Below are 269223 nucleotides of genomic sequence, written 5' to 3'. Positions count from 1 at the left end.
TACTAAGATGTCGAAAGGCAAGCTGGTTACACTCTGTCAATTAGAATGGCCAGCATTTGGAATTAGTTGGCCAGACATAGGATCCTTTGGTGTAAATCTTGTAAATGCTGTATATAAAAATGTGGTGAATAATGGGCAATGGGATCAATTTGCCTATATTGATGGTTGGTTGAATTGGTGCGGAAAGAATCCCCCTTAGTTATAGAAGTGTAAATGTGTAAATGTGTTACTGGCAAAGGACCACAGGGGCAAGAGACCCCGGGTGGTGTCTGAATCAAGTAGTAAGAGATAAATTTGCCTCAGGGAAGGTGAGGTTATCAGCATTTGGATGAGTGCCAACCAAAATCCACTGAAGGCGAGAAAAGGTTGAATATAAAGTTCAATATTGTAAAGTCATGATGGTATGCTCCGAGGTGAAGCCCAAAGCCCCTGTTCTCCCTGATTCAAGCCCCACGGAAGGAGCTTGAAGACTGGGAGACCCTGCCCAAGGTGCCCTGAGCTCCCCCCGGTCTGATTCGGTCTGTTAGGTTGGGAGGAGAGGTTGTTGGGGGAGGGAGCGGGCCCTCCAGAGACAGTTTGTCTGCCACCGTATCCAAGTTTGTTAGAAGAAGCAAAAGCAGTTAAAAAAGTTGCAACTTCTAAAGAAAGAGATTTGTTTGGCGACTTAAAGACTGTGGCAAAATCAAGAAATAAAGACAGAGCAAGTTCTTAAAATATCAGGGTCTGTGTAAGCTTATCTCTGTCAGCCTGCTCAGAGCAGAGCCAAGGGGGACTTGCCTAACCCCCCTTCGCCGTGGCTGGTTTAGCCTTAGCAAGCAGAGAAGCTGGAAGGTGTCTGTGAGGACCTGACAAAAGAGTGAGATTTGCAAAAAAAAAAAACAAGAAAAGCATCACAGCTGGAAAGCTGAGCAGCACTGCTCTGTTCTTATCTGTGGAGGAATCTAGAAGAGGTGTAAGGTTACACCTTCCCCATTCGAACTGATGAAGAGACACAGAGCTTTTGTTAAAAACATCCCTTCTTTATGGCCCAAAGCCTTCTTTGTTAGAGGCACTCTGCACATGGACTGGAACTTTAGACAGTTAAAGACTTGCCATAAAAAGTACTGTGAGGCTTGTCATAGCCTTAAACTCCCATTGTTGTAGATTGTGTGTTTGTTTGTGATCAGCTCAGTGTACAGTTTGATTTGTGATTTCAACACTCAGATAAAAAGCTGCATTTGACTGAAAGAACTGGGTATATTTAGCCTTGAGAAGAGAAGACTGAGAGGAGATCTGATAGCACTCTTCAAGTACTTAAAAGGTTGTCCCAGAGAGGAAGGCCAGGATCTCTTCTCAATCATCCCAGAGTGCAGGACACGGAATAATGGGCTCAAGTGACAGGAAGCTGGATTCCAGATGAACATCAGGAGAAACGTCCTAACTGTTAGAGCAATACGACAATGGAACCAATTACCTAGGGAGGTGGTGGGCTCTCCCACCCTGGAGGCATTCAAGACGAGGCTGGACAGCCATCTGTCAGGGATGCTCTGATTTAGATTCCTGCACTGGGCAAGGGGTTGGACTCGATGGCCTTGTAAGCCCCTTCCAACCCTACTATTCTATGATTCTATGATTTCCAAGGCTTTGATTTCATTTACCCTAATGAAGCATACAGATACAAATTGCTAGAGATTCATAGACTACAAAGGAAACAGCCTTCAAAAAGTTCAAAGAGAAACTACGAAAGTTAGTTTCCCTTTAAAAAGGGGGGCAGCAAATTCTCTTAACTTAAGAGGTGAGAGAGAAAGAGTCCCCCACTCTCCCGTGATACTTCTAAGCCCAGCTGTGTTTCTGAAGCCTAAGAAAGTTCCTGCCCCATGTGTTCCAGCTCTTTCTCAAAATCTGAACTGTTCTGACGTTCCATTTGCTCAGAGGCAAACCTGACACTCTGCCAAAACTCATGCAGTGTGGAGTTGCCGATGCAAAAATGGTGGCTTGGAACTCTTTCCACATATGAGAACGCCCTTCCCTTAATTTTGATGGGCCCTGACCATGCAGTCAGAGGAGCAGTATAATGGTTAGATCTGCTCCACCATGCCCTACTATACAAAACAAATGTTTTCCAGTCATGGTGTTAGATTTTAATGATATGAAAAAGGTATAAAAAAAGGCAGAAGAAAGTAGCAGACAAAAAGGCTTAAAAAAAGAAAGAAAGCTTATCCCAAATGTGTCTCGTTGAGATTAGTAAAAAGATCTAAGCAAGCGAGTCTCTGTCGAAGCAATGGCAAACAGCCTAACTTGCAGAGAAAACAAAGAGTTAAAACTGGTGCATGGCACAGAGAATTTGAAACATGATTTGCAGAACAGGCAAGCCAAAAGATAAGTGTGCCTGTTACAAGAGGGAGGCTATAGTAGCCATAAAAAGGGGTGAAGCCCCCGTATGAAGCTTTAACAAAAATATTACCCACTAGAAGTGGACAATTAAAATAAAAAAGGCTTTTCTTAAATTGAAGCAAGCCTTAATATCACCGCCTGCTTTAGCCTTATCAGACCCCAGATCATGAAGTTTTTAGAGCTATGGTGCACATGAGAGCACATGAAGAGTGCCATTCCTAGAAAAAAGAAAAGGCAATGCTGGCAGCCACCATGGGCAGAGATATAAACAGCAGCTTGAGAGCACAGAAGCGACCAGAGGGGGGGGGCAGAAAAGGAAAGGGCCGACCGGGGCTCAATAAATGTGCGTATTGCCGAGAGAAGAGACATTGGAAGAAAGATTGTTCAGAGCTGAAAGAAAAGAGAAAAGAGACTCACCCTGAAGGCTGCCAAATGCTGGCAGGGTCCTCCAGTGTGGGGGAGTCTAGTTGAAGGGCCACCACCCTACGAACAAATGCTCGGGAGAATCCCAAGGTAAAAGTAAGGGTTGGTGGCGAGGACTGTAAAGCCCTAGTAGATATTGGAGCCACATTTTCTACGATCCCTGTGAAGCCCCCCGGCAAGAGAAAGTGGAAAGCATGTAACTATAAAAGAAATTAAAGGGAAAAAAACAAACAAACTAAATTGCCCATGTGTAAGCCCCTCCTCACGAAGACTGGAAATAACATACTGGAACATGCCTTTGTAGTTTCATCTGCATACCTGGTTGCCCTCTTGGGGCGGGACTTGTTAACAAAACTGCAAGCTAAAATCTTCTTCCGTGATAATCAGATTGTAGTACAGCTGCCAGCAATGCAGGGCTCAAATTATCGAATGGCCCTTCAAGCAATCAAGATTGTGTCAGAGGCCAAAGGGACTGAGATTTTAGAGAATGTTAATCCATGTGTGTGGGCAGACAGAATCCCTGCCCGACCAAATGCATAACACAAATTAAAATCTTCTTTAAAAAGGGAGAGCCCTGTGTGCGTAAGGCAGTATCCTCTGAAAAAAGCCACCTGTGCAGGCTTGAAGCCGCTCATTGAGAAGTTCAAAAATTATGGTTAGTTAATAAAGGGATCATCCCCCTTTAACACCCCGATTTTGGGTGCGCCCGAGGCAGATAGCACCTCCTTCAGGTTAGACCAAGACCTGAGAACAGTGGCTGACTGCCCTTTGTGCCTCAAAAATGATTCAAAGATGTTTGAGCCCCCAGCTCAAATGAGAAGTCGCCCATGCGCTTACTATCCTTTTCAGAGATTTCAAATTGACTTTTCAGAGTTGCCCCAGACTCATGGCTATCGGTACCTGCTAGTAATGATAAAAGCAATTGACTGCACTGGTCAGACAGTAGCCAAGATCCTGTTAAAAAGTAATCCCTAAGCTCTTGTTACCTAAAGAGAGTGAATCAAATCAGGGGCCCCATTTTGTTAGACAAGTGACGCAAGTAGTGGCCCAGGCATAACAAACTAACTAAAAGCTACACCCCCCTTAGAAACCTCAATCTACAAGTCAAGTTGAGAAGATGAACCGCACCTTAAAGACAATGCTCATTAAAATTTGTTTAAAGATTAAGTTGAAAGGCCACAGGCCTTGACAATCACCTTGACTCGAGTATGGTGCGCCCCCAAGGGAAGTATTAAATTGACACCTTTTAAACGTTCCATAAGTGCCCACCTCGGATATTACCTATGGCTGATAGCTTAAATATGAATTTAAAAGTAAAAGTTTTAAGATTCAAGGTTATGTTACTGCTTTGCAGTCTGTTTTGTTTTCACAGGTTTGCAACACTGCACCAATCCTGGCCTTTAGATGCTCCAGTGCATAATCTCAATCCCAGCGATTGGGTGCTAATCCAGTCCTAAAAAGATGAACCACCTACCAAGGAGCAGAAGGGTCTGTTTCAGATCCTACTTACCACTCCCATTGCTATGAAAGTCACCAAAGAAAAGAAGTGGATTCATCACACTGAATAAAGGCATCACCTGCACCAGAGAGGGTCACACCGGAAGCTGACCCACCTGAAGGTCACCGTTGGAATAATGAACCCCTGAAAGGACTCAAGTAGCTCTACAGAAAGAGGGTGTTCTCGTTTCAACGGTTCCTGATGAACGGAACAAAACTGAGTTCCAAAAGTTCAAAAAAAAGTGTTTTTGTTGTCAACATTCTAGTAGCTAGAACAAAGGCATCCTAGGCCTCACTTGCTGTTTAGAGAAAACCATCAATGCCACAGCAATAATAGTTTGCGCCTTTAAGTGCATAGTCCACCGCGGGACCAAAGAGAGTATAAATTTGAGAAAAGCCTTTTGAGGGGGGAATTGTAGTAAAAATGTAACCTAAAAGCCATTGTATGTGTCTTAAGCAGCACATAGTACTGTAAGAGCTGCGCATGCCTGGAATGAGCAGACAGTAACCCTAAGATAAGGTTGCTAAGCAAACCGCTGGCAACCAATCAAAAGTAACACGCTGGCTGAGGAATGCAAGCTAAGTAATAAAACTGTAGCGCGGAGGTTGCCCAGGGTCGACTCTGCTTTGAGCGTGAGCTCCTTTGTCGAACTGTTTGCAAACAATAAAATCGAGTTGGACCCAGCCTGAAGTTGACTCTCCTCTTTGGGGCAAATTGGACTAGCCTCCAGGGGGCGAAACTAGCATTTTGTGCAACAGCATTGCTCTAATAGGCCCTTTCTGAGGGGGGTATCCCCGGCAGGTGCCCAACCATGCCTACCCATCCTTCTAGCCAAAGGTTCTGATATTGCTTTCACAGCATGGAAAGGAACTGTGCTAAGGCCATGAATGTAACATGAGTAGCAGTCTTAAGGCTGCAATCCTATACGAACTTACCTGGGAGTAAGTTCCACTGAACACTATGAGGCTTACTTCTGAGTAGACATAAGCTTGTACTGTAAGCGGAGGAGGAGGTGGAACAGGAAGAGTGAAGGAAAACAGTTTGTACAAAGCACATATCAAGATGTCTAAAAAGACTCACAAGCATTACGCTGTCAAGTCTCTCACAGGGTTCTGTGACCATTTGTTGCACAACCTCTCACTTCCGTCAAAAGGTTGACCTTTACTGCATGTAACCCACTGTCACAATGTGGATTATTAACAGATGGCAATGAGGAACTTATGGCTTTCTGAAAAACAGGGCAAGAGGGAAGAGGGCTTAAGACAGCAGTGTGACAGCTGAGCATAAGAGAGAGAGAGAGAGAGAGAATGAATTGTTACTGGGATTTCTCAATTAAAACAGGCTAGGGAGCTAAGTACATTTTATGTTCAAATGTGCATAACAGAACTCAGTGCCATTATTTTTAAAACAAAAGCAATGGGTTCCTTGGAGAAAAATAGGTGGGATATAAATACAGTCAATCAATCAATCAATCAATCAAATAAAAGCAATATGGAAGGCAGGCATTTTGAATGGGGTGTGTATATTTAACCCTTTCCCTGGCAAAAATAATGGGCGGGGGAGCAGCTTTGGGAAGTGGGTAGGCAGGAAAGAGTTAAGTACTCCTCTACCCTGTTGCTTCTCTTCTCCAAATCCTCTAGCCCTTCAAAGCTTTGTTTCATTGTTTTTTAAAAAATCGCACTGGAATTAAATTGTGCATTTGCATGTAACATATAGGGATGCACGAACATCCCAAGGTCCAATCTGAAAAGGGTTGATTGATTTGATGTGTACCCGGCATTTCTAGCAAGAAAAATGGCATTCAAGGTGGCTTACAATCATAAATAAGACTTGATTAAAACAAATGCATTAAAACACAATCAAAAACACAACAATAACAGAAGAAAAACAGCATCCAGCCCAACAGATCCACTTACACGCCAAAGGCCTGCTTGATTAAAAAGGTCTTTGCCTGCTGGCAGAAGGATAGCAGAGAGGGAGCCAAACTCGCCTCCGTCAGCAGGAAGTTCCACAGCCTGGGAGCAGCCACCAAGAAGGCCCTCTTTCGCATCACCACCAAACATGCCCCTAAGGGGGTGGTCTCAAAAGAAGACTTTCCCCATGCACGCTCATATTGGAGAAGGTCTTTCAGGTAGCCTGGTCCCAAGGCATATAGGGCTCTATAGGTCATAAACATAATATAGGTCATAAACTTTAAATTGTGCCCAGAAACGGAACAGTACAGTAGCCAGTGAAGCTGTTGTAACAAGGGAGTCATGTGCTCCCTAAAACCTGTCATAGTCAACAGTATGGCTTCAGCATTCTGGACCAGCTGAAGTTGGGCTTCTGGGTGGCTCACTAAATGCTTGAAGGTGTTTACAGGGCATCTGCTTCTACCCTTCCTCTGCCCCCCAACAGCGAAGCAATTTATCTCCAGTGGGGAAGGCAGTGGAGACGGCAGAGGCCATGGCGGGCATCCCAGCTCCCCAGCGAAGTGCCCTTTCCTCCTGGAGAGGGGACTGGGATACAAGTCCCAGCATCCCCAGTGGAAAGGCCTTCTCCCTGTCAGAAACTGAGCTGGAAAAAATGATCTGCTGGAACACCCACTGCTACCTTCACTGCAGTCATCTCCCCCTTCTCCTGGCCCAGGTAAAGAATTGTGGGTCCATGGAGGGCAGGGGAAGGGAAAGGCTGAGGGGGCAGCTGATGCAAGGCAGGGTGGCCACTTGTGAAGTGCCAAAAAGAGGACAAAAGGGGACACCAGTTTGCATAACATTTGCATATGCTAATAGAGAGATGCAAATTATAAATCATAATTATAATCCAAATTGAAATACAGAAAAAATCTGACCAAGGTGTGGAAGGCTGTGACCAGAGGAACACTGTGCCTTGCTCTGCCTGCTGTCCAGGGGCTGCTGATGGGCAGCTTCAAGGCCCAGCTCTTCCTTCCGGTGGTTCTCTATCTTTAATCTGGACTTGGACTGGACAGCCCTTCTAGTAGAGGATGCCTTCAAAACAGAGGACAGTCCTCTGTAAAAGAGGATACCTGGACATCCTACAAGCAGGGTGCTGTCTGCTTCTCAAAGCTCATAGGTGTCTGAAAAGGACTGCTTGCATTGGTGAGCACCCCTTCTTGGATGCTCACACCATCCCTACATAACATGAAGTTAGCCCCTCAATTCGCTTAGAAATGCCAGTAACTAAACCTCATTTGTTTCTAGCACTCAGCTGTCATGTTTCTCTTTTAGAGCTCCTTCCTCTTTCCTTGTTTTTCAGAAAGCCTTAAGTTCCTTGATGCCATCTGCTACATCCATTGTGACAGTAGCATTATCAAAAGAGTGCATCTGCATTTTTTGTACACTTGAAAACAGCCCAACTCCCCCCCACCCAAAAAATAATAATCTGCATTTCAGCATCTTGCAAGTCACAGGCAGGCTATTTGAGATCCAAGATTATTTTTCATCAGCGTCAAGTCCAAAGTTGGGCAGCAGAACATTAATAGTTTCCATTGTAGTACTTGTCTAGCTATAATAGATTCTTTGTAGTGGTGCTATTCATATTATTGAAAAACAGATAGAAGAAGGTTATACAATGTCTACCAGGAATCTAGTTGCTATTTAGTAACAAAATACCCATCAATATGAAAGACAGGTGGTGGGAAATGAAAATGATCCTTGGTGATTAATGGTGTTTTACAATAATGTCCCAGATTACATTCCATTTCCTGAGTCCCATGGAACTCATGGGAACCATTGCAAGCTAAGCCAATCCCCTTCATCTAGGCAACTCAGCCTGGGTTCGATTTAAACCAGATGTGGGCAGCTTGCAGCCTGCAGGCTGCATTTAGCCATTGCAACCCTCCCTTGCAGTCCCAGTCTGTGTGGTTGCCCAATTCGCCATACACACCCCGTCCAGGCCGAATTCCCTGCCACTGCCAAATATTGTACAATTACAAGTGGGATAGAGTAGCCACTTATACATTGCCCCAAAAGAGGAAACGCATCACCAAAAAAGACGGCAAAAGAGGACACCAATTGGCATAACATTTGTATATGCACATTTATATGTATAGGTGCAAATTTAGAAATAATTAGTATAATTTAAATAGAAACACAAGACAATGGTGGAAAAGATGACCTGTGTGCCTGCTCAGTCTGCTGTCAAGGTGCTAACTCTTGATGGGCAACTTCAAGGCCCCTCCTGCTCTCCCCTTCTTATGGTTCTCTGACTTTAAACCAGACTTGGACTCGACGGCACATCAAATAAAGGACTGTTCTCTGCCAGTTCTCCAAAACAGAGGACTGTCCTCTATAAAGTAGAAGATATGACCATCCTAGCTGAGCATAGCTTGGCACCAGATGTCAGTAAGCTTGGGCAAAGGCCAAGAGCCCAATAAGTGCACTGCCATTCCCATTTCCCACAAAGCACTTGGGATGGTCAAAGGCAAAGAGTCTTTTCTTGCTGCATCTACCTTTCTGGGCAACCCATGTAAACTGAGAGATACTGTCCCCCTCCTCTGACACACCTGGAATAGATATGTGCTATGTCCAGTGATATATGTGTGAATCTGCCCTTGGTTCTAACATATGAAGCAGAGTGAAATCAGTGGATGTTCTCCAGATTCTGAGATCCAGGGTTTGAGTGCTTTACTTCCACTTCAGCATCTAAATGGAGGGCCATGTCTTGGCAGAAGCCAAATATTTGTTTCAATAATCTAGGTCACCCTAGACACTTCAGCAAAGGATACTTGAGACATGCAATTTCTGAAATAGCATTTAAATATAGCCAAGAAATTACTTTTGTAAAGAGAGAGGGAGATTTTTTTTGTATAGGAAGTGAACTAGTAAAGCAGAAAATAAAGCAAATTAATGTTTGAAGTATTAACTTTAGCCAGACTGAATGGCCCTTATAAAACTGGAGATGAGTTTCCACACTGAATGCAGGGAGATGAAGAACTAGCCGGATTGCTTAGTTTTCAGTTCTTGCTATTTTAGGAAGACATTCAATTGCCTATATAAAAATATTCAGTCTCCTCTTGACCTTCCTTATTCAAGTCTCTAAATTGCACACATTCACTTCTTTACTTATCAGTGTGCACATGGTGGTTTACAGAGTAGTGTAAGACAAAAAGACAGGTCCCTGCCCAGGAACTTAAAAGTTAAAGTTAAGAACAGCCTTTAGTGGCAAAATATCACTCTTACTACTGAGAAGGCCAACAACAAACTACAACGGATAGTGTGCTGGAACACAAAGTAGGAAGCATCCATTCACCATATCGCTCATGCAGGAATACATTGGTATATAGATTCCCTTACTGGTGTGGGTTAAAGTTTGAGCTATGTGCAAATGGCCTCTCAAAGTTTCCAGAATTCAAAATTTTACAAAAATGTTGTTTTAGCTCCACACTGGATGCTATACATTTCTCATAGTTTCCTGGGTCTGATCATGAGAGTGGGAATGAGAGACAGACAGATAGACAGACAGACAGAGTTAAGGTCATGGAAAGGCTACAAAACGAATGAGGCACCTTTTGCTGCTGAGCACCGTACATTGGGACCACTTGCAGTACACCTTTTTCCTCCCTGTAAATACCGATGCCTCTGGGGCAGCATCAATGAAAAAAAAAAAAAAGTTTGGGGTAGAGTTTCAGAATTTTCCAGCATAGAAAATGAAGCACCTTAACAAATCATGGGCAGGTTTTCTAACTCGAGCTGCTTCCGTTTCACATGAGGTCAGATTCTGGACAAGGTCACAGTCCAGAGGTTGATCATGTTTGTAACTAGGAAGCACAATCAGACATGCTGCCTTCTTCTCATTAATACAAATTTTGTGATTTAATGCTCCGTTGGGTGCTTAAAAAAACATGTTAGCAGAGAGGGGGGGGGGTGTTGCACAGCATACCTGTCAACTCATCCTCTTCCTTCCCTGACTAGTAATTGGTTGCTGTACCATTGGCTGCATAGCAACAGGCAAAAGATAGGGAACTGGCCGTGGCTACCTATCTTGTCTGAGCTGAAATATTTCAGGTTGTAATTTGATTGAAGCTTGCTGGAGAGAGATGGTTCAGGTAGTGAAAATGCTCTTATAACCCTGGGATGTCCTCCTAGATGGTCTGGTTAACTGAATGCATGATGGGAATGTCAGCAATGACAGGTGTTAGGCATTGCATCCAATTATTCCAAAATATCTACCCAGAAACCTTAATGAGAACTTTACTGTTTATGTGCTTGTGGTTTGCAAGCTGCAGTATCAAGACTTCATATTGAACAATTACTTTAGTTTTGTCTTGGCTTTGGAAGGAAGGGAGGAAGAAAATAAAAAGCCCCTCCCAACATCAACAGCTCATAATATGTGGCTTACATTATTGCCATTCTTTATTTGCATAATTAAGAAAGCACGAAGACTAATAAGCAGATGGTAAAGTTTTTGAGTAACACTTAAATAACATGACTCACCTTGCCATAAATGAGTGCATGAAAGTCTGCTTCAAGCTGAGTGCAAGTTAAAATGTTGACTGCATGATTTATCCATAAACGAACTCAGGTGCTCCTTTTTCCAAGGGCTGTTTTGTTCTTGATTGTTTTTCTTTCCCCTTTTCCATTTAGAAAGTTCAATTGCTGGTTGTCAGCAACTCAATCCACAACTTCCTTACCGATGAACTATAGTTTGAATAGAAAAGCAAACTTTAGAACTCTGGCAGGGTGTAGAGCAGGCTGTTATCCAGGTTAATCCTGGCAACTCTAAAGTGTTCTTTGCTGGGGCTACTCATTGATCCACACTGTTGTGTTACTATATATATGATTATCCAGAGCTTTTAGATAGCAACCTTTTGGAGTAGGAAACCTTTTTGGGCCATGGGTACATTTGCCAATTTGAGAAACTGTCCTGAGAGCCACCGCAAAGTGGCTGCCATGGGAGATGTGGCCAAGAATAAGTAACCTGCCCAAAAGACTGAGTACAAGGTAGAAGTGGGATTGGAGCCCCAACACATGGAACAACTCCTTTGAACCACACAGTTTTCAGCACCAGCAGAAACCTTTTTCACAGCAATTCTAGCTGCTGGCAAGCAAATGTGTTTCTTTTTTAAAGTGGGAGAGGTGGGGCACATTGGTGGGCTTGGCTGGCTGGGGAGGTGCATTGGTGCCTTTGGGTACCATGTTGCCTACCCCTGTTTTAGATCCAATGAGTTGTTGTGATTTTGCCATTGTAACTTCTACTATTACATGCACTGGTGGCCAAACTAGATGTGACTCTGGTGGGGAGACCCATTTGGACTGAAACCACAGCACAACTGTGAAGAGGAAAGGGGCCATTTCAGTCAAGACCACAACACTGGGGAGAGGAGATTAACTCTGTCCTCTTCCCAGTTTTCTAAATGACAGGTGATCTGACTCGGTATAATGTCTCTAATTTTGAAAATCAACAAGAAGTCCAACTGTGGATCTTCTGCTGCCACATCTGCCATTTAGGTTGCACCCTAAAATGTTTTTCCCCCTGGAAGTGAACATTAAGAATAAGAGTACTGCATGGGGGCCACGGTGGCTTAGTGGTTAAGATGCTGAACTGCAGACTGGAAGTTCAGCAGGTCAGCAGTTCGAGACCCAAGTGCTGCGTGACGGAATGAGCTCTCGTCTTCAGTCCCAGTTTCTGCCAACCTAGCAGTTCGAAAGCAAGAAATTGCAAGTAGATAAATAGGTACCGCCTCGGCGAGAAAGGTAACAGCGCTCCGTGCACCTCGGTGTTCAGTCATGCCGGCCACATGACCACAGAAGCGTCTTTGGACAGCGCTGGCTCTTCGGCTTAGAAACGGGGATGAGCACCACACCCTAGAGTCAGACACGGCTGGTTGGGGACACCTTTACCTTTACCTTACTGCATGTCTCCATATACATTGGATCCTCTGCATAGTTTATTGCTATAAGGTGCAAGTGTTAGGGCAAAACATTTCTTTTCCCTTTATAAAAAAGTGGTCATGAAAAGTGAGCATTAATTAGCCTAAAGGCTGCTACTTATGGTCAAAATCTGCCTGCACATGATGAGGCTCTCCTGCATGAACAATGTAACATGTGATTTGGTCCTTTCAGGCACCCAGCTGACCTGGCTACCCAGAAGTGCTTCCTATGGGAGTAATGGCTGAAAAGGTGCTGTTGTAACTGCAGAAATTGCCACTGAGAGCTGCAGCTGTTGTGTCCAGGAATGCCCAGGTCAAACATGACATGCTCCATGTCATGTTTGACCTGGTCCCATGTCAATGTGGTCCCAGCTGGGATGCACAGGACACTGCACACTGAGGGAGATTCTGACAGTGTGAGCTAGCCTAGAGACATATCACTCACACCGACAGACTATATAAGCAATACTCTAGGGAGTGATATACATATGTGGCCTAAATAATTTCAATAGGAATGAAGTGTGACTGATTTTGACAGTGCTCATCACTGGTTCCAGGGGAGAGGTCTGCATTCCAGGCTCCATTCCTCCTCCTCATTCATTATAAAATAGCTTCATATACTCATAACATTAAAGTAAGTTCCCCCAACCTGGCACCTCGGACTTCAAATCCCATCATCACCAACCCTTGCCCCTGCTGGCCAGGGCTGATGGGGGCAGTAGTCCAAAACATCTGGAAGGCTCCATTAGAAATGACAAGACAGAAGGTATGATGGTGACCTTCAGGGAAGCATTGTCCCTAGCACCTTCATTATTTTGGTTTAGCATTGACTACTTCCTACTTTGGCTCAGTCTTCTCTCAAAAGAGGGTCTATGACCTCCCTGGCAAAGGTGAAGTACAGGCTGAAGGGGCAGGATTGCAGCTTGAGATTGATAGGCATATGGCCAAGGAACACCTAATTACATTGAATGAGTTCAAATCTCCAGGGCCAGATGAACTGCTCCCTAGAGTAATAAAGGAACTGGCAGAAGAACTCTCAGAACTGCTGTCTTTTCTCTTTGAGAAATCATGGAGGACGGGTGAAGTGCCAGATGACTGGAGGAGGGCTAATGTTCTCCCTATCTTCAAAAAGGGTAAAAAGGAGGAACCTGGGAACTACAGACCAGTCAGTCTGACATCAATCCCTGGGAAAATTCTGGAGCAGATGATAAAGCAATCCATCTGGAAGCACTTTGAAAACAATGCAGTGATTACTCGAAGCCAACATGGATTTGCCAAGAACAAATCCTGCCAGACAAATCTGATCTCATTTTTGGATCAAGTAACCTCCCTTGTGGACCGTCGGAATGCTGTAGACATCATATACCTCGACTTCAGCAAAGCTTTCGACAAAGTGCCCCATGATATCCTGATGAGCAAACTAGCTCAAAGTGGGCTAGATGAAACAACGATCCGGTGGATCCACAGTTGGCTACAGAATCAGACTCAAAGAGTGCTTATCAGTGGGACCTTCTCAAACTGGGGAGAGGTAATGAGCGGGGTACCACAGGGCTCAGTCCTGGGCCCAGTGCTCTTCGACATTTTAATTAATGATTTGGAGGAGGAGGTGCAGGGAATGCTGATCAGATTTGCAGATGACACAAAATTGGGTGGGATAGCTAACACTTTGGAAGACAGAAACAAAATTCAAAGTGATCTTGATAGACTGGAGTGCTGGGCAGAAAACAACAGAATGGCATTTAATAGGGATAAATGCCAAGTTCTGCACCTAGGCAAAAGAAACCAAATGCACAGTTACAAGATGGGTGATATGTGGCTCAACGACACTACAAGCAAGAAGGATCTTGGAATTGTTGTCAATCACAAGCTGAATATGAGCCAACCATGTAATGTGGCTGCAAAAAAGGCAAATGCTATTTTGGGCTGCATTCATAGAAGCATAGCTTCCAAATCCCGGGAAGTACTAGTTCCCCTCTACTCAGCACTGGTTAGGCCTCATCTGGAGTACTGTGTCCAGTTCTGGGCACCACACTTTAAGAAGGATGCAGACAAACTGGAGAGGGTTCAGAGGAGGGCAACAAAGATGATCAGGGGACTGGAAACAAAGCCCTATGAAGAGAGACTGAAAGATCTGGGCATGTTTAGCCTTGAGAAGAGAAGACTGAGGGGAGATATTATAGCACTCTTCAAGTACTTGAAAGGTTGTCACAGAGAGGAAAGCCAGGATCTCTTCTCGATCATCACAGAGTGCAGGACATAGAATAATGGGCTCAAGTTACAGGAAGCCAGATTCCGGCTAAACATCAGGAAAAACTTCCTGACTGTTAGAGCAATACGATAATGGAACCAATTACCTAGGGAGGTAGTGGGCTTTCCCACACTGGAGGCATTGAAGATGAGGCTAGACAGCCATCTGTCAAGGATGCTTTGACTTGGATTCCTGCATTGAGCAGGGGGTTGGACTTGATGGCCTTGTAGGCCCCTTGCAACCCTACTATTCTATGATTCTATGACTATTGGACTCTAAGGGCCAAAATAGCATTGATTGTTATAGCAGGTGTAGGGAGGAGGAGAGTGGATTGGGACCATGATATGGCAGGACTAGCTTACCTCTTTTTGAAGTCAATGCAGTAACGCACGTTACCATTTGTTCTTGAATGAAGACTCTGGAAGCTAGTCTACAGACATTATCTCTTTTTCCACAGCACGCGGGGCCTTCGAGCAACCAATCAGGCTATATAGGGCTGATCTCACAGCTTGAAGATGCTTAGCTAACTTCCCAACCCAATGGAGAGGCATGAGGCCCTATAAAACCCTCCCTTTTGGGCTAGTCTGAGCAACCTATTACACTGAGTAATAACAAAGACTCTTCTCCTTGTCCTTGCCTTATCTCAGCCCTGCCTTGCCTTGGCTGGCTTTGCCTTGTTTATCCGGTCTGGTTTGAATGTGTGGAGGAATTTATTTTCTTAGGATCGCAATCAATCATAGCGGTGAATGCAGCCCAGAAATAAAACGTCGAATTGTGCTGGGTCGCGCAACAATGATGAGCATGAACCGAATATGGAAAAACAAGGACATCACCTTGACACCTAAATGTAGATTAGTTTGTACCACCATGTTTCCCATAGTTATTTATGGATGTGAAAGTTGGACAATGAAGAAACAAGACAGAAAGAGAATTGATGTATTCTATCTGTGGTGTTGGAGAAGGCTCCTGCACATTCCTTGGACAGCTAAGATAACAAATAAGCAAGAACTGGAAAGTATAGACATGTCATTGGATGGAAAAATCATGAAACTGCGATTGACTTATTTTGGCCATGTTATGCGGAGGAACTCACTAGAAAAAGCAATTATTTATGCTCGGATTGATTAGCAGCAAAAGGAAACCTGGCCACCAAAGAATAAGATGGTTAGATACCATCAAAATTGATACCAGCCACAGCATGGAACCACTCAAAGAAATAGTAGAAGATCAGGATACGTGGAGAGGCATCCATAGAATCACCAAAAGTTGGACACGACTGAATGGATAATATCATCATATCACCTGACCTCCATCCTTTCTGTGGCCACATCTCCTGCCTCTATTCCTTTTTGATTGGTCTGGTACCTGACCTCCACCCTGTTCATGATTGCCTCTCCTGGCTTTGGCCCAAGTGTCCATCACCAGTTTTACCTACTGTAGGCCAGGTGTCCTACTTTACAGAGGAGAGCCTTTGACTTTGGAGAGCTGGCAGAGGACAGTCTTCTCTTTGTCTTCGTCCAATCCAAGGCCAGTTTAAAGTACAAGAACCATAAGAAGGGGAGAGCAGGAGGGGCCTTGAAGTGGCCCATCAAGAGTTAGCACCTGAGCAGCTGACTGAGCAGGCACCCAGGTCACCTAGGCAGTCAACTTCACTATGGTGAGATGTATTGAATTTCCATTTAAATTATAGTTACTATTTCTAAATTTGCATCTATAAATATATATCTGCATATGGAAATGTTATGCAAATTGGTGTCTTCTTCTGACCTCTTTTTTGGCGATGTGTAACTGCCACCTACCCTTTGTCAGAGCTGTGACAAGCAGCCTGTCGCAAGCTAAGCCCCAGACTTTTCTTTAAACATCGCATCCTGAGTTTTCTAAAGCATAGTCCAGGTGCTTGAAAATGAAACTTAACATGCACGATCGAGAGAATAACTGCCATTTCTCTGGAAAAATTCATCAAACAGTTATCAGCTGCATCGTAAATTCTTTGCTATGCAGGTATATAGTTGATTGTCATGTCAGGCTAAATGCCAACTTCCTTGTTGAAATGTAAAGTGCCTTTCTTTGCACCATTTTTCATTTGAATAAGGTACAGGTTACGTTTTGCGATCGCAGTCTCTGATACATGCCCTGCATATTTCACAACAGCACTGCGTTTTAAGGCACAACAAAATTTCATTAGAATTGCAAGCACCTCTATTCATCAGAATTACCATAAACCATATTACTAAACTGAAGGTGTATGAAAAGCCATAGAGAAAGCATGACATTTTATCTACAACTCATTAATATATAAGCCCATCCTTTAAAATTGAGGTTTCCCATAATTTTTGTTTGCTTTTCCCTTGTTAACTCAGGGGGGCTCCCCGAGAAATATCACCAATAATGCTGCTGCTCCTGTTTAGAATATTGTCCCCCTGTTTTATGGCTTTGGCATGATTGTGTATATGTATGTATGTTGCATGTATGTATGGTTTTAATATTTAATATATACCCTGCCTTTCCTCACTCTGCACCCAAGGCAGCTAACAAAAATATGCAATAAAATATTCCTCCTCCACCACCAACAATATAAAACAAAGTTAAATGAAAGAGATAAAAATAGATATGAAACAGCAGCAGCCAGTTAAAATACACAACAAAGCTGCATAAGCTCTGGAATAAGCTACTCGACTCAACCAAAAGTCTGAGATGAGCTCCTGGTGGAAGGCATCAAAGAAGGGGCTAAAGAGGCCTCCCTAGGAAAGGAGTTTCACTACAGCCTGGGTGCAGCCACCGGGCTGAATGCAACACAGACAGGAAGGATTTTGGTCTACTTTGGGCCACATGTTCATCCCAGCATGGTAATTTCCCCCATTCTTGGGCATCTTCAGGTCCTTCAGCACTGCAGCAGACTAGAAGCAGTTTCAGAGTTGGTGGATTGCACCGTACTACAGAACGAAGCAGACTCTGCTTTATAAACCAACTCCCAGGTTTTAGTGAAAGAAAGGCCCCTCTACAGAGCTCTCCTGGGCTGTGACTCTTCTCTCCTCAGGCGGGAAGTAGTGAGTGTTGCCCTCATCGACTTCTTGTTTCCTCCCTAGAAGCACAGACCATCCAGGCCAAATCCAGCAGTTCTTCCATCCATATTGTTATAGAGGAAATGGCTCTCCTCTCTGATGGGAATTATTTGGCAATGGTGCCTCCTGTTAGAAAGGCAGTTTAGCTGAGAAAAATAAAAAGGCAAAACAGAATGAGCATTTACCAGTCCCACATGCACACGAAGGTATCTTACAAAATAAAAGGAGACCACACCCTTCTTTAGTGAAGAAAGGGTAAAATGGTTTTACTTAGAAATATTCTTGCATATATATTCAAGTACAGCTTACAGTTTCAAAGAAGGAGTTTGTTCAGTCCATTTTGTGTTTGTTACACAGGCAGGAGGAAGACAGCAATGTTCCCAGCAATGGAAGCAGGTCAGAGAGAGGGTTGGGAGAAAGGAAAGGGAGGAGCAGGAAACCACACTTTAGGCTATAGAGAGCCTAAGGCTAGCTATGCCCCAAATGCCCATGCATTAACTAACTAATTGCAACACCGCCCCCTTCCAGCAACTTGCAGATGGCATTGCAATATTCCCACCATTCTCTGGCCCTCCTGATTTGAATAGACAGTGCTGAAGTCAGGCAATTTTAGACTCTACACTTAATGGTCTTACAGGGAGGGGGCTCTTTAAATAGTTATACAAATGGTTGCTTCACTTACTTCAGAATGAGGTAAGTCAGCCCTGCCATGTCATGGTCCCAGTCCAGCTCCCATTCCCCACACCTGCTATAACAGTCACTTGGGTTTGCTCTTGAGTCCACTGGTCAGTGACAGTGCTTAACAAAAATAATGAAGGTGCTGAGAAGAAGGCTTCCCTGAATGTCGCCATCATACCTTCTGCCTTGCCATTTCTAATGGAGCCTTCCAGATGTTTTGGACTAGAACTATCAGCCCCAGCCAGAATGGGCAATGCTTTCTGAGTATGGGAGTTGTAGTCCAAACATCTGGAGGGCACTAGGTTAGGGGAGTTTGCTCTAATGCTATGAGAATAGGCTTTATAGTGAGTTCAGTTATTGGTGCATCTCTCCCAGTCTTGTCTGTCAACAGCTCTCTGGAAGGCTTTCTTTCTTTCTTTTTTCCAGTTGTGCTATCTATCAGACATCCTTTTCACTGGAGATGCCAGGGATTGAACCTGTGGCCTTCTGCAGGGAAGACCTGTGCTCTGCCACTACAGAACAGCTTCATAGCGGGTCTGAAGGAAGGGCACTTGCCATATGTTTAAAGGCACTGTTACTTATTACCTTACATTTTCCTTCTTGGCTGATTCCTTGAATAAGATTTCTGACTCTTAAACCCTGGTGAGCTGTGTTCAAATTAAGTCCTGTCAATGGCCAACAAATAGCTGGAAGCCTTTGGAATGAAATCACTTAGATACCCACCAACGGATTTTACAGCTTCCATAGTACTGGAGGCTGAGCAATCAATACCATGTGCTTTGTTTCTTTTCAGCCAATGTCTGGTAATTCCAGAATTCTGACACTGGAGTGACCCTCTGTTCCTATCATATCATTTGAGTTTGCTATGAGTCGGTTTCTACAATTGTGTATAAGATACAGCAGAAAACATGTGGCTGTTAGAAAGCTATTAGAATTCATCAGCCCTTCACCGTGGAGGCTGGTGGCTCTGATTTCAATGGGGCTGTAAATCCATTCTGGTTTCAGTTAGAACTAGCCAAAAAGGAGCTATCCAAGGTCAGCATCTTGGATAGCTCCTTTAGAGTTCTGGCTGGTACCCCGAATGGATTTACAGCCCCACTGAACTCTGAGCCACCAGCCTCCATGGACCATTCACAGGACTTCTTTCTTTGCAAGACATTTCAATACAAACATGTTTGGATGTGTTCACAATGGTTAAAATGCATTAACCTCATTCGGACATCAGTGTAATGCAGAGCAAAGTATTATTTCTGAGAAGGGGGAGCCAAGCGACATTTTGTAGCTGAAACTGTGTAGACACTATGAGAAGTGCTGGGGGAAGTGGTGGGGGAGATCACTTGGGGGCTTATTACTGTGTAGTCTTATGGGCTTGGATAGGATGTGCAGTTCAGTCTGAAAGCTGTGATCAGCAAGATGACAACTATTGAATGGCACTGCCTGCCTTGTCTTTAGGCATTGGCAATGCTGTCCAATTAGGAAGGAAACCCTTATTTGAAATGTAGGTAGAAAAACATCCCCAGACACATACAAAACAACATCAGGGAATTGCCATGAAACGATATTCTCTCTGGTATCCTGTAGATCAGCCTTCCCCAATTTGGCACCTTCCAGATGTATTGGGACTTCAACTCCCATAATTAATGCCTGTCACAACTAGGGATGTTGGACAAATCTGCAACAGAATCAAATGAGTTTGGATTTCTAGGAATCTGACCTGCAGATTCTGCAGTGGACCAGCTTTTCCCAAGTCTCATGGATTCCATGGACTTGTGGACGAGTTTTTGTTTACTTTCTGGAATTTTATGCAAATTTAGCCATAGAAAAATACAAACAAAAAACAAAAAACCAGCAGCCAAAAATGTGCATTTCTCCCATAGGCTAAAGCATGAACATTTGTATTTGGGAGAGGATTTGTGCAATTGGGTGGAGGGGGAGAGAGATTTGTACATTTTTGCATGAGTGAATTTTCGCAAATGAGGGAAATGGGTGGAAAAATCCAGTTCCATTCATGAGGGGACGACAGAACAAAAGGCAACGGACAATCTGTGAAATGCAGATGGAACAGATTTTAGAAAATCTGTACATTCCCCTTCATGGACCACTGCCTTGTTGTGGCGAAGGGGCTTGCGTAACTCAGTGAAGCCACAAGCTATGCCGTGCAGGGCCACCCAAGACGGACAGGTCATGGTGGAGAGCTCTGACAAAATGTGGTCCACTGGAGAAGGAAATGGCAACCCACTCCAGTATTCTTGCCAAGAAAACCCCATGGAACGTAACACAAGGCTAAAAGAGATGACACCGGAAAATGAGCCCCTCAGGTCGGAAGGTGTCCAATATACTACTGGGGAAGAGCAGAGGCAATTTCCAAGTAGTGCCAGAAAGAGTGAAGCGGCTGGGCCAAAGCCGAAAGGACACTCAGCTGTGGATGTGTCTGGTGGTGAAAAGAAAATCCGATGCTGTAAAGAACAATTTTGTTTAGGAACCTGGAATGTCAGATCAATGAATCAAGGTAAGTTGGAGGTGGTCAAACATGAGATGGCAAGATTGAACATCGACATCTTGGGAATCAGCGAACTAAAATGGACAGGCATGGGCGAATTTAATTCAGGTGACCATCATATCTACTATTGTGGGCAAGAATCCCTTAGAAGAAATGGAGTAGCACTCATAGTCAACAAAAGGGTGGGAAAAGCAGTACTGGGGTAAATCTTAAAAACGATAGAATGATCTCAGTACGAATCCAAGGCAAACCATTCAACATCACAGTAATTCAAGTCTATGCCCCAACCACTGAGGCCGAAGAAGCTGAGGTTGATCGGTTCTATGAAGACCTACAACACCTTCTAGAACTAACACCAAAAAAAGATAACCTCTTCATCATAGGGGATTGGAATGCTAAAGTAGGAAGTCAAGAAATCACCGGGATAACAGGCAGGCATGGCCTTGGTGTACAAAATGAAGCAGGACAAAGGCTAATAGAGTTTTGCCAAGAGAACACCCTGATCATAGCAAACACTCTTTTCCAACAGCACAAGAGACGACTCTACACATGGACATCACCAGATGGTCAATATCGAAATCAGATTGATTATGTCCTTTGCAGCCAAAGATGGAGAAGCTCTATACAGTCAGTCAAAACAAGACCTGGAGCTGACTGTGGCTCAGATCATGAGCTTCTTGTTGCAAAATTTCGGCTTAAATTGAAGAATGTAGGGAAAACCACTAAACCATTCAGGTATGACCTAAATCATATCCCTTATGAATACACAGTGGAGGTGAGGAATAGATTTCAGGGATTAGATCTGATAGACAGAGTGCCTGAGGAACTATGGACGGAGGTCCGTAACATTGTTCAGGAGGCAGCAACGAAATCCATCCCAAAGAAAAAGAAATGCAAGAAAGCCAAGTGGCTGTCTGATGAGGCTTTAAAAGTAGCTGAGGAAAGAAGGGAAGCGAAAAGCAAGGGAGAAAGGGGAAGATATATCCAACTGAATGCAGAGTTCCAGAGAATAGCAAGGAGAGACAAGAAGGCTTTCTTAAATGAACAATGCAAAGAAATCGAGGAAAACAACAGAATGGGAAAGACTAGAGATCTCTTCAAGAAAATTGGAGATCTCAAGGGAACGTTTTGTGCAAAGACGGGCATGATAAAGGACAAAGAAGGCAGGACCTAACAGAAGCAGATGAGATTAAGAAGAGGTGGCAAGAATACACAGAAGAACTATACAGGAAAGATCTGAATGTCCCTGATAGCCATGATAGTGCGGTCACTGAACCTGAGCCGGACATCCTAGAAAGTGAAGTCAAGTGGGCCTTAGGAAGCATTAGTAACAACAAAGCCAGCGGAGATGACAGTATTCCAGCTGAGCTATTTAAAATCCTAAAAGATGATGCTGTTAAAGTGCTGCATTCAATATGCCAACAAATTTGGAACACTCAACAATGGCCGCAAGACTGGAAAAGGTCAGTTTACATTCCAATTCCAAAGAAGGGCAATGCCAAAGATTGTTCAAACTACCGCACAATTGCGTTCATTTCACATGCCAGCAAGGTGATGCTCAAAATCCTACAAGCTAGGCTTCAGCAGTATGCGATCTGAGAACTACCGGAAGTACAAGCTGGGTTTCGAAGAGGCAGAGGAACTAGTGATCAAATCGCCAACATTCGCTGGATCATGGAGAAAGCAAGAGAATTCCAGAAAAACATCTATTTCTGCTTCATTGACTATGCTAAAGCCTTTGATTGTGTGGATCACAACAAACTGTGGCAAATTCTTAAAGTGATGGGAGTACCAGACCACCTTACCTGTCTCCTGAGAAACCTGTACGAGGGTCAAGAAGCAACAGTAAGAACCAGACATGGAACAACCGATTGGTTCAAAATTGGGAAAGGAGTATGACAAGGCTGCATATTGTCACCCTGCTTATTTAACTTATATGCAGAGTACATCATGAGAAATGCCGGGTTGGATGAATCAGAGGTCGGAATTAAGATTGCTGGGAGAATTATCAACAACCTCCGATATGCAGACGATACCACCCTAATGGCAGAAAGCGAAGAGGATCTCAAGAGCCTCTTGTTGAGGGTGAAAGAGGAGAGTGCAAAAGCTGGTTTGAAACTCAACATTAAAAAAACGAAGATCATGGCATCTGGCCCCATCACTTCCTGGCATATAGAAGGGGAAGAAATGGAAGCAGTGACAGATTTTACTTTCTTGGGCTCCAAGATCACTGCAGATGGTGACTGTAGCCATGAAATTAAAAGACGCTTGCTCCTTGGGAGGAAAGCTATGGCCAACCTAGACAGCATAGTAAGAAGCAGAGACATCACCTTGCCGACAAAGGTCTGTCTAATCAAAGCTATGGTTTTCCCAGTAGTAATGTATGGCTGTGAGAGCTGGACTATAAGGAAGGCTGAGCACTGAAGAATTGATGCTTTCAAACTGTGGTGCTGGAGAAGACTCTTACAAGTCCCCTGGACTGCAAGGAGGTCAAATCAGTCCATACTAAAGGAAATCAACCCTGAGTGCTCATTGGAAGGACAGATACTGAAGCTGAAGCTCAAATATTTTGGCCATCTAATGCGAAGAGAAAACTCTCTGGAAAAGACCCTGATGCTGGGAAAGACTGAAGGCAAAAGGAGAAGGGGACGGCAGAGGATAAAATGGCTAGATAGCATCACCAATGCAATGAATATGAACTTGAGCACACTCCGGGAGAGAGCGCAGGACAGGAAAGCCTGGCGTGCTATGGTCCATGGGGTCACGAAGAGTCGGACATGACTGAACGACTGAACAACAACAACATTCCTAGTCCCAACACATCTGGAGGTGTCAAGATGGGGAAGGCTGCTATAGATGCTCTAAAAAAAAAGCCCCACTGAGACAGGTTAATCATTGTTGTGGGAGGTTATAAGCATATAGAGGAGGCTGGTGGCTCCAGCATCAGAAAGGTGGTGAATCTGCTCCACTCTGCACATTGGATAGCTCCTTTAGATTTCTGACTGGTTCTGACTGAAACCCGGTGCGGATTCACCACCACCCCACTGACTTTGGAGCCACCAGCCTCCACTGTAAGCAGACATAAATCTCACACCTGGCTAGCCCACAGAGGTTCACCACAAAAGGGCTAATCTGGAGGTCAGAGGGAGGGGATTAGAAGTTTCCCTGTTGATACCTTCACTCTTCCTTCCAGTAAAAGAATGTGTGGTTCTCTTGCATCACACAGCTGACAAAGCACCTCCTTACCTGTGCTTTGCAGCTTGCATACGATCAGGTGTTTGCTGTTCAGCCCTGTGGTGGCCCAGCTTAATATCTCATAACTGGAAGCATTTTAACAAACTCACAGTCTTTGCCCAATTTACTGTCTATGCAGGACAAAAAACCTGTGACTACTCCTGTCATATAATTATAGCATGATTTTTTTCTCCCCTCTGGGCCTCTTTTAGTATCATTCAGGTTACTGGCAGAATGTCAATTAAAGTGCTGGAAGCAGGTTTCTACGGTTATGAATAAGGTACAGTGGGAAAAGAAGGGATTTTGTTACAAAGGGGTAGAATATTTATTGTGTGTTGCTCACTGGCCATTGTGATTGATTTTTGCTCTTCTGACTTTCATGGAAGAAATATTTAGGGATGTCAGAGAATTCCTCCACGGATCTCGGTGAGGCCGAATGCCAGTGCATTCAGCCCCCCAAAATCTGTGGCGGAATGGCCTGCCACCCCCACCACCCCCGCGGATCCCCCCCGGGACGAGACTTACCTGGGGCGGATCTTCCAGGCGGCGGCGGCTTCGGCGGCGGCTTCGGCGGCGGCAGGCGGTCTTCCGACCGGCTGCCACCGCCGCCATTTCCAGGCTTGTGGGGAAAAAAAAGAAGACGTGATAGGCTATGTAAAGATTTAGGTTTAAAAAAAAAGACATGATAGGCTACGTGTGGGTTTAAAAAAAAAAACAAGTACGCAAATGGCGGCAGCTACGGCCGCCACCATTTGCGTTCCTTCTTTTTGGCCATCTTAATCTACGGAAATATTTACATAGACTATGACGGCAAAAATCAAGGGGAACACAAATAGCGTAGTGGGCGCTATTTGCGCCCCCTTCTGATTCGCCGTTTTAGCCTACGTAAAGATTTACGTAGGCTAAAACGGTGAATGAAAAAGGGACGCAAATAGCACCCGCTATGCTATTTGCATTCCCCTTCATTTTTGCTGTCATAGTCTATGTAAATATTTACGTAGATTAAGACGGCCAAAAAGAAGGAACGCAAATGGCAGTGGCCGTAGCCGCCACCATTTGCGTACGCAGTTGTTGTTGTTTTTTTACCCAGAGCCCTCCGCGGCCAGAAATCCGGCTGCGGACAGCTCTGGCCTGGCTGGGATGGGCCTGGCCAGCTGCTCCGCAGAGCTGCCGCAGAGCACAGCCGGCCGTTCGAGGATTCCGGGGGGAGGTACGGAGTGCCTCCCCCCCCGTTGAGGATTCCGGGGGGAGGGACGGAACGCCTCCCCCCCCACCATCAACATAATCCACAAAAGGTAAGTCACTTTCGTACAGCCATAGAAATATTACACTGAAGCCCAGAAAAGGGGAAAAAAGAAAAAGTTCTGAAGTGATAGGATCCACCCAGGATTTATTATACTGCATCCATACCCAGGATCCATTACTACTAAGATCCATTACAAACCTCCAGATGTGTTGGACTACAACTCCCAGCATGCCCCAGCCAGCCATACTGACTGAGTCATGCTGGGAGTTGTAGTCCAACACATCTGGAGGGCACCAGGTTGGGGAAGGCTGATTTGTACCCAGGCACTGTGATCTAAAGTCAAAGGAGCCTAAGAAAAGCCCTGCTGGATCAGTCGAATGGTCTAGTCCTTTATTGGCCAACCAGATGCCTGTGGGAGGCCCATAAGCAGAACATGAGTACAATATGCCTCTCTTGCTGTTGTTCCCCAGCAACTGGTATCCAGAGGCCTCCCCGCAATTCATGCCAGCAGACCCCTCCACACCCTCCCAGGGATCATAGGGTTGCACCCTTTGGGCGCAATATGCATGTCTCTAGACAGAAAAATGTTCTACAACTCCCAGCATTCCCCAGCCATTGTAGACCTTTTCCTGTCTAGCTATGCCCTTAGCATCCACATTCAACCCTTAGAGGGGGACAGAAATATTAGATGAATCTATTCATTACCAATACCATTTTTACAGATAGTTCATATATAAGTGGTAGCTGAAGCCCAAATACTGTACCATAAACTTGTTAATGCTGCTGCTGCTGTTGTTATCCATTCTATTACAGTTGAGGTCCAGTTCTGTGTAGCGGTTAGAGTGTTGGACTGGGACTCAGCCATGAAGCTCACTGGGTGACTTTGGGCCAGTCACTGCCTCTCAGCTTAACCTCTCAGGATTGTTGTGAGGATAAAATGGAGAGGAGGAGGATAATGTAAGCTGCCTTGGGTTCCTTGCAAGAGGAAAAAAGGAGGGATATAAATGTAATAGTAAATAAATGGGATATGACATCCTTTCGGCTTGTATTCTATGTCTCACAAAACTAATCGGGGGATACTGTTTTGAAACATTTTCTGCACAGCATAGCCATTCAACAATGGATTGAACACTGAGTGATGTTTTTTCTATCACAAAGCCAGCCAATAGATGTTAGTAGGCTATCAAGAAGCATATATATTAGAACTGGAAAATGAAGTGCCGAGAGGAATGGAGAAAGTAAATGAAAGATGGTCAGGCTTATTTTTGTACTCTGTTATCGTCAAAGTGGTATTTTCTATATTCTGCTGAATTTATCATATTGCCACTGTACTTATTACACCACACTGAACTGTATACTGTGAATAAATACAATGCAACCAAATAAATTGCTCTTCAAGGGAATTGGGCAGGGAGGGGACAGTTGTCATGAGGATGATTTACTGCACCAGAAATTTATTAATTCTGCCTGTTGCTTGAGAGGAGAATTGAAGACCTGAGACCAACGTTATGGCCTAGTTGACAGGGAGGATCCACTGAGGATAGATAAAATTACCCAGACTCATTAAAAAAACAGTTCCTGCCATGAAATAAGTACACATCACTGGGTGAGGTCGATAACAGCCCAGAGCAGAAGTAGGCAGACTGGTGCCCTTAGGGACCAGAAAAAAACAGCTGTGAGGATGGAAACCAAAGTCAAAAAAGAAACAGCTGCACCAATTGAATTCCCAATGTGTTTCAACATTTAGTCTTTATCAAGGGAAAAACTCTTAGAGATTCTTTTGGAGGATTCCCTCTCCCTTGCTTCTTCAGTGGGTAAGGGACACCATATCTGTGGCTCTTCACATACTATCCTCTTCTTCCTGCACTTTTCTGGAGAAGACAGGGTGGACAGACAGGCTTTGGGAAGTGGAAGGGTGAACTTGGGCTATGTTGCTGTTTCTTCAAGAGACACTCATATGTAGGGATGTACGAAAGTGCCTTACCTTTCGCGGATTAAGTTGATGGTGGGGGGGAGGCATTCCGTCCCTCCCCCCTGGAATCCTGGCCTGGGGGGGTGGCGCTCCGTTCCTCCCCCCGGAATCCTCCAACGACCAGCTGTGCTCCGCAGCAGCTCCGCAGAGCAGCCGGCCAGGCCCGGCCCTGCCTGGCCAGGCCAGAGCCGTCCGCAGCCAGATTTCTGGCTGTGGAGGGCTCTGGGTAAAAAACAACAACAACAACTGCGTACGCAAATGGCGGCAGCTACGGCCGCCGCCATTTGCATTCCTTCTTTTTACCGTCTTAATCTACATAAATATTTACGTAGACTATGACGGCAAAAATCAAGGGGAACACAAATAGCGTAGCGGGTGCTATTTGCGTTCCTTTTTCATTCACCGTTTTAGCCTACGTAAATCTTTACGTAGGCTAAAACGGCGAATCAAACGGGGACGCAAATAGCACCTGCTACGCTATTTGCATTCCCCTTGATTTTTGTCGTCATAGTCTACATAAATATTTACGTAGATTAAGACAGTAAAAAAGAAGGAACACAAATGGCGGTGGCTGTAGCCTGTAGGCCGCCTCTCCAGTCTCGAAAGAAAAAAGTAAAGTAAAAAAAAAAAAAAGTGGTAGGCTACGTAAAGATTTACGTAGCCTATCACGGCTAGATTTTCAAAAAACACCGTGATAGGCTACGTAAATCTTTACGTAGCCTATCACGGCTGACTTTGGGGGGGGGGGAAGCGCGTACGCAAATGGGCACCATGAGCGCCGCCATTTGCGTACATGCTTTTTTTTTTTTTTTTCAAAGTCAGCCGTGATAGGCTACGTAAAGATTTACGTAGCCTATCATGGTGTTTTTTGAAAATCTAGCCGTGATAGGCTATGTAAATCTTTACGAAGCCTATCACGTTTTTTTTTTTTAACTTTACTTTACTTGGAAATGGCGGCGGTGGCCGCCGGTCGGAAGACCGGCAGCCGCCGCCGCACCGCCGCCGGGACCTGCTGCCGCGAGGGACATTCGCACGTGGTAAGTCCCATCCCGGGGGTGGCGGGGGGGTGGCAGACCGTTTCTCCACCAATTTCAGGGGGCCGAATGCTTTGGCATTCGGCCTCCCGGAGATTCGTGGAGAAATTCTCCGACATCCCTAATTCGGCCTCACCGAGATCCATGGCAGAATTCTCTGACATCCCTACTCATATGTGCTCAGCGTGGTTAACAGGAAACAATAGCTAGATAATTGTAATTGTGGCCCATGGGAAAGGTCAGGTACCATGTGCCATATACTATGTTGTTGCTGTTGATGATGATGATTTACATTTCTATACTGCCCCATAGCAGAAGCTCTCTGAGAAGTTTACAAAGATTGAAAACCATGAAAGATACAGTATACGAAGTTCAAAAATCCATTTACATAAAAACACACAAGCAGACCATACATACAAAGACAACATCGTTGTTGTTGTTGAGTCATTAAGTCGTGTCCGACTCTTCGTGACCCCATGGAGTATAGCACGCCAAGCCTTTCTGTCCTCCGCTCTCTCCTGGAGTGTGCTCAAGTTCATAAAGACAACATATATGTATCTAAAAATACCTTCAAGGAATCAACCACAAGACAAATGCAGGACCTGATTAAAACTCATCATATGCTGCCAAATCCCTGAGAAAGGAGAAAGGTCTTAACAATGTTAGCATAAGGTGGGCCTCATTGGGGACATCATTCCATAACTCTATCATTCCATCATGTTAATCTCCTGTATACCGTAGGCAGCTCTAGTACTCCAGTTTGAATGAGAGCGTGTAGTTCCTTCTGTACAACATCCCAGGTTATTCTTCTTTACTATGTTCCTTTGAACTGAGGTGTGTAGTTTCATGTGTGTGCATGCATGTGTGCATATATGCCCTGCGATTTATGTCCTTATTACTTTTATTATGAACATAGGAAGCCTTACACCAAGTTGAACCATTGGTCCATCTCGCCCAGTATTGTCTACACTGACTGGCAGCTACTCTCCAGGGTTTCAGGCAGGGGTCTTTCCCAGCCCTACATGAGATGCTGGGGATTGACACCAGGGCCATCTGAATGCAAAGCAGGTGTTGTACGACTGTGCTACATCCTTCCTGTATTCATTATACACCCATTCATGTTTGATCTGTTTTGGTCTGTTTCTGTTCTTCAACAGGAAGCAGACATGTGGCAGGCTACCAGTGAAGTATGTCAGGAAGAAATGAGGATCCAATTTTGAGAAAAGGCAGTACAAGATAAAGGAAATAAAATGATGAACCCAAACCCAATGACAGGTGGTTAGAAATGATCCCCCAGAATGTGACTGAACAAGGAGAAAACCAAGACACCACCATAAAGAAATGTGCCTGGTTCCTGTTCTTGTCCCAAGCAAAATGATAAGAGATGGGCTCTTAGATAAGGAATCCACAGACTATGAAAGAGGGGAACAGTAAATTCACACCATAATATTTATAGAAAATACTAGCTCAAGTGACACACATGAGCCTGAGTGGGAAAGTAGAAGACATACATGCAGTGCCAGCTGGGAAAAACAGTCAAGCAGAATGAGCGAAGCCTCACTTTGAGGCAGCCGCTCCTAACCCTAGCATTACTCTCTTCACAGCAGAAAGATCTTCTGGCAATATCAGTGGCAAAAGCAGGGAGAAGTGAACAGATAGGACAGGCACACTACACCCTCATGGCTGCCCATCCCACCCTCACAATTCTGAACACATTTGTCCTGATCCAGCAAATGTGCTGTGAGCTCAAGTGTTCTGCAGGATCACAGGTGTTCCCCATTCATTTCAATGGAGGAGTCAGCTCTACATGCACAAAGGTGGAGCACTTCTGGTCCTGCCCTCTCCTCTGATAGGCATAAGGAAGCCCGCCTAATCAGTCAGTCATTAAGTATAGTGTCATCAATGTGCAGAACACCTTATAGATTATGCATCTATAACAAAGCCAAACAGGTCTGGAACATGATTGTAGAAGACACCAAGTTTTTATTCCGTTTTCTTACAAGTGCAATGCAGGAGGAAAGGAATATTCAACGCTATGGAGTGTTCATCTATGTCCCCTCTACCCCATACATGTAGAAGTGCAGCACCTGGCAGATCAATCCTATGGAGTAGATGGGAGTCCACAGCAGAGGAAACTTCACTTCCCAAGCCCTGCCAGGGTCATGCTGGCCAGGTCAGAAGGTGTATGCGCTTTTATTTTGCCACTGCTTTTTAAAAAACTATGCCCAGTTCCAGGGTTAGTGCAGTCCCCCTCCTCATTCTGGAGGCATGTCCAAGGAATCAGGGATCTTTGGTCCTCCTCTGATCAGTCACACATGCCTCTGGAATGCCTTTTTCCCATCCCACTATCAGGGCAGCCATGGCTGTGGGGCTTTCCACCACCAGTCAAGGGAGGACCTCTGCAATGGACTTCCCTCTCCACATCCCTTCTTTACTGATGGAGGGGAGGTCTATCCTATGCAGCATCCTATGACTGCTTGGACACCCTCCCAGGAACAACAGGGTTGCACATAGGGATGGACTATGGATGGGCTTACCTCTGGGTCCGGGGGGGGTGTCCGCAGGGGGGGGAGGCGATCTGTCCCTCCCCCCAAAATCCTAGCCAGCCGGCTCCACTCCGCGGCGATTCTGCGGAGCTGCCAGCCAGCTCCGGATCACCAGCGATACGGCCGCCATTGATTGCCATATCACTGGCTCAGCCTTGCTGGGTGGATTGACTGCAGATGCAAATGGCGTCCACTACACCAGTTGTGGCTGTAAAGGTCTTAGTTTAAGGTAAATTCAGCCGTAAATGGCTGCATTTAGCTTAAACTGAGACCTTTACAGCTGCAAATGGCGCAGCGGACGCCATTTGCGTCCACAGTCAATCCGCCCAGCCAGTGATACATCAATGGTGGCCGTATCGCACAGCCAGCTGGCAGGGAGGATCTGGCTGGCGAGGATTCCTCCTGGAGGCGGAGGTAAGTCTTCTGATCCTCCATGGACGCCAGGGGGCCGGATTCTTTTGAATCCAGCCTCACTGGGGTCCATGGAGGATTTCTCTCCCATCCCTACTCCATCGGTACCGCTAGGTGCTTGCCTAATACCCAAATTAGGCAAATAATTTTTATACCGCACGTCCGCCCCTATTTGGCTCCCTCAGTGAGCCACCACTTGGTCCATGGGCACCTGGTAACAGCTTGGCAACCACCCAACCCCTCAGAGAGCTGCCATTATGTGAAGAAATGGTGGCTTGGGTATTTCCATAAATGTAATGTTGCGTAAATAGCCCCTTTACAGCCACCATTTACTTAACGTTACATTTACTGAAAAACCTGAGCCACCATTTTTTTTGCAAAATGGCAGCTCACTGAGGGGTTGAGTAGCTGCCTGCCGGGCACTTGTGGATTGCACAGTGGCTCTGTGAGCGGAGCCCGGTACGCACCGCAGCTCAGTGAATGGGGTCCAGGGGGCTGAGCAGGGGGGAGACAACCTCTCGGACTCCCACGACATCCCTAGTTGCATGCTAAGAAAAGAAAAAGGAGAGTAAAAGGAGAATAGATAGGCTGAAAGGGGACCGTTTTCTGCCCTCAGTTGCTTCTGTGTACAGATATGCACACATGCCTCAGGGCACATGTTTGGTTACCTAGCAGTGGCCACCCACTGCTAATTTGACAACACCGATAACCTATCGAAGGGGTGGAGAACCTTCAGTGGCCTGTTTGTTTGCAATAAGTGTTTTCTCTATGGTTGAGGAGCTTTTCAATACTATTTTATTCATTTATTTCAGCTATTTATATCAGCTGCTCAATAAGACTATGCTGGTTGGCTCCCAAAGACAAAAAGCTAAAATACAATATTGAAAATATCATAAATACTGTTGCAGTGTGAAAATTATTTACATTTTTAGATTCAAATTTGACAGCTGCTTGTCTTTTTATTTGGAAGCAGAATTCACTATTGAATAGCATTATGTTGTTACACCCTTCTGATAATCCAGTATTTTAGACTTCAGAAACATATAATGGGGAGCTCCTGGAACCAGCTTTGGTAGCTGGAACAATTTGTTGCAGCATGCCTGGAAATTCATCCTGTCAAAGAGTCTGGATTCTGAATTCCTCAAGGCTAGTTATCTGGAGTACAAAAGACACTCAAGAATCAGGAGACAGGTTTAATTGCTATATCTCCTCAACACCTTCTTCTTCTCCACATATTATTTATAATATTAGGTTATTACCTTCGATGATTCATTTTTCCACTCCGCAAGTATTTTATGTGGATGGCTGGTCTGTCACTCTTCCTCTTAAACTACCAAGATAGACAATTTGGCCTGCAAATACACAGACAAATCATTTTAAGCTAGTTTTAACTGGCTTGTTCAATTCCTCTGGGCTGCACAGTAGCATGTAACTCTGCCTGTGTGGTTAGCCTCTGTCTGTATCCATGCAGTCTCCATAGCGAGTGCCTCTTTTCACCCACCCCGCCCTCATGCTGGGAAGTGGGTAGGAGCATCACTTTGTGCAACTGGCCAACACGAACATTGTGCCATCTCCTTTCATTCAATTTCACTACAGGTGGGACTCCTTGAAAGATGGGTTGTGTAGCCAGGGTGGGTTGGACCAGTAGAAACACTGCTCCACCTAGAGCATGGTTTCACCCCACTAGGGTAGAACTGGCTTTTTAATTTGTGGCATGACAACCTCCTTTTAAAGACTGCTATTTTAAGAACAAGAACAATCTTTCTTTCTTCTTTCTTTCTTTCTTTCTTTCTTTGAACAGAACATTTGCACTGACAAAAGACACAGAAGGGGATTGTTTTCGAGAGTCGTGCCACGATTTGTCCTACTTGATTGGCTATCAGAGGACAGTTCTCTATTTGAACCCATCCTCCATTTGAAGAGCTATCCAATTCAAGTCTGGGTTAAAGATAAAGAACCCTAAAAAGGCAGAGCAGGGGCCCTGAGCAGTCATCCAAGTGTTGTCCAGCACCTGGACAACAGGTGCTAAATGTTGTCCAGTTGCTAAGCCCATCAACACTTAGCAACTGGACAGCAGACTGAGCAGGCACATGGGTCACCTTGTCACAGTCTCCCCCACTATGGTGAGATATACTTCTATTCAAATTAAAGCAATCATTTCTAAATTTGCATCTATACATATACATTAGCATAGGCAAGTTGTGTGCACATCTGTGCCCTCTTTGTTGGTGATGCACAAGAGTCTCCCCTAAGTGCTCTCAGTAGAGCTTGAAATTCCACCCCTCGGCTTGAGCTGCACAGCTGTACTCACTCAGGATTTCTCCTGGCTTGGGATGGATTTTTAAAGATCACAATCACCCTTATGTTTTATGTGATCTTGTGACAACAAAACACCCTTTATGATAGTGGGTAGAGAAAAGTGATCAAAAGGTGAGGAGGATAACTTAGCGATTAGAAAAGTGATCTAGAAAAACATGCATCCTAAGGCAGCAATCCTATACTCAGTAGTATACTCATGGAACTCAGTGGGACTTATGTCTGAGTAGATGCATATAGAACTATGCTATCATTTACCCATTACTCTCTGAAAATATCCTGCTATACTCACAATCCCAGTGGCTAAAAAGGGGGCTTGGCCCCACCCCACTCCAAAGCACAAGAGTGGTAAAAGTGAAAACACACACACACATACATGTGGGGACAGCCCGGCAAACACCCACAAGACTCTGCCCCCAAAAATTTGAAATGTGGCCACCCACCTAGTGAAGTGGGCTAGCTATGGGCCTGAGTCCCATTAAAAGGAATAGAGCCTATGCATTTAGAGTCTTGGTGCATGGTCTTCATTAGAGTCAGGAAGCCTTACATAGGGAAGATAAGTGCAAGATCTCCCTCCATGATGAGCCAGAACAGACGTAGTTTCAGCCCAAAGAACTCTCGTTCATATGTAGGGGGCGGAGGGGGCATCTCTGCCCTACTAGCCATGAAGATCAGATCTAATCAAAATCAAGCAGATTTAGCCAATAAAAGCATTTGTGAATGTGAAGTTAAGAGTTGTGTTATGCAGGATCTGTCCCATCCCTAATTCATCTACTAATTACACAGAGTGCAAAGGAATATATATGGGGGGGGGGAGAGAACAGAGCTTATGGTTTGATTTCGCCTCCATCGATCTTGTCACTGGAGCCAGACCCATTTGGAGTCAGTGGGACTTGCCCTAGTCCAGGTCTCACAGGTTGTATTCGCATCTATCTTTGCTGTTCACCGCTCCACAGTCTTTTGATGTGGAGGGGTATATAAATACTGTAAATAAACAAAAATAAATAAATCTAAGCTTTCTGAAGATGTGCGTCATTTTCTGGCTGCTTTCTTGCATACATTTTTTGCACCATGAGTAGGAAAGTGTAACTTCCCAATGCAAGATGCTGTGGTTACATGGTTAAATATGAGCAAGCTCGGCCAAATCAGGGTCTAGAGATTGCTGGCCCCTCTGAGTGAGAGCAATGGGAAATCTATTTTGAGTTAATGATACTTTTGTGACAAACGGTAAGTACAATGACTCATGGGGCATACTTGCCTATTGTCTCCTTCTACCTGTTCCCCCAGGGTTGTTTTTTCCCCATCCTGAATGTTCCCCTTCCAAGTTCTTCCATTCTAATAACCCCCTTCCTCATTTGCCTGTTATTTCTTCTGTTATTTGGCTTGTACAAATCTGCATGATGCACATTGCTTAGTTTTGTTGGCCTTTCCTAGGGAGTATTGGCGTGCCAGGCAGTGACAAATGCAATGGCAACCTTTTGTGATGTCGGCCTCCGAACATTAAAATGATAACCTGACACAGGCTGCTGAGCAGCTGCTTCCAAATCCAGCTTTCCTCCTCCTGAGCTGGATGAGAATTGACCTAGAAGGGAAAGATTCCATATCCAATTACGAGTCCCCAGAGGAGATGTGTGTCAAACTCGTTAGCTGCTTCGCTGGCTGTCCTTACGCCACAACATGGGCTGCCAAGAGGGTCAGCAACAGATGCTGCAGTCAAAATGGGATATCATAATATATCTGGAAAACTGAAGATCCAGTTACCTAGAAGATTTGTTTCACTGTAGCATCCTCTGCCTGGCCCAGAAAGCCTGATTGGCTCTCTCTCTGTAGGGATATTCTAGGACCTTCTGAAACTTGATCCACTCCACCATACCTTTGGCCTTGAGGTCCGAACTTTCTTTTTGTCTTGTTCCTCTGAGATTATGCTTAGGCTCTTCTGTTTTTGTCTGTTTTATTCCAACATATTTTGTATTCTGCTCTTTTTATTCATCACTGTACAGCTGCCTTGGAGGTCCCAATAATAATAAAAGAACATGCCCAATAAAGTGTTACTTCTCCACCACCACTGCATCTGCACAATGCTGGCCCCTGTAGCTTTTCTGAGCAAGCTTTGGAGATCAGAGAGATCAGGTATGTTTGGGAGAGTAGAGCAGGCTTTCTGTTGGACTGGCAGTTGAATTTGACTTCAACACTGACAACAAACTAGCATTCTTTGCCACACCTGAGGGCAACAGGCTAGCTTAGGGGGGACAGAGCAAGCCGGAGGGGGGCACAACCACTCTCTCCTCCAACACCTCGGCTGCCATTTGCTGTTTCCCAGCATCTGCCACCTTAGGCAGCCATTCATTCTGCCTTCCCAAGAAAGGCCACCCCAGACTTGGTCACTGTTGTCTGGGCTTCATTTGCAGTCCAAGTTAAGTACATAAGACCATAAGAGGAGCCATGCTGGATCAGGCCAAGGGCCCATCTAGTCCAGCATTCTCTTCACACAGTGGCCAACCAGCTGTCAACCAGGAACCCACAAGCAGGACATGACTGCAACAGCATCACCACCCCCATGTTCCCCAGCAGCAACTGGTGTACATAGGCTCACGGCCTCTGGTACTGGAGGTAGCACGTAGCCATCACGACTAGTAGCCATTTATAGCCTTTTCCTCCAGGAATTTGTCTAACCCCCTTTTAAAGCCATCCAAAGTGGTGGCCATCACTACATCTGGTGGTAGCAAATTCCATAGTTTAACTATGCCCTGTGTGAAGAAGTGCTTCCTTTTACCTGCCCTGAATCTCCCACCAATCAGCTTCATGGGATGCCCCCAGGTTCTACTATTTTGAGAAAGGGAGAAAAATGTCTCCCTACCCATATTTTTTTCCTATCCAGCACCTTTTCCAGCTCTACAATATCTTTTGGGTGTGGTGACCAGAACTGTACACAGTATTCCAAGTGTGGCTGCACCATAGGTTTGCACAGGGGCAGTAGGATAGTGGCAGTTCTATTCTCAATTCCTTTTCTAATTATGCCTAACATGGAGTCTGCCTTTTTTACAGCGGCCGCCGCACACTGGGCTGACGTTTTCATCGAGCTGTCTACCACCACCCCAAGGTCTCCTTCCACTCTCATGCAATCTACCAGCGATGAAGCTGACAGCACAGACCATTTGTGGGTAGCTGCATGAGGGTTGCTCCTCCCCCTCGCTGTGTGCGGCGCCTGGCTCGCATGCAGGGATCCTTGGAGGGCTGCCGTGACAGGGGCAGACAAAGCGCAGTCAATTGTCCTTGGCACTGATTTCCTGTGCATTCGCTCCTGACAAGCATTCCCCATGTTCTGTCTCAAAAAGCACGGACGGCTGTGTGAAGGAGAAGCACAAGGTGGGTGATGGATGGGCATTACTCAGTGGGATTTGACGCAGCCTGGACTGGAGCCCTTGCAATTAGGATGAAGGTGCTGGACAAGTGAACTGCAACCGGCAGCTGTAATCATGATACAACTTTCTCAGATATTGTTTCCATTAATTAACAGGGCTGCCTGTGATCCCAGCTGTCAAGGGACAGGTTTTTTTCAACAGAACGTTAGCTCACCTTCAGATAACTGCTTTCATGATTAGCAAAGCACGGCCATCTCTGCTAAACCCCTGGGCTTTTAAAGAAGCATATTAATGAGCATATCTGCCCGAGTCCCTTATATTGAATCCAAGAGGGAGAGACAGGTATGATGGGCTTGTAAAACACTCATCTTGATATAAATTTCCTTTCCAGGTCTCCATGAAAGGGCATCAGCCCAGTGTTGGGAACCTCAGGCCTCTGGCCAAATCTGACTTTTTTCCTAGGGTCCCAATCTGGCCCTATAGGGTTCCCCAGATGGCCGCACCCCCTTTCCCTGGCCACACCCCTTTCCATGACCACCAATACTTTGGTGGTTTTCCACCTTTTGCATGGCTGTGTTTCCCATTCACCAGTGGAGACTGGTGGCCCCGATGTCAGTGGGGCAGTGAATCTGCACCAGGTTTCAGTCAGAACCAGTCAGAACTCTAAAAGAGCTACACAAGGTGCATCTTGATTGGCTCCTCTAGAGTTCTGACTGGTTCTGACTGAAACCTGGAGCGGATCCACCACCCCTTTGACATTGGAGCCACCAGCCTCCGCTGCCTTTGGTTGAAATGCCCCTCCTATAGCTTAGTTAAACTTAGTTACTGGGAGTTAAACTTAGTTAAACTTAGTTACTGGGAGTAGGAGCTCTAAACTAAAGTATGCTGCTTGTTTTGGTATCTTGGCCCTGCCCGTTTTGCCTTTGGCCCTGGAAAGTGGCCCCCAAGAACTCCCCTGAAATGGAATCCAGTCCTCGGGCTGAAGGAGGTTCCTCACCCCGGCTTAGACCATCCCAAGTGTGTCTGGGTCCTCGCTGTGTCTGCATGCTTGCGTGGTTGCATTTTTGAACAATGCCTGTACATTTTGCTTGTGCAAGCCAGGTTGTCTCTTTCTCCCCTGTTGTCCCCTGAGGGCTTAAACCACCCATTCCCTAAGAGAAGCCGCTCCTAAGAGCTGTGGGAATGGGAGGCTTGATGAGGGAGGGGAGAGCAGCCAAAACTGGATGCTTCAACTCGCATGAGTGGGAAGCACTTTCTGGAGAATTTCTTTCATCCCAAGGGCAGAATTCCCTTTTAGTGAAGCGGAAAGGGCCCTGGCTCTCCCCGAGGCTTTTGAAGGCACACAGGCTCTGGCAGAAAAAAACATAACGGGAGGCGCGCAAGGGGAGATGGATGCACAGGCGCTTCCGAGGAGCACCCACCTTTTCCACCTGCAGCTGTTGGCAAGGGGCGTTCGCTGCGGGTACTGGTTCCTCCTCCTCCGTTGCCGCCACCTCTTCCTTTTGGCACTCCCGGCTACAGTGTATCGTTCCGTCACAGGGCCTGGAGCCCTCAGTCCTTTTGACTGGCAGCTGAAGAGGAAGCAGAAGAACTGGGTGGAGGCACAACCAGATCCAGAGCATTGTGAGGACCTGCGGGTAGGGGTTGGTGGTCGGATAGCTGACTATGTGTTTGACATAGCCAGGACTTTCCCCCCTGCCTTGGACCTTGGTGGTGGATGAAGCTACATAGCTCAGCACTTAAACAAGGATGTCACTGAAAGGCTTTTTCAAGCAGCTGCTACCGAAAATGCTTTGAAAAATACAATAGAATCAGGAATACCCAGAGTCAGTGTCGTCACTGATGAAGAATTCCTTCCTTTCGTGAAGCTCTCGGGGACCACAGTCCAGTGGCAGGCATGACCAAAGAGGAAGGGCCAAGAATGCACAACACGTTGGCATCTTTTAGCTTAAAGCTCTAACTGGCAGTAGATCAGGGCCAAACGAAACATTCTGCTAATCACGCATAGCAGAGCTCACAAATCTCCATGGTCCCAATTTGAATGGGGGCTAGGCAGACTTACATTCAAGTAAGTAAGCCCATCACACCTAGCAGAGCTATGATTAGCAGAACATTGAGCTTGGCCCTCAGGCTCAGGACTGGCATTTCAACCTTTTCGAACAGGGAAAACCGGTACAAAAGCTGGGAAGCCACCAAATGATTGGTGATTGGAGGAGGGGGTTGGGCCAAGGGAAGGGGTGTGGCCTTCTGAGAAACCCCAGAGGGCCAAGTCTGAGGTTCTGCACCCCTGCACTGAGGCAAAATCACCATTGGATGCAACCCAGAGATACGTTTTTAAGAACAGCATAATTTTAAACATGTGTTCTAATCTTTTTATCCTTGTACTGTTTTATCTCGTGTGTTCACTGCTTCGAAACCTGTTCTAGATATGGAGCAGCATACAAATATTGTTTGGAAGGAAGGAAGGAAGGAAGGAAATATCACCTCCTGGCTGCTTCTGGAAGCCCTCTCCCCACACATATTGTTCAAAGGTATTAAGGAGCAACATCCCACAGTCCTTTCTTCCTGTGTATGGTTTTCTTTTCTCAGCACTCAAGTGCTGCTCTCCATTAGAAAATAAACTACAGCCTCTGATGTTTGACTGTTAGATGTAGGCCTGACCTGGAAGGTCTTGAGAGAAATTTTGGCTGGAATTTTGTTACTCGGGGGCTGGGGGCTGGGTTGGTTGAAAGGGGGGAATAGGACAAGTGGATCACTGCCCTCTGCACAGACAGCTACTCCTGATGACCGCTGTCATACTTGTGAAAGTTCCATTCCTTGATCTAAGGCAGTACTTCAGAATGCCCTGGGCTCATCACAGGCTAGTCCAGCCTCCCCAAACCTTTTGGACCAGTGGGCACATTTGAAATTTTGAGAGTGTTGCGAGCACTCTCACAAAATGGCTACCATGGGGCACTTGGTATTCATAAAATGGCACCATAGTGGGCATAGCTGGTCACAAAACTCCCATTTCCCAGAAGGCAAACTGGTACAATTAAAAGAAAAGTAACTTGCCCAGAGGTGGAGTCTGAGCTCCAAAACATAACATCACTTTATTCAACCCAAACAAAGATGGCAGTGGATGGCAGAATTTAACTTTGCAGCAAGCCAGCTGCTTAGTTAAAAAAGAAGAAGAAACAAAAGCAATCTAAAGAAATAAAATTAAAATCAGGAGGGGCAGGCAGCTTGGTGGATGCTCCACATTGGTGCTCCTGGCCACTATGTTGAAAACCCCAGGGCTAGTCCATGCCAGGATTCATACTAGACTGGAGGGACAAGGGGGAGACTGGAAGGAAGAAGAGGCCGTATACAAGAATGCAGGACATTAAATTACGCCTGTTAAACTTAGCCGGTATACAGATTCTTATTTCCAAGTGTCTCGGGTCCTCTCCCTTTTGACGCTAAAGCCCCTAGCATCTATCTATAGTGGTGCTGCCAGGGTTGGAGGGGCACTGAGCAAGATGGCCTCCCCCACCTCACACACTTCTGCATGCTCTGCTTTCATGTGTTCTCCCCTCACTCTCCCCTTGTTCTCCCCCTCCCCACAGCATCCCTCCATGCATCCCCCCCATGCTTACTCCTCCCACCCGCTTTGCCCCCTCTATGAGACATCGGCAGAACTGGTGGTACCTTCTTTCTTTTTAGCTTACAGAAGAGGACAGGTGAGCTTTAGAGTGAAGCTACAGTTGCACCCAACAGCTTGATGTCTCCAGTGTGCCTTTGGGCCCACAAGGGGCCTAGAGGCACTCTGGGGAAATGAAGGGGATGAGTGCAACTGCAGTATCACTCTGTAGCATGCCTGACATCTTCTATAAGAAGGCCTTTTACCGACTGCCTCTGTGGGCCGTCAAGCTATGGGGTGTTAGATCTGCACCGGTGGTCTGGCCTAGTAGCGCTCTCTCTCTCTCTCTCTCTCTCTTTCTCTCTCCCCCTAGCTATCCATCTGTTTCTACCCTGCCTTTCATTCCAGTAAATAAGAGGGCAAACAACTGGAGCCAGTTAAGATAAACTCATGGCAGGGGAGCAAAAATTCAAAGAAGGAAAGCAAAGTCCTGGTGAAACAAAAGAAAAATATGATTCATTGAAAGGCTGTCAAGGAAGATGCCATGCCTGGAACTGATAGGACCACTTAGCTACTGCCTTTAGAAGCCTACATGTTGAGAAGACATAACTTTCTCTCCACTGCTGTGCCTAACATCCTCTGATGAAAAGGGCCTGTGCCTGAAACTTCATATTGGGACTTGCTATTTTCCAATAAAAGAATCTGGATTACCCATTCACCATATTTGAAAATAATATCTGAAAATGTAGGTTTACCCTTCTGGTTTATTCAGTTAGAGACATACACAGTAGCACTGGAATATTAGCTTCCAGATGTTCACACACATCTCATCTAGGGCATATGGCTCCCAACCCACAACAGAATCCACACAAGAAGCTTCTGAACATGGAGCACAACTATTACAGTGACACTTCTGAAAGTAGACAACACTGACAAAGGACAGCACACAGTGTAGGGGTGACAATGTGTGCTACTTTATAGAGGACAGTCCTCTGTTTGAAGGGCCATCAGACAAGAGGCCTCTGCTTGAAGGTATCTTCTATTGACGGGATGTCCTCTCCAAGTCCAATTTAAATATAAAGAACCATAAGAAAGGAGAGCAGCAGGGGCCTTGAAGTTTGTCATCAACAGTTAACATCCAGACAGCAGACTGAGCAGGTACACAAGTTACCTGGTCACCGTCTCCCCCTACTATAGTGATGTGTATTGCATTTCTATTTAAAGTATGTATGTATGTATGTATGCATGTATCTATCTATCTATCTATCTATCTATCTATCTATCTATCTATCTATCAGCATATGCAAACCTGATGCAAATATTCTTTTGTCCTCTTTTTTCATGATACATTACCTCTTTTGGGGCAACGTGTAAGCAGTCATACTAATGTAGTGTTATCACTAGGGCATAGTAGCCTGAATTCCCTGAAACCAACCATCCAGGATTTCCACAGATCTTTTCTTGAGATATTTTCTTTCCTTATGTTCAATTATACCATCCTCAGAGAACACATTCACATTCCCAAATCACACCATATCCCAATGCTGACATCTGCTGGAGCAACATCAAGCTGCATTTTAAAAGGGTGTGTGTGGGGGGGGGAGAGATACAGTGATGGGAAAAAATAACCACCTTACCTTGAAGTTGTCATTGTAAGTTTTTTGTTTTTTTTTAAGGAAGCAACACCCATGATTTGATACAAATGTGAAGGGCTGTATAAACATGAATGTCTTATTTATTTTTTAACAGCAATAACTTGTGTCATGGTGGTCTATGTGATTTTTTTTTTAAAGGTAAACAACCTCACAGTGTTTTAGAAGCTTATGCAGTAGACGTGTCAAATCCAATTAATGCTGTTATAATAAATATACAAATAAAATGCTTTTTTAAAAGCCAACTTGATTATTTCATTCATGACCTGTCCGATGTTTACAGGTCACGTTCCTGGTTAAAAATGAAACAAAAACCATCCCCTTCTCTCTTGTGTGTGCCTATGGCATAAACTGCTGGAAAGGTTGGACAAATTAGAACTCCAGTTCAAAGTCTGTGGAGCAAAGGGCAAGAGCATGATTATCTGTTTGCTGAACATGACAAGTGCTTTTTCCATTACTGTGCCTGCTGTTTCATGTTGTGCTGACCTAGTTGGAAAGTTCATATCGGAGATAATGGGCAGATCAAACTAGAGAAGAAAAACGGGCTTAGCTCAAAGCAGCTTTGTAATCCCTGTCCATATGGCTATTTTGATTCTTTACTTCCTAAATAATTAGAACAGAAGAAAAGGGACATCTCAGTTGGAATTATTTTATACATTCATTTTTAAATAGACTTTACTTTTCTCCATCCTTTGTTACCTGGGCATCTCTCTATCCTCCTCTCTTTATAGCAGGGGACTCGACCAATGGGCTCCATGGTGTCTAGTACACCCCTCCCCACTACACTGCCGAATTTTGGCATCCTGGTGTCAGAAAAAAAGTATGTGGTTTGTGACTGAATTTCGGTGGCAAACAATGATGGGAGGCTTAGGCTGGGTTCAAACAACATGTTAACCCACACTCACTGTTGAATGTGGGTTGTTGCTGAACCGTGGGTGGTTGTTGTACCTTGAGTTATTGAGTTGTCTGAAACAGGGATGTATGGACTGTGTAAAAACTGCTCTGTCTGTGTTTTGTGGATTGTCAGGCACCTTTTGTTCCGTCATCCCCTCACAGTTGAATGTGAATTATTTTTTATCATGCGGAAAAATACACAAATAATTATATAAGAGGGTTTGTAACAATTTACATAATTTACCTTAGTACATATCATTTAGTGTGTTGTACCCTGTTCTATTCAACTTTTCCTCAGCAGAAACTTGCATAGTTTCCTACAAACAAATATGCGTAAATTTCAGGAAAGTTTTAAAAAAAATCCAAACGTCCACTACTCTGCACGGCCCGAGGAGGCCGGTGCACAGTGGATTCTGCAGGTTGGATTCTTCAAATCCAAGCTCATTTTAGTCTGTCTTGCATTTCTCCAGCATCTCTAGTCTGAACCCAGTGTTTTTTCTGCAGGGTGGCTTGTTAATCACCGTGAACAACCCAACAACAAACCAAGGTAGTTTGTTCAAGAAAAATAAGCCACACTGCATGGTTAACAAGCCATCCTACAGAAAACGCAGTGTTCAGACAACATGATAACCCATGGTACTACAACAACCTCCGGTTCAACAACCCCCACACAACCACTGAATGTGGGTTAGTGTGTTGTGTGAGCCCAGCTTTAGAAGGGACACATTTACCTTTCAAGCCTCCCTTGCAGTTTGCCATGGGAATTTGCCACCACTGCAGGTTTTTTTGTTTTTTTCCCAACACCGCAAGTGAGGCCTATGGGGGGTGGAAAGTGACCCCAGATTCCCAAAGTTGCTCATCCCTGCTTTATCGTACTCCACGTGGTCAAAAGTCCAGATTGCAAGGTCCTGGGGGCAGTGTTCTATGTTTGTGGTCGCATATGCTCTGCTCTAACAGCATAATCCTTTGCAAGTTTACTCAGAAGTTCTGTTATACGTAACACAGCCCCCAACCTGGCGCCCTCCAGATGTATTGGACTGCAACCCCCTTCATTCCCACTCAACATGGCCATAATGAGGAAGGCTGTTCTAATACAATCCTGTGCTCAGTGAGCCTTATTCCCTAGTGTGTTTAGAATCGTGGCCCCAGGTGCCATATGTATTAACGGTGCTATAGAATTAATTCATATTAGTGCCTAATGCTAATATTTACCATGCCAGCAAATTGATTGTGATTTTACTGTTTTAATTATTGTTTTACTGATTGTAAATTACGTTGATTATTTTTGATAGACAAATGGGGTATAAGTGCATGGTGGGCTCTCCCACACTGGAGGCGTTCAAGATGAGGCTGGACAGCCCCTTGTCAGGGATGCTCTGACTTGGATTCCTGCATTGAGCAGGGGGTTGGACTCGATGGTCTTGTAGGCCCCTTCCAACCCTACTGTTCTATGTTTCTATGGAATCAGAGAAATCACTCAATCAATCAATCAAGATGGGATCCAATTATTACATAGAAGATGTTTGAGTGACATCATGTGCCAGCCCAGTATGTGGCACTAACAAAAAAGAATAGGTACAAGCTACTGCATCCATGACATCTCATATTGCCCAATGCAGCATAGTGGTAAGTCTTAATGCTGTGTACAAAAGTGAATGGAGAAGGGGCTCAGTACATGTCACTTTGGCTAGCAGTGAGCCAGTCACACAATCGAAAATATGTCTCCCTGCTGTAGAATGCCTGTAACAATGCGATTGCAACTGACCAAGAACAGCACAATGGACATACCCCAACTGCACCTGTAGATATCTACTCTGAGGAATGCTTCAGCTAGAGCTGGTGGTCTGAAACCTTTTTGGGCCAGTGGGCACATTTGGAACTTTGAGTATTGTGGGCTACCATGAGGGGTGCTTGCCAGTCACAAAATGGCTGCCATGGCAGGCACGAGTGGAGGCTGGATGCTCGATATCAGTGGCGCAGTTAATCTACTCCAGGTTTCAGTTAATCTACTCCAGGTTTCAGTCTGGTCAGAACTCTAAAGGAGCCATCCAAGGTGCGAAGGATAGCTCCTTTAGAGTTCTGACTGGTTCTGATTGAAGCCCAGAGCAGATTTACCACCCCACTGACATTGGGACCACCAGCCTCCACTGGTGGGCCCGGCCAGTCACAAAATGCCCATTTCCCAGAAGGCAAACTGGTGAGGCTAAAAGAAAAGCACCTTGCTCAAGAACCTAAGCAGAGATGGGGTCTGAGCTCCAAAACTCAAGATCACTCTTTTGAACCCCAAATTCAAAATTTTCTGCTCTAGCAGCCATTTTATAGACAGCAAACTGATGAGGCTCAGGGACATGAAACTGAGTCCAAGGCAGAGGTGGGTGGGGGGGTTTAGGCCCAAATGTCAAATCACATATTTGCTTCCACAAAGCACAAGGAACTACCCATTCCATAGAAGGCAAACCAGTGATACTATTATTGATGCTCAGAGAAACAAGTATGCATACAACCCACTCCCCAAAATCACACACACGGGTAAAATAAACACCAAACTGCCTGCCATTTTTATTTCCTAGGGCCCACATGGAAATTCTTGGAAGTAAAGATGGTACTGGAGACTGGAACTTTGTTTTGCATCATGTGAGCCTCCCAGTTGAATAAGAATAAGAATTAAAAATCAGGGGTAGTCAGGCAGCCTAATGGTCAGGGAGCCTAGTGAGCAACCATGGAGGTGTCTACAGTCATGTCAGTGCCCATGGGCACCACACTGGGAACGCTGAGCTAGACTAAGAAGTACTACTATGCATGTTGTCTGGACAAGACGCGGCAGAAATACAGCACAGAGCTAGCACATGTAAAGGATGAATCTTTTAAAACCAGGGGGTGTGATTTCTTCATCTTTGTCTTCTTCTTCTTCTGTCAGAAAAGGTCCTTGTTCATTTCACAGTCCAGAAAGAAAGCACAAAGAAAGGAAAGTGGAGAGTTGAATTGTCTTCAGCAAGCAGACTGCCTGGCATTAGGGAATTGAAGCAAACAATGTGAATAGAATAAGGCAGAGGCCCAACCTAGTGCTTTGAAACACCTCCCTGACTCAAACGCTCCATGAGGCTAAAAAAACCCTGCCCGTGCTATATAGTAGGGTTTCAAGAGGGGGGGGGAGGAAAAAGCGGACTTTCCCCCTTCTCTCTCTCCAGTAAGATCCTCCCCTCATACAGAGCAACAAAGTACTCACCAAATCTGGGCCCTTTAGGTGCTGTATAGTGCAGTGGGGAAGATTTCATGAGGCTGAATTTTTTAAAAGGTGCTTTTCCTTTCCCCACATCTGAAATCTCCCCCTCTCCGTGAATGCCACTACAAAACCACCTTACCAGGCTGGTTGGAGCCCTGAACCAGAACACTGTTGTTACAGGGTTAGGGATACACTGTAATCTTTTGTTACACGTCCCCACTTTTACGTACGTATTTTATCCATCCATCCATCCATCCATCCATCCATCCATGCATGCCAAGTTCCATTTTAGATAATTTCTTGTGCTGACCTTTGATTGATAAGTAAAAAAGGTGAGTTTACATGATTCACAGAGGGCCAAACAGACATTACTTTAATGGTGTGTCTGGCAGTTATATCTTCTTTTAATCTTTACTCTGTCTAGAGTAGATGAAGGCCCCCAATTCAGAGCTTAAAAGCCTCCCTAATCCTCACACTAGGGTCATGATCCAGATCAGCCCCCTGCACCCACTCTAGAATTTTAGAAAATGGGGGCGAAAGACATAGCTACCAAATACACAATTAATGTCTGTTCTGGTGCAGAGATGGCTTCCTTTCCAGAAAAGGGTTGTGTTTAACGTCGCTTCTCTTGAACCAAGTCAGCCAAGTCTTGAACCTTCCCCATGGCATTTATGGACTGGAATCCAGGCAGACTGTGTTCACCAAGAAGGGCTGTAGCAGGTTGTTAAAAGTAGAAATTCAGGAAAAGGAAAAAGGATGCAAGCAAAATAGATATGTAGCCATGGTGATGTGGCAGCATGTGCTTCACTCCTCTCTCTTTCATCCCAGACAATAGCAGCATTGTTTTTTGTGCTATACGGTGGTGGGTGGAGTGCAGAATGCCCCACATACCCATAGTGTCCTGTGAATTACCTAAAATAGCAAACCACATTGGGCTGAAATTCCCTGGAATTCTTTGTCAACACAGACAGAGCAAGGAGTGTATTGCAATGGTAGAGCAGATGCTTTGCCGGCCGAAGGTCTAAGGTTCAATCCTTAGCATTTGCAGGTAGGGCTGGGAAAGATCCTTGTCTGAAACCCTGGAGAACAGTCAGTGTAGACAATGGCCAGACTTAGTATCAGACAGCTTCCTATATTAAGAACGTAAGAAGAGCCATGCTGGATCAGACCAAGGGTCCATCCAGTCCAGCATTCTTTTCACACAGAGGCCAACCAGCTGCCCATGGGAAGCCCACAAGCAGGACATGAGTGCAACAACAATCTCTCACCCATGTTCTCCTGAAACTGGTGTACATATAGACATACTACCTCTGATACTGGAGGTAGCCGATAGCTCATTTTCCTATGAAGTACTGACTGAGAATAATTCAGAGTCAACATCCACGGTTTGTTAGCCAAGCTAACCATGTAGACTGCCTGTTTCTGAGGAATTAAGTCCTTTCACCTGTCCATGGTTTTATCCATCAGGGTGCACAACTCATGGACCTGGGTGTTACTGGAAGGCAGCTGAAGCGGGAGGCAGCTGGGGCCAGCAGTATCCAACACCAGCTGGCCCCAATCCCCCAACAACAGGGGCTCTTGGCCTTGACTTCTAGCAGCTGAATACTAGGTCACCACTACATCCCAAGTGGCTGTTAGTGTGACCCTCTGCTTGCATAAAATTCTGTACACACACTGGAGCCCCTGCATAAGCACTGGAAACATCCTGTCCAAGCAAAAACAATCATTGTGGCTGGTTTTACTGTTGGCTTTTATTGTTGTTTTCATTGTATTTATCACTTTTAATATTTTTACTGCTTTTATGTATTTTATTGCTGTAAGCCACTTTGGGAGGGCTTCTGCCCTGAAAGGCAGCCAAGAAATGTTAAAAATAAATGATGGGAAAGAAATTTGCTCAGTTCAGATGTTAATGCAAACATACTTCATTTCTCACTTTTGAACCACAGTGTGAAACAGGTTATCGTTCAAAATTCGCACTTTTCCGAATTTTGCAATGGCATTGCAGTCAAAAAATGCTTACAAAAATGTGTATATTAGACATATTAGGAAAACATATAAAATTAGGCAAAGTAAATACAAAAATGCATGTATTAGGAGAAATATGGACCAAAATGCTAATGAATTTCCTTGCAAACTTTCAAAATAAATTCTCCAAATTTGGGATTTAAGACTGGAAAGGTTCTCAGTGCTCGAGACGAACCCAAACTTAAGATTGGGAAAATAAGAAACTGTGAGAAAACAAAACTGACAAATTTCCATCCCTCAGGAGCAATATAAACATGTTTATTTATACATGCTAGACAGGAGATCCTGCAATTTTGGGTCAGTGGGCACATTCAGAATTTTGAGAGAGTATCTTGGGCACTCTCACAAAATGACTGCCATGGAGGACTTGCCTGTTCATATCATTTCCCAAAAAGCAAACTGGGGAGATTAAAAGAAAAATAATTTGGCCAACAACATAAGCAGAGGTGGAATCTGAGCTCCAAAACACAAAACTACTCTTTTGAACCCAAATAAAGATGGCACTGGAGGGCATCTTAAAGCTTTTTTTACTTTAAATAAATATTAAGAATATAAAAACCAGGAGGGGCAGAGCACCACAGGCACCATGTTGGAGATCCCAGCACTACTGGTATATCAATAGTAAACCTCACATTTCTACGTAAGTGGCTTGGAAGGCATACCATGTATCATGGGCCTTTAAAGAGCAATTGTAATCAGCACCTCTGAAATCCATGTCATGAACTTGCATGAAATTGGCTTTGCATTGTACTGACCTTATTTTATTTGATGTGCTGGCAAAAATAATACGTGAGATTGCTTAAAACATGGGTAGGCAGCCTAGTGCCTTCCAGATGCTTTGGACTACAGCTCCCATAAGCCCCAGTCAGCATGACCAATGGTCAGGGATTATGGGAGCTGAATTCCAAAACATCTGGAAGGCACCAGGTTGCCAACTCTGGTTTAAATAGTCAGACTGTACAGGTTGTGATGACGAAAACCAACTAAGGGAGCAATCCTATAGCCACTAGACACTGTCTAGAGGGCCATAGGATTCTTTGGTTTATGGGAACCAAGGTGGGAGTCCTGGCTCTGAGCTTGGTTCCCAGAAACCTTGCTCCCCACACCCTCCCCTTCGTAGCTGGCATGGTTCTTCCCCGTCTCTATGCTTGGAAACACAGCGTGGGAGAGCGAGAGGGCAAAAAGGGGTCAGTCCCGGGGGCAGAGAAAAAAGGAGACTGTGGAAGCCTCTTTATGATGTCTCCTGTGTGCCATGCACCCTCCCCAAAATTGCATGTCTAGCTGAAAATGCAGGGTGGCTAGAGCATGGAGGAGAGGGTGTCCCCTGTGCTCTGCCTGCCCTGCACTGGATAGTCACCAGCTTCCGGGTTTGGACTGCACCGAAAGCTAGTCTTATTGGATCCCAATAATAGCCGGGTTAACAACCCAGTCAAATGAGAGAAAGAAGTACTGTACATTTAGAAACGTATACGTGTATATCCTGAAGAGTGAAAGCAACCAGATTGTAGCCTGGGCCCAGAGTTCAGGCCTCAGCTTAGAAGTCTTTTATACTGGTGTAATTTTGAAGGAGATGAAAAGCTGTGCAATATGGTGAACTAGGGAGAGAGTCCATACAGGAAGACAAAGGGACACAAGCACTGACTGTGACAGCTTTAGGACAATACAGTGCAGGATACCAGGGTTACACAACAAATACCGGCGCAGCTGAAACTGAAATAGGGCGGTATCCAGTTGGTGTCCTTCCATTGACGGAAGCCATCTCTTAGCAGAATGGGGAAGGGGAGATTTTTGGTTATTTCTCCTACTGCTGCAGCTGCCTAACCACCTCCCAGATTTGGGGGGCTGCAGAGGGGAAGGGGAATTGCCCCAAATCACAGGTCTTTTCCAACAATGGAGGGACACCAATTGGAGGGACACATAATGGCGGCTCAAAGGCAGACATCCCCACACCTTCGTCGGGCGTTCACTGCACCATCCAGAAACGTGCGCAGTCCTGCAAGCAGGGGCAGGCAGCAGCAGAGCTAGGATGACCAGGACTGAAATCCAAACAGCAGATACAGGTCACTGAGGCCTGGCTGTAAGTGAATCATAGCATGAGGTTAGATAGCTATGAACGTATCTTATTTACCCGTGCAGGTACAGATACCTCTCACAAGGACTAACAGATAGGGATGGATAGACTCACCTGCACCTGGCTTTGTCGGGTGCTCGCCGGGCTGCTGCCGCCCGCCCCTGCTTGCAGGACTGCGCATGTTTCTGGATGGTGCAGTGAACACCCGACGAAGGTGAGGGGATGTCTGCCTTTGAGCCGCCATTATGTACAATAATGGCAGCTTGGACGGGCTCTTTCTGGAAGGTAATGCATGCTCCCCTCCTTGCAAGGAGGGGAAAGCACGTGGTTGGAAGGCCACTCCTGGCTTCACTGTCTGTCAAGCCTTCATAGGTTCCTTCCTTGCAAGGAGCCCATGAAGGCTTGAGTCAGGTGGTGGAGGCAGGAGTTGCCCACCAACTGCATGCTCTCCCCTCCTTGCAAGGAAGGGAGAGCACATGGTTGAAGGAGTCCCCGTCACTGAGTGCCAACCGCTCGCCATCTCCTCCTCACAAGAAGATGGTGAGCAGTTGTCATGCGGTTATGAGGACTCCATGGGTCACCAATGTGTGCACAATGCAGCAGCTTGCAATGGGAGTGGACTGCTCCTGGTGACTGGGTCTGTCAGTGCCCCATGGCTCGGCGAGCAGGGATCTGGGGGGCAGATGTGGGGGAGTCCACTGGACTCCCGGACCCTGCCAGGTGCCTGTGACATCCCTACTAACAGATAAAAGCTTTGTGGCAACCAGTTTGGATGTTTATAAACCTCCATCTTAACCCTGATCTTCAGGTACTCACCAGACCTCCCACATCAGGTCACTGGATGTTCATACATTTGGTGGTGCAACACAGATCTTGTGTGGTGGTGAATCAACTATCTCCACCTTTCCTTTGAACTGGGTGCTTCATACAAATGGACTCAAAGGTAGGCAGTGGGGGCGGGACCAGAATGGTTATTTGTGTAGAAGAGCATCCATTTCACTTAGAAGTTATCTGTGCTATGCAGGGGAGAGAAATGAGCTTAGTCCTTCACCATGTGCCTGTAACAGCATCAATCCTAGTGAATTATGAATCAGGTGTGGGTCTCAATGAATCAGACTGGACTTTTCAACGGAGACGGTTTACTCCCCTGTCCCAACTGGGAAATAATTTCTTTTTAAATGACAAACGACTTCAGCTCTCCCAAACTTGAAAACAGAAAAGAAGATAATTCAGAAAGAGAAGTTTTATTAGGGCAATTTCACTTTATTTTTTTTTTCCATACAGCTAAGTCAACTATAGCAGTAATAATAAAATAAGCATTAAAAACAAATTGCAGCCCAGGACAGAGTACATAATTTGGAGCAACTACCAAGCAAATTTAAGTCTGTGATTACATAATAGTAAAAACCAAGCACATCTGTCCTTTCAGCAGATGAAAGTTGCAGGGTTGCAAGGAAGTGCAACATTATTAATTCATCAGTGTGAATTATCAGATAGAATAAATCCAATCATCTTTCTCCCCCCCTTGACTTTGGCTTCATATATTACATGGTTTCTCAAGTGCTTTAGGTTAAAATGGTAAATTTGATAGGGTATTTTTTTCACCTGCTAAAAGAACAGGATCACTACAGCAATAAAAATAATTACGTAACAACTACAGCTATGATGTTTTGTTTTGGTTTGCTTGTTGACGATTTTTGCGTGTGCATGTGAAAGTCAATATTGGTTTCTGTCTGCTTTTGTGTGTGTGTGTGTGTGTTAGTGTGTGAATAATAAAACTACTGAAATTTGTCAGAAACTTGTTTGAATATAATATATATCTTTTATATATATTTTCTCTCTCTTTCTCTTTGATACTTTAAACATGCTTTGAGTAATGTACGACATATTTGATCCATGATTTCCCTTTAATGGTTTGAAGTACCTGTTGGTTTGAAATTTTATTTTTAAAAAAATATTTTTATAGTAATGATCTTCAGGCAGATTTGGACCAGTGCAGCTTTTGTTAGTCATGAGAACTGGTAAGGATGGCTGATCTTTCCAGCTGAAAGAATCCTGGCAAACTAGAAGCTGTTCACATAAAGCAAAGCAACTTTTCCAAGGGGTATGGAGTGCTAACTCTGTGCCACTTTTTTGCAAGCAATTTTGTTCAGCCTGTCATTTTTATTAGCCTTAACAAAACTCCTTGTATTTATAGACATTTTTATTCAAAATAAGATCTTACTATTATACAGTTTCTCTCTTTTTTTTTTACTATATACAGAAGTGCAAAAGGTCAAACTTTTCTCTATACTTTCCCACATGCTAAACTGCAGCATAATCAACCCTCAAGAGTTTGCACACGCACTCACACATATAATTCTTGTTATACGTAAACTTTTGAGTATTTGGATTATCAACAAAAAAGTCCCTTGATCTATTGATTATGCAGCTTATTTATAACAAAGCCTGATATTCAGGGATTTCAAAAAATATTTAAACAATATTTTAACATTTGAAATGGATACAGTAGAAAATAAATTTTTATTCTAATATCTAGGAACTAGATTTTTCTTTTATAATTAATTACAAACAAAATAAATCATCAAAATATTACTCAGTTGTCTGCCAGGATTGTTGCAATAGCAACAACTTAACTTCTTACTTAGCAATGATTATATAAGATATCCATATAAAAGATCTTTGTTCTTTTAATGAAAACTAGACAAGAACGAACAATGACTGATATTCTTACATTGTAATATTAAATCAGTAAAATATAAATCATTTAGTTAACAATAATACGAATATTCATGACACTACATGTAAATTCAAAACTGCATATGCTATGAAGAAAAAAACTTTTTAATTTTTTTTCATATTTTGAAAAATTCATCAGTAAAATCTAATAAAACAAAATTCTATAAACTTAAATGGCATTCATCTGGTAATAGAAAATGAAAATGATCTAATAAATGTAAGAAATAAAAACTACTATTTTAACGAGGAAGAAAAATAAGTAGTATTCTCTAATGTAAGTAAACTACAATTAACATGTGAAGTCACCTATACTTTCTTAACACAATTGAAATTACATTGGTATGGGTTTTAACCCGTAATGTAATAATCTAAGGCTTTAATAGATGTACAGTACAATCAGTAAAATCAACACATCATTCTTTTTTTTTTTTTTTTACTAGAAAGCATCTCTCAAGAATAAAAACTTGCAAGTAAACTTGGAAGTATGGAAAGTTCTAGAAATGAACTCTCACCTCTCCCATTCCACGCTATACTACCAGTAACCTGGCCCCCACTTCAGCAACCTTTAGCTTTGCTGAACAGAGCAAAATATATCCTTTACTAGCTGCAACATCCAAACCACAAAAATGATTTCCTTTGGATGAATCCATTCTTAAAAACTTGAATGCACATCTATTTTATGTTTTTGTTTCATTTTTGTAAAGGCTTTCTAAGGCTATAAGCAGTTAAATCAACAGAAGAAATCACATATAAAACTCACCCCAATATTTTACCCACCCAAAGATGCCTATTTCTAATTAACATCTCCATTTATGTTATTATTTTGGTTTTTATCATGCATCTGGATCTGATGCCAGTGCTTCTCCCATGATTAGAGTCACTATTTTCGACCTGTGTGACTTTGAAATTATGCATTTGAGGAGAAAGCAGAACCCATCTCCTCTGATGCATTTAGAGTCTGTTGGACTTTTGACAGAGGCTAAAAAATCGAAGCAAAAGAAAATTCCCCCCAAATTTTACTAACAGTGTCTCAGAAATGGCTTTTCCCTTAAAAAAAAAAAAAAGCATATTGTGTATTATGCAGTATAGTTTGCATAACTATTACAACTACAATGGATTATAATAATTTATATCGATTTATACATCCAGTATGTGTAAGAATAAACTGTATGTCTAGGGTTGTCTTTGCTTTTGTTTTTTAAATGTTCTTGTGCTGTCTACTGTTAACTAAGGTGGCCATTTCTGAGACAGCTTTGGTTTAAAACTGAAGGGTGCCCTTTGACTGATTAGTGACTAGCAAAACAAGCAAAAAGTGTGGCTTTCAAAGTAACACTGAAGAAATAATACCCTACTCTGATTACAGTCTATGGCACTTCATGAGAATCTTTAACAACATGGTACTTAAAGCCATTGATGTGCTTTAAAAATATACACAGTTGTGGTTTTGTTTTTTTTAAACTTGGCACATTCATCTCTGTCAGATACCTCTTTTACCATTTCTTACAATCTATTACATTTAAAAATATTACTCTTAAAACAAAAAAGGAAAAAAATTATACTGTGCATGCACGGTCTCTTCTATAATGGCAATTTTAAATACAAGGTGCACCTTCTGTTATTTGTAAACCTTGAAAGAAATAAACTTACTTTAAAAAATTATATCTTGGTCTACAGACGTACCAATACATAATAGATCTATGGCTACATCACAGTCTGTCTTTTCAAGATGACATACATAATTACGTAGGAAAAGAGTCTACCAACGCATACTTTGGCAGTGTATGCATTGTATACCTGTGTGCTAGAAAAGATAGACAATGTTGTAGTCTTTAGACAATATGATCACCCCAGCACAAATATCTATTCAATGTACAAAGTATATAGGCAACAGTGTACAGTGGATTTCCAAGTTGTCATTTCATCTTGTTAACATGCAATATGTGGATGTCTTACTGCTGAGGAAATTCGGGTGCTGTTACTTGACGGTATATACATTATGGCTAATGACCTGTCTTGTTTCTTCACTCAACCACACTGTCCTCTTCTCTTTTGTATGATCTATAAAAAAAAGAGAAAAAGTTCTTAACTATTTATTTATTTAGGTATCAAAATTATATTTCCTTACTTTTATGTATAACCCCCATGCTATGCAGTTGGTACAATGTAACACCCCTAATACAATGCAACGTATCTAATCAAATACCTATTCAATAAATAAACATGACTAAAAAATCCCTTTTGAATACAGCCCTGTTTAGGTGTTCAAAAAAGGGCTAACAGCAACATGGGAGTGCTCTAGCCCCAGCCCTGTCTTCCATTGCATTTGTCACTCTGTAGTCGTGGAGGACAACTGTCTGAAGAGGAGAGCCTCCCGTATCCATGGGGACTCTCCATGAGAGCCAGAATGTGGTTTTTTCAGGATTGTGCAGGAAAACCCCTCCAGGGACTTAATCAAAGCTCCAACTTCAGAATGGTTTTCCTGACATTGGAGCCCCCCTCCTGGTTCCCCCCAGCCATGATGGAAACTTCTGTGGTGGCTTCCTCTCTGACCTTGTGATGGGGGGAACTCCACCCTTGGGAAGGGGAGAAAGCGAATATGTTGGGGTGTGCCAATCGTCAGGGAGGGAGAGGCTGTGGATCCCTCTCAGATCCAGACCATGGCAAACAATTGGACGAGCTCAAGAGCAGGTCTAAATATTTCCCTCCCAGACTGTTTTTTTCTCCCTCTCAGATTATTTTCTCCATTTTTCTCAAACTGATTTTGTTTTCTCTTATTGACAGGGCATAGGAAGGAGGAGACCCTCTAATATTGGAGGATCAGCTCAGAGAGCCTAGGTTTACTCTCCAAATCCTTAGATGACACCTTGTATTCAGTTGCCAGTACATGTGTACCTTGTACTTGGGTATCTTGACATACTATGTCAGATAAGGACACAGACATGTTTAAATCACCAGTTTTTAATTTTAAAATATGTGAACAGTGAATGAGAAAGGATTATACCTCTGCTTGGGTGTATTTTCAAGGGAAAAGTGACAATATATCCATGTGTGAGTCCTACATATCTGATGGGGGCTGCATGCAATTTTGTACTTTGCTATCAGCACTCAAGTACCAACCATCATGTAAGCAGCAGCCCTTGGATGCAAACAGGGCAAAGGAAAAAAGTGAGCAGGGAGGCAAGCCTATGAAGATAGATAATGTAAAATACAGTGGAAAGGAGAGACCAGATCCTCTAACCCTGGTCCAACTAAGGAGGTCCATGCACATGAGCAGAATTATATGCATGCAGAGTTTCTATATCAGCAGTAACAAACCCCTATATCATTATGTAGCTCAACAATGCCCTCCAGAGCATCTGGTAAGTTGGCGCCATGCCAGAATGCCTCAAAAGGCTTATCTCACCTTCTTGTTCTCTAATACACATTCCCAACATTAAGCTCAGATAAAAAGAAGTACTTCTTCACACATGTTCTTATGAGTGACCATTCCATTGGTGGAGGGACAATGTTGCATACAACCTAGAGACTGTTCATGAAACTGAGATAATGTAATCTGAATGCATTTGATGTCAAATAAAACTTGATATAAGAAGAGGCCATTTTTTGAAGAGCCTTCAGTTTCAACAGCAGTCATTTCCCTCAAAAGAAGGAAACTTATTATTGGAAATGTAATAATAGTCTTGTTAGATGAAGACATGACATTGGGCAAAACCTATACTGAACAACCCAATGACAAATTTAAATTAAGTGCAGAATTTTTTTTTCAGGTTTCCTCCAAGCAGACAGGTGCAGTCAAGTGAAAACTTTCTTGTGGAACAGAAGGTTAACTTATAAAGACCTGACATACAATAATGGGAACTGTTCAACCTTAATTTAAGCAGTCGGTTGAGTTTATAGTCTTTGTCTGATCTCCTCGCACAGCCTGTGTCACAAAAACACACATAATTTAACCGCATTTGATAATTTGTGCTGGGAAGATACTATTAAGTTGATGACTATCAATTCTCAGCCTTACAGAAAAGGAGTCTCGGGTTGCCCCTGCTGAAAGAACATCATGTTTTCTCTGTGATTTGGGAGGGTGCACATGTTCTGGCCGCTACAGACCCTGCTTTAAACTACATCACATGTCAGTTTTTAACATACAGGAAGTCCTTTATGTGCTTTGACCCGCCTTGCTGATTGGGTCATCACATTACCACAGATTCTTTGGATGGGGAGCATTTGTGTTAGTGCAAAGAAGATCATTGAGGTGAACCGTTTCACACAAATAAATGGTCACATGCAGAGATTAAAACTGAGGTTTTCCCTAAATTTCAGAATTCAGCACGTTGTCAACAGTTAGTCAAAATGCACAGAAAAAGGGGGATAATCATTCCAGCTGCAATAGTTTTCATTGAAATGCATTTTAAAGTGAGCTGAAAATTGCAATCCTAGAGATGCTGAAAACAACCCCCGTTGGCTAACAGATTATGACATTACTACTTTGTGCTCCCAGCTATTGCTGAGAAAGTTTGCAGCTATTCTATTGGGTTTTCACTCTCCTTTCTCCCTTTATTAAAATAGCTCTGCTGTCACCTATCATGCATTTAAAGTGAGAAAGTTGAAGTCATTAGATGAGAGGAGGATATGGGCCACTACTCCTCCAACTACTGTTACCAGAACTAGGACTTCAGTGAGTCTAGCCCAACTTTCTTGATCTCAATACCATCACTTTTTGTAGGCTACAAAAGTCTTGCCAACACAGAATGAGATAGCTGCAACCCATATTTGGTAGGGAGCTTGTAGGGGGGCACTGAAAAACTCTCTTTCCCCACCCACATTGCTCAGGGCCTGGAAGAGGAAGTAGAATGTTAGAGAACAGAAGGCAGGGAACAGCATCCAGGGGAGAGGGACTACTAGATCTAAGTGAAAGGAGGTGCTATAGAAGAAATGTAGTCTGATGTCTTTCTTGTCTTCAATGTCACAAGGGAACACCCTGACACCTCCCTCCCATTTCAAGGTGACATCCGAGCACTATAGGATGGTCCTCCACTATTGCTAGGCTAACTTTAAAGTAGTTTCTTGAAAACTGTAAAAGCTGCGGTAATAACTCTTGTTCCTATACCTATTTATTATGTAACTGAATGTAATTACAAGCCTGATATTGAGATCTGAGAGTAAGGAAAACTCCCCACTGTCCCCAGTACAGCAACTGCAACATGTGCACCACCCAAAAAAGACTAATGCTATTTCAGTAGAATCTGTCTACACAGTTGCATTCTCTATACTGAGTCAGCAGGTTAGTATTGATTGACTGATTGCATTTATATCCCGCCTTTTTTCCTCTTGCAAGGAACCCAAGGTGGCTTACATTATCCTCCTCCTCTCTGTTTTATCCTCACAACAACACCCCTGTGAGGTAGGTTGGGCTGAGAGTCTGTGACTGGCCCAAAGTCACCCAGTGAGCGTCCAACATGGCCAAGTGGGGACTAGACCCCGGATCTCCCCACTCCCAGTCCATCACTCTCACCACTACACCACACTGGCTCTGTGTAGTAGGTCATAATACATGATCCAGATTATCATTTACAGAATTTGGGATTTGTATTTGTTTTAAAAACTATACTTTCACAATGTCCCCCGGAACTATTCTATGCAAACAGTAGATTGTATGATAAAACTGCAGTTTCCCACAGTAGCTAACCAAAAGCTCACAGGCAGGACATGAGAACAATAGCCCTTCGCTGCTGTTGATCCCCAGTAACTGGTATTCAGAGACATACTGCCTCTGATACTAGAGGTAATGTACAGACTTCTTCTTGACTGGTACCCACTAATACCCTTAGGGCACAATCCTATGCATGTTTAGACAGAAAGAAGTCCTACAACTCCCAACATCGCTCCAGTCAGCCATGCTGGGTGGGGCATGCTGGGAACTGTAGGACTTTTTTCTGTCCAAACAAGTGTAGGATTGCACCTTTAATCTCCATGAATCTGTCTAATCCACTTTTTAAGTTGCCTAAAGCTGATTCAGGCAGCATGGCGTGTCAGGAGAAAAAATAGTTCCTCCATTTTCCATAAAAATTTCCTGCACATAAAAAACTAGAGCTGAAATCCTATGCAGAATTATTTGATTTACCATTAAACATAGTTGGGCTTACTTTTGAGTACAGATGCACAGGACTGTGCAGCATACAGCAGGGAATAGAATTCTGGTGTTTCATCTGGCATGCTATAGTTTAGTGGAGAAGTGGGCAGACGGTATATCTCCAGATATTTTGGACTTCAGCTCCCAGAATTCCTGACCATTGCCCATACTGGCAGGAGCTTCTGGTAGTTGAAGTCTAAAACATCTGGAGATCTTCCTTCTGCCCACCCCTGGTTTAGTGTTTCGCATTACATCTGAACCAGGCCATTAACTGGGCTCATGTTACAAAGTGGACAGAATGCAGATCCAGGAAAGCAGTATCAAATTGTGACAAAACATACCCAAGGAACTTACTGTTTGATGATTAAATGTCTACATCTGTGTAACATACTTGTGGCTAGTCAGATGTTCGGCAGATATTATTGGTATCTATTAAAATATAAAGAAATGTATAATGTAAATAATACATTCCATAAGAATACAACATTTTATTAAGGATTAACAAGATATCTCAGATGAAAGATGGTGGGCTTCTATATTGAAACTACATGTTAACAAAAGAACAGGTAGAGATTTAAATGAAAACATTCAGTTAAGTATTATTTCAACCATTACTGATTGTTTAGAAAGAAGGACAAATTAACATTTAAAAATTCATGCAGTGCAGTCATTTCAAAAGCCCTTTTTGTTGGCCTACACAACAGAATGATGTGATTTGGGGTATTTCAGCTATCTGGTTTCAGAAAACATTAGTAAATCTTTGGCCTGTGCATTTTGCATTCTCAGCTTTAAGATGAGTCAGTGTTTTGTTTTTAAATGAACAATTCTCTGGTTATGCTAAGTTGATATTCAAGTAAAAAGCATGTCAGAATGCATCTAAGGAACCTTGAACTACAACACTTAGAACATTTACTCCAGATCTGGGTTAGAAAAATCTCAGCTACATGGCCATCCATGCATCTAAGTATTTTTCTATATCTGCATAGGAATGTCATCTAAAAAATTATTATGGCACCTATGAATCTGAAATATTTTTTCAGCCTTTCTCTGGAGTAATCTTAATGCGGTTACAGGTATTATTCTGAATATATTCCTCCCTGTCCCCTGAAATCCGGCAGAGAGTTTCCAGCTTTCGCAATACATTCCTTCCACTTTCCAGGGGAGAGGCAGTTTTCCATTGTTTGCTCAAGCACAATTAGTAAAGCAAGGAGCAGAGTCTTCTCTATTGTGGCACCTACCCTTCCAAAGCAGACCCAGCTAGTCACCTCCAAAACTGTAGTCTGCTAGGAAGTAAAGTGTTTCTCAGTATTAAAAACCTTTGCCAGCAATTGAGCAGCAGAGGCTTTTTGGATTCACTACTGCTGATATTGCTGACTGATGCTAATATTATTTATTATTTACTGCTACAACTGATGTTTTATAGATTCTGTTACATTTACTGGACATTATCATTTTTATGAATTGTATGTTTGGGTTTAATTATTATTAATATTGGCTTAGGCAAAGAGTGGATTTTTATACACACAGGCACACACACACAAAATTCTTTAATCAGTCTTTTAAACATTTTCATACCCACTGACAAGTATATGCAGGCCATGAATGGCCTGGGCCCTTACAAGCTGTGGTTGTGGACATGGTCACATTTCTAAAGTACTTGCCCTTAAAAATTAAATGTTAAACTGGCTTAACAGGGATAAATACACTGGGCCCTGTGCCGTGATCATCTGCTCGCATAGTCCAGAATTTGTATACATAGAATAGAATCATAGAATAGTAGGGTTGGAAGGGGCCTACAAGGCCATCGAGTCCAACCCCCTGCACAATGCAGGAATCCAAGTCAAAGTATCCCTGACAGATGGCTGTCCAGCTTCATCTTGAACACCTCCAGTGTGGGACAGCCCACCACTTCTCTAGGTAATTGGTTACATTGTTGTATTGCTCTAACAGTCAGGAAGTTTTTCCTGAGGTTCAGCCAGAATCTGGGTTCCTGAAACTTGAGCCCATGATTCCGTGTCCTTCACTCTGGGATGATCGAGAAGAGATCCCAGCCTTCCTCTCTGAGACAGCCTTTCAAGTACTTGAAGAGCGCTATCATATCTCCCCTCAGTCTTCTCTTCTCAAGGCTAAACATGCCCAGTTCTTTCAGTCTCTCTTCATAGGGCTTTGTTTCCAGTCCCCTGATCATCTTTGTTGCCCTCCTCTGAACCCTCTCCAGCTTTTCTGCATCCTTCTTAAAGTGTGGTGCCCAGAACTGGACAAAGTTCTCCAGATGAGGCCTAACCAGTGCTGAGTAAAGGGGAACTAGTACTTCCCGGGATTTGGAAAGTATGCTTCTATTAATGCCGCCCAAAAGAGCATTTGCTTTTTTTGCAGCCACATCACATTCTTGGCTCATATTCAGCTTGTAATCGACAACAATTCCAAGATCCTTCTCACTTGTAGTGTTGTTGAGCCATGTATCCCCCATCTTGTAACTCTGCATTTGGTTTCTTTTTCCTAGGTGCAGAACTTGGCATTTATCCCTATTAAATGTCATTCTGTTGTTTTCTGCCCAGCGCTTCAGTTTATCAAGATCACTCTGAATTTTGTTTCTGTCTTCCAAAGTATTAGCTATCCCACCCAATTTTGTGTCATCTGCAAATTGATCAGCATTCCCTGCACCTCCTCCTCCTCCAAGTCATTAATAAAAATGTTGAAGAACGCTGGGCCCAGGACTGAGCCCTGCGGTACCCCACTCATTACCTCTCCCCAGTTTGACAAGATCCCATTGATAAGCACTCTTTGAGTCCGATTCTGTAGCCAACTGTGGATCCACCGGATCGTTGTTTCATCTAGCCCACTTTGAGCTAGTTTGCTCATCAGGATATCATGGGGCACTTTGTCGAAAGCTTTGCTGAAGTTGAGGTATATTATGTCTACACCATTCCCACCGTCCACAAGGGAGGTGACTTGATCCAAAAATGAGATCAGATTTGTCTGGCAGGATTTGTTCTTGACAAATCCATGTTGGCTTCGAGTAATCACTGCATTGTTTTCAAGGTGCTTACAGGTGGATTGCTTGATCATCTGCTCCAGAGGTTTCCCAGGGATTGATGTCAGACTGACTGGTCTGTAGTTCCCAGGTTCCTCTTTTTTACCCTTTTTGAAGATAGGGACAACATTAGCCCTCCTTCAGTCATCTGGCACTTCACCCGTCCTCCATGACTTCTCAAAGATAATAGACAGAGGTTCTGAGAGTTCTTCTTCCAGTTCCTTTATTACTCTAGGGAGCAGTTCATCTGGCCCTGGAGATTTGAACTCATTCAAAGTAAATTAGGTGTTCCATATGCCTATCAATCTCAAGCTGTAATCCTGCCCCTTCAGCCTGTACTTCGCCTTTGCCAAGGGGGTCATAGACCCTCTTTTGGGAGAAGACTGAGCCAAAGTAGGAATTGAGTACTTCTGCCTTTTCTCCCGCTTGGTTTGTATTAAATAACTACACACATCAGATGGCCCAAAAGATAGTTTAAAAAGAGTTTAGATTAGGGATGGACGAATCTATCAGTTTTGGTTTATCTCAATACATCATTTTTTTCAGTCTTAAGTTTGGTTTGCCTCAAACTCTGAGGATTTCTCCAGTCAAGTTCATTTTGTCCCGATCTTTGAGAATTTTTAAAAATTCTCATGAAAATTCATAAGCATTTTTGTACAGATTTCTCCTAATATATGCATTGCTATATGCATGTTTGCCTAATATGCACATTTTGCAAGCAATTCTCCTAACACATTTTGAACTTTATTTTCCCTATTATACACATTTTGTACATTTTTTTTAATTGGAGAAGTCCACTGCAAAATTCGGAGAAGTGTGAATTTCAAAGGATAACTGAGTTTCAATTTGCATAGCGGTTCAAATGTGCGAAATTAAGTACATTCGCATTAAAATGCAAACTGAACGAATTTCTCCCCCATACTTAGTTGAGACACATCTCTTAACTGAACCACCCTCAATGCCAAACTGACTGTTTCGTCCCACTTCCCCTAATCCTTATACTTGTTATTTAGGTGTCTTCTATACATTTCTACAGCATTTTTTTTTTGCACAGAAACGTGCCACAAGTGTAACAAAGCTTCTCATACCATTGGTTTTCTACTGCAGCAGGAGAAGATGTTGCACCCAGCTGTGTAGAAGCTTCAAGAGTAGTGCTGTCGAAACAGACCAAGGACTTCAGCACCAGTCAGTGAAGACGAAGGGGCCAGATCTTGAGAATGTCTGCATGCATGCACATTGCACTACATCGTATCAGCATTGCTTATGTACTATATACATATATTGCTTATATATGTATATATTGAGGATCGGCTGCAGGACTTGACTGGAGAGCATTATGAAGTTCCAGCATGAAATGGTCAGATCGTACAACAAAAGCAGAATTCCCAGAATCTGGCTAAGCAAATACATGGGGTCTTAAAAATACAGAAAAGTTACAGAACCATCTGTGAAAGGGAAAGAAGATTTGCCAGTATTTATTTTTTAGATTAATGATCCTCCAGGACATCTTAACTTTTAAGATCACTGAACTGTTTGTTCATTGATTCATGCTAAATCTGGCAGGAAATTCCTGAGATACAGTCTGTTATTTCCTTTATTATGCATCAAATGAGTATTTGGGGGCCCTGTAGAGGTGGGGGCAATCATGCTTTCCATATGTGGCAGCCTTATTTATTTTATTATTTGCCCCTGCAATGCAGAGAGGGTTCACATTTGGTGTGATTTCACATAATTCTTGTTTCAATTGCACTATTGTGTGGAACTATGCTGAATGTGAAAACATGACATTTCGGCCTATTTGTGTCACAGGGATGAAGGAGAAATGGCAACTACCAAGTCTAGGGTACACACACGGAAGAGCCCTGCACAGTGGTCTGTACGTCAGGGGTGCTGAACTTCTTTCAGCCCAAGAGTCAAATTCCATTTCAAGACGCACACCCCCTGCCCCCGCCCATGATCATTTCATGGTTTCCTGGGTTTTGCACATTTTTTTCTCTATTCTAAAAGTTGGAAATGCCTCTCCTAAGGATTAAGTTACTGGCAGTAGGAGCTTTAAACTAAAATAATCTGGTTTATTTTATGTTTTGGCCCTACCCCCCTTTGCCTTTGGTCCTGCCCAATTTTGCCATCACTCCCACCCAATAATGGAATGCAGCCCTCAAGAGCTCCTAGAATCATAGAATACTAGGGTTGCAAGGGGCCTATAAGACCATCGAGTCCAACACCCTGCTCAATGCAGGAACCCAAGTTAGAGCATCAACTATGAAATTAAATTTGGTCCTCAGGCTGAAAGAAGTTCAACACCCCTGGTATACAGGTATCACTACAGGAGTAGAAATGGTGCCTTCTTAGGTATTCCCTACATTCCCTCCAATTCCATATTAATGCAAGGTGGATGTTACTGGCAAACATATAACATGTTTAGGAACAGAGTGAAGTATTTCTATCCAAATATTCTAGTCTGAAAGGGTGATCCTTTAGTTCCTGATTGGCCAAACAGGCAGAAAGTATCAGGAATATATGCACAGCACCATCAGTGCCATACGTTCTTCTGCATCCTGCCTGAACAGAAAGGGCCGTCTCTGCCGTGGCACCCCGGTTGTGGAATGCCCTCCCCTTGGAGGCCTGATTGGTACAGACATTGGTTTCATTTCAGTGCCAAGTAAAAACATGGCATTTTACCAAAGCCTTTGAGGGCTAAATGCATTCCCTAAAGTAGCACACAGTTTTAACTGTTTTATTGCTTTAGATTTTAAATTGGTATTAGCTTGCTTAATGGTTTAATATGTTTTCAGCTGTTTGAATTATTTATTGTTTTATACTGTATAAATTGATTTTATCTTTATGCCGCCCTGAGATCTTAATGATATAGGGTGGGATACAAATGTTTTAAATAAATAAACAAACAAACAAACATAAGGTCTGCTCTTAAGCAGCTTACTGTACAACAGCATAGCTTGTGCAATATAGCAGGGTCATAGCTAAGTTGCTACCTAGTGAAAATGGATACACACAGCTGTTTCATCCTCACTCCATGCAGAGGTGCAGCAGTAAAGATGGAATTACTGAAAACTGTCAAAGCTAAAGTGAGGGAGCAGAGAGTGTGGACCAGCAAGCGGTAGCTGATGCAACTTTACCCATCCAGAGGACATAGACCCTATCTAGGTTAGATCAGAAGAAGATTGGGCAAAAAGCTATGAGCCTGCGAGCCCCCAAGATTAAAGACCTGTATGATAAGAAGGGGTCTTCCATATCTTTGTGGGGTTCTTGCAAGTTATTCCATTCGAACACAGAAAGTTGTGTAACGATGGGAAGCAAACAGCATCAGGTCCTCTCCCCCACAGATAGATTAGGCCAGGAGTTCACAACCTTTTCGGTTGGTAAGCCCATTTGGAATTTTGAAAGTGTGTCATGGGTGCTCTCACAAAATGGCTGCCATGGGGGGGTATGACTGGTCACAAAACACTTTTTCCAGAAGGCATACCTGTGAGATGAATAGAAAATTAACTTGCCCAGGAACCTAATTGCAAGGCAATGGTGGGGTCTGAGCTCCAAAACACAAAACCACTTTTATGAACCCAAATAAAGATGATGCTGAAGGGCAGCACTTCACTTTACAGGATGCCAGCATCCTCGTTAGAAACATTTTTAATTTTTAAAAAAATCTTTGGTAAAATAAAATCAAGGGGGAGCAGGGAGCCTGGTGGGCACCAAGAGAGGTGTCCATGAGAACATCAGTGCCGATGGGCACCACGTTGGGGACCTCAGGATTAGGCCTTCAAGCACTGATTTCCTACACTTGGTGCTCTTCATAAAGAGGAAAGATCAAGTTAACCCCTCAGGATCAGAAAATCCATATTTCAATTTTAAACCACTGGAAGGTTAGAAGTAAAGAGTTGGAAAGTTTTTACACTTGAGACCTAGAATAACAGGATTGATAATTCAGTATGAGCTGTAAATCTGGATGTCTTCAGATTTAATGTCTGTCATTAATTTACTCAGTGACTGTGGGCACACTGCAATGTCCCAGCTTTAGTCATCAATCTGCAATACAGGAGTTTATAATACTACAACCCTATAATAGGGTTGTTGTAAGTATAATTTTAGTATGGTATGTAAACACTCTCTGAACACTCCTCAGTACTTTACATTATATCAGGCCTGCACAAGAGACAGGTCCTGAACCATATGCAGAATACCAGGGGTGCAATCCTAGACATACTTAATAAAGAGTGAACACACTGAACATAGTGTGGCTTACTTCTAGGTAAATATGCACAGGATTGTGCTGCATACAGTGAATTGTAGCCCACTAGGCAACTTAATAACACCTTGATTTTCTGGCCTTCCTGTGAGGAGAATAGGGTTCCTTGATCAAAAAACGGATGTTCTGAAATTGATGGCCTAGGAACTGAGCTGCAAGTTGTGATGCCCTGGAATAATGTCTATTAAATAGTCAAGCATCTGATGCAAACATGAATTTTCAGCTATATAGTGGGATTCAAATCCATATAACCAAGTAAATAATGTACTTAAGTGGAGTCAGATTATATAGCTAAACATAATCTTTGTTGCACAATAGTTTAATTACTTAGGCCGCAACCTTCTACATAATTTCCTGGAGAATAAGCCTCATAGAATTTAATAGAAGTTACTTCGGCATAGACGTGTATAGGATTGCACCATCAGTGTTTTTTGTAGGGTTTTTTTTTTTACTAGGTTGTGGCTGTTGTAATTATCTTTTCAGACAAAGCAGCAATTTTGATAGCTTCTAGGGCTAATTTGGTTTGCAATGGATTAGCTGTCAAATAAAGTCCCCTGACTGATTTGCAAACTGAGACAGACTTTAAAAGTCATATTCCTGTACAGGCTTAAGTGTTCACTTTTTTTTAATTTTGAACATTCCAGCCCTTATATCCCTGATCCTCTCATCTTTCCCTGAACAGTTCTTAACCAATGCCAGTGAAATTCAACAGGGGGGCAGGGGGAGAAAGATCTGTAGTCTTGGATTCCTTGATTGATCCTTCCCTATGGCTGTCACTGAAACAATGAGGGTGACAGTGGGGGACAAAGCAATCTTTTTTTGTCCTAAGTTGACGGATTCAGGAAGGGTCTGTTTAAAATATTTTAGTACTAGAAGTGGAGGTGCAGCATCTTTCTGCGTGTGGAGAAAAGGCTAATTAAGCTATGCTGCAGGTATTAAGAGAATGTGTAGACCAACAAGAGGTACAAACAAACAACAACGAAGAAAAACAAAACAAATCCCCCATGCTCCTTCAAAGCACCGATTCTGAGGTATGTTTAAGAAACAAAGCTGTAAATTAGCAAACCTGGTTGGCTGTGGCTGTTGCAGCGAAGGGAACGGTTGTGGCAGATGATGTTGCTGCAGACACAGTGGCGGGCGTAGCGCCGTGCACCATGGGAACTTTCGGAAGGAAAATCATATGAGCAAACATACAGAAGAGTGTAGCAGTATGGGAAACCATGGCAACAGGTGGTTGAATCATCGAGTATGGAATTTATATCAGCAGATAAGCCGTGGGACGAGACATCGCCACCCGCAAAGTGACATGCAATCACAGCACAAAGCGGGACAACATTCCAGAGAGCAGGGAGGGGAGGAGACGAAAAGACGAGAGGAGGGGAGAAAAGGGAGGGGGGAAAATGCTTGTTACCATAAAATCATGGGAATCAATACAATCACGCTTAATCTTTCAATTCATATTCAAGAAACAAACTATAAACAGCCCCGGTCATGAACAACTTATGATAACCACCCCTGCATCCCTCCCATTTTTACTACTACTATCATTATAGCTACCCTGAAATCCCCTTTGGGATGGAGTATATGCAAATATTTTACTTGTTTGCAAAAACTTGTTTTCATTGAATTCTAGTTCTGCATTAGGGATGTCGGAGAAATCCTCAATGGATTCAAATGAATTTGGATTCTTCAACCGATTCAAATGACCTGCAGATCCCGCAGCAGACCAGCTCCTTCCAAGTCTTGCAGATTCCGCAGACTGTTTTTTAACTTTTGTGGAGGATTTGCACAAGTGCTCACTTGCACAAATGCACATTTGCAAACAGGAACAAAATTTTCATGCAAAAATCTGATTCTGTCAATGAGCGGAACAGCAGATGATGGAACAAAAGATACCTGACCATCTGCGAAACACAGACGGAATGGATTTAATAAAATACGTACATCCCTATTCTGTCTTACTTGCACAAAGTATATAACTGAACGGTTTGTTTTTCTTGTTTTAAATGCAAAACAGTTTTCTAAAACACTGGAACTCAGAGTCCAGTCAAAATCCACCAGAGCTTATGGGCAGGGGGGGATGTGTCATAGAGCAACTTGATATACTAAAAAGTAAATGGCTTCTAGGTTGTCTGTGTCAATTAAATAAAGCAAATGCATTTAATTGACAAGTGTTAGTGCAGGGGAAGGGGGAATGGACTGGCACAAGAGCTAAACATTAAAACCCAGCAGTGGATTTTGAGAGTCCGTGAGCTGCTAAACAGGTTTAAGATAATCAAGAAACAAAGCTGGCACCTACCAACACTTGTAGCGGGTGTCATGCACAATATTGAGCCTGCCCATCATGCATTGCAACAGGAAGGTGGATTTGCAAAGGGAAAAGAATTAAAACAACCCATCACACGTGTAATTAGGAAAATCTCATTTGAACAAAGAAGAAAAAATTGGTTATTGTGGGAACAGTGGCATGTAACTATCAGCACAGTCAAATCAAACAGCAAGGTGGTGGTCAATTAGAACTAGTCTGACATGAGCAGGGCAGGGTAAAAGCAGATTGAACTGTGTGCTGGTATGTTGATTAAAATGAGCTAGGCAGTAAGGAAAATGTAGACTCTAACAGCATGAGAAGAGGCTTCAGTTGTCTGGTTTTTAATTACACAGATTTAGTGAATGGATTCATTATTTCTTCTATTATGTCAGTTTGATTTCAAACCAATTTTCCTTATTCACTGTACTGAGATCTAGTGCCTGCTTTTAAACACTGATACAGGATTAATGCTGTGGTTTGCAACTTTGCACTAGTACTAGTATATATTAATCACATGCTACCCTAAATATTAATCAGCCCATGTAACGTATCTTAGGATCAGGCTAGGTAGCTCTAGGAATACTTAATTGTGAACTGGTTTCAAACTATATAATTATCTAATGTTTCGTAGATATCCTATGATGCTGAAATGAATCATGATATTTCAAGAGGATTTTGAATTTGAAATAATAAAAATGTTGAAAGAACATTTTTTTTGTTCTATTTATTGTGTTTTAATTCTTAATACTACTATCAATGGAACATTGGTTTTACTGGTTGTGTGTCTGTGTGTGTATCTATGCATGTATTTGGGGGCATTCTGGTATGTAGGTAATCTTATTTGCTTTAGTAATATGCACAGTTTAGTGAATAAATTCAACATCGAAAACTTCTTAATGGTTCTAAGTTAGACTTTTCCAACGGCTCTATCTCCAGTCGTTGTGATGTATCAACCACATATTGCAGCCTGCCAGGTGCTGGATTAATCCCCTAGTTTTATGACCTAATTTGGGCCACATGATCTGATATTATACTAACTTTTAAAACATAAAAATATATGCATTTTTATTTCTTCCTGTATGCACAGATAACATCACATCCTGTTTAGAGATACCGTTTGGATACAGCTGGAAACATCTGAAGTTCTGAAAACTAAAGGCATGTTTACACATGAAAGTGGCTACTTGCTTTCTCTCCACGTGATCCCTTCTGATCACCCCAACATTACAGCTCCGCGTGATCCCTTCTGATCACCAATAAGAGAAATGTTGGTACGAGCTAGGTCATATATAGAAGATAACCGCCCACAGAATTTTGCCCAAGAACTGTGATTGCTGCTGTGGTTGCTACTGACTCTACCGTCTAGTTTGCACATCCATTTTCTACCATGAGTCTGGAGGTAGTCAGGAGCCATTCCATCAGGGGTGGGCGGTATGTGGCCTGCAAGCCATATGCAATCCCCACAGCCTTTCTTGTGCCCCCCCCCCCATCGCCACTGCTTCACCACAGAAAAGGAAGTGGCCAGAGATCTTACCTCTTTCTTGAGAAACCTGAGAGATGCTTTGGTCAGCTCTCACAGGGCTGTATAGTGCAGAAGGATGCTCTGTCACCCTCCTGTACCATAGAGAACACTACATCCAGCTCCACAGGGTCAGATCTATGGTAAGGTTGACAGAGCATCCTCTTGAACCATTGAGCTCTGTGAGAGCAAACGACACTGTCTTTCACAGGTTTCTAGCTGCAGAGAGGTAAGACTTCTGACTTTTCTGTGGTAATATCACTGAGATGGGGTGAAACTGAATCCATCACTGAAGCCTCAGTGATCTATGACTGTGGTGGGGAGGAGGTGTTTATCTCACTCTAATCCCAGCAATACTACTCAGTATCACTGGGATGGGGTGAGATTAAAACCTCCCCCACAGCCTAGTGATGCTTGGGCAGGGCGATTCTCTGTGTGTGTGTGCTCATGTTCACGCTGTGTGTGTAGGTATGCACCTACATGTATATGCTTTGTGCACGCGATTGCTTTGTGTGCACACGCACAGATGTGGATATGTATGTGTGTGTTTTGCATGCACATCTGTGTGTAGCCCCCACTACCAGCCCAACACTGCACATGGCTCTTGGGGCTGTAGATGTTGCTCACCCTTGTATTACATTAAGAACCACAAAAAAGCACTTAGCTGCATGTGAGAATTGGTCCTGGCATTATACCAAAGAGAAAGAGAACTCTGGGCTTTGCAGTAACTCCAGTCATTACAATATTGTTGCATATGAACAAATACACACATGCTTGGATCCAAACCTCCCATGAGCAGAGTTCCGCTGACAGAAAGAGTGCTCTTGGCACCTGCTAACAGAAGGAGGAAAAGCGATCTTTGCCAATTCCCCCTTCCACCCTGAAAATCAGTTCTGGAGGGTTGGGGTACCCTATAGGGCAGCATGGGTGGTTGCCCTGGGGAGCTACAGGTGAGCGAAAATGGTCTCCCCCATTTCCGCTAACTGAAACCTCAATTGGTTCAAAAGTCCTTGCATTTACGAAAGGAATTGTCCCATGAATGGAAGGTTCTCTGTGAGTTTAACCTATTGTAGCTGAGCCTAATTACATGCAATTGGAATAACTGAATATTCTTTCTCTGCTTACCCCTGCTTCCATTTCCCTCTCCTTCCTTGTTGCCTCCCTTGAGCCTGTTCTTAATTGTAAGTTCCTTGAAATGAGACCTGACCTTTCATTTTTGGGTGTATAAAGTGCCATGAACATAGTGGATGCTATATTATTATTGCACCATAGCTATTTTAGCTAGATATTATTAGTTCCATGATCGTTGTATTTAATTTAGCTGTGGATGCTGAAAAATAAGCATTATTTTTTCTTTATAATTTTCTGAAATTTCACTGCATATATTTTCAGTTTTAATTTCCAGTTATTATTCTCCTTGACATTTTTAAACCAACACACACTTTTGCACAGGGTTTGCAGCAAATGAACATAAGGCAGCAATGAAAACCTAGGGTACAATAACTTGCAGGAATGAAAAAAGACAGTTGTGTAGGACCCCTTTGTTGATCAATCATTTAAAAAAGAAACCCCACTAACATAATTTTCACCCTGACTTCAAAAGGTTTAATCCACTAATGAAGGTGTAAAACTAGTGGATTTCCCAATTCAAACCTTGCATTTCAGCTCAAGGCAAAGTTTGATTTAGAGTAGGCAGTAAAGGAAAAAATGAAATGTTAGGGCCTCTCAGTATTTCTCTAGCAGAATGTAGCACATTGAGGGATTATGTTCTCACTGGAATATGAAACAGTTCATTTCATTCAACAATATATGGAACAGTAGTAGCGTGCTACTTGATATATTTATCTCAATAAATGCTGGTAGTTGTAGGACTTTTTTCTGTCTAAAGATGCATAGGACTGCGCCCTTAATGTAGTAAGTGACTAATTAGGCCAGGTCTGTTTAAACAGGTAGTATGACCTTTTCACTTCTGGTGATGATGTAAAAATCACAATTGAATTTGTTTCTATGACTACTGAAATCAAAGAAAGAGTTTGCCATTGATTTTAGATGAAGCAGAATGGGTCTACGGAGATTCCATTCCTTTCACAAGAGAATACGCATGAATTGGTCACCCTTATATTCAATTTTAAGTGCAAAGTTTTGCCTAAATACACCCAGTTGTATGCAAAGTTTTACACAATTAAATATATAAAGTTGTATAAAGATAGTGGTGGCTTTTTTGGAGCTTCTTTGGCACGTGTGCAACGAGTAAAATCCAAGGCATGGGAGAGTGCCACTTGAGTGTACATTACAGTGCACATGCATCCCCCTTTCTCCCTTGTGATAATTTTGCCTGATGAACTGGGAAGCAGGTGGCACTGTCTCTATGTCATAACCAGGATGATGGGCCTTCCTGCTCCATGTCCAAGCATGCCACAAATCCAATGTCTATGCTACATGTGGCTTCTCTGGTACAGGATGGCCACACATGTTTTAAGGGAGCAATCCTATGGCCCCTAGACATTGTCTGAGGGGTCATAGGTTACTTGAGATTCCCTCCTCTGAGGTCAGAGACAGTGCTCTGACCCCGGAAGGGGGAATGAGAAGAAACCACCCACCTCCACCTCCCCTCACAGCTGGTGTGGAAAAAACCGCCTTGACTGCTCTCCGAGGTTGGAAAATAAACTCCGGAGTTCGGAGTGTTCAGGTGGGTGGGGAAAGGAAGAGACCATAGAGGCCAGGATACAAGCTATCCTGAGATCTGCCAGCCTCCTTCTTCTCTGAAGCGCCATAGTTAAAAATCCCATCTAGCAAAATATGGAGGGGGGGAGGGCGGGGAGGCAAAGATTGTCTATGCTGCTCCTCCCACCCTGCATTGAATGACCGGAAGCCTCAGAGTTCAGGAGCTTCTGATCACGAGAGCACAGCCAATAGGGAGATTTTACTTAGGACCTTTCTTTTCTGTCAGTCTGTTGTGAGAGGATGTGGAAAGAGGGATGAAGAGAGATTTTATACCTCTCAGTATATGATATAATGGTGTGCGCAAGATAACCCAATTCTGACAGTGCTCCTTGTGGCATAGAGATAACAGGAACACAGCTATGCCAGTTATCTTGCCTATGGATCTTTCAGCTTAGTTCTGCCTGCAGTAGGGATCTTATGGGATAAAATCCAAGCATGGTCAGCCCAAACATAAACAGTGGAGCGTATCTGGTTTTATACTCATCAGACAGGACAAATGCTACTTTTAGGAACTGGGGCTTGTATTCAGAATTGCACAGGCTGAAACATATCACATTTAGCTATTCTAAGGATAGAATAGCTCCACATCTGCATTTAATATATAGGAGTCTGCAGTTTTCTGTATCTATAATGCTCAGCACCGCATATACAGATGCCTGTTTGGAGCACACGTTTCTGTTTCCAGGAACACATTTTTTCAATAACATGCCACCGACGGTAGAGCGTCATATAAAACGCTCCCCGATACTTTAAAAAAATTGAGCCCAAATTGCCTTTGGTACACATGTAAACTCTTGAGATCCATACAGTTGGATTAAAGATCAGGTGACCTCAACATAAGGCAGCAAAAAATGTTAACAATTCAACTACAAGTTATTTGATCACCTAAGTTCTAATGGCAAGTGAAATCTAGTCATCTGAAGTCAAAATATAGGTGTTTCCCCCCACCTTGCCTTCAAGGAGACATCTCCACAAGCAATACATCCAATATTCAAACTTTAGAACTATCTTAATGAGGTGGTATCATTTCAACACTTCGGATATAATTGATTTTCCTCATAATAAAATCAACGGCAAAGCTGCAAAGGGCTTTAGAACGCTCTGAATTTATTTTTCCAGATTAAGGTTTTCTAATAGTTGAGCTCTAGACAATTAAAAGGATAGTGAGTCACCTATTCTGCAATGAGAAGCCTTTGAAAGTGGTAGGATACACAAGAATTATTTGAGATTTGGTAAACTTGCTAGAGCAAAGGGGTCATACAGCAATTTAAAAAAAGGACCATACAAAACAGCTGAAGAAGTGTGAAATGAAGGATTAGGCAAAAGAGGCACAAGGGAAAAAGACTTCAAATGCTGTTTTGAAATGTAAGATTGCACACTTCAGGAATGCAGATTTTCGTATTAGGACAGAAAGCACCCGACACCTTGCTTCCAAGAGAAACATATGCAGAATCTCTTTCCTGCTCATAAAGGGCCAGCCCTAACAGGTTTCTTCTCCCCAGCCTCGCTATGGGAATATCCTTTGTTTCGGAACCTTGCTAATATCTGGGAAGCTCTTATTGTGACCTCATTTGTGTCTGGCTCAAAGGGATATGGAAAAGCTGCACTTACCTGGTGGGAGGAAGGCTGTATGCTGTTGCAACTGCATGTTTGCAAGAGCCTGCTGGTATTGGAAGATACCAGTATTAAAGACTGCGGTGGCACCATTGGTTTTTTCAAGCGCAGGCCTCTTTGGTAATGGGGGGAGCACAGCTTGAGGAATTCCCTAATGGTAGATGAGTATAAGATAGCCCAGTTAAGAGGGGAAAGGGGGTAGGTGGGATGGGAGCAGAGAGAGAGAGAAAAAGAGAGAAGAAACAGAACAATCAGTAGAAGATATAACAGTCAGGCACCACCATTTTTTTTAATCCTTGAGCAAGCAAGCAGCAGAGCGGACTTTACTATTCAAACAAAGGGCGAGGCCAAAGCTTTGTAAGGAAGTATTACTTTTGCCCTTCAAATATAGCACTGCAGGGTGACGGTGCTTGAGATCTATACACTAGCATATTCCACTACATAAAAGCTTTAGGTTTTTAGTAAGGAAGCAGCAATACTGGGGAGAAAAATAAAGAAAGCTGCACTGCTAGCTCCATGAGGATTGACAAGTAAAAGCCATGTTAAAGAGAAAATCTTATAGAGTGAATGGAGCAGGTTAATATAAGATTAAAAATTTATTCTCACTTCCCCCAAAGTCTGTCTACACATGCAAAAATAATGTACCACACCATGCTGGTACTTTTTAACATTGCATTACAAATGTTAAATCTACATAAGAATATTGTTAAGCCATGCCAACCAAACAGATACAAATATATATCTCATATATATTATACACATTTTTTAAAATCTCATTAAAAAAAAACAAAAACCATCTTACTTCATTTAGAAATGTCTACAAGGTGGTTAAACTGAATGTGGGGTCCCACACCCTAGGGATCCTGGCTGAGAAATAAATGTATTTGTAACCTGTGTATTCTTCCCATGAACTGGATCAGGAAACCACACTCAGTTTTTGTTGCTGTTGTTGCTGAGCTTATATTACTTTATAACAGGAAATAAGGAATATTTACTTAGAATTTAATTTAAAAATTTGTATCTACAGTAAAGCTACATGCCAAGCTAAAAGGTGAAAGGTCATAGTACCAGGTCAAAGGTTGCCTCGAGGGGTCGCTTCAGTGATTTGACAGCCGACTGAGTCTTAATTAGCAGGCAGCGAGCACATGATGGCAATGGGCCAGTGGGGTTCAAGCGCATTAACATAAACAGCAAGCAGAGGTGCATCATGGGGGCAGCAGTGCATTTTTGGGTAGGTGAGAAAAAACAAATAAAAAACAAATCATCGGAATGCCATATACAACGAATAACAAGACTAAGCATGCACAATAAAGGCGCTACTGAGTTGTTATTGTGAGGATACACCTCTATGTAGTTAATTACAAACAAAATACTCTAACCGGGGGGGGGGGGGAGTGAAAGAAGGAGAAAGAGTGAGAAAGAGAGTCTGCCTTCTGTATTTTTTCTCAAGTATCCATAAACACAGAAAAAGGCCTCTCTCCTGTTGTCCAATACTGTGCTATGAATATCACACAACAATGTTTCACATGAAGTAGTATTTTAATGGTCAAATCATGTAGTTATGTAAAAAAAATATAGGACAACATTAACAGCTAAGCAAAGAACAAAGGAGGGACCCATTAAAATAGCTATTTGTTAACAACCCCACCATCACATTTTAAGCAATGCGCACAACTCCCTAACTCCTCCCAACGTGCTGTTGTTTTGCTACTCCACGTCACAGTCAACTTTACAGTTGTGCAATTATTCATTACACCATACTTATACTGAAGAGAAACACAGTAATAATAATAATGAAAAGATTTCAATCCCTCAAACAATGTTACAGACTAGTTGTTGGAAGTGCCTGCTCCTAAGTAGTTCCAGACATTATCTCTCCCATCAAACCTCACCAATTCTATCATGTGTTTTAAAGTTATTGCAAAACCTCAGACACAGAACGAAAGCCAAAAAATCTAAATATTTAATGTAGATATACTAGTAATAGGTACATTTTAAGACAAGCAGTTATTTGTGTGTGCATATATATGTTTGCCAGGATGCGTCCAAATGAACACTGTTCTTGATGATCACTTTTGTCCTTCACTGTCACCAAAACTAACATTTGTGTGTTTCCCCTCTGGAACTGCAGGCTCAGGTGTTGTAGGTTTTGCTTTTCATATTAAATGCTGAATCTATCCCATTCCAACCAACTGCCCATATACCTCCTAATAAATTAGACTCCCACTCCCCGCAAGTTGGGGAGGAACCTGGGAATGGGTTTGTGAAGTGGCTGGTTCTGGAATCATGAAAGAGCCAATTCTGATGGCTGCTAGAAGAAACTAGCAGACAGCAATTAATGAGGCAAAGGGATGCACAAGTAGAATCATGTCTTATTAGAGACAGAAAAAGTATCTCATAAGGAAGAAGATAAGGATGAAGAAGAAGAGGTGATCCAATAGGCAGGAAGTAAGACCATGTGAGATCAACTATGCAGAAGCTTGTACCTCCTTAATGGCATTTTATCTTTGCACATAAAACAGGAAATGGAGCACAGAAAATGACAGATCATGAGATCCAGTGAGGGGTGCACGAGCTCCTTGTGCAATTCTCATGTAGCAGATAATGTGAAAAATTGCCAATCTGGGCTCATCCTGACAGGCATATACATGCACATCAAAAGCTATAGATGGACAGATACAAATGTGAATCACCACACTAAATGCATGTCTCTCAATATATTTATATGTACATGGCTAATCGTATGTCCATCTGGGCATGTACATATAGGCCCAAGCCATATACACCCAAATAAACTCTCCAAGAAATTCCATAATGTTGCTGCTGTTGTTGTTTTAGCAGAACCCGAAACTACATAAGAGCAGATTTGGCATTACATACTTGGAGAGGCTTATTGAAATACGTAGGGATAGGATACCTGGACAATCACATCTTCAGCGTGGAGAGTTAATACATTAATAGTGTTCTGTGACTGACAATGTTACTGCTTTGCAAGGTTTCTTTTCTGGACTCACCATGGCTGCTGCAGTAGCTGCAGCCTGAGCAGCAGCTGCTTGGTTGACCTGGTACTGGGCAGCTTTGATCTTAGCTTGCAGATGTGCAGGTGGGTGAAAATATTTGCACTTTTCCCTTGAGCATCTCCCTTTGATGTAATCCATGCAGACAGTAACTGTGTTGTCATTGGTATCGATCATCGTACTGTCGGCCGGGTGAGCAAACCGGCAGTCGTTTTCTCCTCTGTTGCAATTGCCACGCTGATACTCTCGACACACCTGTAGTGGAATTAAAAGGAAAGCCCAGTTATTCTGACAGAAGAAAGGAAAAGAAACCACATGGAAGCGACCTGGATCATTCTGCAAGAAATCACGAGGTGCATTTGGGCAATTGTTTCTATCCCGCTTTTGGGTAATGTCTAATATTCTAATGTCTATCTGATTGTTTGAAAGGCAAATGAATCCTGTGCCTTTTAAGTTCTGTCAAACTGCCCTGTTTAGGGGGGAGGGGGAAGGTTGTTGATTTGTTTTGTTTTTAAAGCAGTTCTTAATTCTCAGTCTGAAGTCTGATGTGCTGTTTTGACTTGCATGGGCTATGACATTCCCAGAATTAAATGGAAAATTAAGCTATTTCCATTTCAGCCAATTACTCTATTCTAGATTTGATGTGTGTAATAGTTTAATTTTTTTTAATTCACCCTGAGCTATGTCAGCCACATGTCACACATTAGCAACACATATTAACCCAGCTGCTCTATGCTTTCACCACAAGAGGGGGCGCAAACACATATAATGTGTTTCCGTCTTCTTGCCCTTCCCCCGCCTTGCTAAGTAAGCCATATTCATTTTTATAGTTTTTCACATTACTTTTTTCTTCCTTTCATTATTAACGTGAAGGGTGCAATTGCGCATGCAGACAGGCTCAAAGGACTGAAGGATTAGTATCAGTATTAAAAAGAGAATGAAAAAAAATAATGTAATGCAAAAACCTATAGTATTTTGCAGCGCTCCTCATTTAACTGTGAATTGTGTAGTCATTCTCAGTGGAAGGTAGACAAGTATCATGGGGTACCAAAATCATAAAAAGAAGACTTTCTTTTGCTCTGCCTTTTTATTTAAGTAAGTACCAGACACCCAAGGCACAAAACTAGGCCATGGCGGGCAGAAAATCATCATATCTTCAATGGTATCAAATTCTAAGAAAGAACCACTTTCATAGCAAGCAAGGTATACTCTGCATCAATGCTATTTGTGGCTAGGAGAAGAGGTGGGCGAGAGAAACCTTTGGCGTTTGGCTTTGGGGCATGCCCCACGTCTCCTATTTAAACCTGTGTAATAAGGGAGAAAAAACTCATAGGGCAACATGACACAATCCAATCCCCCACAGAACCAGTACACACCTGTGGGATTCCCATAGCCCCAATAGACACCTATTTTCCACCTTCCTCTGCCTGTATGTACAAATAGAGAACGGAGGGATGGTAGGGGGAAACGAACATAGGAAGCTGCCTTATACTGAGTCACACCCTTGGTCCATCTAGCCCAGTACTGTTGACACTGACTGGCAGCAGCTGTCCAGGGTTTCAGGGAGGATTCTTTCTTGGCCCTACCTGGAGATCAAACCTGGGATCTTCTGCATGCAAAGCAGGTCCTCTGCCACTGAGCTATGGCCCTCCTGTTGCCTGCCTTTTATTCCCACTCCTCCCTGGTTGAATGTTCTGGCTCACCAGACTGGTGCCCTCCAGATGTTTTGGACTACAACTCCCAGCATTCCTGACAATGGGCCGTGCTGGCTGGGGCTCATGGGTGCTATAGTCCAAAGCATCTAGAGGGCACCAAGTTGCGAAGGCTGCACTAGAGAATGCTGTGCTTTTATGTACACACACTAAACGCTGCATGTCACATTGTAGACTTAGACCTCCAGCATGACAGCGGCCTCACAGCCAGGGTGTATGGAAGAATCTACAAATATCTATGAAGGTTATATCTACAAGACCATAGGAAGCTGCCTTATACCGAGTCAGACCCTTGGTCCATCTAGCATAGTATTATCAATACTGACTAGCAGTGCTCCAGGGTTCCAGGCTGGATTCTTCCCAAGTTCTACCTGGAGAAGCCAGAGAATGAACCTGTTATCTACCATGGAGCTACAGCTCCTACGTGTGAGGTCTGTGTGCATCTCCTGTATTTCCATTCAGACCTCCCTCTTACCTCAATGCAAGTTACTCACACTCTCAAGGCATGCATATGCTGTACTATGAAGAAAGGGTTGGGTGGATGGGGTTGTGGGAGCTGCACTCGATGGGGATGTGGGAGATGTCTCACTGCCCTAAGAGCACCTCTCACTGGGGCAGGGATGGACAGGTGGGACTCTACTAAGCCTTTGCGGGATTCCTCTGCACCTGTGGTAGTCCAGTCCACCACAGGTGCAGAGGAATCCCCCAAAGGCTTAGTAACTTCTTCTTCCAATGTGGAATGTATAAGGTGCATATTTATTTATTTCCTTCCTTCCTTACTTACAATATTGTTAGCCCACTCTGCAGCCAAACAAGATCTCAGAGTGGCTTGCATATAATCTGTAAAACAAGACAGTCCCTGCCTGCAGGCTTACAATGTAAAAACACACAACACACAAGGAAAATGGAAAGGGGAGGGAAAAGGGGGGGAAATTAAGTAGTCTTTCAGCAGTGCCGGTGGAATGGCCCTACTTTCCACTCTCACCTCCCTCTGTACAGCCTGCTGGAATGGCTACTGGTGGTGTCAGTTCCAACAAAAGTACAGAAAACTGCCAGGGGATGCAGCAACTCTTCCCTGACTGCTCTTGGTACAGTCCAGTGTGTTGCAACATGGCGGTCTAGGTGACTTACCCTGCCTGGTGACTGTCAATGCTAAGAGGTCACTGAAACCACACCTGTTTTACTTTCCCCTACCCCTCCCACATTATCTGGTTATCCTTTCCATTTATCCACCCACTTCAGGGCCAAGGACAAAACTAAGCAATGCTGGCACAATCTTTTTTTTCTTTTTCTTTGGCTTTCTACTCATGCTGCCATGCAAATCTCCCCTAAAGTGAAATAGAAAGGGAATGTATAGGTTTCGTCTCCTAGCAAAACTGTCTGAATAATTTCAAGGGAAGCCAAAAGATTTTTGCCCAAACTGGTGACGTTTCCAAGGGAGGTTTCGCAAATCTCAAGGTGCTGGCTGAATTTTGCACAGTGCAGGCTGCTCCACAGGTGACTTATCTGAAGTATTTTGAGGGAAATCTGAAGAATTTTAGTATGATAAGATAAATGTCTCGGGGTATGTTTTACACATCAGAATTCTTTATGCTTGTCATTTAGTTGTTTTATGGGGTTGCGGTATTTTACTGATAATTGTTTTTAGCTGTTTTAAATTTCTATACATTTTAATTTTGTTGTAAGTGACCGTGAATCTTTTTTTGTTTTTGCTTTTTGAGAAAGGTGTCTAAGAAATTTAATAAATAATATTTTTTGGTTTTGCATAACCCTAATTTCTCTCTACTGTACCATGATACAGTTTGAGAAGAACATGTGCCATCCTTCCAAGGTACTGACATGGGACCACTGCAGAAGGTACTCTCTAACGCTCCTATATCATTTATATCCTGCCCATCTGCATGGAACTCAAAATGCTGTACATAGCATTTTCAGGTGGTATCCCATCTAAGTGCTGACCAGACCCAAATTTTGCTTAGCTTGAACAGACGTTTTAGATCATCTGACTTCAGACCACACCCATACTGCAACTAGAATGCCACGTAAGGAAGAATGGCATTACCTCTGGCACCTAGCACTCTGCTGGCATAAAATATATGTGAACAAATTCCCTAAGCCAGGGGTGGGCAGAAGGTAGATCTCCGGATGTTTTGGACTTCAACTCTCAGAAGCCCCTGCCACCACAGCAAATGGTCAGGAATGCTGAGAGTTGAAGTCCAAAACATTTGGAGATCTACTTTCTGCCCACCATACCTGAAGCCATACTGAGGTCAATGTATTGACAGACCATCTGTGCAGTAAATATGCTCTTAAATGAGACACTATGGGAAAATTTAACTGCATCCTAGAACTGCATCCTAGAACAATATTGAATATAACAATAAAATATGTCAGTTTAGTTTTCTCCAATGGTTAGATGGTAGAATTTTGATCAGGGGAGTACAATTTTCCATTTAAATTTGGCACTGCAACTCAGTTGTTGCTGTTGTTGTTGTTGTTGTTGTTTATTACATTTCTATACCACCCCATAGCCGAAGCTCTCTGGGCGGTTTACGAAAGCTAAAACATTAAAATACCATATGCAAAGTTTAAAAACTATTTACAGAAAAGCATATGGACAGTATATATAAACAACGTATAACTAAAACAACTTTGAACTAAAAACAATTTTAAAAAATCAACTATAAAACAGCACAGGTTTAAAAAAGTATGCAAAAGTCAGCAAAAACAACAGGGAAGGCCTGCCGAAATAATATTCTTTAATGCCTGCTTAAAAACCTCCAAAGAGGTCAGCAGGCACATTTGAACGGGCAGGTCACTCCACAACTGAGGGGCAGCAAAGGAAAAGGTCCTCTTGCGTGTGGCTGCCAGTGTCACATTAGGCAGCTGCAACAGAGAGCCCTCAGAGGACTTTAGGTGGTGGACTGGGACACAGTTCTCATCTGTGAGATGGGAGTAACAATGACGTACTTCACAAGGTTGTTGCGAGTAGAGCCTGCAAGGCAGTTTTGCAAATTTAGAATGCTACGTAAATATCAACAGCAATGCGACTAGAGGGTAAGGAGTAATCAGACTCCAGAAACATAGCTGCTGTCTATTTATAGTGAAAAATATTTTATGATTGTCGAACAGGCAGCACTGATTCATAATCAAAACAAAAGTTTGAAAGACTAGAACTGCCTGACTAAAAGCAGCAGAAGCAGCTTGCAAAGATGCTGAAAGAAATCCCCTAGAAGGGAAAAAAAGGCTCGGCTAGCTGGTTGGCTGGCAAGAGTTTTTTCCTCAGGAGCTGCAAAAATGACAGCAGAGCTAGCAACATCCCATTTCCCCACTTAGCACGCAGCAGAGCAAGAGCCCCGCTCTTGAGAAAAGGCTCCCTGAACTCAGCAAAACAAACAGCAGCAGATCAAAAATTGCCCAATTAGCCTTGAAAAAGAAAGCCACCTCCAGCCATTTCACTTTCCTTGCATCCTCCTTGCTGTGCTTTCCTCCAGTTACTAATCAATGCAGCAGTCACTTCACAGGCCCAGCTCATACTTACAGCTCTTCCTGCATCCAACCAGTACTGCTTGCCAACATCAAGTTTGGGGGAAGAGGTTTGCAAGGGAAAATTGAGCTAAACTGGTTCAAAATTGCATCTCCAAAACTACATTGCCACCCAAGGTTCTTGTTAACCTTTCTTCTTCTTTTTTGGTGAGTGGGAAGACTTGACAGTGACTGCATTCACACAAAATGATTAATCAGAATTCTGGGGAATCCTCGCTTATTGTACATGAGCAAGTGTATTTACTCCTGCTTGGGTCCTCCTGCTGGCAAGAGTGACTGGAATAACCAGGAACTCAGCAGAAGGGAAAAGCTTAGCATTGCATCCAAACCAGGATTCCTGGTTTGTCACTCCCCTAAGAAGCCAGAGTCTGAAGCCAGGATTTGATATTGGCTTACATTCCTGGCTTGTTTGGGAGTGATGAGCCAAGAGTCGGGTTTGGATATAGTGCTAAGCCTGGTTACTGAAGCTGCTCCTGCTGGCAGGAGAAGCCAAGCTGGAGCAATTGGGCAGTGTATGCTAGCATGCTTGCTGTGAACGATAAGCCAGGATTCTCTGGAATTCTGCTTTATCATTTTGTGTGAATGCAGCCAGTGAACTTGTGGATAGTCATGCAAGGAAATACTTATTTACTAAGCTTGTGGTACTTAAGTGTGAAGTAGTATCCTAAACTACATTTGATTGGCCCAAAGCCACCCAGAGCATTTCTTGGCTGGGGGGGGGGGGATTTGAACACAGGTCCCTCCAGTTCGAGTGCAATACTCTAATCACTGCACCACACTGACTTTCTGATGCAGCACTTGCTGCCAGAAGTGGGTAGGGCTATGTAAATAGCTTATGTAATGTCACATCCTGTTCCTGTCAGAGAACCATTATTTTATTAATTGTTATTTACAGATTTTTATTCTACCTTTAACATATCTACCCTCACAAGGCGACTTACATATGCAATTCAATCACAAATATGACAAAAATCCAAATTATTAAAATAACAATAAAATAGCATGAATTATGTTATTTAAGTATAAACTATGTTACGCATCAGGTTTATGTCTTAACTTTTCTTCATGTTTCACTTTGCATTAAAGTCAAGAAGATTAAAATGCAGTTCAGATAGTGCATAGGCCAGCATGAAGAAGACTTAATTTGTAAATTCGTAACTCAGTATAGAGCAGTACCAAGATGCGAAGCAAGACTGGCTCAGGGCCCACTTCACCACCGATGTGATAAGATGCTGAAAACCCCTGTCAAGCATCCTCAGATAAGGAACTGTTCAAGGCAAAGGAGAATATCTGCTGTAGCAAAGCAACATTTGTTAGGGATGTAGCAAAAGCTGATAAATAGCAAATATGAGACCTCAGACGGAATTCTAGGAACAAGCATGGAATGGAAATGAGAAAGGCTGATTGTTTCTTATCCAGATATAATGGTAGTTAAGGTACTAACAATATTCAGTTCACGGCACTAGGATGTAATTTTACTTAGGTCATCAAGATGACAGTCTGTGGGATCATATGCCTGCCTAGCCATGAATTCTAGTCATGGGCCAAAACCCATAATTAGTCAGCTCATAGGTCAAATCTAGCAGGCTCATAATTCTAGAATGCATAACTAGCCCTGACTGCATTCCAACAAACTGGAACGCAGTTTGTAACTGAAACTATGATTGATCACAAGTTAATTTATATTTCCTGCGCGTGCATGTTCTCCATGACTAAATAGCCAAACTCCACCATCTTTGCACATGCTCAGATGTTGTTTGCTATGAACAAAGCACATAGGATAGCCCATCAGAGAAGAATACATCTTGAGGCATTATTTTATGATGCACAGGGCAGAAAAGAACACCATATTACACATGCAATGTTCCTATGCTGCTTGTTGGTGATGTATGCACAAACATGTTAAGGTAATTCAAAAGCTTGTAATAACAGTGAACGTTCACACAAAATTTTAACATTGGATTTGTTACTCCACAAGCAAATTGCCAGTTATGATGGAGCCAGTTTGCCCATTACTAATGAACTCTTGGGAGATGTGGTGGACCTTTAATATTCCCATTTTACTGATGGGGTACTGAGGGTCAATGATAGTGACTTGTGAAAATATGGGAGAGAAAGAATAAAAAAGCAATTTGTACACTAAAATGTTATAGGAATTTGGTAACAATCATCATCCAAAGTCTATGGTGGACATCTGTATCTGGATAAATGTGTTTGGATGAAGGTTTGCAATTCACATAGATTTATACAGACCCAAGGCTACATGAAGAATACAAAAATGGTCAGATAACCAAGAGATTCATGTAACTGTTTAGGGTAGTGGCAGATCCACAGCCTGCTCTTATGCTGAGGTGTAGGCATGCTCAACTCTGCACAGGACTCTTTCCCTAGTATACCGCTCAAGAAGATTTTCCCAGGTTTGTGTTATTGTTATGGATAATAACATTTAATGAGGGGATCGAATAGATGGGGGTTTGGAACTTATTAGTCTCATTTCAAGAATTAGTTAAATGCATTACAGACACATTATTCCCTGAATAGCACACTGACCACTTTCTTGTGTAAGACATTTATAGTATCACTATAAGGAGATTAGCAGTGGAGACCTGGCCGGTTAGAAGCATCACAACTGAAATTATAACTGCTGTTTCCTACCTCCAGTCTGTCCGTCCTCATCAGCTTTTGTGCTGCTGCTGCAGCAGCAGCAGGAACCGGTACACCAGGATTCCCTGCAACCAGCATTGGTCCTGTTGGCAGGATCTCTGCTGGGACTAAGCCAGGGGAGACAGGGCCCAAGTAGGGGTTAAAGGCTGTTGAAGCGTTGGTGGCTAAACTTGGTGCAACTGAAAACATTGGCTGGAAAAAAAGAGAAGAAAGATAAATATCAGTCAGCCCATTATACTCATCATGCTTTAGATACAAACAGTGCAGTTCTATTCCTATTATTTAAGAGTTCCATCCTTAAAGGTGGCCTAGAAAAAATTTGAGGGGGGGGGAAGAGAGAGAGAGAGAGAGGTAAACTGCATTTTGATACACATATTAGTCCAGCAAGTGTGAATAAGGTCAGTTCACTTCGAAATATGGTCCAAACAAAAGCCTCAAGCACCCCTGCTTCTTCCCATCATGACCATGAGTAGTTCTAAATATGCAAGTTTTCTCAAGCAGCTGATATTGTTCACAATTCAGGGCTGCAAAGTAGCTATTCTATTCCATAAAAAGTTGTGTATCTTTTAGGCTTGGAAATAATCAGACGTGGGCTTTGGAGAAGTGTGTGGGAGAGCTGTACTTCACATGGAAGATCCCAAAACAAAGGAGTTATTAAGGGCTAAATGAAGTACTCTGGTGCTATTACTCCTACAAAAAAGACATGAATGTGACTAAAGCCAGTACTTTGTGCCTTAAGAAGACAGCAATCTCACGTCCTGGCCTTGACAGTCTCGTGTCCTTCCCACTCCCTTTAATGAAATGTTATTCTTGTCTCATGCTAAACCCTATTCACATTGCCACATATAGAAAGGAGGAAAGAATGACAACCAGCACTGAAAATCCTAGTGGTACCTAAAAGGCTAGGGGTAGATTGATTAGCTTAACTGAATGATAGATGGCTCAACAGATTAATGTCATGTCGCAGACCAATCATGGAAATCTCCAGCCAACATGCCCAGGAGCTGACAATTATGGTCATCCCTATTGCCACGACAACCATAAATTTAATTCTGGTGAGCAATCTCAACCATAAGAAGCTACAGTATTTTACCCTTCATGGGGGGTGGGGGTGGGGATTCTGTTATCATTTCTCTGCTGTGCAATCCTATGCATGTCTACTCACAGTTAGGTCCCATTGATTTCAATGGAGCTTACTCCCAGGTAAGTGAGTACAGGATTGCAGCATAATCCAGTAAACTGTCTACCAGACAGGCTTGTGTCACTGTATCACTATAGGGCCACAGCTCAGTGACAAAGGACATACTTTGTATACAGAAAGTCCCAAGTCAATCCCTGGCATCTCCAGGTAGGGCTGGAAAAATTCCTGCCTGGAACTCTGCAGAGGGGCTGCCAGTCAGTGTGGACAGTACTGAGATAAATGGACGAATGGTCTGACTCTGTATAAGGCCGCTTTCTATGTCCCTATGTTCCACTAATGCTGCCATGCCTATAGTTTTCCGACTGATTGAGCGGGACCTGCTGCACCATTTCTAAACTCATTCCATGCATGTGCACCCTTTTCTTTTGCTCTCTACCTTGGACAGCCCTCCCTCATTCCCCACTTCCTGTTCTTGGCTTGCCTTCTGCAATAGGGTGCATTTGTGGCTGCAGACAACTTGGCTTTATCCCACCCCCCCTCCACAGCTGATGTCTGAGAAAACAGAAGCTTTACAGCAACTCACTCCGGCCCCTCTTTCTATCCTGCCCAAGGGATGATGAACAAACGAACAAAGGGTTGTCTCCAATGTTAGTCCTACTTAGAGTAGACCTTTTGAAATAGATGGGACTTTGGATACAACCCAAACAGAGGGAGAGCATTGCCACAATGGAAGAAGGGAAACCTTGACTTCTGTGAATGGAAGGACAAAGGGACTTTTGTCCTGGTATTGAAAATAGATTCTGGCTGGCCTGTGCTCAGGCAGGCATAGGGGCAAAAAACCGAGCTTGCCTTAGGAAAAAGAACTGGAGAGTTGTGACGGAAGAATTTTTTTGAGAAGACTTGGTGGATGAGACTTGGTAGGAAAACACGACTGAATTTTTGGCAGTGAGGGAGTCTGTGTTTTTTAGTTGTGTACAGGATACTTGCAGTAGAGCTGGGGGCAGTGTTTAATTTCTAAAACGGGAAGTGCAAGGACTTAATCTTTTGTCTTTCACTGGGGTGGGAAGGGTCAGGCTGTACTTCCTCAGTGGAAAGAGCACTCCACCTATGCTCAGAGCCACTTTGTGTATACTCCTGCTGGCTAGTAAAGATTATTGTTCGTTATTAAGCCCAACCACAATTTGGGCACAATTTTATTTTATTTTTTTCCTGGAGGGGAAAAATGCTTCGTCTTGGTAAGGTTGCACCCTGAATATCCATCAAAAGTCACTGCTCAAGCATCAGAGAGGGATGAAAAGATTTTAATAACTACACTAACCCACCCCAAATTGGTGGCCAATGAACTTCACCAGAATAGACAAAATGAAGCATTAAATGAAAAGCTTGGCAAATCGAATCAAACAGTGGAAACGGGGCTCATATAGAGTAATGGCCATTTCTGGTAGCCCAGTATTGCATAAGTTATGGTATAAGGGCCTGACTCAGAAAAATCTTGTCCTGCCCTGGCATGACCCCCTTCACCCGACACATGTGCAGCCAGGCAAATACCATGCAAACCCAGGACCAGATGTCAGAGCCAACGAAGCTCCCAACACCTCTCCACTACTCCCAACCAGCAGGAGCATTTGTAACTAGTCAAAGTAGTTGCAAATCTTCCCAGCTAGGAACTGGGAAGCATTGACACTGGTTCTATGGTTGTGGGATCAGGGTCTCAGGTTTGCTGGAGTTTGGTTGTCTCTACTGGTACATCCAAGGGAGGCTTGCACCAGCACAGCAAAAGACATTTTAGATCAAGCCCTAAAAAAATAAACTCAGTCTGAAAGCAACTGGCATCAAGTGTGTGTGTGTGTGTGCACTGGGTGGGGGAATAAAAAGGGGGATTCAGTCTGTTTGCATATGCTGAAAGGGAAGTATTTCCAGTAATACAGCACATGAACGAAAACACCTACCAACCACATTAGCGTTATTTTCCTACGCTGCACTGGGGAATATTTAATAATATTTTAAGCAATGTTCCCCTGCAGTCCACAGTCAGATGGATGCGTGAGAGAGTTACCGAGCTGTTAGAATGCAGCAAAAGAAATAAGAACTCATTCATTCTGGTTCCAATGACTGCTGAGTCACTGTGTGCTTAGTGGCCAAATCACTGGTTAAAATGAATGTCCTTGACTCCCTGGTGATAATGCAGCATCATCCTGCTTCATCTTGCACAAATACTGCTCGTGTATGAAGGATAACTTGTGATTTTGTTTTATTTTGGTGCCTTACTTGTAGCCCAGGCAAGAAAGGCCCCCTCTTTCTTAATGGGGGGTGGGGACATAACAAACAAATGAAACTGTTCCAAGTATTCTGTAAATGCCCTGCAAATAATTACAGTCCTATGACAGGGACATAAGGAGTAAGACAAGGTTGTGATGTGTATTATTCCCAGGAAGGGAATGGGTACATTCTCATTTTTGTAGCTGTGCCAGCCTCTCAATGGCTGCAAATGATGTTGTGTCTTATTTCCTGCCAAAGAATAATGGGACTTGTAGTCCAGCCCATGATTGTTGGGCAGGAAACAAATGCTTTTTGTGTCATTTGCTGCCCACTGAGTGGCCTGCCAGCCAATCACTCTTCAGGGAGTGCTCTGGCTGCTATCTTTCCACTTTCCCCAAGGTAAATCTCTTTTGTCATACTTGGAGAAATGGCAAGGGGAGCAGGGAAGGAGCTCATGCTCACTTCCACTGGCAATTACCTCCCCTTGTGAGAAAGAAGGGCTCACAGACCGATCAGGGTTTCATGAGCATGCCCATCAAGCACTTACAAAACCCCTCAAGGTTTTGATGGTGCTCGGAGGGTATGCTCACACAACACTGATGGCTCTACAAACCCAAGCAAGGTGCTGTTTGGCCATCCCTACTGATGACCAAATGGACTCTTCCACAAAGTGTCATATGCAAGGAATTCAAGTATGTATACCCCTGCCCTCTGGCCATGGAGAAATGCCTGAGTTCTACAGTCAGGGCCAGAAATATTGGAACAAGGATAACTGTTTTGGCGGTTGGCCTCTGTACACCACCACATCGAAGTCGAAAGGAAACACACCCAGATGGGAGCAAAGTCAGGACTTTCAGCTGTAATGCAAGGGGTTTGACAAAAGTGGGGCACTAACCATCCAGGAAGGACAACCAGTGGCATACACACACACCCATCGTTGGTGGCTCATAAGTAACGGAACAACCAACATAATTTCAAACTTAAGGATCGCCTTCAATACCTGGATGAAAATGCTTTGCAGTAAATGACTGCCTGAAGTCTGGAACCCATGGACATGACCAAATGCAGAGTTTCCTCCCTCGAGATGCTTGGCCAGGCCTTTACTGCAGCTGCCTTCAGCTGCTGCTTGTTTGTGGGTCTTTCTGCCTTCAGTCTTGTCTTCAGTAAGTGAAAAGCATGCTCTGTTGGGTTGAGATCAGGTGACTGACTTGGCCATTGAAGAACAGCCCACTTCTTTGCCTTCAGAAACTCTTGGGTAGCTTTTGCTGTATGTTTCGGGTCATTATCCATCTGCAATATGAAGCGGGCTCCTATCAGTTTGGCAGCATTTGGCTGAATCTGAGCAGAAAGTATAGCCCTATACACTTCAGAATTCATCCTGCTGCTTTTCTCAGCAGTCAGATCATCAAGAAACACCAGTGACCCAGTTCCATTGGCAGCCATACATGCCCATGCCATAACACTGCCTCCACCATGTTTGACAGATGATGTGGTATGCTTGGGATCATGAGCTGTTCCTTTCCTTCTCCATACTTTTCTCTTCCCATCATTCTCGTACAAGTTAATCTTGGTTTCATCGGTCCAAAGAATCTTATTCCAGAACTGGGCAGGCTTTTGTAGGTGTTTGCTGGCAAAGGCTAATCTGGCCTGTCTGTTCTTGAGCGTTGCCAGTGGTTTGCACCTTGTTGTGAAGCCTCTGTATTTACATTCATAAAGCCGTCTCTTGACTGTAGATGTTGATAATGACATGCCTACCTCTGCAAGAGCGTTCTTGACCTGGCTAGATGTTGTGAGAGGGTTCCTCTTCACCATGAGCAGAATTCTGTGGTCATCCACTTTAGTTGTCTTCCGTGGTCTGCCAGGCCTTCTGCTGTTGCTGAGCTTGCCAGTTCATTCCTTCTTTTTCAGGATGTTCCAAACTGTTGTCTTGGCCACACCCAATGTTTTAGCTATCTCTCTGATGGGTTTATTTTGTTTCCTCAGCCTAATGATGGCCTCCTTCACTTGCATGGACACCTCTTTGGACCTCATGCTGGGAGTTCCAGTGAACAGCTTCCATATGCAAATGTAACACTCAGAACCACCTCCAGGCCTTTTATCTGCTTGATTGGTCATGGGGTACCCAGGAAACAGGCCACACCTGGCCATGCAGCTGCTTGTCAGCCATTTGTTCCGTTACTTATGAGCCACCAATGATGGTTATGTGTGTATGCCACTGGCTGTCCTTCGTGAATGATTAGTGCCCCACTTTTGTCAAACCCCTTGAATTACAGCTGAAAGTCCTGACTTCGCTCCCATCTGGGTGTGTTTCCTTACAACTTCAATGTGGTGGTTTACAGAGGCTAACTGCCAAAACGATTATCCTTGTTCCAATATTTCTGGCCCTGACTGTACCTGCATGTGGAGTTCATGAACACTCACTAACATGTTGGGAACCTATGCCTTTTCAAATGGACGAAGATGGACAAATACCCCTTAGATCAGCCTTCTCCAGCCTCGTATCCTCCAGATGTGTTGGACTGCAACTCCTATAATTCCCTGGCTGGGGGATTATGATAGTTGTAGTCCAACACATCGGGGGGGGGGGGGGCAGGTTGGGGAAGCTTGCCTTAGACACATTTCCAGGTGTCCCCATTCAGATGAAGGTCCCAGCCATGTGAGACTCACTTTGCTGTGACATGTTCCTACATAGCTGGGGGCTGCATGTGAATGCTGCAACCAGGCAGACAGGGCTGATCACATCAATCTTTCCTTCTAGCTGCCAGTTCCATAGGGAAGACCCAACTGATCCTGTTTATGTAACTGTGGCATTCACATGCAGGTTCAGGCTATGCGGGAGAATGTCATGGAAAAGTGTGTCTCTGCCTGAACACTCAACTCACACATCCATGTTCACCCACATTTTAATTGGCAAAGTGGTCACAAGAAGACACAGAGCCCCAATGTATAAGTGGCTACTGGGCAAACATTTGCAAAAGTCCTTTTATAAAATGAATAAATAAATGACATTTTTCATGGATGTTTACTGCAAAATGCTGTTCTAAAGCATGTTAACTGCTGCCCATGTTTTCAATAAATCATTACTTTACTGACAAGAATGAGCTCTATTTAGTCTCTAGCCTTGTGAAAAGTAAAGTGCAGGCACCTGCTGTTCAGAGCTGCCCTTCTAAGTGCCAATAGTGAAAGAGTATTCTAAAGGCCAAAGATCCCAGGGATCCCAGTTGGAATTAACTCATAGATGACCCTATGCACTGCAGTGTTTATTAGCAATCACTGTAAGTAGCGTATTTTTTTGGCAGGAGAGACACCTCTAGGAGATGGACCAACACACACACACACACACACACACACACACACACAATTTCTGCACAGATAAGGACTATTTTTAGAGATGGTGGCATAGGGTGTCCTTTCCCTAAGCATCATAGAGGTATGGGATGCTCATTTGAGGTAACAGTAAATGACAAGCCAATTGGAGTTTGGAGTAGGAGGGTCTTGTAAACATTTTCTGACCTTTATTTAAGACCGTGAAAATATTTTGGCTCTGACAAAACTTATCACAGAAGTGAGGCTCTAGTCCCAATCTGCAATTCTCTGGTGATCTATTATGACTCTTAAGGGCCAAAACAGACATTATTTTAAATCTGTGTCTGGCAGCTACATCTTTTGTTCATTTTTACTCTAGAGTAGGTGCAGGGGGCCCAATCTAGATCTTAAAAGGCCCCAACCCCATGCTAGGGTCCTGATCCAAATCATCCCCTGCACCTAATCTAGAGTAAAAATGTAGCTGCTAGACACAGATTTAAAGTAATCTCTGTTTTGGCCCTGGGACCACTTTTAAAGGTGTACTCCTATTCCTACTCATCACTGTGATATTTTGACTTAATACCAACAATTACTAGTACTGTTACTGCAGCAACTACTCACAGTAAGAATATACTTGTATTTGTTTTGTAAGAACCCATGCCTGTAGGACTGATGCATTTTATGAAAGTAGGAAACAACAGCCCACCTACTCCACAAGGACTCATTTTGGAACATATGCTTATGCGTTCCATTTCTGGAAATCAATCTTTACAACTTTATAAGGCTATCTTAAGTGCTACTGGACTTTAGGGTGCAAAGATGCGGACCTTCTCAGTTTACACTCCAACCTGTCTCAAATTCATTGGCTGTCACTTTAAAAAGCTAAGATTAACTAGGACTAATTCCAGCAAGCAGGAACGAAATGCTAAATAAATACACACACACACACACACACACACTCATATAATATAGTCATCTCATAGAGTTGTATCATTTCAGCATACACATGGGTGGGGGGAAAGTTACTTGTTTGAGAGCACCGCAGCTTCAAAATGTCCTTCCATATTGAAAGTTTACATACCAAGCCCAGTTAAAGCATTTGCTGATGGTGCTGTCTTCCCACGTGGAGGTAAATTTCTATATGTGAGCACTTTCAAAGAAGCAATTCCTACATGTGCAATGCAATTATGAGGGCTAGCAGCACTTTATTTTAAATTAAGTGGGAATGGTCAGAATGCCAGATGGGTGGGCTACGTAGAACTTCCCAGGTAGAGAGCATTAGACTATATGTGGCCCACCAAATCCTACACGACTTAAGGATAAGTGCTTTTGAGGACAGAACTACTGTCCTAGGTGATGTGTTTCTGTGTGCATGGTAGCCATGAGTAAGTTTCAGAGTTGCCTCAAGAAAAGCTGACACCTCCTGGGGGTATGGGATGGGTCTTGTAGTTCTTCTCCTCATTATGTGTAGGATTATTTTACTGGAATAATCCTACACAAGAACATGAAGTCGGTCATCGGACAGACAACCCATACAACTATCTACTGCTTCAGCTCTCAGAATAACACCCTGAACCTTCACTTAGTCCAAGTGTCCCACGTAAGCCTATGAACTTCTCAACACTAAGAAGGGGAAAGGGTTTTTAGAGAGCCAGACACCATTGGTGTATCTCTTTGAAGTATCTCTTTCATACTTATAATAAATGTCAGAAACCCAAGATGCGGGAAATGCTTGCAGAGGTAGCCAGCAAGGTAAAAACTGAAAGAAAGAATGAGACTAAGTGTTCAATATAGCTAACAACCACTTTTTGGAGACAGCCCAAACTAGCAGAAATGCAGGTTCCACAAATCAGAGAACACATTAATAGGGAGAATGCAATGGGTCCATCAGTTCCAAGATGACAAGCGTTCTTAACGTACTTCATTTCCATTTTAACACCCAGTGTCCCAGAACAACTCTTTGTGTGTTTTTGGACGTAGGTGTTTCTTTCTCCTGGAATGGTAGTCTCAGGTTTTACTTTCTTTTAATTAGAAGCAATGAATTCACACAATTGCTTTCATAGCCTTGTATACCACCAACACATCTGATTCAGTTTACTATGAAAACCTTGACAAAAGATCACCAAGTAGACAATTTCGCTTTAGTTATTAATAATATCTAACTAAACATGTACATGCCTTGAATAGCCCGGATTCATTGGGTTAGATTCAGACTTCGGGCACAATCCTATGAATGTTTAGAGAGAAAAAAGTCCTACAATTCCCAGCATGCGCCAGCCAGCATGGCTGGCTGGGCGACGCTAAAAGTTGTAGGACTTTTTTCTATCTAAACATGCATAGAACTGTGCCCTTAGTCATGTATAGAGTAGATCCACTGAAAGCAGTACTAAATGAAGTATCATGGATTTCAGTGGGTCGACTCTAAGTATCACTAAGCCTGGATCCAAACCAATGTAAATTTCTTTCTTTCTTTCTTTCTTTCTTTCTTTCTTTCTTTCTTTCTTTCTTTCCAAATGGTTCTAATAATCAAGGAGGAAGGAGAATGGCAAGGAGCTGTGCTGGCATCTTCTGAAGACCAGTTGCAGTTAAGCTTGAGTTTGAACAACAAAAACCCTCATGGGAGCACAAGCAAGGACACATGCAGAGGTGCTTCTTGGACTGTCCTACTTTCACTGTAAGACAGGGGTGCTGAACCTCTTTCAGCCTGAGGGCCAAATTCCATTTCAGAGAAGCTCTTGAAGGCTGCATTCCAGTGGTGGGCAGGGCCAGAGGCAAAAGTGGCAAAGCCAGAGGCAAAAGGAACAACCTATTTCTGCTTAAAGCTCTTACTGCCATTAACTAAGCCTTAGGAGAGGCCTTTCGACCTTTTAGAACAGGAGGAAAACCTCCACAAAAGCCGAGAAACTATCAAACAACTGTTTGTTGGGAAAGGGAGCGCAGCTATTTAGGGAACCTGAGAGGGCTGAACTGGGACTCCAGGTGGCCTGGATTTGGCCCCAGGCTCAGGCTCTGCACTTCTGCTGTAAGAGTATCTACATTCGTACAGTAATAATAAATCAAACTGCTGTGGTATTTTTGTCAGCTTTTCAGCACTGATAACCTCACTGGAGATACATCAAGAGCAAAGTGTAAATTAAGCAGATTTTAATTGCATACAGCTGAAATGATTTGCGTATTATTTTCAGTAGTGAGTCAGATCCTAAGATATACTTGGTAGAGCTGCTGCATTTCTTCTGCATCTTCAATGCTCTTCTTCTGAAACTGTCAGCCCGCACATGAGAAAAAATGTGGTAAAACCATGCCCTGCCTTTCCCTTATCCGTTAGTATTTTTTTTGCTATCACCCTTTTGAAATACATGCAATAAAACATGAGGACTAGAGGCTTACTTTTACATTTAATGAAAGGGAGGATTCTCAAGTCTCTAACACATAACCTTTATATGACGGGAGCAATTCTGATTATAGGGATGCTTCCAGACAAGCAATCTCCCAAGCTGAATCTAAAGTTTTGGAGTGAAGTGAGAAGAATGCATCACATAAATAACCAATAGGTCCCTTAGGCTATCTATTGAACAACCTGTCTTACTGCTTGCCTAGACATTGTGAAAGACACAGAGCTGCCGATGCTGCATGTTGCCGCCCCTTCATCCTTGTAATGGTAAATCTCATCATTGCACCATGTTCTTGCCCTGCCTGTGCCTCCCATTAGGACCAGGATCACTGGGCAATTGCTGGGGCTGATGATTCATTGACTCGGATGCTGCTCCTCTTGCCACTGTTCCCTTCTTTCTCTCACCGTCCGGCTTAGAGGAAGAACAGAAGCCTTCAAGGAAGTGACAGAAGCGAAGGGAAGGAGCGGCATCCGCTACTGCCTGCTCACTGCTCTGCCCTTTGCCTCTAGGTGGCAGTGGGTGGCTAGAGCTGTGCTGAAAATTTCTCCCACATTTTTTTTTTACCATTCTCATTCAATTTGATAGAAATTGCTTCCAAAAGGAAATTCAATGATGAAGAAATTTCTTATAAATTCTCCTGAGTTGGGGTTGGGTTTCTTGGGCTTACCTTACTTAGGAGGTGGCATAGGAGTGAGGACAAGTGTCCTGTTTTTCATTGTACACTCATCTCTCTGGCTGCCTGTAGCCTCCTCAGCTTCCTACACTTCAATTAAATCCCAGTTTAAAGCACCATGAGGTAATTCCTCCCACGGGGCTTTTTCAGATCAGGACGTCCAGGCAGCCTGGGAGGTTAGCTGTGATTAGGTAAGCTCAAAAACAACACAAAAATAAATTATAAAACAACCTGAATGAGGCAGAACAATGGAAGCCTCTTTCATGGGGGGGGGGGGGCAGGGAGAAAACTTTCAGGAAATTGGAGGACAGATTTTGACAGAGCACTAGCTCCATCTCATTCCTGGAGCCAGACGCAACACTGCCCCCAACTGCATAGCAGTGGATGCAAAGTGGGGGCCAGCCTGCCAAGACAGTTGATGCTATCACAGCACGAAAACCTGCAAAACCGTTACCAAAAAAGAAAGAAGCTGTGCTACAAGCCCTGCCAATAGGGAGCCCTACCTGGGAGCAAGTGTGGAGAATTTCTCCTCCCCCTGGAGAAATTCAGTGAAATTGTCTTCCACATTTCTCTACCCACAAATAAGGTGTTGAATTTCAAGAGGCCATTTGCACACAGCTCTATTTTGGGCCTAGAGGGAGAGGGAGTGGGTGCTGAGGGGAGCAGGAGGGAGGACTGCTGAGGGTGTCTTTCCAGAGGACATCCTCCCTCCAAAAAATGTTGGACTAGAACTTCCTGACATCACTGGCTATGGGCTGGTGGGAGCAATGCTATCTCACAGCTACCTAGATATTATGAGGAAGAAAGTATGCAGTGGCAACTGGTGGCTCTGATTTCAGTGGGGCTGTGTATCCATTCTAGGTTTCAGTCAAAACCAGCCAGAACTCTAAAGGGGCTATCCAAGGTGCTGAATCCTATCCCCAAACTAAGTTCAGCACCTTGGATAGCCCCTCTAGAGTTCTGGCTGGTTCTGATTAAAACCCAGAATAGATTCGCAGGCCCACTGGAATCACAGCCACCAGCCACCACTGACAATACATCTTCATACAGCACATAATTAACGTATGCAGTATTCAGCCACAAGGTGTGGTGAAGGCCACGGGCTTGCTTGGCTTTAAAATGGGATTATTCAAATGTATGGAAGACAGGTCTAGCAATCAAAGTTCTGCCAGGTTCAGAGGCAGGATTCCTTTGAATACCAGGTACTGGGAAGGGGAAACAGCAGGGGAGGTCTGCTGACCTAGATGTACCCATGGCCAATTCCCATAGCAGTCTTCTTATGATTTCTTACTTATTATATTTATTATTAACATTTATATACTGCCTTATTTTCTGAAAAGCCAGCAAGGTGTTTACAACAATTTAAAACAATTAAAATCTTAACTGAATAAAAACAAGAAGATTAAAAACAGTAGAACGTTAAAACAGCTACATAGTTTAAAAGGCTAAACTGAAAAGATACACCTTCACATCCTCCCTGAAAGCAAGAAGAGTGGTGGCCAATCATAGTTCTTCAGGGAGCACATCCCACAGTTTGGGAGCAACCCTTTCACACATGCCTGATAAATGGGCCTCTGCAGGTAATGGTGTCCTCAAGAAGGCCTCTTCTGTAGATCTTAACAACTGGGCAGGTTCATAATGTGACAGGCAGGTCCTCAAATAGCCAGGCCCAAGTCCTAAGCCATCTTTAGAGGAGGCAAGCATGTCTCTCATTCCAAGTTTGTCACTGCAAGTGGTGGTGTGTCTCTTAGTACATTTAGTGAAGCCCTTAAGTTCTTCTTTAGAGCAGTGCATTTATGAAGAATGTGCACCAAACTGAACTCAGCTGAACACCACAGGGTGGAAAGGTCTTCTGGCTTTGCTGACTTTCCATGGCTATGAAAACTGAAGGGGGAATTATTAAGTATTGCCAATTATAGTCCAGTGACTTTGTCCCATGGACCTCAATGGGACTCACTGTCAACCAAGCCCATTATTATTGAAATAATACTCCCTGGGTTCTTAAGTCATGTTAGTGTGAGACCAAGAGACAGCAGTTCCTGACTTATATCAGTCTCTGCCTTCCATTGCTTACTCATGGTCCACTACCTAGAAGCCAGGCTGGATACTACCATGCATGGCTTCTTATGCCAAATGGTCATGACTGTGTGTAATAAAGTAGCAGCTGGGAATGAGATGATGTTCCACTGGAGTTTGAGCAGGAACCCCGGCATCTGATGGGGGTGAAATCATTTCTGAAGTGAGCACTGGACTCCTCCAGTGCAGAGAAAGGGAGGTGTTTTTCCCACTCACTCCCTGACACAGGCAGATTGGAGCATCAGGCGAGGGTTAACAAAGAGCCGACTTGTTGCATTATGTACCAATCAGGATGCAGATAGCTGGCTTTTAACCACACCCCTCTCTCCATCTGTGTTGGGAGAAATTATTCATTTCCAACAAAATGCAAAAGTTAATCAAAGCTGGAATAGCTTCTCCAATTCACTGCATGAGAGGTCTGATGCAGAGAGGGGAAGTATTTTAACCACTCCCTTAGGGTCTGGTGTTCTATTGCATTCCATGTTTCTGGACACTACTAAGGCTTTACAGCCCAAAACAGATGTAGGAAGGGGCAATTCAAACATTGCCATCTTGCCACTTCAGAGACTCTGGGGATAGGAAGCATCTCCCCAATAGCTCTCTTGATACAGTGAGGGGGCAGTCATCTTACCGCACCTTTGTCAACTAAAGGCCCTACCGCCTCCCTGTCTGGGTTCCTCCTCCTCATATATTTAAAGAAATGTTTGGGACTTTTGTCTTTCCCATTTAGCTTTCCAAGTTTCTTCTTTGCTTCTCCTGTCACCAAGTCTCCCTTGTTCTTCCAGAGACTGTACTAACCAGTTTCCTTGACTGAGCTATTTAACCATGATGGCATCCTCTGGTCTCCCTTGGATCTTTCCTAATTTAAGATGTACATTTGATCTGACCTTCTATTATGGTGGTTTTAAATAAACTCTGAGAGACAGAGACAGACAGAGAGAGAGAGAGAGAGAGAGAGCTGACACCGCCTGAGTTTGTCCTGCAACTCACCTTTAACCAGTCTCCTCATTTTGGGGAATTGCTTCCTCTGAAATTAAATTTGGCTGTATTGGACTTCCCATTTTCACTCATATATAGACTGAACTTGATAGTGTTGTGGGAACTGTTCTCAGCATTTCAGTAACATTTACATTTCTAACCAGATCCTGGTCATCAGTCAGCATTAAATCAAGGGTTACCTCCCTTTGTGTTGGTTCTGTGACTTAACTCTTCTAAAGCAAATCATTTATCATTATCTAGAAAAGTTGACTCTTTCCCATGACATGAATGTACATTTAACCAGTCAATGTGAGTAACTAACATTACTTCTAACTGGCAAAAATCTTAGAAAGGAGAAACAAAACCCAAAATTATAACATTTTCTCACCTTTAGTGTTTGGTATTGATAAATGGAATCAGTGTCGATGAAATATGCAGATCCCTCCCCCCCTCTTTTTTGGAATGTCTGAGGCATATGGTTCTATGAAAAAATAATAATAGTATTGAGTTAACTAATTAAAATATTAAACTAAATCATTAATAACCATATTTAGTTGAATAAAAAGATAAATTGCTGATACTTTAGTTCTAAACGTGATGGAAAGTTATAACTGTGCAATAAAACAATAGTACTTTTTCCTTATATGCAAGTATGAATCACAAATTATGTATATCAGGGGTGGGGAACCTGTGGCCTTCTGGAAGTTGCTGGACTCCAATGTCCATCAGCTTCAGGCAGGAGTCAGGGATCATGGGAGGTGAAGTCCAACAACATCTGGAGGACCACTTGTTCTCCACTCCTAACTGATATGTCCATTCGGGAAAAGGCTGTATTGAACTTCCATCTGAGGATTTTCTGTATACTAATCCAAACAATGGAAATGGGGCGGAGGGGCTGTGACAGAGTTGGATTCAACTCCATTTTCCATAGGTTGCTATTCTTTTCTCTCTTTAAAATGCCCTTGGTACTTTTTAAAGATAGGCTAGATCTGATGGTAATGATTTGTAGTCAACTGTTGACATGCCCATGGTTGCTTATACATCCTCACAGCTTGCTTGTGGGTGATTCTATGTACTATAAGCTTAATCTCACAATGATGAATGTTTTACATCTGCAAGATTTTAAGACAAAGTTAAACAACACTTCTGTACAGGGAAACATCACCACAAGGTGACCATTTTTTCTAGCACTGTCCTGTGATGTTGATTTCTTCTGAATATGCCAAATACCTGGTTTTGCTTTTAAATTTCAAAGCAATGCCATGGTTGTCAATAGAATAACTTTAATAGTGATTTAACATTAAGTAGCTGTATATCTGAGAATACATATACATGCCCTTTCCTTCCTTCTTTATATATCTAGCTTTTTTATATAATTAGCAGAGGAAGCACCACTGATATCAAACAGTGTGGATTTTTTTTCATTCCTGTTCTCTACTATAATGTGGATGGCTTGGGGAAAAGCTTGCAGTTCAGTGGTAAAGCACATTTGTAAGGTCCCAATGTCAGTCTGCAGCATCTCCAATTAATGAATCTCGGAGAGGCGGCTAGGGAAAAGCACTTCCCAAGACCTTGGAGAGCTGCTGATGGTCAGAACAGACAATTCTGGACTAGATGGACCAATGTTCTGATTCAATGTAAAGCAGCTATATATAGAGAAAGAGTTAACTTTGGTGTATGTGGGGCTCTCCCTTTAGGGAAGAAGGCATGATGAGACTGTCTTCAGTAAACTTCAACCCCAATATTGTAAATGCTCTCTTTAAAGACAACAACCCTGTTTTTATGATGTGCACCTTCTGGAAAAATTCAGAAAACCAAACATGATATAATTTATTAGCAATCAGGCTGTGTTGCAGCCACAGTGCAGATTTCTGATAGGTTCTCTTATCATCACTTTAAGGAAAGCATGATTCAATTCACTGGTCCTGCCAAGGCTGATCTGTTGATCCTGCACATCAAATTTAAAAACTAAACACAGAGGACTAGAACTAGGCTTTCAAAGTTGCCTGTAAGCTGACTGCAGCCCTGCCTGTCTATGAGTATTCATTGCTAGAAAACATGAAGCATTTATAGCCTGACTGACAAATCAGATAAAGTTTGAACTGAAACTGGTTAGTGGTTAAGAGCTAGATGGTTATTTGCTTCTTTCCCATAGCGTGATAGCTCAGAATTCATACATATTTACTCAGAAGTAAGTCACACTGTCCTCCATTGGACTTACTCCTGGATAAGTGTGGAAAGGGCCACAGCCTTAGGCTCTAGTCCTAAGCATACTTGCCAGGGAGAAACTGGTACTGAACTGAATAGATCTTACTTTTGAGTTAGCATGTTCAAGACTGAGCTGCTGAGACAAGCCAGGACATCATTATCTAAGTCACATCAGACAACCAAACACAAAATTATGAGCTGACATTAGGGCATGTAACAGAAACAAAACATGACATTGGATCCTCTGCCCTGCCTCATGTCCTCTTTCCAAAGGAAGAGAAAGTGCTACCAATAAACACTGTATTATCGCCATGTTAATCGTCACTCAACAAGTTGCCCATGGGCAAGTATCACAACTGTAAATTGCAACACTGTCCCTGTTCCTTGTAGAGCCTCGTGTGGCGCAGAGTGGTAGGCGGCAGTATTGCAGCCGAAACTCTCCCCACGACCTGAGTTCGATCCCGGCAGAAGTTGGGTCTCGGGTAGCCGGCTCAGGTCAACTCAGCCCTCCATCCTTCCGAGGTCGGTAAAATGAGTACCCAGCTTGCTGGGGGAAAGGTAGTCATGACTGGGGAAGGCAATGGCAAACCACCCCGCTACAGTCTGCCAAGAAAACGCCAGCGCAAGCGGCGTCCCTCTAGGAGTCAGCAATGACTCGGTGCTTGCACAGGAGGAACCTTTCCTTTCCTTTCCCTGTTCCTTGCCCCTCCAAGATACTGCCCTTCCTCAGTTGTTGCTTTCACTACCACTGCTGTTCCTAGCCCAAGAAGTATAGTGCAGTGCTATGGTGTTTAGATGGTATGTGCACTGTTTTTCTCTTCTGCTCTCTGCCTGCTGAGAAACAGCACATGCTCCCAGCCCTGGAGAGCACTGGATTCACTAAAAAGAAAAGTTTAGTAGGCAGAGTAATGAGAAGGGCACCAGGAGCAGTGGGGAATGATAGTGAGGAATGGGCAAAACAGGAAGGGCAGCAGGCAGAGGAACCAGGAAGGGACAGGACAGGAAGTAAGAGAGCCTCTGTGACTGGAAGGGTGGGCTAAATATCTCTTCAAAGGATACTGAAAGACTGTTGTATTGAAAATGTGAAAAAATGAGCTCCTCCTTCCTCACCATGCGGTGTAAGCCACTTGTGGGACACCTTGGGAAATTAGAGTTGGAGCTGCTGAGAGCTTCAGTGATGTTTGAAGCTTTAGCCACACCCATAAAGCTACATGATACAAAACCATCACACAGTGCAGGCAGGAACTACAGTTCGATGTGGGCAATGTAGTTTTCTAGATTGAACCTCACCCAATTTTGGGACGAGCACTCCTTACTCTACATCAGCCTTCCCCAACCTAGTGCCCTCTGGATGTGTTGGATGGCAACTCCCATCATCCCTAGCCACATCTGGAGGGCACCAGATTGAGGAAGGCTGCTCTTCATGATACACCTACACCAAGCCTGGGTGGACTCCCTTCTCTATCAGCTTGTGTATGCGTAACTAATGCATATCGCTGCCTCTCCAATGGGCAGAGAGTAAGAGTACGGTTGTTACTTCTGCAATGCTTCTTTTTTGCTATTGACAGTGGCTGTGCACTCGGACACTTCTGAAGAATATTCGAAACAAAACTCACCACTGGCTGTAATGGGGCACCAGGCATCATAGCATTGGCTAATTGCATTTGCTGGGCCAACATGGCCATATTCTTCTGCTGAATCAGGTTATTGCGTCCATTGATCTCCAACTGTGTTTTTAAGTGTGGCGGTGGGTGAAGATATTTGCAGTTCTCCCTAGAGCATCGTCCCTGAAACACAGCAAAACAGAATAAGAATAAATTAGCTTTCTCTGGTATTAATTAATGCATTTCTTCATTTTGGATGAGCTATTTTGATTCCATTTACATGCACATAAATAGCTGAAAAGGCATCGTCTTATGTACTCTCTTTTTCAGGTTTCTTTTAAGGACAGCTATACATGTTATGCCGCAACTAACTGAGCCATGGTTCCCAGATGAGTGTTTGCAGATGTTTAAAGTCAGCCATGCTATGGAAAACAACTGTGTGTGACATTGGTGTACAACCAAAATTTGTGTTTGCCATCATATAGATCAGGGCTGGGCAGAAAGTAGATCTCCAGATGTTTGGACTTAAACTCCCAGCATTCCTGACCATTTGCCATGCTGGTAGGGGCTTCTGGGAGTTGAAGTCCAAACTTCTAGAGATCTACCTTCTGCCCAGTCTTGGTTTAGATCATGTACTATCTTCAACTGGACTATTTCCCACTAGTTGTTGTTTTAAAAAAAAAGCTTTGTAGTCTTGCTGCTTCTGAGGGTCTCCAAGGCTTGGCACAAACTGGGACTGAGCCTTCCTCTCCTACAAGTTCCCTGAAGAATTTGGAAGAGGCTCACCTGCACAATGCGTTCCACAATTCAATGCTTTAGCACCAACCCAGAAGTGCAGGGAAAAGATCTTGACTAAATCAGTGCAATGTAGCATAGCCTACCCCGCACTGACATCACACCTGAGTGTTAGAGTTCTGCCCGTGTTGCCCCCACAATCAGCCTTATCTGTATAGCAGAGACAGGCAGGACCAGTGCAGACAGGCTGAGCTCAAGGCCCCATTTAACTTCTAGGGATTCGCTGAGCTGAATGAGCACATCTGGTTCCTGAAACAAGCCCCAGTCAGATGCACCCTGAGCTTGAAAAACAGCAATTAGTCAACAAAATTAATGTTTTCAATGATCACAGTTAAATGTGCAACCGTGGCATCCATTCTCCCAGGGACACACTAAAAACAAAATATAAAGCAACACAAATTTCCTCTTGCCAGAACAAATGGCTTAATCTGAATGGTTCCAATTCCCTTCTTTTCCTTAGTAATCAATCCAAGAAGCAGCAGTGGCCATGAAAACTAGAACCTTAATTTAAGCAAAGGGCCACTTAGAACAAGTATTGCTGTTTGCTTTTTTGTCTTTTGCAGGGAATAAATTAATTCAGTAAAATACGATCTTATACTGAGCTTTTGTGCAGAAAGCTAGAAAGCTTGTGTTTGTTATAGGTATGCTAGTGATCCAACTTGAATCTCTCTTGTGTCAGAGTAAATGGTTTATTTCCACCCATCTGTCTCTGCTCTTGTCGGCCAAACACATATGAGTCTCATTTTTGCTGCTAGCCAGTTGGCATTTGCATAACACAGTATGTCTGATAATGGGATTTTACATAATTCTTGAGATTTTGTTGGGGTTAAGTAACACCAGTAGAACAGTCAATCAAACTGACTGCGTCAACATGCCTTTCAAAACACATGCTTGTAATTACAATGGAAACTCCAGGGTGTATATAAGAGGGCCTTGAAATGTCTCAAAAATAGGAAGAATATGGAACAGCATAATAAGAAACAAAGGATGCCCACTACATAATAGAGTATACAGGATGTACTTAGACATTCAAATAAATAGAATTACTGTTTAGGAATAAATATGGAACATAGGAAACAAAGTATATTAGACATTTAGATAAATAGGATCAGTGTATGCAACATGGAAGCACGTTATATTTGAATTATCAGGTGATGTGGACAACAGGGGATTTACTGCAAAGTTCTATAATACAGTTTAAAACTTGTTTTACAGTTGTTTCTTCTCTCCAAGAAACCTTTGGTACTGTAATTCTTGAGAGCATTTTCAGCATCAAACCACAATTCCCAGGATTTTTTTTCAGGGGATGAGGAAAGCCATGACTATGAAACTGCTGTAAAATCAGTAGTAAATAAATCATCAAAAAAACTTGCCACTTTAAGACCAGAGTGAAGGCTATCTCATGATGGCTCAAGCTCCACAAAGTCAGGAAACTGAAAGCTAAGGCTGATGCCTTAACTGACATGTCCCATGATCAGTGATGCTATAGTGCAATGTCACCAATTGTGCTTGTTTACAACTTAGCCTTCATGCACCCATACTTTTCCTTGGTCTTTCAGGCCCAAATCCAAATGGGGATGATAGAGTGCCTGGGACCATAAAAGATGATCCACTGGTCCTGTCTTGCCTTAAAAAGCATCTGAGTCTTACTATGTTGCAGTCCAGTACATCTGGAAGGCACTAGGTTCAGGAAGGCTGGTTTAGCCGATCTTGCCCGCTAGTGAAGTAAACAACAAAGAGGCATGGGTAAACTAACAGGAGGATTCCTCTAGCAATACAGTATGGCTCAGGTGCTTCATAAGGCAAGGCAAGACCAGGACAATGTGGGGCATCTTTGCTGGTCCCAGGCACTCACAGATCCAGGCCCAAAACATCTGGTGCCAGCCCATAGATGCTGTACGCTTGGGGCCAATGACCTACAGAAGAGGCTTTTAAATGCCATGTATCTGCTGTGTGGATGCCACCATTAGGAAGTGCTTTCTGGAAGTTTCTACCTGGGGGCTGCAAAGTTTATATTAGCCCTGAGTGGGTGGTGGGGTACAGCAAAAGCCATCACAACATGCAGAATATATGGTTAATGTACAGAGAAAAATAGTTGAGCCAGAAGGATGAGGCATGTCACAGCAGAGAAATTATGGAAGGAGCTGAGACTTGCAAAGAGGTCTAGGTTACTTCATGACCTCTCACCTCAGCAATGGAGCATTAGATAACAAAAGAGCCATTATAAAACACCGAAATATATATTTAATGTAACGAGTCCTAAGAGACCAAAAACAGTTTCCTTGCCAGGTTAACTCACACACACACACACACATTTTAACCTAATGCATTTTCATGCATTCTTAGTAACAATTACTCAGGATGTGTTGTTGCCATTGTTTTTCAAAAAGCTTATTTTCCTTCCCAATGTGCATTGTTAGCCTATTTTAATCAATGCAGATCTGTGGTGGTGAACGCATCTTCTCCAGAATATATCCACTTTGGCACAAAATCTATGCACTGTCCCTCCAGTGGCAATAACGGATGGCCTAATTAGCTAAATATAACACTTAAATAAGTCAGTAGCAAACTCAAGAAATATACAAGTTGATCCTAGAAAGATACACTCTGGACCAGTAAACTAAACTAACCTTTCAGCAAGAAACTCACTGGTGAAGTTGATGGACGAGAGCTGACAATGATCCTAATATGTGTTTCTATAAGATATAGCCACTTTATACTACGCCCCCCTAAAGATGAATGAAAAGCTGATGCCAATGAACTATATTGTTGCTATTTGGGTTTTGTAGAACTTTACCAAGCCCTACTTTCATTTATGAGATTAATATCTGTTCTTGCATTTTGTTTCTTACTTAAATACAGAATACATGCTGGGAAGGGTAGGAGTGGGGGGTGAGGATGCTGTTAAGTCAAACTGTACTTCTACTATGCCAATATCCACTGGGGGGAGCTTGGGATCTTGCATAGTGACCATCTAAGAAATTCTGTGAAGTTTTCTCCTATAGCAGGAAAAGTTTGCAGGAGCCTTGAAAGAGCAACTGCAGCTTTAACATTCTACATGTTTAGAATCCACAGATGAGGTTAACAAAAAAACACCCAAGCCCAAACTCGATTAACCTGCTTTGGACTCCCTCCCAAGCAGAAAAGCATTCTGTCTCCAAATCTCACAATTACTGCAGATAAACAAAACACCATGAATTGGATCCAGACATTAATCAAGCTTAGAGTAGACCAATTGAAACAATGAGATGTAATTTAGTCATGACCAACCTAAGTCACATCCATTTCCATGGGTCAAATCTTTTTTTTTAAAAAAGTAATATTATGCTTTTATAAAGGTAAACATAAGCATATTTAAAAAACAAAATATACATTAAATAACAAAAATAACAAAAATAACAAACATAAAAGAATGAGTGAATAATTACAAATTATGTTAGTGTGATTATTGCTATAACTTAAACATCTACATCTACTTGGAATTAAGTCCCACTGAGTTTAATGTGACTTCAAACCAGTCCATACTCCAGGAAATAAAGCCAGACTGCTCACTTGAGGGAATGATGTTAAAGGCAAAACTGAAGTACTTTGGCCACATAATGAGAAGACAGGATACCCTGGAGAAGATGCTGATGCTAGAGAAAGTGAAAGGCAAAAGGAAGAGGGCCCGACCAAGGGCAAGATGGATGGATGATATTCTGGAGATGGCGGACTCGACCTTGGGGGAGCTGGGGGTGGCAACGGCCGACAAGAAGCTCTGGAGTGGGCTGGTCCATGAAGTCACGAAGAGTCAGAAGCGACTGAACGAATAAACAACAACACTCCCAGGTAAGTGTGTATAGATCTGCAGCTGCGGCAATCCCATACACACTTTCCTGAGAGCACGTCCCACCAAATTCAATGGACTTACTTCTGAGAAGACATGTATAAGACTGCATCATTGGTTTCAATATCAGGGAATTTAGTGCATGTGGAATCTTCCCATTAAAATCAATAGTGTTTAACGTTGGCTGGAATTGTGCATTGTATACTCAGGATACAATTTAGGATACAAATGGCTAGTTTTGGGACCTCAAAAACAAATGTGAACTGTTGCAAATTAGCATCACATTTGTCTTCTTGGTCTCCTAAGAACAATTGTACATTCAGCATTTCAGAAGTACTGCAGAATAGGTCATAATGTAAGGCGAAGTATGCCAACACGGCTTTATTGACATGGGCCTATGACTAGATAATTCTGGCAAATACAGCAGCAAGAGTACCGAAACCATCAAATGATGTCCAATATTTGTGAATGGAAAGGATCAATTGGAGAGTTTGCTTCTTTTTCCACACTAACATATAATTAATTGTAAACAATTTCCTGCATTAATGTTGGATTTGTTCTACTTTTGCAATTCTAGCTTTTCATTGGGAACTCTGAACTCTGCCATGTTTATATGGCAGCCACCTTTGGCTTTGCTATGCATGCATTTTGGAGCCACAAACATGGCTACGGCAGATCGGCAGTGACAATAGAGCAATGGATGGCAAGAGAAAGGATAAAGACAGCAGGCAGCTCCCAGGTGCTCTGGGTCCAGTTTGCATCTTACTCCAAAGCATATAGACATCTCTACCAGCATATAGACATCTCTACTAGCTATTTTTTCTGATTGAATCAGATGCTATATTCATGGAGATGTGCATCTAACTCCTCTGTCTGCATCAGTAGTTAAAAGTATGCTTTTAAATAGAAATGCTTTCATTTCATTTGTTGCATTTCTGTCACCCAATAGCCGAAGGTCTCTTGGTGGCTTACAAAGATTTAAACCTTAAAATATATATTATAAAACCAATGTACAAAAATATAACAATTTTTAAATCTAGGATCTATTAAAAGCCTTATCATATGCTGTCAAATGGGAGTAGAGGAAAGGCTTAACCTGGCACTGAGTAGATGACATTCCATTAAGAAAGCCCTCTCCCTTGTTGTCATCCTCTGGAGGAGGACCTCAGATAATGATCGTAGTATATGGGTAGGTTCTTGCCGGGAAAGGCACACAGTCAGGTATTGTGGTCCTGAACCATGTAATACTTTATAGGTCAAAAGGAGTGTTAGGAGAGTTATTCCATGCACCGTGGATACAGTTAGCGAGTGAGAAGTGGCCTGTGGCAAACCGGTTTTGTGGGATCGGTTCCAGCTTCTTCCTTCTGAACTGGACAAGGTGCTTTCATCTGTAAAGCTGACCACCTGCTTACTTGATCCTTGCCCATCTTGGCTCATTATGAACTGCAGAGAGAAATTGGGTGAGGGGATCAGGGCGGTGGTAAACGCCTCCCTTGAGGAGGGGGTGATGCCATCAGCCCTCAAGGAGGCAGTGATAAGACGCTCTTAAAGAAGCCCTCCTTGGATCCCCAAATTTTTAACAACTTTCGCCCAGACTCGAATCTGCCATTTTGGGGCAAGATCATTGAGTGGGTGGTGGCGATGCACTTGAAGGCACACTTGGAAGAAGCCGATTATCTAGATCCATCTCAATCGGGCTTCTGGCCTGGGCATGGGTCAGAAACAGCCTTGGTTGCTTTGGTGGATGATATGAGGAGGGCTTTGGACAGGGGTGAATGCTCCTTCCTTGTTCTCCTTGACCTCTCAGCGGCTTTTGATACCGTTGACCACAGTATCCTCCTGGACTGCCTGGAGGGGTTGGGCACTGGAGACACCGTATTGCGGTAGTTCTGGTCCTTCCTCTCTGGCAGGCACCAGAGGGTAACACTGAGAGAGGAGGTGTCGGACCCATGGCCGCTCACGTGTGGGGTGCCACAGGGTTCCATCCTCTCCCCGATGCTATTTAACATCTATGTGAAGCCACTGGAGGCTATCATCAGGAGGTCTGGGGTGAGGTGTCATCAATATGCGGATGACACACAGCTCTACCTCTCATTCAAATCTTCACCGGGGTTGGCTGTAGAATCCTTGTCCAAATATCTGGAGACAGTGAGTGGCTGGATGGGGAGGAATAAGCTGAAGCTGAACCCTGACAAGACCGAGGTACTTTTGGTGGGAGAAAAGAGGAGGTTAGGGGATGTTGACCTGGTGTTGAACTGGGTACGGCTACCCTTGAAAGACCAGGTCCGCCGCCTGCGGGTCATTTTATACTCCCAGCTCTCCATGGAAGTTCAGGTGTCAGCCGTGAGACGGACAGCATTGTACCAACTCCATCTGATATGGTGGCTGTGGGCCACCTTCCCGACCATCTGCTCCCATCAGTAGTACATGCCCTGGTCTCCTCTCATCTAGACTACTGTAATGCACTCTACATGGGGTTACCCTTGAAGACGGTTCGGAAGCTGCAGCTGGTGCAAAACGCAGCAGCTCGCCTGATTAAAGGCAGCCGCCAGTGAGATCACATCACTCTGGTGCTGAAGGAGTTGCACTGGCTACCAGTTGTTTTCCGGACCAAATTCAAGGTGTTGGTTTTGTCCTTTAAAATCCTATATGGTTCCGGCCTAGCCTATCTCAAGGAGCGCCTCCAGCAACACCAGACTAGGGACAGCAGAGAATTCCGCCACCGACTCCAATGAGGCTGGATTCTAAAGACTGAGGCGGAGTCCGTGGCGGAACGGAAGAACTACCCCCGCCTCAGCACGGAATCCTCTTCAGCTGGATCTTCTGGCTTGGATTGACAGTGATACAACCGCCATGCCTTATTGCTGGCTGAAGGGGACGTACTGCGGCTGCAAATGGCGTCCGGGACACCATTTGTGGCCGCAGTACGTCACATCCCCATCAGCCAGCGATATGGCATAGCAGCCATATCGCTGGCCCTTCGGAGCCAAGTGGCAGCTCCGTGGAATCACCGTGGAGCACAGCCGGCCGGTGAGGATTCCGGGGGGGAGGAACGGATCGCCTCCCCCCCCCTGGCAGACCCCCAGCGGACGGCAAGGTAAGGGATACGTACATCCCTACACCAGACAGGCCGCTCAACAAGATCAGCCTCGGATGGCCTTCTCTCTGTCCCATCAGCCAGGACAGCTAGGCTGGTGAGGATGAGGGAGAGGGCCTTCTCTGTGGTGGTCCCCGCTCTGTGGAACTCCCTCCCTAGGGAACTCCGCCATGCCCCCTCTTTAACGAGCTTCCGCCACGCACTGAAAACTTGGTTATTCAGGCAGATATTTGGGGTGGGTTGGGGTATTTTTAAATAATGTTTAATGTGTAATTTTACTGTTTTAAATTATACTGTTGTACATCGCCCAGAGTGGCCAGGTGACCGGCCAGATGGGCGATTAAGAAATTTAATTAATAAAAATAAATAAATAAATAAAAAGCAGCACCTTGAATTGGGCTTGGAAACTTACAGGCAGCCTGTGCAAGTGGGAAGAATTGGGCATGTGTTCAGAGCTTCTGGTCCCTGTGTTAATCTGGCTGCTGCATTTTACACAAGTTGCCGTTTCCGAACCATCTTCAAGGCAGCCCCACATAAATCACATTACAGTAATCTAACTTAGAGGCTACCAGAGCATAAACTGATGAAGCCAGCTTATCCTTGACACCAACCGAAGCTGGCAGAAGTGTCACTCAGGCTACCTGACCAACAATGAGACAAAGTGGCAATGCATCCTCCATGAAAAGTACTTCCCTCTCAGTGTTTCCCAGCCCTCTAGAGCCAAATGGGCCAGTTGGTAGAATAGGTAACTGGCCTGATGCCATTCTAGGAACACAAAGTTGTTGGTTAATGTTTCATACTGAAGAACGCAAAGTGTAGCAATGTAAGAAACCACACTAATATAAATTTCACTAAGCTTATTGGTTTGGATCCTGCGAGGCTGTTCCGTAAATAGAAGAAGTCCTTCCATGTGCTGTGATTCAGTGAAGGCTTCTGCAAACAGAAAGGGGGAGGAGACTCTTCCTTTTCAGTGCAGCCTCCCACATCACTTCCCATGTTGTTCTGCAGGATCCACCAACCCTCTGGAGCAGATCTGAGGGGGGTGGGGAAGGGGAATAGTTGAAAATCACCTTCCATGATTCAAAAGAATCTAAACAGGCTGGAACACTGGGCTGAATCTAACAACATGCGACACAACAGAGATAAATGTAAAGTCTTACATTTAGGTACAACAAATCACAGACACAAGTATAGGATGGGGGAGCAGTACATGGTCCTGGCAGCAGTACATGGGGAAAGGCCTAGGTGTCTGAGAGGATGACAAGCTGAATATGAGCCAGCAGCGTGATGCAGCTGCTAAAAGAGTTAATGCAATCTTAGGCTGCATTAACAGAAGCACAGTGTCCAGGTAATGGGAATTAACAGTTCCGCGCTATTCTGCAGTAGTCAGGGCGAATTTGGAGTATTGCATCCAGTTCTGGGTGCCCCATTTCAAGAAGGACATTGACAAGCTGGAGCACATCCTGAGAAGAGCAACCAGGATGGCAATGGGTCTGGAAACCAAGTCTATGAGGAACAGTTGAAAGAGCTGGGTATGTTTAGCCTGGAGAAGAGAAGACTAAAGGGAGCCATGATAGCATGACTTCTGTCACCCAGAACATGGAGCAGATTTGTTCTCTGCTGCTCCCAAGGGAAGGACTAGAACCAAGAGGTGGAAATTGCACGGAGATTTTGGCTAAACATTAGGAAAAACTTCCTAACAGCGAGAGCTGTTCAGCAGTGGAACAGATTGCCTCAGTAGGTGGTAAGTTCTTTTTCACTGGAGGTATTTAAGCAGAGGCTGGATGGCCATCTGGTAGGGATACTGCAGCTGTACTCCACAGTAGGCAGGGGCTGGACTAGATGATCTCTGAGGTCCCTTCCAAATCTATGATTCTATGAATGGAACTCCACTCACAGATTTGTGAATCTACCCACTGAAGCCTCCTCTGGCTTCCCTCAAAATTCCTCACATTTCATGCAAGGAGGAACCTTTAATTCCAATTTGAATTTTTCTTTAGATAAAATCTGGAAACAGCAGGGAAAAAAACACAAAACATAACTCAAATAGTCTTGAGTTTATCCCAGGATGTCCTTCTACGAAAGGCAATTAGGATACAAGCCTCCCAATTAAAATAGCCCAGAAGAGTGGTATCTGATTGGGAAATCTGCTATGTGGTGATTCTCTCTGGAATAAGGAAGGGACAACAAAATGGAGGCAAGACATAGGGTGTGAAGAAGGAACAGCTTTTTAAGTAAGGACCATATGGCATGCTCAGCTGTAAGGTGAGTTTTCCCCCCAGCAAATTTAAATTCCAATGTTATATTACATTAATTAAAATATAATTGGAATTATATGTGACAATCTAGAACCTAAACAACAAAATAACGTAAAGGAAGTGCACAATTTGTTAAAAAGGAAAAAGCTGTTCTTGTCTAATGGATGGCATGCTATTTTTATCCTTCAGAGAAGCTATCACATTGCAGGTGCATTAGCACGTTAACATTTCTGTTTGGGAAGCATGCACTGCAGAGAAGGCAAGTGGTGTGGCACCCAAACCTCAACTATCACATAGGCAGGTTTTCCTGGTATTACAGAATGCTCACGTAATGTAGTTCCAGTGACATTAAAATCACAGAAGATTTGCTGTTGACCTTGTTGGGTTATGAGTTTCAGCCTTGTCTTTTAAATAATGAAGTGGGAATATTCTTTTTTAAACATTACAAACAAGCAAGTCAAATGCAAATCTATTTGAGAACGTCTCAATTTTCAAATAATCTAAACAGGAGGCCATTTCTTTCTTTCTTTCTTTCTTTCTTTTTTAAAGATAAAACCATATTACAGGGGGGAGGATGTAAAAGGCAGAAGGTAAAACTGAGATTGTTAGATTTTTAGAGGCTATGTAACGAACTCAAACAAACAAGGTGAAATGTTCGTTTCATTCTTTAGAACTCTAATAACAATAAAGAATTTGAAATCTTAACAAAATGTATACTTCAAGAGTGCAGTGGAAATCTTAGGAGATACTTGCAGCCTACCTTGTAATGTAAAGCGGAGACAGATTACAGCCATCCCAATGGAAATTGATCCATACAAACCAGTCACCTCCAATCTAGTGCCCTCCAGATGTGTCAGACTACAACTTCTATTATGTCCAGACTGGCTGGGGGATGGGAGTTGTAGTCCAACACATCTGGAGGGCACCAGGTTGGGGGTGACAGATCGTATAATGTACACATAGATATAGGGGAAAGATAAGAAGGCCCCTGTTACTTTTCAAAGCCAGCTCTGGACCAATTCACACTTTACAAAACTATAAACTGCAAGCATGCCCTGTCAAATGTAAATATGTGCAGAATAGGCATGCATCTCTTTAAAAATCAGCTGCTTCTAGGCTTTCAGAAAGATTTAATTCTGTATGTGTGCATACTTTAGAGAGGCACACATATAGAAGACTGAGTAGCAAATTACAATCATTACATTATCGCCACCACTCACTGTAGTTTAGCTGCAAGATAGTCAAAGCTTATTGGATGAAATGCGTGATGAGATTTCAGGCAAAGAAATGATGCTTTCAACTGTAATAAGCAGAATGCCATTTTGTCGTACATAAAGGAAGTGAGGCTTACTTCCGTATTATGTAATTGGGCTCCCTTATGCTAGCTTATAATTACCCTTTTTATTACACCACTTTATAACACTCAAAGTGCTTGACTCTTTACAACAGTGCTACACAGATAGCACTGTGTTTGATACTGCAATTAGCCTCTGTTCGCAGGCTATTCATAAATATATATTGAGAAGATATTTTTTTAAAAAAAATACAGAGATGTTATGAGGCTGTCCTAATAGCAGCCAAGGGCAGCCCTGTATGTCTTCATAAGGAATGTGAAAATGAGAGAGAAAAGTCCAGATGAGTATCACATGATGTTTTGCTCCTGTTGCCGTATCAGCAACGTTTAGGCTGAAAGCCCAGGGACTACTAAACAACCAGATCATGCACCATGTAATTTGGGCAGCATTATGTCTGCAATGTTTTAAAATGTCTGGCCCTGACAAAACTGGCTGACTGAAGAGGAGAAATAAAATCTTGCCATACTCTCTCCAGCCCACTATGGCAGTTGTTGTTGTTGTTCAGTCGTTCAGTCGTGTCCGACTCTTCATGACCCCATGGACCATAGCACGCCAGGCCTTCCTGTCCTGTGCTCTCTCCCGGAGTGTGCTCAAGTTCATATTCATTGCATCGGTGATGCTATCTAGCCATCTCATCGTCTGTCGTCCCCTTCTCCTTTTGCCTTCAGTCTTTCCCAGCATCAGGGTCTTTTCCAGAGAGTTTTCTCATCGCATTAGGTGGCCAAAATATTTGAGCTTCAGCTTCAGTATCTGCCCTTCCAATGAGCACTCAGGGTTGATTTCCTTTAGGATGGACTGATTTGACCTCCTTGCAGTCCAGGGGACTCGTAAGAGTCTTCTCCAGCACCACAGTTCGAAAGCATCCATTCTTCGGCGCTCAGCCTTCCTTATAGTCCAGCTCTCACAGCCATACATTACTACTGGGAAAACCATAGCTTTGATTAGACGGACCTTTGTCGGCAAGGTGATGTCTCTGCTTCTTACTATGCTGTCTAGGTTTGCCATAGCTTTCCTCCCAAGGACCAAGCGTCTTTTAATTTCATGGCTACAGTCACCGTCTGCGGTGATCTTGGAGCCCAAGAAAGTAAAATCTGTCACTGCTTCCATTTCTTCCCCTTCTATATGCCAGGAAGTGATGGGGCCAGATGCCATGATCTTCGTTTTTTTAATGTTGAGTTTCAAACCAGCTTTTACACTCTCCTCTTTCACCCTCAACAAGAGGCTCTTGAGATCCTCTTCGCTTTCTGCCATTAGGGTGGTATCGTCTGCATATCGGAGGTTGTTGATAATTCTCCCGGCAATCTTAATTCCGACCTGTGATTCATCCAACCCGGCGTTTCTCGGGATGTACTCTGCATATAAGTTAAATAAGCAGGGTGACAATATGCATCCTTGCCGTACTCCTTTCCCAATTTTGAACCACTCGGTTGTTCCATGTCTGGTTCTTACTGTTGCTTCTTGACCCTCATACAGGAAAATAAATCAGATCAGTTATTATGCTTTGGCACAGCAGCAGAGAGCCAGTGTGGTATAGTAGAGTACTGGACTGGGACTCGGGCAATCTGGGTTCTAGTCCCCACTTAGCCATGAAGCTCACTGGGTGACTTTGGGCCAATCACTGACTACCTACCTCACAGGGTTGTTGTGAGAATAAAACAAAGAAGAGGAGTTCTTTGCAAGAGGAAAAAAAGGCGGGATAGAAATGTAATAATAAAATAAACAATATGGGAAGACCAAAATGCAAAAGTGACATCTAAAGAATCAAGTATGTTCATGCTGATGGCAGCTGGTAAGGTAATAGCTAAATGCTAGAAAACTGCAGGATTTTTAACACTGATGTCTTGGTACATGGAGCTGTGGCAAATAGCCATGGCACAAAGATTGATGTATCAACTTAAATTAGTTAAAGGAAAAGTTATAGTATCTGCTTTTTATACGATATGGCATGATTTTATTTCATATTCAGATCAGTGACATATGCAGCAACCTCTATCAAAGCCTTTCCTAAGATTGTGGAAAAGAGACTAAATAAAATTTTCTGTTACGAAGAATCATAAAGAAAATCTCCATGTAGCCAATGGATTCCATACTGCTACCTGTAAAAGTACAGGGGGAGACGAGAAGCATACTACCTTCTGTCAACAACTAGATTTAAATGAGATGTCATTTTCTTTCTTTTTATCTGTGTTTCTCTTGTTTGTTTGTTAGCCCAATAGCAGAACACCTGCTTTGCATGATGAAAGCCTCAGATTGAATCATTGGCACCTTCTGTTACTGCAGGGGAGGCCAACTTGTGGCCCTCCAGATGTTGTTGGACTGCAACTGCTATCATCCCTCACCTGGCTAGGGCTGATGGAAGTTACAGTCCAACAACACCTGGAGGGCCACAAGTTGCCCATTCCTGGGTTGAAGGATCCCATATATAAAGTCCTAAGGTCCTGGATAGCCCTCCCAAATTAAGAGCTTGCAATACTGGACTAGATAGATCAATGGTGTAACTCAGCCTTCACATGTTCATTTAATAACTACATGCCTGTAAATGAGACAGCTGTGTGTGTAACACTCTCCAAATCCTCCCTCTGGGCCATGCTGCCCTGATGAGTGACATTGCTCTTGCCACCCCACTACCCCACTACTTAACATCAGGCAACGTTCTCCGAGGGGGCAACCTTAAACATAGATAACAAGGCTACTGTAAAGATTAAACGGCGTTAATGAAGTTCATAGGGTAAGAATAGATAAGAAAAATACCTCCTAGATAAAAGGACCATTCACCCAGCATTAGCATATTCATTCATCATAAATATACAGGCAGGAATACACAAGAAAGAGGATCAGCAGGCTTGGAAAAAGCTCAAGGCTTGCAGAACGACAAAAACCTTTTATAAAAACTAAAAATTTAAAAACCCATTAGTGGCCTCAGATCCTGACCCCGGGTGGGGGTGGGGGGATGGAAAACTGGGGTCAGGATGATGGAATGTAGTCGCTGGAATCCTGAACAGGGATTTTGTTGCAGGTTCCGCTTGTACATACTAATAATGAACTCATTCTCCAAATGCCTATCCTTATGTAGCCAAAACAATGCTATCCATGTACAAGAGAAACACTACCATGTATCAACAGGACTGGTTAAGCCCCAAAGTTTGTGGAAGGACAAAAACACACACAAACATTTACGGAAAAAACTCTCGGGGAGGGAACCCCAAAAATAGTCCAATGAGGACTAAGCATGCTCAGTTGGTATGGAATGCTGACTTACTGTTTGGAAGTGGGGAGCAGAACACTAGGGAGGAAATGGGATGGAGTATCCTGGAAAATAGGCATAACTGCAACCCTGAACTGGAGCACTCCACACTGCAACATTTTGTCAAAGGTCCCACTCAATCCGCTGTGTCCCAGAGCGGAAGTTAAACTGCCTCTCTTGTTAAACTGTCACTTTGCTGCAAACATTGCAAGCCTGATAATGCTGAGGATGTTGACGACAGTTTGTATGTGTTGGAAAGGGGGAAGGGGCTTCAACTGAGCCTCCTTCCCTCTGCTCACTACAGACTTTTTTCCTCCCATTCCCACATGCTCCAGTCTCTCTTGCTTCTTGCTTCTCTCCCCTCCCAAATCTCCCCATCCTCTGCTGGTGCCTCATTCCTTCTAGAAATGTGATAAGCATTGCCTAGAATGCTCCTTTTGACTATCTATAGGGATAGGTGCTGCAGCTCCTTGTGCTTTGTGCTCACATCCACTTGATTCCACCCTGCTTGTTCTCTATCCCCGTCACACTCCAATTCTGTAATTATCCAATTAATGCGGATGACAAGCAACAGAGCAGCTATCTATGTCATGTCCTGCTTGTGAGCTTCTCAGGAGTTTCTGGCTGGCCAAGGTTGGAAACAGAATGCTCAAGTAAAAAAACCTTTGTCTGATTCTTAATGCTGCCTGTTCTCTTGTGAATATGGTTAATGCAGCTTCAAATGCTTTCCCCTCTACCTGTAAATCAGGAGTGGGGAAGGTGTGGCCCTCCAGATGTTGTTGGACTCAAAACTACCATCAGCCTCAACCAGCATGGCTAATGGTCAGGGTGGATGGAGGTTGAAGTTCAACTTAACTTCAGGAGGGCACCACGTTCCCCACCCCTGCTGTAAATAAACACAAACATTTGCATTTGTGGGCACCAAATTACTAGGTTTTACTACAGAAATACTACTTCTAAATTTGTACAATACTATCAATGGACATGATTGTCATAATCATTTTTAAAAACAGGATCCAGCCTCAGGAGTTTACAGGGTAAATTCTGGATGTTTTCTTTCTCACAATGTGGGATGTAGTATGTATAAGAATCCCAAAATATCAACATTTGAACATGAGAAATGCAAGACAGAATGACCACGTAACGCAGACGTTGGAAATACAAAAGCTGACTTAGGTGTTTCTTGTGAGAGCAGCCTAAGATGAAGGTAAGAATTTAAAAATAAAATTGATGAATAAAGGCTGAAAATCTGCTTTCAGTTTGCAATATTATAGTACACTCTTATAGCTACACTCGTTTAAACTTCTAAGCCTGACTGTAGAGAACTCAGCTCTATATGAAGAACGTTATTATTCCCAAAGATCAAAGTTATTGGGTATCATTTTGTAAACACTATGGAGCACGGAGTGCATAACATTATTGCAAGCATCGTACAAGGTTATGCTCCTTGCCGTGATATAAAAATAGCTAAAATAAACAGTCCCAGCAAGCAGGCACAGCATAAACTTTGAAAACTTCAATATACAGCACCACTCTTTCTTTTTTAAGAGGGACAACCTGATTATCCCAAAGTGAAGTATTTCCTGACTGAACTAGGCTTCATTCAAATGTACCTCAGAGGTATATTTTTGAAGAAACTTTGTTGCTGAATTAGGTGGGGGAAGGTCTTAAAATTAAACTGCGCCAGCATACTGTGTCTGTTTATTTTTTTTTCTGTTTTTACGATACTGCAGTAACACTCACAGACTTACAGAATACTTTTTATACCATTTTGTACTATGTTTATACAAGGAAGACTGAGTTTTTAAATTTATTTTTTGTTTTAAAAAGGCAATTGGATAGAATCTTGTTTCCCATAAATCAACTCCATGCCATTATAATATCTCCATGGATTTTCACAGACATTGAAGAACTGCCAGCACAAATATGCTATTTATCAGGAGCTGAAACATTATTTGAATAAATCTTTGCTTTTCTTACCCTGGAGTAACAAACTCAACCTTTCCTCACATGGAATAAGACAATTAGCCATTGACACCATTTTAGGGGAGCTGTCTGAAAAGCCTGTGTTAATTCTGCAGGTCTTTGAAAATTTAAGCTCTAGCTGGCCCTCCAACACCTTACAACTGTTTGAATTCTATTCACCTAAACTCACATATGTATTCACACTGTTACTGATGTGAGTATGCAGGCTTTGGTGATTTTGATCAGTTGCCTTTGTACTCAGGATAGCTGTTTTGAGAGGGCAAAAGGCAACCCCCTCTGTTTTTCTGACTAAATATGGTTATTCTACAGGCACATTTTTATCTCTGATCAACTCACTGTTTCTACACATCGAGTGACTATTATTGTGAAAAAATTAAATAGATTTATTATTAGGTGGTTTCGGGTAGTGTAGTTTGATGGTTAGACTGTTGGACTGGGACGCAGGAGATCCAGGTTCTAGTCCCCACTCAGCCATGAAGCTCACTGGGTAACTCTGGGCCAGTCACTGACTCTCAGCCTAACCTACTTCACAGGGTCGTTATGTGGATAAAACGGAGACGAAGAGGGTTATGTAAGCCACCTTGGGTTCATTGCAAGAGGAAAAAAGGTGGGATATAAATGTAAGAATAAAAATAATGAATAAATGCACTTATGTACTAGGGATTTGAGTCTTTGTGCCAAAGACAGAAATACCTTTACATCAAGAAAAGGAGTAACTGTGCTGTGCTGAAAATAGTTACAAGCTAAAACAACAGCACTGTGTGTTTTTTTAAAAGTGCTTGCAAAACTGTGAAAAGCATTCCCCTTTCACTCTTTTTTCAGGAGAGGGATCTTGCAAACAGGGGTGAAAATATGCTGCATTCAAAGTAAGGGAGAAGCATTGCCCTGAATTGGCTTTATCTCACTGGCACATAGACAAACCTCGTTGATTAAGTGATAGTGTTACGATACCATCATCATGCTAAGTCATCCCCAATTGGCTGAGTTTATATGGTTAGCACAAAAAAGGTGTTTTACGTCTGTACACCTGTTGCAGGAAAACACAAGTGGAAGGGTGCTGTTGTGCTCATGTCCTGCCTGTGAGTTTCCCATATGCATCTAGCTGGACTTGGTAGAAACATATTGCTGGACTAGATGGGCCTGTGTTTGATCCAGTATGGGTCTTCTTATGTTCTTATGCCCTAGTTTAAAGATGTGTTGCCAAAGCCAATGAAAATTGAGTGGGGAAGAGCTCTCAAAGAGTTGAGCAAGAGGAGTGTCAAGCAACTTTCTGCCCTTCCTAAAACACAATTTTTTGGCACCAAAAATGTTCCTTTGCATAGTCCTATTTATAACACTAACACATTTATTCTGGGATGTAAAAAAAAACCCTACAAATGCTTTTAACATACACAATTTTATATTAACTTTGCATGTTCACATCCCTGTTATGTTATCCCTGTTTGTGCCATACCTAAGAGAAACGTTCTGGGACAGCGCCCCTAGTTTAAAGCAATATGCAGTACTTCCAAATAAATATATAATATAAAACAAATCTAAAATTAACACTTAATACAATCAGTATTTTGTATTTTGAAAAATGTGTTTGTTTTATTTTGTTACCAAGCAATGCTTACAGAAAAGAGGAAACCATCTTCTGGTTTTATAAACCTCCAGTTAAATCATATTGCTTTATCAACAAGATTTAATCTAGATAATATAAGCAGTCTAGGATAATAATTCTATCATTTACATCTTAATAACAAAACTAGAAAAGTGCATTGTTTACAGGCATACAGGGATTACTGGGCCAGATACTACACTTTCTGCTGAAATCAATGGAGCTATGCTGAGTTACATGAGTCAAAGATATGGCTCATTGATTTCATCGTTTTCTGACTGCATTAAATCGAGTAAAGTCTGAGTCTCAAACTCTCTGGCTGAAATCTAAATAGCTCTGGTGAAATAAGTGTTGCTTCAAGTCAGAAAGATACTTCAAGCCTAAATATTTCTGTTAGTGAATCTGCTTGTGATACTGACACAATATCCTGCCCGTAATGTTTAACCATATCAGTAGGGGCCACCATATTGTTATTTTCTCTACTCCTGCCACTAAGCACCACCAACATGGATTGCAGTAGGGGAAACTGACAATATGTTTGCTGCAGCTCATGCACTGAGTTGTACTTAATGATATTGTTGAGGGTGCGAAACTCACCATGGGTATGCCAGTTCCCATGGCGAGTGTAACGTACAGGTAAGGCACTAATAAATCTACAAATGAATGATGTAATAAACCTGTCGAGCTGCTGCAAAGAACACTTTAGCTCACCCTGTACCAAAGTCTCAGTGGGCTGCACTGAATTTTTACAAAAACATTAACAGCTCTGATCTATCTATCTATCTCCAGGGAATGGGGGACATGTATCTATCCCCATGAGATTAGAACCACAATGTGACCTCAGATCAGATGTAGTGACCTGCTGAATTTATGCATATTAGTCAACGGAAGAAAAGAAACTAACCAGGATTTCCTCAGAAACAGCAAGTGAACAAAGTCCTGTCCAAGGTGGGGTGTGCAAAATGTGACGTACAGAAGACCCACTCCCTAGTGCTGCTCTTGTGGGGAGGAGGTAAATCCTTCTGATCAAAGTGCCCATGGAGAGTGTAAGGTTGGTAGAGGGCCCTGGTGCACTGGCACTGGGGCTTCTTGGAGACAGGATCTTGGAAGTACAGCCCAAAGTGGGTGATTAACTCCATCTAAGGGCTTCTTCACATGGAGCTTTTATCCTGCTATTGAGATTGCTCACTCACGGAAGTTTGCAGGCCCTTTAGATGATGATCTTAACCTCCAGGGTGTCTCCTGCACTTAATGACCTTTATTCTATTTTTAAATAGAACGGAGATAATGAGCTATCAAGTTACAGAGCTTGAGTTCCTCTTCAGTTCCCTCCATGAAAAAGGAAAAGCCTCAAGAAGAGGACCTAGATCAATGAAACATATGGAAGACATAGATAAGGGCAAGAAGGAGGGGGAAAGGGGAGGGGGAAAAGGAAGCACATGTAAAGGGAGTCCATTGTGATCCTGCATTTAAAACGGAAACAGAAAGCCCCAGGCAGGATTTTAGGGTGGTGTAGAGTTTCTCCAAGGATGAATACTGGCACAAGACCAAAAGTCTACAAGAACCATAAGGAAACATTGAAAAGAATGTTGAAGACAGGATGCAAAAGGGTGTGAAATCAAAAGGAGGTAACCCTCAGTTTAAAGAATGTTTTAAGTTTTTGTGTTTTCGCATGTTTTGTTCTTTGAATTGCTTTTATTACACATTGCCTCGAACACTCAATGAATGGAAGGGTAATCAAAAAGTATTCTCTCTCTCTCTCTCTCTCTCTCTCTATATATATATATATATATATATTTATTATATTTTAAATATGCCACGTGCTGGAGCTGTTCACATGACATGACAGCCCATCATGGGTTATTTAACACACAGTAAGACTGCAGGGTTGGGTGTGTAGCTGCCATTTCAAATATGTTGTGTCATGCAAAACCAGCGACCATGGGTTTTGTAATAACTCATGGTCTGTTTTAACCCTCGCATAACCCACGCTCACTGGGTTCACATAACATGACAATCCCTGAGTGGGGGTTGCATATGCAATCTGGTGCCTGTGGGCACTGTGGCTCCTCATAGGTTAAATATGCCATGACAAGCCCATGGCATGTCATCTGAACCTGGTCAGTAACAGTCCATTTTCACTTTACTTTTTGTAAATCAGTCATTTACACTACTTCCATTCATTTCAGTGGGCTGTGCTCAGGGGCACTGCTCAGTGGATGTTTCATATATACCTGGAATAATTGCTAACATTATAAACTTTTATTTAAAATAAGTGACCCCTGCCCCAATAAAGAACAACTAAAAGCCCGCAGTCAGAAACTGGGCTGGCTACATCTAATCAGTCGGTTGTATACAATGTTAGTCTTCCTTAGAGTAGACCACTGAAATTAATGGGACCTAAGCTAGACTAACATTAGAGACAACCCATTAGATATAACTCAGTATATCAAATTCAGTGAACCCATTTGTCAAATGAACTCAAAGCAATATTGGAAAATAGGTGCCGTACCAGGCTGCAGATTTTTTCTGCAAATATAGGAACGGATATTTAGTTTTGGTTCACAGTCTAGGAGTATGTACTGATACATACTGTTTGACTAGTTCAGCTGTTATGGAAGTACACACATGGTGTTGTATACAGAAGTATAATTCCCTGTCTAGGTTGCGCTCAGGGGAAAATTGTTCTGATGTTTTATAAAAGTAGCCAAGTCTGCACAGTTCTGATTGGGTGGTATTTGTGATGTCATGAATAAACCTTATCTCCCTCACAATCCTTGGAGCAGTTTTCCTCCTCTTTTTAAATTAATATTTAAAAATAAAGCGACAAATGATCATTTAAATGCATACATTTAACAAGCAGAAAGATTGTGTAGGCTCTGCACCACCACAAGGCCTACTCAGGCAGGTGCTGGAACCAAAACACACTGGGAGGAGACAGCCCACCCCTGAAGTCTGCTCTGGGCCCTGGCTTTTAAATGAAACAAACAATACATTTTTTTCCTGGTACTCTGGCACCAAGTCCCTTCCAGCTACCATCTGTCAATTGCAGTGGCCATCTCTCTCTCTCTCTCTCTCTCTCTCTCTCTCCCCCCCTCTCATCCCCCCCCCCCAATATTTCAGAGTGACACAAGTTCCAGGGTACTGGGGAGGCAAATCTAAGATGGTGGCCAGAAGCTGCTTGCTGCAGGATTGCTAGGGGTAAAAGGGCCGAGGTTAATCACCAGAGGTGGGAGTGGGGGCATCAAAGAAAGGAAGACCCACAGACAGCACTTTGCTGAGGGGCCCGTCAGCTCTGGTGCCTGTGTGAGATTGTGTGATGATTGGAGGTTGGTAGAAAAGCAAGACTAACTGAGGTTAACATACAAGTAGCTGATGAGAATCTCTCTTAAATATATTGTGGAGGCAGAGAGAAGCAAGGCTTGCTCTGCAGTAGGGGGAAAAACCTCCAGTCAATCCTTTTTGAGGATACATCTGTATGAACCCTAGGAGTCTTTAATTATGAATTACAGAGTGCAAAGAATACAAACACAATCGGGCAATATATTTTTTTCTTCCTTTCAAATATAACTTATCTTGTTCTGATAATTACACCAATGCTTCTGGGTCTCCTGAGAAGACATTTACAATGGTGTTCATTTTAAGCTAAACAAACAGAACTATCTGAATTATTATCTGATTAAAATCATTATTTTACTGATGTTGGTTTGATGTTAGACACATAAATTCCTTTCATACTGAGTCATACGGCATGCTTTTGACTCTAAAGGAAGGCAAATATCCCGAAACAGCATCATGGGTGAGTGTATGACTGTATGTATGTGTTTGTATGTGTGTGTACATACATACTGTGCATATACACAGCCATGCATGCACACACACCCCTAAATCTCTACCACAATAGGGTGAAGTTCTGGAATTGTTATGAGATCAGTTCTTGGGGAAGTTCCACTGGCCTCAATGTCAGCAGTCAGCTGTGATCCAAATGCAACTGCCAGCATTTTGTTTCCTTGAAGCTACTGTATGCTCAGTTCAGGCTGCAATCCTAAAAACACTTGCAATGGTCTCCTAAAAAGACTTAACACTCTACAATGGACCCCATTGCACTTAGGATCTTCTCATTTATCAAAAAGGACACAACCAACACATTTTTATTGCTTTAAAAATAGTATTGCTTGTTTTTCACAAGTTGTGAGAAAAACCACGTGCATGCTACTGGCCTTTCCCATGGCTTAGAGCAGTCTTCCCCAGGCTGATACCCTCCAGAGGTTTTGGAGTACTAAGGACCAAATGTTGTCACCTAAACCATTGCAAATCAACTGCTTGGGATAAACCACTGGTAGGCAACAAGAAACCTATGGGTCAAGTATAGCCTTTGAATGTGTTCCCACTCACTTATTACACCACTCTAGGGCTTTCAGAGTCAGACAGTGATGGCCAATGCTGATGATGGCAAGTGAGTAAGAGTAAAGTGGGAGGAATTTGGCTCCCAATCTTGTGCTTTGCCCTAACCCAGCCTTATAGTCTACTAGCCTAAACAGAAAAGTTAATACTTTTATGCTCTTAGGGCATTAAAAATATCAAAAGATATTGAAAATCAATCTACAACACAATATACACAATTCTCAGCAGCTCAAAGAACTGCAAAAGCACAAATCAACACTTCTTGGAAGACCTTCAGAAGTCTAGGATGCTTGAGTAATGGAAGAAGCATGCTCACCTAGTCTGCCTCCTTTCATCTTTGATACGAAATTGTATCTTCTGATCTCCAATCAAAAAGAAGTTCCTGTTCTCCAATGACCCACTGTTGACTTTGCTCTCTTTATAGTATCCAGGTGCAGCACTGGTTACTATCCTCCCTCTCTGAATTAAAATTTTGAATGTTATAATATAGAAACATCAGCACAGATAACTGGAGCTTCCTTCAAACACATCAAGGACCATCTTCTCTCTGATGGTCAGATTTCAGGTATTTTTTGCTGAGAACAGGCCCATAAACCTACTCGTAAAACCTTATGCTGCTTAGAATATTCTGCAAACTGCAAAGGCTCATACATTCATCCTCAGATGATAATCTGTTCCACCATTTGATGTCAAGGCATTCATGAAAGTTTGAAAAGAGTTAAATGTGATCCTTGGTTTATTAGGATCAATTTTCTTCCTTCAGTTTCAATCTCAGCAAAACTGCTTGAATAATATCACGGACAAGTGGGTTCAGTTGACTTAAGCTCAAAATTCCAAAGAAACACACTGTTAGGCTGCAGCAGATCTGTATTTGCCATTTTATGTGTACTCAATAGGATGTTGCACCCAATCCCAGATGCCTGATGAGATGACCAATATGATACCCACATTCATAAGCATGGATTGTAGCATTCACATATCACATTGTTAAGGATACACTGAAAACGTCTTGGGCTCCCTTCTCATATCACGCTGATGGTATGAAGCCACTACGATGCTGATGGGGTAACATGAAAACCCCACATGACTATGTGGGCAAAGCTATGGTGTGGATGGCTCCAATTTGACTTGGGGCATTTCATGTTATCCAGGTGCTAATGTTAGAAACTATGCTATTAACATGCCACAGGCAAAAGTAAGAAGGTGTCTCTTGTGTACATGCAATATGTGAATGACTCAATGACCCCTATGACTCAATGTGGCCCATAATAGATAAAAAATGCATGCTCACATGAAGTCAAAGGTGAAGGTAACAACACTGAATTGACAGCCTTTGGAACAACATGAGACATCACTGAAATCTGAGACACCCATCAGCTTGTGGCTAGGAGTAACATATAGTCCCTCATAACAGAAGTGGTTTGAGGTTAGCCAGTGCCCCCTGCAGCCTAGTATTTGCCAAATGATGAAATGTATTAGTCTCTGCTTAACAGATTATGGCATCCATCTCTCTTTGAATTTTAGAACCTACAATTTTGGACTTTTCCTGACAGTTTATTCTGCTGTTTTCTATCATGCCCTCCAAGACTCCAAGGCATAATTTAATAATCCTGTCCCATACCTTGGCAAACCTTCCATCCAATATTTTTTAGATGGCCATCTGTTCGGCGTTCCCCTTTCATCTCTCTTCCCTCCTGTTCTGTGTGTTGTTGCTTTTTTGGCCTAGCGATTTGCCAAACCTTCTTGTTTAACTTATCACATTTCATGGGCACTAGTGAAAACGGAGGCATTCTTTCATCTGTTCTATTCACAGTTCTACCAAGCACAATGTTATTGTAATCAGTGCCTAAGTAAGTCACCATTCTAACTGTGCTCTAGCAGTAATTGTGTAGGCGTGTTAGCATGTAATTTAATTTGTTCAAATGAATTTCTGTTCAAGCGCACTGGAAAAAAGAAACAATGCATGAGTGTCAGTTGTTGAATTCTATGCAGACAGCTGGAAGGGGGGGAAATCTAATTTTTAGTGGGGGGGGGAGTGTTTGACCAGTCTTGGTCAAAGTACTGATGTAGTTAAGGTTCCATTAGATATCTCTAAAGCGGAAGGAAGACTTTGCAGGTAGCTTCGCTTAAAACTGTGTTGCACATTTCATCTTTTTCTGTGGAGCCTTTGGAACAGCCCTTTCATTCCATTCCCTTTAGACCAAGTGCTTCAACCCATTCCCTGGAGGGAAACTAAGCTCATTCCTGTCATAATAAACTATGGTCTATTACAATATCTGAATACAACCATGATTCCCATACCTGTACTCTAGAGTCTATACATATACAGTGCATACACACTCACACACACACATACATAGGGGATTAAGTGCCATGTCAATAATGGCAGATACATCATTCATCATTACGGACAAATGCAAAATGAATACAGATTGTTGTAGATATGTATTGTTTATTATAATCTCATTCCAGCACCATCAGCACTGAGTACTGAACGCAATAACTACAAAGTACGTGCTAAGGGAGCCTTTGTGAGAACATATTATGTACTGACACCTGGGTTTCAGTATAGTTGCCCTGGTAACCAATAGCAAGGAAAAGAAAGCAGAAATCCTAGGTGAGGACTACAGTGGATAAAAAGAAATGCCTGCTGCAGGTGGGGGGGGGGGGTAGAGATTGGTAGTTAAAAATAGTTCCTTGTAATTCTTCCTTGAGGTGGCAGCACCTATGGGAGAAATGTGAAAAGGGCTAAACCCTGCCAAATTACAACGCCTACAGAAAAGAATGTTGCTTAAGGATTCCATCTGAAGAATACAAATGGATGTTTTAACTGTGCATTTAATATATGTTGTACTTACTTCGATGGCACTGATCAAGGCTATAATGGTGAGTCTGGAAAATGTCACTGATGTACAGTCAGGGCCAGAAATATTGGAACAAGGATAACTGTTTTGGCAGTTGGCCTCTGTACATCACCACACTGAAGTTGAACGGAAACACACTCAGATGGGAGCGAAATCAGGACTTTTAGCTGTAATTCAAGGGGTTTAACAAAAGTGGGGCACCAACCATCCAGGAAGGACAGCCTGTGGCATACACACACACCCATCGTTGGTGGCTCATAAGTAACGGAACAAACCAACATCATTTCAAACTTAAGGTTCACCTTGAATACCTGTCCTGGATGAAAATCCTTTGCAGTCAATGACTGCCTGAAGTCTGGAACCCATGGTCATGACCAAATGCTGAGTTTCCTCCCTCGAGATGCTTGGCCAGGCCTTTACTGCAGCTGCCTTCAGCTGCTGCTTGTTTGTGGGTCTTTCTGCCTTCAGTCTTGTCTTCAGTAAGTGAAAAGCATGCTCTGTTGGGTTGAGATCAGGTGACTGACTTGGCCATTGAAGAACAGCCCACTTCTTTGCCTTCAGAAACTCTTGGGTAGCTTTTGCTGTATGTTTCGGGTCATTATCCATCTGCAATATGAAGCAGCGTCCTATCAGTTTGGCAGCATTTGGCTGAATCTGAGCAGAAGGTATAGCCCTATACACTTCAGAATTCATTCTGCTGCTTTTCTCAGCAGTCAGGTCATCAATAAACACCAGTGACCCGGTTCCATTGGCAGCCATACATGCCCATGCCATAACACTGCCTCCACCATGTTTGACAGCTGATGTGGTATGCTTGGGATCATGAGCTGTTCCTTTCCTTCTCCATACTTTTCTCTTCCCATCATTCTGGTAAAAGTTAATCCTGGTTTCATCAGTTCAAAGAATCTTATTCCAGAACTGAGCAGGCTTTTGTAGGTGTTTGCTGGCAAAGGCTAATCTGGCCTGTCTGTTCTTGAGCGTTGCCAGTGGTTTGCACCTTGTTGTAAAGCCTCTGTATTTACAGGCATAAAGCCATCTCTTGACTGTACATGTTGACAATGACATGCCTACCTCCTCAAAAGCATTCTTGACCTGGCTAGATGTTGTGAAAGGGTTCCTCTTCACCATGAGCAGAATTTTGCGGTCATCCACTTTAGTTGTCTTCCATGGTCTTCCAGGCCTTTTGCTGTTGCTAAGCTTGCCAGTTCATTCCTTCTTTTTCAGGATGTTCCAAACCGTTGTGTTGGCCACTCCTAATGTTTTTGCTATTTTTCTGATGGGTTTATTTTGTTTCCTCTGCCTAATGATGGCCTCCTTCACTCGCACGGACACCTCTTTGGACCTCATGTTGGGAGTTCCAGTGAACATCTACCAAATGCAAATGTAACACTCAGAACCACCTCCAGGCCTGTTATCTGCTTGATTGGTCATGGGGTACCCAGGAAACAGGCCACACCTGGCCATGCAGCTGCTTGTCAGCCATTCGTTCCATTACTTGTGAACCACCAACGATGGGGGGGGGGGGTATGCCACTGGCTGTCCTTCCTGAATGGACAGTTCATTCCTTCATTCCTTGCCAGTTCATTCCTTCTTTTTCAGGATGTTCCAAACCGTTGTGTTGGCCACTCCTAATGTTTCTGCTATTTTTCTGATGGGTTTATTTTGTTTCCTCCGCCTAATGATGGCCTCCTTCACTCGCACGGACACCTCTTTGGACCTCATGTTGGGAGTTCCAGTGAACATCTACCAAATGCAAATGTAACACTCAGAACCACCTCCAGGCCTGTTATCTGCTTGATTGGTCATGGGGTGCCCAGGAAACAGGCCACACCTGGCCATGCAGCTGCTTGTCAGCCATTCGTTCCATTACTTGTGAACCACCAACGATGGGGGGGGGGGGTATGCCACTGGCTGTCCTTCCTGAATGGTTAGTGCCCCACTTTTGTCAAATCCTTTGAATTACAGCTGAAAGTCCTGACTTCGCTCCCATCTGGGTGTTTTTCCTTTCAACTTCAATGTGGTGGTGTACAGAGGCCAACTGCCAAAACAGTTATCCTTGTTCCAATATTTCTGTCCCTGGCTGTACTTCCCAGGCTTGTGAAGGAAAATAAAACATTATTTTCTCTTAACGCAGAGACCTTGTGCTTTGAAAACAGACCAACACTCCTCCCGAAGGATCCATCACGTGAACTATCACTTGGCTAAAAGCTGCTAAAAATATTTGGCCAAAGAGGTTATCATGCCTAGAGATTCTAGAGTAAGGTTAACACACTTCAGAATTACAGAGTCCCTTTGCATTAAAAAAAATGCTGGTGACCTGCTTCTGCCAATATAACACTATCCTCCCGAGGAGTGATTTCAGTATTGTATTTAAATTGAAAAATGGATCTGAAAAGACCCATCATCAAGAGACAGTTGGTATCTAGCAGACTATGCAGAAAACTGTTCTTAAAAAAAAAAATGTATAGAGGGTACTTTCTGAAATGTAACCCCATCTGTTCACAACTGATAGTTAAATTGCTGTTATACAAGCTTTGTATATGCAATTTTTCTCTTTTTCTCTCACATTTTTATCTCTGCCTATTTAACACATGCACACCTAAAAAAAATTGAAATGAGACATCTTGCATGGACCCAATGTTACTATGCTTTCTATCCATTCATGTATTATTTTATATTAATGTTCTACTGAAGGTAGTGCACAAGATCATGTATAATACAAATTATGTAAGTTCAGCTAACATCTAAAAAAAAAAAACTTTAGAGATCTAGTTGTAAAACATTCACCATCTCAACGTTTCACCTACTGCTGTCCTGTCCAAATAACTGAGCGCTCCAAGGAAAGTGCTGCGAAAATACACACATACATACATACATACATGCATACTGCATTTTAGGAAGGAGATTACTATCACTTCCAGTGCAAAAATGTAATACTATACAAAGCCGCAATTGAAGGAGGAAATAAACGGCAGCTTCTTAGGTGAGACTTCCACACTTCTATTAACTGTCTGAAGGCAGTTCCTTAAACCAGGATGGACTAGCAGACTTTTTGGCCAAGAGGCACTCTTGATGCCTCTCCTGATGTCCCAGACCTTCTCCAGATCTCTACTTGCCAAACCTCCCATGTGATTTTATAGGCTGACAAATCTGTACAGCCCTTTGGTGACTGTAGATTACCCTGAGATATGGAGGTAGGTGGGTTAAGAAAAAGTGGAACAAAACTTGTATAGTGGTGACTCTTGTGAGTATGATGAGTGATGTGTGTATGTGTGAGAAAGAGGGAGGGAGGGAAAGGAAGGGCACGGACTATCCCATATGAGCTTCCCTGAGAATCCTATTCCACCTTCAGGTCCCCATGTTATCAGACATATGGTGGGTGGGGCACTAGAAATATGGCCTTTTGTGTTGTGGCACCCAGAATCTGGAATTGTCTTTCAAAGGTAGTTCACCTACCCCAGTGCTGCTTATACATGAGCAGCAAAAATGGTTTTATGTAATTGGGCTGTCACAACAGATTACTTTTCTTAAGAATTTAACTCTTGCTGCTGTTTGCCTTCTAACCTTGTTGTAAACTGCTTTAGATAATTTTAATGGTTTTTAATTGCCTGTAAGCCACCTTGATTACATTCAGATACAGACTAAAGGTGTAGATATGTCATAAACAAACAAACAAACAAACAAACGTGTGCAACAGAAGGAAAGATTAAAGGGGAGGGCTTAATGGAGACCAAGGGGGAATGAAACGGAGAGCTTATTTTAAAAGAATTCAGCTATTTTTGTGCCAATGTCCTCTTGTATATCTAGAAAGCTGAGTTTTGCTGTATTTTAAGTGAAAACAATATTATGGGGTGATTACACTTCACTTGTTTATGTCTATTACAATCAAGCAGAACACTGTTTGGACTGGATAAATCTTTCATCCAATTGTCTTTCTACACAGCCACATCATGCTCTACGATTTGCATTGAAGGGCAAGCAAAATTATGCATATCAGACTGTTGGGATGGCTCTGAAGTATAAACTAGCAATGAATTACAGCACTACAATCAACAAGTACAAATACATGGGAAGCTGCAAAGGATCCTTTCCTGAAGCAGAATTTGCAGAACTAACTCAGTCAGCTGAACACAGCTCACTGCTAATCTCTTACAATCAGTGTTGTTTGCAGCAATTAAACAAATAGAGAGATAATAATTGGCTAGGATTGATTAGCATACAGGAGGCCTTCTCCAGTTTACAACTGCATATAAGAATCCCCTTAGCAAGTCACCAAATGCAGCAAGGGAATCCTCAGTCAAGCCAGCTCCTTTTCTATTATGAGATAATCCTGTGTTGAACCATTCTGGGTGTGTAGGGGTAGAAGGGCTTGGAAGCAGGCAAGCTGTAAAAAGTCAATAAAGATAGGTGTAGCAATTTATGCTCTATCTGTCTTGTTAGCAGTTGACGCTGCCCTTCAAGACATTTCCCCCACCTCTTCCTTCTACTCATTATTCCCATACCCTATACACACACTGTTCTCTTTTGGTACATTGTATCTAAATTACCCAGGGAGTGACAGATCAATTTCACTTCCCTGACAATCACATCCTGCACATTTTCAGCCTATTTCCTCTGACCACGAGCTGACACATAGGCTGGCTAGCTGGCCCCGGCAAATGAGTGAACTGCCAGTATGGGTATGTCAGCTGGGCAGTTCAGACTGACTGCAATGCTGCTGTCTAACAATGTATAACAGAGCTCGAGAAATGACTTTGGGTGATGCTGCAGTCAAACCCTTGAGGTATCAGTGTCTGACACAAGCCTGTAGAAAGCCACACAGATGTTTTCCAGATGACAAAAATGCCCCCAAGCATCTTTGTTTTCTACCAGTCTAAGAGTGGAGTGCAGACGTGCTGATCATGTCTGTGTAGTAGTCAAAAAGGAACAGAGAAAGCACACAGAATTCTAAGCAATAGCGTTTACTGTAGCAACCGTGCTGGGACTTGTTTCCTGTGTGTAATTAGGTTGGATCTGAATTCCATGAAGCACAGTGGCATGTATTAACCGAAATCAGCATTTCACAATAAGCACCCAGCACCTTTCAGGGCCATCCCCTTTAATTGGATTCAGTGAATGGAAATGCTAATAGGTTTTAATATTTTATCCATAGGCGTTACGTTTTAGCAGACTGTAAGTATGAACTTGCTTCCCACCTCCTTCCCAGTACATTTGAAATCTACAATCTAAGGGGGGAAATGCTGGGTGGGGGGGCAAGCAAGAGTTATTTAACAAAGTTAAGGCAAAAATTATATCTCCAGTCTTCAGTCCATTTAACCTAGAATATTTCTTTCAAAGCTAAAGTGTTTCCTCATAGTACGACTGCAACCATTATTTTTAAAGGAATTGATAGCCATAGGATGTGATGCAGATAAAGTGCATTTTTATAAATTTCTCATAATTGTGACAAACCATTAACTCTGCTTCTTCTTGAATATATTTATCAATTGAAATATTAATAGAAATTAAAAAGGATTAGAAACACCTCCTTTATTGAAGTGATAATGTATTCAGCAACGCAATCCTATGCATGTCTAGTCCAAAAGTAATTCCCACTGAGTTCAATGAAGCTTACTCCCAGGAAACTGGGTATAGATTTGCAGCCTAAGGGCACAATCCTATGCACATCTGGCTATAAAAGAGTCCTACAACTTCCAGCATCCCACCAGCCAGCCATCCTGGCTGCAGCATGCTTGGAATTGCAGGGCTTTTTTCTGTCTAAACATGTATAGGATTGTGCCTGATGCTCCTGTAAGCATAAAATGGTGCCTTGGACACAGCTCCAGTCTCTAAATCAGGACACAACATATTATTTCTGTTAATTAAGGGCAGGGATAAGATCCTCTGTCTGAAGATCATTTTGTATTAAAAACTCATTGAGAAGGTAATTGATTTTTTTTAAGGATGTTGTTACTCTAATCAAGTAGCAGAAAAGCTACCAGTCACTAGTAGATGTCATTAAAGCAATTACTCACCTTCCTAATGGATGAACATATTCCTGCATCATTTATTATTATTCACATAATCATTAGTTTTGTTTTTCACCTGCGGGGTCATATTCAATTATATCAACTTTGGCATTTACCAATAAAAGTAATCTGTAAAAACAAATCCTACCTTAAATGTTGACGCTTGGACCCCTTAAATAAGACACATGATACTGTGGTACCTTTCAGCTGTATTGACAGAATACTAGATCCTGGGGGAAGTGTGTGTGTGTGTATGTACATTAGTACAGGACTTAACGAGTTTTTTTTTTTAAGCTATACTGAACTAAAGATCTGAAAGGCATTTTATTTGAGATTTGTAAGAAATTCCAACATTCTTGCAATACGAAGTGGTTAAAAATGTATTTTTAGGTAGTTGCGAAAAGTAATTCTGACAACAATACCAAATACTTGTGAGCGAGCAGACCTCCAATAGTTACCTAAGGAACAGGAAGAGATCCAGTTATCATACAAGGAACATCTACATCTTTTGCTTTCTATCAGCAATTTCATGGCCCCAGATATTGCAGGCTCTGAACTTAAAGGTTTCTTTAAAAAATTTAGTGGGGCATGCCAACTACCAGATCCTATGGAAGCATCTCTACACCTGCTCAGCACCCCACTCAAGAAACTATTCTGTCATGTAACATGTCCATTTATCCTGCTAATTTTGGATGATATGGAGAGGCACATCACAAAACATCTGTGACTTGCCACTTATCCTTCAACTATGTGCTAAAGACCAGACGAATATACACCTGCAAAGAAATTTGTGCAATCTTACCATACTTCCTACATCCAGTCCTATATATAAAAGATGAGCAATCAATGATTATGAAGTAGTTGAAAGGAAAACTGAATTACTATCAATGAACAGGTGTTCATTCATCTGTAGTATATGTTCAGAAAAAAGTCTTCACGTACTGCTACTTTGGTAAGTGCAATATGTAGAAATACTAGCTTTGACTCCGTTAAACCTTGAATAGGTTCCAAAAACTTCCAGAAACTTCTGAAACACTATTCTTTCCATTTGAAGCACATAAACTAATTGAAGAACATAATGTTTCAGAAAGCGATTTGCACATGACCAAAAGGTAAACATGACTTTGGTCTCCCAATTCCCAGTTCTGTGTCTAAATCACAAGATAAATATTCCTCATCCACTTCACAAAAAATACATAGACACATATAGAAAGAGAAAGAAAATCTTTGAAAAATATATGGATAATATGGAAAATCCCAAACACCTGTCAACTGACTGAGGTGTCCATATGCCCCCTTTCCCAATTAATCAATAAAGGACAGCTGAGTTGCTCAAGCAAAATGTTTTGGTTTAAAAATGGATTTATTTCAAATATAAATATTTCTATGAGACTTTCCAACTAAAAACAATCTCTAAAGCAGTTATTTATGGCTAAAACATTAATTATGAGACTGATGATACAAAGCAGTTTTCTGTCATAACAAAACCCCTAGCTCTAAATATGGATAGTTTAAAGAATGGGGGGGGGGGCTGCGGGAGTGACTACACCTAACAAAAGAAACACAGGTTTCCTGTTCTCGTGCTTTCCTGACAAGGTAAATTTACTTAGGGCACAATCCTATGCATGTTTAGACAAAAAGCAACTCCTAGCATTCCCCAGCCAGGCAGCTGCAGGACTTTTTTCTCTCTAAACATGCATAGGATTGCACCCTTATTTATTTAAAATATTTTAGGGAGCCTTTTAGGGTATAGAACCCTCTAAAGGAAGCTCACAAGATAAAAACCATTCAACAATAAACATCAGAATTAATAAATGCCAGTGACGGTAATAAAACAGACTTCCCCCCCTCAAAAATACTAAAACCAAATGGCCATTCCAGTCAAAACCATCAGTGATTCCATTTTAAAAAAATAGAAATCAAGAGAAGGCCATGGAAAATAAATCAGTCTTGAGAACTCTCCTGAAGGCCTGGAATGATAGGGCTTGATGGACTTCCGCTGGTAATGCATTCCAGAGATTATGGATCCCTTAATACGGGGTAAAGACAGCACTTACAGAGGAGACTCAGGGCCAAAACAGATATTACTTTAATCTATGCCTAACAGTTACATCCGTTTATTTTTACTCTAGAGAAGGCGGAGATCCAGATCTTAAAAGCCCCCTACCCCTTCCACATTAGGGTCCCAATCTGGATCAGGGGCCCTGCACCTACTCTACAGTAAAAATGAAGGGGAAAAAAGACATCGCTGCTAGGCACAAATTTAAAGTAATGTTTGTTTTGGCCCTTGGTGGGCAAGAGGGAGAATGAGTGACTTTGCGTTAACCCTTTGCGTTAACCCGCCAAACATCTCTTGAAAGTGCCCCAGCCCCACCCCCTGCTGTTTTTAATTCCCATTTCCCATGCTGGTCTCCAAAACAAGAAGGCAGGCATGGGAGGGGATAAGCACCTGCACTAATCCTTGTACCTGGAAGTGAACCTTTTTTTCCCTGCATTCAGGTTATCTCAGCAAACAGGTTTGAGAACACAGGCTTCCTGACAGGATGTGTAGTTCTGCCTTAAGATGTAAAAATGATGTATCAGAGAGCTAAACTTCAGGTAACTGTTTCATGCAAGGCAGTTCCCGCTGTCTATTTTAAAATAAATCTTCAAAATCATGCACATATAATAAGCAAGGAAGTCCGCAAGCCCGGACTGCACAACAACAACAAAACTGTTGAGTTCAAAAATAAATCACTCTGGTATCAAAATCACTAAGAATTAGACCTTTTCTGACTGTGTGGAGCATGATGGAGTCAGAGGAGTACTTTCAGCAGTTCTAATCACTGAAGTTGGTGCTTGGCTGGGGTTCGTTAACCGCCCACTAAACCAACCACTTCTCTGTACTAACAGTCATTTGCTCCTAATAGCTACTGGATGACTAGTGTGAAATGAGTCGGACGGGGTCCCCTGAGGGGGGAAAAAAAATGAACGTCACCATTGCCATTAATTGGAGCCCCTCTTTGGCAGCCTCTGCAGAGGAACTGTGTAATGCACGGGACAGTTACGGAAGCAACATTCTGCTTCTCTCAGAGCCAGCAGCATGTTGCTGAAAAGAAAAGAAAACTTTCTCTAATAAGGCTATGATTATTTAAAATGAAAACATATCGCTTGATGCAAGAGGTACAACAGAGGTATTTAGGAGGAAAAAACCAACAAAGAAAAGAGTTCTGTGGCATCTTAAAGACTAACCAAGTTACTGCACTATCAGCTTTCATATGACAGATAACTATTTTGTTCAGTATTAAGGAATCTATTTCCATACCAGATGTTGATAGACAAATGTTGCATACTCGGTGGGAAGTCTGCTTAATAATGAGGAAAGACACAGCATTTGCCCTGAGGGCACTGGATTTGAAGAATGAGGCAGGGTAATACTATTAGGGTAGCCTGAGGGAATGGGGAACCAGAAATCAGTTACTTCCTCAGTCTGTGATAGCATGCCAGGAATCAATTACAAGTTTTCAAAGTTTGTCCCCATTTGTAACTTTTTGAAGTACAACACACAAGCATTTCCTTTTCTTCTGTGACTAGTACACTAATCAGAGAAGGATGGCTGCCCAATGGGTGTCACCATGGCAGAAAAACCAAGCCCACCTCACTTCAAAGGGTGCAACAATCACTTTTATTGCTAACATATTGTAAAACGTGGGTTGTGACAAATGCATGAAGCAACCCACAGAGGTACTAGGTATCTTGTTGCATCATTGCTGCCCGTTGCTATATCTATTACGATCTTAGGCAATAGGTATCTTTTGTAGGATGTCACTGCTTTTTGTAAATTACCCCAGGGTAGGCAACGTGTGGTTCTCCAGATGTTTTAGCCTTCAACACCTATGATCCCTCACCACTAATTATGCTGGTTACAGGTGATGGGAGTTGTGAGCCAAACCATATGGAAGACCACCTGTTCAACCTACTTCACTGACAGATTTTACACTACTCACATTTTACACAACAGACATACTGAATACTGTAACGTCTAATGGGAAACCACGTGTCTGCAAACTTTTGGGAAGCGCAGCCGATTATGGCCCACCACATGTCCCCATTTGTGCAAGAGTCTCCCCTTCAATTGTAATGATATTTCAAAACACAACAGCCGGACACATCTGCTGCATAAAGTGTGAAGTGTCCCCAATACAATGGTTCCCTACACAATAACAGAAATGACCAATGGCTAATTCCAGGTATCACATTCAAGCTTGGCCAAGTAACACTTGATTGGGAACTCTCTGTACCTTTCAGTATCACCAACTCTTTTAAACATAGCCGTGTACATTTCCCCTCTACCGTCCTATGAATCCACCCTAACCACAGTGTGCTCCCAACACTGAACTGATAAACTGGTAAAAATAAATGATGGAAATCTAAATAATACAAAATATTAAAGGCTGAAATACAATCTTTAATACTAGTCTCCATTGTCTACTAATAATTTGCTTCTAAAAACCAGTGATTTCCAAGATTTTTACCCACATCCCATTTTACCACCACCCTTCATTTGATATATTAGTAGAGTTCAATCTTATTTTACCTTAATGGGTACAATAATGTCCAAAATAGAAAACTAACTGCATTCATATCAACATTATTCTTATTTACGTAAGACTGCATGATATTGTAGGCAACTTCAGGTTGGATTACTGTAAGTGGAGCTGTTCATGAAGCCAGTCTAGAGCTGGTTGAGGAATGCCACTGTTATCTGGTGCTAGCAGGACAGACTGTATTATGCCAGGTTTATATTAGCATCTCTGTCTTTCAGTTTGTTTACAAGCTCAATTCAAGGCACTGCTTTGGCCTTCAAAGCCATAAACAGCCCAGGACAATGGTATATCAGGAATCGACTACTCCCATACAAACCTTGATAGCTTTGCCTGGCTTCTGAGGCCCTTCCCCCTCCTCCACAGAGACCAAGTTCACACAACATGCTAACTCATAATTGTTTATTTTCTGGAATGACCCATGATGGGTTAGTGTGTTGTCTGTGGGATGTCCCGTCCCCCCCATGGTGGTTTGCTTCCCCAAAACAAGCCACTCTGGGAACCCACGGTCTGAAGTAGAGGTTGTTCATACTTACGGTGGGTTAGTGTGTTGTCTGTCACACCAGTGTGGTTTATGTAGATTGCCTACAGAGCTACTCAACAAGAGTGTCCAAAAACACTGCCGCCGCTCTGCTCCTCGCAAGCTATCTCTATTCCTGCCACACAGGAAGCTGGGATACCTGCCCAGTTGGGTGCGAGGACTGCAGGAGGAGGAAGGGTGAGAGGGGGGAGGAAATAAACTACTCTGTGTAGCTTGATTGCCTGATCATCTAACGGGAGCACAGTAGGTTGTTTGCATAACCACCTACCCAGCTTAGCTTGCCACCCTCCACAGGTTAGCGTGATGTGTGAACCCAGCTAGAGACAGAAGACTGGCTAATAAAGACAAGAAAAAGCCCTTTTTGATCGTGGCACCCAGATTATGGAATGACCTCCCCAGAAAGGAGTGTCTGCCACCTGAGTGCTCACTTTTAAGCATGCACTGAAGAGTGTTTTATTTCAGCAAGTGTTGTTTAGGTAGGACCTTTTACATCATGGATGGGGAAGCTGTGTACTTCCAGAGCATCACTTTGCTTAAATGGCCCTAAAACAGGCTGTGGTTGAAATCGGTGGCCTAAACAGCAGAAATCCTTCATCAGGTTCATCGAGATCAAGTCAGCACGATTTGAATTAAGCCACTACTGCATAGTGGTGATCGCAGTTATTGAATGAACCTACCTTTGCTTAACATTTAACCATGCAACCACTAGTGTTGAAGTCTGTGGAAATGTTCTCTTGTATCAGGCATCTAGCAGAACAGGAACATGGATGAAGAAAACAAGGGAAATCAATAGCCCTTTCCTTGATTTATTATCCTAACCAATATCCATTGTGCTAAAAAAAGAAGAAAAAGAAAAAGAACTGACTAGACAAATACCTGCTAGCCTTACACCACCATTAAAGTAACAGTGGGTTTATTAAATTATTTAAAGCCCAGTTATTATAACTGGAAATTCTTCTTTCCCAACCAAGGATCAGTATGTAAAAGGTGTTCCTGAGTGCAAAACTGATATTCTACTGGCTAAATTAGAGAAAGCTAATCTGTGAAAACATGACACTAATGGTGGTGATTTCAGGATTGATGTAATGGTTCTCATTTATAAAATCAACTTGAGTGAGATTCATCTGTAGATTATGAGAGTTCTGATACAGCATCTATGCTGTCCCTTGGTTTTGCTCCTCTGCAGATACCTTGACAGCTCTGCTTCATATTTATCATTTTAAAAACTGCCTTTTCATGCCAACAATTTGGCCAGTAGATCAATTCCACACATGACAATAACAGCAGTAGTGGCAGCAATAATTGTCTGCGTAATTTTGAAGTGGGATATCCACATGCAGACATCTCGCATGCCCAAATGGGGTTGCAGAGAAGGAGATCTTTTTTGATGGTGGAGACTCCTTCACCTTGCTGAAGAAAATGTGTGTGTGTGTGGGGGGGGGGCTCAGAACTACCCTTCTGCTTTCCCCTAAAACTGCTAGTTGTGCATGCACAAATTCCTCATTCTGTCTGAGAATATCTCCAGCAGTGGAAAGCAGAACACAGGCAGTTGTTTGGGGCCCAGAGGGTATGGGATAACTGTACTGGCTCACTTTGTCTCAGCCAGCACAAGGAGCTGTCAGATGGTTCGACTCTAGAGAGGCCACTGATACATCCCGAGAGTTCTCAGGCTGCAAATCTAGGGTCTCTAAGGTCCTCCTTTGGGGGAGCTGGGGGTGGCGACGGCCGACAGGAAGCTCTGGCGTGGGCTGGTCCATGAAGTCACGAAGAGTCAGAAGCGACTGAACGAATAAACAAGGTCCTCCCGCCTGCTGGTTTCTGGAAGATTCCCTAGCCTCATCCTTTGCCCTGAATTAAGAGCTCTTAGATGCCCACCTCCCCAAGGTCTTCCCACCTGGGCCAGAGAACTGGTGGGTATGAAGAAGTTGCCCCCACACCTACTGCCGCTACCCACTAGTAAGAGGGGGGAGAAAGAGTCAAAGAGAATTGGCGGGCCAAGGGGCAGGCAAGAGGAGTGCCCTATATTTCCCCTACCTACCTACCTACCTACCTACACACACACACACACACACACACACACTAATGGTGGTGATTTCAGGATTGATGTAATGTTTCTCATTTATAAAATCAACTTGAGTGAGATTCATGTGCAGATTATGAATAAGTATGGACCCACACATCTTGTGAGGGTCCATACTTGTTAATATAATACTTAACTGTAAAAATGACTCCTACCTTTGTTAACATGAGCACATAGTTCAATGAATCAGTATGTCTAAATCATACTCTTCAAAATGTAATATGAATTTCATTGAACTTCATTTTTGTTATCCCCATTTTATAAGGACTTTAACGATATGATGAACGGCACTTGGTTACTATACTGAAAACAAATTTTATTTATTTTAAATATTTTATTTATTCATTTATTTAAAATATAGGCTGAAGGAGTGTTCACCTGCCCCTCTGTTGGGAATACAATGGGCCTCCAAAATCTATGCTTAAAATAGGATATGAAGAAAGTTTATTTGCAGACATTTCCTTCTTTCCAAACTATTATGCTTTGAAAAGTCTTGATTATTACCTTAAGAAAGGAAAAGATGGCAAAGAACAAATTATATAAGGACAGGGGAAAGGCTAAGGAGATAGGAGGGGCACTAGGAAACAGACAAGGAACTGTTCAAAGCAGGGAGGACCCTGCTCCTGACCAAAGACAAACATGCCTTTTTTCTGCTCTATCCTATCCTTCCTGGAATGAATGTCTCCATATACAATTACTTCACAGAATGTCTTCAGGCCAATAGGTACTCAGGGCCATTTACATGGCAAAGTCTCCTTTAAGAAGAAAATAGAGAAATGTAAATGTCTAGCATATAGTGACCCTCTGTTCTGCTGACAAGAGACCAACTAACGTAAACAGTACAATACAAGCTTTCCAAACAATGTTTTATTTTTGTGTTTCCGTGTGAATTAGAAGGCACTCCAGATGCTTTTATTTTCTATGTGTATCAATAGTTAAGAGGGATGTTTACAAAATCTTTAGCTGAAATCTCTCCCTTTGGATTTAGTGTCACTAAAGAGACAGAGCAGAGCACCTGGACAGAGAAATCCTAACTGCAAGCACAGGTCAGCCATCTGAGGGGGTTGGGATGGGGTGCTGGTGCCTTTCCACTGGCAGAGCGTAGTGTCTGCCCTAGAAGCCCCAGTTATGCCTGTGGAAAGCTCTATGGGTGTAGCAGTTCCTCCAGCAATGTTCTCACCAGTAGTAGGCCCCAAAATGTTCTGGAAGCTGGACAGGGGCAAGATCCAAGGCTCCTTCATTCTCCAGGGACGGCCCAGGATCTCTCCCCACCCCCATACACTAGCCTGGAGCTGACATAACAATTTTCACCACCATTCGTACCAATGAGAGGGAAGTTACAAAACAACAAAGTTCCACACAGAAGGGAACATAATGATTCCACCCCGCACCTTCCCATCCTGGGCAGTACAAGCCGGCAGGGCTATGGACGTGGCAGTACACCCCACACTCCCCGAAATCCCACTTAGGATTGCACTATAATTTATTATTTTCCCATCCTACTTCATTTTCTGTATGGAAACAGCTTGTCCCTCTTCCCTTCTGCATTTCAGAATCCTAAGGCTGGACCATACAAGCTTATTTATCACGTAGTAACTTGCAAGTGTGGAGCTGCAAAGGTTAAAAATCACAAGTTGATTATCAACCTGTGTCAACTCAAACCTAACACTTTTCAATAGAGACATTCAGCTAGAGCAGGAATGGGGACCTCTTTCAGACCAAGGCCTGAATTCAATTTCAGAGAAGCTATCAGGTGTCATATTCCAGAGGCAGGTGGCACCAACAGCAAAGGGGGCAGGGCTGGAGGCAAAAGGGACGGAGTTAAACATACCACACCTCTCCCCACCCCTGGCATATTGTAGCTTAAAGCTCTTACAGCCAGTAACTAAGCTTTAGGAGAGGCATTTCAACCTTTTAGAATGGGGAAAATACTGCACTAAAGCTGGGAAACCAACAAATGATCTTTGGTTGTGGGAATGGGGCTGGGGTCAGGGAAACAGGAAGTGGCTGTCTGGGGAATCCTAGAGTGCCAGACTGAGACCCCAGGGAGGGCCGGATTTGGCTCCCAGGCTGGAGGTTACTCACCCCTGAACTAGAGCATCATAAAAGGTTGAACAATCAAGTGGTGAGATAGAAATGATATTTGGGGAGAGGCAATAGCTCAGTGGTAGAGAATGTACTTTCTGTGCCGAAGGTCCCAGGTTTAAACTCCAGAATTTCCAAGGAGGACTAGGAAAGAAGCACTGGAGAGCTCCTGCCAGTCAGTGTAGATCACACCAGCCTTCTCCAACCTGGTGCCCTCCAGATGTTTTGGTTTGCAACTCCCAAAATTCCTGACCATTGCCCATGCTGACTGGGGCTGGTGGGAGCTGAAGTCCAAAACATCTGGAGGGCACCAGGCTGGGGAAAGATGGACTATACTGAACCAATGGTCTCGCTCGCTATCAGGCACTTTGCCAGCTCTCCTATTATATACATGTATGTGTGAATCAGAACTTAGCAATTTGTCTGGAGCTCAGTGTGATATGCTCCTGGGTGTATGGAAGATTCTCTATAAAGGCCTGGATCAGTATAACCCAAAATACCCGTAAGCCATCTAATTATATTGTTTTATGGAGGTTCCAATTAGCCATACGACTCTCAAAATACTGCAACAGTGGCTATTCCCTGGCAATTGAACCACCACTTCACTAATCATGTGGATGTGGATAACAGATATGATTGCTACGTTGTGGTATCATTTTCCCCTTCCCATTACTGTACAGTGGGCAACCTTTCAGATAGACAGCTGGGCAAGTCCCATGCTTCAGAAGCCACTGAAAAGAGCAACAAATGTAAAGCACGCGTTGATTCAATATATCCTGAAGATACATTGCTAAGAATGTTGGGTACTTTATTCACCCTAAAATGGCAGATACTAAAACATACACAGAACAGATAAAATTGTACAATAAGGTAACCACTGTTGATTTCCACAGGATGGCTAATCTTCTAGAAACTTTGCTGGCCCCTAGAAGTGCTTATGTTTTAAAATGTAAAATCCTTGGTTTTCAGCCAGTCCTGTCTGTTTATACAAAAGTCCCACTGAGCTTAACAGGAATTACTTGCTCGGACTGCAGCCTTAGTGTTATTTTACATTACTTCCTTAAAATTATTTTTCTTGCTTCCTGATTTATGCCCTCATTTTGTGCAAGTATTGGCAGTATTACAGCTATACTTTCTAAGGCATGAATAATTTAACATTCCCCACTGCAATCATGCAACAACAAAAAATCCAAAATCAGAGAAAACAGCAGGATGCGTGGGCTTCCTAGGGATAGCAAAACTAAATTTTATTTTGCTTTGTGAAAGACAAAAAATATTTCAGAACATCTAAGCCATCAGTATATCATTTCTTCATCAAATAATGAATGTAATATCTGTTACTAGTAAGAATTTCTTTCACACTACAAATTAGCTAAACCAATTCATCAGAGTCTCCTTTCTGGCATACTATTTTCCCTGCAGTAATTATTACACTGATTTAGCATCGAGTTTTATGCTTTCTAATAATTTTGTTGCATTCGTTCAGATCTAGCATAACCATAAAATACACTAAAGTGACGACTTAATGACATCTTCAAATTTTTTGTAATATACCACAAATAGAACTCTTACAGTTATTTACTGCTGTACAGTTTTCTGTGCTAACTAAACCTAATTTTTGAAAAGCAGAAATCCAGTCCTACTGGTTTGAGACCTGACAGGTTTTACGCACAGGGTACCTGAAGAATATGCAATGCTTCTCACAAGTTATCCTCCATGTCAAATTTATTTATTTATTTATTTATTTATTTCATTTCTATACTGCCCAATAGCCGAATGCTCCACACATGCCATATCAATTTTCATGTGGTCCTTTCCTTAATATTTCAGTGAATGGGCAGTCCCTGTTCAATCTGTGTGTGCGTGTGCGTGTGTTATGTGTGTATTTAGATCAGAGCAAAGGTATGTAACATACAGTACAATGGTACAGCATGATACACAATGCAGGAAAGAAAAGGTGTAGCTCAGGTTAAGAGAACCTTCTTTGCATGCAGAAGGCCCCAGGTTCAATCCCCTACATCTCCAGGTAGAGCTAGGAAAGAATCCTGTCTGAAGCCCTAGAGAGCTGCTGCCAGTCAGTGTCAACAATACTGGGCTAGATGGGCCAATGGTCTGCTTCTACTCTTCTCTGTTTTTAGGTCTATAGCATATTGGACTGAGTATTAAATGATGTAGGCTCTTCAAACTGAAAGCCTTCTTCTATAGTTCCAACTTAACCACTTAAATTCATAGCACCAATCTCATTATGTTGAATCATAGAACCACAAATCTGAAAGGATCTTGGAGGTCATCTGGTCCAACACCCTATTCAACACAGTATCTGAAGAAAACCCTTCTGACGTATACATCCCCTGCTAGACTCCCTCTTGATATATTTGGGACACAGCATGGGGACCTGGAAGCAAAATATACTGAAGCTACATGGACTTAGCAGTAGTTTATTTGTATAAACTACTGCAGCATCTTTTGTTCTATAAACTATTTGACAGCATTTTGAGGGGTACATATTATGACTGCTACAAATAACATTTCCAAAATGACAGCAGTATTAGTCATTAGTCCTTTAACATCATAAAAGGCAAGATACAACCAATGTTAAGTACCTTTAAGTCTCATTGATTTCAAATAGGAGAGCAGAAATCAATAGGGTTTATGGATTCTGCCCGAAGAGATTAATTCTGACATAGGCTTTCATGGGCTAAAGCCCATTGTGCCTCTTGGGGTTTTATTTTGTTTTTATTTATTTTATTTATTTATTTATTGCATTTATACCCCGCCTTTCTCCCTCTCGCAAGGAACTCAAGGCGGCTTACATTATCCTCCTCCTCACCGTTGTATCCTCACAACAACAACCCTGTGAGGTAGGCTGGGCTGAGAGTCTGTGACTGGCCCAAAGTCACCCAGTGAGCTTCCATGGCCAAGTGGGGACTAGAACCCGGATCTCCCGGCTCCCAGTCCGTCACTCTCACCACTACACTACACTGGCTTTTGCACCTTTTAAAAAAAATCTTCCCTCCAGTGCATATATCTACCAATTTTAATTTAGACCATTTCCTGCATCTGTCAAAGTGAGCTGTACCCATAAATGTTTAGTTCCATTATAGGGAATGACCACAGCTCAATGTCAGAGTGCACATTTTCCATGCAGAAGGTCCAAAATTTAATGCTCACCATTCCCACTTCAAATGACGTCCTCTGCCTGAAACTTTAGCGCAGGGGTCCCCAACGCCTGGGCAGCGGACCGGTGCCGGTCCGTGGCCTGTCAGCAACCGGGCCGCAGGGGTGTGTGAAACCCCCTCAACTTGGGTCCGCGGGGGGTCCACAGGGGGGTCGGCGATCCGTCCCTCCCCCCCGGGAATCCTCGCTGGCCCCAGCTGGCTCCGCTCCGCGGCAAGTCTGCAGAGCTGCTGGCTGGCTCCGGCCGCTGGCGGACTTCCAGCCGCTGGGACGCAAACAGCATCTGCTACATGGATGCCATTTGTGTCTCTGTTCTACAAGTAATAGGTTACATAAAACTTTACGTAGCCAATTAATGCAAAGAATAGGGACACAAATGGTGTCCGCGTAGCAGACGCCATTTGCGTCCCAGCGGCCAGAAGTCCGCCAGCGGAACACACACACCCCGGTCCGTGGAAAAATTGGACCAGTCCCTGGCGCCAAAAAGGTTGGGGACCGTTGCTTTAGCGGGCTGCTGCTTGTCAGAGAAGGCAACACCATTCTGTAGTACAGTCAGTGCTATTCTAGATGGGAAATGATTCAGTGTAAGGCAGCTTCTGTGTCCAGATGTATTAGTCCATTAGGTGCTTCAGCAATGCAAGTGCTCTTTTTAAAAAATGCATTGGATCTATACTAAATTAGTCACACTTTAGCTGCATTGAACGCAATAGGACGAGTTATTAATGACTAGTTTAAGTCCTATTGATTTCACTGGAATTAAAGTGTGACTAACTTACTTTGGATTCAAACCAAAAACCCACGTATTTAATAGAAATATTTACTTAGACCCTTGGAAGACTTTAGGACTGGATTCCTATTAATTTTGGCATCCCATCATGATGCTCAAAATTACATCAGTTCTATGGGCAGTTTTTACTCAATCACTTCTTGTTCATGTGGAAAGGGTCCTCCTTACCAGCATCAATTTGACTAACATTGTCTTGATGAGATGGTGGGGGTGAGTCATCCAGCTGTTCATATTTTTGTTATTGTTACTGATATTGAATTTTATTAGATTTACGATTTTGCTAATTTCCCCCAAATCTTCCAAATCAGTGAACTTTTGGATAACAACAGATGCCTACTTGAGCATTAATAAAAACATCGGGAGATTATTCAGACTTCTGCGCTGGGCAATGAAAAACAAAAATCAGAGGCCATGAAGTCAATTGGTAGCTATCTCCATTAATCTATATGAACCTTTACCCTACACATGTAATTACTAACTTTTAATAGTAAAAGCATTTCAAGACTTTGAGATCAAGTAAAAAGACACGATGAATTTGATTCATTTATCACCAAAGCATTGTGCAGGTGAGGCCGGCAACAAGCCCTGAACAAAGACAAACTGTGAAAGTTTTGGCCAGCTACAGGTACTATTCAGCCATTTTTAATCAACAATTCTGCCCACTGTCTACAGTTTACCTGTAAATTATGTAGACTATTTAATGGCCCAACAGCCAGCTGTTTCTAGTCAGGCTGCTGTTGCTGTTCTTGATTTTAATTCCCAAACGAAGTCACCTTTACTGTATATAGCCATAGGTCATTAACATGCCTTTAATTCACAAATGTTTTCATTCACCAATCTAATAGCAGTCTTACCAGTGCAACTGAATTATGGGTATTTGGAACACTGCAATATTAATAACCAATATCTCTAGTTCTTAAACGATTTTCCTGCTTGCTTTTCAGAATTTCAGTAAGGGAAGACACAAGATGTAGGTAAACTGGTAAAGAAAGACACAAGCTATAGAGCAGCTTTCCCCAGCCTTGTCAGGGTGGAAACTGAGCCCATAGAGCCCCAGAGCAGTTCTGTTTCTGAGGAAGAACAGCAATCCGTTGGAGAGGAGCTCGCTCATCTCTCACAAGCACAGCAGCTGGCAGAGATTCCTCCTGATAGTGACCCTGGCAGTGATAGATAGAAAGTGACCCTGGCAGTGAGAGAGCGCTGGAGGGCGGTTTGCTGGATGCTCAGCACAGATGCAGGGAGCGACGACAGATGGAGGGTGCCGAAAGGAGGCGTACTGCTTGTTTGGCACTCAGACAACGGTCGCGTCCCGAGGACCCAAGGGAAAGAGGGAGGATCTCTCCCTAGCCCATAAGTTCAGGGTCTTCCCGTGGTTCTCCTTCAAACGGGGACCAACTGCCTTACCTGGAGCTTAGGCTACTCTCCTATCTTTCCCCAGTGCTGTTCCTTGCTTAGTTGCAAGTGATTAGTATCTGAAAGAGTCATAAAGTAATAAAGCCATTCTAAGGCCTCCTGTGAGGCTTTGGCAAGGCACTTTGCAGATAAAATTGATCAGATTAGGTGTGTTACTCTGCACACTGTGGATACAGTTAGTGAGCAAGAGGCAGCCTGTGGCAAAACGGTTTTGTGGGATCGGTTCCAGCTTCTTCCTCCTGATGAAGTGGACAAGGTGCTTTCATCTGTAAGGCGGACCACCTGCTTACTTGATCCTTGCCCATCTTGGCTCATTATGAGCTGCAGAGAGAGACTGGGTGAGGGGATCAAGGCGGTGGTGAACGCCTCCCTTGAGGAGGGAGTGATGCCATCAGCCCTCAAGGAGGCAGTGATAAGACCGCTCTTAAAGAAGCCCTCCTTGGATCCTCAAGTTCTGAACAACTTTCGCCCAGTCTCAAATCTGCCATTTTTGGGCAAGGTGATAGAGCGGGTGGTGGCGGTGCAGTTGAAGGCACACTTGGAAGAAACTGATTATCTAGACCCATTTCAGTCGGGCTTCAGGCCTGGGCATGGGACAGAAACGGCCTTGGTCGCCTTGGTGGATGATATGAGGAGGGCTCTGGATAGGGGTGAATGCTCCTTCCTTGTTCTCCTCGACCTCTCAGCGGCTTTTGATACCGTTGACCACGGTATCCTCCTGGACCGCCTGGAGGGGTTGGGCATTGGAGACACTGTATTGCGGTGGTTCCGGTCCTTCCTCTCCGGCAGGTACCAGAGGGTAGCACTGGGAGAGGAGGTTTCGGACTCGTGGCCACTTACTTGTGGGGTGCCACAGGGTTCCATCCTCTCCCCGATGCTATTTAACATCTATGTGAAGCTACTGGGGGCTATCATCAGGAGGTTTGGGGTGCAGTGTCATCAATATGCGGATGACACGCAGCTCTACCTCTCATTCAAATCTTCACCAAGGTTGGCCGTAGAATCCCTGTCCAAATGTCTGGAGACGGTGAGTGGCTGGATGGGGAGGAATAAGCTGAAGCTCAACCCTGACAAGACCGAGGTACTTTTGGTGGGAGACAAGAGGAGGCTGGGGGATGCTGACCTGGTGTTGAATGGGGTACGGCTACCCTTGAAAGACCAGGTCCGCAGCCTGGGGGTCATTTTGGACTCCCAGCTGTCCATGGAGGCTCAGGTGTCAGCTGTGAGCCGGACAGCGCTGTATCAACTCCATCTGATACGGCGGCTGCGCCCCTTCCTTCCCGACCATCTGCTCCCATCGGTAGTACATGCCCTGGTCTCCTCTCGTTTAGACTACTGTAATGCGCTCTACGTGGGGTTACCCTTGAAGACGGTTCGGAAGCTGCAGCTGGTACAGAACGCGGCGGCTCACCTGATTAAAGGCAGCCGCTGGCGAGATCACATCACTCCAGTGCTGAAGGAGTTGCACTGGTTACCAGTTGTTTTCCGGGCCAAATTCAAAGTGTTGGTTTTGACCTTGAAAACTTATATGGTTCCGGCCCAGCCTATCTTAAGGAGCGCCTCCAGCAACACCAGACAGGCCGCTTAACAAGATCAGCCTCAGATGGCCTTCTCTCTGTCCCATCAGCCAGGACAGCTAGACTGGTGGGGACAAGGGAGAGGGCCTTCTCTGTGGTGGCCCCCACTCTGTGGAACTCCCTCCCTAGGGAACTCCGTCATGCCCCCTCTTTAATGAGCTTCTGTCGTGCATTAAAAACGTGGTTGTTCAGGCAGGCATCTGGGGTGGGTTAGGGTATTTAAAAAAAAAAAAAATGGTAAAATTTTATTGTTTTAAATTGTTTTATGGTGGGTTGTACATCGCCCAGAGTGGCTGGGTGACCAGTCAGATGGGCGATTAATAAATTTAATAAATAAAATAAATAAATAAAATAAAGGAATAAGGCCTTGGAAAGAATCCTCGTCGTCTGTGTCCTGAGTTGCCTATTGGAAGGAACTGCAAGAGGCAGCTAGGGCACTCCTGACAAGCCTGCTGTTGTCCATATGCTTCAGACTACAACTCCCATCATCTCTACAGATTGGCCATGCTTGTTGGGGTTGATGGAAATTATAGTCCCAACATCCGGGTGGCACCATATTGAGGAAGGTTGCTATAGGGACATTCTTTGCTAACATGACATTCTTTAGTGTTATGTTAGGAAATCAACACTTTAATTTGTTCTCTGTCTTTACTTCACCTTGTTCCCCACCTTGAATGGGTAGAATCCATTTACATTTTTATGTGAACTTTTATGTGAACTTACCAAATTTGCAGTATCTGAACCGAAAATGCAATTAAACGTCAATTATCTGTACTTTCCTGAAGTTTGCAAGCAAAGTTTGCAAATCAAAAAATGTCTACAAATATGCATGTAGCAGAGAAGTGCAAAGATATGTATGTATATTACAAAGAAGTGCTCACAAGACTGCTTTATCTTAGGGGGAAATGCCTGATAAAATAGAAATGTGAAAAATGTATAAAAATATGTACATTTTGAAAAGTGTGCATGAAAATCCCTACAACTTTTTCTGTAGGCTTTATAAACAATTCACAAACTGGTTTTGAAACAGGACAGAACATTCATCCATTAGTAAACTTAGTAGTCATTGGACCAGATGAGAGGTCCTCTTATGGATCAGTAACTGGTTAAAGAACAGAAAGCAGAAAGTAAGAATAAATGGACAGATGTAAACAGTTAGGTTCCCCAAGCATCAGTATTGGGATCGGTGCTATTTTAGTTAATCATAAATGATGTGGAGCTAGGATTGAGCAGTGAGGTGGCCAAGTCTGCTGATGGCACCAAATTATTCAGGGTGATAAAAACAAAAATATATTGCAGAGCTCCAAAACCTTCTCTCCAAACTGGGGGAATGGGCATTAAAATTTATTTATTGTTAACATTTATACACCGCCATATCAAAGCAGTACACAAAAATTTAAAACAATAAAACTTATCAACCAGAAGAACAAGAACATTATAGAATCATAGAATAGTAGGGTTGGAAGGGGCCTTCAAGACCACAGAGTCCAAGCCCCTGCTCAGTGCAGGAATCCAAGTCAAAGCATCCCTGACAAGTGGCTGTCCAGCTTCATCTTGAATGCCTCCAGTATGGGAGAGCCCACTACCTCCCTAGGTCATTGGTTCCATTGTTGTATTGCTCTAACAGTCAGGAAGTTTTCCCTGATTTTCAGCCAGAATCTAGCTTCCTGTAACTTGAGCCCATAAAGACATTAAAACATTAAAAACCACACATTTTAAAAGGCTAAATTGAAAAGTTGCATCTTTACACCCTCTCTAAATGCCAAGAGAGCTGAGGCCAATCATAATTCTTGAACAAGTATATTCCATAGTTTGGCCCCCACAAGAGAAAGCCATTTCATGTGAGCCCAACAAACGGGCCTCTGCAGGTATTGGTGCCCTTAAAAGGGCCTCTCCTGCAGATCTTAATACTCAGGCAAGTTTCATAGCCAATGGCAAGTAGCTCAATTAAAATATTGATCCAGTGTACAGGTGCTGTGAAAAAGGCAAATTCCATGTTGGGGATTGTTAGGAAAAGAATCAACAATAAAAGTGCTCATATCATAATGCCTTTATACATGAAGCTGATTGGTGGGAGATTCAGGACAGATAAAAGGAAGGACTTCTTCACATAGCACATAGTTAAACTATGGAATTCACTATCACAAAATGTAGTGATGGTCACCAACTTGGATGGCTTTAAAAGAGGGTTAGCCAAATTCATGGAGGATAAGGCTATCAAGTGGCTACTAGTCCTTATGGCTATATGGGATCTCCAATATCAAAAGCAGTATGCCTATGTACACCAGTTGCTGGGGAACATGAGCGGGAGGATGCTATTGCACTCTTGTCCTACTTATGGGCCACTGTGTGAACAGAATGCTGGATTAGATGGACCTTTGGTCTGATCCAGGATAGCTCTTCTTATGTTCAAATCTATGGTGTTACCACACTTGGATTAATGTGTAGAGTGTGCTGGTTACCAGTTACCATGTCTCAAAAAGGATATTGTAGAGCTGGAAAAGGTGCAACCAAAATCATCAAAGGGCTGGATCAACTCCCAATATGAGGAAAGATTACAACGTCTGGGGCTTTTTAACTTAGAAAAAAGATAAGTGGGTCAAGACAGAGGGGTATAAAATTATGTATGATGTGGAGATAGTGCATAGTTACTATCCCTCTCTCATAAAACTAGAACCTAGAGTTATCCAGTGCAGCTGAGTAATGGGAGCTTCAGAATAGACACAGGGAAGCAATTCTTCATATACCACATACTCAAATATGGAATTTGCTACTACTAAATGGTCGCTAACTTGGAAAGTTTAAAAGGGGATTGGACAAATTCACAGAGGATAAGATTATCAATGGCTAGTAATCATGACTATATATAACCTCCAATATGCACAGCAGTATGCCTCTGAATCGCAGTGGCTTAGTGGTTAAGACGCTGAACTGCAGACTGGAAGGTCGGCAGGACAGCAGTTCGAGACCCGAGTGCCACGTGACGGAGTGAGCTCCCGTCTTCAGTCCCTGCTCCTGCCAACCTAGCAGTTCGAAAGCAAGAAATTGCAAGTAGATAAATAGGTACCGCCTCGGCGGGAAAGGTAACAGCGTTCCGTGCACCTCGGTGTTCAGTCATGCCGGCCACATGACCACGGAAGCGTCTTCGGACAGCGCTGGCTCTTCGGCTTAGAAACGGGGATGAGCACCGCACCCTAGAGTCAAACACGACTGGTTGGGGACACCTTTACCTTTACCTTTTTATGCCTCTGAATACCAGTTGCTGTGGAACATGAATGGGAAGGTGCTATACTGCCTTTCATGTCCTACTTGTGGGCTTCCCATAGGCATCTGGTCAGCCACTGTGGGAAAAGGTCTTTCATCTGATCTATGAGGGCTCTGCTTATGTTCTTATGATTCATCATAGCTGGTCATGTCAACATGTTACACACACCATATCCCTCCCAACAGGGCCATTACTTTTATGAGATACCAGACAGCAGCAATATGTAGTCAGGAAGTCACTGCTGACTTCTTTGGTATGCAAGGAAACTAGTTCTCCCATGGCAACTGAAATTGTCTTAAGGATATTGAAACATCCTACAGTGGTGGGCTTAATGTGTGGCACTATTGCTGTTTCAGTTCCCAGGCTATGGATATTAGATTTTTAAGAGGTAAGAAAAAAGATTAAAAGGTAAGAGAAAAGCTCAGAGATAAAGCCATTTACAAAAATAATCCCTAATATCCATTGGCTATGGGATGGGAAGAACTTAGTTTGGTTCTCCTATTAATATAAACTGACTTAATTCGCACTTCCCAAAGTGGAACACATTTTCCTTTGGTTTTCACCCTTCTCCACTCAAATAATGTGTACAAAAATGTGTACATTAGGGGAAGTGTCCATACAAAAATGTGTGCATTAGGGAAAGCTGCTTGCAAAAATGCATATATTAGGGAAAACTGCATACAAAAATGTAAATAAATTTTCATCCAGACATTTTAAAAAGCATTTGAAATGCAAAAGCATTCTGATGGAGAAATAGGATGGAATGAATTTCTTTTTTAAAAAAATACAAATATTCTAGAAAGTGAATAGAGATTTGTCCATCCCTAATTGGCATCCCTATGAGCACTGATTCAATTCCCTGGGAAAACATCAGATCACTGGCCATATAGATTTCTTGCAGGGATGGTGAAAGTACAACAATTGAATTATCTAGCAAGCCTTTAATATTTGTGTCACAAGATCCTTACAAGGACACAAATGAATGTGAATGCACAGCCAGATACAATCTCCTATTCAGTACCAGCCAGCCAAATCACAGAATAGCCATGCAGGCAGGTACTATCTATGAACAACCATTATTTTAAAATGGTTGTTGCTGACTTTAGATTCTGCAGCAATCACAGTCATAATTTCAAGAGAAACAAATAATTATCAGCACTCTTAGATGCCCCTTATTTAATTGGATCATATTAAAATATGTCCAATTCGGTAAAAAGCGACAGTGCCAGCAAACCACAAATACATTTTAAGGTAATTATAGCTGCAAAATGCGTTGCTCTCTTTGGATGTAAATTAATTGATAGAATAAGTAGTCTTGTTGTTGTTGTTCAGTCGTTCAGTCGTGTCCGACTCTTCATGACCCCATGGACCATAGCACGCCAGGCCTTCCTGTCCTGCGCTCTCTCCCGGAGCGTGCTCAAGTTCATATTCATTGCATCCGTGATGCTATCTAGCCATCTCATCCTCTGCCGTCCCCTTCTCCTTTTGCCTTCAGTCTTTCCCAGCATCAGGGTCTTTTCCAGGGAGTTTTCTCTTCGCATTAGGTGGCCAAAATATTGGAGCTTCACCTTCATTATCTGTCCTTCCAATGAGCACTCAGGGTTGATTTCCTTTAGGATGGACTGATTTGACCTCCTTGCAGTCCAGGGGACTCGTAGGAGTCTTCTCCAGCACCACAGTTCGAAAGCATCAATTCTTCGGCGCTCAGCCTTCCTTATAGTCCAGCTCTCACATCCATACATTACTACTGGGAAAACCATAGCTTTGATTAGACGGACCTTTGTCGGCAAGGTGATGTCTCTGCTTCTTACTATGCTGTCTAGGTTGGCCATAGCTTTCCTCCCAAGGACCAAGCGTCTTTTAATTTCATGGCTACAGTCACCGTCTGTGGTGATCTTGGAGCCCAAGAAAGTAAAATCTGTCACTGCTTCCATTTCTTCCCCTTCTATATGCCAGGAAGTGATGGGGCCAGATGCCATGATCTTCGTTTTTTTAATGTTGAGTTTCAAACCAGCTTTTGCACTCTCCTCTTTCACCCTCAACAAGAGGCTCTTGAGATCCTCTTCGCTTTCTGCCATTAGGGTGGTATCGTCTGCATATCGGAGGTTATTGATAATTCTCCCAGCAATCTTAATTCCGACCTCTGATTCATCCAACCCGGCATTTCTCATGATGTACTCTGCATATAAGTTAAATAAGCAGGGTGACAATATGCAGCCTTGTCGTACTCCTTCCCAATTTTGAACCACTCGGTTGTTCCATGTCTGGTTCTTACTGTTCCTTCTTGACCCTCGTACAGGTTTCTCAGGAGACAGGTAAGGTGGTCTGGTACTCCCATCTCTTTCAGAATTTGCCACAGTTTGTTGTGATCCACACAATCAAAGGCTTTAGCGTAGTCAATGAAGCAGAAATAGACGTTTTTCTGGAATTCTCCTGCTTTCTCCATGATGCAGCGAATGTTGGCGATTTGATCTCTAGTTCCTCTGCCTCTTCGAAACCCAGCTTGTACTTCCGGTAGTTCTCGGTTCGCATACTGCTGAAGCCTAGCTTGTAGGATTTTGAGCATCACCTTGCTGGCATGTGAAATGAGCGCAATTGTGCGGTAGTTTGAACACTCTTTGGCGTTGCCCTTCTTTGGAATTGGAATGTAAACTGACCTTTTCCAGTCTTGTGGCCACTGTTGAGTGTTCCAGATTTGTTGGCATATTGAATGCAGCACTTTAACAGCATCATCTTTTAGGATTTTAAATAGCTCGGCTGGAATACTGTCATCTCCGCTAGCTTTATTGTTACTAATGCTTCCTAAGGCCCACTTGACTTCACTCTCTAGGATGTCCGGCTCAAGTTCAGTGACCGCACTATCATGGCTATCAGGGACATTCAGATCTTTCCTGTATAGTTCTTCTGTGTATTCTTGCCACCTCTTCTTAATCTCATCTGCTTCTGTTAGGTCCCTGCCTTCTTGGTCCTTTATCATGCCCATCTTTGCACAAAACGTTCCCCTGAGATCTCCGATTTTCTTGAAGAGATCTCTAGTCTTTCCCATTCTGTTGTTTTCCTCGATTTCTTTGCATTGTTCACTTAAGAAGGCCTTCTTGTCTCTCCTTGCTATTCTCTGGAACTCTGCATTCAGTTGGCTATATCTTCCCCTTTCTCCCTTGCTTTTCGCTTCCCTTCTTTCGTGAGCTACTTGTAAAGCCTCATCAGACAGCCACTTGGCTTTCTTGCATTTCTTTTTCTTTGGGATGGATTTCGTTGCTGCCTCCTGAACAATGTTACGGACCTCCGTCCATAGTTCCTCAGGCACTCTGTCTATCAGGTCTAATCCCTGAAATCTATTCCTCACCTCCACTGTACATTCATCAGGGATATGATTTAGGTCATACCTGAACGGTTTAGTGGTGTTCCCGACGTTCTTCAATTTAAGCCGAAATTTTGCAAGAAGCAGCTCATGATCTGAGCCACAGTCAGCTCCAGGTCTTGTTTTTACTGACTGTATGGAGCTTCTCCATCTTTGGCTGCAAAGGACATAATCAATCTGATTTCGATATTGACCATCTGGTGATGTCCATGTGTAGAGTCGCCTCTTGTGCTGTTGGAAAAGAGTGTTTGCTATGATCAGCATGTTCTCTTGGCAAAACTCTATTAGCTTTTGTCCTGCTTCATTTTGTACACCAAGGCCATGCCTGCCTGTTATCCCGGTGATTTCTTGACTTCCTACTTTAGCATTCCAATCCCCTATGATGAAGAGGACGTCTTTTTTTGGTGTTAGTTCTAGAAGGTGTTGTAGGTCTTCATAGAACTGATCAACCTCAGCTTCTTCGGCCTCAGTGGTTGGGGCATAGACTTGAATTACTGTGATGTTGAATGGTTTGCCTTGGATTCGTACTGAGATCATTCTATCATTTTTAAGATTGTACCCCAGTACTGCTTTTCCCACCCTTTTGTTGACTATGAGTGCTACTCCATTTCTTCTAAGGGATTCTTGCCCACAATAGTAGATATGATGGTCACCTGAATTAAATTCGCCCATGCCTGTCCATTTGAGTTCGCTGATTCCCAAGATGTCGATGTTCAATCTTGCCATCTCATGTTTGACCACCTCCAGCTTACCTTGATTCATTGATCTGACATTCCAGGTTCCTAAACAATATTGTTCTTTACAGCATCGGATTTTCTTTTCATCACCAGACACATCCACAGCTGAGTGTCCTTTCGGCTTTGGCCCAGCCGCTTCACTCTTTCTGGCGCTACTTGGAAATACCCTCTGCTCTTCCCCAGTAGCATATTGGACACCTTCCGACCTGAGGGGCTCATCTTCCGGCATCATAACTTTTAGCCTTGTGATACGTTCCATGGGGTTTTCTTGGCAAGAATACTGGAGTGGGTTGCCATTTCCTTCTCCAGTGGACCACATTTTGTCAGAACTCTCTGCCATGACCTGTCCGTCTTGGGTGGCCCTGCACGGCATAGCTTATGGCTTCACTGAGTTACGCAAGCCCCTTCGCCACAACAAGGCAGTGATCCATGAAGGGGATAAGTAGTCTTATCATGTATTAATAACAAAACAGGGAGAAATCATTTTAATATGCCAAATAGACTTATAACATAATTTGACTTTTTAATGATACAAAATTAATTCCCTTCTTTACAGTTTGCATCCTGTTAACTGTATGTTGCTTCAACAAACAATTTTCTATCTTGTAACCAAACTCACAGCTGTGTTTGTCTATCTCTCTAGTAGGCCTGTGAAACGCTTTCTTTTTTGTAAAAAGAATGATTTGAAGGCAGTTTTGGGCATAATTCTCTCTAATCATCTGTATTTTGAATTGCAATGCTCAAAATGTGCTGAACAAAACATCTTTTCAGTGCATACTCATTTTTCAATTGTTCTTGTTTTAATACTAATGTTATGGGCTTGAAACTCTTGCAGTAGAACTTGGGGCTGAACTACATGTTACCATTTCTCTATAGTTCTGGTCTTGAGTGCAAGTATGATTTTTACACATTGACAGCATAGGGCTTCTGATCTAGATTGGGACCCTAACATGGGGGATTACAGGCTTTAACCCTTTGCACCTCATTGCAGACCTAATCCAGATCAGAATCTTGCACTTGCAATTTGCATTGCATAAAAAAGGGGGGATTAATTCAAACAAATTGGGAAATTGTTAATTCTCCTTTCCCCCAGCACCTCAATCCCAGTTTGAAATTCAGGCCCCTGAGGCTCTCATTAATATTTTTTAAACCAGTGGAAGTCCCATGTTCAGAAATCTCAAGAGAGTCTCCTGTAGTTTGGCCTTGAACATTGACGTATTTTTTCCTGTTTTTTGTAAATAGAACCCTAATATTCTGTTTACTCTATTGTCATGAACACTTCAACTACACCTGTTTTACACGCTAGTACTATACCACTCCTATGTGGAAGTCTCATGTGGGAATTGTGGAATATGCCCCATGCATGCTGCATGCACAGGCAGTGTACAAATGCTGGGAAACTGCAGCCACTTGCAGCTTTTTAGTGCATGTACATATAGCATTTTATACACATGTGAAATGTTCAGACATTATGATTTACATATGAGAAACAATAGAGGGGCTCTTCTATATAAGAAGGAAGTTTCCTACATGCACAATTTCTTTGCTGGAATTTGGTAACACTGATAACAGCACTTTGTGCACTTTCATTCTCTATTACCTTTCAAACTTTCTGCTCTCAGATAAGGTGGTGTAGAGCGCTCTGTTAGGTTTCCTTTAGATCACGTGTGTCTCGGAAGAAACAAAGATGTTGATGATGACTGCAAATGGGCAAATCATTAAGCCATTGGCCCATGATCCCTCTTCAAAGAAGAGACCACAGACAAAACTTGATTACAAAAGGGTCTGTAATATGCCAGGTCAAGATCACCACCACAATATCCATCCAAGTAAGTACTGTACAGTTTTCTCATTATTGCCTAGCAGCTACAGTTTGTAAAACTTGCCGGGCATTTGATAGCCTCAGTTCATTGTACTGAGCAATGCAGTAACTTGAGTATGGCAACAGGGTATTCAAAAGTTCTCTCTCACTAGCTTTTACGGAACATTAAATACTGTCCTGGCAGTTTATATACTTGCCTTTATGTTATACATCTTGAACTGACACGCATCAGTGTGCTTTATTAAAAAGCCACTGCGCAGAGTCTGTTCTGGAATACAATTCTGACAAAAGCTCCAACCCAATTAGGGGGGCACTATGTAGTCAGTGGAACTCCAGTTAGCTGGAACTCTAATTCCCACCCTTTATTCTAGAGATCACCCACAAATGTATTGCAACGCCTGCGCACGTGCACGCACGCGCGCGCACACACACACACACACACACACACACAGCATATGCATACAGAAGCTGTCCAATGCACTAAAGAAATGTGGACCCTAGATGAGTTGTAAGAATTCAACTCTTTCTTTCTTTCTTTCTTTCTTTCTTTCTTTCTTTTTAATTCTAAGGCTTCACTTACTGATCTATTTGTACAATTTGGTCAAACCTCCATGTGCCTAGTAGCAATACTGATCTTCATTACTCCCTCTTCAGAGAAAGGAGCCTTGTTTCTTGCAGTCTTCTCAACACAGGAATGAGTGGAAGGATCATAAGGAGCTGCCTTATACCAAGTCTGACCATTGGCCCATCTACTCAGCACTTGACTGCTAATGGCTCTCCAGGGTTTCGGATGGATTTTTCCCAGGACTACCTGGAAATGCCAAGAATTGGAGCTGGGACCTTTTCCACACAAGGCATATGCTCTACCGTGACCATTTCCCCTCACTCTTCTCTCTGCTGGAGAACGAACAGAATAGAGCTCTCTTTTCTACATTGCCTTAAAATACAGATCATTTCAATCCAGCTTTATAAGGAGTCAGTTTGTTCTTTAATCTCCAAACAATTCACCTATAAATTCTAGACCAGAACCCAGTACAACAATGAAAGAATCTCATCAACTTAATTATTTACTCCAAGCAGCTGGTACATTTCTCATTGGATGAACAAACTCGTGGTTCTGAGCACCTTGAAAACCTACTAGCAAATCTGCAACTGCAACAAATCTTCCCACTAACATTTTAGAGCCTGGATTGGCTGTCATCTAATAACATCTAGCAGGGCTGGGTAACACGTGGCCCACAGGCCAAATGTGGCCCCTGAGTAAAAAATATTGGTAGTTTGCTTGTTTTCGGAAGGCTAAAACAGACAAATTTATCTTGTTTTCAAGTTACATTTATCCATTTTAACCTTCTGTAGCAGTTTGTTGCCCCAAACCAGCAGCAAATTGCTACAGGTTTTGGGGGGCTACTGCCCAATTCAGTGGAATGGCACTGACAGGAGTGTGGCCCATGGGGAGAGGTGAAAATGGCCCCCAGTTTCCCTGAAGTTGCCCACCCCAATCTTAATTAATAGAAGTATAGCTTCCAAAATTAATAGAAGTATAGTTTCCAAATCACGTGAAGTACTAGTTCCCCTCTACTCAGCACTGGTTAGACCTCATCTTGAGGACTGTGTCCAGTTCTGGGCACCACACTTTAAGAAGGATGCAGACAAACGGGAGAGGGTAGAGAGGAGGGCAACAAAGATGATCAGGCGGCTGGAAACAAAGCCCTATGAGGAGAGACTGAAAGCACTGGGCACGTTTAGCCTTGAGAAGAGAAGACGGAGGGGAGATATGATAGCACCCTTCAGGTACTTGAAATCTTGTCACACACATCTCTTCTCGATCATCCCAGAGTGCAGGACACAAAATAATGGGCTCAAGTTACAGGAAGCCAGATTCCGGCTGAACCTCAGGAAAAACTTCCTGACGGTTAGAGCAATACAACAATGGAACCAATGACCTAGGGAGGTAGTGGGCTCCCCCACACTGGAGGCATTCAAGACGAGGCTGGAGAGCCATCTGTCAGGGATGCTCTGACTTGGATTCCTGCATTGAGCAGGGGGTTGGACTCAGTCTTGTAGGCCCCTTCCAATACTATTCTAAGATTCTATGATCTAGAGGGCATATCTACAGGAGAAAAGACACATTGGCAATGCTTGGGTGTAGAACTACTTCACAAGTATATCTCACAGATCTAACATCTAGAATTATTCTATTATTATTATTATTGTATACATGGCCTTTCCACCATAAGGACTTCAAGGCAACTTGCAATCCCAAATAAAACAGTTACAGTGAATCCACTTAAAACCAACAACCTAAAAATCAATGATGGTGATGATTTCTGTAGTACCATTCATGTACATGTTTCATTACAAAGAATTGACAGGTCCCTGCCCCAGGGGGCTTACAAACTAATTATAGACACAGAGAATGGGGAGGGAAATGGAGGGAAGGATAATACAAAAGTTTTAACTTGGCACTAGAAAAAGATAAAAGACAAGGCACTAAACTTACAGGAATTATTCATAATTGTTTTGCTTTTTTAAAAACAACTAACATAATCCTATGGTTGTGTGAATATATGGTCATGTGCATTGGCCCAGTAGGAACACAGATCAGTAGTGTTCATTGGGGGCATGCACACGTTTTATGAGGCCATGCACACAACCAGATGGATTTTTTAATTTATTGTTTTATGGAAAGTGATTGAACAAACCAAATTAATTTCAGAAAGATATTTCCAAAGCCAGATAGGAAGTATGTGCCAAAGCGCTGTGTGAGTTTCTTGAATGTTTTGCAGAAGACTACATTACATTCTCCCTTAGAATTCACAAAACTCTCCTCATCCAAACAGTTGCACCACAGCATTGCTTGATACAGATGGCATTTCTCAGCTGCAACAATCAACTGCTCTCTGTGCAAAGGAAGGATCTCCCTGAGAGGGGAAAATATATACAATTGAACATGCATCAACAGGGAAGGGCTAAAATAATCACTTTTATCGGCTGTATAACCACAGTGCCAGCCCTAGATTGCCACAGTCTAGTGCTAGGTCTTGCAGCTGGTGAAGCTTTACATTATAGGCTGGTTTGAAATTGCTCCACATATGTGCACTGTTGTTATTCTTTTTTCCTCATGACCTGTTGCTGTAAATACAAGACAGGCAGATTAAGTGTGGTTAATCTCTGTGGTTGCGTTGGCCCATCAGCACTCTTCTCTCCATACTACTGGGTTTTGAGCCTGCCACTAGGTTAAACTATCATCTTCCCATCAAAAGGTCTCAGGGCATGATCTGAAAGCACATGAGGCCACAATGTTGCTTTTTTCTCTCATTAAATTTCATTTTATTTTGAAATAAGAGTCAGTGTGGTGTAGTGGCTAGAGTGTTGGACTGGAAGTTGAGAGATTCGGGTTCTAGTTCCTACTTGGCCATGGAAGCTCACTGGATGACTTTGGATCACTCACAGACTCTCAGCCTGACCTGCCTCACAGGGCTGTTGTTGTGAGGATATAATGTAGAGGAGGAGGGTTACGTATGCCACCTTGGGTTCCTTAAGGAGGAAAAAAGGAGGGATATACATGGAATAAATGAATGAATGAAATAAGGTTAACAAAATAAAGGCAACAAAAAGAACTTACATAATAAATCAAAATCACTAAAGAAACAATTAACTAACTATAAATCTCAATCTATATCAGATATGCTTATGGAACATCACAATAAAACAACCTAGGTAGGAGCTCAATATCTAATGAAAGTAAAAATACAAGTTCTACAACCAATAAAAGGAGCGTGCATAAGTGTGTGTCATTTTGTGTGTTTGTTCATATTAATCAGAAAAAATGAAGGCAACTGTACTTTGTTGAAACTTTATCAAAAGTCTGAAGTGCCCCAACACAGGAAATGAACGGAAACCATGACGCCATAATATCATTCTTCAAGTTAGGATTCCTTGCTCGCTGCACTTGCTGAGTAAGTTTATACATATTCATAGTCTCCCAAATTGTATTAATCCACTGCTCTTTAGTTGGCTGCTTTGTGGACTTCCACTTACATGCTATACCTAACTTTGCAGCTGTATGCAATTGCTTAAGAAGTCTTTATGCAGGAATCCAGGATCATTAGGTTAAAAAAGATGAAGCAGCACTCCTTTAGGAGTTATCAGTGGTCTAACATGAAGAAATTCCTGACTGTAATCAGCAATCATGTTCCAAAACTCCTGCACTGTAGAACATTCCCAATGTGACCACATCCCTTCCAACAATATTGATGATAATCTGGATGTATTAGGTGAAGGCTTGCAGGAGTAATGTACCACCTATTCAGAATGTTGCACTGTGCTTCCTTCACATTACTATTGATTGATAAAGATGCAAAAGAAGTCCAAAAACACTGCCAATCATCGTCCAAAGAGTCCCCTAAGTCAGTCTCCCACGCCCAATGAAGCTAAGCAGGCCTGGTTCTGGTCAGTGCTTGGAGGGGACACCCATGCTGGCTGGGGAATGCTGGGAGCTGTATGACTTTTTTTTCTGTCTAAGCATACATAGAATTGTGCCAGCCTCCTTTCCTTCTCCTAAAGGAGATGCTCAAAGTGGCAAACAACACTATAAAAACACAATTAAGGAAGCGTGCTGTGCATCTAATCCTTTACCCTCTTAATTATTTTTAGCACAATCACAAATGGCACCTGCTTATTCCCACAGTGCTCTCCACTGCCAACCTGTCCCCCTTCCAACCTGTCTCCTTCTCATTAAAACACATGCTGTCTCTCTCTCCCATTCACACACTTCTATTGGGAACACTTTTTGCCGTCACCATGGATGACAGGGAGATCAATCATGTGTTGGGAATAGCTAAAAAATAGCATTTATGATACATAAATGTATCACCCTGCGTCATGTAATAGACAGTTTTCTATCTTTAAGTTTAAACTGTAATTATATTTTCAGTTTTTACCTGCAAACACTGAGGGTTATCCAATAGTTAGCCTTATTCACATATATTTTTGATTCATTAACAATAACAAATACCAAAGCCTAGCCCCTGGAAACACAAAACATGTCTGGAAACTCATAGTATCCCTCTAAATATCAGCTATGAGAATTATTCAAAATAGCCTGCAGCAATACGTAGAGGGAATGCATGTGTCTTCATTCCTATTAAATATAATTCAAAAAGCCATCATTTTTCAGGCTTGCTGTATAATCAGAAAATGACTGGCAATTCAAGAAAGGGGACAATGGATCCCCACTTGAGTTAAGCACTGGGACTTCCAGAAGTAACAGGGATAGCAATAGCAATAACAATAATAACATACGCCTTTGCATAGCGCATTTCAAGCATTCAAAGCACTTCTTCACACACATAATCATAATCTTAGTAATCTTTACAATTGCTCTATTAGGTAGGTCAGTATTCTTATCCTTGCATGACAGATGCGGGGCTAAGGCTGAGAGAATAGCAGTTTGACTAGAGCCACCTACTGAGTCCATCGCTGAAATGAGATTTAAACCTGGGCTGTCCCATTTCTCAGTGGACACTCTTAGCAACTATGCTAAACCAGCTCCAATCAGCACTGTATACAGTTAACAGGAATGATACATCCTTAAGTCACAGAATGGGGTCCAGTATTAAATATTTAATTCTCCCTTCATTAAATACACACGCACGCACGCACACATATGAAAAAAAAAACCTTTTCCCACTGATCCTGGAAATAAAAGTGATATGGGAACATTTTTTTTTTTTCAATAGAGGGAAGAACAAAAGAACAAAAACTGTTTAAGGGTGCAGTGCTATGCATGTTTAGACAGAAAAAAGTCTTACAATTCCCAGCATATCCCAGCCATCAGGGCATGGGAGTTGCAGGATTTTTTTCTGTCTAAACATGCATAGCATTACACCCTAAATGAAACAAAACACACACAACTGCATAACTTTATAACCACTGGGGTTTCCAGACAAGGCCTTTATTGCACTATAACCCTCCCTCATTCGTGGAATTTTACAGGGTCTCCTGATATCGTCATCTTTCTCTCATAACCCTCCCTGGTTTTCCCACAGCATCGTCCATCTTTTATCTTACCACAGAAGATCTGCTGAGGAGAAAAGATGAAGTTTTCTACTGTCTTCTACTTAGTAGCACTAGAAGCCCTCCATCTGAAAGTACCCCTAATCAAAGCCTACACTGCTGTGTTGTTGTTTAATTCAACAAGATATGGCAAATACATACAGTTTTCACTAATTTATTTAAGCTAGGTTTTTTCCTTAAGGTAGGAAAGAACTGGGCAGTTGGTTCCACAAACCCAAGAAGGATTTAGGCGTACTTTTCTCAACAGCCATTGGGATATGTGTGTGTGCATGTGCATGTGCTGTAAATAAAGAAATAAAATCCCACTAGATCCATGAATTTGCCCAAAGTAGCTCATTGGATCCTAGCTTTATTTCTAAAATGTAAAAGCTGCCTTTGACCACATGGGGAAAATGGAAACATCGTCTCCCTATATTGCTGAACAGCATCAGAATGAACCTACTTGGCCACAATACAACACAAAGGTATAAGCATGTTTGAGCCAGGCTCACTCAATTCTTTGTCAGATTGTGGCTATGTTCGTTTTTTCTTTTCTTTTTTTAGTAAAAGAAACTCCACCCAGATGTCTAAAAATGCACATCTGTTAGGAATTGTACAATAAAGCTAACTTTCTGAACTGAAAACATATTGCTTCAATAACAACCAAAGGTTGCTACCTAACTATAAGTCACACACACTATATTGCCAAAGTAAATTGAAAGCAGCAGCTATGTAGGAAACAGAACATCAGGGGACCAACAGGAGCTGTCTCAGGCATCAGGGTTGAAGGAAATCTGTGCTTCTGTGTCCTTAGGAAAAGCCAAGTAAATAACACTCATTGATGCATAGGCATGGAAACTATGTTATTATACTGAACATGCTGTAAAGCATATTTGTGCTCCATATTTTTCAGTAACACCAAAAACTTCTTTAACTTTTATGGTAGTGTGCTTAGTTCATTACAGCCATTTCCGTTCACCCAGTAAAAATGACACAAGATTTATAATTCCCATTATATAGCCACATGGTGAAGGCATAAAAGACCCATGAAACATTTGTAGGGGCAAATACACTGCTGGTACAAGTCAACTGAGCTACAACCATGAATTTAGCCCATTATTATTTTTTGTAAACTGCTAAAAAAAATAATTGGCATGAAATTACAATTATGTGCAGTGCCTTCAGTGTTCTCATGTGATAAACAAGTTTATCAATGAGCATTTTGCATTCTATTTTTTCCCTATGGAATCATAAGACAAAAGTGCCTACATCCAGTCAAATGTAGGCACTTTTCCAGACCCACAAATTTCACTAGGAAAACAAGTGTTTGTATGTTTGCTGTTGAAATCAAAAGGTTTTACGAACTGCTTAGATTTGGCTGGGGTATAACCTAGAATTTTAATAGAAAATTTCAAAACCGGAGAATTAAGCACTGTTAAGGCTGCAATCCCATGCATATTTGCCTGGGAATAAACCCATTTGCACTCAATGGGATTTCCCTCTGAGTAAATGTAAACAGATTATTCATTTATTTCAGTGGGAGGGGTTTAGGCATGGACTGAAATCAATGGGATTTGAGAGGTGAACTTTAATTGGATAGTGTTCCAAAGAAGCAGCCATACAAGTGCAACAAAACTTTAAATGATAGCCTCAGGAGATGCCTCATTATAATTATTTATGTGCAGTCTACACTTAGGTCCAGAAAAGCATTGAACTGTCCAGCCTTTATTGCTGTACATAGATATGTTTCTGCCACTTCCCAAAAGGCAAGGAATGAGGGAGCCAGGCAGGCCTCCCTTGGAAGGGCATTCCATAATTTAGACGCCATGACTGACAAGTGTCAGGAACCAACAGGATTGAACCAGGAACTTTTAGTTTTGCATACAGCTATCCTCTAAGCTGAAATTTTCATTTCATTCCCTACCAAAAAGGATTCCCTATATATACTGCTGATGACAATCTATATAACATTAACTTTAGAGAAAATCACAGGAGCAGTTTTTAAATTCAGTTAGTCTATTCCATGTCTGAATATATAGGGAACTAGTCACTTTTGCTCCTTCCAACTCACCAGTAGAACATACCTGTCCAAATGTTTTTAACTTGACTGCTTTCCTTTTCCAGTTTCCCAAGCAACTTGAGGTGGGCTACTTCAAAACATGCAACTACTTCCATTCTTTTGTGTGCGCCCCCAGGATATCCTGTTCTTATGGGAAAACAGCGATCATACGACAACCAGAGGATGTCTGTATGCACCTGCTACAGATAATGTCACAAAGGTTGCACTCCTAAACACACTTACTAGGGAGTAATCCCCACTGAACACAGTGGGATTTACTTCTGAGAACACCCATCGAATTGCACAGCATGGCTGCAAACCTTTATAGCCATATCCTCGGAGTAAGCCTCACAGTAGCGCTTACTTCTAAGTAAACATGCATACAATTGCACTGCAGAATACTACCTACTACTACCCGCTCATAAGAAATATGGTGGAAATCTGCACTCCGATGCAATCTATTGTTGAAAATCAGTCAAATATACCAGGTGGCCCAAAAGTAGGTATACAGTTGTTTAGAATGCTGATGGGAGGGGGAGAGAACGTGTGAGTAGAAGATGTGTGGGTGGAGTCAGAATGACAGTTGGGAAGAGTGAGTGACAGTCAAATCAGTTAAGTGTAGAGAGTGAGGGGAGTGAGGCCCTTAAGTAGGTATACAGTTGTTTAGTTGTTTAGTTATTTTTTTACTGATATTGTGAATGATGGCAGCAAACTTGAGTCAAGAACAAAGAAAGTGGATTCTAAAGCAGTACTGGAAGACTGAAAATGCCGAGCAGGTGCGCACAGCGTGGCAAGAAGCATCTGACACTCCTCCACCAACATGTCTGACAATTTATCGTCTTAGAGATAAATTTGAAGCAACAGGTGCAGTGGCTAATGCACCGAAAATCTGGATGTCCTAGGATGTCTATGACAGAGGAAAGTGAGCTGAGAGTTGCTCTGACATTTGTGAACAGTCTGAAAAAGTCCACACGACGTGCGTCTAAGCAGCTATCCATACCTAGAACGTCCTTGCAATGCTTAATGCGTAAACTGAAATGGAAGCCGTATCATCCAAGAGTGTTACATGGTCTTCTGGAGGACAACCCAGACCGTCGGCTGCAATTCCGTGAGATGATGCATAACCAAATCTCTAATGAACCAGACCTTCTTGATAAGATCATCTGGTCAGATTAGGTTTCTTTCAAGTTGTCAGGCCACATGAACAGGCATAACTGTGTGTATTGGGCAGATGAAAATCCTCATTTGACTATCACATCTCAACTGAACCAGCCAGGCATCACAGTGTGGGGTGAACTGTCCAGCGAAGGTGTTGTAGGACTGGTTTTCTTTGATACAACTGTGGATAGTAACAATTACCTAAACATGTTACGCGACGTGGTAGTGCCACAACGCAGAACCAGGGCTAACTTCACCAAACTGCTCTTTCAACAAGATGGGGCACCTCTTCTTTATGCTTTTGTAATAAGGGACTATCTTGACAACACCTTCCCATAGCATTGGGTCGGACGATGTGGCAGTATTGAATGGCCGCCACATTCACCCGACTTAGCACCAATGGACTTCTTAGGCAGGGGGCATAGTAAAGAATAAGGTTTTTGAGAGGAATCCCTGGACAGTGGACGAATTAAAAGAGTTCATCTCGGAAGCATTTATGGACATTGATGCGGACCGGAATTTGTGTCATACTGTGTGTCACAGTGTTCTGGACAGTTTCGAGGAATGTTGCAACATTGATGGAATACATTTCGAGCACTTACGAGATGAAACAGTGTTAAACAAATGTAAATGTAATAAACAATGTAATAAAATGCAAATAAACTATACTATATACCTACTTTGGGGCCACTCTGTATATATGGAACAGCTGAGGGGGAAAAAAACTGATCATGAAAGTAAAGTGTTTAAATGAATGTATCCCACCAGACAGGTTTGAGAAGTCAAGCTTCAGTGCAGCAATGTCAACAGAAGTCTGAAATATGAGTCTGAGTACCTCTTTCTGATTTTAATGAAATGAGGCTGGAGACAGACAATAATTTTTATTTTTGTTTTACAAAAAATTGAAGGTAATATGATAGCGCCATCATTCGCCTTAGCGTATATATTCACCCCACTACCATCTCTATTCACAAGTTTTGTAGGTTTACACTGTGCTTCAAAAACCTGCAACATCTGTTTAGTTGGTTGACAGTGGAACAAATTAGTGAATGTAGACCAGGAAAAATGATCACATCATCTTTCATTGCTGTCTCTGTTTAGCCCCTGGTGGCTAAAGGATATGACTTTTCTGGGAGTAAGCCCCACTGAACACAATGGGGCTTACTTTTGAGGAGATATGCATTAGATTACGATGCCAGGGCCAGTCTACACAGCACTATCAAGTGGAAACCTTTCTATTTCTTCAACTACACTACTTAAATGCTCCCCTATTGAAAAATATCCTTGCACATAGAAAACTAGCATGTCATGGAGAAGAGTTCTTCACCACATGCTATTCCTAAGTGCAGGGATGTTGCGGCTTCTCCTTTTTCTTTCTATTGCAGTTACAGAGAAGTGAGAAGGATATCCCACTTTGCCCACACCTCAGGAGCATTTTGTTACTACTAGCAGATGGAAATCTCACATGCAAATTTCTAATACTGCTGAATTAAAACACATACACACACACACACACACACTTTTTTCCCAAAGGAAAAGTGTGTCTATCCCTTTTCTTCTCACCTCCTAAACATGGATGCCTGGTAGAGATGTGCCCTAACCCCGGCGCCAGCTTGTCTGGCTGAAAGTGGGGGCTACTGTGGGCGGATGGGGTGAGAGGACACAGGGGCCTCTTATTGGTGCACCCCAGTGGCATCACCATGCAAGGAGGGGCAGGCTGAGTTGCCTTAAACTCAGCCCCCCTCACAATCTCAGCTCTCTGGCTCAACGCAGTTCCCTCCCCCCCCTCCCCTAAGCAGTGTGGGTTTCTTGCTGGTTGCCCCTTTGGGAGCCATGTAGGAATTTTGGGCTCACAGTTCAATTGGCCTATTACTGTGAGTCTTTTTGCCTATGTCACACTGTTATTCGGGTTGAATAACAGTGCATTATTACAGTGCGTCCTGTAAGTGAATACGGTCTATATCATCGGTCACATTTCAGTTGGCGGCTAGGACGGGCAAAACCTGAAAGAGATTAGGGATGGTGTGCATGCAGAGGCACCTTATGGTGACAGGTGATGTCTGAGGCCCCCCAAACAGGTTGTGTGGCTCGGCAGGGGGATAAGGCTTGCCTGGGAGACCAACCCTCCTCACTCACCCAGGTGTTGTGCGGAACCAGGTTGGAGGTGACACGGGAAGGTCTACCTCCCCCAGAAGGGGCAGTCCGGAAGGATGGTGAGATCACCGCCACCCCTCAGGCTGGCTGTGTTTTCGCCCAAGAAGTGCCAGCTAGCCGCTGACACAGTTAGATGCCCGTCCTAGTTACCCCTTTGCAGGTATTTCAATAAATGTGGCCCAATTTTCAACCCACACTTGTTGTCTGTGTCTTCTTTAACCCATCTCCGCTCGCAATTCACATTTACAAGTCAATTATTTGCCAATTACTATTTGTACATGCTTTCCATCTTTCATTCTATGCACACTTTCCTGGGAGTAAGCCACACTGGACACAATGGGATTTACTTTTGAGGACTGTACTATAAGTAAAAAATATCTAGTTAGCCAATTTCCAGTAACAGATATGGTGGCAAGTAGCAGAAAAAGAAAACAATCCATATTGGTAGAAAGGAAATTTCTTTTTAGGCAATGGCAAATTCTCACTTTTATAGCATGTAACAAGAAGCCCATTCACTGTTTGGGTTGAGGGGTAGTGGTGGGGGGGGGAATTATCAGTTGCTTTTACACTCTCCAACAAGTTGTTGCATGGGGGAAGAGTTAGTTGTCTTGGTGACAAGCACAAGCAACTGGTCACTGGTTGGGCACGTCTGCAACCCTCCAACCTCCTCTTTTCTGTGAGAGCAGCTTAGCTGTGTTGGAAGGCAGACACATGAAGCTCTACTGTTCATCCTCGTTCTCTGCCCTCTTTAGCAGGCATGTGTGCTGCAGCTGCCTCCACTCTCATGCCACAACAGACACACCCTACCCAATCCACAAAGCTCAGAAAGAACAGTAAATGTGCGGGCAACACAGAAAAATCAGAGGTGGCATGACAGGAAAATAAGGGTCCCAGATGGTCTATGTACCAATGAATAAAAGGTTGTGGTGGTCCATAGGGGATGAGACATGTTTCTCAGCAGTGGGCCCTCCTAGAGCCCCAGACCCCAGTAAATGCACCCAAATACCACAGGCCTGTAACATCAGGCCTATGTCTATTTGTGCCGAAGAGTTACAGAACCCCACTTTCTCAGGGTATCTCTAATTGAAATGTCACTATTTGTGAAGAAATAAAATATTGGCTCTGTGTTACCAAAACCCATTAAAAAATACTGCTATTGTAAACTGCTCTTGTAGGGAAAATAATAATGCTTCAATGCTCCCTGCATTCTCATGGCATAAAAATAATCAGATTTGAATCTGCTTTAGAATAAAGGCAAGCTAATAAATCAATCATTTTTACATTATAGGTATACTGAAACTTTGCATAGAAACACCCAAGGCAGCTCACAAGGACAGAACAACAAATTTTAGCCTAAGTATCCATTTTTTTTAAAGCCAGCATTAAAGAAATGTGTATTACATAAGGAAATTGCTGACATGGTTATATATGACTTTAATTTATCTGGTGATGAATATGTAAAAGCTGCTTAAGATAATTCAGCAGTTAATATTCCATTAACCTATGACTGATTTAAGTCCTTTCAATCAGCAGTATATCCATTGGCTATCTTCATTCCTTACTTTTGACAGAGGGGACAAGTCTCTTTGCTCTGGTAGAAATCCAAAAGAAAGCTGTAACTCATGTCTTGACTGTCATCAGAATATGAGCCAGCTGCAAGGATGCCCAGGTCAGCAGCTTTTCCTTGGCCAGCCAAAGGGGAAGCAGCAATAGCAGCAGTGAGAGCAAACTCAGTAAAAGGGGCTCCTTGCATAATGCTAGCCAAAGCAGTCTTGGGTTACTATGCTCCCTGAGAGAAGCTATTCATATGTTTACAAGGAACAAATTACAACAACAAGTGCTTCTTGTATGGTTTGGCCTAAGCACTTCACTCTGAACAGGTCTGGGGTAGGAGCCAGCATGCACCACAGACTCCATCTCTAAGTTAGCTTAGTCCCTTGAAGAAGAGCAAATGGGTTGAAACATGATGGGATGGACATGTATTACTTAATAAGCCTTTGCACAACTTTGGAGCTTTTCTTGCTAATTACAAGAGAACATTCTTCTAATGCTACCTTATGCTGGAACCTACATATTTCAGCAAGCTGAAATATTTTGATTCTAAATTACTGTGTTGGAAGCCCAGTTTACATGTGACATGGGCCACAGGAAAAATACTTCTCTCCCCGCAACCATCCCAAGCCCAGCTGTGTATAAATGAACACCACATGCACAGGCTCATATGCATGTAGTGTTAGCACATCAGTGAACAGAGAGGTCCAGACAGGTATGCTACGGATGTGTATACAGGGCACACATGGCATGTGCTTTTAATTGTTAGGAGGACATGTTCATTGTTTACATGGGTAAATGTATTTTCTGAAGCCCATATCATGTATAAATTGGGCCTAACTTATTACTTCAAATTACTGAAGGTAACCCAGGGCATTAAAAAAAAGTACAGTCCTTCCTCTTTCTCTTCCCAGACTATTCCCTAAATCTTTCTTCTATCCCCACTTTCTCCATTGAAAAGTATGATATGTCATGTTTAATTTATGTTTCCTATACTTTACTTATATGCAGATATATTGGGCTGGGTCAAAAGTTCCATTCCTCTGATGGAAAGAATCTTCCTCTGACTTCCATCAATGGAAGTGTTCTTTCCATCAGTGAAAGACTCTTGTCAGAAGAAAGGAAGCTTTGGATCTAACCCCATGTGGTTTGTGCAATACTTAAAATTATGTTTAAGAAAGTGTTTGCATATTAAAAGAAGAGAGAATGTGGATTCTATGACCAGCTTAAAGAATGTCTTAAACTATATCTTAATCAGTTTACAAATAACGTAATTTTAACATTGTAACTATCCATGCTAAACATGTTACTATAGCTAGTAAATTATAAACACGTCGAAGGGCAGAGAACACTATCTTGTAATACATACACACGACTCAGCATAGTGCAATTTAAAGTCCTGTGTTATTTTTAAGCCCTGGGAATGACTGCTTAAGTCACTGATATCAAAGCAGAGCCATGAGTCATTTCTGCATGGTCATCCTTAGTATGCAAAAATAACTTGTTTACACTGATGTTATATTATACTCCTGACATTGGTGCTAAACTACGTGGTGCTTATGAGAGAGTCGGTGCTTATGAGAGAGGGAATATGCATCGTGAAGAAATGGGCCACTTGTTCATCCCCATTGGCCAACAGATTAAGAGGAAATATAGGTCACTAAGACTAAGCAAGCCAACCTTCGTGTTTTGACACATACATCATTTGCACTACAATGTGCAAAACATACTGTAGATGCCAGACTAGAAATAGCAAACTATGTTTATGCCCATGCTGTTTGTGTAATTCTCTGAAGAAGTCAAGTAACCATTCTTTAACACATTTTTTTTGGAAAAGATCACTTGAGATCTTGATTTATACTAAGGTCCAGCCATGAAAAGCATCTATATGGAAGTGCTGGTATTGTAGAGAGGAGCGTGACTGCATACTCAGAATCACAGGTTTGTTGACATGAAAAATGGCACTGGTATAATCTTACATTCAGCCCAATCCAACAGGGGTTGTTCGGTGTATGGAATTAAATTTCCACATCTGGAATACCTCTACTAAGTGTGCAGGAACTGGGGATTGACCCTGCATCCAGCAGCACAAGCTACATATCTGGTTCTAGGCAAACAACCTGAGGTCTCTGTACATAGCAATACACTACCTGCCTTCTATTATTCTCAGGCTCTTCTATATTCCAAAGAACTCAGTACTAGTACCCACTTCCATTCTCCTAAAAATTAACAAATAGTATCACTAGTGCAACTAATCTGAGGCTTGTGAATACATGATGAGGGCTCCCTACAAACCACAGTTTGCAAATCTTTTCCTCAGTCAGGAATATGACCTTCAACAAAGTTTCTACTTGGGAACAAATTTCTCCCAACGTTCTTTTGTTGATCATAACCATGGCTTAGCATTACATCTGGACAAAACCTAACCACAGTTAGCACTGATCAGTTTCTCCCACTTAAGCAAGGTTTGCAACCCAAGTTCAATTGCTGGTTTCAAATCCTGATTAGTATTAACCACGTTAGCACTGGGGAAGATGCAATGCTAATCCATGGTGTAAGCTGACAATAGGAAGGAGGGTGAATTCACACTAGAAATAGGTGAGGAAGGGAATGTGTGTTCCTGATTTGAAGAACATGGTTTGCAAGGAGCCAGCATTACGTTGGCACCAAGCTTTAGTCATCGCAGTCTGCTGTGAATGGTTTTTATTGACTATGCCTCCAAGATGTAAAAGCCTGCAATCCAGGTGTCACAGTTCAGCTGTGATACTGCCAATGCATACAAGTAGTGGTCATCCTATTCGTTTTTGGAATATATGTGTTTGTCCCTAGTAAGATGGGAGAATGCAGTGAGGACACCTTTGAGGCAGGTTTTCAGCAACACTGATTTTATATCCCATTCTCCCACTGGACCCATTCTATATCATACACAAACAGAAAGAGTATATAAAACACTGTGAAAATTATATATATGAGGTATTAACTTCAAAAGTTTAATAATCTCTATAGGGACTAGATGTTTGAGTTTTCCTCAATACTCATTTGGCAGACTGAATTTATACGAAAATGGTTTCAGCTGAGAACACAGAGAAATTACTTCAGCTAAATCACACATGGGTGGACACAAAGTCTGCTACTAATAAAAATTAACTGATGAAAGGAGTTTACAGAAACACAAAGGAGACAGAGTAGGGAAACTGAAGAAAGCTGCTGGCAAACCAATTCAAATCAACATGAAAAGAATATTGGGGGGAAAACTGACGGAATGGAATAACAGGAAGCTTAGTCAATTCTGGAAGTAACCAAAAAAAGTGTGTGTGTTTGTGAGACAGCAATAGGAACGGAGAACATGGTACTTCAAGCAAGTATGAGGACCTGCTTCAAAAAAAGAAAGGAAATTCGAACTTAATGTGATGCTAACCATGTTAAGCCAAAATGGGAATCTGGCTAGACTATGATATGAAACCACAAAAACTAAGAAGTATAGTTGATGCAAACAAGAAAACAAAATTGGAAGATGTGTGTTCTTAGGGACTGAATACTGTCTGGCAAATGAGAAACTGATCTGGCAAGTTGTACAAAATGAGATGTACATATGAAAAAAACCTCCCACCAATTACAAAAATCACATTAGCTACAATATTTATTTTCCACTTATTTGATTTTCTAATTTTTTTTTAAAGGACATAAGGAAGCACTTGACAAAGTTCAAAAGAAGGAAGTAAAACAAAATGTTAATTGAAAGATAAGCATAATTATTAATGTTTTGATTCAGTGAGATAATAGCCCTATTCAGGCATTCAAGCGAATGCGTGACAGCTTAAAGTGGGGAGACAACACACACAAACCCTGCTCATAATGTCCCCACATGCTCTGGCTCTACTTCAGACTTTTGCACATTAAGCACAAAGGTCTGAAGGAGGCATCTAGGTGTATTCAGCTGAATGCACCTAGGAAGCCTTCCATGATCAGGGAAGTGAATAATGCTTAACATGCTTAAAAGTCCTCTTCACACCTTTGCACTAAACGAGTGAAGGTCTGAACTGGAGTCAGCGTATGCAGGAACGCTGACAGTGGGACTGATGTGTGCACTTCCCTCCCAGGTTTAAGCAATCATGCATTTGCTCAAAGGAAGAACTGGACAACTGTATTTCTATAGCAGATGCAAGAATCAAATGATAAGAATCAAAATAAACCTTATTGTTCCAAACATGAATCTTTCCAAACATACAGTAAATCAGATATAATACATGATTTATAATTAGACACAATCCTATGCATGTTTAGAGAGAAAATGTTCTACAGTTCCCAGCATTCCCCAGCCAGCATGGCTGGCTGGGGAATGCTGGCAGCTGTAGGACTTTTCTCTTTCTAAACATGCATAGGATTGTGCCCTTAATGTCTCAGTTCTTCCACTATAGAAGTTTCCATATAGACAGAGAGATTAGTCTTCCAATATAATCTATTCCTAAATTATCCCACCCTTCTCTGTTGCATCCCGTGTACTACAGAATGCCTTTCCAAGGGTTCTTCGTACCACCTCCTTACTTATGGGTTTCCCCAGACAGATAAAAATACTGTATTTATTCCAGTTGGCCTTTGAAAATATTCTGTCAGACAGGCTAGCAAAGGAGAGACAGAGCTGAAAGACAAGTTTCCCTTCCTCCATAGCCAGTACAAAAACCAAATGGTATGGCAGAGGGGGAATGGAGACATCCATCCCCTTCTCCACCAGCCCACTCACTCATCTGCATGAAAGTCTATGAACTCACCTGTATGGAATTCCTGGTTGTCTATGGTGATCAGGGAAGTTCTTAAATACAAGGCTGTTGGAAAGTTTTCTGACCTTCAGGAACATCTTTTTAAGGAAAGGTAAAGTGCCACAGTGGGTAGGTGGGGCAGAATGGCACATGCAAAGTTCCACGTGTCGCCCTTTGGATCTCAACCAATGGCAACACTGATGGAAAGTCAAAGAATAAACAGGATTTCAGCATTGCACATTAAAAGGTACAAAGATCAGTGCTTGTTAATACATAGGAACAGTTGGCAGCAAACAGCAACAGAAAAAAAAATAATATGATCTGAGATGAGCTAATACGTTAAACATTTAACCTTCTTTGGTAAAAGGAAGATGGGAATATTTCAACAACCCTATTTAATGACAGAATAAAGTAAGAAGAATTAAGAAACATTCAAAAACGCTGGAAAAAATAAAATGTAAACTGTATAATTAATGATATTTTATTCTTTTACTATTGCTGATAAAACAACAGTTGGAATTTGTTGGGAAATTGTGATTATTTCATCCAGATTAGTAAATGCTTCCTGAATCACATTTGCTGCTATGTCTTTCCAATCAGAAGCACTGAAGTAGTCTTACTGAGGCCTATTGAGCTACATCTGTCAGTGATCTCTTAATCATACCATGAAAAACTGGTGGAAATGGTCTCTCTGAGAAACTTGACAAGGATGGGCTGGAGGCCGATAAGTTCAATGCTCTCATGTTCAATGCTCTTGTCTGGCCACCACAGCGGCAACAAAAACTCACATTCTGAGATCTGGTTCTAATTCAAAGTGGAAACTAGCCCTGACCACTACAGCCAGGCCTGTTCTCTGCATTATCTGTGGTACTCCACAGAACCAAATGGGAACATCAGAGGACAAAATGGTGGTTAGAATTAACATCCCCGGTTCCATACATCTTTACCACATCTATGTTGAAGAAGCCTTTGAAGATGTGACCTATGATGAAACCCAAGTGGACACGGATAACCTAGCCATGGTAGTACATGCACTGGTAACTTCCCGATTAGACTACTGCAATGCACTTTACGTGGGGCTGCCCTTGAAGACCACTCAGAAGTTGCAGCTAGTGCAAAATGCAGCAGCTAGACTGCTGACCAGAACACCTCATAAAAACCATATAACACCAGTTTTAAAGGAATTGCTCTGGCTGCAAATACGCTTCCAGTCGGAATTCACGGTTTTGGTGATGACATGTAAAGCCCTAAGGAGCTTGGGACCTTGATATTTGAGGAAGCACCTCTCCCATATGCCTGCCTGAGAAATGAGATCTGTTGGAGGGGCCCTCCTCTGCGTCCCACCAGTATAAAACATACACTACGGTGGGACGTGGGAGAGGGCCTTCTCTGCTGTGGCACCCCAGTTGTGGAATGCCCTCTGCTTGGAGGCCCAATTGGCACAGACACTGGTCTCATTTTGGCGCCAAGTAAAAACGTGGCTTTTTACCAAAGCCTTTGAGGGCTAAATGCATTCCCTAGCACATTGTTTTAACTGTTTTATTGTTTTAGATTTTAACTGGTTTTAGCTTGTTTAATAGTTTAATGTGTTTTTAGGTGTTAAACTATTTATGTTATATTGTTTACATTGATTTTATCATTGCATGCCGCCCTGAGATTTTAATGATATAGGGCAGTATAGAAATGCAATCAATCAATCAATCAATCAATGGCCACAGAAAACGAGAAGGTGCAAACAACCCCAAGCAAAGCTCTGGAAATGAGTCCTACACAGGATCTTGAGTAACCCTGAGCTCAGGGAAAAGTACCATAAGAACTGCTGGCAAATTTACATTGGATACTGGGAATTTTTAGGGGAGAGACTGCAGGCAGGGAAAAAGGTCAGTGGCCCTATATTTTCCTTACGGAGAAAATAGATCTAGGAACCCCTTTTCCTTATAATGCATAGATCCCCTTCAGCATAAAAGACATGTGGCCTAGACTCGGTATGCTCATTGAAATGCCACCCAAAGTTGGTTATTTTTCTGTTATCGCCTCATAGAATTCCTTCTTAAATAAACATTTATCCGTGGTGTTGGGAAATAAAAGAGATTTCTGGTATCATCCTACCCTTAGGGAAGGCATTAAAAGTGCCAGCATGAAACCACACATATATTTGGAGGAGACAGGCCTTCAGGTAATGAAGCAAGTGTAACAAAGGCAAGGTTGTGTGCAAATCTTCAGTACATACTATGGCTGCTTCAAGCATTACCAGGGTTTTTTTTACACATACTGGTTATCTGTGTTGGGGGGGGGGAGTGTACAAAATGCACATTCCACCCTCTGCAAAGAACATACTAGGTGTACTTTGCCATGGAGACTTTCCAACAGGTAGAAAATAGATATGCACAACCTTCACATACTGGTGCAGAGGTTTTGCACACCATTTTTCAATACAGAAATAACATGGTGTTCCAATCCGGCCCCCCAGGGTTCCCCAGAGGGCCACCCCTTCTCCTGGCCCCATTCTTCTCCTCCCAACCACCAATCATTTGGAAGTTGCCTGGGTTTTGTGCAGTCTTTTCCCCATTCAAAAAGGTTGAAATTCCTCTCCGAAGTTCCTGGCAGCAAGAGCGTTAAGCTACAACATGCTAGTGTTTTTGGCCCCACCCTTTTTGCCTTTGGCCTTGCCCCCTTGTTTGATGCCAAGCAAAAGACAATGAGATCAGGGTCTCCAGGCCCACAATAAGTTGCAAGAACCTTGTGACCAAACAGCCAGGTTACAAGCGCTGCAAATAGCCATTGGGGGATGAGGGTGTGTAAAACTTGCAGATTATAGGCCAAAGTTTTCAACAGGAACGCAAAGAATATCAGAAGCTACTTGCCTACTCTTGTTCAGATACCTGAACCAGTAACATAGTTCTCTCTGAAAGTGTGGGATATACTGAAAAGCTGCCATTCCCATGCAAACCATTATTACTCATATTCTATAAAGATTTATGATGAAATGAATATTGCTTTCCTTTCCCAAATTTTGTCCCAAATACAATATGTTTATACTGTAGAAGATACTGGCCAGACATTACACGTTTTTAGAAGGTGCTATAAAACTTTTCTATACAGAAAAGCTTTTAGTGGTCTTACGTATATCTATTGTTTTATTGCATATTTACAGTTTAGATACTGATTGGGTAGGGGCTGAATTCATTATTGAGTTCTGCTAACTTTTGTTAGTCACCTTGATTTTCCAGGAAAAAAAACAGAATACATTATTTTAAAAAACAAAAAACAGAGGCAGTTTTACAGTACTGTTGGCCTCCTTAAGTGCCATGTGTGGAATGGTGGGATAGAAAGTAAAATAATAAATAAATAATAAATAACAACAAATAACAACAACAGCCCCAATTCTCCAAGCAATTACCTCAATATTTTTTTTTCCTTTACCTTCAGTGGCACAGCGATAAAATAACTTATTTTGGATTTGGGCAAAATAAAATTAAAAGTTGAATTTGCCACAGATATTGGCTGCATTTGGATCTCAGCGTCTCCAGTCCTCCAGACTATGGTTTGTAGGATCAGGAATAAGTCTTCTGCTCCCCATCTCTTTGTGTGTTTTGTTCTTAACATAGGTAGTTATTTAATTATTGAATATTGTACCTAACAGCCCCCCAAAATGGAAGCGTTGTTCAAAGTGTTTATACATTCAGATTTACTACTACTATAGTTTTTAATTGCTACAATTTATAGAAAAGAAGATTGGGTGGAGCAGGGAAACTAGAGAGCTCTCAGATGTCTACTGGCACAGAAGGCCCAGGTAAGATCTGGACCAAAATATGAAATCCTGCAAATCAACCTACATTTCTTAATTTCAATGTAATAGGGCTAATATTTTATCCTACTTGTCTCACTGATTAGAATTTTCATTCATCAGATTAATCAGTCTCTCTGCCTAACATAAAATATCAAAAACTGCCTCCGAGAAATCTATTTACTTTATAGATTAATAATGTGTGGCAATAATTAGGTTTTATACACACTTGAGTCACAATCCCAATGGAGGCCCCATGCCTACCTGCAGGGGTTCAGTGGAGTCAAGCATCTGAACCAGTTTTCTGAGTGACCTAACAAAGCACCATCTTCGCAGTGAATGTTGTTAATAACCACAGTGCAAACATTTCAAAATGACAGCTGATATGTGTGATCAAAGTTATCAAAATTAGGAGGGAATGCTCACTACGTCCATCAGTCTGGATCACCATTTTGACTCAGCTGTCATACCAATGGTGCACATGCATGGCACATGTGCTCATATATATGCTTAGAATCATAGAATCATAGAATAGTAGGGTTGGAAGGGGCCTACAAGGCCATCAAGTCCAACCCCCTGCTCAATGCAGGAATCCAAGTCAGAGCATCCCTGACAGATGGCTGTCCAGCTTCATCTTGAATGCCTCCAGTGTGGGAGAGCCCACTACCTCCCTAGGTAATTGGTTCCATTCTCGTATTGCTCTAACAGTCAGGACATTTTTCCTGATGTTCAGCTGGAATTCGGCTTCCTGTAACTTGAGCCCATTATTCCGTGTCCTGCACTCTGAGATGATCGAGAAGAGATCCTGGCCTTCCTCCCTGTGACAACCTTTCAAGTACTTAACAAGATCATTCCCACATGGAGGCCTCTATTTGAAGGTATCCTCTAGTTGAATGTTTGACCAGTCTGAGTCTGACTGAAAGATAATGTAGCATATGATGGCTGGATATTATCACCAGTGCTTTTAATGCCTATTCCGAATCCCTTTTCAAGGAAGCTACTGGTGGAATGGAAGATGGGATAATAATATAATAAATAATAAATGGAGAAGTCATCAATAATCTTAGGTATGCTGACGATTAGCATTTTAGCTTTCTAAATGTTTAGCTTTGCTGTTTTAAATCTGTATTTTAAACTCCTGCACTGCTGCTAGGTTTTATTGTGGTTGTATTGTTATATTGTGGTTTTAATGTTCTATATATTTTTAATTGTTTTATTGTGTGTTGTTTGGTTTTAATTTTTGTGAACCGCCCAGAGAGCGTCGGCTATTGGGCGGTATAGAAATAAATAAATAAATAAATAAATAAAGACCGTTATTACTGGCCACTAGCGTAGAGGGCCTCCAAAGTTAATAGATCACGTGGTGGTGGTAAGCTAAAGATATGGTATGAAGCTTAATCAAACCAAAATGACAGTGATGATCGTGAGTAAAGATTCGTGAGTAAACATAAATGCTCCATTTATATTAAATGGAAAACTATTACAAAGAGTAGACATTATAACCTATTTGGGAGTCACCCTAAATGTAAATTGGGACCATACTCATGAAATCAGAATTCACACAGAGAAAGCAAGAAGCACCTTTAACCTCCTTAGGTTTAGGGTCAAGTTACAAAGACCTTCATATTCAAACTTGCATGCTAAGGTGCTACGTTTTCTCGGTGCTGATGTATGGAGTGGAGGCCTGGACTCTCACAGAAGCTGCCTGCAAACACCTGGAAGCATTCAAGCTGTGGTCCTACGGTCACATGCTTCGAATATCTTGGACACATTATGTAACAAATGACGCCATAATGCAGAGAATGGGAAACACCAAAGAAATTCAGAAATGTGCAAAAGAAAAGAAGCTATCATACTTCGGTCATATAATGCGTAATGAGAAATTGAGGTAGTGAGCTCTCCCACACTGGAGGCATTCAAGATGAGGCTGGACAACCATCTGTCAGGGATGCTCTGACTTGGATTCCTGCATTGAGCAGGGGGTTGGACTCGATGGTTTTATAGGCCCTTCTAACCCTACTATTCTATGATTCTATGAAATATCAGCTTTTCCAACTCATAATGCAAGGCAAAGTGGAGGGAAAAGGAGGACCTGGATGACATAGGACATCATGGCTATAGAATCTGAGACAGTGGACAGGAATGACATCTACTTCTTTTATTTTGAACAGTAGTAAATAAGTTTACATGGGCCAGAGTGATTGCCAATGTCCAATGAGGATATGACACAGGAAGAAGAAGAAGAAGAAGAAGAAGAAGAAGAAGAAGAAGAAGAAGAAGAAGAAGGGAGAGCAGGGCCTTAAGTTGCCAATCCACAGTTAACACCTGGACAGCAGCAAACTAGACAGCCACAGGGTTTGCTTGGTCTTATAGCTAGTATTATAGCTAGTATTTCTAAATTTACATCTAGCATGTGTAAAGTTTATGGAAATCTGTGTCCTCTTTTTTTTGTTTTTAGTGATGCAAGTCATTTTTTTATTATGCTTAAATGGCCACCCTGACAAGATGTAATAGCTTAGATGGCTTTAAAAGAGGATATGACAAATTCATGGATGATAGATGCTATTAGGCTATTATATGGAAGCTCCAGGTTCACAGGCAGTATGTAACTGAATACTGGTTGGCCACTGTAGACTACATGAACCTAGACTACCCAGACCTTTGCAGAGGGTTCTTCTTATGCATGTATGATATCATTAACCATTAGGACAGTGTTTACTTTGGGCTGAAAAGTTATTATCCTAGAATAAAAATTCAGACTTTCTACACGTACTAGAGTAAATACAATGGTATGAGAAGGATATAGCTCTACTTGGTTTAAAATATAAATTAGCTTTTCGTTTTCAACGTGTAGCCATAGGCCATAGCTGTAGCCTGGATAAGCTCCTATGCAATTACAATTACTGGTACAAATTCAATAGCAGTGGCCAAGTCATTCGCATTGGAAAACTGGCAACAGAGCTATATACTCAGTTGCAGCTACTGCTCCCATTATTGGCTATGCCTATTGGTGTTTTCATTATGATGATTTCACACAAGACAGTGACAGAATATCTGGTAAAGAGTATTTAGAAAGCATGTCAAAGATCCAAATAGTGAGCATCCCAAAGCTTCCCACTTCTCAGTACTGTTCAAGTGAGGCTAGGAAATGCAGAATTTTAGCAAAACACTAACTTGTATCTACAGATCCAAAATAGTTCTCCAGTAACTGCACACTCAGCTATATATTTCCTAATGACTCTGCATGGGGAATGTCAGTTGTAAAGGCTGCTTCACATATGCATGTAAATTGCCTGCTAATGTAGCATCAAGTGATGCCCCTTATGTGTGAATGAGGCATCACAGATTTAACACTACAGAAAGAACTTTCATATCTCCTCATATCATCTCAGTTACAATACTCTTCAGTGGAGTCAGCTGCCAGTAATCAACTGTGTAAGAATCAAATGAAAACATATCAAGTGATGTACACAGTGTGTGAACTGGTCCTGAGAACAGTTTCATAGAACCAAAAGCTTCACAAAGCCTAGCACTAGGCCAGCCAACCACAGGATGAGTTGAGAGACCTGTCTATTCTGTAAATAAACATTAAGATGATAACTGGGTGACAAAGAGTTTTGGCTCACTGCTGGGAACAGACTGAAAAGCGTGAGAAATCTGGGTCAGTAATAACTTAGGGTTCACAGTGTAAAAAGGTCCCTGCCATTTGCGAAACTATTTAACATAGTGTAGTGTAGTGTAGTGTAGTGGTGAGAGTGACGGACTGGGAGCCGGGAGATCCGGGTTCTAGTCCCCATTTGGCCATGGAAGCTCACTGGGTGACTTTGGGCCAGTCACAGACTCTCAGCCCAACCTACCTCACAGGGTTGTTGTTGTGAGGATACAACGGTGAGGAGGAGGATAATGTAAGCCGCCTTGAGTTCCTTGCGAGAGGGAGAAAGGCGGGGTATAAATGCAATAAATAAATAAATAAATAAATAAATAACATATTCTTACCCTGACTGAAGAAACCTTATTTCAAATCCACGTGCTTCTTAGGTTGATTAACAAGTGAACAACCTCTCTCACCCTCTCTGCCAACATTTGATCTGTATAAGCCGGGGACCATGAATTCACTTGCCACTGACAACATGTTTCAGGTCCACGGAGGGTCCCTTCCCTTCTGATAAATGCGACATGGATGAGACCAGTATAGGGATAGGGAGGAGGGGAATGGGGTTGCCCCCACGGTCTCTGGGCTCTGAAGGTGCTTAAAGCACCTACAAAACTAAGCACAACAGGGGCAAGACTCTGAACTGGAAAAGAAGGCAGGAACTTTCCCCTGCAGTTGCACTGGGATTTGGAGGTAAACATCTGAGAGCCTTCCAAGTTCAGTGTGATGTCAGAGACCCCTTCTCATCTCCCCTCTGGACAGGGGCAAGGTCATTGCCAAGCCCAAGTTTTGTCTGGTTAGCAAGGCCTGTGTATAAGGCCACAACAAATGGGTGTTATACCATGTCTGATAAAAGGGGCTGTGTGGCCAAAATCACAAAACCAGAGTATGTTGTCTAGAGTATGTGGCAATGTACCTGACAGCTACCTTTGTACCTCACACTGTTATTTGCTGGTCTAAAAAGAACTGGGCTGTTTGAAAGAGAGGCTGAATAAACATAAATGTTAAAACAAGTTATCACATCCTATTAGCATTTTATCTCAACACAGACTAAAAGTATTCATACAAGTGTAGAAGAGTCCCTTCCCTTTTGGATCTGGAACATTAGAAGCTTGTGGGCAGGATTCTTATTAGAATACTTCTAAGATTTGTTTTCTGAATAGATAAATCCCCTCATCATGCATTAGGTTACAACCAGATCCTATGTGTTGAGTTCAATGGAGCTTGCTCCCAAGTAAGTATGCATTGGATTGTAGCCTAAATTGTACAAAATTTGTGACCATTGTCATCACTTGCCACTTGTGATAAAACTCTCAGCCAAGAGCATGGTATTACAATTGATAATGCTAGAGAAAATCTCTCACACCCCAATCCTATACATGTCTACTCAGAAGTAAATCCCACTGAATTCAACTGAGCTCACCCACAGGTAAGTGGGTGTAGGATTACGGCATCACTCACAGTCATGCCCCACCCACATACACACTAACAATTCCAAACACTAGTGCAAATGAGAGGATTGCATTATGCTATCTATCAATTGACTGACAAGCTTTGTAACTTCCTTACATGAGTTACAATTGCCTCTCTGCAGAAAACGTTTTCTAAGCCTTATTGGCCATTTTGTATATCAATATTTCAAAAAGACAACTAAGCATTACAGATAACTGTCTAATCAGACTGTTATCTAACAAGTAAGCACACTTCTTCAGCTTCATTTAAAAGGGCTGGAACTGCTTATTGCATGAAGCAGAGAGATAATATAATAATAACAGAACAGAAGATCTGCAGGAGGCTTGGAAGCAGAGCTGAAATAAAGATAAGACTGAAACAAATCATATGATCCACACTTCTGTAAATCTGGACCAGCCCATGGAAATCAGCCATACTCTAGAGAACACTGTTCCAGGGCTACACCCTGCTAAAAAATTAAAACAACAACACTAAAGGTATGAACATAGCACACAACATTCTCTCTCTGCACTAACAAGAGATAAATGGAACATTCATGCTCATTCCGAATTCAATATCCGGTTAGTAAGAAATGTACGCTTCATCATCTTTTAGGGCTGGCCCTCTAAAATAGGACATGTTTCTATGTCCAGCCCCAAGTCTAGTGCCTGGGAAAACCAAAAAGCAACCACTGACATCTTTTGCTTCAATCATCCACTCAGAGCCAAACTAACCACAACAGAGGCAGCTATGTTTGTTCTTTGCATGTAATGCCCATTCACATATAAAGCGGGGGTGGGTGGGTGTCTATCTTTTGCACCAAATGATGAAAGTGGGTGAGAGAGCTGAGCCTTCCCCATTCCACTTTTCCTTCTGCTCTCTGTCGTTGCAGCTAGGAACTTTTCTACCTGTCTGGCTGCAATAAGGAGAGTATCAGTCAGTAGTGTGTCCATGCAACCAGGGCTGGAGGCATATGCTAAAGGCACTTCAGTGTTAGCAGCCTCTGTTACTAATCCTGGTTGCAGCAATCACACAGCCATGTAGCTGAGAAGCAACAGGTGGTTTAATGGGGAAACAGAGAAGCTTGCAGCTTACCTATGGCATACCACAAAAGAAACGGATTCAAAATGTAACCAGTCAAGTCTTGAGCCAGGATTCTGTAATTGACAGTTCAACAGCCGAACAGGTCCAGCAGCACATTTGGCCTGCTCTTCAAGGATCTTCCCAGCACAGTCAGGCTCAAACTACACATTACATTAAGTCATCCTTCCTGAACCTGGTACCCATGAGCCATGCTTGGTGGGAAAGGTGGGAACTGAAGTTCAACACATCTAGAAGGCACCAGGTTGGGGAAGGCTGTGTCAAATATGTAGCGTGTAACGGCCACTCTACTTTTTCTTTACTCGCAAGCAGGCATACAAGGCCTCAATCTGGATTGGAACCATGGTACATGAGGAGGTTTAAACTAGTGCTTTGCTGAAAATTTCTCCCACATTTTTTTCAACCATTCTCATTCAATTTGATAGAAGAGAGATCGCTTTTGAAAAGAAATTCAACCGTGAAGAAATTTCAGAGAAATTCTCATGGGCTGGGTTTGGGTTTCTTGGGCTTACCTTACTTAGGAGGTGGCCAAGGAGTGAGGACAAGTGTCCTGTTGTTCACTGTCCGATCATTTCTCTGGCCTCCTGTAGCTTCCTCAGCTTCCTATACTTCAGTTAAAGCCCAGTGTTAGGCACCATGAGGTTAATTCCTCCCATAGGGCTTTTTCAGATCAGGATGTGCAGGCAGCCTGGGAGACTAGCTGTGATTAGGGAAGCTCAAAAGCATCACAAAAAGATGTTATAAAACATCCTGAATGAGACAGAACAATGGAAGCCTCTTTCAGGGGGCAGGGGGAGACTTTCAGGAAATTGGAGGACCGATTTTGGCAGAGCACTAACTCCCCCTCATCCCTGGAGCCAGACACAACACTGCCCCCACCTGCATTGCAGTGGATGCAAACTGGGGGCCAGCCTGCCAAGACAGCTGAAGCTGTTGCAGCACAAACACCTGTAAAACCCTTACCAAAAAAGAAAGAAGCTGTGCTACAAGCCCTGCCCATGGGGAGCCCTACCTGGGAGAAACTGTTGAGAATTTCTCCTCCTCCTGGAGAAATTCGGTGAAATTGTCTCCCAAATTTCTCTGCCCACAAGTAAGGTGGAGAATTTCAAAAGGCCATGTGCAGACAGTTCTACTTTAAACCTTCCCCCTCCCTAACCACTTTCCTTTTAAAATGTGCCCCCTCTACACAAGTGTTTAAAAAGAGACAGAGAAAAGCCTCTATTGGTGCCAATGGGAACTTTCCTCACATTAATAATCGCAGGTGTGGAGGGGCATTCTGACTGGGACCAAGATGGGGGAAGAGAGTTAAAGCCCCACTATGGTCCTGAGCTAGATCAGCCCATCCTCCTTGGCAGCTGTGTGTGTGTGTGTGTGTGTGTGTGTGAAGCCACTTGAGGTCAAACCCTGTGACAAGCAACACATTTTGTTTGGCCCCAAGGCATTGGTGGCTGGATATACAAATACCCCTCACCAGAGTGGCACAATCTTTTTCCTGACCATGGTTGAGCCAGGCATGACCTGCTCAGTCTGTGGTGTACCAGATCTTGGCAGACAGGATGAACTACTGAATGGATTGGTACATGAGTAAAAAGAAACAGGGGTAAGGCCAGAGTATTGAGGTGACTGAAATACTGCTGCCCCTTGAGATGGGTGAGAGGGGAGATGGGAATTGCTGAATACCACATGCTACTATCTTCTGCTAGGAGAGCATGGAGAAGGCAGAGCAGTTCTGCGGATGTGAGCAGAGAACTGAATTGCTGATAAAAGAGCTGTTTGTCTGCAAGGATCATGTTTGCAAAATTTTCTTCAGTGGCTAACCAGGGGAACAAAGAGTGTATTTCAAAGCCAGCAAAACCTTTTGAGGAGTTGTCAAGAGAGACATTTACACCAGACCAGACATGATCATACTACTGGATGATGCAAATGCATCAGAACTAACAGTTATTCGGTTTGGTCATCTGTTGCTGAGAATTTTAAAAACTCAAAATACTCCATCCACTCTTTCAAAAAAGGAGTAGAAGAAGCATAATCCACAAGCACTTTGAACAATTGTTTTTTCTTTCTTTCTGGACATGCATAACTACAGGAAGGCCATGTACTTGCCATGACTCTCCCAATGGAGGAAAGTAAATAGTGGGGTCCTACAGGGACCTGTATTAGGACCAATGCTTTTCAACCTGTTCATAAAAGATCTGGAATTAGGAGTGAGCAGTGAAGTGGCCATGTTTGCAGATGACACCAAATTATTTAGGGTGGTTAAAACAAAAATGGATTGTGAAGAGCTCCAAAAGAATCTCTCCAAACTGGGAGAATGGGTATCTAAATGGCAAATGCGGTTCAATGTAAGCAAGTATAAAGTGATGCACCTTGGGGCAAAAAATCTCAACTTCAAGTACAGCCTGATGGGATCTGAGCTAGCGGTGACTGACCAGGAAAGAGACCTTGGGGTTGTGGTGGAAAGCTCAATGAAGATGTTAACCCAGTGTGCAGTCGCTGTAAAAAAGACAAACTCCATGTTAGGAATAATTAGAAAAGGAATTGAGAATAAAACTGCCAACATCATACTGCCCTTATACAAATCTATGGTGCGACCACACTTGGAATGCTGTGTACTGTTCTGGTCACCACACGTAAAAAAATATATTGTAGAGCTGAAAAGGGTGCAGAAAAGGGCAACTAAAAAGATTCAGGGGCTGAAGCATCTACCCTATGAGGGAAGGTTACAACAGCTGGGATAGTTTAGCTTGGAAAAAAGGAGGATAAGGCAAGACATGATAGAGGTCTACAAAATTATGCATGGTGTGGAGAATGTGGATAGAGAGACATGTTTCTCCCTCTCTCAAAATACTAGAACCCAGGGTCATCCTATGAAGCTGATTGGTGGGAGATTCAGGACAGATAAAAGGAAGTACTTCTTCACACAGCACATCGTTATACTATGGAATTCACTACCACAGGAAGGAGTAATGGCCATCAATTTGGATGGCTTTAAAAGGGGGTTTGACAAATTCCTGGAGGAAAAGGCTATAAATGGCTACTAGTCTTGATGGCTATGTGCTACCTCCAGTACGAGAGGCAGAGAGCCTACGTACACCGATTGCTGGGGAACATGGGTGGAAGAGTGCTGTTGCGCTCGCGCCCTGCTTGTGGGTTCTTGGTTGACAGCTGGTTGGCCCCTGTGTGAACAGAATGCTGGACTAGATGGACCCTTGGTCTGATCCAGCATGGCTCTTCTTATGTTCTAAGTTCTTATTTATCCCTCTGAAAATTTACCCACCTCAATGGTATATTAAGAAAGAAAGGCCTTGCTTAAGATACTCAGGTACTATGACTGTAACAATATTTAATATGCATTAACCTAAAGGTAGACAACAGTACTGGGGTGCAGGAGAAGCTTGCAGATTCCTTACAGCAGGATCTTTAAAAGCTGCTTTAGCTGCACCATAATAAGTTGATGTTCCTAAGCATGGCCATAGAACACAGCCTTGCTAGTCTGTTCTGCTTGCCAGTGTAATGGCCAAACACTGTTACAATACAATGCTATACATGTCTAGTCAGAAGTACATCCAATTTGGATCAATGGGACTTACTCCCAGGAAAGTGGGTAGCTGTAAACCTAGGAGCACAGTTGTGCTTGAGAACACGATCTGTGACTATTCTGACAACTCTTTGGTTATCCCTAAATGGGTCCAAAGCGGTCTTGTCCACTCCAAATTGCAATCCATCCTGAATGGAGTGGGGAGACCAGCACAGCAGGAACTGTAACTGCAGCAGTACTAGCATAGTGAGTGGGATCTGGCCCCACAAGAGAACAGGCTGTACCCGTAAACTGTTAGTGAGACAAGAGCTCAGCTCTGTGAACTGCAATATTCCAACTGACTCATTGGACAGGGTCACCTGTACTGTATAAATGCAAGATGCTGCTGAATTCCATGTTTATATGGAATCTGGTAATTAGCAAACTGGGAACTTACTAGAATTCAATACACTTCTCTTACTACAAGGAAGTTTTTGGAAAATTTGAAGGCAGCACATAGCAGCCTCAGTGTATGCAACAGTGCATTACTGAAGCCTCTTCTGCTGTTATAACCGATTGGATTCCAGTCAATTTGTTGGAAAAATAACATGTCCTGAATTCCAAATTGACCCAATGGCTTTGGCAGCATCCAGATAAATCCAGTTCTGTCAAAATGTGTGCCAAGTAGGACCACATAGTTCTGCTTGTCCCTAGAATAAAGTAGTAGTAGTATTGCCTATATCATTCAATTCAACAGCACTTTGCAAAGCTGACATTTCTTCTCCACTTCAGTAGGAATCACCTCTACCCTGGAAGTTGTATCTTTCTCTGGAGCTGACAGTTCAGATTAGGGATGTACGGATCCCCTTACCTCGCATCCGCAGGGGGGTCCATCGGGGGGGAGGCAATCCGTTCCTCCCCCCCGGAATCCGAACTGGCCAGCTCCGCTCTGCGGCATCAGCTATGCCATTTGCGTCCCCATTTCTTCTCGTGATAGGCTACGTGTCTCTATTTAGTCCAGAACTGTCACTTGAGGCACAGGTGAACTCAGTGGCACGGAGCACTTTTTATCAGCTTAGGCTGGTATACCAACTACGCCCTTATCTGGACAGAAATAGCCTAGCTACAGTTATCCATGCTCTGATAACTTCTCGTCTGGATTACTGCAATGCATTATATGTGGGGCTGCCTTTGAAAACGGTCTGGAAACTTCAGCTGGTCCAAAATAGGGCAGCAAGATTTTTAACAGGGACTGGCCTGCGAGCTCATATTACGCCAGTACTTTTCCAGCTGCACTGGCTGCCAGTCCATTTCCGGGCCCGATTCAAAGTGCTGGTATTAACATTTAAAGCCCTTAACGGCTTGGGGCCAGGTTACCTGAAGGATCGCCTCCTCCCATATGTGCCTGCCCGGACCTTAAGATCATCATCAGCGGCCCTTCTCCGTGAGCCCCTGCCAAAGGAAGTGAGGCGGGTGGCTACTAGGAGGAGGGCTTTTACTGCTGTGGCACCCCGGCTCTGGAATGAGCTCCCTAGTGAGGTTCGCCTGGCGCCTACATTGTATTCCTTTCGGCGCCAGGTGAAGACCTTTTTATTTTCCCAGGCATTTTAGCTTTCTAAATTTTTATCTTTGCTGTTTTAAATCTGTATTTTAAACTCCTGCACTGCTGCTGGATTTTATTGTGGTTGTATTGTTATATTGTGGTTTTAATGTTCTATATATTTTAAATTGTTTTATTGTGTGTTTGGTTTTAATTTTTGTAAACTGCCCAGAGAGCTTCGGCTATTGGGCGGTATAGAAATGAAATAAATAAATAAATAAATATTTACGTAGTTACTTACTTAGCTTACCACGTGAAAAACCAGGGACACAAATGGCGTCCACTATGCCGTTTGCGTCCCTGTTTTTTCACGCGATAGGCTACGTAAGTATCTATGTAAATAGAGACACGTAGCCTATCATGAGGAAAAACGGGGACGCAAACGGCATAGCGGATGCCATTTGTGTCCGATCACTTACTTCCGGGTTCTGCACATACGGCAGAACAGAACCAGCCGGGGGCGGATATTCGGTCCAGAGAGGCACAGGTAAGTGTGTTCGTTCTGCCGCGGACTTCAGGGGGCCAAATTCACTGGAATTCGGCCCCACTGGAGTCCATGGCGGATTCCGCGGACATTCCTAGTTCAGATTCTCTGTCCACTCCACAATCTGCTTCTTTTCACAGAACACCACTTTAGGTACTATTTGCGGTCCATGCATTGAAATGCTAATTCCTTTGGTAAGTAAACAGCATAGCCAGATAGATGAGAACAGCTCATTAAGCCATTAACACATTATAAATCACACCGTTCCACATTGTTGCTGAGGCATTAATACAAAAGGCCTAAGCCCCATTCCTATCATAATTAACCAAGATGGACAGAAGACTAGTTAGACTATTCCCCATTCAGTTTTATTAATAATGTGCTGCTCTACATGATGTGTTAAAAAATAGTGTTGTGGCAATAAAAACATGAGAATGTTTCACTTATTCCATAAGTAGAAGTATAGTTTGATGCTTCTCTATCTACTATTAATAGTAAGGACAATCCAGCCAGTCAATTACTTTTAAGTGCCACTGATCTCAATGGGAAACTTAAGCCCATGCTTAAATCCCAATTGAAATCAATTGATCTTATAAGTACTCGCCCATTATTTTTTGATTGTTCCATTTACATTTTACAAAGACATAAGAACTAAATATTTAGCCCAGCAATTAACTTAAGCCAAATTCTGGTCTGCTCAACACAAAACCAAGTATTTACTTGCTGGCAGAAACAGAGAAGCACATGTAAAAGTAGCAGCATTTCCACTCAAAGCAACAATACTGTGCCAAAAATATCTAGATAAAAATGTGGTTTTTTCTCATAATGATAACTAAAGGTACTGGCTGTTCTTTGCACTGTTTAGTCTCTGGAATCATGAAGCATTGAAAACTGTTTTCTTTTCACTTGTTAGCTATGACTTACAGTCTTAACAATAAACTTTGAACTGTGGGTTAACTTTGGCTGGATTGTGTACCCAGTGTTTATTGCCAGCTGGTAGTTTGACCCAATGACTGCATGTCTGAAAATGAGGATGCTTGCAGTAGTTAATATGCTGCTATCGTGAGTATCATGTGCTATTCAGAAGCAAGTTCTTAACCTGGTCCTCTTCTGGTCTGTATGCGGTAATGTTGTCATATTAGCCAAATGGGAGCCTCCCTATGGCTCAGCCAGTAAGAACTGACTGAAAACTTAACTGGAAGTTTCTCTCTCTCTCTCTTAGCATCCTGGCCCAAGCTAAGTATAAAAATTTAGAAGCAACAGGAGGCCCTCAAAGGTAACTATTTATGGGATAAATATGCCCAGTTTGGAGAAGTGTGGGAGGAAGGAAAAGGGGAGATTCAAACCCCCAGTTGGAAGCTTGAATAGTATGGAACCAGAAGGAGTAATCCACCTACACATGAGATAAATACCTTCCCTTTTAACATTTTCTTCGTTCCAGCTTTTTTGTGAAAAACGACTGCAACCTAACATAACAGATATAACATACAGGCTAAAAAGCAGAGTTTCAGTGAACTGAATACTTAAGCTATTATTTTTCCTAAAAAATACACTAAGGCATTTTGCCACTGTGAGATTGAGAAATACAAACTTTCTCTTGTCTAGGAGCCAACTTGAGCTGATGAAATAAAAAGCAATGTTCAGACTAAGAGCCAGGGGTTATTGAAGTGACATTCCCAAATCTCTTGTCTCTAGACGTTGAAACTAAAGCAAAAGCACAGGGCCATTACACATGTAACATCAAACCAGGCTTGATCCTAGTTTCTAATCCTGGTTTTTATGGCAAGTGTAAGCCATAGTTTGCGAGTCTGGATAAAATGGCAAACTATTATTTGCCTCAAACCAGGGAGGGAAGAAAGTAATCACCATGTGTGAGGAAAGGAGGCTGCTCACGTGCCTGCTATTTCCCTAATTACCCACACCGTGGCACAAGTTGTCGTGTCATCCAAACCTGGTGAGGTGCATTTCAGGGGTGGCTTCCAAACCACCTTGCAACCCATGGCCTGTTGTAGGGGTTACAGGATGGTTTAGAAGCCATCCCTGTCAGGCACCTCACCAGGTTCGGACAGTATCACAACCTGTGCCTTGGGTACTTAGGAAAATGGAGGGTGTACAAGTGACACTCATGGAGTGGAGAAAAGAAACCACAGTGGCTTCTCTTCCTCTGATGATTGTCCAAACCCAACTATTAGGTTCCCGTTATTAATACATTTTATCCTCTGAATCCTTCTATCGATCATTGCACTCAGTAGGTAATGGGATGCATTTTATGCACCTAGATAAGCTCTAGTACAGGGGCGGGATGTTGGTGGACTACAGAAGTTGGTGGACTACAACTCCCATCAGCCCTAGCCATCATAGCCAATGATGAGGGATTATAAGAGTTGAAGTCCACATTGTTGTTGTTCAGTCGTTCAGTCGTGTCCGACTCTTCGTGACCCCATGGACCATAGCACACCAGGCCTTCCTGTCCTGCGCTCTCTCCCGGAGCGTGCTCAAGTCCATATTCATTGCATCAGTGATGCTATCTAGCCATCTCATCCTCTGCCGTCCCCTTCTCCTTTTGCCTTCAGTCTTTCCCAGCATCAGGGTCTTTTCCAGAGAGTTTTCTCTTCGCATTAGGTGGCCAAAATATTTGAGCTTCAGTATCTGTCCTTCCAATGAGCAGTCAAGGCTGATTTCCTTTAGGATGGACTGATTTGACCTCCTTGCAGTCCAGGGGACTCGTAAGAGTCTTCTCCAGCACCACAGTTCGAAAGCATCAATTCTTTGGTGCTCAGCCTTCCTTATAGTCCAACTCTCACAGCCATACATTACTACTGGGAAAACCATAGCTTTGATTAGACGCACCTTTGTCGGCAAGGTGATATCTCTGCGTCTTACTATGCTGTCTAGGTTTGCCATAGCTTTTCTCCCAAGGAGCAAGCGTCTTTTACTTTCATGGCTACAGTCACTGTCTGCGGTGATCTTGGAGCCCAAGAAAATAAAATCTGTCACTGCTTCCATTTCTTCCCCTTCCATATGCCAGGAAGTGATGGGGCCAGATGCCATGATCTTCGTTTTTGTAATGTTGAGTTTCAAACCAGCTTTTGCACTCTCCTCTTTCACCCTCAACAAGAAGCTCTTTAGATCCTCTTCGCTTTCTGCCATTAGGGTGGTATCATCCGCGTATCTGAGGTTGTTGATAATTCTCCCGGCAATCTTAATTCCGACCTGTGATTCATCCAACCCGGCGTTTCTCATGATGTACTCTGCATATAAGTTAAATAAGCAGGGTGACAATATGCAGCCTTGTCGTACTCCTTTCCCAATTTTGAACCAATCGGTTCAAAATGTCTGGTTCTTACCGTTGCTTCTTGTCCCTCATACAGGTTTCTCAGGGGACAGATAAGGTGGTCTGGTACTCCCATCACTTTAAGGATTTGCCACAGTTTGTTGTGATCCACACAATCAAAGGCTTTCGCGTAGTCAATGAAGCAGAAATAGACGTTTTTCTGGAATTCTCTTGCTTTCTCCATAATCCAGCGAATGTTGGAGATGTGATCTCTAGTTCCTCTGCCTCCTCGAAACCCAGCTTGTACTTCCGGTAGTTCTCGGTTCGCATACTGCTGAAGCCTAGCTTGTAGGATTTTGAGCATAACCTTGCTGGCATGTGAAATGAGTGCAATTGTGAGGTAATTTGAACACTCTTTGGCGTTGCCTTTCTGAAGTCCACATATGGAAGGCCAAAAGTTCCCCATCCCCGCTCCAGAATAAAACTACTTTGGGTATCAAGCTGGGCTAGCCACTGTACATCTTTATTGCATGTGCTTAAGGAAGCAAGATGCTGCCTACAAAAGTAACCCCTGTTTTAGCTGCCACTCAGCAATTGGGTCTTTTTGGCTCCCATAGATTAACCTATGTGCTCTATGTGCTATGTGCTATGTGCTCTACTTTTATGGAAGATGTGCTTAAAGTTTCTCAAGTACTGCATATTTTTATAGAAGCTAAAACTACTTCATAATAACTTAAGAGGAACATCACTGGTTGACTTATCATGTGACGACCATATCAAAGGCAAACTTTTAATAGAGTTCATTGATAATGCTTACAGCTGATGAAAAAATCCCACTTCATACTTAGCCAGGCTGACGTCAGATCCAGAAAGCCCATGTGCTCATACCTGCACATGTGTATGGTGTAAATGCTGATTTTTATTTCTACTAGCAGCCCTCTGGGCCTTTGGGAGTGCAACTCCAGAGGGCTTTGAAGCTTCCAGGAGGCTTCCAGAAGTGCTGCCACCAGTGGAAGGTTGATTTAAAGCTCCAGTTCATGCACAAAATGCTTTGAATGGTACTTTACATCCCAGCCAAAATGATTGCTACATTCTCCATTATTTACATGCTGTCTTGGCGATTGTAACCCAAATTCCCCAGGCTTAATAGTGATTTATTGGAACCAAAGGCTTTCCTCAAGCCATTGTCACCAGTGAGCTACTATTTTTACGGAAGCCAAGCAAGAACTTGTCCTGCATTCATTATAATTTAGCCCATTTACTATACCTCCTCTCAACAGGGGAAAGGGTCTGCAATGGCCTGAGAAAAACTGCCTGATTCACTGCTGCACATGAACAACTTGGCATGGCATGCCTGCTAGGTATCGTGGCTGGTTACATCACAGTTGGACTATTACTATGTACTCTATATGTGGCTACCCTTGAAGAGAATCCAGAAGCTTCAATTGGTGCAAAATGCAGCAGCTAGGCTGCTAATCGGTGCATAGTATTGTGATTGCAACACCCCAATACTGAAAGATCTGCAGTGGTTGCCAGTTGTTTTTGGTCTCAATTCAAGGTGTTGGTTTTATCCTTTAAAGCTTTAAATGGCTTGGGCCTGGCTATCTCAATATGAACCTGCTTGGTTATTAAGAGGGGCCCTTTTGCAGACACTCCAAGTGCTGAGACCCCCTTGGCAGGTACACTCTCAAGCTTTGGAACACACTCGCTTTAGAGTTGTGAGCAGTCCCAACTCTCCCTGAATTCAAGAAGGGGTCAAGGCTCATCTTTTTAACTTGGCCTTTTAAAATGATTATGCTTCTTAATGTTGCTTTTATTGTCTGATTATATTTTTGTCTGATTACTGTTTGATTTTTTTTTGTACACCGCTTTGCTCAGAAAGGTGGGATAGAAATACCTTTAAAAATAAAATACATAAATACATAAATCTGATACGTTAAGGCTGAAACCCTATGCCCACTAACCTTGGAGTAAGCTCCATTAAACTCAACGGGATTTACTTTTGAGTAGACATATATAGGATTGCACTAAAAGTTTACTTCAAAGATATGATGGCAAGTCTAAATTGGATCAGAGCAACAGCACTGAAAGAGAGGGGACTGCTTTCCCCTCCCAACACACACGCACTGTTTTCCCTATCTGCTGCTTTCCCCCAGGGAGTAAAATACAATGTTGGGAAGGTGTGATTTAGAATGAGGAACAGGCACTGGGGGTGGGGGGAGATTCTCCCTCTATCCTAACACCATTGCTTTGATCCAACTTGGAGCCACACACACACCAATTGCTGTTAAGTAATAAACTTAAAACATCAGATGATCACAGATCTCCTGTATCATATGCACATGGTGCTCAGTATTATAATCATAATGATTATCTTGTAGCTTATGATGTGTCAGAGATTACTCAATTATTATAGGAAATTTACCACTAGGCAACTTTGTTCTGTTCAATAACAAAACTGCTGCTCAAAAGTAAGCAGTTAAAACCTCAGTTCCTCAAAGAAAGTTGATCCCTGACTATTCAAAACCACAAAGGCCAAATGCTGGTGGTACTTAATGTGATGTGATGATGATGATGATGATTAAAAGGGAAGGCACTGCTCTAGCCTTTGTGTTAATACAAACAGCTGAAGAAACCAGTTTTTATACAGACAAATTAGGAAGAAGAGGTGTTAATTTTATCAAAATAATAGAAAAGAAGGGAACGCTAAAGAATTTCTGGCCACAAAAATAGAATGAAAATATTTATATGCTGAATTCCAAGGTATTATTAGATACAATTAGCTGCAGGCGGCAAAGCTGGGAAGGTATAAAATGCTTTTTTAAATGCTCTCCATTGCACATCATCATTTCTACAAAAACAAAATAGGAAAATAAAACACACACACACACACACACATATATATATATATATATATATATATATTACAATACACATACCATAAGCCATGTATAAGTATATCAAGCCTTGATTAATAGTAATGCAGAAAAATATATAAATAATATTTTTGAAAAACCAATTTCCTAACAGATGTCTGCAGCAACACTTTTCTGTCCAGAGAACATGTGAGAAAGATTAACAGGTTGATGAGGCTAACACATGGAAAAACTCAAAACACAATTAAGTTGTTACCCTGATATATCCAGAACATTCAAATAAATGTACACCTCAGCATATCCTATTAAAACATATACTAATTTACCAATTGCCATGCAATTTCCATTTTTGCAAATGCAGTATAAAATCTAAACCAATTAAGACACTATACAAAACAACAAAGCTCAAAAGAGAAATGCAACCATCTATTTAGTTCTGTCTGTGCCTGCCTCTGCAATGCGATTTGCAAGCTTCTGTGTCAGTGACCTCCATTCTGCTCTCAATGCCTCAGAGAAAAGGAAAGACAACGTTGTCTGCATTCAACCCACACTACTGGCTTTCTGCCATATACACAGAATAATTTCAGCAGCGGGGAGTGGGGATTACATAGTATTACATAGCAGAGGCTTTATGAGATGGACTATATGAGAGAGACAACTTTCCCTCCAGTAAGTATTTTTCTCACTTTATCTTCTGATTATTTAGATCTCATGCTGCAGCCGTCATGCCAAAAGTAGCTATTTTGTTCGTTTTACTTTAGAACTGGATATCAGAGCTTTGCTAAGGCTGAACTTGACTGTCTAAAAACTCTAGGACATTAGTTATAAAGATAAGGTGAGGCTAAAAACGTTTAGATTTTTAAACATCCGTGTGAAACTGACATTTCAGAAGTGGGATGTTCTCTTTGGAGACTAGTAAACAAAGATCTAAATCTGGAGATCCTTGCCTAAAAGGACCACAGCTCAGTGGTACAGCACATGCTTATATGCACAAGGCCCGAGGTTCCATCCCTAGCATCTCCAGTTAAAAAGGGATTTGGTAGTAGATGATGGGAAAGACATTCTACCTGAGACCCTGGAGTGATGCTGCCAGTCGCAGCACACAAGGCTGGGTTAGACAACAGTCTGGGCTGGTTGGTATAAGGCAGTTTCCTATGTCCTCAGACAGGAGTAGTTCCACCCATGTTGCTCTGCAAAGATACAAACAGCCTTCCTGGATCAGACCAAGTGTTCATCCAGTTCAGCTTTCTGTTTCCAACACCACCACCAGCAGAGAAGTTGGGTACAATCTAAGTCATAAATCATATTCAGAGAGATAACGCTTCTCGACCTGAAGGTTCACATGTATTCAGCACTATACTGAATCAGACTACTGGTCCACGTAACCCAGAATGTTCTTCTCCAACTGGCCACAACTTTCCAATTTCTCAAGTTGAGGACTTTCCTAGACCTGCTACCTGCTAGATCCTTTTAGCTGACGATGTCAGGGATTGAAACTGGGACCTTCCCTTTTGCATCCAAAGTCTGTGTTCTGCAACTACACTCTTGCTCCTCCCCAAAAGTGATATAGGGTCTTGACTTTTAACATCTCCCCAGGGAAGGCCTTGAACCCCTGTCTCTGGTTTTCTATTGTTTTAATGTGTTAATTGTAAAAGAAAGTTAAGAGAATCTCAATCTATATTTAAAAACAAACATAGTCATAGGAAGATTAATTCAAGCTATAACCAATTTGAAATAGAACAGGAGAGAAAAAACACCCTGTTTTTTGTTTGCTTCAGATAAGCATGGAACCCTGAGGATGTTTATCTGACATTTATCACCAATGGATAGATCTAGAAATCACAAAGACCAGGCTTCCTTGTGAGGTTTGTGGGGCTTCCTGTTCTCAGAAAAGGAAACATTTCATGATGGAAATCAGGTTCTCTCTTTCTCGAGGGGAAAATTTTACCCTGGTACAAACAATGACTACGCATCACCTAAATAACAGGCAAAACCTTTATAAGGCAGTCCTCTCACAATTTTTTACCCTATAGTTCTAACAAGTCAACACTGGAAAATGTAAGCCAATTGTAATAGTGTGTCAATGTATTAAAAGTAAAAGAATAAAATATTATTTCTTTGAAGTTAATTTTATTCATTATTTTACTAAATCAGTCATCACAAAGAGTCCAGAGTGTTTGCTACATTTATGACCTCCTCATGTACACCCAGAAAATCAACCTTCACAGTTCCTGAAGAAAACAAAAGCAAGAGGAAAAGAGAAATACCTATGGGCAAATGTTCTGACAAGAAGCCATGTGCGGGGGGGCGCCTTCCACAGTTCTCCCCTTCCCTGGAGCTTCAGGCCAATTGAATTGCTAATGAGTGAATATATTATTCTCTTTAGTTAGCAGAACGTGCTTCAAAGGGTGACGATTCACCATTGGCAAAGTGGATACATGCCAGCATGCATTAGATCAAAACAAATATCCAAAATTAGAGCTTTGAGCTAAGATATAAGCCTTGTTCAGGCATTTTGCCCAAAGGGTCATGTAAATGCATGTAAGAGACATGAGTCTATGAATGCTGGCTCCGCCCTCACGTCCCCAGTCCTGTCCCCCTCCATTCCTGACGGGGCAGGTTTGAGCAGGGACCCTACCTTATCAGGGTTCCTAATTGTGCAGATTGTACTCGTGTTCAAGCAGGGAGGTCAGGAGATGAGGAGTTGGGGCCAGCAAGAACAAGGACATTAGAGGTGCAGCGGCTGTCAGGGATGCTGTAGTTGTAAGGTCTTGCACTGAGCAGGAAATTGGACTGGATTACCTCTGAGATCCTTTTGAACTCTAAAATGCTATGACTAAATGCACAATGTATTTACTAACTGCAATCGTTTACATGTTTAACAAAAAGCACCTAAAAACATGAGTAAAGATATCAGCAGTATTGATTTTCAGCCAGGTCACATCAGCATCCTTTCCAGCCTGAATCTTAAGTTGGTGTCAGATGGATAACAGGCCATAGATAAAGGCTAGTTAGTTGGACAAGATTGAGATAATATGTATTGGGGAAAACAGCTGGAGGACATGACAGGAAGTAGGCCTCTGTGCCTCCTTAATGGGCACATCTGTCATCTGTTTCATAACCCTGGGGTATTGTTGTCTCCTCAGCTGCTGCTGCAGTCCCAGAGAGCAGCAGCTGTCCTGATTGTTTCCTATCATTTATTTGCACTTGGGGAAGCAGGTTAAATCATATTGCCTTCTTTTGTCTGGAACTTCCCTACTCTTATCTTGTCTTTGGAGACTCTGCAGACAGATTAGCAGTACACCATCTCCAAAAAGCGGCACCTTTAAATTGCTATATTTTTTTTAAAAAAAAAAACTGTGTAGATTATCAATGCTGTCAGTCAAGCAGGAATTGCAGCCCCACAAACAAATAAAAGTACCACATACCCTTTTCCACAAAGAGATTGCAATCTAAGAAAAATAGAAGGTAAGGTAAATTCAGGGAAGGGAGGAAGGAAGAAGCAGAAGAAAAAGAAAAAGACATTTGCTCCAACAACAGTAGGATAAAATCAGCTCAAATCCAAATAATTCAGCTCCAATGGGGTGTGAAATCAGGTGGGATATAACACAGGTGAGCATGGCAGATCCTAGACCACACACACACAAATCCTGCAGCAGCTTGATAAGCAGTGAAGTCCATGATGACTTGCCAAATTCAATACAAACCAAGGCTACTGTGCTTTTAATGGGGTGTACTGAATAGCCTTGAAAATAAACACTGCAGGAGCATTTGCAAACTCCCTGCTTCAAGTACTGTTCCTCTACCCACTATGGCCATGTAACAGCGCTCTCTCTCTCTCTCTCTCTCTCTCTGAAACAAGACTGTGTTTCCATATCTGGAGAAAAAAGGTAGTACCCTATGGCTGCCAATGCATGCCCTTGTGAAATGACTTATACAGCAAGCATGTAGCACACAGAAAAAACGCTTAGCCATGCAAGCTTTCCATGCACCCCCAACCATGTTTAAATTCAGTTACTAGCTGTAAATGTACTGGCCCTTAACCTTAGCATACTAGCGATCACTTGCCTGGGCTGGTACACCACAGGCATGCTAACCCATTACACATAAATGGGCAGCCCACTGTCAAAACACAGTAAAGCCCTGTAATGTGTTTTTTCCTCTTCAAATACAGCTTATTTTGAATGGCTTATGCAGAGGCCCAATGCTGCATTGCTTGTAAAATCAATCACTGCACTTTCAGGCAAACATCTTTACAAGCCTAATTTCTAGCTGAACCTGCATTTCAGTGTTAAAAAGCCACTAAAAGGACCAAGTGAAAAATGTTAAGAGCAGTACCCAAAATTTGGAACAGCTCTTGGAGGATTGTTCAGAGTTATAACTATGAGCAAGTTCAATTAAATCTCCACATAGAGGATATAATTCAGAGAAGTATACCTGTTGGGTTCATGAAGGGAGCAGGTTCTTTGTTGCCTTCTTAACAGGAAATGCAGACACACCACATCTCAAGCTGCTCTTGAAATACCCATCTGTTCTACCTTCCTGAATAATGGCCAAGTTGTTTGAGCAAAAATTGCTCTATGCTATGATGCTGCAGTAATCCAGCAGGTTTGATTTCCAAATAGAGTATGTTATTTTTGTTGGTGCAAGCAATTATCCAAAACCTACCTTCTGTCTGATTCTGTTTAGTTCTGTTGGGGAAAAAATATTTATCAGCAGATGGATACACAAACACTTGTGCAAGCTAGCTGGGAAGGGAGGAGCTAAGAATGGGGGGTGCATATCCAAATATGTGTTCTACTGAAAGCAAATGGTTGCATCTGCATCTGGATGTACTTCCCATTAAAAGTAATGCAAAGCATGCACATCTGGGTGATCACTGCAACGGGCATCTCATTTATGTCCACAGCTCCTAAATGCATGGATATCCAAGACCCTCCTAAGATATCCACAGAAACTGTGAACAAATGGTGAGAAAAGCAGAAAACTATGCAGAAATGCAGGGATAGATTTTGGATATCACTTGTCTAGACAAAGATTGATTTTATATGGAATCATCAGATATTATTCTACATGTCTAAAGCTAGAGATGGAGTTTAATGATATTCTAATGATGAAGGCAAGTTTTGTGAAGTTTCGTATCGGTTATTATAATACTTGTTTTAAAAAGGTTTGTTTGAAAATAAAGCAAAAAAGGTTTGCTTTCCCAGGAGCTGAAGTGGAACTAAAGATACCGGACATACTTCTCAGTCCAGTGATCCCTTGCCAGTCCCCATTTGTCACCAAAGACAGTCCATTATGCTCCCTTCCCTCCAAAGACAATTTGCTGGAGGGAGCAAATTAATGCACACCAAGTATGAATGCATGGAGCTGCCCCATCCATTAAAGCCAATGGGACAGCCAGCTCTGGCTGCTCATCCATTAGGTACTCTGGCTGAAATACCTGGAGCAGGCAGGCAGGCAGGCAACTGGCTGGTAGCAATGTGAAATGGCCTGGTAACCTCCAAAAGAATCCCCATCTGAGTGCAGGGAATTGGGGAGATGAATAGCAAGTGGTTGCACACCTGCGATAAGATCACCTGCTCTACAGGAGCAAGAAGATTCTGGGCTATGAAGCTTCATAGGAATAACAGGATTGGGGCCTGCCCCATGGCACTCAAGTTTTGTGTTGCCTCACTTCTTCACAGCACACTCAGAACTCCAGATTAGGATCATGGTTTCTGCTCTCTCCAGAAAACCTTGAACAGGTAGCAACATGCATTTTCTCATCAGATACTTAGCATTAATTATCTGACCTTTACGAGTTAAGATTTTTGATGGATTTCCCCTTCTGTCATAAGACCAGTTCGGCTTTTGTCAGTTTGCGTAGCCTTGTAGTTGAGATTTCAGTTCTACTTTTGCAAATTTGCTTGATGTGGTTGGTTTCGCTTTTGCTAATTTCATTTTTAGCCAGGATCACTGAACTAATTTTGAAACCAAGGACAGCTAGCTTTGTTACATTTTAATACTTATGTTTCGTTCTCCTTTGAAGCTTCCTCAATCTTTTTTTTTAATTGAGAAGACTTCTTCCTAAAAGTGACCCTTTAAATATGTGGGGCATCATAGATTTTCCCAAGCCTGATTCAAGGTGCTGGTTTTGACCTAGAAAGGCTTACATGGCTCGGGACCGCAATACCTGATGGAGCACCTCTCCCTGCACGAACCACACTATGCTCATCATCTAAGGCCCTCTTCCGTGTCTCCTCCAAGGGTGGCTTGGATGGTGGCAACAAGGGAGAGGACCTTCTCGGTGGCAGCCCCTCAATTTTGGAATGATCTCCCTAATGAGGCCTGCCTGGCACCAACATTGTAATCTTTTTGGTGCCAGGTTAAGGCCTTCCTCTACTCCCAGGCATTTGGCAGCATATGATGAGGTTTTAATCAGGTGATGGGATATTGTTTGGATATGTTTGGGTTTCTGATCTGTTTCTTTGTTTGTTGGTAAACTGTTTTTATTTTATATATAATACTGTATTTCTAAGGTTTAAAATATTTGTAAACTACCCAGAGAGCTTTGGCTATTGGGCAGTATAGAAATGTAATAAATGAAATGAAATTTCCATGCAAGAAGTTAAAGTAAACCTATGTGTAGACTGCAATGTGTGATGACTGTTAATACTGATTTTTCATAGCACATATACATGCTAGAAAGCAGCAATTGGATAGAGTTTCCTAGCATGTGTAAAGATATGCCTCCACTCCCCAGAAACCCTCTGCAAACACCATAATCACAAATGTGGCAGCTAAGAACATAAGAGCCATGCTGGATCAGACCAACGGTCCACGTAGCCCAGCATTCTGTTCACACAGTGACCAAACAGCTGTTGACCAGGAACCCACAAGCAGGACACGACTGCAACAGCACCACCACCCCCAGCCCATGTTCCTCAGTAACTGGTGTACATACTGCCTCTGATACTGGAAGTAGCATATAGCCATCAGGTCTAGTAGCCATTGATAGCTTTCTCCTCCACCTATTTAGTAACTGTCTTATTCTTGCTGTTCTCTAATGATTAGCTTTAATACTCTCTGGGATAAATATAAACAATATAGCTGAAAAGGATAACTCAAAACATTCCACTACTTTAAAAAAAATGCAACGGTAGTACCACATTTACTCAATGTTGGAGTAAAATGTCGAAAATAACTGATGACACAGCCAGTGTTATCGGGTAGACAGAGAACTTCACTGGTATCTGGAAGACATGGGTTCAATTTGCATTCCTGCCATGGATTCATGGTGTGGGTTGGGTCAAGTCGCACTCTCAGCCCTAGTCCTGGTATATACTGGGAATAATAGTGGCCTGTCTCAGAAAGTATTTGAGGAAGCAGAATTAACAGTCCAATCCTATGCATGCCTACTCAGAAGTAATTCCCACTGAGTTAAATTGGGCCTACTCCAAGGGAAGTGGGTACAGGACTGCAGCCTTAAAATACTATATAAGTTATAAGGAGTAGAAGCCTTAGATGGCTATCTATCTGTGATCACTGAGTATTTCGAGAATTTAAAAGAACACATGCCCAATACACCAATTTAATTACCAGAATGTGTGCTGTAATACTGCACTCTGGAATAATCTCAGGTGCTTTCCCAGGAATGGCTGCTGAAATACCAATATGTTAAGCTCTCTTGCAGTTTCTGTTTCTCAAAATGTTTAAATGGCGGTATATAGAGATGTAGATATAGATCTTTCCAATATCATACAACCCATCTTGAACCAGCACTGCATAGGTTAAATGACTGTATGGCAAATTCTAGCAGCAAATCTGTTTTCTGTAAGAAGAAGTCAGTATGCAGACCCTGAACCAAGCAACCATTTATTATTGTATCTTTTCTATTGAAAATTATGGAACATAAAATGGACTTAATGGGGGAAACACAACATCACAAAGCACAGTAGCCTTGAACCTACCTTGATTTAAACCCAACTTCCAACTGATAGTGGAGAATACTGAACTCCCTAGTGCAGAAATGTCCTCCCTAGAGTAAATTTAAGACTGTGCATTTGCTCTAACAAGGCCTCTTTAAACCTATGTATGTTTTTCCTTTAATTTTACGTCCTCCAAAAAGTGTGACAAATTGTATATCCTTGATTAGTTGCTAACGGGAATACTTGTGTTATATGTTGTAGCAGGTCTGGGGCTGATCGAACCATCTCCCTCACCTATCTTCTCTCATACCTTGTATCTACTATAATTTGATAGTATATATATTTTTTCTACTGATTACTATTCGCAAAGGAATTTGACAATGAATATACAGAAAAACATAGTACAAGATTAATTCTGTACTTCTTTTGTGACAAAGGGCCAGCTTGGACACAACAGCAGCAGCAATGTTTGTTTATTCATATGTCTCTTCCGTTCACTTCTATATATGGAAGGTTCAGGCAGACTAATATTACAAAAATCTGAAGCCAGGCTGGGAGGAAATGGGAGTGACAGAAGCACAAGCTGATAAAGTGGAGAAGGGGGCAGAGTTTTGCTCAACCCACCTGAGTTTACTTTTAGTTGTAAAAACAGAGCTTTCACATCCTGCTTTTATGTTAACAGAGCATACAGGAATAGGTAAATGTGACTCCTGCCCTCCCCCACTGCCTTCTTAAGTCTAGCTTGACTCAAAGCTTTTTTTGAGTCAAAGTTTATTCCAAAGACTTATGGTAAAGTCACCAAAAAAACCACATTCCACTCACTCCAGAATAATGCTTTTAAAGTCAATGGGAGTATGCCACAATTAGTAGATTGTGGTCTGTACATGAAAGAAAGAAATAACAGAGTATCATCATCACCACCATTACCACCAGCACCACCTCATGACTTTTTTCCCACTTGGCCCACCACCCACCAGAAGACCATATTTAAGGATAATTAGTTGAACTTAGGACCAATCCCATAACCAGTACGTATCGCTAGACTCTTATTTCTTGGGCCAACACTAACCACATGGTACAACCTGAGACAAAGTCAAATTAATTGTATATCCATTATACAGTGTATCACTATGTGTGCTGCCACTCCAACAACAAACTTAATCATGATTGTGCCCACAGACTAGAAGAAACCAATGTAATGCCTGCAGCTTTCTCTTCCTCACCCACTTTTCCTCCACAGTGTCCAACTCACAGGGGAGTCATAACACAGAGCAGCCTTCCCCAAACTGGTGCCCTCCAGATATAATGGATTGCAACTCCCATCAATCCCAGCAACTCCCATGGGAATAATGGGAGTTGCAGCTTGGGAATCATGAGAGTTTCAGTCCAACTCACCTGGAGGGTACCTGATTGGAGAAGGCTGAAGGCCACAGCCAAGTGCAAAGTAGTGGCCCAGAAAGGTGATCATACCCTAGGAATTAAGGAATGGGGTGCCTCTGAGCACCTACTCAGCCCAGGAATTGATGATCAGTACTAAAACCAAACTCACAAGTCTTTTCACACAAATATCCGCTCCTGGCTTTTTCCCAAGCATTCTTTTTCATCAACTTCATATACAAGGGGGAAAAAAGCTTTTTAGTAGTTGCTTTTGTTAGACAACCTGGAGCCAGAAACCCTTCATTATCTACTACAAATCACCAAACATCTACCAGTAGATCCCAAACATATCAGGCAAGGGCCCACCAAAACACATTGGGACCGTGGTGTGGGAGAAGCTTTAAAATTTTGCCCCCACCATGGTCCCAACCTGAACTGACGGTCCCACCCCTGCTATTTGTAATGCGTGGAAAGCTTCCATTTTCACCAATGGGAGCTTCCCTCCCATTGCAAATAGCAGGCACGGGAGCGGGGACCAGTTTGGACTGGGAGTCCCCTATAACACGGTCCTGATCCACTGCAGGGAGAGGGGATGGCAGCTGTCCCCCCCAAAAAAAAGAAGTAATTTGGGCACTAAAGACATGAATGAAATCACTTCTAGGTTTGGCCCACAGTCCTTGAAACATAGTTTTATATGGGAATATAGGTTTAAAGACTGTAACTATATGTTTTCCTCTCTCTGTTTCTGACTCTCTTTCATCTTCTCTAATTTTTAAAGTCGTCATTTGAATAACTCTATGACACAGAAAACTAGATAAAATTATCTTGGTACCTGCCCTGTGAAAACTATTCAGCACAAGTGGCTTAATTACTTATAACCTTTTTCTTTTTAACCATCTATCTGTAATGTGGGTCATATGTTAATAGAGCTGTCAGCCCTGACAAGCAAGCAAGGAAAGGATTACAATCTCGCCATGCCATTATGAGTGGTTCTCAGAGGACTGAATACAACCATAGACTTATCTGTAAAAAACATGTCAGAAAAGGATTAGTTTTCCACTTTGTGGGCAGATAAAGCGTTACAAAAGAGTGCACATCGCTTCAAGATCTCTGACCATTCGGCATTTAACAGAATTAATCTGAATATGAGTGAAGCCAGTTCAGCTTCAGAAAGATAACATTAGAGCTTTGTAAAGAATATCAGAGGCTGCAAACCTAATGCCCTCTTACCTGGAAACAAGAACCACTGAACTCAATGGACTTATTTCTGAGTATATGTATGGGATTGCTCTGTAAAAAGGCTACACTAGAATATCAAACTAAATATCCAGTTCTAAAAAACCAGTATGCAGTGGCCAATATCCCACCATGTCATTGCACTAATGCAAACTACGGACAACAGGAAGGGCTGGTGTGCTATGGCCCATGGGGTCACGAAGAGTGGGACACGACTTAACGACTGAACAACAAGCATAAGGGACCTCTAGCACAATGCCAAGTGTTAGCTTGCACAACGGTTTTTCAAGGAGTTCTGGCATGCAAGCTAATAGGTGTTGTGCTAATGCAACTTAATCTGTATCAGCATGATAACTCATTAGGATACTGTCCAGTATTTTTACAAATTGCATTTTACTGGAAGTTAAGCTATGGTACTATAACAGAAGTAATGACCAGCAAGGCCCTTGGCTAGAAACAGAATTATATCCCCCATAATGTTTTTGGAGGTATGTTTTTACCTCCAGCCTCCCTGTTTTGCCACTGTGTCCTTCAGCTCCACCCTTCATTATAAAACATTTATGGAGCAATCCTATCGGGATAGGCGTCTGCCTCCAAACTCAGAGGCAACCACCTACCCAATGCAGGGCAGGAGAAGCACAGAGGGAATCGTCCCCTCCATGCTTCAGCCACCCTGCATTTACGGCTAGACAGCCGATTGCAGCTGTCAAGCCGTGCGACCTTGAAGCATAGGAAGCAGCAGCCGGACGGTACGTAGGATGTGTCATACCAGCATTTCCGACTTCCCCACCCTGACACGCCCCCAGGAATGCCCCCATTTTTGCCACTCCACACGCCTCTTCTGAGTGCGGAGCTGTTCTGTGCAGCGCGGGAGGAGGTGGAGGTCGGTTCGTTAGGGAACTGATCTATCCTACGGCTGTCTAGCTACTGACTAGCGGGCATAGGATTGCTCCCTCCCTGTCTTATAGACAGATTCATTTGCCTTCCCCAACCCTTATTCTCCAAAACCCTCCTCAGTTTTAAAGAAAGTCCCTTCTAGTTTTAGCTCTGCGAATTTTGCAGTATCATTTTGTTTAGAGGTTTACTTTATAACAGGATATATTGCTATTCGCTGAACCATTCTAATATTAAGAACATAAGAACATAAGAAGAGCCATGCTGGATCAGACCAAGGGTCCATCTAGTCCAGTATTCTGTTCACACAATGGCCAACCAGCTGTTGACTGGGAACCCACAAGCAGGGCATGAGTGCAACAGCACCCTCCCACCCATGTTCCCCAGCAACCGGTGTACATAGGCTCACTGCCTCTGGTACTGAAGGGAGCACACAGTCATCAAGACTAGTAGCCACTGATAGCCTTTTCCTCCAGGAATTTGTCGAACCCCCTTTTAAAGCCATCCAAATTGGTGGCCATCACTACATTCTGTGGTAGCAAGTTCCATAGTTTAGCTCTGTGCTGTGTGAAAAAGTACTTTTTCAATATAAGAGCTTGATGTTCAGTCAAAAAGAAGATAAAAAAACTTCTGTTGATTATTCCTAGAACTGTGAGTGTGATATGATTTGGGGGAAACACGGAAAAGCCAGAGGTGATGGTACTGGTCACAGAATCCTAAAAATTCACTTAATTTACTATGCTTCTATAGTTCACAACATGATAAAATGTAATATAAAACCTTTAACACAAAAAAAGTAAAAGGGTTTGAAACAGTTAAAAACAATTAATAATAAAACAACCAGAACACAATTAATAACTAACATTAAAAAGCCTCATGATATGTCCCCAAATGCCTGGGCGCAAAGGAAAGTTTTAAACTGGTGCCAAAAAGATGACAACGCTGGCCCCAGGCAAACTGCACAGGGGAGAGCATTCCATAATTATGGGGATGGGACACACCTCCAAAAAGGCCCTTTCCCTCGTTGCCATCCTTCGAGGAACCAGGAAGATGGTCTCAGACTCTGAACATAGGGTATCGGTAAGTTAAGAATTTAAGAACATAAGAAAAGCCATGCTGGATCAGACTACGGGTCCATCTAGTCCAGCACTTTGTTCACACAGTGGCCAACCAGCTGCCCATGGGAAACCCAGAAGCAGGACATGAGTGCAACAGCACCCTCTCGCCCAAGTACCCCAGCAACTGCTGTACCTAGGCATCCTGCCTCTGATACTGGAGGTAGCAAGCATTATCCTCCATGAATTTTTCTAACCCGCTTTTAAAGCCATCCAAACTGGCAGCCATCATTATGTCTTGTGTTAGCAAATTCCATAGTTTAACTATGCACTGTAGGAAGAAGTTTCATGCAGGGAGACGCACTCCATCAGGTATCTCAACTTCCATTTCTATCTCTTATGGCTATAAAATATGCTCGATAAATATGTGGGCGATGCCTGGTGAAAATCTTAGGAACTGTAGGGATGGCCGAATAAGATTTCCAGTAGTCAGAGGCCAGTATTTTGTATTTCCAAGAACTTCCAAGCTTAGTGGCAGTATGCCAACAAATAACCATTCTTGAGGAGCAACAGTGGGAGAGGACCAACAGTGGGAGAGGACCAGCCTTCCACAAACCCACTCTCCAACAGGCCAGGCCTGAAAAAGTTTTAAAAAATTAAACACAAATCAAAGTCTTTGACCAAAATTTCTCAAAGACAAATTACCAGCAGCTAAATTTAAAAAATGCATAGATTTTGGGGGGAGAGTAACCCTAATGCAGGCATTTGGCCTGCACACATGAGGGCTAAAAAGGTGATGGGGACAAGGACATGCATGGAAGCCTCGTCTCCAGCATTGCTGGGTATATGGGCACCTCTAAAGACCTGCCTTATCAGAGTTCCTGATCATGAGATGTTTGTAACCACAGAATCATAGAACAGTAGGGTTGGAAGGGGCCTACAAGGCCATCGAGTCCAACCCCCTGCTCAATGCAGGAATCCAAGTCAGAGCATCCCTGACAGATGGCTGTCCAGCCTCGTCTTGAACGCCTCCAGTGTGGGAATGCCCACTACCTCCCTAGGTCATTGGTTCCATTGTCGTATTGCTCTAACAGTCAGGAAGTTTTTCCTGATGTTCAGCTGGAATCTGGCTTCCTGTAACTGGAGCCCATTATTCCATGTTCTGTACCCTGGGATGATCGAGAAGAGATCCTGGCCTTCCCCTCTGTGACAACCTTTCAAGTACTTGAAGAGTGCTATCATATCTTCCCTCAGTCTTCTCTTCTCAAGGCTAAACATGCCCATTTCTTTCAGTCTCTCTTCATAGGGCTTTGTTTCCAGTCCCCTGATCATCTTCGTTGCCCTCCTCTGAACCCTCTCCAGTTTGTCTGCATCCTTCTTAAAGTGTGGTGCCCAGAACTGGACACAGTACCCCAGATGAGGCCTAACCAGTGATGAATAGAGGGGAACTAGTACTTCCCGGGATTTGGAAGCTATTCTTCTATTAATGCTTCTACCACATCCATTTGAATGAGCTTACAAACCCTCTGCAGGTTTTCAAGTTCAACGTGCAAGGAGCTCAGCACATGGGAATGCTGGAAGTAGGCTTGCATAAGTGCTTTCACCCCACCACACTTTTAAACCTAGCATTCGCAAGTTGAACACCCACACAGAACTACCCTGCTCTCTAGTTCTGAATGGCATCAGCAAGTATTTCTTTCCTTTCCCTTCCTTTCCCTGAGGGGGCTGGGGGGGGGGGCGGGTTGCTCCATTTTAAATATTTGGTGCTGCTCAGTTCTTTTCTCTTCTTCTCCATGTGCAAAACTGCTTCCCCATGCAGTTTCTTTTGCTTCCCTCCTCAATCACTATCCTCTTCCTGAAACTCAGCTTCAACCCCTTACCCTGAGCATATATTCTTTCAAAATATCTCCTAGTCTCCTAGCTCCTGTGGTGCTTCATTCCAACTGCAGGCAGATCTTTTAAGAAGGCTCACTTTGCAACTGACTGACTAAGGCTTTCTTCACATGGAGCTTTTATCCTGCAATTGAGATTATTCTTTCACAGAACTTTATGAGCTCTTTACATGGCCATGAACCTCCAAGGCATCTCCTACACTAAATGCCCTTTGTTCCATTTTTAAATAGATCACAGATAATGAGCTATCAAATTGCCCTGTTGTGTTCTACTTGAGTTCCCTCCATGAAAAGAGGAAAAGCGGCAAGAAGAGGAGCGAGATCAATGAAAGATAATGGAAGACTCAGATATGGGAGAAGGGGGGGGGAAGGGGAGGGGAAAAAGGAAGCGGATGAAAAAGGGAGTCATTGTGATCCTGCATTTAAAAAGGAAGCAGAAAGCCCCATTTTAAATGCAGGATCTTAGGCTGGTGTAGATATGCTCTAAGCGGGCAATTCCAAAGCTCTTTAATTTACTGCTTGCTTCCTTCCATCTGCATCTTCACTTCTGAAATCTTTCTTTATTCCCCAGTCCCATTTGGAACTGGCTTCTGTCTTGCCCTCCCTCTTTCTGAAACAGAAAGAAAACAGAAAAAAAAAAGAACTTTTGCACTTTTTCTATCCTCCAGAGGCTGACTAGGAAACAAACAAAGAAAGAATGGACTGCTGCAGGGAAGGAAGAAAAATCTGGAGTGAATTTTTTTGGTGGGGAGAGGGAAAGACTGTGTCTGCTAGCCTTTTTAACCCTGGTACTGAAAATAGCTGCTTGCTGTTCTGTACTGGGCCTTGCCAGGAAAGTGAGAGAAATGTTTAATTTTCAGTCAGAGACATGAAGGGGACTCAGGCTTATGGAAAACAATGGCACCTGTTCCATTAGCCCTTCTAATATTCTGTGGGAGGAGCAGGCTGCCACTTGCTGAGTGGAAAGAAAAAGGCACTCTGCATGTATTCAGATGAACTTTTACTACATTCTTGCCAGTTAGTAGAAATAATTCTTGGCTACTAAGCTACTAAGCCTGGATATAATTTATAAGCCTGGCTACTAAGCCTGGATATAATTTATGGACCCCAAATGAAGGCTAATGCCTTCAATCCCTACTTTTATGCATCCCAGAGGCTACTGTGAGTTGGCTACTGTGCAAAATATGACGATGGACACTTTTGATCCCATTCAGCAGAACTCCACTTATGGCTTCAGTATGACAGATGGCCATACACAGCAGAGGCTGGATGATCATCTGTCAGGGATGTTGCAGCTGCACCATGAGCCTGCACTGAACAGGGGGTTGGACTAGATGAGATCTGAGGACACTTCAACTCTGGGATTTGATTACTTTATACAAATAAAAGAAACCAACTTCTATTGCCACAGAATTTGGGTTATGTTTGAACAGAATATTTTCACACAGCCCTTCTTACATAAAATAAATAAATAAATTCAGTAGTTCAAATGCATTCAGTCCAGAACTAGGTAATAAGAATTATTTTGTCACTGCCATTATTTTGACATTGAACTATACTATTTTTATAACATTTCTATTGGAGGCACTTGGTGACTTACAACATATTCTTCACTTTGACAAAGGCTTTTGTTCTTAGGCTTGAGACAAAATGTGCTTAATACCATTGTCTGCATGAGTATGATACATAAAACATATTTTCAAGAAGTGTTTTAAGAGGGGAAAGAATCTGCACCCTTAAAGCACTCACTGATACCTACATCAATTAATTATCAAAATTATCAGTAACATTAAACTATTTATCCAAGAAACAAAAAGCTCAAATTTGGAAAGTGTGTGTTTTGACACACCCTCATTACCAGAAAAATCTGAAACAGTGATTTTTAAAAAAAAATCTCACTCCTTCAAAATTCAAGGTATGAAATTTGTTCATAATGGGAACCCTAACTCCAGCACAGAGCAAGCCAAGAAAGAGATGGGAAATGAAATGGAATGTTTGGGCTGGAGAGGCTTCCAAATCAGACTCAGATTGGCGGAGTGGCAAGTTACGGTGGCAGCTGGGAACATTAACTCTGAAAATGGGATAAGCCATATATACATGAGAACTTTAACACTCCTTCGGCTGGGTGAGGAAGTATCCACAGTGGCAGCTAGGAATGCAAGCAGTGTTTTCTAATATTAATGTAAATTAGTAACCTTTGGTAACTGTATTACACAATAGGGCAGGACTCTAATCTGAAAGCTTTGTGAGGGGTTTAATTTAAAAATCCCCCGACCTCTCTGCTTCTGTCTTTAAAAATATTTTACACTTACCAAAGGTAGAAATACAATACCGAAAGTCTTTATAGGAGTTTGTACATGGGTGCATAATGATTATATGCAAGTCCAGTAGTACTAATCAGCCTATTAGCTGTTACACATGGATAAACAAATACCAGTTTCCAATATATATTCTTTGATGTATATATACATCAGATACAGTAAGTATGGGAGAGAGCAATCCTATGGCCACTACTCAGCGGCTAGACAGCCATAGGGTATGTAGTTTTCCAGAAACCAACCTCGGAGCCCATGCTCCAAGGTCAGTTCCCGGACAACCGACCTCCTCCCACTTCCGTGCTCCCTCGTAGGCAGTGTGGAACAACCCCACGCTCTGCACTAGGAAGAGGGCGGTCATCCAGCAGCCTCCTCCCCCATTCCTCCTTCCCGTGGCTAGACAGCCGAAATCAGCTCTCTGACTGCAAATGCTGGGCAGGAGAAGTGTGGAGGGAACGATTCCCTCCGAACTTCTCCTGCCCTGCATTGGATATATGGTCGACTCTGAGTTCGGAGGCGGCCGCCTATCCCCATAGAATTGTGCCCTCCATCTGTTATATCACTGTCTGTGTTTTAACTGAATGTAGCTCTGTTAGGGAAGTCAACAGCTATCTTTTATATCTTTCCCACCAGTACTGTAATTTGCTAATAGTTTAACAATATATATCTGTCTCATCAATGTTAGTTATAAATGGATATGAACTGTGTTACTCTAGTTGTGTTTAACCCACCCCTCTGATTTGCAAACGTATTTTAGGAATTCTATTTGAACCAGTCTCCTTTTCAAATAAAGGAAAGGAGGCAAAATATTATGTTTTTATTCATACAGAAACTGATACATTTTATTTCAAGTATCTATTTGAAAATTCATGAACAAGTCTGTATTTCAGCTCATCCTAAAACTATTTTGTCAGGAATAAGAAGTTAAAAGGGATGCTTATGTCCTGTGCTAAGTCATACTTGGCAGAAAACAAGCATTTAAATAGAAGGTTAATTTATCAATACAGGTTCTCTTTTTCCATCTAAAGGAAACAATCTCTTGACTTTGAGCCAATTCTTATTCTGTGCCAGAAACTTATTATGGCCTGCACAGAAAGACCTTAGAAGACCCACCAGTTTCAATGAGAATTAACTTGATATCATAACAAGCAATATTTGCAAATGATAAACACTGCGGAACAAAAATCCCAAATTTACCTCGGACAGTTTATATCACATCCAGTAACCTAGGAATGATCTCATGCTCTTAACCACTACATTCAGCCAATAATAGTTATATGGTTGAATTCAGTCCTTAGGTTGCTTGTATTCTATAAAAGTAAATGGTGCTCAAAGTGGCTTAAAGGTGTGCATAACTATATCTGTTAACTCCAGCTATATGATCAGATACGTAAGGGTCAAACTACATAATTAAAGATGTATCTGAATTCCATGCTTGGGAATTCCCTAAATCTTCTTCATTATAAAAAGCAATCACAGCGGGTAAATTGGTTCAGGGCTGCAACCCAAGAGAGTTGGCTTTAAACATTACTTCTTGGGCAAATAGCAGTTGGGGGGGATATACTCAATGGGAAAATGATGAAGAGGGAAAAAGTTGAACCTGCTTCCTCCTTGCCCCAATCTGGATCAGGCCCCAAGCAGCTGCTTTTAAAAACAAAACAAAAAATATGGAAAATCTCAAGCATATAATTCAGACATGGCTTTAACTTAACATGCAATATTATCTGGAATGACCGATTATCCCTGTTTTTAGAGTTTTGTTATGTTGAGTTAGGTTAGATACATTCTTCATTAAAATTCCAAATAAAAATGGATAAATAAATCCTCTAAATTATTGTTGCTCTTGTTATTTATATGCACTCACCAAGCCGCAAGCCAGTTAAACTGGAGTTAAGCAATGAAATCTGGGACATTTAAAATGCTTAACTTTTGCTAGATTAGACACTCTTTCTCTCTCAGTAATTAGTCTTTGCCAGATTTTAAATTGCTCCTAGTAAAGGAAACTTATTTTTTTATTTAACAAAAGGAAAAAATGTGCTCCATATTTGGCAGTTGTCCACTTATGTGATTCATTGATTTGGCTTCAGTGTTGTGTCTTTGAGATTGAGCACAAATTAAAAATAGATCTACTTCTGTAGGGTCAGGTTACAGATTTCAACTTTGCTCTTTGGCAATGGTAGATTGGGAGTTCCCATTTCAGCACAAATGAATGCTCCCACCACAGACAAAATATACTTGGATGTTCCACCTCCCAGAATCAAAGGTTCAGATTTGGCAAGGCTTACTCTGACAAAATATATGCCAATAATGGTCCCTTTCTCCACATGAATGGTGCCAAACTTCTTATTGACCTTTAGTTCAAAGTTTAGAAATCCAACTACTGATAATTTGGGGCTAAGTGAACCAGGCACCAAAATCTTAGAATGACAAGTGGCTACAGTAAATGATTAGTATTAAAAGTTCCCTGAAATCACTAATATTTGAGAATAGTGTTTGTAGCTTAGCTCTATTAATGGCTGTTCTTTATCTGAAACATAGTATTCGAAGCTGCAGAAGCACTTGCTTTGCTTACAATATAGAGAGGCTTACTGTGAAAACATTCATGCAATTGACAATGAAAAACTATACAACAACTATCATAAAGAAATTACAGGCCATACATCTGGGCTGTGGGTAGGCAATGTAGTGACCATGGGCACCAGTACACCCTGGAGACCTTTCTGGATGCATGCTAAGATGCCATAGCACTTCCACTTAAAAATACATCTTCTTACCAGTAGCTAAGATCGCTTCAAAGCAAAGTGAGGGCCTCCAGCTGAAAGATAGAGAAAGAGAGGGAACAAACCTATCTATAAATGGTGAGCTGGGGTAAGAGAGTGTGTGAGCATGGGTGGTGATCCAGAATGAGAGAGAAAAAGAGTTGGAGGGCATGAGTTGGCTGGCAGAGACAGGGAGAGGAAGGATTTGCCTTCTGTGAAATATGTTCTGTTGGCTCAGTGAACTTGTTTAGTGCGCTGTGGCTCAGCCCCCACCTATGCCTTATATTCAGTTTCTATGGCAGGTTACTTGTCCTTAGTGACTAGTGACACCATTTTGTATTGGTGTTCAGGACAGTTTCTCAAATTACCAAATGTGCCCATGGGCCCCAAAAGGCTGCCTATCTCTGATCTGGGCAGTGAAGGTGCAGGCACTCACATGTTCCTTTTACTTGATATTGCCAGGAAGATGCATATGACAGACATAAGTTGGCAATAGCCTTGTGTCCTCCATAACAGTTTGGGTACTTCTGGATGAGGTTTTAATGGCTCCATTCCCCTGCCTCATTCACAGAATTTTTCAGTGGGTCCAGAGGTCATCATCTTCAACTCATAACCCTCCTGTATTTTCCCATTGTTTCTTCCATTCTTCCTCTTATCGGAGATAATACATTAAGAAAGAAAAGATGGACTAGGTACACAATGCCTTTTCCTTGATAGCACTATCTGGGAGCAGCCCTTTTAAGCCTACAGAGAGAACTGAAATTAATATTAATGTTATGTCTCAGTTATACCTGACAGCTTGTCATGGCAACCCTAAGCAAAGTTACTTGGAAGCAAGACCAGTTGGAATCAATGTGACTTACTTCTGACTGAATACAGTAAGGATTGAACTGTTAAACAGGTTTTAACAGTTCAATCCAGGATTGGGGCCCAGGGGCCCAATCCAGCCCTCCAGGGGGCCCAATCTGGCTCTCTGAGGTTCCTCAGAAAGCCCTGCCCTCTTCTTCTGGCCCTACCGCCTTTACCACCACCACCACCACCACCACCACGACGTCTTCTGTATTCTCAGCTTTTGTGCAGTTTCTTCCCCACTCTAAAAGGTTGAAGTGCAACTCTTAAAGCTTAAGTACTGCCCTAAAAAGCTTTACACTAAAATATGCTGGTATTTTGGATATTTTTGGCCTGCCCCCTTTGCCTTTGGCCCAACCCCTTTTGACTTAAGCCACACCCACCACTGGAATGTAGCCAAGAGCTTCTCCTAAATGGAATTCGCCCTCAGGCTGAAAGAGGTTCTGCACCCCTGCAGTGCATCACAGGCTCTGTTCTAAGACATGAGAGGATCTAGAAGAGATTTCCAGTTGTTAAGGGCCTTTTTGCTCTTTACTTACCCCTAAATATCCCATAAATTCCATCTCTCTCCTCCTGTCATGCACACACATACACACACACACACACACACACACAGAGTACTACTTCCTAGTTGGGATAGATAATTTAATCTTGTGCAAGCACCACAGATGCTAAGGAGGAGGGAATAAGTAGTAGGCAAAGAATATGGTCACCCAAGATTTCAGAATGTTTATGTACAACGTTCAGAATGAGTTGCTGATACACAAACACATATGTTTTTGAGCCCTCCAGTGCAGCGGTAATGTCTGTGATGCTTGTAATGGAGTTTATTTCCCTCAAAGACAGCCAAGTGTAGGATCAACTAGAACTAACTGGGCTCAGATGGTCAAGAAGTGACTTACAACCATTTTGTGTGGCACCTGTAACCTTATATTTATTATTTATTTGGGGGGCGGGTATTACATTTCCATAGCGCCCAAAAGCCGAAGTTCTCTGGGCAGTTCACAACAATTAAAACCATAAAATACAACACGATAAAATACAATATATATAACATAAAAGTTTTAAACAGTATAAAATAAAAATAATGAAACCTAGCAGCAGTGCAAAGAGTTAAAATACAATAACAGATTTAAAACAACAGAAACTGAAAGACTAAAATGCCTGGGAAAATAAGGTCTTCACCTGACACCAAAAAGACTACAACATAGGCACCAGGTGAGCCTTTCTGGGAAGCTCGCTCCATAACTAGGGTGCCACAACAGAAAAGGCCCTCTTCTTAGTAGCCATCCACCTCACTTCCTTTGGCAGGAGATCCCAGAGAAGAAACACTGATGATGACCTTACAGACCAGGGAAGTATATATGGGAGAAGATTATCCTTCAGGTAGTCTGGCCCCAAGCCATTTATGGCTTTGAATGTTAATACTAGTTCTTTAAATCGGGCCTAGAAATGGACTGGCAGCCAGTGCAGATGGAAAAGTACTAGCATAATATGATCACATTGGCCAGTTCCCATTAACAATCTCACTGCCCTATTTTGGACCAACTGAAGTTTCCAGACCACTTTCAAAAGCAGCACCACATATTACACACTGCAGTAATCCAGACGAGAGGTTACCAGAGCATGAATAACTATGGTAAAGAAACAGTAATATTTAGATCCCAATTATGCAATCCAGGTGTGGAAATAACACTAAGTTTATTTGAGTATCTGGAAACTAGTCAACTGCCAACTAAAATGGTTACAGATACTACACAGTATGCCTTTTCAGGTGGCTACATGCCTCTCAATTTGTCTAAATCCACACTCAACTCTTCAACATTTGCTTACACGTTATGGTGGTCATTGTGCACACATAACCAGATTCAACAGTGTGGCCCTGGAAATAAATAATTTGATACATATGTCTTAAGTCTATAAGTGAAAGTGTGTCTGTACACAGGAAAAGGACAGAAGCTAATCCCCTTTAAGTGAATGAAGCATAGACCTAGGCAAGATGGGTTTAATGGGAGATCTGTTTCATACTGCAGCCCAAAGGAACAAAAGCACATTTGAATAATGTGTTTCTTCTGACCAATATCTAAATAATATGTTACACTACTGAAATTCATGATGCCTTTAAACAAATCTATGGTGAGACCACACTTGGAACTGTGTGGTCACACTGTGTACAGTTCTGGTCATCACACCTCAAAAAAGATACTGTAGAGCAGGGAAAGGTACAAAAAAAGGCAACCAAAATAATCAAGAGGCTGGAGCAACTCCACTATCAGGAAAGGTTATAATGTGTGGGGCTTTTTACCTTAGAAAAAGGGTGTGAGAAAAAGGGAGACATGATAGAGGTGCATAACATTATGCATGGTGTGGTGCAAGTGAATTGGGAGGCATTTTTCTTCCTCTCTCATTATACCACAACACATGGCATTCAATGAAGATGATTGGTGGGAGATCCAGGACAGATAAAAGGAAGTTCTTCACACAGCGCATAGTTAAACTATGGAATTCACTTCCACAAGACGTAGTGATAGCTACCAACTTGGATGGCTTTAAAAGGGGATTAGCCAAATAACATGGAGGATAAGGCTACTTGTCATGATGGCTTTATGCCATTTCCAGTATCAGAGGCAGTATGCCTATGTACACCAGTTGCTGGGCAAGATGGGCGAGATGGTGCTGTTGCACTTCCCATGGGCACCTGGTTGGCCACTGTGAGAACAGAATGCTGGATTAGAGAAGTCTTTGTTCTAAACCAGCACAGCTCTTCTTAGCTTCTTATGTTAACCAATTTCAACCAAATTATTCAATGGAGGCAGGGGAGTTCCAGCTAGATCCAGAGTGTCTCCCAGGCATCTTATCTGCATGCACACAGTGGCACCAAAGGCCAGACCAAGCTGCCCATTCACACAACTGAAGAAACTAGATTCTTCTGTCCTGACACATATACACCCCTCCAGTCACTCCGAAGAGCCTAGCCTCCTTAAAAAAGTAGACCACCATCTGAAGAGGCCTATGCCCAGTGGGGCTTGCCCTCACTCATCCAATGATTTGCAAAATGTAAACATTTCTTAAGCTGGTGTTCAGTCTTATAGATGGTTCCTAACATGGCTAATCCCTAAACAAATAATAGGCAGTAAGCTTTTCCAGCCCTTGCTCATGAAACTGCAGTCATAACCAATTTGGGTTAAAGGAGTCTCTCAATTCTTTTGCTGTTCCTTGACTTCTCAACACAAAAAGATGTCGTCTTAGGAATGCAGGAATCTTCCTTACAGCAAGTCAGAAAATATTAAAATACTTAATATTTGTATAGCGCTTTCAGGTGTTCAAAGTACTTAACATGCATTATCTAGTTGTAATTCTTACAAAAACAACCCTGTAACATAAGTCAGTATTATCACCTTCCATATTGCAGATGGGAGAACTAAAACTGAGAGAGAGTGGCTTGTCTAAGGCCACCTAGTAAGTTTCTGGCAGAGGTAACCCAGGCCTTTCTGGTTCGTAGCTCAGTTTCCACTACACTACTAGTCCAGCTCCAAGCTAGTTGCTAGTCCAGTATTGTTTACTCTGTCTTACTAGCATCTCAGGCAGATGTCTTTTCCATTGCCCTTTAACTTGAAATGCCATGGATTGCACCTGGGACCTAATCCATGCAAAATCTGTACTCTACCCTGAGGTAGTGTCCCTCCTCCTTCTTTATCAACTCATCTCTCTCTCTCTCTCTCTCTCTCACACACACACACACACACACACACACCCCGCATATAAATTTCAATATTTTGCCTTACAATAAGCTTCACTTCTCTTTGAACCAGATGACGTGCTACCAGTATATTAAATGTAATGGTACCTGGGAGTATGGCTAAGGACCGAAACAGCACAGCTGAGGGTTCTGCCATTTCACAGGGTCCCCTCGGAAAGTGTTTGCTTTGCCTTTATAATATTCTAAAAATAGCAAAAGCACATTGGGCTATATCTGTCTCATACTCAAATGCATCTATTAGACAAGACTTATGAGCACTCTGCCTTACCTTGCTCACCTTTTATCATTCAAGCCAGCTTGCTAAAATATTCTTCTTCTTTTTTCAACCTGAATATGTCACTGGTGTTCAAAAGACTGACAACTTTTTTAAAAAATGAAACCCTCATAACATAAATACATACAAGTATTGAACATTCTTTCCAGTAAGAACGGCTAGCTTTTGGGGCATTATTATTATTATTAGCATTTCAAAGATGGTAAAATGTTTTATAACTATTTACATTTTAATAGTCCTGTAACCGTTTTTCCTACTGCAGCGTCAGCACAGTAAATATACTTTACATAAATCTAATCATCACTAATTTTTTTAGTTCTTGATATACTATATCTTATTTTTACACAAACTCAGACCATTTTGCTAACATTTCATTTTTAACATTCTAAGTTAATATTTCTACCATTAAGTGGGAAAAGTCAGATTGACCTCAAAAGACAAGTTTCCTTTAATTGCCTGAAAGTCTACATAATAAAAAAAATGTAACTTTTAAAGAAAACACAACACATATTAAATGTCTTTCCACACATCATAAAAGTATTTGAAGTTTTGAAGCTAAACTCAGAGAGGCAAGGGAATTTTATTTTGCTTTTAGAGGTAATACAAAAATTCAGTTACAACCCTGGTATAAACAGACGTTTCTAAAGATTCTCAGACAGTTGTGATAAAGAATACATTGTAAAATATTGCAGACATACTTAAAACCTTTACTTCAGCAATGTCAACGATCTCAGTGCATATGCTACGTATCATTTAGTCAACATCATTCATGCTTTTTTGACTTTCAGATTAGACTACTGAAATACACTTTACATGGGATTGTCTTTGAAAAAAGCTCAGAAACTTCAGCTAGTGCAGTATACAGCAGCTTGCCTGTTGACAGGCATGGATAAGCTCTCTCAGGTTTCACCTATTTTGAGATAGCTGCACTGGCTGCCAATTAGTTTCCAAGCCAATTCAAAATGCTGGTCTTGACTTTTACAGCTTAGAGCCTGATTATCTCAGGCCATGTCTCCTCCTCCTGTTTAACCTCTGCCCTCAGATTTGAGGACTTGTTCTAGATTCTATCGTATGGTGAGCTATATTTGCCTGTATAAGGAGCAGGGCCTTCTCTGTACCTACTCCTAATGCTCTGGATGAAAGGTTCATTCAGCCTCCTCACTGTTATCCTTTTGGCAACAGCTGAAGTCAGTTCTTTTTCAGAGAACCCTTTTACTCTTAGAGGGTGTGTGTATGTGTGCATTGCTCTTTTACTCTTGATTTTTATGCTGCTTGCTCTTGCTGCCTTCTGCTGAAGTGGTTTTTGCGCAGTTTATTAGGATTTTTAAAATTATTGTCTCATTTATTTTATTGATCTATTTTAATTGTTTAAAATTGTATTATTTATTGTTGCAAAGTGTGCATCACTATGATTTTTTAATAAATAGTAATATATATTTTAAATTAATATATAAATAATCAATATGCATATATATAGCCAAAATTTGATATAGTTTATTCAGCTATTACTTTGCACCATTTGGTAGAAAGCCTGTTCCATGTAACTCTAGTGGAGCTCTCTTGAATATAATTTAGAGGAGCATATGAAGGTGAACTATAGTTGTGGACTAGCCAGGTATCTTTCTGACTTTTGCAGCAATGGTCACTAAGGCAACTTTCCCAGCCCTGTTACCCAAGATGCCATGGACAGAATTTGGAACCTTCTCTATGTAAAGCACATGCTCAGCCACTGAGCTTTGGACCTTCCTAAGGCACTAATATGGCACTATTTATTTATTTAATTTATATGCCCCCTTTCCACTCAAAAGAGTTCTCAAGGTGACTTCTAGACTTTGTGCAGGACATAAAACAAATGTTTGGAAAAAGAAGTGTATTACAGAGCAATCCTATGGTCCCTGGAAGATTCCCACTCCCAAGGCTGTAGAAACACCTATGCCTGAAGGATAGGCACCCTCTCCATTGGCATCCTATCAGCAAATCAGCTAGACGGGCCCAGAGGCCCATCTAGCTGATTTTTATTTTATTTTTGTAAGGAGGAACCAGAAGTCAAATTGCTTCCATCCATGTCCTGCCCTGCCTGTCTCTTGCCAGCAGGGCACAGGATAGACAGAGGATTGTGATCAAAGTATCATTCAAAGGCTAAACACATCTCCAGCATTCTCTTTGGAATTATTAATCTATACAGACGTACATCTTCCCACAACTCTTAGTGGGTCTTCCGCAGTGGCTCTAGGGAAGAGATAGGAGGCAATGCTAACACTGACATTGTTCCTCTATTTCTTGCCAGCCCAAGATTAAATTCTACTTCTTTATCTCATTGTCTTGAACCAGGGTCTGATCACAAATTCAGTAAAATATAATGGTCAGAGAATCATAGGCTTGGAAGGGATCTCAAAGGTCATCTAATCCAACCCCATGGCAATACAGGATATCTACTACAGCAGTCTTCCCCAACCTGGCATTTTCCAGATGTGCTGAACTGCATCTCCCGTAATTCCCAGCCAATAGCCATGCTGGCTGGGAATAAGGGACTTGCAATCCAAAACATCTGGAGGACAACAGATTGGGGAAGCCTGCACTACAGTATCTCTGATAAGTGGCCACCCTTCCTCCATTTAAAAACCTCTAATGAAAGAGAGTCTTCGACTTTCTGAGGCAATATGTTCCACTGTCAGACTGCTCACACCATCAGAAAGTTCTTCCTAATATTCAGCTGAAATCCTTTTTCTTCTAATTTGAACTCATTGGTTTGCATCTTACCCTTCGGAGCAACAGAAAATTTGCTCTATCATCTCCATGGCAGCCTTTCAAATATTTGAAGATGGTTATCATATTGCCTCCTGATCATCTCTTCGCCAGGCTAAACATACCCAACTCCTTCAACCTTTCCTCACAGAACACTGCCTGGAGACAATCTTCATCACCTTCCTTGGCAATTTAATTCAATAATTGCGTGTTTGTTTGTTCTAACCATAAACCTTTTAAAAACAGCCTGACCACTGGTAGTGAATTTAGGAAGATGCTTGAAATAGCATCAGAAATTTAGGACCACAAGCATTTGAATAACAACTTCTTAGGAGTGGCCCAAAAGAGAGGCAGTCAGGAGGTTCATCACACTTTCCATTTAAGTCTATTATGATATGGTGTTCACAAACTATGGTAAAATAATACTAACTTATTTTATTAATAACGAATTATAGCTGTCATTACAATAACAATGTCTAGGGCAGAACCTATGCCCTTTGATTTCCAGCACTGTATTTTCTGGAGTTGTACCTTTGCCTTATTAATCAGCACTTGAAATTCTTACAGATGGCCACCTAGTTGAGTGTAGCCAATACCACTTTGCCACCATATACTCAGTTAAGGTTTTGGTTGCTTTTGGTGACAGATAAGCTTAATCTTGGGCATAGCAACAAATGTATATGACCAGCTGGCCACAGGGAGGAGATGACTTGCTCTACAATTTCAAGCAGTGAACATGAGTTCAATGGCCATGTGGATCAGTTCCCAAAGATGACAATTCTTCTATGATAACTTCTGCATTCAGCGTGGACTATTTCAAAATATCCTGTGTTAAGGTGACAACCCTGATTCATACTGTACTTGAAGGAAAGGAAGCTTTCTATACTGCCTCATATCAATTTTTAACAAATACTTGTGTTAAATTAATGTTTTGCATAACATTTTTATCAGGCTTTCCATTCCACCACCATCCCCTCACCCATGTCCTGATTTACTTATACTTATAAACTTTTCTGTATTACTTCTTCTTTATTAATTAAAAAAGGTAGTGGGTGTCTCATATGTAATGCTCTGAATAAGCAAATGAGTTAAAGTGATTTGTTAGAGTGTTAAACCTCGAAATATCTGGGGATTCTATCTGCCTCAAGAGTTTTGTAATTCTCAGATAATTAGCATTTTCCAAGGGCTTATGTTCATGACCAGGGACACAGAAGTTATTTCAGAACATCCTTATTCAGGATAAATAAAGATTATTGATTATCTGAGAGTGGTGATGGACAAACTCCCCTTTGTTCGATTCAGAACTGGCTTGCTATTTATGAGCTTTCTCAGAGAACTCATGGGGAAAAGCTCACTTTTGATTATTTTTGCCACACTCTCTTGCTTACTATCCTGGATTTATTTTATGCATGCATTTATTTTATACATTTGTGTCCCACCTTTTAGGAGAATCCCTTACCAGACAGGCTTACAAAATTTAAAACAATTGAAAAAAATAAAATCACTCTATGTTCTTGTATGCTTATGGATTTGTAATTCTACCAACTTCTGTATTCTGAAGATTGTGACTATAGCATCTCTAGGAATTCTAAAGGAACATTCTAGATCAACTTCCATGAGCACTTGGTGCTGTGAAACTAGAAGCTACTCATGGAAGCTGAGCTGTAATATTCTATCACTTCCCTCCTTCCATCAGTACACTGCTCACATGAGTGCACAGTTTACACACACAGTCAAATCAGCCTTCTGAATAGTTTCACAAAGAGTGAAATTTCATGGAAATAGCACATGCAAATGTTTAATAATTTGACTGCAGGTGCACACATCTATTTTGACCATTTGTGATGGCCTAAAACAAGAAAAGAACCAACATTTAAAATCTTCCATGTTTCCAAACATAATTGTTACTTGCCACAGAAGACTATGCAAGTGGTTATTTACAAGCCTGAGTTGAATGCACAAAAAAGCCCATTGACTTAGGGTGCAATTCTATGCATGTTTAGACATGCTGGTGAATTGTACAACTTTTTTTCTGTCTAAACATGCACAGGATTGCACCCTTACCGTACCACCTGGCTTGGTACCACTTATCCCAAGATGAAGCAAAGGTAAGTCAATACCATAAATATCCAGACTATCTATTCTTTAGAGTTGGCTCATTTTAACTGTGTATAATGAAAATAAATCAGGCTGTGAAAGTAGTTAAGTAGTTGTTTTCTCATGGGTACCTGATCATATAACTGAGCTTTGCAAATAAACCACAAAAGTTATTAGCCCACATAAATGTCTACTAGCTCATTCCCCCACCCCCAAACACACACATATAAGTAATTTACGGCAGGTTCACTTTTGCAGTGGGTGAAACTTTTGGGGGTGCTGTTAAATCCAGCCCTACCTTTGGAAGCCAAAGTGGAATCGATAGCACAAAGCATCTTTCGACAGTTAGAACCGTTTGGCTAGCTGTGACCCCCCTCCTGAACAGTAGGCTTGCCACTCTTATCTATGCTCTGGTAAGCTCCGGATCAGTCTACCGTAATGTGTTGCACACAAGGCTGCCTTTGAAAACAACTAGAAGACTTCATTTGATCCAAATAACAGCTTTTAGACTATTACTGGGATCGGCTGGACAGAATGTATCACACCAGACTTTAAGCAGCTTTCCTGACTACCAGTCCTTTTCGAAACACGTTCAAAGTGCTGGCTGTAAGTTTTGAAGCCCTATAGATGGGGACCCAAATATCTAAAAATCACCTACTCCCATATGAACTTAGTTAATCTTAATTAACTTAATCAGACAGCCTTCCCCAACCTGGTCCCCTACAGATGTTTGGACGACAACTCCCAGGCTTCCTCACCATTGGCCAGCATGTCTGGGACTACTGGATGTTGTGCAAAACATCTGGAGGACACCAGGTTGGGCAAGGCTGTATTAAGATCACCTTCTGAGGCCTTTCTCGGGGTTCCTTGCCTTCTGAGGTGAGGCAGGTAGCAACTGGCAAAAGGACCTTTTCAGTGGTAGCATCCCACTTATGGAACTCCTTCCACATAGAGTCACCCCTGGCACTAAACATTTTGTCTTTTCAGCACCAGGCATTTACCTTTTAATTTACACTGACCTTTTCATCTCCTACTGCTTTCAGTGTTAATTGCTGCTCATTTCCCGTATAGTCTGTTGCTGAGTTTAGTTTCGTATTGAAATTTCATGTTTCTGTTGTTTGATTCCATAACTATAAGCTGCTCCAAGAGTCTCAGTTGAACTGAAGGACAGGATATAAAATACAGTCCTCATGGACTTAAACGGAGGGGCCAAGTCTCTTTTAGTTTACCAAAGCTTCCCCAGCTAACATGACATGGCAATTCTAATTTCAACAAAGGTGACTAGACAAGAGAGAATATATGCAATTCTGATATAAGCAAGCACCAAGTTGCCATCTATGGTCGCTAGATACAAAAAAGATTTCTCTCTCAGTTTGGGATGGACCTGGACACAACAAGCCTGGACACAACAAGACCAACAATTCTATTGCAAGATTTAACACAACAAAAACATTTAAAAACATAACTTCAAATGTGTTATTATAAATGTTTAAAAACCCTATAATGATCTATATTATGATGCCTATATTATTTTTCCAATAGCTATACCTAGTATTGGACATGTTGAGTACATTCCATGACACTGCTGTTGCATCCTGACTGCCCTATACAAAACTCAGTGAAATGGATGGAAATGCCCTAGCAGCAGTGACCAGTGGAGAACATCCCTAATCTTTAAAGATGGCAAATGTTGCCAAGCACCAAAACAGAATGACAAATCCTGGGCTCACCAGCTGAGGCAACTAAGGCTCCCAGGCACTATAGAAATCTATATGCCAGCTATGAAGAATCCAAAAATATTGACCATATATTTAAAAAATGACTCAGTGATCATAACTGCAACATAACCCATTCGATCAGAGATACTTCAAGATCGTCCTACAACAAGACAATCTATGTTGAGCTATACCAACCGACTGGTATGGCATACCAAACAATATGAGCTGACTGAAACAAACATAGAGGAGAGAATTTGCTTTTCTCACAGTTATTGTGACTAGTGCCCAGTCAGTCAGTAAAAAGTAATCCAGGCAGAGTTGAAGATTTCCCCCTTTGCAGCAAAATTCTAAGTCCAAATATTTGGCTGTAGCAGCAGCACTATTTCAAGTTAATGAAAACAAACAAACACACATTTCTCCTTCAGCTTCCATTTTATCTAAGTGCAGGTTCATACATCACATGCATGTCTCCTTTGCATGTTATTCAAGAAATGGAAAAGGACAGTGCATGAATCATTCATATACCCATTTCTCATTGCTTTCAGGAACATACAAAGCTATCCTGACTCTCAAGCAGAATAAGAACCCAATTAAGCCTAGGTTCTTAGATTTAAAACCATTCAACTCCATTTAAGTCGATGAGACTAGGTAATTTTAAATTCAAGTACTTCACCTGGATGGACTATGGAATGATGACTATGGAAATCCTGTGCATTTCTACTTGGAAGTAAGTTCCACTATGGGGTTCACTCGCAGGTAAGTGTACATAGGATTGCAGCCCTAGTATTCATGATCAGTTTGAAACAAATCTGGGATTGCAACAATAGAAAACTGGAATAGAAGATATTCTCACTGGTGAAGAGAGAAACATATTTGAAAACAGCAGCTATAGACATCTTAACCATCTTACACTTTCTTGAGGCTGTAATCTATCTACAATTCACTCACTGTAGTTACATTTTCTGAGCGTATAAGCCTGGTTTTCAAAACTGAGATTTATACAAATAATGCCTTCATTGACAACATTAGTAAAATGTTACATTAAAGCCCCACATGATTTCAGGAAGGAAATATTCTCAAACCTTGAGCTTCCTGCCTGCTGACCATACACAGCAACAATGCAGATATACTCACAACAGCAACTAATTATTCAGAAGACATGGTTTTCAGTTTGTTGGTTCATTTTCATTAAACAAACACAGAGAGAGAAAGAACTATCAGTCTACTTTTCCATAAAAGGAAAAACAGTCCTTTCATGCCCCAAAGATTTTAACAAACATATTGCAGAATGTACTTTTGATGTAGACCAGTGCCAGATGCAGATGCATCTGACAAGATAGGCTCTTTGTTTTTTGTGCTGCTACAGACTAACATGACTACTCTTCTGGAATTCACAAATGGTGCTTCTTAAAATTCTAAGTAAAGATATACTGTATTTCTTAAATAAGAATGCAGAAACTATAAGATCTCCAAGAAGATAGAAACCGACCTTCCTGAAAATGTCCTCTCCCCTTGCTTTAAAACACCATTATTAAAATCACAAATCCCATTTATAAGAGTAAACATTAGTATTACCTAAAGCTCAATAACTTTACTGATTATAAATGTTTCAGTCACCATTTTTGTCTTAGCCTTGAAAAGAATGATAATATTTACTCACTTTCAGTGAATCAAAGCAGGCGATTACTCGTCCATTTTCAACTTGGCAGCTTTTCGATGGATGTGCAAATTTACATTCCGTATCTGGTCGTGAGCAAGTCCCTCTTTGGAACTCTCGACACACTTCCAGTGTTAGCCATTTTGTGTCCCGGATTGGTGTGACACTTACAGCCATGTTTAGATTTTACAGGTAGTTAAAATTGTCAACAAAACGAACAAATTAAAAAAGAAAAGAATAGGCCAAACTGATAAGACTTGGAAACGATGAAAAATGTCACCTCCAAAATATTTCCCCAATCCCCAAGCCCAACGTTAAAAGATGTAAAATTGTGTTGTCGCAACAGCAAGGAAAAGATTTCCCACTAGAAAGTCACAGAATGAAACTGTCAATCAAAAGAGGGGGGGGTTGTACTTAGAGAAATGCTAAGATCATAAGTAATATGAGCATTTAGAAGTATGGCCTGGAACTAGCCTTGTGCTCTCAGTAACCCATTCCAAGTGCCAAACTGGAGCCCAAATGCAAGCAGCAAAACGTGGCAGACCCTTCAACACAGAATTTCCAAGCTGCTCTCAGGAAAAAGTTGTCTGAAAGGTAATCTCCACACAGCTGAATTTGCAATAATTTTAATTTTTGGTGTGGTGCAATTGGTATTGATTAGTTTGGCACAGGCAGATGCAGCAGTTTAGAGCAACAAATCGAGAATTTTTTTTTTTCTTTCCTCTCTTTGATTTTTTTTTCCTTTCTGGCAGAAGACAGCTCACTTTTCCAGCAAACTTTTATTTCTATAAGAATCACTAAAGCAGCCTAGGGCAATGCCTGATGCTTAGAGCTTTTCTCTTGGTTATAAGTAGAAATGAGGGGAGGGGTGGCTGGGCTAGAGGTGGAGGGTGGATGTGCTGTCGTCGCAGTCTAGCTGGCAGCAAGCAAGGCAAAAAGCAGAGACTGCTCTAGAAGCGGTTCCAAGCAGCAGAGACGTCAGGAAAGGCACTTCTTAGTACCAACCTGTAGAAAAAACAGATACGTTAAAATTTACCAAGCAGCATTTCACTGATGTCTCACAGCATAATAATGTTGCCCATGTGCTCCTTCAGTCTATTACTACACAGCATGATACTCTTTCAGTCTCAAACAAAATACTTACAGGGTAGCATATTGCAGCCAGCCATCGTAGATTTATTAAAAAGGGGGCTGTTTTCCCCTTCTGAAGCAATGCATGATAGGGAGATAACCAATCACAGATAGTGTTGCAGCAATATTCTGGGCAGAAAGCCAGTAGTGTGGGCTGTCTTATGAAAGGTCGCGCCTGTCAGACATTCATTACTATGCTATAAGCAGAGAAAATGTCCATCAGTTTCGACTTATTCCAGTGCAAGAGGATGACCATGTGGGTTTTGAATTTACCCAACATGCAGTTAGAGGATTAAACCATGTTAGTTTTCAAACAGCTTCCAACTTGAGCAAAACTGCCTGCGGTGTCCAGACAGAGGGAGAGGAGTGGAAATAAAAAGGAAGAGAGAGAAAAAAAGGGAAAGAAGCAAGCTTCCCAACCGCAGTTCATTTTTTAAACTGCTTTCTCCCTGCTTTGCATCAAGCACAGCAAGCACAGAGCACGCCTACTATATCTGACAGATGAATATAAAAGGAAAAGGGGAGTTCACAAATGGTACAGTCTCCTGACCTATCCAATTCACTTCCTTCTAAACCGTAAGTCCTGCCTCCTCCAGAGAAAGCTGCACTTTTTTTAGTACCAGGGAACTATTCCGTTCAGTCAGCAGAGACACTGCCAATATATCCTAGGCCAGTTAGGTATGAATAAAAACAGCTTCACTGCTCCCCCAGGCAGAAACAAAAACCTTAGGTCTTAGGAGGGGAGGGGAGAACTATGGTGCTGTGAAGACGCCTGGCAACACAGAAGCCAATCTCAGGAGATAGTGACTGCATCACAGTAACCTTAAATATTAAGCCGACAATCTGAATTGAACAACATGATATGCTTCATATCAACACTTCCGAATTAAAATGATCGCATCACCACACGCCTACTGTTTGTCAGCCTCATATTCACACCAGAACTCTTCTACGCAGGAGCTCACGTCTTAAAATGGCTTCTTTCAGTGAGCAGTTTGATTTGCATTATACTAGTCAGGATCCTCTTTGCCAGAAAAAAAAAAAAAGATGAAGATGGTAATGATTATTATTCAGAGAGGCAAACAACTGCGGTATTTCTTGGCCCTCGAGAGAGAGAGAGAAGAGCTGTTGTAAATTTTACAAACCAAATTAATATGAAACGGCGCCCACAACATTATATGGTTTTATTCTAGTTTAGTTAACTCTGAAGAGCACCGTGTGTTTTCACAAGCACTTAACTCTAAATTTATTAGGACTCATTTGCTGTCTCAGTAACCTTTAACTGTACATTCAGAGTGGCCCTTTTTGTGAGGCTGCATGTTTGATGCTGTATGGAAACACAATTTTAAAAGTTCTCCATCCAAGTATTTTCAGGTTGTTCACACCAGCCAATTTTCATCAAAATCTAACACAGGTATCAGCAATTGGCAGGCCTGGAGCCAAATCCAACAACCTGAGAAATACTATCTTGCCTTTCCCATTGCCAGGGAGAATTGACTGTGGCCATAGATCTTGCCAGCAGCTCACTTTAGGAAGCAAAAGCAGAATCCTGCTGAATTACCCTCCACCTCATCCTCAAAGTGCCCGGAAAACAACTATTATACAATTCCTTACTCTATTTTCCCAGTGCTTCTATATGGCCAGGAAAACGGTAAAGATCGTTCCCTTGCCTGACAATTAATATATGGCTTTCATGTGCTTCACAATAACAGATTCTCTTTTTTCCTTTTTAAAACTCATTTCAGATTTGCATTCACTGACAGTGTAATCCTATATATGTCTACTCAAAATTAGGTCCTGTTGAGTTCAAGGGGCTTACTCCCAGGTAAGTGGGTACAGTGCAAGCCTGAACATATCTATTCAAAAGTACGTGTCAGTGAGGTAAGTAAGTGGGAAATTGGATTTAGGAACATAGGAAGCTGCCTTATACTGAAACAGACCTTTGGTCCATCTAGCCCAATAATGTCAGCACTGACTGGCAGCAGCTCTCCGAGGTTTCAGACAGTTGCTTTTCCAGCCCTACCTGGAGATGCGGGGAATTGAAGCTGGGACCTTCTGCATGCAAAGCAGGTGTTCTACCACTGAGCTATGGCCCCTCCCCGTTCAGCCTTAAACACTTAAAAGCCAAGAAATCAAAAAGATAAACAATAAGATTGGGATGCTGTTAATCGTAGTGTTTTTAGTACATTGAGTCAGATGAACTTTGCTAGTGCAAAGAGACATGGAAAATGTTGGTATTCCCTCACATACATTTTTCTCATTTAAAAACCGTAAGTGCAGAACTAACCAACTGGGACACAGAAATCCTCTGTGATTAGTTGCAGACTACGCTGCAGCCAATCCTGGTATGTCACTGGAATTTGGTCTGTAAAAACATTGCTTCAGTTCCAGATTTATGAATCTAGAGCATCTTGCAATCAGTAATGTTCAGTGGAATCACCACGTCAACCTTTAAATGCTCTTTGGAAGAATAGATAAAGATCTGTCTTCTCAGTAAGTTACAACGTGCAAAGGTAACTAATCGATGTTACATGATGTGAATGAGAGACTACTAATGGAATAACAATTTCTGAATGTTTACTATTTCTTGCAATCCCTTTTTGTTCAGAATATCTACTTTCTCTTTAACCCAAAATGTGCTGTAAAACACATACACTGCTGTCCAAAATGGTATATCTGTTTTAACAAGGCCTGATTATTATTACCTACTTATCACTGTAATAGATGCTATAACTTGTTGTCATAAAAAAAACCCTGCATATGCTGTTGTCAATTTAATCAGCATCCTCAACATCCTATAGCAAAATTTTAAATAATAAAATGAACTAGAAAATTCACAGTTTCACAGTTCATATTGATCCGTGGCCAAGTACTAGGTAGAACAAACAATAGCATGGATATACACTGTGTTGACAAAGAATTATGGAGGAAAAAACACTTCCATATATGAGAACACCAAGTTTCTGAAGAAGTGCACTAAACTTCACATCTTGTGCTCTATACAATATAACACATTGCTTGTGATATGTAAATGTTAAACAGTAATAGTAATTGAGATAATCTTTTGATCAAATCCAGTGAAGTACCCACATTTAATGCTCGATTCTATCAACCTAAGAATGTAACACAAGAACCCTGTTGCTAATCAGACGAATGGTCCACCTAGCTCACTACCCTGCTTCCAACAATGGCTGGCCAGATGCCTCCAGGATGCCCACAAGCAGGACATGAAGCCAATACCTGCCGCATCACTGGTCCCTGGCCCAGTATTTTATTTACCATGTCTATTAACAACCAGCCTAACTAGACCTCCTTCTTGCCCCAAATCAAGAATCTCTACAGTTAAAATGCCTCAAACTGGGCTCACTAAGCCTCAAACTTAGTGATATCTAAATATCATTTTTGTATCCACAATAAAGATACTTATCACATCATAGCTGATCCAAACTGTGTGCTGGACTGGGAGTCGGGAGATCCGGGTTCTAGTCCCCAGTTGGCCATGGAAGCTCACTGGGTGACTGTGGGCCAGTCACAGACTCTCAGCCCAACCTACCTCACAGGGTTGTTGTTGTGAGGATAAAATGGAGGAGGGAGGAGGATCATGTACGCTGCCTTGAGTTCCTTGGAGGAAAAAAGGCAGGATATAAATGCAATAAATAAATAAATAAACTGGACTCCCACAGCAATATATAGTGCTGAATGATGATTAAGTATATTTTAAATTAATAAAATACTGTCCTCTAAGTCAGCCTTCTCCTACCTGGCACTCCCCAGATGTATTGACTACAGTTACCATCATCTCCAGCCAACATGGACATTGACCATATTGGCTGGGAATGGTGGGACTTGTAGCCCAACACATCTGGAGGGCACCAGGTTATAGAAAGTTGATAGAAGTCATAAGCTCCTCCTTCTTGACCCCTTTCCCTGTTCCCACTTTGATCATGCCATTTTTATGCTGGTGGACAATCACCTTAATTTTTCTTCTGTTGTTGCCTTACATAGTTTTGTAGTACATTTTTAACATGGAAAGTAATAAAAAATATTACTCTAAAAATCTGTATCAATAGTTCTCAAAAGTGTGAGGAGCTCCCTCTAAGTCATAAGCTCTTACTTCTTAATCCCATTCCCTTTTCCCTGTCTGGGCATGTTATTTTTCCACTGGTAGACAATGACATAACTCCCTGGTTGCTGTTTTCTTCCTGAGCTTTTAGCAAGGTTTTGTCCTTTTGCCATAGATTCTTTCAGTCCTCTACCCTCTTCTGTTTTTATTTAGCCTGCCTATTCCCCATGCAGGGACAAAAAAGAGCACTGAGTGCTAAGCTGTTTTCATTATTATCCTTGTGATGGTTCGAATAAGTCCCTCCTCCACCACAAGTCTCATTGGGACAAAGTCTGAAAACCCCTGAACTGCAAATATTTAACTGACATCACTGAGAAGTAAGTTCAAGGTTCTACCATGGGGAAGAACTGCTCATTCTGATCTGACTTTAGCAACTTCGGTGAGACACACCAAGCAGAATTCTAAGGATCAAATAAACCTAAGAAGAGATTTTAAACAATTCTAAATTAGCAGGACAGAACACACTAATTCCCAAGCTTGCCTTAATCTGTATGAAGCAACGTGGTTGCTCTTTACATTCTCCAAGTGCTGCAACACTTTGATTATATCCACTCTCTCCTGTTGTATTGCTATCAGTTTTCACATAAGCAGAGCTACTGGGGTTGCAAGGAGAAAGAGGTGTAAATAAACATTAACTTGGGAGAAGATGAACTGGACAGAGCAGAATAAAGGAGGGTCACAAGGAAAGGGCATGAAATTAGACTAGATATACTTCAAAGCCAGTTTTACAAACTGACCCCAGTTTTTCATCTGCCCTTAAGGCATGGTTCCATTTTTTAAAAGAACACTAAGGTAGATCCCAAGGCAAAAATACTGTCATATAAAGAGCACTTTATCCCTAAAAATATGGACACAGTCACTGCATGATTCTCTTAACTACCTTGAATAACCATCACATGAAACTTTATATCAGTTTCCTAAATCACAGCACAATAACCTATGGGCAGTAGGCAATCACAAATATTTTGCTCCCACTGTTATATGTAGGAGTGAGGCTAAAATGCTTGAACCAGAATGATTATTATGAGCCCAAGATTACAAGTCTCACTATTGGTTATATGGAAAATTGTGATAGTGCCTTGACTATGAATGCACTCTCTTAGTCATCCTCCAAAGTATATTATTTTTGCACCAAAAAAAAACTCTCTGGGGATATCTAAGCTCCAGATGATACAACTTTATATCAATTGTTCCATTACCATTTATTTTGAAAATTTATATCCCACCTTTCTAATGCTTACACATTACACAAGGCAGCTTACAACAGTTAAAATGTCAGAATCTTGTAGTAAAACCACATCACAGAACACAACAGTATAAAAAATAAAATGGAGACAGGCTCAAATGCATGCTATTGTTGCACTATCATGGAGACAACAGCCAGCTAGCAGAAAATAATTAGATTAGTGTAATGTGCTCTATGTGGGGCTACCCTTGTGCTTGGTCCGGAAGCTGCAGCTGGTGCAGAATGAAGCAGACAGGATGCTGAGCGGAGCGCCTGGCTGTGCACATCTTAAAACAGTGTTGAAGCAATTGCACCGGCTAGCTATTCACTCCTTAGCCAAATTCAAGGTCTTGCTGTTAGCATATAAAGCCCTGAACAGCTTGTGATCAGGTTAGCTGGCAGATCACCTTCCTCAATGCAGATCTGTACGAACATTAAGATCATTGGAGGAGGCCTTGCTGGTTGTAGCATGACCTGCAGATTACCATCTCGCAGCAACCAGGAAATGGGCCTTCTCCATGGTGGCACTCAATTTATGGAATGATTTCTCCCCCGGTATTTGGGAGGCACCAACTATATCATGCTTTAGGCCAATTAACGATCCATTTCTTTACCCAGGCCTTCCCTGGGTAATGTGCTGCCCAATCTGTTTGATTTTAATTGATGTTAACGTTTTTATTATTGCTTTATATTAATGTTTTAGCAATTTTATGTATTTTAATTGTATTTTAATGCATACTATAATATATTTTGTGAACCGCTTAGAGGTATTTTTAAGTATGTTCAGCAGTATATAAATCTATTAATTAAATAAATAAATGTCTACTACCACATCCAGCCAAAATTTGTGTGCCCCTTCTATTCAACTAAGGTGTACAGCTTTAAAAAAATGACTGAGGGAAAAATATCCTTACCCCTTAAACTTCCATCCTAAAAGAACAGTTCTAAGTGGAGTCAGGTGGGGAGTGGAGGTGCGGATCTTCCACTGTTTTCAAAGCCCTGCCAGCCTACACTGGCTGGCGGGTGGGAGGTGGGGAGGGGAGAACATCCCTCTTTTTCATCCTCTCATTGTTTTTTTTCCCCCACCCAGTAGTTCCAACAGGAGGAAAAATGCCTTTGCCATCCTCAGGCTGACATAGCCAAAGGGCCCGATCCTTGGGCGTCACATGGGAATGGAGGGCATTTGGATCCAGTGGATTCCAAGCTGCCCCATTCCCACCATGTCTCATTTTTGTGCCTATCACTGCCATGGTCACAGAGCTTTCCACAGGCATAACTGGGAACTCTGGGGTGGACGGACCACCCCCACCAAATACTAAATACTCTTGGACAGCCATCTGAAGGGATCAGGTTTGCTCTGAAAAAGAAAAACAGCTCAGCTGTCTTTCCATCCACTCGAGTTGGTTGACAAGCCTACATCGATGTTTAATGAGGTAGATTTTATGTATACGTTTCAAATGTATGTTTTTTCCCCAAGTGCACTAAGCTTTTGTGATAGCACGGGCTGAAATCCCAATTAAAGAAACAAAGTGTGTAGTAATTACTTTATCAGTCAGTAACAATGCAGTTAGAGATATATGACAAGATGAAAATAAACCCTATGCCACAGAATAGATTGCAGGAGTTGGAACAACTTAATAAATAATGCCATGCTGGGATAAGTCCATTCAGTAGTCAGTACAGTATTCCATTCACCAGCAGTGGCCCTACAAATGCATCAAGTGGGCTCACAAGCAGCATATGACAGCACTATATAGCTTCTCTTTTTAGTAGTCATGTTGCCAAAGTTTGTAATTACCTGGTTAGGTATACATATTGTGCAGCTCAAGCACCACATCTCCTAGAAGTTCTTCTCAGTATGTTAAACAAGATCCTGCACATACACAGTCAGCATTCAGCAGACCAGGCCCCCAAACCCAGCTGCACTGGTCCATGCGCATAACTGAATAGCTGATCAGCAAATAATTGATTTTCTAAGTCAGCATTTAATTATTTTCATGTGGCTGGCAACATTTTTCAGTATCTGACAGATGACAGGCAACAGCAGCCAACATTCAGCCAAAAACCCAGTCAAATTAAATTCTGATGCAAAGGTTCAGTTCTGGAACACTGATGCAAATATTGATCTCAAAACTGAAAATCACAAGAGCAAAATTTGATGATGATGATGTTTTTCAAAATTACATTTCAGCACTCATCCTGAGCAGTTAAGTTGTGACATGCAAAAGGATTATTTGGCAATAAAATAAGTAGAGTAATGACCAGGCAGCACAGTAAGTAAAAGTATCACCACAGCCACTCACAAGAGAGGACAGTTGGTATCCTGGTGGAGCAGCTTGAAAAGATAACACAAGACTGTTCTAAAAATCACAAATATTTTAAGAATGTTTTGTGTGCACTTGGGACTTTCTTACTAACTTTTATTCCATGACACTTCCAAATGCGAAGGACTCATTAGTAGCGTTTGTAAATTACTCAAGTCTCACCTGAGTGTGTAAAATCCAAAGAAGCTATATGAATTACTGGAGTCTGATGCTTTCATTCCAAATTGTGAGTAATCCCAAATTGCCCACCGATATGAACCAATGCTTATGTTCGTCTCCTACAGTACTGCATAAACCAAGTAGGTTTCTATGTCAACTTGTTTGTGAGACAGAACAGCCACAGAAAAGGCATGTGATGTTCTGAAGAAGTGAAAGCAATTTGTTACTCATTTTTATGGGACAAACATTTCTTTCTTTCTTTCTTTAAAATATCTGTAGGACAACTTTTAGGGTAAAAATCATCCCAAGACAGCTGCTGCACCTCAGGACCTACCCCAAGGCTCCACTACACAGAAAAAGGCTCCATTGGGTGACACTGAGTAGATGAAATCATGGCAAAGAACTAATAATTCTTTTCTGTTTTATTTCAATGGCTTCAGCTCCTCAGAAAACCAGGAGCTGACATGGCTGTACAACTGGGTCGAGGACTTTTGGAAGTGATCATATTAGGCCTGGATCATCTCCTCACTCCAAGTGGAAGCCACAGCTATGGCAGGACCACCAACTAAACCTGCAGGAAAGACCCCAATAGACCTCAGAAATCCATCGCAATTCATCAGCCTCCAGGGGTGGACCATTAAATTCAATCCTCCACCCTCCTGTAGAGGTTATAGGTATCCTAAGGGTCAAATTTGCTCAGGTGATGATCTGTTCATGTTAACTTTTTTTAATTAATCACAAATCTGAATCACCTTAATTGATACTTCCATTGTTAATCTCTCCACTCCAGAGCCTGTACTGAGTTTCGTATGGCTTCTGCACAGAATTGAGATGCTGGTCATGACCTTTAAAACTTTACATTGCTTGAACCCAACATACCTTAGAGACAGCCTCCTTCTATACATCCTGTTAAAATTGTTCAAATGGATGTAATCTTACCGCATGCTAAATCATAGTGTAACATCAGGGATCCTAGGCAAACCATGCCTTCATCCTCACACCATCCCCTCCCTTCTTGGTGTGCCACAATTTAACCCACAACCCTGGGTTAGTTAACCATAATTTCCTGATGTGCCTGTACACATCAGAAACAAGATCAAAACAAATCAGAATCTACTTACACAAAGCTATGGTTTAAGATCCTGGTTTGTTCCGATTCTGGTAACTATCAGATCTAATGGCAATCACAGTTAGTTAGCTCAGGAAATCTTCATAACTTGAGACATGTACATCCAAACTGAGCCAATGACTGAGGTCAATCCACCTTTGGAAATGTGTTAATTGAAAGAGAGGACATACATTATTTAAATAAATAAGGAAACAAATGTGGCTTTATTTTAATGTAGTATAGAGTTATTGTTATTTTTAATTACATGTTGGGATTTGCCCTAAATCTACAGGGTACACACATTATAGTAGCATTACACCATAGAAGGGCTGGAACTAACAACTAATCTATTGTGGCCTTGGCTTAAAAATACTGCATACCAGCAGTTGATTCCCCCCCCCCCATTTTCACTTACACAGTTGTGCATTGTTTTTTCTTTGCCCCTAACTAGAAAATGAAACGCTCTTAAAAGCTTGTTCTTCAATGTGCCCAACATCCATTGATCTACGTAAAGGTTTTCAATGATTGACAGATAAAAACACACCTGCCATTTGTAAAACTGCCAAAATACGCAGACTGCTTATGAAAAACTACCATGTCAGGGAACAGCACTCAGCTTTGCCTTCTCTTTGACATGCTATTTTGCTGCGTGGCAGGAGGTCATTTTTTCCCCATTCAGACCTGACATGCACATCTAGCAGAATAAGGTAGGAATACGTTGATAGGTTTCTATGGTGGTACCACTTGAAGGGGCATGTGGGGATCAGATGTTTCATGCTCCCTACATCACAAGCTCCCTGCAAGTAGAAACAAGCACCAGGCTAGGTTAGAACTATTCTCCCCAGTGATCTATCACTTTTGTTCTTTTGCTGGCAAGGAATTATTTTTACATGGAAGAGCCTTGAGAAACAGCATCCCCCTGCCCTTGCAATCAATAGTAGTATAGTCTGTTCTAGGAACAGGCAAACATGTGATGCTTGAGTTTGTTGAGTTTCTCCAAATTTCTCCTCAAACCTTGGTTCACCTCATTTGTGTTCCTCAACAGGAGTGTCTTTCCTTTTCAATCAGGGAAAATGTGAATTTTCAATCAGGGAAAATGTGAATTTTCAATCAGGGAAAATGTGAATTTTCAATCAGGGAAAATGTGCATTCTTAAGGTGTGCATTTTTCCCCAATTGAAAATGCACTTCCCCCCCTATAGGCTAGAGATTTGGCCTCTGCACATTTACATAGGTGTGGAAGTGCATATTTGCTCATTTTCAGAAGTGTGCACTTTCAAACACAAAAGCAATGTTCAAGAAATTGCTAAAAAAAATCTCGAGAATTGTGTTCCTGCTCACGTTCGTGTTTGGGGTAGTGAACAGGATATGTTCGAATGAAAAGAAAAATCTCATTCATCCCTACTCTTTTCTACCAACGCAGTATTGTACAGGCAGTATCCAATTCAATACTACTACTAATGTAAATTATGTTGCATTTTAGCATAAGCAACTTTGAGCAATCTCTATTTGATTAATTGTTGGATTAACTGGCTCCAACAAATGGCTAGTAGCAGAATTTCTGAGTAATATAGGGATTTTGGATGTTCACCCCAAAGTTTGTTTGAGTAATAAAGTTCTGCGTATGCAGTCAGATAGTGATCAAATTATTCCTGCCTCTTTTCATGCTTGAAAACCTCCAAATTCTAAAACTGATCAAAGCCTCCATCTTTCTGTAGTGCTCAAGCATTTTAAGATGCTCATTTCCAAAGTTGGTTCAAATTAACCGTTAAAACTACATTATACTATTCCCATTTTGTTATTGTCACTTGATATAATTATAATAAGTTTTGAAAACTGCAAACATGTCAGCAGCAGCCATAAAAACATTACTATGGAAACGCTAACAAGGAATAATGTATTCGGAGGTTTTTACTTAATGTATGCAAATGTAACTACCCATTCTCTGTGATGGAAATTTTCAGAATTTTTGTTCCTTAAGGATGCAATAGCATGTACACTTACCTGAGAGTAAAGCCCACTAAGCTCAATGGAACTTACTTATTTATTTATTTATTTATTATTAAATTTATTAATCGCCCATCTGACTGGTCACCCAGCCACTCTGGGCGATGTACAACCCACCATAAAACAATTTAAAACAATAAAATTTTACCATAATTTTTTTTTAAAAAAAAATACCCTAACCCACCCCAAATGCCTGCCTGAACAACCACGTTTTTAATGCACGACGGAAGCTCATTAAAGAGGGGGCATGACGGAGTTCCCTAGGGAGGGAGTTCCACAGAGTGGGGGCCACCACAGAGAAGGCCCTCTCCCTCATCCCCACCAATCTAGCTGTCCTGGCTGATGGGACAGAGAGAAGGCCATCCGAGGCTGATCTTGTTAAGCGGCCTGTCTGGTGTTGCTGGAGGCGCTCCTTAAGATAGGCTGGGCCGGAACCATATAGGGTTTTAAAGGTCAAAACCAACACCTTGAATTCGGCCCGGAAAACAACTGGTAACCAGTGCAACTCCTTCAGCACTGGAGTGATGTGATCTCGCCGGCGGCTGCCTTTAATCAGGCAAGCCGCCGCGTTCTGTACCAGCTGCAGTTTCCGAACCGTCTTCAAGGGTAACCCCATGTAGAGCGCATTACAGTAGTCTAAACGAGAGGAGACCAGGGCATGTACTACCGATGGGAGCAGATGGTCGGGAAGGAAGGGGCGCAGCCGCCGTATCAGATGGAGTTGATACAGCGCTGTCCGGCTCACAGCTGACACCTGAGCCTCCATGGACAGCTGGGAGTCCAAAATGACCCCCAGGCTGCGGACCTGGTCTTTCAAGGGTAGCTGTACCCCATTCAACACCAGGTCAACATCCCCCAGCCTCCTCTTGTCTCCCACCAAAAGTACCTCGGTCTTGTCAGGGTTGAGCTTCAGCTTATTCCTCCCCATCCAGCCACTCACCGTCTCCAGACATTTGGACAGGGATTCTACGGCCAACCTTGGTGAAGATTTGAATGAGAGGTAGAGCTGCGTGTCATCCGCATATTGATGACACTGCATCCCAAACCTCCTGATGATAGCCCCCAGTGGCTTCACATAGATGTTAAATAGCATCGGGGAGAGGATGGAACCCTGTGGCACCCCACAAGTAAGTGGCCACGGGTCCGAAACCTCCTCTCCCAGTGCTACCCTCTGGTACCTGCCGGAGAGGAAGGACCGGAACCACCGCAATACAGTGTTTCCAATGCCCAACTCCTCCAGGCGGTCCAGGAGGATACCGTGGTCAACGGTATCAAAAGCCACTGAGAGGTCGAGGAGAACAAGGAAGGAGTATTCACCCCTATCCAGAGCCCTCCTCATATCATCCACCAAAGCGACCAAGGCCGTTTCTGTCCCATGACCAGGCCTGAAGCCTGACTGAAATGGGTCTAGATAATCAGTTTCTTCCAAGTGTGCCTTCAACTGCACTGCCACCACCCGCTCAATCACCTTGCCCAAAAATGGCAGATTTGAGACTGGGCGAAAGTTGTTCAGAACTTGAGGATCCAAGGAGGGCTTCTTTAAGAGCGGTCTTATCACTGCCTCCTTGAGGGCTGATGGCATCACTCCCTCCTCAAGGGAGGCGTTCACCACCGCCTTGATCCCCTCACCCAGTCTCTCTCTGCAGCTCATAATGAGCCAAGATGGGCAAGGATCAAGTAAGCAGGTGGTCGGCCTTACAGATGAAAGCACCTTGTCCACTTCATCAGGAGGAAGAAGCTGGAACCGATCCCACAAAACCCGTTTGCCACAGGCCGCCTCTTGCTCACTAACTGTATCCACAGTGTGCAGAGTAACACACCTAAGCTGATCAATTTTATCTGCAAAGTGCCTTGCCAAAGCCTCACAGGAGGCCTTAGAATGCTCCAGTGGTTCCGGAGCCACAGGACCGACCAGGCTCCGGACCACTTGGAACAGCCTCCTGGGGCAGCACTCTGCAGACGCGATGGAGGCAGCATAATATTCCTTTTTTGCTGCCTTCACCGCCACGTGATAGGCTGAAGATATAGCTCTAGCCCGTGTCTGATCGTCTTTGGAGCGAGACTTCCGCCACCGGCGCTCTAGCTGTCTCACCTCCTGTTTCAGAGCTCGTAACTGCGGATTGAACCATGGAGCAGTCCAAGCCCTGTTCAGTGGGAGACAGCGTTTCGGAGCCACCCGATCTACTGCCCCAGTGATTGTGGCATTCCAGCCACCCACCAGGGTCTTGACCGAGTGGCCGTTGGCATGCCCCAGAGAATCCCGAAGCGCGTTCAGGAATCCATTTGGATCCATAAGACGCCTGGGGCGGACCATTTTAATGGGTCCTCCACCCCTGCGGAGGGGTTGTGGAACCAAGAAGTCCAACAGTCCAAAAGTTTATTTACTTTTGAATAAACAATGTATTGGATTGCACGGTAAGAGTCTTACCATCTGAAACTGAATAACTTAGCAGCACTTCTCATATTACAGGCATAATCCAAAGAACTGAAACTACTCCATAGATCTAATGGGACTTTGGACTTGGGGTGGCCATGGGGAAGAAAAGGAAGAATCACAATGGCTGCACTCATGCCAGTGGAAATGCCTAAACTAGCTCCAGGTCTTTATTGTGACAGATGCGGGAGTAAACTATTCAGGATTACCACAAGTCAGAGCCATGTGTCATACAATCACCACATGATACAATTGTTTCACTGTATCATTGCTACTGTGTTTTCACTGTCAATGTATGTAGCCGAAAAAAGTGACTCTGCAATTTGCAAAAATGTTGTATGTATACCAGCTCTGAAGAGCTTGTTTTTACAAAGGAGTCCTGGGGTTCCGGTGAAAAGAACCCCAAGGCAATCAAAATGTTCAGCAACAGACAGTGAAACAAAAGCGTATACAGTCTAGTTTTAAAGATTGACTTCTGACTTCTGAGTCAATTCATTAGTGTTGGAAAACAATATACAGCATCATATCTAGAGTCACAGAATGACAGATTTGGAAGAGACTATCTAATCCAAGTCCCTGCCCTATGGTGTCCCATAGCCCAATCAGTGTTAACATATGCCTGTCTAGTATTTCCTTGAAAACCTATTGGTGGGTGATTCCATAACCTACCAAGGAAATGTAGGTCATTGTTCATATAGTCTGGAAGGGTTCATACATGAGCAAGTACTAAAAGGCAAAGCATTTGGTATGGAACTGAGATGTATGAAGCTGAGTATATGATGCAGTTGTGTAAGTGCAAGCAATGAAAAAAAAAATTAAAGAACAACCTGAATCATCCAGTAATTCTACTATCATTTGCCCAATTTGTTTTCCAATTTTGGAGAAGAACCAGGCTTATTCACAGACCAACAAAACCTGTTAGATATAGTGTATAACTCTAAGAATATGCTGATTTACACTGGAACCAAACTAAAGGAGCAAACAAAAAACCTGATGTTTAGAGCTTTCTGGAATGTATAACTCTTCCTTTGAAAAATACATTTGAAAGGCATGAATGTTTGGGGGGTATTTCCTCCCTGTACACAACTGATGGCTGTTGTAATGGCTTTTCTGTCTAAAACAAGGGTAGGCAATTTGTGGCCCTCTAGAAGATTTGGCCTACAACTCCCATCAGCCCTAGCCAACATAGCCAATTGGAAGGGATGATGGGAGTTATAGCCCAAAACATCTGGAGGGCACTAGGTTGGGAAAACGTTATGCAATGTATAAATAACTACAGCAATTTATCACACATTGTTGTTTTAGAAAAACCAAATAGCACATTCAGAATAAATTTAGTGGAACAATTAGTAGAAGAATGAGGAAAGCCACATTTAAGAGATCTGCTGCCCTGGGACCTCTTATGCAAGATTAATCCTGTACTTAATGATGTGTAGCTGGAAGATGGCTTTCCAGATCCTAATAATTTTCTACTACAGTTATGAAATGAATTGATTTCAATAGCAGCAGCATGACATTTGGATAATGTTTCAACTTACGAACATGAAAAGAGTACTTGCAGACAAGCATGAACTAGTCAGAATTTCAGTGATGCCCCAATACAGCATTAAAAAGACCAGCAGTGGGCTGCAGGCTTTACAGACAATGTCCCAGGTCAGATGCAAGTGAAAACCATGGTTTCCCACTATGTGAACAAGCCACACATCCCTCCGCTCTCTTCCTCTCCTGAGCACCACTAGGTTGTTGTAAGGTTTGTTTGTTTACTATGTTAAGTAAAGAGAACAGAAGTCAGCGGGCAGGTTCGCATGATCATTTTCAGCAGTGGTTTGCAGCACATGCCAGGAACCTGTGGGTGCCCTAAACCTAACCCTACACCCTAAAACACCCAATGGGTTCTGTGTGGTTTGTTAAACGCACTAACAATCTACCCTTGCCAGGTTCAGATGACATGACAACCTATGAGTTGGGACTGGGTAACAGAATGGGCATCCACAAGCCCCTAGCATGTGCTGCAAACCACGGTGGCTAAAGATTATCATGAAAAGCAGGCCAGAGTTTTAGAGCAAAACCCAGATCTATCTTTTGTTACCCCAAAATTGGAAAATGTTTTGGAAAGCCCGCGGAAGCTGCCTGGTTCATCATGCTTTGGATACTTCAATAACTCTGGAGGATACCCAATGGAAAACAATACACAGAGGATCTTGAAAACTGTGAAGCATCAAGATCTAATTACTTCTAGTAAATTTTTCCTCTCCTGAAGCAATTTGTCAAGAGTTAGAAAGAAATTCATTTGTTCCCCAAATCTGTGGTTGTAGGCGTCACTTGCCTCATCGCTTTATATAGCAAAGGCATATCTATTGTTATACTAAAACTAGGATGTATTTATAACTGAGTTATTGAATGCTCTTAGCGGTATTTATGTTCTTCCATCTTCACAAAGTGTTCATATTTAATACCAAATCAAACATGTATTGCAGTTCCTATGCTAGAGAGAGACACAGAGAGAAAGAGAGAGAATAATGTATTGTTTTATTAGTAACATTAATATACCTCCTTATTTGCTAAAATGACATCAAGGCGGTACACAATGATTTAACACAATAAAACCTTAAAACAAACAGAAATATAGAAAACATTAACTACATAATTTAAAAGGCTACCTTAAAGAGATGTGCCTTCATACCCTTTCTAAAACCAGGAGAGTGGGGGCAATCATAGTTCTTGAGTGGGAGCAACACAGGAGAAAGCCCTTTCATGTGTGCCTGACAAATGGGTAACAGAGAATAATGGTACCCTCAAGAGGACCTCTCCTGCAGATCTTAATAACTGGGCAGGTTCATAACGAGACAGTCAATCCCTTAGATCGTAAGCTGTTTAGAGCTTTAATGGTTAAAACCAACACCTTGAATTGAGCCCAGAAAGCAATTGGTAACAGTGCAGGTCTTTCAAAACAGATGTAATATGGTCCCAATACCATGTACCAATTATTTGTTTATTTCATTAATTAGATTTCTATACAGCCCAACTCGCAAATAGCCTTGGAGCAGTTGACAATCATAAAAACCCCAAACAGTAAAATAACAACCAAAACAATAACAGCATCAATGAAAATATTGAAAAATTAAGGTACTAAAAACATTTTAAAAAATGAAAGAGCCAGCAGTAAAACTCGTAAGAAAGACAACAAATTAAAGATTAAATGCTTCCCTGAAGTGGAAGTTCTTAGCCTGGCGTCTAAATGTATACAATGAAGATGCCAGGCAGGTCTCCCAGAGCAGGACATTCTGCAGATGGGGGGGGGGGGAATCATAGAGAAGGCTCTTTTCCACTACACCATTATCGGGGGCGGCACTCGTAGAAGAGTTGGGCAGGAACATATGGTTAGCAGCCTAGTGGCTCCATTTTGGACCAGCTGAAGCTTCCAGACACTCTTCAGGGGGTAGAGCACATTACAATAGTCTGTGTGTATGTAATATGGCTTCCCTTTAAATGACTCTCAAAATCAGTTCAATTTTAAACATGAGGGCCATGATCCAACTCCACATGCAGCAGCCAAGACAACTTGTGCAGAGCCTCAATCAAATACCCATCAACAGCACCAATCAGCTGTTAGGTAGGAAGAGATGAGCGGGGAAGGCCAAATCAACTCTCTTGGCTCCCTTTTTCAAGTAGTTATTGGAGCTACTGAGTGACTCACCAGAACTGTATGTGCACAGCCCTACCAGTAGCTATTTGCACACACAACTCTTCATTCAACTAAGAATACGTGTGCAGTGTATGTCTCAATCTGCATTAGGTCATATATGCATCACTTAATGCTTAAACGTCTTTGCCTAAAAAGCATTGTGCCCCACTATGTGGCATATCATATTTGAATCAATTTGACATAATCGTCATATGAATTTTTAACTAATCACAGAGTTCCTTGTCCCATGATCAATGCTACAAATCTTAGTCACCCAGTAACCTTGGTGCTGAAAAGGTTTTTTCCTGCAGGACTTTTTCCTGTCTCAACATGCATAGGATGCACCCTAAGATATCCATTTGAAAACATCTATACTTAGCAACATCCATATTAATTCTCGCATAAAAGTCATAAAATGATTCCACCAAGACCTAAAAAGAATTACACCTAGGGATGGGCGATTATGGGATGTTTGGACTCGTTGAGGTTCTCTGAATTCCTTCTCTAACCTTGTTTCGTCTTGTTTGTGTTTCCTAATGTGGGGTGGGTGGGTTCCCCACTGGGAAAAAATCCTCACTTTCCCCATAAACTAAAGCAGGAAAATGAGTGTTGATTCCAGAGTGCTACAAGAAGAAGGAAAATAGCTTCTAGTGCTGCCATACAAGCACTTGTGGAACAGCTTCTGCAAGCCTGCGCAGTGCTGTAATAAGAAGGTTCTCAATCCTAGGCCAGGACTCGTATGAGCAGCAGAACATCTTTGGATTTCATTTCACTTTTCTTACACAACACTATAGTACAAGATTTGATTTGATTTTTATTATTATTACATTTATATCCCACCTTTCTTCCATCACGGAACTCAAGGTGGCCACTGACCAGACCCAAACCTGCTTAGCTTCAGCAAGGTGACTGCCTCATGTGCCTTCAGACTATGTCCTGAGATGTAAAACAGACCTGTTGTGAGCAGAGAACACTTTCTGCATGTGAAAGGGCATTTTTGGATCCAACCCATAATATTGGCAGAGCAATCCTATGGTCCCTGGGGAACATCCCCAGAACAATAGGGTTTTACAGATTCCCCTCCCGAAGCCATAGACAACTTTGGTAGGGGGACTACATGATTTAAGCCTAAGGCTTCTGTCTAGTAGTCTCAACCCAATAACCCAATATACCAAGTGCCCTTAGTATAGCCTTCAGTCATAGCATTCCCTGGGTAGTGAGGTGTACCTGTGTTCTGTAGTGACTTTGCCCATCCAGGCAGCCCTTTGACTCTGAGAAAATTATAAAGGCTTAACCTCAAGCTGCTCTGACTTTACAATTGTTGTTGTTGCGTAATGGGTATATCCCAAAATTTAAGCTGGGACTTTGTCTGGGCAACAGTTGTATCTATCTGCTGACTCCTAGGACCTGGCTCTCACTGACTGGCTGATTAAGACTCAGTAGAAACACACCCAGCCTTGCCAGTAAGAATATTAAAATTACTAACCTACCTACCCATGCAAATCTTTATTATTTATTTGTGCCCTGAAATAAGAAAAAAAAAATTAAACTTCCCTGCCTGGTCACCTAGAAACAATTTCAACTCACCACAGGTAACCAGAAGGCCAGGTGTTTACAAGTTTGGTGGTGAGGCTATAGACAAACCTATGACCTCTCTTTAGTGACATGTGCAAACAGAACATCAGGACTTATCAGGAAACAATGAAACCATGTGAAATCTAGCACTGTGCAAACTTTCCATACCTAAACATTTCCTGACTGCGTGACTTCCGCAAGCTCTTGTCATTCAACCTTAGTCCTTAGCATTTTGCTGTCCAGACCACCCCTCACTTTATGACACAATTAAAGAATTTTAATTAGCATCACTACTGACTATGGCATTACACCAGATAAAAACACAAACTACGAATTAAATCAACTTCTAAAAAAAAAATACAGAGAAACACAGAACTTCGCCAGTACAAGACAAGAAATATTTAATATATGTGGACCTCATCCTGAGATGCATGTTTACATGCTGTAACTCTATTTAAAATTTTAAAAACAATTCTTTGAATTTGGAAGTTAAGATAATCCTCTACATGCGCAAATAAATTATTTTTCTGTTCGCTACTGCCTGCACAATTACATTTCTGGCAAATAGTGGGAAGCATCTGTCCTATCCTTGCAGAATGAGCGGATATATAAATTATGGGATAAACTGATTATATAAACATTAATTTGTTAATTCAGAATAGCACAAGGCCAGGGTAAGCAAAAAAAAAGAGTAATAGATTCTCCCCTCTTTTTTCTGTATTGTTATGACCCTATAATACTATTTTCCTCATTGCCAATATTTATTTAATGAACCCAACTGTTGTTGTTTGGCATTCTTCCTTTGTGTAACCTGATCAAATATTTGCAATTTTTTCTTCTGCTTCAATGTATTGCCTGATTGACTGTTCTTTAATAGTTTAAAATGAATAAAATACCACGTTTGTTTGTTTAATGTAAGGACAAAATGAAAGATCAAACCTTTGTATAGTACCTAGCATTAAACAATTTCTAATGTAAAGCACTAACTAGCCAGTTGAAACATGCTGTTTAAATTAATTTTTTTCTCAGCTGAACATTTGCATACTCAGATGCAAACTCATGACAGTTTCTACATGTATTACATGAGTTTCATTGACTGTACATAATGCAGTTCTAGTCCTTAAGATAACAGGTTTGGTCTTGTAAGCTGCCTCGATAGCAGACTGCATGGAGACAATTTTCAAGGTGTTCTGGGCTTCTTGAAAGAAGGGCAGAGCACATAAATAAATACATTGTTTAATTTTGTATCCCACCCTTCCTCTAAAACAGGAGTGGCAGAAGGTACATAGGATCTACTGGTATATCTCTAGATTATTTGCTGTAGATCACCAAAGGTTTCTGACTTCCAAATATTTAACATTAGCTGTAACAAAAAGACTCCCCCACCCCCCACCCCACACATGTACACCTTCAAAATTAGAAACCCTGATCTGTAGAAACTCTGATGTAGATTTCCACTCTATGTGAAGGTCATCCCCGTGTATGGTTCATCAGATGCAGCAAGTAATTTGATCAACCCTCTGACGCCAATGCCCACCCCGCTGCCCACCATTTCACACCTGGCTCAAATTGGGGCACCTCAAGCTTCTAGAAGATCAAAACAAGGTAGATCCCACAAGACTAAAGTCTACCCATGTGTACTCAAAATGAGCTCAGATGGCATTTTAGCTTCACAACAGCCTTGTAAGGTAGGTGAGGATATGAGATAGTTATCACAGTCAGCACCCATACATATTCACATTCAACATACTAGCCATAGTACCACAATGGTTCCCATGAAGAACCTGCTAAATGCTTACCAGATATGAGCCATATGTTCAGACACACACAGTGGATCTGTATATATCCAGATCCTTCTGTCAATCAGTCCTACAGGAAAATAAAGTCATCCCAGTTTTTATAATCATTATCAGTGCAAGTCAACATTTTAGTACAGGGGGAAGGATCAACTCTATCACTTATCTTGAGCATTGTCGAAATATGTCAGAATGTGTATTGCCATGTAAAATCCTAGATACACACACGTATTTTTTTAGCTATCTATTCTGGGAATTAACAGAAGTAACGAGTAGGTAGGTAATACAAGAGAAACCTAAATACAGAAATGTGTATTGCATACAGGCCTTTTATGTTGTCCGAAAGTGTGGGGGAGGAATGTATACTGCCTTGATGTCCTTAACTCAATCTTCCCCAACCTGACATGTTGCACTACAGCTCCCATCATCCCCAGCCAGAATGGTCACTGGCCATGTTGGCTGGGAAAGGTGGGAGCTGTAGTACAAGACACGTAGAAGGCACCAGGTTGGAAAATGCTGTCTTAACTGGTCAAAGGGGGGGGGGGACAAGTAAGTGTTATTTGGGCAACGCAAGAGAGCCTTCAAATTAGCTGGGCTGCAGTCCTTAGTCTTCTGATCATTGCTTTCCCAATAGACTCCTACGAACCTCCAAATCTATTCACGATTTGTTCCATTAGCTTCTATTTCCTCTGCTCAATGCCCTCTTTCCCAATCTTTTCTGAACTGACTTAGTACAATTACCACCTCTTGAATACTATTAATCAGTATGAGGACCCCCTCCTTAATTTAAAGGGTTCCCCCTCCCCTTCTCTTTAGCAAAGGCTAATGAATACCTTATTCAGAAAACTTTCTTCCACTTTGGTCTCTAGGGTGGAAGCAATTATTCTGGACAGAAGCACACCAGGAAAGGGCGGGGAAGTCCCTGCTTTGCTAATGCACATTAGAAAGAAAACAGTTCAGGGGTTCAGCTATTTCCCTTTTTAAGGTGCGCACATTCGCACTCCTCTCTTCCAATAAGAATAGAACAGGAATTAAAGCATGTTACACTGTTGCTCTTCATGCGAACATGCGTTCTTTTACTTGGTGGCCTGCAGATGGACTGAAATTATTATTCTCAAGTCATTGCAATGGGAGACATACAGCTAACAGGAATCACAAGTAGTCAGGAGACTTTCTTTTTTAAGGAATCATGTTTGGCCCACCAGTTTTATTTTACTGAATACTGGGGACAGTACAGATGGCCAAAGGAGTTCCACTTGCAAGGATTGAACAAGAGGGTCCCAAATGCAGCTTCCCAAGATAACATGTGTTCCAAGGTGACATTCTTCCACGGAGAGATGTATCAAAACTGTATCAAAACCCAACAAACAGAAAGCTGAAACGTCTGGCGCGCATGTGTGTGCGCACACACACACACTTTCCCTCAGAACTCAGGACATTATAGCTCTCTTCACAACAGGACTGGTCCAAGACATTTTGCTGCTTGGGGTGAAGGACAAGATGGTGTCCCCCTGCCTTTCCACCTATAAAAGCCGACCAGACTGGCAGAAGAATCTTATTTCAACACTGGTTATGGGACAGCATTCTCTACTGCATTTGAAGGCAGCAGGTTAGGTTACCAGGTGTAGGGCAGGCTTCCTGGAACACACAGCTCTGACCTCCAACAGAGGGGAATGGCCCAGTCATTGCTGCCACTACTCCCACCACACCACTCATCATGTGCCACCTGAAGCAACCACCTCACTCTGCCTAATGGTAGGGCCGGCCCTGCTTCACACATTACTCACATGAAGGGAGTACATGAGTTGAAAGTGGCAGTGGGCCATGCTTCCTGGCCCTGCTTCTGCATGGGTTCCCTGCCCCCAACATCTATGTATTAGGCGTGGATGGTTTGAACCAGGGAAGCCCACATGTAGTGACCGCTTTGTGAGTAGGTTTCCATGTATTCTGGAACTCTGTGCAATCAGAGTTCCAGAACATGTGCAAGCCTATGCACATTTCCAGCTGAGAACACATTCATAGTGTGGATGTTGGTAAGGGAACCACACAATTTATTTAGCTTGGAAAAAAGGAGGGTAAGTGGAGTCATGGTAGAGGTCTACAAAATTAAGCATGGCTTGGAGTATGTGGATAGGGAGACATTTTTCTCCCTCTCTCAAAATACTAGAACCCAGGGTCATCCCATGAAGCTGATTGGTGGGAGATTCAGGACAGATAAAAGGAAGTACTTCTTCATACAGCACATAGTTAAACTATGGAATTCACTACCACAGGATGTAGTGATGACCACCAATTTGGATGGCTTTAAAAGGGGGTTGGACAAATTCCTGGAGTAAAAGGCTATAAATGGCTAGTAGTCCTGATGGCTATGTGCTACCTCCAGCACCAGAGGCAGTTAGCCTATGTATACCAGTTGCTGGGGAACATGGGTGGGAGGGTGCTGTTGCGCTTACGTCCTGCTTGTGGGTTCCTGGTCGACAGCTGGTTGGCCACTGTGTGAACAGAATGCTGGACTAAATGGACCCATGGTCTGATCCAGCATGACTCTTCTTATGTTCTTGTGTTCAATGTCGAGGGCAAGACCAGCAGTGTGGCCCGACTTCCCCTTTCAACCCCCCCCCATATGAGTAATACATGAAAGGGGCTATTAATTCTGCTTGATAACAACAGGCATCCAACATGGTTGAGGTGGAATGTTGGATTGTGAGAGTTCCAAATTAGCAGCGGCAACAGGAAAAGCAATAAATTCTCACTGAATGTAATATCTATTAAATACTATAACATAAGCACACCTCCCATAAAAATCAGTATTAGTATCTAAATATCAACAAATAGTGAGGACCAATACGAGTTCCCTGAAAACCTCAAGATTTCACTTGGTTCTACTATTCGATGTTTAGAAGAAAACAACTGTACTCATATTTAAACAACTCATATGTAATGGTTAAGTTACTGCTATTGAAATCACAAAGACTTTCTACTGTAATCAAAAGCAACTAAGTGTATCTTGATGGAAGTTGTAGTGCAGCACATCTAGACAGCACCAAATTGGGGAATGTTGCTCTAAGCAAATGTACTGAGGAGTGAGGCATTAGATTTATATACATGAATAAATACTTTTGCCTACCATCTTTCCAGTGTAAGTGCATACAGACTAGGTCCAAGAATGTACTATACAACGATCAAAGCTCTTAAGGTCAACCCAGCACAAGATTAGCAAAAGATGCCTGGGTGTATTATTTATAATATTTTATTTAACTTCAAGAAAAATGACGGAGGTACAGTCCATATGTTGATATTATTTTGTCAGATCTGTGCTTGTCATTTGACTTATTACTTTGTTATCCTCAATAAGCTAAGCAAACAAGACTTTAAGTGTATTTATCTTCTGGCACATGAAGTCTGAAACAAAGTGTCTTCATATGCAGTACAGAAAATGTGTTGCAGTAAGATAAAAGAGCATGCTTGTTTTTTAAAAAATGTAGCATATTCTACAGATACTTTATTTTAAGGAGAACATATAATTATAAATTAGTTAATGGTTATATTCTAAAAATTAAAGGGACTCCTTTGTGCTGCAGGCCATTTATATGATGTCAGTCAAAACATTAAACATTCCAGAGATGTAAAGAGTAACTATTAAGAAATTTGCCCAAATACATAGATTGTGATCTGCAGTGGGGAATGGCCCTCCAGATGTTGTTGGACTACAACTGCCCAGCTGTAGACAGCACAGCCAATGATAAGGAATAATGGGAGTTGGACTCCAACAACATCTGGAGGGCTGTATGTTCCTCATCCCTGGCATATATAGTGAAAGTATTCAGTGTCTGGGACGTAATCTACAAATCATACATGCCATACATGGATGTAAGGTGGCTTGAAGATACTTCATATATTACAGATGGGCTCTGTGGTATTTGACTTATTTTTTTGATTTTAAGGCAAACTGTTTCCAAGGACAGATTCATCTGCGTGCACAGATATAGCTGCAAATTCTCCTGATAATGGCAGCTGAAGAATGTGCCACTCTGTTTGCCACTGGGAAGCTACAAACATATCCACAGAAACTCATTATCAGACTACACTGAGACCAGGTTGAGTGGCACCCTTTTACAACCTGTGAATCGGTCCGTAGTTGGCCTCATTTTAAAAAATAAAATAAGGTCTTAAACCTGTCAAGTGCCCATTTATTTCTAACGTAATAAAGTAAGTTGTGAGTAGCATATATGTTACAGTGGGTGTCCAAAACCTGGTGAGCGTTGAATCCATACGTGAATGCTGACAATCCCAGCTGAATTATATAAAAGCCTGAAAAATATTTTCTCACATTTTGGATATGCTCCAGTGGATGCTGACAATCACATCTAGGTGTCTGTCAGCTTCCACCAGTGTGTCTTTCAGTTGACAGACATTCACAAAATTTATCTGAGATTGCCAGCATTCATGAGTGAACACTGACATTCTTCAGTTTTTGAGCATTCACTATACCATCTATGCAGAATATATACAAACAACTGGCAACTTATGCGCTGATGGACTAAATATGAAAACTATCAGAAATGTAAAGGAAGTCATGTGTTATTTTCCCACAAAAAAATAATGGGCTCATTTAGTTGTAATGCTAAACTATGTTTTAGCATTACAAGAATGAGTCGCGGTGAACCTTGGGCTTGCATGAGGAAATGTGTAGAAACTTCTGCTTCCACTTTAGATAAATCACAGTTTAGCATGTTGTTCAAACCTTAATTATGGTTAGTTGAAGTAAAATAGCTTCATAAATATGAAGCTATGCTGGAGGAGAAGAGGGGAAGGGGAAATGCATGACCCTGAGGTTCTTAATATTACCTTAGCGCATGGCTTAGTATCATCTCTGAATGCAGCCAATGAGTGAACACTGTACCATATTTGTCTGAATATCATGAGTGGTATCCATGCTCCAGCTCCAGTGCTAGGAGGTTGTCCTAGCATTAAGCCATGCTTGCACAACATAACTAATGCTTGCTAAAGCAATGGCAAATTTCCCGCCAAATACCAAGTTTTCCACCAAATTTCAGTGGCAAATCGCCACTTTTTTTCACTGACCTAGCAAGCACTAGTTACATTCACACTAGTACAAAGTCATTAGCACTGGGGCACAGTTGGATACTACCCTATATCTCCACGCCCACCCAATCCATCCCCAGCAAGAAAGTCTACCTTTGACTAGGTAGCTGGAGTTATACTCTATTAAAATAAATGCAATGCAGCTCAGAATACTTGTTACTTTCTCCCTGTGAAGCAAAGAAAGAGCTCACACCCAATACTCATGTCAGACAAAGAGTTCTTCTCAGCACATCATGACTGAACAGACCTAAAATGGTCTCCTTTTAATTTTATAATTCTGTGTTAACTACATACATACATCCTTAGGAGCACTAAAAGGGCAGCCAAATTCTAGATCATTATGGCTCTCATAAGGAAGCAGCATTTAATTTGCCAAATTATTCATTATTTAAGAAAATAAAGCTTTTAACCTAATAGGTAAAGGTGGGAAATAGAAGCCAGCTCCTGCATTTCAGTGACTGGACAGAAATAACAAAAAGAAAAGAGGAAAAATTACAGTTAAATAAATATTTTCAACTGGACTCCACAGCCTAAATGGTAACCAAGTGCAAGAAACTTCTAAGATGATGGCAGTTTTAAGGGGCATCCTCCAGCAGCACAAATAATGCACTGGGCAAATCTTGATACTTACCTAGTGAATCATAAGTTTATGATCTTTGGAAAGAGTAATTTTTAATTTATTGTAAATGTTATAACATATTAATTTTAAATAGCGCACAAGAAAAGGAATATCTCTGGAGATAATGAATATTTACAGTGGCAACTATTTTACAGCTAAAATACATAACTATTCCATTTTCTTTCTTTTTTCCAGAGAATTACTGTAGTAGAGAATTTAAAAGTACATCTAACTGGCAATAATATGCTATTCTAGTTATAGGACGTATTAAGGCCTGTCCACTTAATCACAGGGGTTTTTTTCCTATGCATTTTCCTCGCTATAAATTTCAAAACTGAAGCTTATACATCTAAGCAAATAAAAACAGAAAGCCAGAGGTTAGTTTACAGTACACTTACAGCCTGTGTAATGGCTGCTAATGCTATGTCCTAAGAAGAAAGCAATGCAGTGTTCTTTAAGACTCCTTGTTTTAGCCACAGTATGTTCTGTGCAATAATCCAACCCGTCTGAGAATCTCAAATTTCAATCTATAAATCGAGTCTCCTCCCAGTAACCCAAAATAGTAGTCATACAATAATTTTGTTATTGGTTAATGCTGATTCACAAACTGTCCACATAGCTAAAAGCAAAACCTATTTGTACATGGTCATTTGCAGCTTTGGGCACAGTGAAAAATCTAAAAACACAGATCCTGATAATTTGTTAATCCTGCAATATTTGGCACATCTCTAGGGTAGTTTCCTTTGTTCTCAATTCAGTTCTGCAGGCCATAACAGTAAGTGCAATAAACAGTTCTAGAGATAAGAGTTCTTTATATGGCTTTGGGTCTCATGCCACTAGATCATGTTCCAACTCTATAGACTATGGGTTGCTTTTCACATGCATGTCTGTCACTAGTTGACTGGCATGTCAAGTAGTCAACAAACATCAACAAAAAAAATTGCAGAAGCCAATCTGCATCTTCCAAAGACACTCATAGCCATCAACTGAAGTACCGTTTTTTGTGCACAAAAATGTGGTTGAGGGATTTTCCTTTCTACAGTTTATGGCATGTCAGATGTAGTTCTACCCATTTTGCTACAAGCCCAATTGACAATGTGCTTTGATCAATCCTCTCTCACAGACAAGCATGGGAGTCAATCAGTATTACAAATGCAACATCACTTAGCTCAGCTATGAAGGGTAAAACGTGAACTTCTAACTGTTAGAAGTGGATTGAAATGTTTATTTTCCCCCACATTCCTATGGATGTAAGAGATACCCTATGGGGTCTAGCACATGAGGAACTCTACAGTCACCTACAAGGTATCCTGAGAGCATAATTTTTGCTACATAGCAGAAAGGGAGGGGGGAATAAAATAAAACAAACACTTTATGTTGTAAGCTGCTGTGATAACTTTTTGTTAATAAGGCAGCCTACAAATGCTATAAATAAAATATAAAATAATGGTCACAGAGCCCACTGGATAGTATGATGTCAGAAGTGGGGGAGAAATAACCATGGGCATGGTCAAGACTTGGAAAGTTCTTAAAGTAGCTCTTTGGATCCAGACCATAAATTTTGAACTCCATAAAAACCAAGAAATACTTTTCCAACATGCAGACCAATTTGTATGTTTGAGGGTGTGGGTCAAATTTGCTAACTTCCCTTGGGGATCTCATCATCTCTCCAATTGTAAATTTACAACTAGGCCACAGGGAGCTGTGTCAATGCAACAAACTGGATGATGGAGGGCAAGTCACTATCAATGCTGCTTTGGCAAATCAAGCCAATGGAGATGTTCCCATCACATAATGATCTGAAATGTGTGATGTAAAGATGAGCAAAATGGCCTCTCTTCTGGTTTACAAACTAATTTACTCAATTCCTCTTCAAACATCCTGCTTAGAAACGGATTTTCAAGATCTTCTCAACCTTATCAAAATGATTTAGCACGGAAGCACTTTACTGCATTGTAGTCTGGCTTTAATGACTCAAGAAGGAACTGTTCAGCCGTGAATACTTAAAGAGATGCTCTACAAAAGTGGTTGTTCTAAATAATAATGGAATCCAATTAGGGGGACTGCAACATTTATAGAATATCCTGATCTTATGTTTTCTCCGTGGTGACATAGTAAAACAGTCGCCAATGATTTTCCTATCACAATCCCCTCTCTTTTTGTCTCTCCAATTCTTTCGTTATAGTTTGCCAATGTTTTAATGGTCCAAAACTGCAGCCTTTTGAAGATACAGTAAGCATGACCCAGCAATTCATGTTTAAGCAGTTTGTGATGAGCAGACACATTTATTCCAGAAATGTCAGGATCGTGCAAAGATGAAGGTTTTGAATCTCCACATGGGAGATGCAGGTTCAAATCCCTTTTCTGTAATGGATTAACCTATTTCACATGACTTTTGTAAGGATAACGAGTAACCTGCTCTGAAACTTTAAGACAGAGTAGAAAATGCACATTCTTCTCCACGACCATGTATTTATTATTTTAAAAAAAAACTTATATTAAACTTTGAGGCAATGGCCTGGTTCAGACATCACACTGGGCCAATCAGCAATAGTGGTTTGGCAGTCAGGGATGGGGAAAGGAGTTTCATGAGTTTGCAGGCTCATCCACCTCCCTGTTCTCTCCTCCCAAGCGAATCCCCCTCTTTTTTCCTGGCTTACCACAATGCTTTAACCAATGTAGTTAACATTACAAAGTTAGAAAACAGGGTTTGAACCCAATTTCAAATTCTTGTTTGAGAATACACTATAGTTAGTGACTATAGTTACTCCAGATCACTACACAGTTACTTCTCACTAACCAGGAAAGGAAAGAATAGGAAGTATACAAGCCATGGGGAAAGATGGCGGAGAGGACAGGGCAAGCCCACTTGGCTCACCGGATCACTGAATTATGGGTGGATAATCAGGGAGTGTGATGTCCAAAATAGGCTAATGTTGCATTGTTAACTTTGCTGTTAAAAGGCCTAGTTTTCATTCTATTTCAGTGAAAGTACCTTCTGCTATACTTATACAATAAAAAGTATCCAGCTTATCTTCTATATATAGTTAATTTGTGTGTATCCTTTAATCTCTCTCTCTATCTTTTAATCTCCCCCACTCTTGCTCTCCTACCTTTAACCTATATTAAGACTTCTAGTCACTTCATACATATCCACTACCTATTTTTGAAATACCCAGTCTTTCTGCTATAAATCTATTGGAAATTTGGCCAGTCTGATAAATTATCAATGCTTTCCAAGTGTAAAGAGCACTACCAATTTTTACAGCGGCATTAAAAAAAAAAAAACCTATTCCATTATTTATAACATCTTACAGCACAATCCTACACATGCCTACTCAAAAATAATTCCCATTGAGTTCAATGGGACTTACTCACAAGTAAGTGAGTACAGGGTTGCAGCCTAACATGCCACCAAAAATCACACCCCCTTGCAAAAAGTTGACCGTTATTTTAAAATATCCTATGTACGCACTAGTTACTATATTTCCCAGAGTAATTTGTAAGCAGTGGTATCTACAAGTCTAGCTTTGCTGAGTCTCCCTGGTGTCTTTCTCCAGTCTTCTTGAGTCATGGTGGGTCAACTGCAGATTTTGCAACATGATTGCTCAGTCTCTGTTATAGACCACTGAAAATTCATTAAGCAACATCATTCCCTCAACATACGCATAACCCTGAATCTTATCTTTCCTATGGCAACAATTAATAAATTATAACAGTCGGTTTGGTTTATTCTTTGTACATATTCAAATGATTGATCACATGACTTTTCCTATGCTTCAAAAAGGTTTTCACCAGTTTTGGAAATCCCTATGAATTGGCAGCCAGCTCTCCTTTGCCCATCTGGCTGCCAATATATGCTTAAAGAAATATCTGTATGCAGTCAAGCGCCAAAAGAATGGATTATGTAGGAATATTGTGGGGAGTTAGAAGCACATTCCTTATCAAACAGTCTAGTTCGGCTAAAAGGTTGTAACAATTCCTCAATGCACATATATACTTATAAGTAAGGATATGCACCCACATATGCTGAATGCAGAAGCCTGTATTTCTATACATAGGCCTAAATACCTGCAAACTAACTCTCTCCTGTGCAATAGTCTATATAATCACGATGGTATAATGGTTCCTCTCTAAACTTTTTTCCTTATGAATTTAGTTCACATGAGACATAACCACTTACTGCAACCATTCACTTTAAAATTTAGAAGCTCTGGGTCTAACAGGCAGTGATCTGGCTCCTTTAACCCACCTGTGCCAGTTAACTACTTTGAGACAACACCATACACTGCACCATAGTTAACATTCCCCAAGAGAAACCTAAATCATAACATTTTCTTAAGATGCAGTGCTATTAACAAATTCCTGCCCATTAAAGGACACACGATTTGATCTCCCTCATTTCTGAAATCAAAACGTAATCAATATGGGGTTTAAAAAAAAAATTCCTTATAAAGGCAACATGCATAACAAACTTTGGCTGCTAGATGCTATATGTACAGGTGTTTGGGTATTATTGTTTGCTTTTAATAGTGCCGATGAATACATACAGAAGTTGTGTTTTGCTTATTTTCCAGTAATAACACCTGCCCCACACACACTTTTTTTTTTTTTTTGACAGGGGTCTCCTCCACCCTATAAACTCGGGCAAAAGCCACCATGTACCAACTTACAGCGCTTTCCATATAAGGAGGCGCAACTAAACAGGTCACACATAATTTATGCGCAGTAGGCGAGGAATTAACCTCTCAGCAAACATATTTGGCCCACGTTAATTTTGCTTTTAAAAAATGAGGTACCACACTGAATAAATGGATCCCAACCCCCTTGAAAGCAGTGTGTGTGTGTGTGTGTGTGTAGGGGGGATGCAATCTTGCTCCTAATCCTTGCAAGGATAGGTACGGCTGTCAGGTCACACTGGACCTTGTGTGGCGCTGGCTGCAGTAGCTGATCTATGGAGTGCTATGATGGTAAAACTAAAGCGTAGCTGCCACTCTGTCCTGTGGAGCTGTGCTGGTCTATAATAAGGGACACGCAGCTCAGCCAAGTTCAGGGGTAATTTAAGCTTTAAAGAAAGGTCAATGAGCGATAGGGGACCTTTTCATGCACCTGCTTAGCCGGTGTCTTCACTCTGTGTGTGTGTCTGTACAGACTGCAAAACTGCACGACCCTGCAGAGAAACGCGCGCGCGCACGCACCCGCACACGGGGAGGAAGCGGCTGCTTTAAGCAGAAGTGCAGCTGCGACCTTCTGCTTTCTTTTTTAAGCTCTGCGATGGTGTGCGCGATATGAAATGCTCAACTGCCGTGCGGAACACTTCTTTCCACTGAAGGCAACCCCAAAAGCTCACTTCCTCTCCCTCTCTCTCTCTCTCTCTCTCTCTCACCGTCCTGTAATTTCAGGGCAAAGCTTGATTTTAAGAAAAATCTCAGGCACAGTTCCGCCAAAATGTTAAGTATGAGAAAGGCAAGCGAACACAGAAATCATCATCGACCACAACAGCAAGAAGGAGAGACCTCTTACCTCTCACATTTCTTTTCGGAGGCAACCATCAGATCGTGGACAGATCGACCAAGGCATTGTGGGGGATTCAAGAGAGGATGACCAAGATTTGAAGTGGGGGGAGGGAAAGAAAAAAAAAATCCAAAACCAGAAGGGGAAACAAACCAACAACCGAAAGGGGAGGGGGGGAGAGAAAGATGGGACTCGTCGCTCGCCTCGTCACAGCGGCATGCTCGTCGCCCCAGACCTCGTACAGCTGCAATGCAAAAACGACTGTCGCCGTCGGCTGCGCGCTGCACGCTCTTATCTGTAATGTCTGGTTTCCGCTGCTGCCTGCGCCGCCCCTCCCCCGGTCGGCAAAACCTACCAGGAAGCAACTGGGCGTACTTTGTGGAGCCTGCAAGAATGCATAGCGGGGAAGGAGGGAAATAATGTGTGCGTGTGTATATATGGGGATTATTATATGGCGTCCGCGCCGGGTTGCCTTTTTTCTTCTTTCTTTTTTGCAAGCGAGCTGCTGAGGGGCTGGCAAATGGGCTCTCTAGGCGAGGCTGTGCTTCGCTCGCTGGCTGGCGTAGTGGAAAAGTGGAAAGCCGCCTCTGAAGAAAAAAAACACACGCCTCAGGATCCCCTGAAAAGCTCGACTTGGTATCTCCCAAGTTTCAGCGTAAAACATGAGAGGGAAGAAGAAGCGAAACACCTCAGACTTGGTCGTGGAATTGGGACGCATGCAAAGGTCTCTTTCGGTGGGGTGTGTCTGCGAAGTAATTTTGTTGTTGGAATGATTATTAGTGTTATTTACCGAGACTCTGAAGAGAGGTCTGCAAGGTTAGACGCAAGATATAGCCCAGCCGCAGACTTTGCAGTACTTACTGTAATGCTTCTTAAATTTCACTGTACACTGTAAATGCACCGTGCCTTAGGTCAACACAGCGTCCTTCTTTGAAAAGACTGGCCATTATCGCAGAACATCCCTCTGTCCTACAGAACATAATCCGTGTCTCTTATTTTGGGTCCCATAGCTGCAGGAATCCTTTCAGGGTTGCATTTGAACCAAGGTACTCCTCTGGCCAAGCAAAAGATGAGGTGGTACACTGGGGGTGAGGCATGCTGACATGTCTGAATGCTCCTACACATGCACACGCACATCCCTGCACCTAGAGAACTTAAAATATCAGGGAGAAAGCTAGTCTAGAATCCTTCTCCCTTGTGTGCCAGCTTTCTAGGTCTTTAGTGATACAGACAAGACTGTTTGAGAGAATGACCTAAACTCTGGGATTTCCCCAAGTTAAGCCTCTGAGAATTATAGGTAGGTCCTTCCATAGAACAGCACTTTCCAAACTTCTACTAACACCTTTCCTGAGTATTGGTTCTCCCTGGGCTGTGATCACACACACACCTTCTTTAATTAGTTTGAGGCAAGTGGCTCTACTGGTGCTTGAATATATGACACCAACAGCACCTTTGAGACTCTCACATGCTATTTACCTCCAGGTGGGATTGTTGTTCACACACAGGATAACAAGAGGTGGACTTTTAAGCTGAATGTGTATTCTTGCCAATGTAGGATTTGCATTTGTATTTGCATTGCAGAGGCAGAAAATCCATCTGAAGTGCAGCATTTCTGAAAATGGCATTAGATGCCCTAACTTGGCACCAGCATTCTGCGCAAGCCACATAGCATTGATGCTTACTGATTTTGTACCAATCGCATTGAAACCTTCAGGGCATACAGGAGAACTGGAAGAGAACTATATGAGTTGCAGAGTTGGCACAGTGGAAAGATGCAGAGGATCTCTATGCAGTGTGGCCCCCTTTCCATTCCCTCATATAATTTCCTGCACCTCCAATTATATGCTGATGAATTATATTTGATGCATGGCAAACTGCTCTTTGGTCTTGCCCATTTGATAGGGAAATGCGGGATTATAAAACTGAATCTACCTGTCCTCCTGGGCAGCATAACTCTTCCCCCAGCTGAATTCCTATAGCCAGTGCACTTCCACAGCAACAAACAATCTTACAGTGGTTAATTTCTGTTGATGTTTGCTGGTGACAGAGCACTAGCCTTGATCCACAGTTCCATACACAGAAACAGGCTGCTATATCCAGTGACCTCTGCAGATGTACTGCTTGAGAAGATCAGCATGCTCACCTTCAGCAGCACTGATCACCTGTTGGAAGGGAGAATAGCAGCCTGGATTCACTTCTCCCCACCCATAAACAGGTGGGATGTACTGCCAAAGCTGACTGCTGACAATGTCTTGGTAGGGGCACACACCATCCTAGTTTCTCTGGTTGCTGGCTGGAAGTATGTGTGTGTATAATCTCATAAGAAGAGCCCGGCCAAATTGGACCAGAGGTCCATCTACCCAGCATGCTATTTCTGACAGCAGTCAGCCATATACTATTGGAAAACTTACAAGCAGGGCCTCAAGGGAACAACCCTCCCCTGTTTCACCCAGCAGCCTGGGTTAAGCTCCCACCCCAGTACCTTTTAGTTTCTCCCATACAAGTGAATGATTGCCATTCACATGTACAGGGAAAAGAAATTGTTTCAATTGGGGCCACTGTTATGGCAAAGGCAAAACCTGCTGTCCATTCCCAACACTGGGTGGGGGCCTTGTCTTCGTGGACAGTAATCCTCCATGAGGCCACGTGTCTCTATATACTAAGATGCACTACACACCCAAAGGTCTGTGCAATATATAGGACCTCCATGCACACACACACTCACCTGTCGTAACAATAGGCATTTTACTTATGTATTGTAAAACTCACTTTCCTACCCTTCCACTGTGTGTGTGTGTGTGTGTGTGTGTATCCCCAAGGCAGCTCATATCAAAATTGGAATCATCATAAAAACATTTTAAACATCCAAACAATATTAAAATTAAACAGCAGTTCCGATTCATGGACACTAATCCAGGATAAAAGCAGAAGAAGATAAAACACCACTGATTTCAGTGAAAAGCTTGGGTGGATATGCAGACTTAGCCAGGCACCTACGCAGTAATCATATAAAAGTGCCAGGTAAGCCTCCTTGAGAAGGAATTCCAAAGATGGGGTGCCACCACAGAAAAGGCCGCTTCTGACTTCACTTCTGAAGACTGGAGCATTTGTCTCTGAAGATTAATTGCCAAGCTGGTTCATATGGAAAAAGACAGTCCTTGCTAGCATAAAATATTAAAAACACATCACATCTCACAGATTTTATCTATGATCAGAGCACATTCGGGACTGAATTCGTTCTTGCGTTTTTGAAAGAGATCTCTCTTCTCTAAGAGGCAATCCTATTGGGATAGTCACCAGCCTCCAAAATCAGAGGCTGCTAACTATCCTATGCAGGGTGCCTGGAGCATGGAGGAGATCTTCTCCTCCGTGCTCCAGCCACCCTGTGGGAAGGGGGGGGAAGGAGCCTGGAGACCCAACTGTAAGCTGTATAAAGCAGGTTCCACAATTCCCTCCCCTCCCCACCTCCAGGACTGCCCCCTTTCCCCAGTCTCTGTGCTCTGTTTCTGAGTGTGGAGAGACATAGCCAGCGCCAAGAGAATGATGCCGGCTATGAGGGGGAGGGGCAGAGAGGCGCGGTTCCCAGGAACCGAACAATCCTAGAACAATCTGGACAGTGGCTACTGGCCATAGGATTGCTCCCTCCAGACATTACTAGTCTGTCAGATAGAACTACACATGGCATTACAAGTTACAACTGTCTATAGCAGGGCTAGGGCTCAACTGTTCAAGTATTCTCTGTTCTTGTTCTGAACATCAAAAATTACTCTCATAGGTCAAGGTAGACTTTTCTTTACATCCAGTCAAGCAGCTTCTATAGTAACCCCAACCAGATGCTGGAGGAAAAGAGGGAGGGAGAGAGAGAGAGCAGGCGAGCTTTTGTTTCCCCATTAAGCACTCTTCTCATGCTTCCATAGAGAGAATAAAAAGCATTTTGTCTTTCCAGATTTAGGCTCCTAGTTCTTGACTAAATTTGCCCATAGCTGCCTTGAGAAAAAGAGGAGGTCACCTTTGGGGCAGAGAGGAATTATTCAGATAACATATTAAGATAAAGCAGGGGGAGAAAGAAAAAAAGCCCACAACATCCTGAAGGTGACCTTGCACTTAATTGCAGAGTGACCCATCCCACCAGCATCAAAACATTTTAGAAAAGGCTGAAAATGTATTGCCATGCCAGTGATCCACGGATGAGTCATAAGCTGTAAAGCCACAAAGAAAATAACCATCTCCTACCCAGATGCATATAATATTTCAGGAGCTTCTGCAGCCTTCAGAAGCCTGCCATTCTAAACCACAGGAAGCTGGTTTTCTTGACACCCTCACCAAATGACATCGTCTTAGTGAAGTTCTGTCTTGCTGTCATGGCAAGACAACACACAGCTAAGCATAACA

At 42.3% G+C, this 269223-nt stretch overlaps 1 protein-coding gene across 9 annotated transcripts; it reads right to left on the bottom strand.

Annotated features, from left to right (window-relative positions):
* Positions 1 to 53394: 53394 nt before the first annotated feature.
* On the bottom strand, positions 53395 to 265100 carry MBNL1 (muscleblind like splicing regulator 1). Of its 9 annotated transcripts, XR_014789608.1 has the most exons (13): positions 264841 to 265100; positions 232030 to 233031; positions 103157 to 103327; positions 99721 to 99813; positions 85499 to 85699; positions 77583 to 77840; positions 75637 to 75690; positions 74566 to 74719; positions 68703 to 68738; positions 67470 to 67564; positions 63228 to 63293; positions 59460 to 59534; positions 53395 to 55036 (listed from the first exon to the last, which is right to left on the bottom strand). XR_014789608.1 is itself a non-coding variant. In XM_084847293.1 (12 exons), the coding sequence occupies exons 2-11, from the start codon at positions 232201 to 232203 to the stop codon at positions 59478 to 59480; spliced, it is 1293 nt and encodes a 430-aa protein (XP_084703419.1). In that variant the 5' UTR covers positions 232204 to 233031; positions 264841 to 265100; the 3' UTR covers positions 53395 to 55036; positions 59460 to 59477. The 9 variants fall into 9 exon arrangements, 8 of the variants coding, with proteins under 8 accessions (XP_084703419.1, XP_084703420.1, XP_084703422.1 ...); XM_084847293.1 differs by lacking the exon at positions 63228 to 63293; XM_084847294.1 differs by lacking the exons at positions 63228 to 63293; positions 68703 to 68738.
* Between the last annotated feature and the right edge of the window lie 4123 nt (positions 265101 to 269223).

The sequence above is a fragment of the Heloderma suspectum genome, chromosome 3 (genome assembly GCF_057233095.1).
Source record: "Heloderma suspectum isolate Gila_16-S chromosome 3, 16-S_ref, whole genome shotgun sequence".
NCBI classification, from domain to species: domain Eukaryota; kingdom Metazoa; phylum Chordata; class Lepidosauria; order Squamata; family Helodermatidae; genus Heloderma; species Heloderma suspectum.
This window is presented reverse-complemented; position numbering and strand designations above follow the sequence as displayed.

What these genes read in the sequence shown, in the direction of transcription:
- MBNL1 (XM_084847293.1), bottom strand. Translation starts at nt 232,203, where the DNA reads ATGGCTGTAAGTGTCACACCAATCCGGGACACAAAATGGCTAACACTG. An exon ending in TGAGGACGGACAGACTGGAG is followed by an intron (nt 77,841 to 85,498) that starts GTAGGAAACAGC and finishes ATTCCACTACAG; the next exon opens with GTGTGTCGAGAGTATCAGCG. An exon ending in CAGCTACTGCAGCAGCCATG is followed by an intron (nt 75,691 to 77,582) that starts GTGAGTCCAGAA and finishes CTGCTAATTAAG; the next exon opens with ACTCAGTCGGCTGTCAAATC.